We start from the raw sequence: 288,358 nt of genomic DNA, 5'->3' as shown, positions 1-288,358 counted from the left end.
CCTTTTCCGTCGATCGCTTCCCAATCGCCTGGCAGCCTCATCTGCCTAATTGGGCATCGCTTGCAACTTCGCGCGAAGACTCTTATCTATCAAAGCGCTACGCTACTGCAACTAAACTTTTACTGCTCCAAGAAACTTGTCTGAAAGGTAACGTGTACTGTTCCATAATTAGCTAACGTGTGCAGAGTTTGGCTGCCCAGATTCCAACAGCGTTTGCAGATTGAGGGCCTCTTTGGGCACGTGGCAATGGTATAGCCAGAGAACCCTCTGTTGATGGCACTCATCATCTTATCTTGACTCCATGGTCTCGAGGGGCATTCTTGTGTTACGTATTCTTACGTATTCTGCACATCACAAATAGCTAATGTAAAGTTCTGCCATGTAACATATATATATTTATATATATATATAGATATATTGTCCGTGCATATACCAAGTAGCTCAGCCAGTTTGGTGACATTTGGAGCAAGCCTCTGGGGCTTTCCATTTTTGGATTTCACCGTACTGTATTGCATCAGCTCCATGTGGCAAAAAATTCTCTCATCAAATACATTGCCATCTTGTACGGGTCCGCTCTCTTCCTAGCCTCTCTTGCTGTTCTTTTGCGTATTTTTGTAGTTCTGAATGTGATATAGTTCTATAGAATGTTTACACTATATAATACAACTGTTACACTGGTGAAAAGCTATAGGTAGCATGATTACCGTGTTCTGAGCATCAGGGATTTTGTTATCATTGATTGTTATTTCTTGTGGCTCACTATAACTGGCAGCTGATGGCTTTTCCACTGAACAAGTCGATTGTGGAGAGCAGTTGGATGGGCTGAGTGATAATTGTGGTGTTTAAGTAGGAGATAGTGCAGTAGGCCTGTGGTGATATGGGTGTCCAAGCATTGTGAACAGAAGTTGATGAGTTGTTGTAAACAAGATTTCACAATTACAAGATTTCACGATTGTCATCCCAGGTCAACTAAAACCCAACTGATAAGTTAATTAGCTGCTCATAAAAGATACCTGTACTACAGTGGAATCAATGTCATTAATTATTTGTATTAAGTTCTAACTGATAACTGATCTTGGGTTTAGAGTACTCTTTGGTCTTCTCTTGGCTGTGAACAAGAGATTACATCTGCCTTGCAATGATGAAACCGTTTTGTGATGGTTAGGCCAAAGTAAAGAGATTTTTAAATTAGTCCCCTATGTGCTGTTGGTATAGCAGCCACCCTAGCTGAGGGCTCATAAATTGTTCCATGTTGGTAGCGGATGACCTGATTGATGCCTCTAGTACCGTATAAGGCATCAAACAGTGTGATGGTCTGTGTTATTTAAGGACTGACTCAGCTACAACTTTTGCTGCGGAATAGGAACCCTTGTTACATATCAGTAACTGCAGCACTATACCAGAACGTGACATTGTCACATATGAGTGGCTAGTAGTTGATAAATGGCTAGTAGTTGATAAATGGTTAGTCACACCTTCCCTATGACCACCTAGGACATTTGCATGGCTTCATCTTTGTCATGATCATATAATGATAAATCAGTCAATTCTGACAGTTTCCGAATACTTTCACGGATAGACTCTATTTGTCATGCAGCAACAGGCTTACAGTGAGTCTTTATCTTCATACAGTGACAAGATGTTGAGCAATTTCTATTAGATACTTGTTACGTTTAGTATACCAAACACCAATGTCTGTTCCAAATGGGATAAGCCATTCCTGTATTGAATAAGATAAAGCTTGTTCTTTTAGAAGTTGCGTAGCTACCTACATGTTTGCATGCATCAGACAGAAAGTTTGAGCTAAACGCGTGTACTAGAACCGTTTATCCATTATGTAATTATCAGCTCCTCCTCTCTGCCTTCTTAATTAACGAAAAATTCCTTATTTCATAAGCACTATTTTAAGGTCTCCCTATTTCTAACAGACTTTAATTAAGAAATTTTGTGGACAGTAGGTCATGATACAACTACACCTAGCTACAATAAAAACTTACAATATTTTGTCTTGACAGGGTTGCTGACAGTGAGTCCAAACTCTTCAAAATAGCTTTGTTCTGTTCAACAATGGTGAACAGAAGTTCTTGAGTGCAAGCCTAAAATCAGTCAAAAAGTATATCAATTTGTTGTGCATGAACATCATCCATTGGTCAGTCGTAAGATCTGCCTGTATTGAAATGTGTGCATGCATGTGTATAACAGCACTCTGTACATTCTGCACACCCACCTTCCTGCATATACAGTTGATGTTGGGCCATAAGCTAATTAATACATCTGTTTACGCCTACAGTTACCCTGTCATTCTTAGTACTTGTTCTACGATCTCTGGTGTACCCAGGGTCTCTGCAGCTGCATATCTCAAAGGCTTCTCATAGGGTTTCCAATCAGTCAAACTTTGTAATAGTTGGCATGGAACGTTGCAATAGTTCATAATTCGTATTTGCTAGAATACTCTCATAAATGACTCTTGACTGCTTCAGAGACGTTTCCATACCCTCTGGAAACATCTTGATATGCGTAATGTGTGTGTGTGTGTGTGTGTGTGTGTGTGTGTGTGTGTGTGTGTGTGTGTGTGTGTGTGTGTGTGTATGTGTGTGGTGTGTGTGTGTGTGTGTCAGAGAGAATTTTTTCTGTACATCACTATTTCACATGCCTGCATGTTGCAATGTTTGTCTTGTCTGTCCTGTTTGTGTGCATGCATGGATGAGTTTGTCATTGCTGCATTATTCTACTAGGCTTTAGCAAATCAAGACACTCACACTTTGTTGTGTTGAGGAACCAATGAGCTTTGATTCATGCACATAGCAGCTTGCTAATGGGAGTGTCAGCTGACTCAGTTGTTCCAGACAACACCTCGGGAGGTGAAGGATACAAAGCAGTATGTAGACTAGCTGATGAAGGAAGTGGTGATGGGCATTCAGAAGGAGGAGACAGAGACGGAGACAGAGACCTGGAGTGCAATGGAGTTGGAGACCTTGAACGAATAGGAAGATGACATTTGGGTGCAGATGAGCAGTGAGATGATGGCTGCAGAGACTAATACTGTGGAGGTTTCAGTGAGGCTGGCAGAGAGGAGAAACGAGCAATAGTGGTTTGCTGTCTAGAGCAAGATCCAGAGTCTTGAAATAACCATGCAGTGTACAATACCATACACAGAAACAATTCCAACATAGTTTTTCATCTTACAGACGATCCAGAAAGAGAAATATCAACTGCCCTCAAGATCTCTTGGCACTCAGGTGGCCGTGCAGCTGTAACTAGAATTGACAACAGCAATTAATTAACCTTCACAACCTGACAAAAAGGCTTTACTCATATGTCTTTGCAAGTCTTTGAGTGCTGTTGCTTTGGTAGATTCAGACTTGCTTTTACCATCATGCAATTACCTGAAGGTGGATATAATTAAACAACATTTCCATTAGTAATGCAATACAGTACATTAATTAACGCACATTGTCAATCTTTTTCTTTTTGGGTTGACATTCAGATGGTTTTGGAGTTTTGTCTGTCTGTTGGGCATTGAGAACAATATTAGAATACACATTTGTAATTACTGTACAATGTTTTGGTAGCATCAGCATGCGTAGCGCGCACGTCACGTCATGTATATATACGTATCTTCAATCACCAATAACTTGACAGAGGTCATGCATGCAGATTACATGCAGTCGACGAAGTGTCAAAGAGGCTGTTCAATAGCCAAACACGACCCTAGCGTGCAATGACCACACCTAATACCAATCGAGCGAAATTTCATCACGAAAGATATATCGGAAGTTGCCAGGAAGAATAGTTATCGGAAAGTTTGAATACATACCTGACGTTTCTGTGCAGACTCGCAGAGCTGCCACCTCTCCTGCATTTGAGACCCCTCTCCCGCCTACCTGCATTTGGCATCAAATCTCCCGCATTCTGACTGTTGGTGGGTGTGACCAAAATAATGGGCGTGCCTGTTCTGTGTAACTGTACCCTACAGTTTTAGTACACATGCATGTGTATGTACATATGTTCAGTTGATATCACAATATCAATTTCTATGTGCCAACCCCTCTCATCATCCGGCTCTTTCGTAACATACTTGGTCAAAAATACCGACATAGAAGGAGCAGTCGCTCAGAAGTCGAAAAGGGGGAGGGGCTGACTACCAGATATGTATTGCTGGAAACGCGATCAAAGAAGGCCACAAGAAAATAGAATGCAGAACTTCCCAACTAGCCACGAGAATGTGTATGTACTTTGTTCTTAGATTTTTATAACAGGCAGTAGTACGTACAGTACAACTTCTGTGTTTAACTAATTAACTATTATGTTTAGTAATTGGTGTTGATACTGTGTGTCGCTAATTAGGCACATTGATCAATCGGTTATACTAATTAAATTAGTTAATGGCTTCTACTCCAACCGGGCTTGCAAATACTTAAATTTTGATGATTAGATAGCATATCATTTAACACATTATGATATAAATTTATTGATATTAATGCTATTGATATTAATGCTAAAAATTAAACTTCCGCATTTTCCCGCATTTTTTCCTGCAAACTCACGCATTTTGACACTGCTAGGTTGGCAGGTCTGGACTCGATTGCTACCATCTCTTCAACAACAGCTCGGTATTGGCCCATGGGCACCATTCATGTCGCACTTGGCGATTATGTCGCTGCCAGGACAGGGGCGTAGGAAGTAAATGAAAACCGGTCCGGCCTAGCGCGCGCTAGTGGGCTGGACAATGTAGCGCACGCTAGTAGATGGGCGGGACAACTTGCACACATCTTAGCCTCGCATCGGCTGGGTCTCCGAGCCTGTACAGTACCTTCAACTGACGTCTGGAGAACGCAAGGCCGACGCACAAAGTACTGCATGAGCAGAAATATATTACTTATTTAATCGGCTATATCCTTAAAACGGAAGTTGATGCCATTGAGCGTCTGGCGAAAGTGCATATTTCCAAAACCGGTCCGGCCATGGCCGGACCGGTCGGACTGGACGCTACGCCCCTGCAGGAAGAACCGTTTCATCGAAGTCTCCTTCGGGTGTCAGCTTTGTAGCACGAACTTTCTGCACTACGATGTCTTCATACCGTATCAGGAAAAGAACTGTCACAGCACTAATCAGTCTAGAGTGGCAGATAATGACGTACTATGACAGGTATATCTACTAGACACTGTAAGCGAGCTGCAATAGAACCAATAGATAGTCGGTAACGACACAACAACTAGTAGTACTTCGTGCTAGGTTTTGTATCACGTGATCGGAGATACGCCGTGATTGGAATTACCCCGTATAAACTTACCAGAACATACGGGAAAGCGACTGGAACCGAGCAGTCAAGCATGAAAAACAGACAGGTACACTTTAGTGTACATTACGTATAGACTTGTACACTATGTACAAGGACTACAAACCTTTCAGACACAAGATATTGAAGTGTTTGGACATTATACCTGACATCTGGCATGAGTAGTACTATATACAACTTTGTTGTTACCCAACAGCTGCACGTGTATTGTTGTTGCTTGTGGTATATTTGCTGTTTACATTTCTTTTGGAGCTATAGTGTATAGCTACTGGCTGACTTGGTAGATCAATCAATCTGTTATCATTGATCAATCAGTCTATATAATAATGCACTAACATGACCATGCTGTCAACACTATAGATACAGTTGTATAATATGCATAGCAACCCTAGAATTTTCCGTGCATCTCAGTTAGTATAGTATAGCATATATACATGATCCTACATATTCAATTTTAGCAAACCCTTTGATATTAATGTCAATTATATCAACAGATCTGATCAATTAGTCCCACAGCAATTTTTGCATGTACACGTGTACAAACTTGAAAGGTTGAGTTTTAGTTGTTTGACTATAAATTATACTAAAAGAACACAGTCTCTTGCTACTTAAGTTAATTGTTTGTTTCTACATCGTTGAATCATTAGACTCGCGCAGCCAGCCCCTCCACCTTTTGGCCATATCCGCCCCGCGTACACCGAAGGTCTGGCCACGCGAGACTAGGGCCTGGTACTGTACAGCTGCATACACTGTAGTTCCTCTAATTCTAACGTTGTCGTGTTGCTGCTTCACCGATAAACGACGAAGTATATAACCAAGTGCTGAAAGCAAGCGGTGGTACAGTAGTCAGGTGACCTTGGCTAACTAGATTGATGCTGATGGGAAGGTTGTGGCTTCCAGAACTCGTCATGTCTTGTTTTCGGTTCACTTTTGCGTAAGAGCGTTGCCTTTGACGAAGCTGGCAACTGTTTCGTCAAAGTGATGCGCCTCCCTCGCAGTCCGGAGGTCAGACAGGGCGTGCTATTTAGTAAAAATGGCGAGTACTAAAGTGGATCATGATTCTGAGTTTGAAGAATTTGACGAATGCATTAGAAAAGCGCAAGATTTGCTGACATCTAAACATGAGCAAATGAAAGCAGAAAGAGATCAGTTGGAGCGAGATTTCCCCAAATTGCAGAAATTTCAAGAAAAACCAATCAAACTGGATATCGGAGGTTTCATATTCAAAACATCACTGGGGACATTGAGAAAAGATACGGATTCCATGCTAGCCAGCATGTTCAGTGGAAGGTTTGATATGAAAGAACAAGAGGACGGGTCTTACTTCATAGATCGAGATCCAACTCATTTTCGCTTTATTCTCAACTTTCTCAGAACAGGAAAGGTTATCGTCCTCGTCATACAATCGCTAGAGAAGAGCTGCTGTTGGAGGCGGAGTTTTATAACATCAAACCAATTATAGGCAAACTCAGTGATCCAATAGATTCACAGTCAGCAGTACAGCCAGTGGCAAGTGAGTTTACTAACAGCACTCTGATGAACACAGAAGATAAACGTGTCCTTCTGTCTTGGTTGAGTGGGAAAACGAATTGGCGTCTCATCTACAAGGCAAGCAGGGATGGGTTTGGAACTGCTGATTTTCATCGTTGCTGTGACAACAAAGGAGAGACGATTAGTGTGATACACACTACTGGAGGATATTTGTTTGGAGGATATACTGATGTGCCATGGAGTATAGGAGGTGGATATAAGCAGAGCTCACAGTCTTTTCTGTTTGCTTTCAGATCTTCAGCTTTGGGAAACACTCCAGTAAAGACTGCAATAGTCGACAGTGGCTATGCAGTTTATCATAGTTCTAGCTACTGTTGTACATTTGGAGGAGGTCACAATATTTACATTACTGGTTCTAGTAATACCAACTTCAAAAGCTACAGTAAATGGAACGATGGTCAGTTTTACAGTTACCCACCAGGTGTCACTTCTAACAACTATTGGCTTGTTGGACAACATAACTTTCAGACACAAGAGGTTGAAGTGTTTGGACATTAAGTAAACCTGACGTCTAACATGAGTAATATATACAAACTTTGTTTTACCCAATAGCTGTGCATGTTGCTTGCAGTATATTGGTTAGCATTGTAGTTGTTTACATTATGTCTTTTGCCCTGTAATAGCCACTGGCTGACTTGGTAGATCACAATCAATATAGAATATTATTTTTGCTAGTTATCATATGATATGGGCATGTCGAGGATATCGTTGTTATTACCTCGTTGTGAGTGGCAGCTAAAAGTAGCTCATTAAAGGCATATCAAATCATCTACTTGAAACCAGCTGTGTTGTGCTGCTGATCATAGCAACGGTAGGGCATACGTGTTTCCCTTGACAGCGGTAGGGTATCAGCATACAAAAGATTTGTAGCCGCTGTATCGATCAATCAGGACTGGCAAAACCCACGTGACATATGATAATAAGTTACATGGTCCAACCTATACAATTTCAGCAACCCTTTTTAATCATAATGTTAATTATATCAACATATCTAATCATAATGATTAATTATATCAACAGGGTTGCAAGTTTAAGTCACAGTAATGGTGAGCTATGGCATAATTTCCTTGAGCAAGAAACTAACACACAATTGCCTCTCTCAACGCAGGAGTGTAAATGAGTACCTGGTCATTGACTGGGGTGGCAAAGGCCTCCGACTGCGACAAAGTCCATCAGCCACTAGGGTCTGGGTGGGACTTCGGGTGCTCACACCACAGTTGGTGTCACAGTCAGGCCAGGCTCTAGGAGATTGCTTAGCACGACCCATAGCTCCTGCTTAGTGCACAGGAACCCAGCCATCTGGCTGGGGGGGGGGGCATTACTGTTTAACAGCAGCTCCTTATCCATTTGCCATTTTGCCATCTAACAAAAGTACAGATAGCTGCTTTTACTCTAAGCTGTGTGACTATAAAACAACACAGTCTCTTGCTACTTGTTTCTTTGAATCAACATGCAGTTTAATGCAGTGTGAAAAGGTTCGTTTGAACAACACTCAATGCTGGGCCGTACTCAATGCTGGTCAAGCTATTTGCATTGCTGATTCTAGTAATACCAACTTCAACAGCTACAGCACGTGGGTCGTTAGTCAGCATTACAGTTATCAACCAGGTACCACTTCTAACAACGGTTGGCTTGTTATTGACACAAGTCTTTCAGACATGAGATGATGAAGTGTTTGGACATCCTAGGGTTAACTTGGGGCAGAAACTTTCAGTTTCCCACTACATCTAATTTAGGAGTATGAAACTATCAGTGAGTCGCTTCTGAGTCAATAGCACGAGATTTCATGGTCAATAAATATCTTGTCATTAATTAATTGACTCTTAAACTCTAGCGTAACAACAGCAATAAAACTGATAAATCACATGCTCTACAGTCTGTCACGTGTAAATTAAATATGCAATAGCAATTGTTTTCCGCAAATATAACATTTGTCCAATGACAAACTGTCCAATTGACAAAATCTTTTTTACTATCAGATCTTACAACTCGTTGTGAGTTTTCAGTGTTTTTTGTTCCTCGACTTGATTGTCATACCTATCACTGTTGTCCCTCTCTATTCGGACATCATCGTCTCTCTCATCTATCTCAGATTTGCCATAAATGTTGATCTCTCCAGGTTTGCATCTGATATTCTCCTCAAAGAATGCTGCTTCTTTTTGATTAACTTCCTCCACAATAAGTAACCCATCGCTATCGACATCAAGCATATTGAAAACCTGAATAATACTTCTTTGATAAATTTAGTCAATTAATTAAGGTCATCAGGAAAATATCATACAGCCCTAGATATCAGTTTGGTTCCATCGTGTTCTGCCTATAACAAAGAAATAAATGTTTAGTAATGTTTCTCATTGCTTATTCAATAAATTAGCTGCGCTGACTGGTAATAGTAATACTATCCACAACATCATTTCACATGCTTGCTTATTAGATTCTTAATCAACTTAAAGGATGATCTAAGTAATGTGATCAAATGTACATCATGGAGTAATCTAATGTAGCTAGTGTGCATGATTCATACCACAAATAGAGCATTAGCCGTTTCAAATGTCACTTTGTCGTCATTCATTCTGATCATTTCTAACACAAAAAATCTGTAAAAATCACACAACTGTTACCTAGATTTTATGCGCTAAGTAAATTATGAAGAAAGCACACTTTATTTGAGTACCAGGTGTAAAGGTCAAATTGTCGAGAGATGTAAAACTAGACAGTGCCTCTACACAACAACATAAAACAAGGAAAACTACTGAGAACCATAGTTATGTTGCAAACAATACGTACTATATTACATCACAAATATTATCTAAACTGTAGGAAAGACAGGAGACATTGGCATACCAAAAGACAAACTCGAATCTACGCAGCGCACCAACATCGCAAATGGGATAAACACACAAAAAGATAAACTCAGTGCCCAAGTAGACTGTACATGAGTAACGAACGAACAGAATGTGCATAATTAAGCATCCACAGCAAGTACACTACAATCAAGAACACAGCAAGCAACACACATTAATAAACCAAAATTCAGACAACCAATTATCCAACAACCTAAACGAACACAAACAAGTAAACACATAAATATGCAAACAATGTTCTTTTCAAAATAATTCATAAAATATGTAATATATAAACTATTGCACCTTCACAGTCAGTACGATTGAATGAATCAAATGGCGTCCACCAGATATTCACAGCCAGGTTTCTTTCATATGACTTCACATAGTGAAACCACCTCGACAAGGAACATCAATGACGTACACAGAGTAGAGAACACAGTCAATGAGATATCCAACTCACTTATATGGCACGTACACACAGTCTCCAGGTCCGATCTTTGCAAACCACCATGGAACATCCTGAAACTGAGGATACTGGTACATGTCAACAGCATCGACGTCAACTCCACTAAAGTCGCTTTCCATGTGGTTAATGGCCTCGTGAACCTTATGGACCTGCAATAAACTAATGTTGAATAGTGACTGCCATCATCAAGACACACACACACACACACACACACACACACACACACACACACACACACACACACACACACACACACACACACACACACACACACACACACACACACTACTGGTACATGTCAACAGCATCGACGTCAACTCCACTAAAGTCGCTTTCCATGTGGTTAATGGCCTCGTGAACCTTATGGACCTGCAATAAACTAATGTTGAATAGTGACTGCCATCATCAAGACACACACACACACACACACACACACACACACACACACACACACACACACACACACACACACACACACACACACACACACACACACACACACACACACACACACACACACACACACACACACACACACACACACACACACACACACACACACACACACACACACACACACACACACACACACACACACACACACACACACACACACACACACACACACACACACACACACACACACACACACACACACACACACACACACACACACACACACACACACACACACACACACACACACACACACACACACACACACACACACACACACACACACACACACACACACACACACACACACACACACACACACACACACACACACACACACACACACACACACACACACACACACACACACACACACACACACACACACACACACACACACACACACACACACACACACACACACACACACACACACACACACACACACACACACACACACACACACACACACACACACACACACACACACACACACACACACACACACACACACACACACACACACACACACACACACACACACACACACACACACACACACACACACACACACACACACACACACACACACACACACACACACACACACACACACACACACACACACACACACACACACACACACACACACACACACACACACACACACACACACACACACACACACACACACACACACACACACACACACACACACACACACACACACACACACACACACACACACACACACACACACACACACACACACACACACACACACACACACACACACACACACACACACACACACACACACACACACACACACACACACACACACACACACACACACACACACACACACACACACACACACACACACACACACACACACACACACACACACACACACACACACACACACACACACACACACACACACACACACACACACACACACACACACACACACACACACACACACACACACACACACACACACACACACACACACACACACACACACACACACACACACACACACACACACACACACACACACACACACACACACACACACACACACACACACACACACACACACACACACACACACACACACACACACACACACACACACACACACACACACACACACACACACACACACACACACACACACACACACACACACACACACACACACACACACACACACACACACACACACACACACACACACACACACACACACACACACACACACACACACACACACACACACACACACACACACACACACACACACACACACACACACACACACACACACACACACACACACACACACACACACACACACACACACACACACACACACACACACACACACACACACACACACACACACACACACACACACACACACACACACACACACACACACACACACACACACACACACACACACACACACACACACACACACACACACACACACACACACACACACACACACACACACACACACACACACACACACACACACACACACACACACACACACACACACACACACACACACACACACACACACACACACACACACACACACACACACACACACACACACACACACACACACACACACACACACACACACACACACACACACACACACACACACACACACACACACACACACACACACACACACACACACACACACACACACACACACACACACACACACACACACACACACACACACACACACACACACACACACACACACACACACACACACACACACACACACACACACACACACACACACACACACACACACACACACACACACACACACACACACACACACACACACACACACACACACACACACACACACACACACACACACACACACACACACACACACACACACACACACACACACACACACACACACACACACACACACACACACACACACACACACACACACACACACACACACACACACACACACACACACACACACACACACACACACACACACACACACACACACACACACACACACACACACACACACACACACACACACACACACACACACACACACACACACACACACACACACACACACACACACACACACACACACACACACACACACACACACACACACACACACACACACACACACACACACACACACACACACACACACACACACACACACACACACACACACACACACACACACACACACACACACACACACACACACACACACACACACACACACACACACACACACACACACACACACACACACACACACACACACACACACACACACACACACACACACACACACACACACACACACACACACACACACACACACACACACACACACACACACACACACACACACACACACACACACACACACACACACACACACACACACACACACACACACACACACACACACACACACACACACACACACACACACACACACACACACACACACACACACACACACACACACACACACACACACACACACACACACACACACACACACACACACACACACACACACACACACACACACACACACACACACACACACACACACACACACACACACACACACACACACACACACACACACACACACACACACACACACACACACACACACACACACACACACACACACACACACACACACACACACACACACACACACACACACACACACACACACACACACACACACACACACACACACACACACACACACACACACACACACACACACACACACACACACACACACACACACACACACACACACACACACACACACACACACACACACACACACACACACACACACACACACACACACACACACACACACACACACACACACACACACACACACACACACACACACACACACACACACACACACACACACACACACACACACACACACACACACACACACACACACACACACACACACACACACACACACACACACACACACACACACACACACACACACACACACACACACACACACACACACACACACACACACACACACACACACACACACACACACACACACACACACACACACACACACACACACACACACACACACACACACACACACACACACACACACACACACACACACACACACACACACACACACACACACACACACACACACACACACACACACACACACACACACACACACACACACACACACACACACACACACACACACACACACACACACACACACACACACACACACACACACACACACACACACACACACACACACACACACACACACACACACACACACACACACACACACACACACACACAACTGTATGCCTTCGCTGTGCATGTGTACGGAGGCATAATGAGTAATGATACTAGTTCACTACAGTCTTCTAAACAGCTCCTTTACTTTATCATTGACTGTCATGTATGTGTTAGCATATTTATTGTTGTCTACCAGCATCCTCAATTATACTTACCCATTTTCTCACGCAAAAAAACTGCACAATTACTACATAGTAACAATAAATGTGTCTCCTTTTCAAATTAGAGACATTCTCCTGTTAGCTCACCATGCAGTGAAAAATGGGCAGTCCTAAATAATAATTAATGCTTTTACAACAATAATTCAATCAATAGTTGTCACATGTACAGGCAAGTACGCAGTATACATCTGACTGCACTTCCGTATACGTTGCCATGTTGTTGCTGTGTTTGTACATTTAAGCATACAACACCACATCAGAAACATCAGCAGCACGCTCTTCTTGTATACCACCTCATGTGCCAAAGTCACGTGCAACCACCAATGCCACTAATGTAGTTGTAATACTACTCTTTATGGCGTTAGAATGGCATTAGAATGGCGTTACACTAATCATGATTAGGCCCAGCAATGTGAACACGCTCTTATTCCCCACAGGTTACCTATAACACTCACACACTCCAGATTAAAGGCAACTAACAATATAAATTTAGTTAACATTTTTATTAATTAGATATCTAGATTTGTATACACCTTTTTGTCAATCAAGAACCAGTGCTTGAATCCACTGATCTGACAGTTGAGGTTCTCCACAGTGTCGAAATGAAACAAAGACTTCGTATCGCCACCGCTGAACCATATCACAACATCTTGAATACCATGAGTGAATCCACCACACTTCAAACACTCAGGAATAGAAATATCTTTCCCCATTATTGAATTCAAAGTATCAATAAGATACCAGTCATTTGTACCATACTGGTCCAAAAATTCACTAAAGGATTGCTGGAACGAGTTGACCAGCCTGTCTTCTTTCTTCACTCTATCTACTCTAACAGAGAGTGTACCAAACCGATTCCTGCATATACAATACATAATTTATTGCAACAGCTGTTGAGATGTCTGGCAAGCTCTTACAAAACTATACACAAGAATACAACTAACCGGAGTTGTGTGTACACAGAAGTATTACAACAAAGTTCAAAGGATATTAAGGTTTACAATATAAGATTTTTGCCACTGCAGTTGAGTTGTCTAAAGCACAGGCAGCACATATTTCAGAGATTACAACAGAAGACAAACCTAGCATAACAATAATGACAGAAAAGCCATCCTGTCTCGCACTATCTGGCCCCACCCATCTCTAAAGGGTCGCATGTTGGCTGCACACCTGGTTGATGTGGTACGCCTGCACCGCGAACGTGCTCAGGGTGAGTACGATGAGGTCCGGGGTGCCGAGCACCCGTCATCAAGGTGACAGAGCCCGCGAGCACGCCAACCTCAAAGCCGAGGTCCTCCACAACCGAGATCGGGTTGAAGAGTTGAACTTCGTGAGGTTGATAAACTTCTAGCACCACTATTAGCTCACCTTTCATCAAATGATGTAGAATTCCTGGAGAGACATTACAAAAGAAGAATATGACAAAGCTGTATAATCATTCAATACTGTTACTCCACTTTAGAGACACGGCACATACAACCGGTGTGTCTTAGTTACTTCACTATGCCATTTCGTCAACCATACTAAAGACAAATGCAGCATCTTTCGATGAACTACCACATGGTAGTGTACTAGAAATACGACAGAAATGCACTGGAGATCATATCACCACCACTCCATGTTCTCGAGAAGACGCAATAATAGAACCCTTGTGAGGCGACCCCATAATCGCCCCCAAAGGCAAACCATCATTTTGCTTAAATCTAGCTTGACACGAATACCACATGTTTGGTAACATTATTTTGGTTAATCCAATGTCTTTTCAATGAAGGACCTCCTTAAACCTACCACACTACACGCTGTCATCTCCCAGGGTTAGTGGCAGCTCCCACAAACAGGTGTTTCTATGAAGGCTCCTTTATGGCAAAAGCAGCTGTTCCAATTTTCACACTTAATTGAAACCAACCCAATACCTATGTCACAAGCAACAGCACAGGCAGTTTATTAAGACTTCGCCTTTTAATTGTATATTCAGGTGGCAAAGATCAGATTCTTCTCTCAACAGTCAGGAGCTGAACAATCTATGAACTTTACTGTCGTGCAAACTATTAAATAACAGAGGCAGCAACTACTGTTGAAAACGTTTACATTGGGCATTGCCTGAGAATTCCTTCTCCACCACTGTACTCTCACCCAAAATAACCAATGTCTTAATGGCTGCCAGATATCAAGAGTGCATTTCTTTTACCTAATCCAGCTAATCCAGATTAGATGGATTAGCTGATCCGTCTAATCCACGTATCGGCTGGACTAGCTGGATGAGCTGGATTAGCTAATCCATCTAATCTGGATTAGCTGGATTAGGAACAATGCACCCAGAAGTCATTGACCACGTCCATGGAGATTATTCACTGTAAAGAGACATTTTACAAAAAGCTTTTATGCTAACAACTCTCTGGTCACACCCCAGCCTTTTAAAAAGTTTAATTACCCTAAACCGCTTCTAAACAAGTCTCTTGCCACTATGCCAATCATTGAATGCATTGCTTGATGCATCTGGTAATATTAGTTTCTCCCTTTTGGTGATATCGACGCTTTAGGTAGGCTACAAGGAAATGCTTAAGAATTCAATATACAGCCAACTAATGAACCCGTGACAGAAAACACAATTAAGAAACCTAAGATCAATAAAAATGTTCTCATTGTACACAAAGTCTTCTGACATGACGCCTGTAACACGAATAACCAATGTGGCAAAACAAGAACAAGCAGGGAAAGTTGCAACCACTGCCCTTGCAGCAATGACAAAACCAAACAACCAGCTTTTGAATTTGACAAGACTCAACACAACAGCGGCAGTCAACTATCAAGTTGGCTGATGACTATACATTGATATATTGTTTCATGACTGTTTTGCAAAATTAGCATGTGTGCCTGTGTGAGCATAGCAATGTTGAAATAAACTTTAGTTCTGTTTATTAAGCATTTCTACAAATCATCTAACATTTCATCTAATTTTTTGCAAATCATACTCACCAGCCAAATATTGGTGCTCCTGTCAAACAACTACATGTAATTTTATCCTTGTGGCCTAATTAATAATTTGTATTAATTAACTAGTAATATATATATTAACTAGTGATTAAAGCTGTGCTTACACCATTGCTTCCACAGAAGAGCCTTGATTCTGTAAACCATAATAGGATTGTTGCAAAGAATTACCAATTTTGTAATATTTTCCTTTTGAGTGTGCTATTTGTAAATTCTATCTATAAATTATACAATGCGACTGCCATTTTGCATGACCACAAAGTCAACAAATACATAAGTAGTCTGTAGTCATCAAAGTACACATACAGTAACAAGAGTTATCACATACAGGACACAAATATATTGCTTGTGGTTATTATTATTATTATTGAATTTTCTTTCACATCATGTATGTGATGTATTTTTCACTGGGGGCAACAAATAGAAACAAAAAAAAACAAAAAACGAAACACACTAAACATCCCAGCTACCCACCTAATTACGTACACATACCTAATGCAATGTGGCTATGCAATGTTAGGTTCCCTTATAAAAGTTGTAGGTCACGACAGCATTTGACTCTGTGTTAGCAGTTGCAGGCAAGTCAGTTCCATTGTTTCCTTCCAACAAGAACTGACAATCACAACATAAATTACACTGTTCTGGCAAAAAAAACTCTTTCATGAATGTTCAAGGTTCTGATTGGTGATTTGTTCATTGTCTCGATCTGGTTGCCATGTACAATCTATCGCAAATACCACTCCGTGACAGCCAGCCAGCCAGCCAGCAAGAGAGCCTGCAGACTAGAAGTCAGGTAACCCCTATAGACCTTATTCACATCTGGAACATAGTCTCATGACAGTGACGTAACCTCTGTTAGGCGTCATATTGAGTGGCAAAATGGTGAAAAGATTTGTTGTGCAGTTCACTACAATAGCAAATGTGTCAAAGGCAGCTTGTTGTGTTCACATCGTTTTTCTATATACTGAGGTGAATCGCCGCCGTTAATGGATTGCTGCAGTCAATCAAGGATTGGTTGAAGTGTGCACAGCTGGCTTGTTTGCTTCATTTCATCTCAAGAAGAAAGTCTGATGACCTGCATTCTTCTGACTCCTATGCCTCATCTGTCTTCTCATACACTACTAACTCTGCTAAAAGGCGTCAGGTAAAAAGTTTTGGAAAAATACGGTCAGCGAAAAAGCAAACGCCTAGAGCAGCTCATGTCTAGCAACTCAGCCGTTCAATTGATGACAGCTGCTATGAAAGAAAAGGAGGTGCAAACATTGGCTCCTCTAGAAGAAGAAGCTCATATTCTGGATGAAAGAGAGGCAGCTGTCCCATCCATAGCAAAAGATTATGGTCAGCTGGCATCGTTGTCTGCTAGAGATGCTACAACTGCAGCAATAGAGACTGCAGAGCGCTTACTTAGTCTTGGTGGATAAGTCGATTTGACTTGCCTATTAGAGCCACATGTTCAGTCAATATCTACTCAGACCGACTTAACATCTTCTACCATTGAGCAGTTGGAGTCTGACCTACTCCTCTTGCAAGTTGAAGTACAACACCTAACTCAAAATGGTGCTTTGAAGAAACCTCTCGTCGATTCGTTAATGGCAAGAAGTGATCAAATGACAAACTGTTTTACTACATTACAATCCGTTGATTTGCTTAAGACAGTGTTCAATTTTGTTGAAAAATCTGTTTCTATTCATGAAAGCAAAGCCATGACAAAGATGGAGCAATTTGTTGCTGTTCTAATGAAGCTGCATCTCAACATTGCAAAGAATACTTGGCGTATCATTTCAAGGTCAGTCAAATGACAATAGCCAGGCAATGGAAGAAATGGATTGACTCCGTGTACATTTCAATAAAACTGCTGATCCAGTGGCCTTGAATGAGAGAGGTTGCTTACAATGATGCCTCCAAGGTTCACGTGTTAATTTACAAAGTGCTTCTGTATCATGATCAATTGCTTTGAAGTGTTCTGTGACAGGGCTAGTGACCTCAAGGCCAAGTCCCACGTCTGGAATCACAGTCTTTACTAATCCTTCTTACTGTGGCCTCTAGCAAAGCTCAGTCTTACTTCGTTTACTTCTTGCATGGCTGTCCGATGATTGCTGGTGTCCGGGTAACAGGGGCGTCGCTCTAATTAATTTCGCTATGGACAGAACGGTTTAGACAATACCAATTAACCGCGACGCACAGCGAAAGTCTAGAGCAAATACGAAAACCAGCTTTCGGTTAGATAGGTACAAAAGAAGCAGCAGCTAAATTACAGTCTAGACTAGCTACTGACGTATGCATTTGAATCTCACTTCAAATAGACATCATCCCACAGCTCAACTGCAGCGCTGTCGTTCAGAGCGCCTCTAAATACGACAGGTCGACTCTTGTTCACGAACTCCGCGTAGAAATGCTGCGGCGACATCTCATCGCGAGCAAAAATCTCTGCAACATGACCTTCGGGCTCGCGATGCGAGCCAAGAGGAAGAAGATGGCCCTTCGGTATCGATGCAGCACCCAGATAAAAGTACAGCACCAACAAACAATACAAAATTGTTTCCACAGTCTTGAAGATCCACATAGTGTTGCAATAGACTAGTGCCCAGTCCTCCTCCGCGCTAGCCTCGGCCTCCCAGACCCGTGTAGCGCCGATTCAAAATCGTTTCTCTTCTCAATACATTGCGGTTGGTCCTAGGACCAGCATTAAGGCTGGTTCACAATAGACGTATGCACGTTCACAATATGCATCCGATCCGCGCGCGGTGCAGCGGATCGCTGTTCACAATATGACGGAGCGCGTGTGTGAGCTGCGCTCTGATGACTATAATTAGATTACGGACTAATTGTCACATGACAATATCTAGCCACGTGACTATCACAATATGTCTACTATTAAATGCAAAGAAACAGTTGCTTCTGTTGTGCCTTTTGCGGCGATATCGCAGCAACAAGGCAAAGAACCGTCGACGTGTGTGGGTATGTGAGATCTTCTCCAGAAGACAACAGCAAGGAGAGTTCCACCAGCTGCTACAAGAAATGCGTCTGTACGATTCCCAGAGTCACTTTCGATATCTCAGAATGTCGAAAGGAACATTTGATTTCTTACTAGCAAAAGTGGAGCCTCTTCTACGTCGACGTAGCTATGGAAGTGCCATCCGTGTACAGATTTCACCTGCTGAGGGCCTCGCTTTGACACTATGCTTTTTGGCAACTGGGGATTCTCAGACGTCATTATCGTTTGGCTTCCGTGTTGGGCGTTCAACCGTGTGCGGTATTGTGCGAGAGACTTGCCATGCTTTGTGGGAGGTACTTGCCCCGGAATACGTAAAGGCTCCTGACAATGAGCAAGACTGGAGGCAAGTGAGCTAGGAATTTCGGAAAATTTGGAATTTTCCAAATTGTGTGGGTGCTTTGGATGGAAAGCATGTAGTGATACAAGATCCTCCTAACTCTGGCTCGTCTTTTTTTACAATTATAAGGGGTGTCATTCAATAGTTCTTATGGCTGTCTGCGATGCACAGTATCGTTTTCTTCTTGTGGACATAGGCGATGCTGAACGACACAGTGATGGTGGAGTCTTTTCGAATTCAGGCTTTGGGCAAGCACTTGATTTGGGCACCCTGAGTTTACCACCACCCCAATCAATCCCCCAAAGCAATGTTGTTGCTCCGTTTGTCTTTGTTGCAGATGAAGCGTTTCCACTGAAGGTGAACATGATGAGGCCGTATCCAGGCAAGGGTCTTGATGTGTCAAAGGTTGTGTACAACTATCGTCTTAGCAGAGCCAGAAGAGTTATTGAGAATACGTTTGGGATACTGGCAGCAAGGTGGCGCATCTTTCGACGACCAATATTGGCCACTCCTCAGCATGTCACGACTTTCACAAAGGCTGCAGTTGCTCTTCATAACTTTCTAAGAACGTACGAGTCGTCTACATACTGCCCTCCAGGATTTACAGATAGTGAGGATGGATCGGGTCAGATTGTGCAAGGGAATTGGAGACAAGATGTTCCTGATGGTGATGGATTGAGAGCAATTGGCCAAGTCGCAGGAAACCGATCAAGTAGTTCTGCAGCAGCAATAAGGGAGTGTTACCGAGAGTACTTCAGCTCTTGAGAGGGTGAGTTGCCTTGGCAATACAACCATGTCAATCGCACAGCTTGAGTCTTTCATCTTATAACCGGTTTTTTTAAAAGCCACTAATGTCAATCCCACAGCTTGAGTCTTTTTATAACCGGCTTTTTTAAAAGCCACTAAATACCTCAAAGAGAGCATACCTAAGTACTTGCACAGATTTTGAATATCAATTTTTGTTGCAAATGACTTGTGATTTGTCTGTTTTGTGTCAATCTGTCTGTCTCTGTCTGTCTCTGTCTGTCTGTCTCGTCTGCCTGTCTGAATTGATGAACAGAGTAATGGACTGAGGTGGATTTGTATACTTTTGAAGATTTGCTTGTTGTATCTTTGAAGTTTAAAATCAATAAAACAATGTGTCTGTCTGTCTGTCTGTCTGTCTGTCTATCAAATCTTCATATATTTTTATACATCATTTTTTTCTTTTCTTTGTCTGTCTATCTGTCTGTTTGTCTGTCTGCCTGTCTGTCTGTGTCTATCTATCTGTTTGTCAACTTTCTTAATTAAAATGCAAATCTACAGAACATTTCTATCACTAAATTCTATAGTTCACAAAGTTCTCATTACTTTGGCATCTACATATGAGGAAACTTTCCTGTGTTATTCCACTCAACTCCACATCAAACAACACCTGCTGTATTTTCAGTTTTGCAAATGCCTTTTGGTGTGGGTTGAAACGACGTAGAGCGGCAGCAACCTGTCTACTAAAGAGACCTTCTTCATCAGATTCAAGCTGTTGTTGTTGTGCTTGACTTTCTAGCTGATGGAGTTGATGAAGTATTTTTGACTCAACGGAATCTGGTTCAACCCTGGCGTTTTTCTTATTAGATTGATGTACAGAGGAAAGTGAAGGTGTTTGCTCTTGACGCAAAAGACTGTAACTAGATGGGACACTTAAAATGGCAGGAGAACGAGTTTGAGACCTATTGTAAGAACGACTAAATGTTGCATCCGTTCCTGGTTCAATTCTCGATGTATCAACTTCATCATTGAAATCTGGTGGAGTTGGCGATAAGGAAGGGTTGGAGAAACCAGTCGGGGAGGATGGGTTGTTGAGAATTTGAACATAGCTCTCTTGTTCTGCTAACTCCCTGAAATAAGCAGACAAGAGACTTTGTCAAACACTTCGGCTTGCTTCATCGTGAATCGATTCATGCAACAACTTTCATATTGGTATGGTCTAATAATTACATAATCAATTAGCATTTTCTCACCTTTCTGTGTTTTCAGTAAGACATGTTGACTGTTGGCTTTCTTGGACACCAAAGTTACTATCGGTCCTGTAGGACATACATACACAACATTGAAGCCTCCAAAACTCAAGTTTTTGCGATGAGATTCAACAATAATCACAGAAATGGGTGGTTACAGTCAGACCAAATTAAATTATTACACAGAGGCAGACAAGCCAGCACACCAACAGACAAACATATATGCTGTTAAAAAGACAACCAGCCAGATGTCAGACAGACAGACAAGTGGACAAGCAAAAAGACGCACGGACAGAAATACAGACGAGCAGTGAGACTGACATTCACAGAGAGAGACATACAGGCGATGTTCAGATTACGTCGTAGTTCATTAGTTCAATGGCTCACCCCATCTAGAGATGTACATTGTGATCAATAGATACACAAAAATTAATAAAATTTACATTAATTTGATATTCACACTGAATACACTAATCAATTTTGTGTTTGTTTCATAATCATTTCATTAATTCTCTCTCTCCCTCTCTCTCTTCCTCTCTCTCTCTCCCTCTCTCTCTTCCTCTCTCTCTTCCTCTCTCTCTCCCTCTCTCTCTCCCTCTCCCTCTCTCCCTCCCTCCCTCTTTCTCACACACGCACACACACACACACACACACAAACAAACAAACACACACAAACAAACACACACACACAAACACACACAAACAAACAAACACACACACACACAAACAAACAAACACACACACACTCTCTCTCTCCCTCACACACACACACACACACACACACACACACACACACACACACACACACACACACACACACACACACACACACACAACTAAATACACTGTAGCTCCGAAGCGAGTAGGACATGGCTTCATTTACTAGTTGTAATTATTTAAGTACATTAGGCACAGTAAAACAGGCAATAGAGAGAAGGCGGACAAAGAGGCATAGAGATCCTGCAAGTCTAGCTGCAGCAAGTGTTGATTATCAAAACAGCAGAAAAGACATTGCCTCACTATCTATGCAACTGGGAGACATGTAATGTGCCTATTTTCATCTTGTCTTTTAAATGTAGTTATTTCTATTTATATTTCATGCAACCAACAGTACTATAGAGTTCTTAATTAATTTATAAGTAACACTAACATCTATACAGACAAACAAGAGCAAATACGTGCTTACATGCTGTGCTTGACCGTGTCTGCTAAGAAGCCCAGATAGCTGTAGAGAACCCAGGACGATGTTGATGGTGGCCCTTGTGATCCAGACGGTTTCGCCAGCTTCCGTCGTTCCTTGACGTACTTGTCACGGATTCGCCTCCACTTCTTCTGGCACTCCTCTGCAGAAATGCCGCGACCAACTTCATGGGCAACTCTGCACCACGCGTTCTCTCTGGCTCTAGCGTCTCTGTAGGGCTTGCTTTGTACGTCCCACAGACAAGGAAGCCGTCTAACGGCTTCTATCAGAAGCTCTTCAATGCTGTCCATGGCACGCGCCCTTGACTTGAATTCCCGGACATGGCACTCTACATCTCGTGACCAATTAAACATGTGCGGTGATTGGAGAACTGTAAATTACATTTCCTGTTTGGCGTACGACGTTTCCGGTCGAGCGCATCGAAATAGAGCTGATCCTATTGTTGCGCTCCACTCTGCGCCACTGCGCTCCGACGGCGGCATCCTTTGATGTTGGCGCACACCATCGGATCGCAGCGCATGCATATTGTGAACCAGCCTTTAGTGTTCAGTTTCATACCTTTCCAATACAGCTGTAATACAAGAACGACGACGACAGGTAGCGCTAGAACATCATGTCGCGTCCCGCTGCACGGGTACCTTTGTGTTTACAGTAGCTACGGTTTTATCATTTGTGTGTTAGTAGGGAACGCGAATGGGACGTTAGGAAGCACTTTCTTTTACTAGTGGTGCCGCAGACGCGATCGGCATGTGTCTGATCGCCGTGAATCCGCTGCGAGTAGTTGTTAGTCGCGCGTGGAGCCGCAAATTCGCGATGAAAATTCGCGATGCGCGCATCCGCTAGCGTCCGCTGTGACTCGATCGTCCGGATTCGCCGCGAAATCGCTACAAAACTTCGCCGTGAATTCTCCGCAAGACTTTGTATATCTAGTAGACGTGATCATGAAGTCGTTGAGAATGCAGCTGGCTGGCTAGTGTAGATGTCGGAGAATCGGTTCGAACAAACGGCTCTACTAGGTGTCGCTACAGCCGTTGACAGGCGCAGAATACAAACCACGACGTGTAGGGGCGTGAGTTTGCGTGAAGAGCGCACTACAAGTCGTCGTTTGTGTACAGTGTAGTCTTTGGTAGACAGCAGATATGCATGAGATGTCTTCAGCTGTAATTGGAAAGGTATGCATTATGAAACTGAACACTAATGCTGGTCCTAGGACCAGCCGCAATATATTGAGAAGGGGCGGTACCATCCCAGACCCATGCGTGGAGGACGATTTTGAATCGGCGCTACACGGGTCTGGGAGGCCGAGGCTACCTTCGCGCTAGGTTGCTACACCACGTGCGCTAGCTGTCACGTCTGTATAGGTCCATGTGGTTTCACACGTGTGGTTGGTAAGGTCCTCCTCCTCGCGCGCGCTCCACGTGTTTCGGCACGTGCTTGTGTTCCACTAGCTAGGCAAGTAAAACAAAAAGCACGTGCTGCCAAAACACGTAGAGCGCGCGCGAGAAGGACTGGGTACAAGTCTAGGAGGACTGGGCACGAGTCTAGTGTTGCAAATGGCGATGGGAGCACCGCCTCAGGAGGCCAGCAAAGTCTAAAGGCGTGGCTTAGAAGAATGTAGGCGGAAAGGGTCTGGCTACGCGAGACTACTGATTTAGCTGGTGTGTACACGTACGTGTTGCGTGCACTTGAGCCTTGGACTGGTTAGGTAGCCTAGAGAGTCGTTGTGAGTATGAGTACATGGTCCGTTGTACTGTACGTGTTTTGTTCGTGTTTTCATCATGCTGTGATTGTGCGCGTGCGCGTCTGAAAATCTTGCGTTGTTGGCTACCTGTATTTCTGCTATGAGTCTTCACATACTCGTTGCATTCTTGTCAACTCCCTTGTTTGCCCACCTACAACCAGATTACGAGGACACAATAGAAGTTCACGGCCCAGGAACGTCGTTTTCATTGCGTTTACCGCCTGGCATCAAGGAGTGTTTTTATCAACGCGTCGAACAAGACCAGACTCTAGACGTCGAATTCCAAGTAACGAAAGGAGGTAATCTTGACATCGACTATTTTGTTAGAAATCCAAGGAGGAAGATAATATTGATGAAGTCCCGGATTATGAACTCTTGGGATTCGCATGTGGGTATCCCCGTGACTGAGTTGGGCGATTATGAGATTTGCTTCAGCAACGAGTTTAGTCAGGTGTCAAGTAAACAGTTGTTTGTGTCGATTGGTGTGGCATCAACAATGGAGGAAGGGGCTGGTATGGAACTGGCTGAGAACGAACCAAATGAATTTGCTAAAATTTCAGTAAGAGAAGTTTGTATGTACGTATGTATGTATGTATGTATGTATGTGTATATGTATGTATGTATGTAATGATGAATGTACTGTGAATGTCCGAAACTGAGCTCTTCCAATTAACAGCACTGGCCGTTCAGCGGTGAAAATGTGTTTGTTGAAATTAATTAATCACAGAAATGGCCGATTAAGTTTATTATGAGGCTTTAGAGTGTCAATTGGTGCATGAATAGCATAGGTGTACATGCGTGATCTGAGTGATGTCACCATGCATGCATAATGCATTGTCAGTCTACAATCCTGCATCTTTGTCGCGATCACTTTACCAGGCATGGTCTAGACAAATGCAATCATACAAGGACTGCCTCTGCACATACATGTAGTGGCCTCTGGACAGTCACTTGCAGATAATGCAGTTAGACTGATGCCTTGGTGTGCAATCAACTGAGAAATCATCCATAACTAAGAAATGAAGCTTTGTCTTGTAAATCTATGAATGAAAACATCTTCTAAATCCAAGAAAACGTAATTTCTTACCAGAAGGCCATTTTTCATGCACGCATTTGCGCATGCGCGCGCACACACACACACACACACCACCACCACCACCACCACCACCACACCAGGCAGACTACCGTAGACATGTGCACCAAGGCATTATAAGACTGGGCTCTTTTCAGACATTTATTCCACATGGTATCTGTATGTACGTGTGTATGCAGGGTTTCCCAGAAAAATCTGAGAAGGCTGATTTTACATGAACTTAACAAATTATTAAATAATGAATGGATAATCCGATTGATTTACTAGCATCAGTCAATTGAGCAGATTTGCAAAGCAAGTACACACGACACCAGTAAATAGTCACACAGTGCACAAAGTTAATGTGTACAGTATCTACTCTTCATAAAGCTGTTAGACTTGATAGTAATGAGTATGGACCACAGCATGTATACTGGCTGCTAATTTGTAACCATGCTACACACTTGACCTAAAGACGCAGCCTGTTACAATGCGTCAAATTAGCAGTATATAGAGACAGCGAAGGCTTGCACATGATATGAAAACCCAGTGCTCAACACTTGCACATATCATTAATGAATGCAATTGGCTAATTTTGATAACAAAATTGTATCTTGCTGATTATATAGTCTTTTCACAGTGCTTATGTTTGGACTCTTTAATGATACATGTAGAAATTTAACCTCTAGCTAAATGTAATCACTCAATCATGATTTGCACATATGGTATTTAGTAACTACAGCATCACATTAATTAAGCCTTGTCTTCAAATGAGATATCCCAAACGATTGCACGGTGGCAAAACATTTTAGTACAAACTGCTGTTATGTGGTTGTACTATCGGTTGATTATTTACAGGAAGCACTTGACAAGATCGAGGTAGCATTGTACCGTGCTGAACACACACAGATGTTACTCGTTGCTCACGAGAGCAGAGACGTTTATTTGGTAGAGAGTAACAACGTAATGGTTCCATTCTGGACCATCATTGAATCGTTAGTAATTTTTCTAGCGACAGTATGTCAGATCTATTTTGTAAAGCAGCTATTTATTACTGAGAGAAATATGCCTATGTGATAGTGATTTGAGGATAATGATATACGATATACAGTGTATTGAGTTTGTGCGTGCTCAACACAAAGCATCACAGACTGCCATAAACCAATCTGTCTTCATGTGTATGGCAGTTTGCACAGACGCGAAAATTTTAATTCTTGTGATCACTACTCTAGGGTAGAACTATGGGACCAGTCATTGGAACAGGGTAGAGTAGGAGCTTGTGTTTTGTAAGCAACAGAAACAATGGGCTCCTAGATTGATCTTTACTGCAAACATATACATTGGTAGTATGTCTCTAAATACCTCTCGTGACAGGCAAATGGCGAATGTCTTTTCTTTACCGTCAACATCACAACTGGTTCGTTCTGTATGTACCTGTAGTATAGTACCAGGACAGTCGATAATTAATCTGACCCCTACACAGTACTCTCAGATCCACAGAGGTGAGAAGCACTGCCTGTCTGTACTTAGAACCACTAAAGCATATGTCACACAAGCACACTGTAATCATGCGTTTACAATGGAACAAAATAGTCTTCAAGTAGGGTTGTCCCCAGCATACAAAAGGCACGGTGCTGCGCTGTGCCTTGGCTCAAGTCTGCTGTGCTTTACTGAGTAGGCAGTGATTAGCTATGAAGACAATGGACTTTGTATTTTAAAAAGTGGTAAATTTGTTTGAGGCAAACAAGTTTGTTCTTTGAATGTAGCACCTGGGATACTTGGTTTGAAGATAAGATCGATTAGGGCAAATACTAGCTGCAACAGTGGTTGTCATGCACCGCCCACTATTTACGTCAGTATCTGTCAGTATTTTTCTGTCATATGTTTTGCTTCTGGCTGTGAGCATGTAGGCAGATCTAAGGTGTGTCTTTTGTGCCTGAGGATTCGGTGACAACAGTTTGTGAAGCGAAGCATGTCAGTAAGCAAACCAGCATCAAACCTTGTGCATGTGGGCATGGCCATAAAACTCAGCATGGAGCGTGGTCTCTGAAGTGCCTTACAAAATCCTGGCAACACCCTTGTTAAGGTACCATAAACAGACCTGTGAACATGAACATATTGACATGTACCATAAACCACACTTTTGCTGAGTCTATTAACTCTGTTATACGACAGTTAGACAAACACCGATGGAAACTGAAAACATTGAAAGCCATTGTCCTCACACAGTCATACTTTCAAAACTAGTGCTAACAAAGAGAGTGGTGTGTTACCCATACGGGTATGAGTCTAAGACAAAACGATCGAATCAATGGCAATGTCTCCCAGCGTGTCATTACCGACGGTAGCAACAAATGCAATTCGTGATTTCACATATGGCTGGATTGGACCAATCGTCACTGAAGCTGTATGCCATTTGTTGCCCTGATCACCACTCTGAGTCCACAGTGTATGTCGTACCTTTTTGTTATCCTTGTCATATCGAAACTGGTCTACTTGGAGGCTGCGAACATTGGGGCCAAACATGTGGTAAGCAAACGACAGTTTGGTGGGATGAGACTCTGCCTTGATGGACACACTGCGCAACTCTGCTTTTTGTCCTTCACCAGCGGGCCTGGAAGTCTCCAAATAAATATAGTAGCCTGGGCACAAATTAGCAAGTCACACCTCATCAAAATTACCAATAAATTAGTCATAATAATTTAGCTCCTGTTGGATTACTCACAGTGTAACTCACACATTGGATTACTTACATGTCAAAGGACAAGGTATGGCAAATGCAGTGCCCACAAACAGACAAACAAAGAGACAGTACCATTGCATTGGCAATTAATAAAGTTGATTACTGTATTTCTTCGATTAAACACCGCCCATATTTAAATGCCACATCGGAGTGTACCAATAAAATATAAACGCCACCTTCGAATAAATGCCGTATTTCATCTGTTGCTCTTTTTGAAGGAAAAACCATACAACTTCTTCGGAGGTGTCATTTTTTAGACTACTCAGATACTGTTTTAGTAAGTGAAGTCTCGAAGTGTGAAATTCATACCAGTATCGTAGGTGTTGTTCTCTTCAAAAGGTGTGAAAACTACAGCGTGACACTCCTAAAGCATGGACAGAGCCTTTAGCAAATAAACGCCACAGCATTTAATCAGAGAAATAGGTATTCAAGCATGTGTGTTGCTAGGAGATATTGTAGACAAACACATTTGTGAAGACAGTAGGTTTCTTGACTGGAAATATTTATATTCAAGACCAGCCTACATTCTGCACTTGTCTATGAGCAAATGCTGAAAAGCCCTCTAAAACGTGACCATCATTGCACCCCTCGTCCAACTTTAATGCTTTGCTTTCAAAACATTTGTTGACTCGTATATACAAATGTTGCCCTTTCAAAGTCTTGTCCCAAGTTAGAAATTTTGAAGACTTTTAATAGCACAACTGATTTCTGTACTACAATGCAGCGTCGCAGTGTATTCAAGATTCTTTCACGTCTTCATCGCATGACAAACTGTTGTTCGTGTAACAGAATGTAACGTTTGAATACTAGGTTTGATATTATTATTAGCAATGCCAGCCGGATGTACGAATTGAACTGCTAAACCACTAAGGTCCACTGCAGTGATGTATGGAGTGGAAGCGTTTACAGACTAGAAGTACAGGTGTAGCGTGTACCAGTGGGATCAGAAGATGTTTGAGATTACTATATCTGTGGTAGATGTACGCATGCACAAGACAGAATGCCCTGCACCAATGACGCCACAGCCATATTTCTAATTTTATGGGGTTGGCACCCCTGTGGTGTGTATGGTCAGCATATCAGTTATTAAAAATGATGTCACTAAAAGTAGACAGCATACATAAAATGCTAACAACTGTTAGCAAGTATCTGTATGTTATAGAATAGCAGTTTTTGCAGTGTTATACGCATGCTAACAGCAAGCATCTGAATACACAAGTGGTTCAGCGATCAAGTCCCAGACATGCTGCAGAACATGGCAGCACTAATATTATAGTATCATGATTCGTTCAACCAAACATTTATGACACTGCAGCCATTATAGGGTACACTCTTGCCTTTCCACTTCCTTGTAGAATAATATGTCGAGCAGGGACAAAACAGACCATCGATTTGTCCACAATGTCTCATATTTTAAGCCTAGATTCCTCTAAGCTCTCTTCCCTGTGCATGCATTTACTGGATGTGATTCCACACAATTCTCAGCGACTCCACATGCATTGTGCATGCACATTACCAGGCGGCACTCTGGAGACCGGCCCTTTTTACTGTATACTCCCAAAATTCCATGCATGGATGGGCGCTGAAGATTCGACTTCATTAGCTAATCAATGGCCAGATCAGCTGCCAGGTCCTTAATCTCTGCTGGAATTCCTTTTATGTCCTTGCTGCAGTAGCTGCTCATGTTCTGGTAATATGGAATGGGCTCTAGTGCACTGATACTTGCAAGTGCACTTAAGAGTGTATATGCACTACTGAACAGCCAGATCGTGATGGCAATTATGTTGACATAGCCAATAATGATGTCCTGTCAAGCAGCGATGACGACTCTTGAAGTACTTCATAACTCTTTAGTGTTGGAGTTGCTGCAGTTAGAGTTTGTTAAAATCTCACTTTTCAAAACCACAATCACAAACATTGCTTAGCCTCTCCTCCACCCGCTTATGGCATCAAATCATTAATTAAACTTAATGAACTGTACTTCAGATACTTAGATAAACCTAAGACAAAACAAGCAGGATTTTCCCCAAGACTTCAGAATAGTGTGGCAGATATGGTAGTTGCAAGTCATGCCTCTTATTACTGCGATGTACCCTCAGATACCCAGACTTAACATATGATTAAAAAACTGTGGGTCAAACTGCATATTATTTAATTACTGAAGCCTTCTGCCCCAAAGACAAAAGAAATTAAGTCATTATAGCCTGAGATGTCTTCCACGTTCATTTAACACACACTAATGCCATCTGCTTACTGTATATGTAAGTGCAGTGTACAGTAGTGTACAGCACTATACAGCACTGTACATCTACCTTGGGTAGAACACATGTGAAAGGCTTGGTCATGTGGCTAGGGTTGCTCAGCGTGGTGAAGTGCCACGCTACCATGCTTTAGGGAGAACCATGTCAAGTGCAGAAAAATACCCACAGCTACTGTAATGTAAAATTTTCTTAAAAAGAAATGATAAATTACACAATTGCATGGTTGCCATGACAACCATGCTACCCTCCATTTCTCCAATGTAGGACACTTTAATCAAAAGGCAACGTTCACATTTGCAATAAGCACCATTAAATTAGCAGGAATATACTGAAAGATAAAAGTTGGACGAAGGGTACAACAACATGTCATAATTCTGGACTTGGATCATAGACTAACAACAGCACAAAAGGGTCTGGTATGAGGCTAATAACAAAGTGCAATTTCACCACAATGTTTGCACCAGGGTTCCTTCACACGACCAGCCTTGTGTCATGGACGACTACTTAGTGCCAATAGCCTCATTGGCACTGATAATTGTTTATTAAACCTAATCTCCTACAAGTCCCTCTTGTGCTGTCGTGCCTACATCTTGCATGACACAATGCCAGAGAGAAACTGGCACAACAGCATAAGAGGGTCTGGTAGAGGCTTACTAAATTCAACAACCACAACTCACTGTCATGTATGACATGCCACTGATTGTCAGTTTCATACCTGTTATGCAGGTATGGAAGTTTTACATGTTATTATGAAACCAACTTTCTTCCTGCAATGGTACTTGCAAATAAGGCCACATGCTAATTTCCAGGCAGATGGAAAGACAGACAACAACCAGTAAGACAGGTGAACAAATACATAAAAGAACATGACCAACGGCTAAACAGACTGTCAACAGTAAACTCAAACATTCCATACCCGATCCTCCATATCCTGCCACAGGTCCAGTAGAATGAGATGGTGTTTCTCCCCTGCGGCGCAACCAGCCAACCTCATTTTCATTAAGGTTACCTCCATTAATCCAATCACAGAGATCAGTCTCAAATGTACAATTCTTCAACCTGCGTTCTACACATAAAAAATTTCACGAGAAACCTAACCTCCATCACAGAATAGACATACTTATCACTTGGAGAATGAAACTTGTACTAGTTGTTCCTATACGATTTTCGATCGCCAACGTGTAGTTACCACTATCAGTCTTCTTTGCTGCCTCCAGAACAAATGTGATTTCGACAAAATCATCACGGAAACTTGCACCACTTTGTGAAAGAGCAACCCGGATGATTTGTATTGAAAGATACTTAGATGTTGGCAAGAGTTCACGTCCATTGCGGTAAATACCCAAGTTGGATAGCATATTGTCTTGAGCAAGGTCTCGAGCAAGGTTTTCAACAGCAAATGTGAGACGTAATTCCTCTCTGAATGTAACATGAAATATAGATGAACCTCCTGGCAAAGCAACTACTGGAGGCACAACAGGATCTTCACAACTGCATATCTCTGTAACACAGATTGACATCACAGTGATGTACAAACATGTGCAATTACTCTCACCTGCACATACTTCACAGCATTTGTCAACGGGTCGATATCTCTCCCTAGCTCCACAAGTAAGTGCCGGACAAGTAATGCCCTTGTTTTTCGCACACTTAAGTGACCCATCCGTACAATTGCACTTCAAGCATCCTTTCTCATACGTACGACCCTCTACACAAGGCTGCACGCGTGTCCCTATACAAACAAAACACTCCAAACATGTCACAGAGTTCGAATGAATTAAATGTTAGTAAAGTCGCTAATGTCTCCAAATATCAATACATGTACTACTAAATAGATAACAATACATGATCATTTGTTCACTTGCGTCAAAACTAGCATGCAAACTATTCTATACAAGTCTACCAATCATTTTAGTTGAAGATGAAGAATCACACCCTAAGTAAATATTAGATTGACACTTGTCACTTTGACAACTTGTTTGCGGCATGTCATACTTGAATCAAGGAGAGCTAATTCTACACATTTTTAGGTCAAACTCACACATTTTAGGTACTTTAGCGTGTTGTCACATGAAGTTCACTTATGTCGTCTTAAGCTTGTTCATTGTCACATCAAGTTGGTGTAGAGTCATCAATCTAATATCGAACACTTCCCTACGCATACAAACCAAGAATTTCTTTCATCTAAACGCAATGAGTGTAGAGAATAGTTACAAAGCAACAAGATGTGTTAGATTGGGCTTGATTGACGTCTTGCTGTTCAAGTCCGACAGCTTACAACTTCCAATGTTGTTCGCATATATCCGACACACCTACTCAATTATCGGACTGCAGTTGGTTTCCGCTTAACGGTGCCACAGCTTACTGTCTGCACTTTTAAATAACAAGTACGTGTCTCTTCTATGTGCAGTGGTAGCAACAGATTGGCAGCTGACAACGTTGGCTCTGAGAAGATTGAAGAAGAGGGGCGGGTCGTGTTCTAATATCAGACACCAGTTGTGCCTGATTGAGTACAGTTTTGGCAAGAAAATGCAATGAATTATGTCAACATTGACGACAGACATGTAGCAACTGCCCGCCGAGTAGAACAGCCTTTCATTCATCTCCCATGTCAAACTAGGCAAGGAGCTGGAAAGAGAAGAGTCTTGAAATGCTCTAGTATTGCATGCATGCCTATTATATGCTCAAAATAGACAATTACCATTAAAAACATGGGCATGTAACTGTTACTAACATTAAGTGACAATTACTTGGTGTGAACACACTACCCTAACAGTGCTCTAATCATATGAACACACTCTTAGATGTGCGTGCACACAAACACGGCAGGGGAAAGTCTTCAGCAGATTGTTCTGAGCTGCCACCGTTTTTGCATATGTGTTATCTGCTGGACATGTGGACTTTTCCTCTTCATGCACAACTGGTAAACACTGTACTCTGTTTGCTAACAGCCTATTGGTCGGTCCCCATTGACTAGCTTCGTAATTGTCCAGAGTACACTGCACAACAAACTACGTATACACAGGAATGAGGCGAGCATCTCTCCATATGTTGTCTAACAACAAGACCAGCAATAAAATGTCGGCTGTATCGTCGTCTTCCACTTCCATATCATCATCTAGAACTATAGTATTTTGCGTTCAATTATCCGAACCCAGCATTCAATTATTCGAACTCGGCGTACAATTATCCGATTCGTGCAATCAATTATCCGAATTGGGCATTCAATTATCGCTTAAGGCTATGCAATAACACAAAAAACCAAATGGGGTACATAGTCTGCGGTTAGGCAGCTGCTCAATATCATCATTCATCAGTTGTCTAGACAAAATAATTTGTAATTAATGTTATAGTTAGCGTAGATTTGTGTGTGTGTGTGTGTGTGTGTGTGTGCGCGCGCGCGCGCACGTATGTGTGGTACGTTTACTGTGCACTAATCTTGGTGTCCCACGTTTCCGTCTAAATCTACACTTATCTAGGAAGCTTCCAATGCCTTGCTCCACCCCTCAGTTTTTGCATGGTGTAATCTAATTTGTAAGCAGTGTGTCCTGATAAATGCATTGTTGGTGTGTGCTTAGCTAATCAAAGAGATCTAATTTCACTACATAGCGCCTCCCCCTTGGTTGAATCACTCAACTGTTGTTCAGTTGAAAGATGAGCTAGCATTATAGAAAGACTTCATGAAAGATATGTGTGGGGTTTTGACTTTTCTGTACTTATCAGACTGAAAGACTTATTGCTATAAATTCGGTACTTCTACGAACGAACCTCAGATAATTGAATGCCCCATTCGGACAATTGAACGCTGGAGCAAGTAAAAACTACAGTTTTTGATATCAACAAAACAGTTTGTCTGTCATGGCTCAATACCATCCTCACTGTACTCACTGTACTGTACTCACCTTAGTATACCTTAGTATAGTTCCAGGGCTCAAGAAACTCCAATGCCCACTTTTGGCCAGGGCACTAACATTTTCACACCTCTGTGTTCTTTAAAGGAGAACTCTCACCAAATACTAAAACTTGTTGAAAGAAAGATACAAGGCCTGGTATCTTCTTGCAGGAAACCTACTGTCCAGACAGCCACAGAAGCAGAGAATCGGCAACGATTTGTTCAGACGATTCCCCGTATGTACACAAAGTCTTACTCTCTCAAAGTAACTACTTCAGGTTTAACCATACCAAGTGCTCCTAACGCACCCAAAATTCAGTGAGACATGATCTATGAGCTAATCTAAGAAGGGTCTCCTTCTGAGGTTGTATTACCACAGTCGATACTTGCGTGATAACGTTGGGGTTCCAGTTTGCTTCAGTCAATAAATCACAACTTGACACCATATGTATCACAATGCTTACCTTAAAATGTGCACAGATATCAGTCTTCCTTGCTAACCAACAATCAGAGGTACGCATATGCCACACACGGGTACTAAACACGCCTACGCAGGTAATTTCAATGCTATATTTCTTCTTTACGGTAAACTTCTGCAGTAAACGGTTGCAAAGGGTTGTGTCATGAAGTGACAGCTTTCATCTGAGAAATAATTGATTTTGGTGAGAGTTCTCCTTTAATTAGTGCTAATCAGCCCTTTGACAGTCTGCTAGGGTTGAGCTGCCTACCATCATTCTTCACTTTCGTATGGCTTTGACAATGTACAGCAGCTATGGAAGAGAATTCGCTCATTCACTGTTGAACAGGCAGTTAGCTTGTCCAATGGCATTGCCACAATAGCTTTGCCACAATGGCTTTAAAGTCTGTTTGATAATTGGAGAGGACGTGGGGAAAAAACCATATCTCCTGAAGCGACGTCCTAGCAGGTTGATTCTAACATCATTGGAAAGCTCACAAGGAGGAGGTTTCAGATCAGTTAATAAATACTGTGATTGGTTCTTTATTCTGACAATTATTAACTTCCTGTATGACAGAGTTTGGCCCTGCCCTCATCTATCATTTACACCAGGTGTCTGATAACTTCAAAGTCACCGCTATAACACTCCCTCACTACATGAAAGCTGACAGAGACCTACTTTGAACTATGGATTGATAAGTAAAACAGCTGTAGCTAGTAACCTTATGTAGTTGAAGCATTGGTTGAACCTTTAGACCTAAGTTCATAGCTAAACTGGAACCGTTTATTTCACTAGCTGGAATTAACACCGCAGTTTCCACCTCCTCCCCAATAATGGAACAGACTTTAGTTTAACATTGTGGTGTCATTAGCGCTTACGTTAATTGATTAATCACTTCCGCCAATTAACACCTCTAGATGTCAGTCTATCAAGTAACCTCCCATCCCAACTTTTCCTAGCCAACAGTAGGGGTTGGGATAATATCGACCAGTTTGGTACTTTCTAGCACAACCGTTCTGATTGGTACTTAAAAACCAGTTTATCAGTGCGTGCATAACCAAACGAATGCACCTCAGGTGGGCGTTCTGTCTGGTGTAAGCACAGCGCTGCAATTACTGGCTATCACTTCATTGTTTAGCGCTACGCCCCCGCAAACTTGATTGCCTAGCCTACGCAGTCAAGTTGAAGGTTGGGCTGAACTACAGGCAAAGCTGGATATCAGAGCTTAGTCACCGTTACAAATAAGGACAACGAACGGGAGCGATTTTGCAATCTCGTTGTTGAAGCAGAGTTCAGGTCGCGCGTAAACCAACTCGTCATCTTTCCTCAGGTCGAAGGCACCAGATACGTTACGTTTTATGGGTTTGAACATGCGAGCGCTACATATCAGCGTGAAAACATACGATCATCACGTGGTAAGCAACAATTAGGTCACGTGATAAGTGCAAGCGCACTAATGCCCCTTCAACCTTGCATGCGCATCCATGCCCATTGCATAACCCACGGGTACATTTCCCAACGTCTTGCGAGTGTCTTCTAGCCTTTTGATGGTACAGCAAGGCTACAGGCGTTAGCGCGCGTTGACGGAATGTTTCTCACGTGACTATCGCATGCGCCGTTTTCAGGCCATTTGCTGCTAATATCTAACGCTGTCATATCCAGCTTTTGCCTTCAGACCAACCGTCTACCTTGATTGCGTGGGCGTAGCGCTAAATAGCATCATTAACAACTCACGTGACGTCACACAACTCACCTACACAACGACCGACTGCGGTTCCACTTCCATCGTCATTCGAAACCTTCTTGCACGTAAATCCCGACGCCGCGTCACAATATCGAAAGGCAGTAACGTTGTCAGTCGTCTCTGGCGAGCATTCTTCTCCCAACTGCAAACCGCACACATGGCAGCACGGACATCTCTCGTTATCAACCACCAGACCACCAGGACAGTTCAAAACTTCTTGACACTTGGTGCTAGGACATCGCGGGCTTCGGCATCCCGTTGTAGTGGCAAGTGGTGTCTGAAGTTGGGCATGCGCAGTAAGCGTCGCAAGCGCGAGAAGCAATCCACATGATACCACCGCACAAGACATGCTGGGAGGGAAGAGCTGCAAGAAATGCAGAGGTCTCGAGATATTCGCTTTTATAAATATGAGTGGTGTGATTGATATTGGGTGGAGGAGAGGTGTGGTCTAATGACTGGTTTGCGGATCTCCTGATGTTCGGCGAATGTGGTTAGACTTCCTCAATTGTGACTCACTGAATGACCGCATGACTTCGGTTAGGGAGGTCGCGGATATCCATAGTCCATTTATAACGTTTGCTTTAGGAAGTGGAAGGTGTGCTAGCATCTGCTGCCGCAGATGTCCAGATTACGCCAGTATGCACAGTTATGTTCATCATTTTGATTAAGCCAGTGTTGTCTAGAGGGTCGGTTTTCTGTTTACTAAGGTTTTGCTTGCTATTGGTAGTAAGGGTTCCCTGGACGAATGCTAAATACTTTGGTGTGGTTAGAGCTCTGGTATTAATTAAGAATGTGTGTGGTTTTAAGTGTTTTGATTGACTAATTGTAACTATCCTGCACTCTTGTGGATGTGGGTTCTGTTTGTTTAAGTTAATTAATATTGGACAGTTTAGCAGTTTCTATGCTCTGTCATACAAGAAGTCTACAGAAGATAAGAATTTTAGGTGTATAGTGAGTGAGTGAGTGAGTGATGTTGCTCTCGTATCTGTGTTCTTGCAAAATAGATTCAAGTTCATGGTGTGCATAATTGCTCAGCACTGATCAGAGAGTATACTCATATTTGAGTATAGATCCATGCTGTGGGTATATGGTAATATAGAACATCAGCAAATGCCACTAATAACTGTGAGTTCCAGTCCCAATGTGGCAATCAACAAACAGCAAACCACAACAAAGGTATTACTACTGGGTTTACTCAGATGACAAGGCTAATAATAGGATAGAACTTATCCACTCATAGTTCTGGTGTAGTTTCTGGTCATTAATTAATTATATAGAGGATAGAAAAGGATGTGGTGCAGGTGTTAAGAGTATTGGTCACTTCATTAGTTTTGCCAGATCTGTTTCTAAAATTGTTACAGAACATGCAGTGGTCTCCAGGACAGATAACTAACAATTAATACTGGAAATGGTTAGAAGACTAAATTCCATGAGTGCTGTATAAAGTGCTGCTACTTTGGTAGGTATATGTAAAGATCATACACTCCGTTTCAAGCAGATGCTATGCCACTATGGATGTCAGCATGCATCAACAGATCAAATGTTTCTTAGTGCCTGCATGTCTTTCTGTAATTTCTTCAATTTATTTACTAGTATGCTGATTTTGCATTGTAGAACAGCAACCATGCATGGGGAGTACATTGGCAAGGAGTTTAGTCTTAATTCTATCAGGAATTAGTGTATGTAGAGGCCATTTATTCATGTCAAATTTTATCAGCTATGCAGGATCTTGACTGTCGGATTAAATCTCACCTTGTTTGTAGCAGCTTGTCTCTCCTAATATAATAATTATTCACTGTTCTTCTAGGAGAGCTGATCAGGACCTTCTAACTTTGACCAAAACTTGCAGCACGCATTGCTCATTGGTCTGTATATCTTACCTCATACTTGCAGTCATATTTTCTTTGTGATAGTGAGTTTCAACCTTCTTCTGGTGTGGTTTGGGTATCTAATTAATTAGGAGTTCCGTAACAAGAGGACATTGACTTAACAATTATTGGTCACTTGTAACAATTATAGTATCCTGCAGTGTTGAGAGTTCTGCATATAAAGCTGCAATAACACACTCTAGTGTCCTGTCCTTGTGGCTTTGTAAATACACTGTATGCGCAAATCGGTAGTACCCTACAAGCTTTAGAAGATGAACTCATGATCTAAGTCTAACATGCCGAGGTCAAACCAGTTCCCCAAAACAAACTATACATACAGAGCTGCCCACTCTCCCGCCTACCCGCATTTGGCATCAAATCTCCCGCATTCTGACCATTGGTGGGTGTGACCAAAATGATGGGCGTGCCTGTTCTGTGTAACTGTACACCTTACAGTTTTAGTACATGCATGTGTACATACATACTTGATATCCCATTATCAATTTCTATGTGCCAGCCCCTCTCTTCATCCGGCTCTTTCATAACATACTTGGTCAAAATACCTACATAAAAGAAGGATACGGCAGAAGTGGAAAAGGGAAAGGGGGTGCATGTGGTTACCTGATTACCATATGTATTGCTGGAAAGCTATCCAAGAAGGCCACAAGAAAATGAAATCCAGAACATTCCAACGAGAATGTGCATGTACTTTGTTCTTAGATTTTTATAACAGGCAGTAGTAGGTACAGTACAAGTTCTGTGTTTAATTAACTATTATGTTTAGTAATTGGTGTTGATGTTTGTCGCTAATTAGGCACATTAATCAATCAGTTATACATTTTTTGCACTATAATTAAATTAATTAATGGCTTCCAACCGGGAATGCAAATACTTAAATTTTGATGATTAGATATTATTTATATATTAACACTTATTACGATATAATTTTTTATATATTAATGATATCATAGGCGTGTCCCAAAAAATTTAAACTCCCGCATTCTCCCACATTTTTTCTTGCAAACTCACGCATTTTGACACTGCTAGGTTGGCAGGTCTGTACATATTAAAGCTAGACTCTACACTCTAGAACCAATAGTCACTATGCACTAAAAACCAACAGCTAATAACTGAAAACTAGCTGACAACAATGTCTACTCAGCGAGACCTAAGATGCAGTGTTGCTATACTCTGGTTTCTATGTTCCTGCACCATGCAGATTAACAGATCACAGATGCTTGACTCACAGCTGTGTTATTTCACAAACATCAGCAGATGTTACTGTGTATTCCTGTCAAACCACAAAGGGGAGCCAGAATCAAGATGGCTTTACCAATATGTCTTAGTGCCAATTTTAGGCTTCTATTGATAACAGTCAATTTATTATATAACTAATTTCATTGTTAATAAAACATTAGTTATTTTATATAATATAATACACAAAATTGTTAAAAAATCAAAAATTAAAATATTCATATAATCATGTAAAGATAGTTTCATAGTTTCAGTTTCAGATGGCAATGCAAAATTCAATCATAAATTAGTTAATCAACAACTCACTTAATCTATTGATTTGCTGTTACATGAAAAGTACAGAAGGACTGACAACGTTCAAAACAAATCATCAATAAAGTCATGATACAACAAAACCTGTCCGTAACATTGGCTTATGAGAAAACAATTGAATCAATAGCGACTTTCTGCCATGCACCACCAACGGTAGCAACAAAATTAATTCGCGATTTCATGAATGGCTGAATGGGTCCAACCGTCACCGCAGCTGTATGCCACTTATTGCCCTGGTCTCCAATTTGAGTCCACAGATTTCTCACAACTTTGTTTCCATCCTTGTCATATAGATACTGGGACACTGTGAGACTGCCCTCTTTTGATTCAAACAGGCGGTAAGCAAAAGACACTGATGTGGGATGAACCTTGGCTTGGATCAACACACTCCGCAATACAGCTTGTTCACCACCACTGACTAATTTGAAATGTTGCAAACGAACATAATAACCTAGGCAGAACATATGAAGTCAATATCAATCTGTATTGAACTGACCAATAGTCATCAATAAATACTGTATATTTCAGTGTGATTGCTGTGTGATTAATGCACAGTAAAATAAAACAAACAATAGACAGAGAAATAGACGAACAAAAACAGAAACAACCAAAGAACAGACCAAGTAGCCTTGATATTTTATAGCATTCTTATATATGTTGTTTGACAGACAGGTTGACAGACAGACAGACAGACAGACAGACTGACCCTATTGGGTCTCTGGAACATTTTAAATAGTTTTGGTTATAATAGCATTCGTTTATGAAAATATATGAAAAAGACAGACAGACAGACAAGCAGGCAGACTGGCCCTAGTGGTTGCTGAACATTCTTTTTGTCTATGATGTGCAAATGTTTATCATTGACTATATATATATATATATATATATATATATATATATATATATATATATATGTATGTATGTATGTATGTATGTATGTATGTCACGTTTGGATAACTTGAGCTTAGCTACTAGCTGTTATTGTGCGCAGCTGTAAGAGTGCAGCTTAGGCATAGCTGTAGTTGCTCCCCTTAGGTTTGTAACCATAATAAAGGGTCTCTCACATGTATGTATTTTGACAGACAGGCAGATAGACAGACAGAGACAAACAGACAACTCAAAATATCTGAATAATCTGTCAGATTTATATCAGAACGAAGAAGGGAAAACAACTCAGGAGAATAAACCATTTGGGAAAAAAGAATGGCTGTGATGTTACAGAAATGCGTTGGAACTACTATTGTAAAACAAGATGAAGAGCATTACTGAGTTTCATGTAACTTGAACTGTTTTAAGATAATTAAGGTAAGGTCATTAAGGGTTAAAGACCTTTCATGGGACTTTACCGTTGTGTTGATATGTAAACTTTTAAATGTTGTCTTGTAATGTTTTCTTATACAAAATAAACATGTATTTGAGAGACACACATAAACAGACAGACAGACACACAGACAGACAGACAAAAAGACAACCACACAGGCAAACAAACATAGACAACAGCATTGAGACAAAAGTTCAAAATATTAAACATTCAAATTTATTTCTATTTATATTCAAATAATTTCCATTTATGAAATTTGCAAGCATTCATAAATTCATTTATAAGCATTTAGATATGGCTTACAAATGGTGCGTTCCATTCAATAAATGGATTAGTAAAAGGACTTCTTTTTCTGGTGGTTGACAAAAAGTTACAAATTATTAGGAATGTCATTATAAGGGTTGAAAGGAGGTAGTTTGTCTTGTGTGTTACTGTATTTAGTTGTGTGTGTGTGTGCACGTGCGTGTGTGTGTGTGTGTGTGTGTGTGTGTGTGTGTGTGTGTGTGTGTGCACGTGCACGCATGCATGTGTGTGTGTGTGTGTGTGTGTGTGTGTGTGTGTGTGTGTGCGTGTGTGCACGCATGAATGTATGCCAGTGGGAACTGTATTACTGTGGTGATGCAATAGATATATATATATATATATATATATATATATATATATATATATATATATATATATATCAGTGATCAATATAACAGCCGGCCATCGGCCATTGCCGACAAAAAAATGCCAATTGACCGGTATCAGTAGACCACAGCCTAACATTTTGCCGACCAAACAGGAGCAAACACGCGACATCCAGATGCATGTACATGCAATGGCTGTTGCCATTGTTACCCGAGGCCCAGATTTCCGGGCCTCAAGTATAGTAGTCGTTCCACGACCCAACAACCATATAGATAGTTGGTTAGCACAGATGCAAATGAAGCTATTCCAACCAATAGATGAGAAGTGGTGTCATTACTGACCAATAGACACCTCTCTTTCTTTGGTAGCTGCTAACGAGAATTCGGCCATCGAGTCCGTCCTGTACATGGCGGTTAGTCCTTTGCTTTAAGGGTTTAGCACATACATTTGTACGTGTATGTTTCCCCAACAACAACCAGGAGCGAGGGTGTGTAGACTACCTGACTTGTAACATTGTGCTTGTTCCACACTGTTTCTGCATAGTTGTTCTGCAGTCTGACAAATTGAATTTTCGGTGTTCGTGGCTGAGCAGCTGTGGTGTTGTTGCAAAGATCACTAGTGTCGTCTTCAACAGAAATTTGGCGTTTGACAGGAATTTGTAAAGGAGAATGTGCATTGTCCATGACAGCGTCTGTTAGTCGGACAAAGCGGCTCGGCTGACCTGTAAGTACGCTAGTGCGTCTCTATTCAATTTTGTTTTACGGTATCGTCGAGGCTCTCCGACTTGTAACATTTGGCTTGTTCCATCACTTGGAAACAACTACACTTGTAAGATGCATTTAGAAACAACGCTTAGCTAATCTAGCTGCATTTGTAACGTTCCCACATCACGCGTTTCTGTCATACGATTTTGTCATAGCAAGACTGATTACCTTCAAGGTGCCTACTGGCCAAGGGTTTGCACTTCTAGTGCTTTTTTATTTTTTATATAGGAACGTCTGTTTACGTAGAAGTGGCACCAGATATGCCTGTTATCATACTGTGTGCACTCATGCAGAAATATAAACCACAGGTGGATTAGGATCTAATCTGAACAATTAACACATAACAATTAGCATAAGTGTGTAGTAGGCAAGTAGTGGGTTATTAATTAACGTGCCCAATCTTAAAACAGGGAAACTATTTCTAATAAATAGATCTTCAGTCAATGCTTGTCACCAGCCTCATTAGTAAATTTTAGCGGCTGCAGCAGTGAGTGCATGGATTGAATGAAACCTACAGAAAACTACGTATTGGGTGTCTAATTACTACTTGTGAAAGCTAGCGCCTTCTAATTACCTATGAAAGTATCAAAAAGATTGATGGTTTACTATTTACGTTATGTTTGAATACGAAAGCAACTGTTTTGATCTTTCTTCTTAGCTACAAGACATACAACCTTCCATTGCTAAAATATTCTCAAGGCAGCAGATTTTTGCTCTAGATTTGTAAATACTGTAAATCCAGAAAGTATAACGGTCTTAAATTTTAATGATTTTGCCCAAAATTGACATGTTTTGGAAGTTGACGTTTTTATTATAACGAATCTTGATGACCAACGTTCTTTGACCAACAATTTAGTAATATCCTATTGTAATAGTACTAGTACAACCAAATGGTCACTACAGAGAAGTCAGTTGATCTGTAATTTATCTAATATTCCAATGTCTTTCCACCCTCTTCTTAACATCTGATCTTGACTTGAAAGCCATTCCATGTTCTTGACGAGCCAGCCAAAATGAATGGGTTTGATCACAGATGTACTCAAGTCTACTTTGATGTTCTCTACTGCAAGGCCACTGTCTAGTAGTGTCTTCACTTTGTCAGCGTACCATGAAGAGAAGAGCTCCTTTAAGTGATGTTTAAATGGTTCATTGGTAGCCACATCAAGTGGTTGAAGTGACCCAGTGCAACCAGCTGGAACCATCACATACCTGATGTTGTGTTCACAAAGACTCTGCAAAAACTCATCACATCTGTGAGCAGCAAAAACATCAAATATACATAGACCAAGTGCATCAGGTGAAAGACCTAGTTGTTCCCGTTGTCTTGCCATGTAAGGATCCAAATCTTCTCTATATACTCTAGCATTGTGTCTCGATTTGACCAGTGACTCGCAGAATGAGTAAAGTTCCACCCAGGGGGAATGTTCACATGTGGATGGCACCTTGGTGTTTTGCCAGCATAGATAACTTGAGGTGAGATAAGTTCTCCAGTCAGTGATATGGCAAGAAGAACGGTAATTTCTCTTTTATCCTCTAAGCCAATCGTGTCGATTTGCTTGGATCCTTGCACCTCGAGAGTCCAGTCACTCACAGGCACCATTTTGATACCGGTTTGATCAAAAGTGAGCACCATAGACAGGGGTATGTTATAGTCTTTAATAACTTTGTCTATATTATCAAGATAGATAGATTTGATATTTACAAAATCATCAGGAACCTTGCGGCTTGCACGTGTAGCTTTGCACTTTACATACCCATGCCTGGACAGAAAGAAGAAAGCCCATGACTTCTTCAGGTCCAGTGATCCTCCATATTGTTTCAGAAGTAATGGAGCTTTGTGATGCACAATACCCATTGCAGCAGCTAGGACTATGGAAGAACTTACAGGTGATCCACAGAGACGAAGGCCTTGAATAAACTGCTTCGTTAGTCTGTCAATATCCTCTGGTAAAAGAAGAGAACGTCCTTTTTCTTGGCAGGTAGCTCTACTTCATCCAACGTCTTTCCATCCTTGAGCTGCTTGAGGACCTCTCGCTTGAAGTTCCTTACAGTGGCTTCAGAAAGAGCAAACTTTAAGCGCTTAGAGAAAGTGTCAACTGCGCTCTTGTTGCCATGGATGGCAGCAAACTTTCCAATCTCAGCTTCGTTGCTTTGTCAAAATGGTGCCGCTCGTGAGACTTTCGTTTCCGTCCACGTTTTTGTAGATCAATGTTCTCCTGTCCACAGCTGCTACAGAAGCTGCAGCAGCAACTTCTGTGCCGTCTACAGACTTGAACCAATGGGTAAGCGACATTACTAGTCGTACGCAGTACGCTGCTGTTCAAAATGGTGTATGTAAAAGCACGCATGTGCAAAGTAAAATTGCTTAACGTAATCTATTATAACAATGAGAACTTGTTCGTTATATTCGTTAACATTAAATGATCGTTATACTGTCTGGATTTACAGTACAAGGTTCACAGATATACATTTCACACGTCGTTTGGTTACACGCCCTTTAGAATAGATTTCATGATTGACATTGATTGAAGACACACAGCAGCTACAAGCACTTCCGGCATTTGACTGAACTGGATTGAGTAATGCGTCTGCAATTAGATCTCGTCGCTGCTCGGTTGTATCTAGCTGATGCTCCATTAACTCACCAACCATTCCAGGTTGCAGGGGATGGCAACTGCTTCCGCATTCTGATGTTGTTTTACCTCTACTTGCAATCAATGTTGGGTTTCATTTGGTTTAAACTGTTACCTTGCCATGCTTGGCTATACTTGTTTTAGCATTGCTTTCTTAAGTAGGGCCTAAGAAGTAATGGAGATAATGGCTCTTGGTATATTCATGTATATTCTATCACTTGCTTATTACCTATCATACTATAGTATGTTATCTAAGTGAGACTAAACTCTCACACTAATGAGCAATCTTTGTCAATTGCTTAGTTAGTAATACAGATTTTAAAATTGCTAATTGAAGTTAATTTACTGGCTTAAATATGGTAGATAGATAACTTCTTCTTTTGGCTCATGATTTTGAGCTATATATATAAATATAATATATATATATATTGTATTTTTTTAAAACTAACCCAAAACCAACCCAAACCCCCACTCTACAAAAAGTCTCAAACGTCATCAGAGGAATCTACAAACAATCTCTCTAGAATTATCTTTGCATTATACAACCAGAGTTTAATAGAAAGCCGTTTAGTGGAAATAGGATGTGGCCTGGCTCATTGTGAGGTGACTGTGGAATGTTGTTCTTCTGCAGATTGATTTTAAAATCTGGACACTAGACGGCGACCACAAGCCCAGACTTTCAACAACTAGTGGATAAAACACGCCACCATTCTCACTAACAATGTCTTTATATGAGCTGTCTTTCTCTCGTTCTCCAGCTTCTGTCGCAACCCCTGCTTGACAAGCTGCCTTTACCATATATGTTGGTTGGAGAGAATTTCTTACTGTGATGTCAAAGTAAGTCGGTCGCCCTCTCTCAAAATCTGGATGGTATACATCTCCTGGTCTTGCATTCGAGTCACCACAAAGCCATTGTTCACGACGACAATTGGCATTATCAGATAATAGTGCTTCGAATACTACGTCAGCAAGAGCATTGTGTCGTCTATTTCTCCAGTTTCCCTCTCCGCAACCTAGTAGATGGTCCCCATAACTGTCTAAAACCTGTCCACAAGAACAATGCTTTGAGCTTGGAGGAGATGGGAAGAAAGGTATCCCCAACCATGTGCGAACAGCGATTATGAACTCCCTCTGGGGCATGGCCAGGCTGAGATTGGGGTTGGGTATTGCCCTTAGCTATGCTCCATCGTGAGGAGCTGATATCGTGTCTAGTCGAGCACGATCTCTCAAACTTGCTTTCTCTAAGATGGTTGTTGAAAGCTTGGTGTCCAGAAGACGTTGTAGGTCACGTTGACTACTCGAGGTAAGATCAATGGTGTCAAGCGAGTCAGGCACAAGACTTCAAATATGATCCTTAGCAGCAGACTCTCCAGGAAAAGCACTAAAGTCAGGCAACAAATAATTACTATTAGCCTGACTCCTCCAGAAGTGGCGTAGTTGGTAGAAGACAAGAACTTAATGACCGAACGGAGTTACAGCTGCCAATAAATGCAGAAGAGAACATTCTCACCGCCTGTCGTAGGCCTAGTCCCCCTTGACAAACAGGCAATGACGCCTGCAACCAAGACATGTCTGAGGTGGAACATCGAATGATGGCATCAAGACATACCCGTAGGTTTGAATCAAATTTGGCCAGTTGCTGGATACCTTTGTTTGGTGGAACTGTTCTCAGCAAATTATTGATCTTGCAAGAGGATAGACAAGAGCTGCATCTGGGGATCATCCATATCCAATAATTTCTCCTGACATTGAAGGACTTTGTCTACACGTTTAGCGATGTGACCACAGTAGTACTCTTCTGATCCAGACTTGAGATCCAAGAAACTCTACACTACCCACTGACCCAACAACACGTTGAACCTCAGAAGGAAATTCCAATAATTTTTTATCTCCAGAAGGCCAGAACACTTCAGATTTGGTGGGATTCAAAAGAAGGCCAAAGGAAGAACCTCTAGACTGCAGAAGATCGAAAAGTTGAGCAATTGCAGGTCGAGGTCCAATAAACGTACTATCATCAAGATACCAAAGTTGAAGTGGAACTTTTCCAGCTGACCCTATGTCATCCATCAATTCCAAAACCACAAGTGAAAATCGAAGAGGCCCCAAAGGGTCACCTTGTTGAACTCCGCCTGATGATTGAAGGCGATGGTTTCCAAAACGAAGCTCTCCCTTAGAGTGGTAGCACCACAGTGCCCAAGAATATATTTCAGAAAGTTCTTTCCAAAGGCGGAGCAGAAAAGAGTCTCTAAAACAGTTGTTGAAAGCATTGGACATGTCTATCTTTATGCAACAAAGACTTGGATCTTGACAATGATCATCAATGAACTTAGACAAAAGGTGGATTGCTACCTCCATACCAGACTTGGTGCCAGTTCCCACTTGGCCATAAGGAAGAAGAATGTCGGGCAGCTTTGACCTTACAACTAAGCAGCAAACCCGGCTAACCAAACATCATAGAATTTCACCTACAGCAATGAGACGGACTCCTTGGCCTCCCTTTTTGCAAAGAGCAGTCAACGAAGCTCCTGTCATAAATGGTGCAATACGACAATCCATTTTCCCGGAAACAGCCACATTTATCCACTGAGTTAACCTGTCAGGGCATTCTTGGGCTGCTGGTGTACACGTACCTACAATAGTATCCAGGAGGTGCTGAGGGCAAAGTTTGTATATGATCAAGTCCTCCGCTAGAGTACAGCAGGGTGACCCGCTTGGACCGTTGCTTTTCTCACTAGCCCTTCTAGAACTGTTAGATGACATTGGGACTTCCGAAGGTATCAATGTTCAGTTATGGTACCTTGACGATGGTGCTTTCGTGGGCTCTCGATATCTTGCTGTCTAGGGGACCATCCTTTGGCCTACGTGTGAATGTGAACAAATGCGAGATATTCTGGCCTTCTGGAGACCAGGATTTCCTCGAATTTGATCCTGAGATTCAACGCACTGTTCGGGTCTCCAATGGTGTTGATTTTCTTGGCTCTCCAGTTTATGGATCAGATACTTATTTTGTTAGTTCCGTATCCAAACAGATTGACAAAATTCTGCACCAACAGATTCAGTTGTCAGTGTTGGATGACCCTCAGGTGGAACTACATCTCCTCAGGAGTTGCCTTGATTCATGCAAGATGAATCATATTATCAGAACGATGCCACCTCTCAAAATTTTTGATGAGTTGCTCAGGTTTGATGCTGGCTTGCAACAAAGCTTTGAAACGCTGACTGCCTCATCTATTTCGGACCAGACATGGCTACAGGCAACCCTTCCCATTCGCCTTGGTGGTGTAGGCCTTCAAGAGGCCAGCAGTGCTTCCTCTGCAGCATTTATTGGAAGCTGCAATTCATCACGTCAGCTGTCATTTCAGCTACTACACAATTCAATGCCAATATCGATCCTTAAAGACGACCCATCAGACCAACTTGGAAAAAGCGTTGACCTGATCATCCCTGGTGAAACTCAATGCCAACAACATCTGGCAAGTATTCTTCCAGGCTTCAGTGACTGTATAGCACCAGTCTCTACTCAACATGATATCCAGCAGATCTTGGATAACAACGCGAAATGTAATATTGAAGAAAGCTGTCTCAGCCTACGTGATCAAGCATGACTGAAAGCAGTGACAACTCCTCACTCGGGGGCTTGGTTGAGGGCAATTCCTAACCACAGTCTCGGCCTAGCCATGTCCCCTCAGGAGTTTGTTGTTGTCTTGCGATTACGTCTAGGAATAGCTGTATTTCCACGTCATCCCATGTCATACAGATGTACATGTAATCATGTCCTTGATGAACATGGCGACCATGCCCTTGGTTGTGGACCGTTGAGAATTAAACGTCATGATGCTGTATGTGAAGTTATCTACCACTGTCTCTTGAAGGAAAATGCTGGTACACCTCGTGAACAAGGATGCTCGACTCTGTCCTTTGATAGACTGGGTGATGTTTATCACCCTGATTTCTCTCAGGGCAAACCTGCCTATTTTGATGTGTCGGTCAGGAATTCATTCAGCCCTTCTCACATTATCAACGCTGCAAGTAAAGCAGGTGTGGCTGCTGAAGCTGGGGAATGTGAGAAAGATCTTCGACATGATGAGAACGTTGCAGCTGCAGGAGGGATTTTCTATCCTCTAATAGTTGAAACTTATGGAGTGTGGTCAATGCACAGCCTGGAGGTTCTGAAATCCATTGCAAAGAAAACATCTCTGTTCAACGAATTGACTTTTAGTAGAACTTTATGTAATTTACACAAACAGTTATCATGTAAGCTTTGGCAGTACAATGCTAAATTGATAGTAGATAAGTTAGCTTTGTTTAGCTATGACACGGATTCTTTTAATATAGTTTTTTAAAAAATTTAAAATATATATACATATAAACTTGTGTAGTATATATATATATATATAGTCTAGAATTAATTAAACAACCACAAAGCTACTGCAAGTTCATACAAACTAGTAATTGTTCGACTAAAAGTTTGTTCATTGTGAAATGATGTCTTGCTTGCTATACGTTTCAATGTGCGTAAACTGTTCAGCGTCCACAGACCAAAATGTGCTTCCCGTTGCGGATACCATCATTTGATGTTGTAAGACTTTCTCATTTTCCCCAGCTTCTGCTGCTGCTCCTGTATAACATGCTGCTTGCACTAAATATGAAGGCTGCAGCAAGTTCCTCACAGTTACACATCAAAATATGCTGGTAAACCATGTTGAAAGTTAGAATGAAATATGAAATATTCTAGACTGATTCTAGAGAGACTGGCATTGTCCTGTAAGGACACGCTTTGAAAGAATATATATTTAAACTGTGTAGCATTTCTACGATGCCATTGGTGACAGGCAAATTTACAGCCAACTTGCTAATTGGCTACATACATTGTGTTGCAGCTGAGCATTGTGAGCTCATTGTCGACAGTCAATTGCAAATTCGGGTGATCAACATAAAATTAATGCTAAAAGTCAGTGTTCTTTTCAGTAGCTACCCACAAGCGTGAAGAACCCACAACAAAGGACAATCTATCTTTTATCTGCAAAATAAATATCTGTTGGTATCTTATTGTAAGGTGTCGTTCAAAATTATCGACAACTTCACAAGTGTACAAAGCGCATGCTTTCCTGAAGCCCCCTCCCCTCCTCAAAGTATATTAATTTTTGATGTAAAGTTCAATAGCTTGACCATGGTTCCATCTATAGAGGGTTGACGTGTGGTCTTCAACTCTTTTGCATTTTTACAGTTCTTCTATTCCAGTTGACCTGCTAGAATGATATCGATGTCAGCTCAATTAAGGTTTCTGGTGATTCAAGTAGACAGACAAAAACATTGAGAAAGTCATGGTAGAGACAGCTTTTATGGGCAGCTGATGTTGTTCTAAAACAAACCGGAATAGGCTGCCATTATTGTACATGTTTGCAAATCCCATACATACTGTACAAGTGATTAGAACAGGACCAATGCAATTCCAACCATGGAAAATAAAGAAATTAGCGCAAGTCATTTGCTACCAATCAACATTTTATTAGCGTAGAGGCCATAACTCCCTCCCCTTAGCATGCCGATAATTTTGAATGACCCCTAAGTATCTTAGACTTTGCCAGTTCACAGGCTGATATTCTTGCAGATTGGCATTTTATCTATAAGTAAAGTGCAATTTTATGTATTACAAAACAGCTGTAGTCAACATGCTAACCTTTACATATAGTGACAGACGTGATGAAAATTACATCATCAAAATATTCAAATTTGGTTTATTTCACACATTTCATCTCAAGACAGACTGACTTTCTCTAAAATCTGACTAAGCCGTGTCCACATAATTAATTGAAGCTTTTGCTTAAAGTCCACATCAAAAGGTTGTCTGTGACTCTTGCCAGCAAATGTGTCTTAACCTTTTGAATACCCTAGCATTAGACTAGAATGGATCGCAATTGAATTGGATTACGGGGATAGCAACCGTCTACAAGCACTTTGAAAACAACATCCCTGCCTCTCTTCGGTATCACATGACTGATATATTTTGATTTTACAGTTGTCTTTGATAGATTGGAAACATTGAAATCACCAACCTGACGGACCAGCTGCAAATCTTCTAAACTTCTTTTCAGTGATTCCAGAAAGCTAAATTTGTTCAACAAAATAGCAAAACAGTCCAGTTCTGAAGAATGATCAAACAATTAATGCAAGCTGGGTGAATAGGGAGGAAGACCATCACTGGTCAGAATTCTTGCAGCTCTGGAGAGATCTCCTGATAACAAGTCATAGAGCCGCATCCACTCTAGCGTCTTTCTTTGTACTCTCAGATCCCTGTCCTCCCCATTTGTTATGCATTTGAATTAGCTTTTCCCTGTAATAAGTCAGCAAACGATTAAACATAGCCTTGGATTCATACCTGCCTTTCCTCCCCTGAGGTGTAGATGTAAAATCATCCCAGGAAGAAACAAGAGAAGTGTCCATCCTTCCTTGTAATATGGGTCTTTTTCAGTGAAAAGGAGCAACACACTTGAAAATTTTCCCTGATAAACAGTGATACGCATTGCACTGTTCTTGGAAATAAAGACTATATAATTTCATCTACAGAAAGTGAATCAATCATATCCCAAGCTTATTGCTAAATACTGAAAGCAGGGATTGCCAAATCAACTTCCAAGTCTTCTTGAAATGCATCAAGTGAACGATGAGTATGAAGTTTTGCTTACAAAAGAAGACAAGAATTGATAGCATTTTAATGAGTGCTGTCTAGGTGGGTGAACCAATGTAAGCACCTTGCATAGCCAATTGCGACAGGTAATCGCTAAGATGACGGAATGATCGAAAGAGAACAATAAGTCTTTTAAGTGAACCATCAAAGCAGCAACCAAACAAAGAACAGCAAGTCATTCATATCCAAACGTGAAAAGTAAAGATAAAAACAGAAGAGCGAATTCAAACTCGAGTAATGGCCATGGCACATCCTGGGACAGACAGACAGACAGACAGACATTACCCAGTTTTTCAGCCACTAAGTTGGCTCCGGGTACTCTGCATTATTCTGTTTGTGTTTTTAAAATCTAGTCCTAGTAAACTCTAGTAGTTACAGAACTTATATAGTTACCTTGCTAGCATTGTATTATAGATGTATGTTTGAAATAAATGTTATTTGACAGACAGACAAACAGACAGACAAATTTTCAATTATTATTTGAATCAAACTGTAAAACTGCTCTATCAACTCTAAAATCTGACTAAGCAGTTTGCAGATAGACAGACAAACAAATAAACAGACAAAAAAACAGACAGACAGACAGAAGTAATGTTATTTCATACTGTAACACCAAATATGTTTGGTAGGATTCTATTTCAGTAAATTCCTACCAAACTTTCCCTTTTCCTGCACAATTCGCTAACACACATGCTCAGTAACATTAACCACAAAGGAATTATAGAAGGCTGCCCAAACATGCATCAACTTATTTAATCATACGACTACCCCTAGTACTACAAAGAGCCCTCAAGCTGGTTCAAGCCCAGTGCACATTCTGTCAAGGGGTTGAAAGACAGCTTTTTGTACATTGCGAACAGTACACTGTGCTCGTCCTGGCAGAATCTTGTACTGTACTGCCACTTACTGTAGTTCCATACTATCTAACTACCGAAAATAAATTCGTACCAAGTTGCCAAATTGCTGTATACCAACATTTGTAATTTTACATTACCTGATGCACCAGATCCTGCAGAGTTCACTGTTTGTTCACGATGACGTAACCAGCCAACATCAGTGCCACGCTGTCTCCAATCACAAAGATCAGTTTCAAAAGAACAGTTTCTCAAACTAGGCTCTGCAGAAAATCCCAAGTAAGAAAACTACCATTTCTTTTTAGAGAAACCACATACTGATCACTTGAAGACTGAAACTCGTATTAGCTGTTCCTTGAAAGTTTTCAGCCACTAATGTGTACTTGCCACGATCACTCTTCTTCACCAAGCTTAGAAAAAATGTGATTTCAACATAGCCATCCCTAATGTTCGAACCGTCCACTGAAATAGGAATACGAACATTTTCAATTGATAAATAGCTAGAAGGCTCGAGTTGACGTCCATTGTGGTAGAGAGACAAGTTGGATAACGTATCAACTGTTGGAAGACCAGAGGCAAGAAATTTGACAGACAGTTCGGTTCTTTGCTTTATATGAAATTCAGATAAATTTCCTAGAAGAGTAACTGATGGTGGCAGAGGAATATCTTCAAATATCGGTGTCTCTACAGTAGTTGACAAAAATTAAAAATTGATATAAAACTGTAAATTAACCTCTCACCAAAACATACAGGACAGCACTTGTCAACAGGTCGATATCTGGATCGAAGTCCACAAGTAAGTTTCGGACATGTGATGTTCTTAGTCCTCACACATGTCTCTGCACCATTGATGCAAGTGCAAGTCAGACATCCTTTCTGATGTACATGACCGTGTGGGCATGGTTGCACTATTTTTCCTAAATATGCAAAGCACTTTGTATATAACCTTCATCTAGTACATGTACAATATCAATTTTATAAAACAACTAAGCAATTAACAGCAAAATTTCAATCAACAGGCACATGTCCAAATACAACACAAATTGGTACATGTTAAACTAAAATTTTTAGTCACAAACTCATGCCATCACACCATTACCACTCAGTACCAAAACATCTTCACGCAATCAATTCATCACAGAACAACTGCAATAGTAAAATATCGCAAACTGCAGTACATGACGCATAGTAGACCTAGACTATAAAAACTAAAAGGTTTCTTTCAGTTGTTTGAATAACAATTAAACATGTAATCAAACAATCGAAGCCGGTTTCTACATCACAGTCAAATTCAAATCTTTTTAAGGATACTGGCAAACACTGACTTGAATAAATAAGACTGTGGAACTTCCCCATCTTGACATGGTTGTTAAACAGACCATAAACAGACCTTGTCACAAACTAAATATACCACAAAAATTAAGGTCTTCTTATAAAGGTCAAGTCTCAACTTTGTAGTGCTACAATTCTAATCCTTAATTAAATTTGCAAGCTCAGAAAATGGAACTCTGGAAATACAGTCACTAATGTGCTTGTGTGTGCGTGTGTACGCGCACGTCCTACATTTAATAAATAAACATTAAAAACATGTAACTATGTGTCTGAAAAGGCTGCTACTGCTGCTGAAAGTGTAGACTTGAGAGTCCAGCTGGCTGTCCCCCATGCGAACTGGCTGAACACTCATATTGAAAACCTGTCTATGGACAGGTCCAGCTACTACCTGTAAGTGTTCTACTAGCAACTAAATAGGCAACAAGCTATTCCCGTGTGAAGGCGGGGTTAAGGTCTGGCTACGCGAGACTAATCCACAGTTCCAAACTCTATAATTTAAAATACATATAAATTATATATAGTTAATGTTTAACATAAAGTATAAATTAATTAAATACTTTACAAATACCACATCCCTAGCAAAGGAAGACCTCGCCCCAGATGTAGCGTGGATTGCAGCCCCGGATGCGCTGCCACTAGTAGCGCATCCGGGGCTGCAATTCACACTAACGAGGTAGCAATGGACCACGGAACGTCATATCTCACCAACACAACGACCAACAGCAATTGAGCTTATTTGTGACCTAAATTTCTGACACCTCAATCCCGCCCCGTCACAGTAGTTGTAAGGATGACGGTCGTTCTCCGTCTCCGGGCTGCATTCCTCGTCAATCTGCTTGGCACACCGATAACAGCACGGACACTTCACATTATCCACCACCACGCCACCGGTGCAGTTCAATTCTTTACATGGATCGAAATCGCCTAGTTTCAATGGCGGACGACATCGTGGACTGCCATTCTGTTTCAGACATTCCGTTGTCTGATTGAGAGGTACTAGAAATTGCGCATGCACGCTTAAAATCGCCACGGCGACAAGCAAGACAGAATACTTGACAGCAGCACGAGGCATGATCATGAGAATCTCAGAGACGAGGAAAACCAAATACGAAAAACGCAATGGCTAGCGGTAAGCGGTCCAGTAGACCCGACCAGTCTCGCGTAGCCAGACCCCTTTCCGCTGCGTCATACTTCCGTAGCCATGCCAGACCCATCATACTATCCTGGCTACGTGAGATTACAGCCGGACTTCTACTGCAGGGCTAAGATACGTCAAAGACGTCTGACGAATAAATTGCGATAGTCTGCGCGGTGAGTGTTTTGCGGTAGGCAGTCACGTGTCAATGAATAGAGGTGTCCGGATGTGAACCGTCCACATAATCGCGCGCGTTACTCCACCACGTAAGGCGAAAAAGTGACAACGCGTCGTCAACTGGAAGAGCGTCCTGTGACCTGTCCCGAGAAGGTACACGATGCAGTGCTTGCTATTACAACAAATCGCGTCGCGGTTGATTGGTTCCGTGGTAAGAGGTGAAACATCCTATCCACCTCTAGGTCCAAGTCTAGGCGACTTTACCTACTACAGGACATGTCAGTGCTCTCTACCCAACCAGAACAGTCAACTGACTTGTTGGGTGCGTTGCCAGTTGCAGTCAACTACATTTTTTACCAGATTTCTTTCTGTTGCCGACAGTCTTGAGATGGCAATTAGTTAGGACTTGTTCTCTTTTCTACAAGAAGCACACAACTTGCAACTGTTCGTTGTACGTACACGTACATGTTAGATTTACGTATGTGTTTTCTGCTAGGCTCTACACAGGAGCTGAAACAGCCGTATCCGTTTATGATATCTAGTGAGTTATCAAGAGACCTGTGCAATATGGCACTGCTATGGAAACCAATTGCGAAACTAAACCGTTCGCAAATGGTCTAAACCGTTTGCGAATTCGCATTTAATTAGACCGTTTCCAAATCGGTTAGACTATATGCGAACACTAGATAACCTGATAGAGGATCTCAACCAATTCGCAAATGGTCTAGACCATTTGCGAATTGGTTAGCACCCTTACAGTTTTAATACACAACAATAGCTAATATTTTTAAATTTTGAATGTCAAAGTAGCATCAGTTAAAAATTAGAAAAAATTTGATGAAGATGCCACTGATGCCAAAAGTTTGTCAAGTACCATATACCTCAACAACAACGATTGCTGATGGAGGAACAAATGAAGAAGAGTCTACATTCTCAGAAATTTTGTAACAATTGTCTCCAGAGCCAATGACAACGTAATTGACACTAACTGGTCAAATGACTATTGTCCTACACGCTGAAGGCAGAATCGGAAGGTTTATGAAAGCTTTACAAAACCAAATCGTCTAGCTAGATAGCCACTAGATTTCACATTGCATTGTAAATTCGTGGAAATCAATATCCTGCAGTCTGTAGAAAATGCAATTGAATGCAGAAGATTTCCTCTACATATACCATGCAATCTTTGCACAGTTGTCTGATCAATTTAACCACTTTATAACGCACTGTATCGGGCAATATAGGAAAATGCAATTACCTTAACATACATTTGCCTTTCATTTTCTGCACGAATTGCCCATGTGTTTATATAGCATCTGCATGCGTCAGGTAGCGCTATAAACTAGCAATTGAATGCAGAATATTTCCTTCATATATACTATTTTCCTAAACCATTCGTGAACGGTCTAAACCATTTGAGAACGGTCTGCCATTATATGGTCTAACCGATTCGGAAACGGTTAACCAAATGCGAATTCGCAATTGGTTTATATCAAAACCACAGTCGCTGACTACCGTTGCGCTTCCATGGGCACATCTCCATATTCCTATTATAGTTCTTGCATACTGCGTGCAGCCAGACAGGGGCGTGGGTGAAACGGGAGGACTAAGAATACGCAAAGCAGATCTTTGGTAGCCTAATTTGATGCCATGATGCAAAAAACGCATCTCTGCAACTTGCCGCAATGCCAATCCACAACGCTGCCTCCAGTTGCTAGTATCATGAGGTCTAAGAAACATTAAGGCAAACATCAATGCAAAAGTCTTAGAAGGTTGGGATTGCCCATGATTGAGTGAACTCTCAATTTACCATCGGAGGTCAAGTACAGTACGCAAAGCATGCATTTTGTTGAAATCCGCGCGTGTAGCATTTCCTTGATCACCTTAGAATAATTAAAATTAATTGTGCATATGGTATCTTGCTACATATAATTGCCTTGATGTTTGCCTAGATTTTTTGCCTTGATGTTTGCCTTGATTTTTGCCTTGATGTTCTATACACCTGACACTTGCAACTAGAAGCAGCATTGTAGATTGGCATTGCGGCATGCATCTTTTTTTATTTCTCTCAGCACTCAATTATGCATGCAGCTTGACTGCAGTTGATTGTTTATGTTGTAGCATGTACACTGTAGTTTCTTGGGGAAGCTCACAGTTTACTACAGCGTTATATCAGTGTTTGTTTGCACAAGCAGGTGCACATGTGGCGCACCAAGAATGACTGAGACAAGACGCTAGTCATTCTTGGTGCGCCACATGCATGACTGCTGCTTGCAGCTGCGTGGATGTAGATGCATGACTTTCATGCATATGTTGGAATTAACTAGTAGGTAATGCTGATACAATGATCAGCTTGCTGTTTTTGTTATTTACGTGCAATTGGAAACTCTGTTTCTCGAATGATCTGCTAGCTCTAGATCTCTAATTCATGAAAGTAAAATGAATGTGCAGTCTTTCTAGCTAAGTCGGTCAATCTGTCAGCTAAATAGAGAGTTTAGAGATTAAGACTGAGAAGCATCACTATTTTGTTTTTTGATCATTGTCTATTTCGTGTAATTAATTAATGTACTAAATTAATCACAAATAGTATTAATTTAATACTATTTGCAATTAATTAGTTAATGCATTAATTGAGCCTGGGTCAAGTTTGGTTATATTGAATATAGTATAGGATAAAAGATTGGCGGGGAATTTATTTGGCTGATTGGCAGATTTTTTAGCGACCACCAATATAAATCTGCTATCAATTTGGCCACTGGGGTATATTGACATCATTGCTCATTTGAATCAAGCATCATGCCATGTGGCACGGATGAGGTTACACGTACATGGTGGTAACTATTACTTGCTGTCTGTTGTGCCTACCCTGTCAAACAAGGAGGTTAAACATGAGAATGAGGCCATGCAGCTATCTACGAAGTGTATGGTGAAGTCATGCGGGTTAGATTCCATAATCGCAATCCTCCATGAAGCAGCCACTTATTTTTCTAGCTATGTAGCGGGTGGAGAATATTGTAAATACCAATTATCCAACAACAATGTCCAATCGCCAATATGCTTTTATCGTCAATTTTTAGCAAACCGCCAAAATAAATTCTGCCAATGTTTTATCTTATACGGTAGTTGTGTTCAGTTTTATTCTTGTAACTCAAATGTTCTTTGATATTCAGATCGCAAGGCGAGATCATTTTCATGTGCTCAATGTTTGTCCTCAACAGTCAGAGTTGGAGGCTGCACGTTATGTATTCGAACACAAAACAAACAGCAAGTTTGAAGCTCACACTGATCTTTCTTGCAGTCTTTATCTATGTTGTGAATGGAATAATTTGCCTCTCGATGTTGCCATGGTAGCACAAGTGGAGTCTGGTGGTATCGGTGCAATGAAACTTGTTGCTGATTTGGCAAATTTCTTCTCTGTTGGTTTGATTGCAATAACTGGCATTTGTGCTGGAGAACAAGACAAGCACAAACAAATAGAATATGGGACTGCTGTAGTGGCCAACAGAACAACAACAGAGTCGGGAGGATTGAAGAATTGAGGCAGATGAAACATTTGAACCTTAATTGTGCTCTCTATAGGAATTAGACATGCAGCAATAAATGAACTTGTTGCTACAAAGGAATCTAGCTGAATAGATTTTATTCTCAGCCAATTGTATCGTCCCATGCAGTCCACGATATGTGAAGGAGCTGCTGCTGAAGTCTGTTTTAGCCAATGCAGAAGGTATCGTGATGGAAGATCTATTAACAACAGTTAGATCCAAATTTCCTGGCATTGAAATGCTTTCACTTGATGACGTTTTGGAAAAGGTTTTAATAGAATCCAAATCGTGGATTTGCGGAGAAGTCAAACTTCTGAGGGCAACAAATGAAGGAGAGCATTATGCTAATGACCAACCTTCGTTTGCACGTGGAGACCATGCCATTGTTGCTGTGTGTGCGTCATTGAATCTGTGACCAGTGAGGTAAAGGATCTCGACAAGGAGATGAAAACACTGAAGCAACATATGACAGATCATGACATAAAGGCCATTGACAGAGAGGCTCATTTCTTTATTGAACAAGGTAGACAGCTTCAGTTCTGGATTACCTGTTGTTATGAAGGGAGTATCCGACTACGGAACTGACAGTAGCAAGCTGGACTATTACAAAATACACGCTGCTCCCACATCTGCAGCATTTCGAAGGTATTTTGTTACACAGAAGAGTTTCATTATCTGTAAGTAGAGCTGTTGACAATTCTTTACACACAAGTGACATTACGCATACTGGAATTTGGTGTAGCTAGAGTCTCAATCACTTGAGAGTCAGCGGTGTGATGTGTTCTGCATTTGTGGCTGGTGATTGGTGTTATGTGGCTGAACGTCTTGACATGAGCGGCTATGAAACGAAAATGATTGAAATTGAAACTCACACAAAGAGAGAACGAGCTTAATTACCTCATGTTGTGCCAGTGGCGTTCCAAAGAAGGAGACAATGCATCTGTAGACAAAATGAAAGCTGAGCTCAAATACATCCAAGAACACAAGAAGCCTAAAGCAGTTGATGGAAAAGACGTTACTCGATCATACTTGTTTGAGAAATCAAGTTTACATTTTACTCCTGCAGGAATAGTTTTACCTAATAAACCAAGAGAAAAAAAGCAATTCTGTACACGAGAAGTGGAGTTGCAGATTTTGAAGGAAACTCTGTGGGGAAATGATCCCTGCATTCCAATAAAGGAATATTGCTGTGTGGTATGTATTAATTAAGTGTACGTTTGTGGGCTCAGCGATGTGTGTGTGCTTTGGTGTGGTGTGGTGTGATGTGTGTGTGTGTGTGTGTGTGTGTGTGTGTGTGTGTGTGTGTGTGTGTGTGTGTGTTTGTGTGTGTTTGTGTGTGTTTGTGTGGGTGCATGCTAGTGTGTTGTGTTGTGTTTGTATTTCAATTTGTCTATTTTCTGTCTTTGTGTATTTGTTAATTAAAGCATGTGTTTTGTGTTCTGTGTGTGCATGTGTCTGTGTGTTTCATAAGTTTTACTGCTGCTGGTGCTAATATAATTAATGTATCAATCAATAAGGCCATTTTAAGAATGATTGTTATAATTATACATGACTTGGGTGTGAGACAAAACTTTGATTGCTTGTGTGTTTAGGTGGTCCAACGAATGGGTGGATTGGGGAAATCATCTTTTTTAATTAATTAATTAATAGCTAAATATGCATTGTTATGGAAACATCTGTATAGTGATGGAGTGCTATTCTTCTAAGCAGAATCGTTGGCAACGCTGACAAATTCAGTGATACGCAATGTAAACAAATTGTCACACATTATTGATATAGTTTTGTGTTTGAAGTGTTCAATTTTTGAAGCTGACATTCTTTGGTTTGAGCTGTAATGTTCAGAGTTTAGAGGCAAATAATGCAGAGCTTCTCAAATACGTTTACAAGCATTCCAACATGCTGCTGGTGTATATGATGGTGCAGATGATCTCTCTCTGCTACCTAAAATTCTTCCTCATTCTTCTGCAAATGTCCATGTGTTGATCACAATTCGCAGTGATGATTGCTTTGTGTTGCAGAAAGTAAGCCGCGTTATCGTTCTTGGCTCTTTAGCAGATGCAGATGCTGTATTAGCCCTAACTACATGGTCTGGTCGTCAACCATCGAACAGCCAAGAATCAGGAGCAGCCAAGAAGTTGTCAGTTGAATCTCCCATAGAAAAGCTACCAATTCCCGACGCGAAGTTTCCGCCGTGGTACCAGCTGGTAATTCCAGGCGAATTACGTTGTGAAAACATCGGTGTATTCGACGGGTATTTCAGCGGATTTCTGCTGTGACAACAGCTGGAACTACTTGTAATTACATTGGTACTGGCACGGTATACAGCGGACTAACGAGTAAATCCCTCTGGTATTCACCCAGGATTTCAACGGATTACGGTAGAGACACGGCAGCAATTGTATTGCAGTTTATACATTTATTTTTCTTATAATGCGGCTATTCTAATGTAACGAAAGCTAGAATACGACATAGAATAACTACCATCAACTGTTTTCAAAGTCTAAAAACTGCTAGACATGGTGATCTTCCGAAACGCCGTTTTCTGATTTTCATCTTCTCGTTCCGATTTTCTCAGCTGCGTACGTCCGTAGTCCGTCAAATTTCTGAACGTTTTACGAAATCTTCTAGCCGTTGCAGTGAAGTTAGATAGAGTTTCGATGCAGATAGCTGGAGCAAGAACTTATGACCGCCGCGCAGTTGAAAATGCACAACAATGCTATTACTGCTGTTTGATTGGTCTAGAGGTAAGCGGAGGAATGAAGCGTCAATTACTCCTAGCAACTGCCCTGAAACTTGCTAATTGATTAATTAAGCATTCCTGAACGTAGTTGTCTTGCCGACAAAGGATATGCTGTCTGTAAAGAAATGACTAAAAACATAATCAACTATCGCTTACGTTTCTGGTACACGTACAATAGTGCACATTTTATAGATGAATCTTAAATTTCATCTCTAGAGCGATGCCTATACGTATACGAGCATCTAGACGTGCACAACGTTAGTGTCATTTAATCCTTCCAAAACGGTCCCACGGTTCTTTCGTAGATACTTTCGCGTGTTGTTTACGTGTAAATCAAAGAAAAGTGCGTTGTACGAGCTAATTACGTTCACGACCGTGATCCAGTCGTGTAGGTTAATATCAGGCCGTGAAAGGTCTGAGGTGCACGGTGACACGCCGTGAAAAGACCGAGGTTCACAGAAACACGTCGTGAACGAGCTGAGGTGCACGGATCCGTGATCATAACTACCGGACAGGGCAGCGTAATACCGCCGATATCTGCCTGGATTTCGCTATCACGCCGAGATCACGGTGGAACAACGACGGCATTCTTTCGTGCACTTCGCATCGGGTTGCTCTTGCTCATGCAGGCACGTATGTGTGAAATGCCAATCTAAGCTATAAGGAATATTACAAGCAATTACAAGGCAAACATTTGAAGGTTGGGGCTTTGGCTTTAGATTTTGACAAACTTTTGAATTACTTTAAAATTTAAAGCAAGTAGTTTGTGAGACGCGTTTGTGAACTTTGGTATAACACAACCTGCTCATTTGAAAGAGTTGAGTGACACGGATATTGATCAATTGAATATGAAGAACTGTGGCAAATGTTTGGTCAATTCTATGAGAAATTTTTTGAAGTCTTTCAGTCATGTTCATCTTACGAGGCAGATGGACATTAGCTTGGTTGCAAGAGAGAATCCCAAAGCGTTGTCTCTACTTGAATATGCATCATTTCTGTCTTCAAGAGACATTCCAGAGAAGCTTGTTCGTCCTCTTGTGTTTAGTGAATGTGCCAATTATAAATACAGTTTCTGTGTCTCAACTTTGTCTTCACACAATTTAGTTGAATGGCACGAGACAGCAGAAGGTTACACTTTGAATATTCATTCATTGGTGCAGTCAACAGTGATGGAACGTGTCAAGCAGCAAACAGATGAGATGGAACGTAAACTAATTGATGTTTGCAAAAATATGCTGTCCTAGCTACCGCACAGTACAATGGACTTAAATTGTCTTCCAAGTGATGTACGGCTTCAACTTGCTTCTCACTCGTATTCATTGGCTAAGCATGTCTTGCTAGAATCTACCAAGTTGCTTGGATTTGGTTAGGTATACATGTCCTACATTTATGCTGTTCCAGTCTCTTGCCATATCATGTTATTTGTGTGAATAATGGTGTCGCAAAGTGATGCAGTTGCACAGTTTGCCACATGAGGTCAAATGCATTTGACTCATAGAAGGTACAGTATAACTGCATCTTCACTTGTTAATTCAGATGTGTTGTGTATTGGTTATCACTTTGTGTTATTTAGCAAGTAATTTTTTGAGTGTGGCATATTTTCGCAAGCTGAAAATAAAAGAAGCATTAGATTTGAGTCTGAATAGCAAGAAGATGATTGATGAGTTAAAACCAGATGAGCAGAATGAAATATATCAACATCATGAAGACGGTAAGATAAGACAGTTGATGACGTATTTATGGACCAAGAGTGCATCTGTATTGTTCAGAATTTCTGGATGAATTTATTTATTGATGATGTCAATTTCAGTTCTTTATAGTTGTTTGAAAACAATTAATTTAACAAAGGTGGAAAGTTCATGCAACAGAATATAATGTTGTGTGCAGTATGTGACTTAATTAATCCAGTGATTATGAATAATATATGTAGTTTACACTAAAGAGATGATGGAGAGGTTATTGACACATTTGAAGATATGACAACATTTGATGCATTTTCCTAACTGACAGCATTTGACTGAGACTCATTTACATTAATTAATGAAGTTCAAGGTAGGGGAAGGGATCAGTTAAGCCAGTTTTAGTAACTTTATAATATACCCTGAAAGAAGAAATTTGTGCAGGAGAAAAATTCGTACGATTTTGTGCGATCACATGCCCATTGCACAAAATATATTCCACATATATTTTTTTCCTTGCGCATGATCTTATTGTGCATGGCCTTATTGTCGCACAAATTAATTCCGCACAAGTAGTAATGTTTCTAGAAAAAGCAGAATTTTTCTCCCGCACAAATTTCTTCTTTCAGGGTAAGTTGTTTGGCTTGATGACATTATATCTGTTGTTTTGTCATTAACTGGATATGGTTTTTGCAATGGGTAATTAAATGACAACACAGGCAAATATTTATTTACTGATGACAATCACTAATCATTAATTGAATTATTATTTTATTTTGATCAACTTGAGGTAAGTAGTTTTGTTCAGAATGAAATTTTATTATTGTTAGTAAAGATTTTGATGCGTCTTGCTTATCAATTATGATAGTCAGATTTATAGATCATTATTGTTACAAGTACCCAATTGTATTGCTAGTAGTTTGTATATATTTCTGATATTATTACAGTTTAATTTATACCTTGTTTTATTTTCTCACTGTATAATTTAACCATTTGTTGTAGCATTGGAGAACATCTGTGATTGCTATCACATGCTAGCTAAACAAATTTGAAGAAGAGTTTTATCTGAAAGAGCAGATGCTGCTGATGAAAACTTCTGAAAAACAACTTGGAGCTCAATTTGCTTTAAGTATTAAATGAAAGACAAATTTGTTTAGTCTACTAGTCAGTGCAATGGCAGCTTATTTGTTTTTTAGTTAAATGCAAAGTGGCAGAGGCCTATGTAAAGAGGGGTGAACGTACGAGACAAAGCAATAAAATTATGCCAACAAGTTATGGAAAAGTTAAATGACATGGAGGAACATGATCAGATCAAAGGTAAAGAATTTGAATTATGAATTTGCTTATTGTTGAATGTAATGCTGTGGCAAATCAAAGGTTTATTAAATTGACCTCATACTGTGATTTAATTGTGTTATACAGTGACGACAGTATTATCAAAATGTTTGATATACATGGGAGAATCTGAAAAAGCAGATGATTTATTGGATAGGTCTTGGAAATTGCTTTCCAGAGTTGACCCTCACAATTTCTTCGTGACCGTGTTGCAAGTGAGATATTTTGTATGGTTTTGACTTCTCATAAATCAATTTTTCACTATTTGCTTGTGAAATGGGAAGCATCTAGTGCTTGTCAGTAACATTTAAAGAGTGTCAGGGTCAACTGTATTGAGATGCGCAGAATCTTTCATTATCTAGGGTTTTGTTGTATCACGTGACATGTTGTATTTGTGTGAAATTAAAACTTAAAAGCATGCGTTTATGATAGAGAAAGTGTTTTTTAATGGAGACTCAAATATGATAGTTACATGACTTGAATGACACTCTGTATATACGATTGCAAGGATATGTTATATTGTATGTAGAATGAAAGTGCAGATAGACAGTAAAATTATGATTCTGTTTTTGTTCATATCTTTATGTAGTCATGAGGCTCAAGTGTGATCGTGAGATTGAAAGTCCTAATGGATCAAAAGACAAGCTTATTGAAGCATTGGAAATAGCTAAGTCAGCTTTGCCTATATTGCTCAGTCTTTCCTACCGTCAGAAAGTTTAGAGATTTTCTATTGTACATGAATTGATGTGCACTACTGAATTTGTTTTCCGGATTGATTTTAATTCTGGTTATTGTAGGTAAACTGCAAATTGCTAAATGTACAGGAAATTAGGAAACATGGAAACGTGCATTGAACAACTGAAAGAGATGAGGAAAGTTGAGGAGGCAAACCTGCCTGATTGACATTCTAAACTATGTCTAGGTCAGTATAGATCTGTATCTGTTAAGGTTTTTTGTTGTTTTACAGCACTGCTTTAGCTTTTCATTTATTATGCAGTAATAGAAGAATTAGGAGACATACATGTGAAAGGAGATGATCAAGGTGAAGCTCTGACGTAGTATAAAGAAGCATTAGAGCTGTACCACAGGAGGACACTACTTATTATCATGTGAAAATTGCTAATAGTGTGGTAACGTTCATTCTTGACTCAACATGACATCATATTAAAGGTTGTATGTTTTAGCTCTCATGTCAATTGGTGCAATGTATTATGATGCTTTGAAGCATTTTGAACAGTCTATAGAAATTAGAGAACAGAAGCAGTTACCGCCTTGTCGTGAAGCTGGTCTATGTATGCAGTAAAATGCGTATTAAGTGTTTATTAGATCTGCAGTGTGTGTTTGCAATCCGATAATTATATACTGTGCACTGCTAGGTTAGGCATTTCTTGGGAATTGTTATGAAGTGATAGTAGAAAGAAAGACAATGTTTGAACAAATGTTACAAGAAATCCATAAACTACGAAGAGCACATACTAAATCTCTCAACATACTGTTACTTTATTCAAATTGTAATGAAGTAATATTTGTCGGTGCACGAGATTTTTCACTTGCTTTGCAGTACATAGTAACTTTACTGATTACATGCAGTGTTGAGGCACCTTGCTACTTCCTATGACATGAAAATTGATGAGCAGACTCTATATGAGAAGGCCACTAGTATGAGCTCTGTTGTGCTTAGTTTGCTAGTATTTCCATTGTTGATCCATTTATTCATGTATGTTTAGTGCTAAAACTAATAGCAAGGGAAGCATATACTTGGAGAGATTATGCCAGAGCTAAAGATTTGTTCTAAATGCAAATCAAAGTTGAAGCTGCTACAATGGTTTCACAGTCAGCACAAAAAGCTATTGGCATACAGTTGTTGGTTTGTATACGGATGACTAGGTAGGAAGTGTTTAGATAATGTTGATTGTTTTATGTAAGAAGACTGTATCATGTGAGAAAACTGTGCCAAAATACGTGTGTGTGTGTGTGTGTGTGTGTGTGTGTGTGTGTGTGTGTGTGTGTGTGTGTGTGTGTGTGTGTGTGTGTGTGTGTGTGTGTGTGTGTGTGTGTGTGTGTGTGTGTGTGTGTGTGTGTGTGCGCGCGTGCATGCATTGGCACTATACATTAGAACATGGACCAACGACTTTGTAACTGTATATTTTATTGAAGTAAATGGATTTAAAAGTTTTGTTGATATCAATTAGTTGCTATTTATCAGATGTGACCAACAGTAATTTAATTATCTCTTGTGCTTCAGCACTGCACGACATCGGTTTGTGTCATATACGTCTCTCACAGTTGGATAAAGCTGAGGAAACATTTACTGAATCACCGAGAATTGCTCAATCTCTGAGACCAGAAGAGTGTCAAGGTTTACAGATTTTATCCAGTAAAACATGCCAGCAAGTCAGTCATGTGCAGTCATGTTGATATCAATTGTTTTGTCTACATTTAGTCAAGAATCTGCTTGGACTAGTTTGGATGCTGAAGTACTTTAGAACGTTAGATTAAGGTACAGACTTATTAGTAACACAATACAGCCACAAGATTCATGAAGTGTATTTTACAGTAAGTGCTGATTGCTATACGTCTTGGCAGTCCATGTGTTTGTTTGCGTTTTGTCTACTTATTGATATCAAATGTATTCTAAACTTTAGAGACTATAATGATTTACATTTTGTCTCAAAATTTCAATACACTGCAGTATGAGGTTTTTGTCTTCTGCAAGACAATCTGCTAAGGATGCAATTAAGTCAGATGTTGAGTGCCAATGCAGCACTATACTGACTATATTATAACACCACAATATCTGACTGTATCTCTGAGTCACGATGTTGACATAGAAGGAGCAGTTGGTGGGGCAAAACTGTCCGGAAGTGGAAAGAGGGAGGGGCTGGCTATCCTAGACCAATGAGTTGTATATTGCTGGACAAGCGATCGAAGAAGGCCACAAAACGATAGAATTTAGCAGCGAGAATGTGTACATACCTCATTCTTATATTTAGTCTAGGCATTAATATATTTTACTAACAAGCAGTAGTACGTACAAGTTCTGTGTATTACACTTGTTGCACTTTACTTAGTTAGGTGTACTAGTTAACATTTATTACGATATACGATTTATTGATATTAATGCTATTGTAGGCGTGTCAAAAAATTTTGACTCCCGCATTCTCCCGCATTTTTTCTTGCAAACTCACGCATTTTGATTCAGCTAGGTTGGCAGGTCTGGTGTTGGTGATGAATGATTGTTGACAGCTTGACAAGGAAGCCACGTGCTCACAACCTAAGTCACATGCCTAGATTAACCCATTGTGTTCCATACATTAAACAGTAGGTCCAGTCCAGCTGGTTGGTGTCTGTCTACTTCACTTGATGATGTTAGATGACATGGTCCAGATGAGGTGGTTCTGAGCCTCTATAGGAAACAGGACAGCAAGCTAGGGATTGATGGTTCACGGAACATAACTAACATGATACTAGATATTACAATGCAAAGATGTTGAACAGCATGAAGAGAGTACATATGCTAGAATACTGATCATTGTTTTTGTAATGTCAGGAATTCTGGAATTTTGTTTAATTCTATACATTGTCACGTGATTATGTCATATTTGATATTTAATTAATTAATGTTTTGTTGACAGGTCAATATGCAGTTTGCAGTTATGTTGGCAGTGTCTGTTTCATAATGCTGCTGGATGGGCTCTATCTCTATGGTTCTAGGGGACCCCCTTAATTACTAGGGTACTATGCATCCATAGGGGTAAAGGCTATAGTAGAATCACCTTCTGGGTTGATAATTATTTTTCAGAGGCACTCTAAATAGGTCCTATTAGGTAGTTAGTGATATTTGTGGGTACACTGACTAACAACTTCTCTATCTAAATTTTCAAAGTTAGCCTCGCCCCAGACTGATGGCAACGCATCCGGGACTGCAATCCACACTACTGGGTCTAAGGTGAGGCTAAATCAAAGGTGGAAATTATAGTGAAGAAGGCAAGGTGTCGATCTGTGACCTTAATTGCTTTAATTAATTAGTTATTAATTAATTTTTATTAATTTTTTTAAATTTTACTAACACTAGATATTAAAATCGCCAGGGCGACAAGCAAGCGTAAGACAGAATACTTGACGGCAGCACGAGGCATGATCATGAGACTGAGAATCTCAGAGACAAGAAAACCAAATATGAAAACGCAATGGCTAGCGGTCCGGCACTCAGACTTCTACCGCAGGGCTAGACGTCTCGCGAATAAATTGCGCCAGTCTGCGCGGTGTGTGTGTAGCGCCGTACCGGCAGCCGAACGCTATAGGCAGTCACGTGCACGTGTCAATCATGCATTGGATCCACTCAATGGACGAGCACTTTCCAAGCACTACTGTAGTACGTCGAACCGCCGGTTGTATGTGCCGTTTTCCACCCAGTCTCAGGGCCAGCTGAACTAGAATTATACCAGCCGGAGAGATGGGCATATGTTCCGAAATTAAGTGCTGAATTCTCGTATGTGTTGATTCCAGCAATTTCACGGGGAAATTGCATGAGTAATGCAAACTTGTTACATGTGTGTGTGTGTGTGTGTGTGTGTGTGTGTGTGTGTGTGTGTGTGTGTGTGTGTGTGTGTGTGTGTGTGTGTGTGGTGTGAATGCTGCACATTGACAAGACTTTGCTGTAGACAGACAGATAGACATATGGCTTCAGTCTTCATTGAATTATTGCAGCCTTACCTTGTCCACATTGTGGTTAGTGCGTCTTCTGTGGAGATTGTAATCATCATGTTTCTACTTGTTTCTCACTGTTGGACTCTTGAACTCTACTTTCTATTAACTCATATTCTTTCTTGTGCATGCAGCTGTAGTTTGAAGACTTTAGAAGCTTGTAATTGCTGTGTAGTTGGACTTTACAATAGTGATTTGCAGTTGATATAATAGTTCAATGTTCGAAAATATATCTATTGACAGAGAGACAGACACAGACTGGACAATGTTTAGCTTGTACTAGCAGGCAGTTGCAAATATGCAAATTTAGGTATTGACAGCCAGACAGCCAGACATATATAGACAGACAGACAGCCAGACTTATATAGACAGACAGACAGACAAACAGACAGAACATTTTGGAACTTGGGGATAAGAAACTACCACCTATTTAAACAAACTAGCCAGAAGATCAAGAGACATTGAAGGCTATACAAATGAAGCTGACATTAGAGGTTTTTGGAGGAAAAAATTCTCAATAATCGTACAACGATGTAACGCTAAAGTCATCCTTCACAAGCTGACTCGAGTCTTCCCTGGAGAAGTAGATGAGAACATATACAATAGAGACTATCAAAGTAGCTTGCATTAAACTAAAGCTGAACTCAGTAGCTAGGTTGCATTTAGTGTTAGAAATGTAACGTAGAGTTTACAAATGTTTCAATAAATGAAATTGACAGACAGACACAGATACACACACACACACACACACACACACACACACACACACACACACACACACACACACACACACACACACACACACAAAACATATACATCAATTATAGCACTCTATGTACTTGCATGTTCAGGAATAACATTTTTGAAAGTTGGTACACAGCACAAAAATTTTGCTGGGCGGCTCTCCAAGAAAGAATGGCTGCAGGCATCATTTCAGTGGAGTCTGACTTAGCCTGGAAGAGACAAGGCCAAGATCAAAAAAGCTAAGAAATTAGCAAGAGAATCACGCATCCTTGGAATTTGGATCATCACTAGGAGGGCTGGTTGATGCTGTACGTCTAGACCATTGGAAGAGACATAGTCTTCCTAAAACCAGCATGAAGCAAGTCTTGGATGTGAACAGTGCAATGTTGGTGCCCATGGCAGTAACCGACTTGTGTCATGCAGTGTTCAAGTGTCATATCTGTTTGGTGTATATGGAGCCTCCAGTCACATTTAGCACATGCTGTGGGATGATTACAGGTATAGGATGTAAGACTTGTGTTGATCGATGGTACTGTGGAAGTGAGAGTTGTACAGGATGAGTTTAAATTATAGGAACAAAATTGTCCCTAGTGAACAGAATAGTAGCAAATATGGACAGAATAGTCCCTACATGGTAGACTACTTCAGGATACCGACCTTTTACAGTGAGGCTTTTAATACTCTATCCACACTTAAGCTGCCATTTTATTGAACTGTCTGCTTCGATGTTTAAGCTCACCAAACATTATTTTTTTTGTTGTGAAGTCTACTGTTTGTCTTGTTCGAATTCTCCCAACTCCCAAACGAGTGTGATCAAGTTTTTGTCCTGTGCACCGGCCCTGTTTGTCAGATTCTAACCGACCACTAGTGTGTGTGTGTGTGTGTGTGTGTGTGTGTGTGTGTGTGTGTGTGCGCGTGTGTGTGTGTGTGCGTGTGTGCGCGCGCATGTGGGTGCGTGCGTGCGTGTGCATGTGACTAGATAACATTTGCAACCAACAAATTCTACTGATAGTTTGGGTGTCTACTACAGTATACACTCTGTATATAGTACTGCCTCATTCTATGGCAATTCTTTCAGTGAAAATAGAAACAGTTTGAAGACCAATACTAGGTATATGTACTAAGTAGAGTACACAGCACCTGCTGAACATCAGTTAATATTATTACGCCAAGACTATTATGTGGCCATAACCAATACATTTCACAAACATTTAGTATTTCTTGTTTAATGTGTCTCTAATAGGTCACAGTCACTTGCTACAGTAACACAAAATCTCACAACTTCATCCTTTTGATCACCTGCACATGCACCTATACTGAACAATAAATTATAATTCACACATAAAACTGTTGCCAGAACTTTGGTGAAAAACATGGACTGCAATAGTTACATTAGCAGTGCCTGAACAGAACAGACGTTCACTTAGTACACACTTATCACCTGTAAGCAAGCTGTGACACCATACCTCCTTGACAAACTGTGGCATAACAAATGACTTCATATGCATCTCAGGGCTGTACCATTTCAGATTCATAGATTTCGGATCAGACAAATGTCGGAGCGGTTTCTCAAACTGGGTCACCTATGAGATGAAGACAAAAGCATGCAAGTATGTAATTACAAAATGCATGCAGACAGGCAAAAAGAAAGATGCACATACGGAATTGTTGCTGCAGAGTAGAAATCCAATCTGTCCACATGGATAGGTTGCTACAGTAGTACTGCAGTAGTTGACAACGGGAAACAGACCTCGAGAGAATTGCAGCATATCCTTGATCAGCGGTAAGTGCAGCCAGTAACACTCGCCTATAACAAGTCAGCCAGAATAACAAAAACAGCAAGTGCTACTTGTCATGTGCAAACAATCCAAGCAGTAAAGTTACAAGTCCGTTTCTAAAATGTTAACACCAAATAACAGTTTTGATTTAAACCATGTCAGTGGCCCTTCTGGCTACTGTTGTGCATACTTCCTTTATGTCTTATAAAATAATTGCAGGAATTTATTTTAGTGCTTTCCTTGAAACAATATATGAGAACTTTTATTTGGCGATTCTATTTCAGCTATGAGCCATAAGAAATGAGACTTTGTAAAAAATCCGTGACTCAGTGAGCAGTGTAGTCAAACTATATGATTTTACTTTCTCTGGTATGAGACTGTGGATGTGTGAGTGTGATAAATGTGTAACTGTCTGTCTGTCATGCTCAGGAAGGTGCTGTACCCTTAATGTGGTTCAATCAAAAAGCAGCATTTGTAATTTGTCGTACAAGGCAACCAGAGAATATAGATAAACTGCCAATCAGATATGTCACACATTCATGAAAACTTTTTTACCAGGATAGTCGATCTAATTCATAATTGCAATTGCTTGGTCTTGCTTAACAACAGAACTTACCTGCCTGCAACTCCTAATGCAAATCAATTGCATGCCTTCGTTTTTGGCTTACAAGATTTATACAGGAACCTACCATTGCTTAAACCTGTAGCAACATTTATATCCTATATCATCCTAATGTGAACTCATTTACTATACTTTGACAACAGCAGACTATTACAAAATTTGCAGTCAATGAAACAACAGTAGCTTTGTACAATTATTTTAGACAGATTTTACAAGTAGCTGGCTGAAAAAAACAACGTCTAAATTTGTAATTCTTTGTGATAATCCTATGGTGGTTTCCAGAACGCTCATAGCTGTGGAAGTAAGGGTGTAAATACAGCTTCAATTACTAGTGACAGTTACCATTCATCCCACCCAGTTGACCACATGGGCAAGATTAGGATGAGATGTGTGCCCAGGTAGGTGAGGGAAAGCTGCCACACAGGAGGAAGTCTATAAAAGAGGATTAGAATAAGGATTGACTTGAGAGAGGTAGTATGGGTAAGGGGGATCGTACATGGGGTACATATGCCATAGCGGGGTATATGAGGATAGTGGGGTATACGAGGATAGTAGGGTATATGAGGATAGTGGGGTATATGAGGATAGTACAGTAGGAAGGGGAAGATAAGAGCTAGAATAGTAGGGACCAAGTATAGAATTTCCAGTTGGTTGTTGATGAGCTTGTGATTGAGTAGTTTGTCAAGTGGGTCTTCTGGGTTGAGAGGTAGACTGAGAATCAGACCGAGTGGGTTGTTGAGGTAAAGATGGGGGTGGAGCAGAAACTTATGGAATAGTTTGCGTACAAGGTGGACCAAAGGTGGTAGCACGAGTAGTGAATTCAGGTGGATGGGTCTTAGACATCATTTGAGAATATGATGTTTTTCTCTTCTTTGGTCAGTTCTTCTTTAGTTTTCTTGAATCTGTTTTCATATGTTTCAATTATTATTTTATCTATCGTGAGGAATTTGGTTTCCAGTTAATTTTTGATTTCTCGATATCAGCGTTACAACTCATTTTGATCTCTTTCCAGATGGTCAGTATACTCAATTGCATCAAGGGCTCTTCGGCTTCTCTCTGTATTACCACTCTAGCTCTTTTGAATTCTTTGTTACACAGCATGACATTTGGACTTTTGATGATTTGTAGACATTGAAGACTTAAGTTCAGTAGTGCATGTAGTTAGAAAGTTGAGGTGTTGTACGCGAATGTATGGCTCCTGTTCTCTTTGTAATGCATGCAAGGAAAAGCAAGAGTAGAAGAGTTGCGTGACTGTACAGAAACTTGTGTTGTTGCTTGCTGAGTAGATATGGTGGTTGTGGAAGTAGACGATATAATAGACGAAATGGTAAAAGAATCATTCGCTATCATGGTGAGAAATGTAGTTGTGTTCAGAGTGGTGGTTGAGTATCCGCTGCATTAAGGTGCGTCATTTATTTCAGAAGTAGAACAAACAAGCATTATCACAAAATTGAAAACATTAAAAATGCCAAACAGAATGTATTATACTATGAATAGTTCATGATCTGAAAGAACAGACTAAGAAAGCTGCAACTTCTGTCTGTCAACAGTCGGCAGAAGTACTATGTTGCCCAGTCTCATGTTTATAGTATATATATATAGCATGGTTAGACGTCTGCCATTCATGCACCAGTTGCAGGTTTCGAACAGCCAGTGCTCTGGTCTAGCAAAAAACCTCAAGATGACTTGACTGGCTCTGTGGATATTGCCTTGCTCATCACTGGCATGCAGATTGCTGTGTTAGATCTCACACCACGTTAGTGCACTGAGTGATAGATGTAGTATAGATCGTATCATAGCAGGGCAGGTCTGTCACTGTGTAACGGTGTGAACAAAGAGCTCACTTTTTCAAAACTGGTCACCTTTCAATATTCATTAGCTTGGAGCAAATAAAACACTAGCTAACATAAAAAGAGTGGTGATCGGAACATGCAGAGTGATGGTCAGTTGAGTGATGGTCAGGCCGACCACTGTGGGCAGAACCCTGTATACCCACCTGTAAACCCCTTACACCCATCTAACCCACGTTCTATCCACCTGCTCACTCACCTATGGACCCACCTGCCAACTTACCTCCTCGGTTCCCTTCACACACCTACCTTCTCACTCACATTCACTCCACTACCCACCCACCTGCTCACTCAGCTACTCATCCAGCTGCTCACCCATTTGTATACCCACCTTTCCACTTGCACGTGCACTCACTCGTCCTCATTCATCTATCAAAATAATAGCCAAGGGCGCATTCGTTTGACCTTTACCAAATCAGCAGAAGTTGGTAGGAACGTTTGATTGACACCAACTTCTACCAGAATACTCTACCAGTACTAGCAACCTCTAACAGCTCCCTATCTAGTAGAACTCTGTAAAAAGGCTTGTCACGCACGCTTACTTACTCCCAACTGCACTTTCACCAAACATTTAACAAGCCAATTAAGAACGAAACCCCAACTGCACTTTCGCCAAACATATGACAAGCCATTCAAGAATAAGACAAGTAGATTTGTGCCTGACACAACTATAGTATTCAACCTAGCTACATTGTCCAAGTTTGCACCACCTTTTTTCTATCAGTTAGTTAAAAGCCAATAAGAAATGGGAGTGCCCCATATCCAGTGTGAAGTCAAGCCCCCCCCATTTCTAGAGGTCACGCTACACCCCTGATGGACGTGCCACATTGGAAATATTTCAAGAGCCATGACTACCGGAAATCAGTCTCAAGTAATTGATGAGTAGGAGAACACATCCAGCATGTCAGAATGTGGGAACCTCCACAAGTCTAATAAGCAGGGTAATTCTGTCAGTTTCTACCGACCCTAAATTGTGTTCGATCGAGTAGTCTACCAGCTTCTACGTACCAAAATCTACCAACCTCTTCCAGTAGAGGATCAAACAAACACACCCCAGGTTTATGCCTGTCTACCCCTCTTCTAGTACCTATATTTTAGACCAGTTCATACACATATTATCCATGAAGATATGTAAAACCTTGGGAACAAGCCAATCCATCAGGCTTTAATGCTGACTTCACCAACTTGTAATAATCATCAGTGAATAAAGCTTGTGCTGGGCCTACACGTCAACATAACAAACAACAATCACAACTACTAATAAACCATCAGCACGAAATCTACCAGAAACACTACTTATATAAAGAATGCAAGTCACCGTTAACGTACCGACAGGATCTGATGAATCAGTTATAATTACATCAAATTGTCCTCTCTGCTCTTTCATGAAAGCCAGTCCATCACCAATGTGTTGCACAAGCTTGCTACTGCTATATCCTACAGCCATACTAGGTAAGAACTTCTTGCTAACTTGTATAACATCCTAAAATTTAAAAATAAATGCAAAATGTTGTTACTACACGCAGTATCAAACCTACACAGCAGTCAGAGAGCATAAACCACCACTAAAGAAACTAAGTTTCCTCATTAAGCCAATCTAAGTAATCAGCAAGCACTCCTAGCACTTAATTAAGACGCTACACGCTTGACTAAAGTGAGTCTTCTAACGTGTGTTCATCCACGTTGAATATAATTAACGTATTGCCACAAAGAAAACCCGACCTCAAGAACAAGCCGATCTTGAGTAAAAGCCAAAAATCGAAGACATCATGCTGCATACAAGCTGGTCACGTTTAGAAGCCGGGCTTTTGTTCAAGACGCACAGCATGATTACACATGTGGTCATGTGCACGTGTGCATTTGTCGGCAGGTGCGTGCAGCATTCGATGACACCGACACTGATGACAAAGAAGTAGCTGACGGTCTTAAAACTGGCATCTCATGGTAGTCATGTCTATACCCTAATGTGTTTGAATGGCATCTAAGCCTGTCTTGAATATAGGCCTGTCTTAATTAAATATTAGCCTGAATTTCAAATCGGCTTACACAGAAATAAGCATGACTTCTTTGATCAGACTGATTATATATCCCGTTCAAATATATCCCTTGGAAGCATTGCAAAATACAAAGACGCATACAGCTAGTTCACACAGGATTGGTGCAGGCGTGTGTTCGAAAGGTGTAGTGTTCACATTGTCAGGAGACTTTATGTGGGGGTCAACCCCTTGAGAAGAGACCCCGTGTACTCTGGAAAAATCAGGCCACAATCACTGTTGGCCTGTACAGGTTTGGCAAGCGAGAGCCAAATTCGGCAGAGATCAGACCCAGGAAAGCGAAGATAAGTGTGGCCAAGCATACACACACATACAGATATAGATATCACATAATATGATATATAGATATCACGAGACAGTCGAGACCATAGCATAAATTACTTCTGATTATGATTAATGTGCTATACAGCCTTTACCAGCACTCGAAGCAAAGTTATGATCCCACCCCTCTTGCTTGCAAACCTATAACCTATAACCTATGATATCCTATATCAATATTACCATTAGTATAATGCGTTATACCAATACCAACGTATGCCGCCACCTAACAATGCCAAACGTTACAACTATCACTAGTGCCCTAGCTAGAAAATTTGCTAGCCGGCAATAATGATGTCAAGTGTACAGTAACATCACAGCTTTGATAATGTCATATTATAACTTAATAACGTAACAACTCTTTGATGTCAAAACAGTTTGAAAATAAGTGGAAACATTAAATTTTGTAGTTGTAAGTCTGACTTTGTAAGTGTTTAAGTAGCACTCCATTGGTGCACGCTAACGTCCCTACCCCCACAAAATGATAGCATACTACCATAGACCCTCGTTTATCCAACTGTGTTCGCAAAGCGGAAATGACGGCACAAGTCTGTTTTGTGCAAGCACAATGACAACGTGCAGTAATGGTGGCAAAAGATAAGAAGGCTTCTAGGATTAGTTTCAACTGTTTGGTGATCGTAGTTTGCATATATAGTACACGTAGCACGTCTTTGTGCAATCATTTTATCACTAGCATATTGTATCTGTTCTAGAGTTCATACCATGTACATACAGAAACTCAAAAGTGGACTGGAATTCCAAGGTATGATTGAGACTCTGACGGTTCGATTATCCGTTCTTTTCACTATCCGACCCCTATTCCTCCGCAGCTATGCCCAATGAGAATCAGATAATCGAGGATCTACTGTATAACATGATATCCACAAGCCTTTGTGACATACAACACAACTGCTGCTTTCTGTCTACAGATTTCACTAACAAATTCACTGTACATGTATGTCAACATCTACATGCTTTCCATCCCTTCGTATCTCAACTAGCCAAGTTATTTAGTTCAGACTCCTATGTTCACAGATGGCTTTGCTGAAGTTATGTTACTATCAAATACCACTTCGAAAATCCAAATTTGACCTAATCATGTAAACATGTTTTGTCAGCAACACATAACACTTATTAAATGTGTAAAAGTAAGTTCACAACACGTACCTAGCTGACATTTGCTTGCCAAATAATTAAAGTAGAACATGTTCTACAGTCATTCTATGTACTGTACCCACTGTATGCTCTGTATTGATAAACTGCATTAACAAGTGTTAATTAATTTGCACATAAACAAATAATTTACGGTTGACATGCACTTTCTGCACACTTAATTCACACACCTCATCAATTTCACATTGAATTACTTCTTCAACCTCTGGGTGCTTCACGACCTCACGTATCACTCCTCCATCACCACCACCAATGACAAGAACCTATGCATTCACATAATAAACATACTAATGAATGGTATATCTGTCAAATCACATACAACGACAACGAGTAATAAAATCATGAGTAGTTTATCTTTACTCACATATCAATAAAAGCAATTGACATTGTTTACAGTCTATACATGTATGTATATTTTAGTGCACATGTGAGTAGAAATAAGAGTGAGTCAACGCAAATTGCATTACATGATTACCGTGTGCACTAGTAGTCTCTTGCACAGCCCCTCTTAGCACACGCGAGGAGCGGAGAGGGGCAGTGCGAGTGCGTGTTAAGAGGGGCTGTGCAAGAGACCATGTGTGCACCTGTTCTTTAGCAAACCAAACAGCAACAGAAGTTTACTGTGTGCCTCATGGTAGTACACCATGCAACACTATTTCCAGACCTGTGAACTCTCTTCACACATCACATGTGAGACTCACACAGTTGGACCCTGTCTCAGACATATTCACATCAGACCCCTCAATTATCTTACATTTAACTGCAGCCTAGCACTGGAGCCTAGCAAGCAACTGAAGTGGGTAAACAGCATAAAATAGATAACTAACTGCTAATTGTAGAGTATCCCACCTCCATTCCACCCATTGCTATTCAATGGCATGTGCTACAGGTACAGTACAGTCTTAAATCTGTACAGTGTACAATCTATGCTAGCTAATCTTAGTTACTTACCTCTTTGTCAATGCAGGTTTGACTATTATTGTTGTTCTAAATTACCATTCTACTTGACCTCTGATTCATTAGAAAAGCAACAATTTCCACTCACAAAGTTTAGCATGTGTGAATGATAACCCAGCTCAGTCTAAGACTTCAATGATTGTAGGTCTGTGCGAGTCTATCCTTAGTGCACTGAAACAAAGACAAACAGTTCTCTATGACAGCTGCTTGTCAAGTTTCTGAGCCAGCCAATAAATTAAATTGCTGTTGCATTCCTACATCCAGGTTACCTACCTGTCATAATCAATGCTACCATGGACAATATGTGCTAGCACCAGTATAGCAACTTTCTGAAATACTGAATTAAAGCTGCAACCTGCAGCATGACGCACCAGGTGGCCAAGTGACTGAAGAGCTTCAATGATTCCTCATGTCTGCTTGGTCAATGCATTCTACAGCCTGTCAAATATTCCACAGAACACACCTCTGCAACTGTGTGCAGTTCAACAATCAGGCTAATGTATGGCATACATTTTGGGGTGTCAAGAGCAGCAGTTTCTATGCAGTTTACACGTTCACGTTGGCAGTAGAAGTCTGTGCACAGTTCTTCTAACCAAACGTTTTAACCAAAAGTGACATACAGTAGTTAACCCCAAGGAAGATTACAGTATGCCCTCGTTGTAAACTGGTGTTAATTAGCATGCCAGATGTTACAATCCTGTCAAAGTGTCCAGCTTCCTTTCATGCTTTCATGTTTATTACAGCAGGTGCCAGTATGTGTGTAGCAGCTGTTCCATAACCAAAGCTAGCAGCACAGGGTTTTAGCACTATGACGCTTCTTCGTTTTTATGCCATAAGTTTATATAGTTTTACATTATTACAGTTGTTATATAATAAATTGCTGATTGTGCTGTGCAACACATAAGCTAAACGCATGTTTATCGTTTAAAAGGCCAAAAACATTCATATTGCAAAGATAAGCACAAAACCAGTGCATGCCCACAGACACATTTCCATTGTTCGTACTGTTGGCAAAAACACCTAATTTGATCTCACTGCCCACTACAAAATAGCCTGAGATAACACGGCAAAATCTATATCAGTGTACAGACTAGCTACTACATATCAAGTTAAAAGTAGAGAGATCAGTTTTGATTTTCTTCTTTAATAGAGGAGGCCAGAGGGGCTGGGGAGATGAAACCCTTTCACTCAAGTTGTATTCGAATACTAATTCTAGAACTGCAATTTGCGAGGAAGCAAAGTTCTATAGCATTCTATTCGTAGTTCTCACAGTTCTAGTAGTTCTGCCTAGTGTGCTGAAATTGTTGGAACTGTTATGCAATAAATACAAAAATTCTCAGAGACTGTCAAAATGAAATGGTGGGTACACGTACAGACGCTGAGGCTGTTGTGGATCTTCTTGTTGGTTATAATGGACACTTGTGGTGACAATCGGCTTGGCAAACACCAGAAGAAACAACATTTGTAATTGATTGCAGTGACCTTCTTGGTGAGCAGCTCCAAAAAACCAAAAGCGAAAACATTGCAGATATTCGAACAGACTACAACTAGTGGAGTAGCAATGCCACCCTACTTATTTATGACGCTTACCGGAAGTATGAATCTTCGTGCATGCTCAACTTACCGACAGTTCTAGGTGTTCGTTTGCTAGCAATAGTTCCAACAGTTCTGGCAGTTCCAGTTGTAGAACTGGAACTAGTATTTGAATGCACCCTCAGTAGACCAAGTGTCAACTCTTGTCTGCCACATTATGTCGAAGCTGTATGAGATCCAGAAAAGCAAGGGTGGTTATTTTTTATCATTTCTGTGTCAGTGGAGACAGCTGAACTGGCTTCTGACTTGCCAGACCCATCTGAAGTTGTTACACCATGTGTTCCTTGTAGTTGCTTGCAAAAAGCTACTACAACATTCCAGAAAATCCTGTTCGCCCACGGCGTCCACAGAGTGGGCCCCTACTCCTCCTACACCACTGCTGTACAGTTATGAAAAGAATACAGTTTAACTGTGTAAAAGACTACTGATGGAGCAATAAAAGAAACCACGATTACTAAACATTAATTTTAGAAAGAAATTTAAAGCCAAAGTTACCAACAGCAATGCCAGGTGTCCCTATAATTTTGCAATAAGTCTGTCTGTACATGCAAATCCACGATCAGTAACCTCAGTACAACATAAACTATGCAGCAATCTATCTACAGCCATTGTGAATTTTGCAGGACAGAAGCAATTGTGTCCTGTTTTAACCCCAACACATTCTCACCTTCCGTGGATTAGGATGACTGAAAAGTGGTACATGACTTATCATCTCCTGGTATGAACATTCATCCAACTCCGTACACTGAACAACACCATCCAACACAAGAACAGTCCCAAAACGATTGCTAAACAAAGAAAACACAATGAAGCACAAAAACAAACACTAAAGTATGGAACTTCAAGACTCCACTCAGGTCCGTCAGATGAAAAGGTTCAGTGGGTTCAATCGATACATCAAGGTCTTCACTAACTCAATGCTCCCATAAATTTTTTGTTTACAATTCATGTAGAATTTCATAGCTTACACAGCCACAGTGGTATAGCATGCACATATAATTATTGAGGGCAAAAATATCTGGTGATGTATGACAAAGAATCAGCAGTGGTGATTAAAGACTGATCCAGCCAGCTTACGACACATGAGTTTTACTCCAGATTCCCTGCACTCTTCGTATCACACCTTGTGACTGTAAATAAGGTACACACTGAGGTGGCTATTCGAGCTTCTAGTGGTTAAGAGAGAAAGACTGATGTCTAGGTATTTACATTTACTGTGACCACATGAATAATTTTATAAATGTTAAAGAAATAGTAGACATATATGAATGTTGGCATCCCAAACAACTGGAGTTAAATTCTTTCATAAAACTGTAAATTGTGCTCATGAGAAAAATAGAAGTTTAATCAATAATTGTACATTACACATGGATGTCTAGAAGTTGTGTTAAATGTGGTTTTGCTAGCAACGTTTAGGAGCATGAGAATTCAGTACATCATGTATTGCCAAATTATTACAACAATTTATATAGATGTCTTCGAAATAACTGTCATTGCATGACATGATGATGACATCAATAAGGTCTATTTGGTTTGTCACACGCCGAGAAGAAAATACAATATCATTATTAGTTGGACATCCAAAGAGTGCTCAGTCATCAAGAAAATTTTATTTTTATGCTGCCCAATAAATGTATACATTTACAAAGTGTCAAAACCAACATTGTCCTTGAACAAACACAGCACTTTATTTGCAATTGTGCAGGGAAAGACTGTAAGAACCACAGAAAAGTCAGTGCTTGGACAAAGTCTTGTCCCTAGCTCTAGACCCTTTTTAGAAACGACAAGCAGAAGAGCTTGGAGCGTTTTTCCAGAAGGATCTGCCTATAGTACTGCGACTTTGGATGAGAAGCTGGTATGTTGGAACGTTCAATGACAGGCTTTTGAAATACAAAACTTACCCTCAACTTTGCAGCAAGTTCTAGCAGTCAGAACAGATAATATTGTGTCGTTATGCCCCTCCATGATGGGCAAGTGGGGTCTTTACCCCATCTGGGTGCCCACCAACCCAGCAGGTGAGCCCAGCAGGGTACAAGTTTCTGTGTAGTCCACACAGCCATCAATGACTAGCCAATTCGACAATATAGATTGCAGGCACTACAGTGACCACAAACTCGGGTACAACACGCTTAGTGGATATCAATGACCACCAGGAAAGCTCTGAAAGGAATGAACGTCATCGTCAATGGACCGTTCATCAGACCACAGAAACTCCCCAACGACTGAAACGAGTCATAGTCTCATGAACAAAGCTAGAGAAACATGAGTAAGAAAGGCAGACAAGTTTCATAATTTGCTATTGTCACTGGGGTTTGAACCCCCAAACCATGAAATGGTAGCCATTGTTGCTAACCACTAAGCCAAGGCACAGTATTTTCCACTCATAAATACACACTTTTAACAATTACTTGCATGCACACAAACAGTAACCACTATTTGTAAGTGGTGCATGAGTGGGCTACCACGAACTGCGCTTAACAGGACAGAAAGAGGTATCAGTCTTGTCTAACAACACTTTCACTATGACATAAAAATAGACTACAATCAATTCACATGATTGTAAACATCTGGGAAGGATGGAATTTAGTCCCTATACTAGACTCAGGTGGCTAATTGGCAGTACACTAGTGCAGAAAACAGCTGCAGTATGTACAGTCTGAATGTGGCCCAAGCGTCACTTATTAGCAAAACAACATAATGACATTTCTATTAGCGGTGCCTTTCAACTACTACTAAAATAAATTGCACGTCTGCGGTGATAGACCGTTTATTAGCCCAATGGCATACCAAACATACTATCGCTAATTCTATTCTATTCTAGCCAATCCTCACGTGTTTATACATACAAAAATATCACTAGAGCAGAACGTTTCAACTATGTCAAATACGTAAGAGCTAAGTAACCGCTATGTCTCTGCAAACCCTCGCTTTCGCAATGAATGGCCTGCCACCGTCAGACATCTGTACACAGATAAATGTACAATGGAGTGGGACGGGAACCCGTACGTACCGTTACCGTTACCGTGGCCGGTCGTCCAGGGGTTGTGCGTGACTCCTTCAAACCTCCCGACTTACCCTGTGCGCCTTCGTCTAAAACTATACGAGCGCCTAGATCGATGGCTCACCTTCTGAAAACGAGAATGTCTTGAAAGTTTGATTTCTTGTCGTATAGGATCTCGTCCACTTTTATTGAGAGAGCCTGACCTGGCCAGAACGTGTCTCGTTCGCTAAACCATCCATCTCTTACGATACCCGACATTTTAATTTGTAGCTGTGCACAATATCAACATCGGAGGTGCCACGTAAAACCGAACGCGTCCAGAACGCGCGCCGGTTACACGACGTTGCCTCGGACTCACTCTAACTTTGCGCGCATGAGTGTCACGTGTAGTTCTCATCCGTGTATGCATACGGCAATGTCGAAACCCCAAGAGCCGCAGAAGGAGAAGAGAAAATGAGTTGTTCATTGATTTTGCCTCTTGGTGTAGTAAGAAGGACTTATTATGTAGTTATCAATAAGTCACCATCCAGGTATGAGCCTCGGAGTCCATACCTATTGTAAGTGTACACTGTACCGCGCATGTGTCAAGTACACTGTACATGTACTGTTCAGAGTTATGAATGGGTCAGGGATTGGAAGTGTTCGGATAAGGACAGTCGGGGAACGGAAGTGTTCGGATAAGTAACATTATTCGTAACGTAAGATTGAATAAGAGAGAGGATGCCATCCATAAAGAAACCGTTTTCCCTGCCAAACGTTTCTGTTAGTCTTTCCCTATATTGAACATTGAAGTTCATACCCTATTGTGTGACAGTACCACAGTAGCTCATATTAGCACTCAAAAAAACATCATATGTTCGCATGTTGACTTGAAGGGTTAGTCTTTACTGTCAATAAGATATTCCTGTGTCACTATATATATATATATATATATATATATATATATATATATATATATATATATATATATATATATATATATATATATATGAGTGCATGCAATGCCATTGCTACTCATACTGGAACTAGTTGTGGTTCAGAAAAACGACATGCATTGCCAACTTGGATATTTACATTTCACATGATTCAATATGTCTACTACTATTCTAGTAGCATAAACTAAATTCATGCTGACCAAAACTGTAATAAGTGTCAAGCATCACTGTCTGACTAGATATTCAGCATATATGATGGAACAGAACTTCCATCAGTTGTAGAACTACGATTGTCGCATAGATGGTTGTAACCCTGTAGTACAGCAAATCGTGTATAGACAATGCTCACTCAACTCCTTGGTTGTATTTAAGATAAAGTTGCAGTCTCTCTGACTGTCAATGCAATACTATATGCAATAGAAGTATGAGTCCAGTGTCTGTCTGTCTGTTTGTCTGTCTGTTGATTAGTTAATCTATAACTTTGCGTTGTTTGCAAGGAATGGTGTGCTTTCACAAATTCCTAGTATATGTACAAGTAAAGTCTATACAAGAATAAAGTATCTGTACTGCAAATCTCTTCTGCCAGAAATCGATGAAAGTCTTTAATGTTGGGCCTGCTAACTCCATCTACCAATCACTTAACTACGAGCTGAAGGAACTTTCTGGCTTTCTCTCCCCGCCTACCGAAATGTGTCATAACTAATGAAACGAAATTCCTCCTTGCAGCTTCTCACTGTTGTATTTAATACATTTCACTTCTTCTGTTTGGCTGCTGCTGGATCAACACTACTGCATGGACGAGCTCGGGCAATGTGAAAATCAGTGTCTGAACTTGTTCCTGAATCAAAGAGTGCGCTCAGAACTGCCGGAAATGCTCGAACTCACGTTCGATTTAGTTCTGAAACTGTTTAAATTGATTCCGACAGTTCCGTCTAAAGAGATGGAATTGCTAGAAATGATGGACCTGACATGCATCTTTTCTGCAAAAGTCCCGAAAGAGTGATGGCACACTATTTACAGAGAGCAAAACTAGTTTCATGCACTCTATAGCTCAGTTTGAGGAAGATTGGCATCCATCACAGGGTCAACAAGAGACACTGTTAGCTGAAGTTGCTCTGGTAGTCGATGGACCGGTAGCTGATGAAGCCATAGTTGGCATTATTAACACTGTTCCTGTTAATAGTTCCAGTTCGCAAAGCAGATTTTTCGTTCAATTTACTTCTGGTTCTGTCAGTTCCAACAGTTGCAACACCTTCAGATTCAGGTCTGGAACTGCAATCAAATGCTCCCAAAGGTGACCATATCAAAGATTAGTGATCATCAGAAATAGTACCTCTATGATGTGGCTCACGACAGTGATGATACCTGAGATTTCTGTCTGTCTGTCTGTCTGTCTGTCTCTGGCAACTGTGTCTGAGTGTCTGATTGCAGAATGTCACCACACATGACAACAAAAACTCACCTTCAGGACGAAACATGGGCATCAAAGGTGGCCGTAGTCCTATAAACAGCAACTGTGACAACTAAATCCATACAAGACATAACACTAAATGACAACAGAAAGTTCAAACATAGAAAGACATTGTAAACAAACCCACCAAACATAACAACCAAAAAAACATTAACACAAAGGTAGACAATCATTAGCTCCTATCCAATTTGTATAATTATTACCTGCCAAATTTGCAACTCCAGTCTGTAGTTGGGGTGCTAAGCCAGGCATACCAAGAGGAGGTCTATTTGGCATGGAATAACCTAACAAAAACAAACACAGTCAACGACAAGCAAAGAATATTAAGTGTGTAGCTGAGCACTGACCAGGAGGAGGTCTGATTCCTGGAGGAAATGGAATACCTGCTGGAAATTGCATTGGTGGTCGAGGTTCTGTTGCAACTGCACTGCTGGGGAGAGGTTGTGGTGGGGGTGCAGGGACCGGTGGCATAGGGGGAAGCCCTTGACGCATGACTGGAGGCATTACAGGTGGCATCACTATAAACATAGAGGTGAACATATAAACAAACAGTGACAAATAAATGTACAACTACAAAGTCAAACAAATTTCAAAAGAGACCACCCGCACTGTGCAATGATTGAATATGTTGTTTGCAAGAAATATAGCATACCTCCTCAAGTACTGCCTTATTGTCGATCAAGTCCCCTCCCCAACATTGGCTTAAATTCGATATGAAATAGCCACACCTACTGTAGGATTCACTATCAACAAGCGGCTAATACACAGATGTAGCACATAATTTGGACATGCAATAAATGCCTTAATTAAATGTTGTGTGTGAAACAAGCTGTGAAATCAGCTGTTTATAAGTCATGCCAACAACAATTCTATCTCCTATAGTAGAACTGAAGAACAACACAAAAGCCTTGTCAACATGGTTCTGTAGTATCTAGGAAGGTCACAGAATTAAGTTCGGAAAAATGCATCCGAGATTAGGACTCCCACGGTGATGAACTAAAACATATAGTGCATGTTCATAAAAAATTATGAGCTGTGCAACAAAAGAAAACCAATGACCACACACCTTGACAAAGAGTCTACGAGTTCTTGTGGAGAAATGTGTCACCAAGAATAATGGTCATATCTACTGTAACATTTATTTGACAAAGCACGGAGAGTTTTAATACAAGGTTAGGTCACAATATCATTGCTGAGCTTGGTAGAATGACACCAGCAAACTGCCAAGTGAATACTGTTTCAGCTGCACTCAGTGGCAATATTGTGAATACTGTTTTTGCTGCATTTAACCTGTGCCACACTGTTGGAGACAAGTTCTATTCCAGTGATGGGCGGTAGAAGTAGCGTCACAACAACTTCCAAAAGACTCTAAAGATGTCCTGCTTGAATTTCATCACAAGAACATTCAACTTTGTCAGATTAATTACTGCATGTATTATAGCATAGTGAACATCAAGCATACTTCTGTAGAGTTGCACCCTGTGTTAGTACAGACTGACACTTAACCAAACAAAGTAGCACTTTAACGATGAAGTTGCTGAATATATTCACTACACGAGTATAAACGTGCAATTGGCCCATCCCCACCAATTTCTCGCTTGTTTCCCCGTGCAGCCCATTTCTTTCATTGAAGAAGCGACTCAAAGCGACACACTTTCTTTCTGAGCACATTACTGCAGCCAGCAGATAATAAGAAGTCTTGTCTTGTCTTGACTGTCTTGTGAGACATTTCTATTGCCTTGCATGCGCTATAGCCACTTCCGTTCCCACTAATACGCCACGATGTGTACGCCTACTATACTGGATATAACAACCGGAAGCAACTTCGCGCCTCAATATCTTCACGAATGTAGCTTCAAATATAAAAATTATATTTTGCATGGCCATAAAACGTTATGAACTAACGAAAAATGCACTAAAATATATTTTGATTCTTGCATTGTAGTTACCCTTTAAATTAACATGTTAGCTCCACTCCAGAATTCTCTAACAAAGCTGAAGGTCATGGAGGTGGAGAAGCCTTGAGTTGATATTATGATAGTACAAACAGCAGCTCTCACGTAAACAGACACAGAAAACACAGATAACATAGAAGTTTTGCAACAGAACATCATACTTGGAGGCAATGGAACAGTTATAGGTGTAGCATCTCGTCTACCAGAGCTGGCAACTGGTGCATCAGCAAACAATTGATGAGGAAGAGAAGCCTTTGAAAGTGGATTCTGAGCAGCCAATAAACGTTCTGCAAATACAAAGACCACTTACAGCCTTTTAAACAAAAAAAACAAATGACAACAGACAGAGACAGACAAACAGACAGACAAACAGACAGACAGACAGACACACGGATTGTTTTATTTAAACGCTTACGCTACCGGTAACAAGCACTAACTATATGTAAAACAATAACAGTCAATGGACAAAATGTTGACTGTGCAGACAGACAAACAGACAGACAGCCTGCCAGCCTGCCAGCCAGCCAGCCAGCCAGCCAGCCAGCTAGCCAAATTGTTACTCAAACCAGTTGCTTTGTGATACATACATTAACTTACAACCCTGCTGGGTCAAAGAACATGTTTTAGTTTAGTAATACATGTTCTGTGTTGGTTAGCTTGTAATAGCTCTGATGTAAGAGAATATATGTATTGACAGAGACAAACAGAAAGCATTGATTTAGATATCTCAATGGCACATCCTTAGAGTACTGACATTCTAGCCAAGGCTTCTCTGTTTAATGAAGCTGCTGCTCTTTGTAGAGAAGAAATCAAAGCCAAAAGTACACGGGAGTAAACCTACCACAACATTCCTCACCATTACAGAATAGTTGTGTCCCTAGTGTTTGAAAACTTTGGTCGTTGGGGTAAGGAAGCATTAAAGTATCTGGACGATCTCTCACATTTCTTAAAGATGAAAGTGTCTGAAAGAATCCTGCCGAGTTTGAATTATTTAAGAAACATCATTTTTCTGTTGAGTGGCAAAGATGTAATGCTCCAGCGATGTCAAGAAAAGCCTATAATATCATAGGTGGTCAAAAGTGCAGCACAAAACTGGACACTTCAGTTCTTGTCCATTAGTTAAATAGTTATTGTAAGACCCTGTCAGGGTCAACTGTAGTTTATCATGTACTAGACTTCTAGTTAAGAGTTGTTTAGTCTGATTTAGCCTGTAACAGTTCCGATTTATGAAAATATAATCTTTAACAGACAGATAGACAGACAGTAGATGTTTGTTTTAAAAATGTAGTCCCAGTGAACTCTCATAGTTGTGGGAACTTTACATACCGTATAAGATAAATATTGGCAAGAGTTTACGTTGGCGTTTGCTAAGAAATTGACAGAAGAGCATATCGGCAGATTTTATTTTGGCGGTTTGACGTCGCTGTTGGACAATTAATGTAGGCATCAACCCTATAGTCTTCACCCACTTGACATGTGCCCTTCGTGGGGAGTTTGCAGTTGACAGCTGCAATCTTAGCCATCACATTTCCGTGCCTTCAACTATTGATGAAAAATTGCTGTGTAAGCATGAAGAACAAAACCCACATGATTCCTATGCTGTTGTCATTGTTATCGTCATGCCTGATGAACGTAGATGATGACGTCAAGATAATGTAGGTATATCTCTATCTCGGTGGCCAAAATTATTACTGAATTCTATATTGACGGTCGCTGAAAAATCCGCCAATCTGCCAAAATAAACTTCCCGTCGATATTTCATCTTATACGGTAGTTACCTTGTTAGCATTGTATCATAGATGTATGTTTGAAATGTATGTTATTTGACAAACAGACAGACAGACAGAAAGACATTCAGTAGCTACTAGCTGGGCCCCATAGACTTGTAGTTTTCTGTTTAGCTCTGTTTTATACCCTATTCACTCAAGCATTTGTAACTGTGTCAGCACGGTACGGCATGGTTTGGCTCGGTTTCACTTCGTCGTGTGAATGCCGGCCGAACCAAACCAAACCGTGCTGAGTTGGCCCACCTCAAGTTGCCATGCCAGCACAGTTTGGTTCCGTTCGGTTGTGTAGCGCCTGCCAAAACGAGGACGACGTCGACATCTATGCTCGGTACTTCTCCTCGATATTTCCGCAAACTGTTCTAGTGCCAGCGAGAAGTAAGCGCAGACAGCTTGTTCCATGACGATGTCTGTATCTAGCGTGCGCACCAAGAAACATGCCTACTAAAGCTCGGCTGGCTCGCTTTGTCCGAACGTCATGTGAACAAGGGCTGGCTCGCTTCATTAGCCCAGGCTGGCTTGGCTCGGCTCGGCTCAGTTTGGAGCTGTGCTCGTGTGAATGGGGTATTAGTGTTAGTGATGTTGTAATAGTTTGATGATGTGTATTCAATAGAGAACTAAGACAGACAGACAGACAAACAGACACACAGACAGATGGACAGACTGACAGACAGACATGATGCAGTTCTTTAATCGACTGTCCATTCTCTCAACAGATGAAGATGGAAGGAAGAACAGCAGAAAGTTCAAGACACACTGGCGTTGCTGTTTGTCTATAGCATTGCAAAAATGCAATGCTAATGTGATTAGTAGAAAATTAGGAAAAGGAGGACAGTTTAAAAACTCTCTGAACGTTGATATAGCTTTTGTTAATTATAAGTAGTTGGGTTTGTTGTGTGGCCCATTGTGGGCTTTCGAACTGGTGTTTAGACAATTAGACTGTAATAGTGCTGATGTATGAAAATATATGTATTTGACAGACAGATAGACAGACAGAATATAATACCTTTGACAGACAGAATATAATACCTTTGACAAACAGACAGACAAACAGACAGACACACAGACAGACAGACAAGACAAGACAGGGCAGGACAAACAGATCAGACAGGCAGGCAGACAGACAAACGGAGAACCATACATGACAGGGTAGCAAATTTGATTCCTACACAAGTTACCTGCTGCTGATCCATGTCTTTCTCCCTTTGCCTCCTTTTTGAATGCATATGACACAGAAATAGGCCGATTACACAGGTATTGACTGTTCATTGCCTCAATAGCATTATCAGATGCCTCAAAGCTGGCAAAGTTAACAAAGGCAAATCCCTTCGAGTTACCAGTATCAGGATCGCGCATAATCTACACAGATCAATAACACAGTTACTGATGACATTGAAATATTGTTAATATTAACGTGCATACCAAGACTATATGCACATGCTCAAATCTGACTTAATTGGCTAAAAGTTTAGTTCACAAACTACATTTACTTCAGGTGATTATACCCTCATGTTGCCTTAACGCAGCCTCTTGCATATGTTACAGTCACCCAAAACCATAAAGGTCTGTTAACACCATGCCCACAAAAAAAACACTACGCTTCAGAGTGTTGCAACACGATTTGGGTGGCATTGGAAGGGGTTCACAGTAGGGGATACAATACCATCAAACTCAAATGCTGAACACCGTTTGGAGCGCTGAACTACATTAAACCATATGATCATCCAAAGCGCCAGATCGATCACATCACAGACAACACCGTCTGAAGCGCCGAACATAATACACATCCGAACCAGAGCGCTGGTTCTAAACTACCCGGAGTGCCGGGTTTCTTAAACCGCCTGAGGCACCAACCCAGACGGAACTTGCTTTGCCGCCATAGCTACGAAACTATCGCATTATCGAGCGACAATAACGTCAGTTGCCGAAGCTACCTCCAGCAACTGTGCATTTCTGTTGCCTTAACTAAAAAATGCAATGGTTAAGTCTCTGTTTACCAAATCTGCTATCTGCTTCTCCGTTTCTCGTTTATTTCAACAAAGGTTTAATTTAAGCAAAATTTGTTGGTTGTTTGCATCAAACAGATAATATTCTTGTTGTAGGGTAAGTTTCGTCAGAGGTTCTGTGATTTGCTTAGATGTTATGTATTCACTAATCAAAGAAGTTGGATTAATCACTCCCAATCCCCCTAAACGTGGTGGGAGGAATAAAAGATTTCTTTCTGTATCTCCTAACGAAGATCTCGCTGTTAGAGCAGGAATGAGTTGCTTCCATATTTGACATTCCAGTGGTTCTAGAATAGTCTTCTGGAATTCATTAGTCTGTGTAGCATAAGTCTATTTTCGCTTTGATGCCATGCATGAGTACAGAATAAGCTGCGTGTGGCTGAGTTTTGGCAATCTTTGTCAACGTTGTTATTTGTTGAGTCCTCTCAGTCACTTTGGCCTCCTGGAAAGTATGGTGAAAGTTGTTGTTACCAATGGCAGCACCGAGATTGGTTTGACCGTCAGTGGTTATGTTGATGGCTGAGTCTTTAAACAATTTTTATGCACTTTCAAGAAACTGAGGTTTTGCACGCAGCCAAGACTTTTTCTGATTACAAAAATAACCAAAGTATGGTCCTGATTTGTCTAATCTATCCCACCATTGCTTGAGTGGTTCTAATTTGCCTCCGCTTGATGCATCGTCTGCATACCAGATCTGAGTACTTCTATTCGTTTGAATTTTGTGTATTACTACTACTACTACTACTATTACTACTACTACTACTACGACGACGACGACTATGCTAGAGCAGACATCTCTGCAAGAGGAGTGTGGAGGCGAGGAGAGAGAGCATTTTTCAATATCCGGGTATTTTATCCGAACGCCAAGTCCTATCGCCACCACTCTTCTCTTACATCAAGCTATGTAATACATGAAAATGAAAAAAAGCGGAAATATGGTCAAAGAGTACGAGAAGTTGAGCATGGTTCCTTCAACCCACTCGTCTTCACATCTACAGGTGGTACAGGTCCTGAAGCAACAACATTCTATAAAAGAATTGCCAGTCTACTAACGACAAAGATGAATGAACATTATAGTACAGTGATGCAACTGATCCAATGTCGCATTAGCTTTGCAGTGCTCCGATCAGCAATTATGTGCATTCGTGGCACAAGATCTTGTACTTACCATCCCATTGAAGTAGACACTGTCAGGCTGACAACCATAGACAATGTTTTTAATTTTAGTGTTTAGTAATTAACTGTTAGTTATTGTTATGTAGTAAGTAGCTAAATTAGCAAACTTTTGTTATGTGCTCAGCTTTCTTGTTAATGTTGCGGTTTATGTCATAGTGTTTAGTAACTATATGGTGTTGCAATATTACTACTACCACCACCACTACCACTACCACTACCACTACCACTACCACTACCACTACTTACAAAGTCCAAGATTGGATCCAACAAATTGAATGCCTTTCTAACATTGCTAAAACACAGCCTCATGTTGCCTACTCAGCCTTCACGAGAGGATCAGTTCATTGGTGGTCTTATTTACTACGAACTGTCCCTGACATTGCGTCACTCATTAAACCACTAGAGGATGTGATTTGTCATAAATTTCTTCCATCCCTGAGGGGTCAAAATGTTTTTGGTCCTGAGATGAGGGATGCCCTGTCTTGTCATGCAGTCTTGGTGGGCTGAACATTCATGACCCCATGAAAATGTCAGACCTTCATTTCTGTGCCTCGCAACATATCACAACTCAGATTGCAGCGTTGATCGTTGCCCAAGAACAGCGCTATACTGTGTCTACAGTTGAGACCAAAAGAAATCCAACAAGCACACCTTCCAGCATCAATTGTTGGAATCACTGAAAGAGAGAGAGGGTCATCAACTTTACAGCGTTGTGTTGAGTTGGCTTCAGAGAAGGGAACATCCAGTTGGCTCACCGTTCAACCCATTGCAGAACATGGTTTCCATCTTTAAAAAGGGAACTTCCGGGATGCCCTGTGCCTCAGATACCATTGGCCATTGCTTAATGTCCCTTCACATTGTGAGTGTGGACAACGTTTTAGCATTGATCATTCAATGATCTGCAAAAGAGGTGGTTTCCCTACTTTGAGGCATAATGAAGTGAGAGACATAACAGCTGATTTACTCAAGGAAGTTTGCCATAATGTTGACATCAAAATAGCCTTGCAACCCTTGTCAGGTGAAACATTCAGATATGCAACCGCCAAAGTTGAGTCAGAGTCTAGGGTTGATATCTCTGCCAGAGGAGTTTGGAAAACTGGTGAGAGAGAATTTTTTGATGTAAGGGTTTTCTATCCTTATGCTTGCTCCAACTTCAAACACTCTAATCCAAAGTCAGTTTTTACTGTTCAAGAGAATGAGAAGAAGCGTGCTTATGCTGACCACATATGTGAAGTTGAGCATGGATCATTCACTCCACTGGTTTTTAGTTCCACAGAAAGCAAAGGCCCTGAAGCCACAACCTTTTACAAGCGACTGGCAAGCCTTCTTGCTAAAAATATAGAGAAAACTACAGCAAAATGATGCAACTGATTCAATGCCGTCTGAGCTTTGCCTTGCTTCGATCATCTATTCTTTGCATTCGTGGTACTAGATCTTCTATATATAAACATGTCAAACTTGACTTATTATGACTTGTTGAGAGTGAGGCCCACCTAGATGAATAGGTGGCGGCCATGGTTAATATAGTTAGTGTGTTGTCATTGTTTGTTTGTTTTGCTGCACTTGGGTGTTTTTTCATGTCTTAGAAATAAAACTACCATTAAAGTATTTAGTTTGTTGAAATGTATCGTACTATGATTTATTCAAATATACTACCACTACCACTACCACTACCACTACTACTACTGAGAACTGGTGTATTTGACAATCAAACTCTATCATACAAGATAAATAATTAAGAAAAGGTACTGTACGCAACAGACAAAAAACAATTACATTAAACACATATTTAATTCTAAAATTTAACTGCAGGGTAGTCTACTCTCAGCCGAAGCCAAGAGTATGTCTTTGTTAATAGGTGTTCTTGTTCTGCAGCCTCTGAGACACATAATGGATGCGCGTAATAAGGCAAAGCTAAGGCGACAGCGAATCCAGTTGAGTGTTTGGCTGTACAGTGTGCTTTCTTGTGAGATAGTACGGAAACTAATTTCTTCAATGTTGGGGTGATCTTGCTACATCCACCTGTGCATGACAGTATGATTTGCATAAAAGAAGCTAGTTCCACTGCCGAAACCCGTTCCTCATATTTCCGCTTTTCTCTTGTTCCTGATTTCTGTAACAGGATGCAATTTTGTTCGTGCGGCAAGAGGCTGGGTTTGAATTGAAAATCCTCATGTCATAATAGGTCTGTTGGAATCGTCTACTCCAAATATGTTCGCAGCAATGTCCAGCCGAGCCTCATCATCTGTTGTACAAGTCTTCTTGTAAATTTCTCACCGTAAAGAGGCTGTAGTAATTGTTCTCATTGAACATCATAAGCACGCATCAGTCAACAGGACATGGAACAAATCCCAAACTTCATTATGTCAAATTGTTGGATACCCTCCAGTAAGACAACGACCAGGTAGATTCGTTGGTCACCAACCATATCTCAGGCATAGGGCAGGGCGTCTCTAAATGCCGATTTGTGCAAACAAAATCCACATCGTTGTAAGAAAAGTGTTGTCAGCCAGCTTGAACTACCTTTTTCTTTTACTAGTTCGACTGCACGGCAAAGTTGCTTTGGTATTTCATTAGAAATTTGATCCACACGCTAATCCAAATTTTCTCTCTTTTCATTTATGGACCATTTCTTTCAATGCACACTGTTAATATGACACGTTGCCCAATTGTACCTGTTGCTAGATGATCAAGTTGACAAGTTGTGTAGAAACTGTTTTGGAATGCATATATTCAGACTTCATGTTGAGTGGATTGACTATTCCAAGTCCTCCGTGACGAGGGTGGTAGTTCTAAAAGCCTTCTTTCCTCTTCTCCTGGCGAATGTCTTTCAGTGATAGCAAAAATTAATTTTTTGGGGGATCTGCATTTCTAGAGGGAGCAGAGATTCAGTTGTATATTCATTGGTTCTCATGGCATAAAGCCATCTTCTGATCACACCATGTGTCAAAGCAGCTTGAGCAGCTTGCGGGTGAGACTGCGTGATCTTAGCCAATGTTTCACTGTCTGAATTCCATTAACCTTTTGTTTGAGGAATCTGCTGCAAATTCTTTGTTTCCCAGCGCTGCTCCAAGGTATTTTCTGCCTTCTGTTGTGATGTTGATGTTTGTGTTATCAAAGAGATGTTTTGCTGTGTCCAAGAATCCATTAGCCATGATCTATTCGCATTTGGAAAAGTATCCAAATATGGAGCCAAAGTCAGCAAGTTTGTTCCACCATTGCCTCTGAGTGGACCTCCTGCAGCATCGTCATCAGCATACCAAACTTGCTTTGCATCCTTTGTTTGTACTTTCGTGAGAAGAGGCCTGGTAGCTAAGCATACATGGGCATGGCTAGAGGATCCCCTTGTGTTGTTCCTTTCATGGATAGCAAAACTTCTCCTCCAACGAACAATTTGGCAGGCAGTCTGTATGTGTTGGCAAGCGTTGGGAAAATTGCAGGGCGATTCATGGATATGTTTCTCAATGCCACGTGACAGTTAAAGTTGTTAAATGCATCCGTTGCATCAACAAGGAGAACAGCTTCCGTTTTGGGATTATCAAATATGGCATGCATGGAGTAAACAGCAACCTCACAACCAGCATCTTGACCTGCACAAAGTTGTAGTGCTCCAACCACTGTCAAGATATCATTCTTCACAACATTAAGTGCAGCCTTGCTAATAATTCTTCTTACTGTTTCACACACACCTATTGGCCTAACTCCAGGATTTTTGTCAAGGGCAATTAATCGACAAGCAACCAAGGGAGCAATCCCACTATGGTCAATAAATTCAGTAGAGATTCTGCAAGCCACTGAAGCCAAAGGGTTGCATAAGTCCAATGATTTGTTCTGAAACTCAGTACATAGTCTCCTCCAATCCAAATCATCAAGTCCTGATGGTCCTGCAGCTCCACTGCATTTCAGAGCCATCTCTCGTATTAGTAAACCATCTATCTTATGAAACAGAATAGAATTGACTTCAGAAGGTTGACATTTCAGGTCCAGAATAGCTTCTTCATAGTACGAGGTTGGGTCAGGGTGTTTCTCTTTCAATATGTCTCTAACTGATTTGTGAGATACATCACCGTCACTAATGGATTCGTCAAGTGATAGCAAGCCGCAGTTGTTCTCACAAGACAGAATTCATTGTGCAGCCTTTACATTACTGTTGTTCATGCATTGAGCAAATTGCCTTGACAGGTCACTCTCTGATAAAGGTCTAGGTGCTCTCTTGAAACACAATCGTTGCTGAATAGCTCTACCTTCAGTTAATAGACTGTCAATGTCACCGTTTTCCATGCAGACAAGCGACATGAAAAGCACTGTGATTTCTACTGCGCATTCAATTTCCCATCAGGTTTGTGTAGCAATAAGTTAGACATAATCATGGTGGATGTGAGGGCAATACTTTCTAGATTTGAATGTCAGCATATCCTTGAAATAGGCTGGCCCATTTCAGACTACTACTACTACTACTACTGCAGTCTCTTGCATTTAATTATTCAGATCTAGCATTAGCATTCAATTATCCGACCAGGCAATCAATTGTCCAAAATTGGGCAATCAACTCTCCGATCCTAGTTTAATATCAGTTATCCGCTCTAGCATAAAGAGCTTACAGTTTGTGCAATTGCATAAAGAACTAATAAATGACGAAGTCTGCGAATAGTCAGCTGCCGACATTGGCCTACATATCATCAGTCATCCCCTCTCCACAACAATTTGTAATATATATTATTTTGAGTGACATGAACATTGTGACTTCACGTCTTACTTGATCATTGCCTAGCAAACCTTCGTCAGTTGCAATGAAGTCGCCTGCAAGTTAGTCTACATATACTAAAAGCCAAAGTTTGATGCCTTATTCCGCCCTTCAGTTTCGCAGCGTACTGGAGCAACACTCTGAGCGTGCTGCGTGTTCTATAAAACATATCCCACTTGACACCGCACAATACTTCCATTTGTCAATCGATCAAAAACCTGTCACTGGCAAGTTAATCAAAAGAGCTCAAATTTCATTACATATAGCCTTCCCACCTCGTTGGTTTGAATCAATCATTAACTGAGCTGACACATGAATGAGCAGCATAGAAAGACATTATGAAACAAATGTGTGCTGTTTAGACATTCAGTGTCTGATTGAAAAACTGAATTGCCTAAATCAAATAATTGAATGCCGGATTTGGATAATAGAACATAAAATACTGTACTATGCAAGCGCGACCCTAGCACCAGAGTGGAGATGATTCCCAAAACAACTAAATACAGCTGAAAGTCTGTGTTGACGTATATGACCTAAACACTCTTCACGTGCCATAATCGTGCCTCTTACTCGATCACATAACTATGCAATAATTTCTTAGTTAACTAAAAGATTTAGAGAGCCTTGACAACTGTAGGAGCAGTTGACACATGTACGATACTATTGCAAAACAATTGTGCAAATACATTCAAGTACAGTAGAACCTCGCTAATCCGAACAGCTCCATGCCAAGTTTTGTTCAGATTAGTGAAGTTGTTCGGATCACCAAACGCATAGCCTTGGAAGTGCAAACCTTGCCTCGAACACCCAGACCACTGGCTCATTTATGTATGTCTCTAAATGTCATGTTTGTGGTAAAAGACACAGCTGCAATGACTACATACTTCTAAATAATGTGACACTCAGAATTTAAAATGGTCAGATACGTGCATTTGCTGAAACTAGATACAGTTTTATTGCTGCAGCAACCCAGATCAAGCTGCCAAATAAGATCTGAATATGAAAAGCAGGGTGCCAAACGTCATTAGAATTAGCAAGGATTCGGAGGTTCTACTGTACTAAATAAATGATAAAGTGATAGAAGCAAGGGAAGGCTCAAGAACAATGTCAATCATTACTGTCCAAAAACACTGTCCTCAACAGTCTCTCCAACACCTGAGGTGCATTATTTTGCCTCTTCTGCTCTTTTGGAATAGCCAATAAAGGTCTTAGTAGGAAATTAAAGCTCATAAAGTTGATCATACGCAGTTTTTATAGAAAAAACAAACGAAGAAAATGGCCAGATGAAGACCTAGAAAAGCTTAGTTGATCATGCTGTTTCTGAAAACTCAAAACCTCTGAAGAACTCTCTATCAACCTCTAAACAAGTGTTCTACACAAAGTTGCAGAAACGGAATGGCAACATTGGAATTCTGATGTGCGCAGGCCATTCTGTGCGTGTGTTATTCGTGGCCTTTAGACTTAGGGTTAGGGATTAGGATTACAGGTGCCCGCTCACGATTAACCACGCACGTGCAGACACACCCACGTAATCTTGCAATCGTGCCTTTATGCACACACTTATTCATTTACCATTTTGAGATAACATGCTGTTAAACAACAAAGCAATTTCTCGATCTCTTCCTTCTTGCACATGACCCAAAAACAAGTCACACAATGTATGAAGTACTTTCTTTCGATGTTTGATGATGTACTTTCCTTGTTGCACAATGATGGCATCCGGACAGACATCTACCGTGTATAAAGTTGTAGACTATCTTATCAGTGTACCAACGCATATGTCTGACTTGTAGCTGTTGAATGTCTGTAGAAGAAACACTGCTACCAGAGCATCGTCTGTCACTACGGGTATAGGCTATTCCTCAATTCTAGCCAGCTCTTGTAGCTACCAATAAAGACAGATGCATAATCTGTGTTGCCGGCGGCGTCCAACACCTCTCCATGGCTTATTTCACACTCCAAGTTTCAGATGCCGCCATGTGATGCTGTGTTCCACCCATTCCCAGGTCACATGCTTCTAGAAAACGATCGAGAAAGCGCTTTGTCGTTCAACAGCAAGCTATCTCAAGATCGTAAATGGTAAATGTGTAAATAAAGAACCCAACACACTTGCCGTTACCTTTACCGAAATGTCAAGTACAAGGAGCAAAACTGCCGTGGCGGACAAGAACACGATTTACCTTTCTCTTTATACTAGAAATAAAGACTGTATGTCATAGAAAGTGGTGCAATGTAAGATGTTCCCTTGTTCTGCTTCGTTATGACACAACTTGAAATTGTGGCACGTTTTCAAGTTTGCATGGGTGTGCCTGTGCATGCGTGGTGAATCATGAGCAGGCACCTTTAAAGAGGCAGTCTCACAGCAAAACAACCTATGCTTTACAATAGCTTTTAACAAGAGAATTTGAATGGCATTAGTTTTACGTCTGTATTTGCTTCTGTTGTTGAACTAAAAATGATTGCTTTCTGCAATAAATGACGTCACTGATTTCAAAATCAACAAAAAGTGTGTCTTCCACCCAAACTAATGAGAAGCGTTTAGTGGTAAGTGTGGAAAGTGTACCAGACATCTGTTTGTGTTCTTGACTACCGTTGCTAGAGTCAGACTCGCTGATCTCTTTCTGGCTCATACATAAAGAGTGAGAGCTCCATCTCTTACCAGGCACCGGTCAGCAGAGTGGCACAAATGAGATCAGCTATGCTATCGCTCTTTGTTCAGAAAACGCCCACTCCACGCACCCAACGCAATGAGCTACTAGCATAGGTAGGATGTTATGACGTATTGCAAGCAGAAGAACATGCGACTACAAACTAAAAGACATACATTAGCTTGCATAAATAATTTGTAAACATTCTCTTTCATATTGTTATATGCACAAGAGTTTAGATCCTGCCGTATAGAAGAGATCCGCACATGAATCATGACTACAGTTTCAGTAGCCTTCTAGTCAACGCTGCTTCTTCTGCCTAGAAACCCGAGTCAAACTGGATATATAATTACCACTTACCAGTAAACGTTTCCCATTGCGTCATGAGAGACACTCCTTGTTGTTGACTTTGAAACCGGGGTTTCAAAGTCCTTGAAGGCAATCATTTTTAATTCAACAACGGACGCAAATTGGGACGTGTACCTAACGTAATTCGGATTCTCTCATCAAGACCCATTTTTAAAGCCTATGTTGCTATTCCGTGGAACTGCCCCTTAAGGCTAGTGTTAAAGTGCAACCTTAGCCAGATTGCCCCTTAAGACAGGTGTTGAAGTGCAACCTTAGCCAGGCATAATGGAATGCATGCCAGGGTTGTGCCTGCTACGACTATCAAAGTAGAACTCTTTATAAAAAAAATGCTTGCAAGACTTCCACGGCCACACAAGCATGCGATGAAGAGGGTGACACAATTGGTCGATGTCCTAAACCCAATTCTATAGTAATCCTAGCTTGTCACACACATGCACACACGCACACACACAACAACTACTACTGTAAGCTCTTGCTGTGCATGTGCACAATGAGGCTTAATAGAGTCTACAAAGTCAGAATATTATGACTTACCCTATGTGTGCGTGTGTCTTACCTTTGGAGGCTGTAGGATAACTCCAAATGCACTGAATGTATCATATAACAGTTTCTCATCTACTTCAGGGTCCAAATTACCAATGAATAGATTTGCCCCCACATCAAGGTTCTTCTGATGAGCAGATGCCTGAAACACAAATGACGAAAATATGAGCATCAGTAGAGTGAAGTCTGTTGGTTCAAATAGTTCTGTAAGAGATAATATGTCAATCTATCCTCTGTCTGTATGCATTCCCCAGACAAGTTTGTCTCCTCTGAGTTGATGTGCACGTACTCGTCCAGGTTTGTCTAAGTGTCACAGTATGCATCAATTTATTGCATTTGCCAACTTCAGAGTACAAGATACATAAAAATATCAATTGAATGCCACATTCCAAAAATAGATTAAAGCTGGACATTAACTAATTTAACCAATTTCTTATTTAATAAAGAAACACACCCAGTAGACGTTAACGTACATTAATTCTTGGGCTGCGGACCGAACGCTTGCTGTGTAGCACGGCGTATTGCTTTGGTCTTACTTTCTACGGCCAGTTACTAAAGTATATGGGAGATGAATCTAGACGCTTCAGGCAACTCTAACAATGAAAGCAAACAGGCTACAATTCCTAAGCGATTCAGTCATTCATACGTTCTCTACTCAACATGGATCATCTTGAACGACTTGCAATCACTCAGTCTTTCACATTTCCTCCATGTTTCTTTCTTCGAAAGCAGACCATAGTGCAATATGGAATTGCTCGCGTGATGCAAAAAACACATGACGGAAATGTGCATCACTGTGCATAATCACGTGACACAAAGTGTTGTCATTCAAATTCTACCACTTATGACTACAGCAGACCCTCGACTATCCGACCCCCTTGGCCAAGCCACGAAAGAATAAAGGTCGAATAAATGAAAAGAACGAATAATCAAAGCATCGAAGTTTCAACGGTACCTCGGAGTTCCAGTCCACTTTTTGAGTACCACTATATGTACGTGCATGATATAAACTTTAGAACATGTACAATACGCTAGTGATAAATGATTGCACATATATGCAAACTACAATCACCAAACAGTTGAAACTAATCCTAGAAGCCTCCGTATCTTTCGTCACCATTACTGCATGATGTCACTGCGTTTGCAAAAAACGGGCTTGTGACGTCATTTCCACTTTGTGAACACAATCGGATAATCGAGGGGTCGGATAAGCGAGGGTCTACTGCAGTTGCAAACAGACTGTTGCTGCTGATAACAACTGTGACATTATTATTGTGCAAATGCTTTCAAACAACTGCAAAAGTAAACATTACGCATCTGTCCAAAAATGCCACTCAATGTTAAAGAACAAAACTATAGTATTGCCTTCAAGTTGTCTATAAAGACAACTACAATGAGAAAGACTATCTTAGAAGAGTGCAGATCTGTATAGCAATTAGATGCGTCAGCAATAACCCTAGAGCAAACGTGTGACAGAAGTGTGAAGACTGCAAACAATAAATGCTCAGCAACTGTACTCTTAAAATAAGATTTATCATCCATGTACAAGACTGACACTCCTATGTACTGTTTTGTAGTCTACAGTGAAATGGCACTTCTCAACATCTACATAAAATTTAAGTGTTCCCCTTTAACCTGCTGATACAAAATTCCTATGGTGTAAACATAACGAATCTAATAAACTCTGGCTGAGAAATTGCTGCTGTTCAATTATCACTGGTTGCTACGACTATAGCATCTTGCATGTGGTATGTGTAAATGTCCACCAGTCATTCAAATGTTTTAGATACCATAGCATCAAAAGTTTTATGGTGACTGAACAAACTTTACTAAACTGAAACTAGATGACGTTTGATGGCTACATCATCGTTTGTGCTATAATTTATGAAAAGTGAGCATGGTCTAACAAAATAAGTGTAGTTTCTTGAAGTGGCAAGTATGACACATAAACAGCCACCCTACATATTTTCACCACATAGTGTGGCAGCCCTGTATGTACAAAGCACATGCAATGCACTGTCTAGCATGATGCGCGTACCCAGCATTTAGGTTATGAGCCTTAATGTCAAAATATTGCCTGTTATAATTGGTCTAGTTCACAAGCCTAGAAAGCAATTGAAATTTGGGGCCAAACACCATGCAACATAATTGCATTTAAGAATAACTCAGCGAGCCAAGAAAATGAACGGGGGACCATGGCTCTTTGGCCTCATGGTTCCTACACCTATGAAGTTCCACAATCAAGATTTTTCACTCTGCATGCGCTACCATAGCAACATATGATGTCCACCAGTCTGCCTGTACGTTTACTATTTGTATCCACATTTGACGTAGGTATGGACGCTAGAAAAGTTGCAATGTTGATGTCACTTCAGTGTGAATGAAACTCATTGCATTTGTTTTGCTGCACTTTATTGTGCTGTTAAAACTCACGACATCGTGTCACATTCAAAAGACCATGAACAAGACCAACCAAATAGAATCCTCTAAGTAACTCATGGAAAGAGAGCCAGTAACATAACAAGAACCACATTCAGAAAAATCAGAGACTTTAACTTACCATCCTTTATCTAGTACATGAGTGATGACAGACTTAAAGAGACACTCAGTGGTCTCGCGCTAAGAGTGGTTATCCCCCCTCCCCCGCAAACTTGACTGCATAGTTATGCAATTAAGATAGCAGGTTGGGCTGAACTACAGGCAAAGCTGGATATAAGAGCATTGTCACCGTTATAAATGAGGAAAACGTTTGGGAGCGATTCGTAATCTCATTGTTAAAGCAGAGTTCGAGTAGCGTGCACACCAACTCATCACCTTTCCTCAAGTCAAAGGTACCATGTAAACTACGTTTTGCAGGAAACCAAACTGCTACATTATTAGCATGAAGACAGAGAGCAGACACGATGGTCATGTGATAATACCTAACTTTCTGGAAGTCGTTGTGCAATGCAGTGCAGTTGGTCCCTTCAGCCTTGCATGCATAGCCACGCCCATTTTGTAACTCATGAGCACATTAATGATTTTCTCCTGTTGCCACACTCACACCGGATCTACAGAGTACATACTTTGCAACGACCCTAAGGGGTCCCAAATGTCAACAACGTAACTGTTGCAGGGGTGTTCCCAGGATTTTTGGAAGGCACAGCGGAAATAACCACGCCCACCTTAAATTTTGGTTCCGGCCATCCTAATTTTTATGGGCAACCACAAAAGCTTTGATGCAGGTTTGCTTACGCTGAGATGCCACAAACTGTTGTCACAGAATGCTCAGGCACAAAAGGAACAAAGTGCTTTATCTTTTTTTTAAAAAAGGGGGTCTCTGTGTCTTAGTTCACTGTGCTTGACCACATGATAGCTAGATTAATGCAAGTGGGAAAATTTCTAGACCTCAAGATGTTGAGAACCTCCCTTTATATAGGATAGGAAGGTCAGACATCTACAGACTTCATTTGTTACCATCAGATACTGACCTAAATAGTGGGCAGGGTGCAAGACCACCACTGTTTATCTTCGAGTACTTGTATTACAATTAAGTTCATACCATATGGCAGTCTTTGTCCTAAGTGGTCTTATCTTCAAACCAAGTATCCCAGGAACTACTTGTTAGCCTGAAACAACTTCCCACTTTTCAAAATACAAATACAAGTCCATTGTCTTCATAGCTAATCACTGCCTACTCATACAGCAAAGCATGGCGGAGCGCCCTGCCTTTTGTAAGCTGGGGACAACTCTGTACAGCTGTATTTTGCTCTGGTTCAGAACAGTTAGACAACATCTCATAAGTTACATACAGTGCAACACACATGCGCATAAGGTAACTGTAATCAAGAGCTAGTCTGATATCACATTAAAGACACAGACGATAGTAGTGTTGTCTTCACTGGGTGACCTTTAATAAATATGGACATAAGTGTATCTGCTAGCCTCAATCCAGTCTTGTGACTCTTGTCTGGACATGTGTTCTCTCGCTATCTCTGTGTATGTCTATACCTGAACATAAGTCTGTGTGTCCGTCCTCCCGTCTATATGTCTGCTTATCTATTAATCAACCTCTCTGTGTCTTTGTGTATGTCCTGACACTTCTATCTGTCCAACTGTCAAATATGTGTGACCACTGTCAGTATATACGTTCTGTTTATCAGTTTTCACCTTATTGACTCTAATGGGCTTCCCGTATAATTTTATCATGTTCATGATTTTCATCGCATAATCAGCATCTTCTTCATTCAGAAACTCAATAAAACCATATCCTTGATGAGCTTGCGTGATTCTATCCTTAGGAATATGAACGTTTACTAAAAAAAAGAATGCATAGCTGCTTATCTGCATAAAACATCATAGACATAATTTGCAGACTTACCAACTGGACCGGCCTGCAAGAATAGCTCCCAAAGAAGGGCCTCACCTACCTTATCATCTAACCCTCCCACGTATATAGTTGCATCTGCGTAATCCACAGTTTACCATACGAACCGAGAGAGAGACTACATACGCTGAAAACCTTGATTTCTGTCTTGAACAGGACCAGCCGCCATGTTGTTCAGCAATCGAGTCCCGTATCTCCGGAATTGCGTAAACGTATATGTACAGTAGGTAGGAGCTCCGGAAGTATAACGCGGCGGAAAGGAGTCTTGATACGCGAGACTAGGCTAGGTTTCAAAAGTACGTAGTTTTTTAATATTGCAAAATCCATGCATTTATACGCAGATTACAGTTCATGCCTCCGAGAAACTGCTATTCAGCTGGAACAAACTGAGACGCGCCAGAGGTCCGATAACCAAACTATATTCTCGTCATACTTCTGGAGGGGTTGATGTAGCGGTAAGCTTACAGTGTCTGTCGTACTGTACTACTGTGAAAAACAAGACCGAAATGCGTCAATATCGCCTACGTAAGATTTGACAGGTCTGCAGTGTAGACCTAAAGTTACAAAAATGTATCACATCTGCGATCTAATTAGCGAAAAAGTGCACAATTTTGGTACTAAAAACAAATCTGCACTGCCCGAAATCACGTGAGCGGAGGCATAGCTAGCTAGGTGACGCATGCGTAGTATTGGTTCGCGAACTTTGTCAAGTTCGCTTGAATTTACGTGGACGTCTAACCCACAGCGTAAGGTAAGAGCGCAAACGTTGTGTAGACTGCTGTTCGTTGCGGCTGACTTTTCTTCGTACCTACGTAATCGACCACGTGCCGTTTGCAAATCTATACAGTTTTCCTCTTTTCTCTTTACCCTGTGAACGCTTCTAGCATCTCTTGCGACTTTTATGATCATCGCAAACTTAAGAAACATTTAAGCGGGAAAGGGTTTTCATTTGAGGGTACTCATTGACTCACTACATTTCCTCTCGTAGACGTCGTGTAGGCAAGATGAGTGAAGATTTTGGAGGAGCCGATGCTGGTGCATCTAAGACCTATCCACAGCAATGCTCAGCTTTGCGTAAGAACGGCTTTGTGATGATTAAAAATCGACCGTGTAAGATTGTGGAAATGTCAACTTCGAAGACCGGCAAGCATGGTCATGCCAAAGTTCATTTGGTTGGAATTGATATGTTCACACAGAAAAAGTACGAGGATATATGTCCTTCGACTCATAACATGGAAGTGCCACATGTTTCTCGCAAGGATTTGCAGGTCTGCTTGTTTGTGGTGTGAATTGTGAGTAGGCATTGATGGAAGTGGTTTTGTGAGTTGTTTGTGTGTATGTGTGTGTGTCTGTTTATCTGTCTCTCAGTCTGTTTGTCAAGATAATATAATGCAAACAGGAACTATCATGCAATAGCAATATTCTTGAAGTCCTAAAACCATGGAACAGCAACCACAGTCCATTCCATCTAAGGGACATACATGCCTGTCTAAATCACAACCTGAGGCATCTTGTTGGTTTTGCTTGCAATCTTTCTCAGGAATACTCTGACATTGTACTTCTGCAGCTGCACTGCAGTTCTTTTTCACTATCGAATGGTCCTTGAAGCTTGCTTTATCTGTTTGTTTGTCTGTCTCTGTCAAAGTAGCCTATTCTATTATGCCTATCTGTTCTGTCTATCTATCAGTCTGTTTGTCAGGCTGTCTTCCTGTTTGTGTTTGTTAGTAAAGCAACATGGGTTGTCTGTTTATAGGGGTTGTCTGTTTATAGGGGTTGTCTGTTTATAGGGGTTGTCTGTTTATAGGGGTTGTCTGTTTATAGGGGTTGTCTGTTTATACGGATCTGTTTTTGATTTTTGTGCCCATTTACAATGGTGTGTCTGTTCAGAGTTGAAACTGCGGTATGATATCACATTGTGCAAAGCCAAAACAGACAAGGAAATAGCCTTGAACTTCCAGACCAGAGAGCGCGAAGCACGCGACCTCTAGTCTGGACCAAGACAATACTAAAATGATTTCGGCAGTATTATCAAAAAGCAATGCTAAATAGTAGTTTAACAGCCTAGGCTCGTTTTACCTAGTTCAATAATGAGATGGAAAGATACTGTGCTTTTGTATTATGCAAACATATCATTTGTAAATGTCATGAGATCTTACAAACGAAAAAGAGACGTCTGCTGTATTTGCGGTAATATTTTGGTAGAAGGCATGAAACGACGACTCTCTGATTCTGCAGCAGAACGTTAGCTAGTCTAACTGCTTGACTAGCAAGACTACCACTCGACCAGTTCTCAAAGGTGATGGTATTTGCTTAGGCAAAAGTAAAAAGTGCTTTCACATCACTAAATCATCTTTAATCTATGGCGAAAAGTACACATACGGCGATGGTTCAGCTGTAGAATGAAGGCTTTTGGTGTCATTTTATGGAAGCAATTTTGTCCTATACTATGGCCTCCTTTCGTAGAAAGAAACACAGCAGAATGCACGAAGGACCAAGCGATTGGAAGTCATTCAAGATGATCTACGTAGAGTCTACAACGTATGAATGACTGAGTCGCTTATGAACTGTAACTTGTTCTCTTTCACTGTCAAGCGTGTAGATTCATCTCTTGTGTACACTAGTAACTTTCCTCGGAAAGAGAGACCAAGAAATACGCCGCACAGCAGAGCAAGCATTCAGTCCACAGCCCAAGGCCTTAATGTACGTTAATGTCTACTGCGCGTGTGTCAATTGGTGAAGTGTTCCTTTTTAATTAAAGTGACATAGTCAAGATTTGTGTGCATGCTTACATTCGTAGGCATGTCACACTTCTGAGCAAACCCACATCGGCACTTTCTAGTCAGCATCTTGCTTCACGATAAAACTCGGTCTAGTGCATCAAAAGAGGTCTACTGACCAACAAGCTATGTCTATTGCCATGCCCAGACATTGGGTATCTTTGCTAGGAAATCTAGAAGGTGATCACGCCATGTTTTCAGACAATGCTACATGCAACTACAAGGGTGCATGCCAGACAGTCCGTTGAAGGAACAAGTTGTGAATGTCAAGCAACAGGAGTCCAATACCAATGTATTCTACTATGCAGATGCAGACAGGAACTTTACAGAACTTGTGAAGATTGCTTGAACGTTAGCCTTCAGTTGCTAAAATCTTGCTTTAGTTTAATGGTCTTGGTTACACTTGCTGTGCACTTGTGATGTCCTGACCCATGTTCTGACTCTTGTCGTCCGTGGCTTCTCTTTATGGATTCTGATGGTCTAGAGTAAATTACTTTCAGCACGTTTTCATCATGTGCACCTTGTTTCCCTAGAAATTAGCTGTTCAAACTCAAAACAAATGATATGCCTGCTTTCTATTTGCAAAACCTATACACTGTTCCAAATCGATGTGCAATGACTTGGTCAAGTATAACGATGACACCACCCAGACACTAGTAACATGATGAACGTCAGTCTATTGCCAAAATATGGCAACATAACTATGAGTGAATTTCACTAGCCAACGATTCCTGATTGTTATTTGCAGTGTAGCAGCCCATTTTGCATCTATGGTTTTTTGTGCTGCAATTGTCGGTTAACTGCAGCAAGGCATTGCTTGCATTCTACTTATTTCTGAATAACATTTTGCTGCAAAAGAGATCAAAGAGAGCACATTGTTGTTAAGCAGGAAGCTCTCTCAAGATGGAAGTGATATAGGAGTGGATAGAAGAATTAACATGGCAATTGGTTTTATGGAAAGGTCCAGTACAAGTAGCCAAACTGCTGCAGCGAATGAGATTGTGGTTTGCCCTTTTTTTGTTGTTGTAGGAATAAAGACTATTTGTCATGAAACATGTGCTTTGGCATGACTTGAAATCGTGTTATGATTTGTGGGTGCCCAGCTACACATGCATGTATGGTCAGTTTGCATCTCTAATTGTTTATTTGTTTGTCTGTCTGTCTAGGTGTCTTTCGGCTTTCTGTGATTTCAATTAGTATGTATTCTTGAGTACCTTTATTTATGTGTACGTCTGTTTGTCGGCTGAGACTACAGTACAGTACTTATTTGTCCTTATTTAAAGTTATGCTGCTGCGAGGAAACTAAAACGAAGTGTGACTTATTTGTGCACTTTGCTAGACTGCGTCATCAACAAACACTTAGTATTATGTATTACAAAGAACTATTATGAAATCGCACTAATTAATTCCTTGCACAAATAAATACAATGTACTGTTACAGTGTTTTTAGCCGACTTGTCAGCTTGATTACCAGAATATTTCTTAATCTGTTCTTTATTATGTTTTTTTGTAACTGTGAACTTTCCTCATCACAAGATCTTGTCTTTCTAGCTTATTGATATTGATAGTGGTTATCTGTCACTCATGGAGGAGTCTGGTGAAGTGAGAAGTGATCTTCGTCTCCCTCATGATCCCGACCTTGCCAAGGAAATACAGGAACGATTTGATAGAGATGAACAGGTTCTTGTCACTGTTCTAAAGGCTGTAGATGATGAACAGGCTATTGCTGTGAAGAACATGCCAAAGTAGACTTGATGCACTGTGCCAAGTTATTGGTCATGTAAAACGATTTATTCGATCATCTAGATGCGTGAGGACAGTCTTTTGATGTATAAGCTGGTCCTGTTTGTTATTTAGTGTTTGTTGAGACGATGTTTGTCACATACTCACACGCACATCATACACACAGCATGCATGGAAGCATTTTAATGCGAACCAAGTTTGTTACATTCTTATGTGCATTGATTTCCCTGGCAGTAGGAGTAACTTGTTGAGACGGATGGCTGCACTTTTAGCATCCTCGATGCTTTACACTAGAGTGTCTTGTCTTTGCAGGGTTGTCATACTTGTACAAGTAGGTTACATTTTTTGTTGGGTTGTTTTTTCTTTGCCTGTTAGTATGATGACATGAAAAGTTCTGAATGGAAGTTTTATCAGAGGTGGGTCTTTTTGCAAGTTAGTCCACACCGAATATATTGTGTTTCGCGTCAACAACTTGTTTTAACTTGGGATGGTTGGTTGGTCTAAAAAATTTACTTCATAATTTTTTCAAGGGCCACTTTGGCACTCAGCTCAGCCACGATGGAATCCGAGTCCAACTCGAATTTAATATGCCGGCAGCCAAACAAAAGGCACAAGCTCATGTTCGAGGTACACTTTTCCAGTCACCTTTTCCAGCAGCCAAAACAAGTGCTCTTACAGATCCAAGGTGGCTTTCAAGTTCACGACCACGCCTCCCAAAGACTTTGGGTGTGACAATTTCGTCATGGTCTTTGTAAGGTGTGTTGTTCTTGCACTCTGCAGTTTCTAAGGCAAGACACAAGTCAAACCAGACTAGCACTTCATGCAAACACCAGTCATTGGCATGTGATGCACATGTACAGCACGTGTGCATGCGTACCTGCACGAGCCTGTAAAGGGTGTTGCTGCTCTCTCAGCTTGTTGCGGTCAAACTCCTGTGCTACAGTGTACGATACAGGCAAGACAAGTGACGTATACATAGCGCTGTGGGTAATATTTAATAAGGTAAAACAATTGGAGCAAATTAAATTGGTTTAGTTTTCTAAAAACAAGGCCAGTTGCCGATGCTAAACACAAAATATATTTGGTGTGGCCTTAGAGGTGGTTTTATTGTGGGAGTGATTCGTATCAACCTGGATCCGGAATTTTTTGGTGGCTGTGGCAAGCACAGACCTATTCTGCACCAGTAGTTGCAATTAGCCAAACTTAATACTTAATAGCCGTCAAAGAATCACTACCATGGCCACAGATCTATATTACTCTACTGAAAGCAAATAGCAAACTATGGAAGCGTCGCAGCATTCTTTAGCTACAAATACGTGTAATTAGACAGGCTTTCCAGATGAACAAGAGGGACTGCCAAAACTGCTGGGCCAGTTGCCATGAAACCATTCATGAAGACCACATTGCACACCCCAACGTATAAGGACAACGTAGTCAAGGAAATTCTACCATAAAAGGGTCCCCTTTTGAGGAACCAACTCTAAAAGCAAAGGTGCTCTTATTGCTGCTCTGGTGCTCTAAAATAGTGTGACAAACCTGTCAATTGACATGTGAGGTCTGACGACAAATGACCAGGGTGCCTGATGCTAGAGGAAGCATTTGGCAACATTTGTCTGATTTTGAGCAATAACCATGCATTCTGACATCCAGGAACCCTGACACACCTGTCAAATATTTCCTGGGCAACGCCAGGTCTCTTGATAAAGACGATGTCGAATTGAATTTTGCTATGTAGCAACTGCCACATGGTGATTCTGTAATTCAATGCTGTAGTCATACCCTGATTACACATCAGATTTCAATGCATTAATTAAGTGTGTGAACACCATATCTACTGAGAGATAGATATGGGTTGTGTTTCTTTGACCTTTACTAACTACAGTCGGATGTCAGTTAACCACACGCGGGAGTGCCTCTGACACCCTTTAGAAGTACACACACTATGAGCATGCGTAACAAGGTGTATTGTCAAGTTTGTAACATTGTATGGCAAACTACTTTCTCATTATTACTTTATAGATTGCAGTCAAGCTTGGGTGTTTGTGCAATTGTTGTTCACTAGACATGTAGTTGGATTTACATGAGTGTGTGCATGGGCAGCCTTGAAGGCCCACCTGTTTGCACACCAGTGATTACTATAAGGCAGTGATGCGTAGTAACTTAAACCAATATGTTGTGTGTAATTACACCAAGGTTTGGAAGCAGGGTACAGTAACCCCAGCATAGACCATGGTAGCTAGGACTCACCGACTGGACTCGCCATGCCTACTGCGCTTGTGCTCATTCTCACAAGAGCGGATGCTGTCAATAACACAACACAGCTGTCTAGACATGTCTTGGGATGTGGTGTCTAATGAAATCCACGTGACCTTGTATCTCATGATGTATTTGCATCCTTGTACACGTACACCTACTACATTAAAAGTAAGCTAGCAGCCGAGGGTTTAGCACCAGTGCTTCTTCATTTCAATTAAGTAGGGCATCACACCAACATCAATGCATTGGCGTGAAGGCAAACAAATAATATAACGAACTTGTGTCAGTTGACATTTCGGGACATTACACCCTAGAAATTGAAATGGCAATTTGTTATATGGTTCACATGTACATATACATACTGATGCCTTGAAAATTGATGTACGGTACTCATTGCTAGAGCATAATTGCAAAGTTGATGGACACAATTATCTCAGCAGTTGCTTGATGCTAGCTTCTCACTGTGAGAATTCTAGCTCGAGTTGCCCCATGAAATTGACGTGACTAGGCTAGGCATGAATGACCTAAAATGGTGTAGATGAGACACATACAGTCATACATCATGAAACAAGGTGATGTACACCTAATGTTGGTACATCACCACAATACTACCGATGCAACGATTTCTTTGAGAGGTCTAATGGCTACATCACTGACGCCATATTGTTGGGACACATTACACTGCTGTGATACAGATTTGCAACTTTTTAAAAAAAAATTCTGTTGTAGAGATTTGTTATACACCCAAGACACACATGAACATCAATGTCGTGTGCTATGTAAACATACTGCCTACAGTATGCCAATGAATACTGCTTAGAGCAGCTTTGCATGTTTCCGCATGAACAGTCTTAACGCAAATAGTTCAGTGGTTATCTATTCCAAAGGGATCCAAATTGATTGTACAGTAGAAAGAATTTTGGCAAGTACCATATACCATACAACCACGTAACACGTGACCAGATAAGTGTCCCATATGTTTATATGGTGGTCGTGAATCAAGCTGCATAAGTATGGCTGTGACATGCTGAGGGTTTGTACTGTAGTGCTTTTTCATGTCATCAAGTACAGCCTATCAAGAATTCTACCAATATACACTACTGTATTATAGGGGTGTTTCCACTAGCGCTTAAACCGTTAAGCTAAACCTGTTCCCACCTGCACTAAACCGTAATATTCTAAACCTAAACCACTTTTCCTAAACCCCTTTTGTAGTAGGTTTAGCAAGTGGTCTAGCTTTACTGTCATGTGATGGTAAGGTGCCGGCTTCAAGATGGTCACTGACAACACCATTTAATGGTATTTACTATTATTTCGTTGATATGGGATTGCCTCAAAAGATGGAAGCATCATCAAATAAGGGAGAGAAATCAGCAGTTACTGAATACTGAATACTGAATAGATGCTGAATTCGGAGTTTCAGTGACATCCAACTATCGCTCCAGAGCAGTGCCAGGTATCACAGCAAGCATCAGGGATACTGCACTATTGCAAAAACAGACGTGTCAGGATACCTCACACATCCCTGATGTGAAAGTATTTAGTGGACAGTCCCCTTCTTGAACTGGGTTTATGAACTCGTTTAGGCTTAACTAGTTTAACGTTGAGCTAGTGGAAACACGGCCCATGATTGCTACAATTTTAGATTGCTTAGCCTGTAATAGCTAGACAATATGTATATTATGAGACTATCAAGAGATGTAATAACAGACAGACAGACTGACGCAGACAGACTACTGACAGACAGACTGACACAAACAGACACAACATTAGCCTAATTTAGGCCAAGTGTACGACCTTACAGAAAAAGGAATGATATGGATGAGTAGACAGACAAGACAGCATGATTGTTTCCTGTGGGTCACTGAAGCCATAGTTTCATTTTCCAATGATCGTTCAACTCTATGCACAAAAATAACTAAAATTTGGATCTACGGACTCCACAACCGCACTATCATCTCATAAGTGGCAAACATTATGGCCGAGTTAGGTATGACTCTAATTAAGTGTGTTCCCAGTCCACCATATAAACCTCGAACACCTTCTTCCTGCCATACTCTCAATAATGACTGAAAAAACGTGTGGTACCGTCGATGGACACCTTCATTCTGACGAAGTCGAGTTCTTATCACTTCTGCAACAGAAACAAATCGTACATTAGTGTTTGCTTGTGCACAGCCATATGTGCGCACGCACGTGCATGCATGCACGCACGCGCGCGCGTGCGCGCACACACACACACACACACACACACACACACACACACACACACACCAGAACTGAGATAAATAAACACAAACAGGTAAAACAGATACACAAAGATACTGGACACATACTTTTCTTCATTAAAATTTTTCATTAGAGTAGCCATTAACCTGACACATAAATACCCTGAAAGAAGAAAACTGTGCGGGAGAGGGAATTCGTATGATTTTATGCGATCAAAACCTCATCACAATGAAATTAATGGGGTCAGATTTCCTCCTGCACAAAAACTAATTACGCACTAAGTTATGTTCCCTGAAATCGCCCGACTTTATTCCTATACAATTTTTTCTTTCAGGGTACCATGTCTTGACATCCAGACAGAGACAATAAACAGACAAAGAAAAGGCAAAGTAGATAGACAAATACAAATCTAACAGATAGAACGTGCTGAAGCATGGTTGATTGCAGTCCCAGAAGCAGCAAATTTTGCATCTCAATCTTACAAGTGTCGTTTGGTTGGTACCTCAAGGAGCTAGCAGGAACATCACAAGACGATGTGGAGACCAAAAATTGCAAAGAATGTATGATGATACCATCAAAAGTGGCTTAGTCCATGTCAGTGTCTCTACAACGATGCAATGCAAGCCAGAAAACTGAATGCTTACTGCTAGTGCTGACAATCATCTGGCTCATTTCCTTACACAATATTCTAGCTTTGAACGACCTAAACAGCCTAGTGATCACTCTTACAGTTTCAGCTACAAGGTATTTGTAAAAGTCATGTGACTGTGCCAATGATGGTACTGTAAATCAATAAATTTCGTATTTGTAAACTGCTGCAAACTCTACTTCCTGTACGTTCATAAACTTCGTTCATGTGTCTTGAACGTGTGTGGAAGTGACGAGGCTCAACCAACATTCGGTAGTCATTGCAGCTGTGTCCATCACCACAAAACATGTGCCATTGGTCTTGGTGTCTGAGGCAAGGTTTAGACCTCGTAGCCTACACGTTTTTACAGAGCCATATACATACATGTATATATGGCTCCAATATCCTGGCAACATCACCAGAAAACAGGCTGAGAAGTTGACAAAGTACAGCGACTTACGAGTGGAGGTAAGCCCCATGTAGCAGTGTCGGGAGCACTGGGCAGTGAACGCAGGTATTGCACGATGGCTGGTCATTATTCCATGTCATCACAACCAGTAGCACTTTACAGAAAGCAGAGCTTCTTGGATGCAGTCAGATCCTGCGTAAAGTGACGTCTTCTGTCTAGACAGCCATGATAGTCTTACTCTAAGCAACTCCTACTCAAGACACAGTTTGCATCGAGTGCTTGCAAGAGATCTTATGAACTAGACTGATCTGGTTGAGCACAACAAAATGCATACAAACAAGTTCTGTTGGTTACGCCCATTCCAATTTTATGGTGCCACCCCAACAAAAGCTTTGATGATGCAGGTTTGCTTATTACTGAGATGCCACAAACTGTTGTCATGGAATGCTCAGGCACAAAAAGGTTTATTTTTAAAGACAAAAGTTTCTCTCTGTCTTAGTTCACTGTGCTTGACCACATGATAGCTATATTAAGCCTTATAGATCGTGGAAAATTGCCAGATCTCAAGAAGTTGAGACCTAGTACATAGGATAGGGGAAGGGCCAGACATCTACAGAACTCAGTTTGTTACCAACAGATACTGACCAAAATAGTGGGACGGGTGCCGACAATTACTGTTGATCTTTGAATACTCTTATTACAATCAAGTTCATACCATATGATAGTCTTTGTCCTAATTGGTCTTATCTTCAAACCACGCACCTCAAACAACTTCCCACTTTTCAAAATACAAATACAAGTCCATAGTCTTCATAGCTAATCACTGCCTACTCGTGCAGCAAAGCATGGGGGCCTGTACCAAGTGGAAGCTCAGGCTTGGCGGAGCGCCGTGTCTTTTGTATGCTGGGGACAGTATGTATTCATGAGATGTTGTGTCTTTCCAAGGTTACTGAGATGTGGCAGAGCTCATTTGACTGCCAAAACCTGCAAATATCTACTTCAAATAATGTGAAATCACTTGATAGAACTGAGACATAGAGTACTTCAATAATAGTCATTGTCTTAGCTTGGTTTATAAGATTGCTTGTGCAATGTTTGTGTTATGGAGCTTTGTGAATGTTACATTGGTGACCACTAGACAGAACATAGATACAGACCCTTGAAAAACTAACGCCACCCGTGCATGTGACCAAACCGGAAGTTTCTGTAGCTTAGTTTCGTAACTTAGCTTGAAATAAGTGCTTTTGCAATTACACAGGACCGTGTAGTAATAAATGAGCTACGAATTGCCAAATTTTGGTATAAAATCTCAAAAGCGTTTTCAATTACAAAGCAAAAAAGCATGCTGAAGTGAGTGGGCGTGGAATAGTCTACTAGGAAATGACCTCTTTGATACTGGTTATGGCTTTTTAAAAAGCCAGTTTTCGCTCAACCTTGTCTCTGACAACCAACATCTCTTCAGTACTTCGTGTTCCCCCCTCTCGATGTGCAGATGGCCTCAATTCGGCAAGGAACACTCTCAACTAGCGTGCGCACACTCTCTCTCCCCGAGAATCTCATTCCACGCCGCCTGCACTGCCGCTAGTTCCGTCTCATTACGAGGATGACCCGCATTTGCTGCCACTTTTAAATCTTGCCAGAGGTTTTCAATCGGGTTTGCGCAAGGCGAACACAGTGGCCAGTCTGGAACGGTGACGTCATTGTCCCGCAACCACCATGATGTTGACCAAGCCGAATGGTAGGGGCGTTGTCCTGCTGGAATACAAAATCATGTACGCATCTGCTAACATCTTGTCAGCAAGAACGTTCTGGTACACCACAGCGTTCAATCGTCTTTCAATCTTGTGGAGAGTGCCAACGCCATTGATCCACACACCATTACACTTGCTGTGTGTTTTACAGTGGGCTGACAACACTCAGGAACAAGTTCCACTCCTCGATGATGCCACACATAGACAAAAGTCGTTTTCCAGGCTAATCTTACTCTCATCGCTGAATAGTACTATCTTCCAGTCGTCAAGTGTCCGTGTTCTGTGCACAGCTGCCCAGTTACGTTGAAGACGCCGATGTCTACGTCAGTAGCGGTTTCTTGCAAGGGCAGCAAGCGTTAATTTCTCTCTCAGCCAGTCGACGACAGATAAGAGATCTAGAACCTTGTTGATCTGTTGCCTGTTCAAAGTCTCTCTTCAATCGGCATGAGGTTGAACATAGATTCTCATGGTGGTCACTTCGAGAAATCGATCAGCTCTGGCAGATGTTTCCTAGGCCGACCAGATCTTTCATCGTAACCAACCTTTCCCGCCGTTAGTCTCCTAAGACAATTGGTCACCGTGCCGCGTGAAACACCAACGTCTTCAGCAATCCTTCGTTCGCTCAGACAATGTTCTCTTAACGTTTTTATTTTGCCACATCACCGTGGACTAAGCTGCCGACCTCGAGGTATCCCTAAACTCGCAATTGCTGGCACATTCTCTCTAGTTTTCAAATACCAACAGACTCATGCATGAGCCCGGACTTTGGCAGCTCTACGAACAATAGCAAAGAATGAGTACACCAAGATGTCGTGCCATCAACCTCATTTTGCTACATTCTACTCACAGTTGTTTCAAACTAAAAGTCAAAATTTTGCAAATTTTAAGTACAATATAGAGAATTTCACTAAATTTTCTAAATAATCGTGTTCGCTGCACACTATTAACTCAATGTCTCCGGTCAGTGTTTGTTTCTTTTTTTTGTGCTTTCATTGAAAAACATGACAAATAATCGATTCAGTGACGTCACAATGGTTTTTCTGTTTTTGAGAGAAAAGAAGAACTCATTATTTGGGGTAGCATAACGCTAAAACTGGCTAGATTTCTCTCATAAAATATGAAGAAGCCATCACTAAACTCTGCTTTTGAGAAATTCATGATGTTTCTGTGTCCTGTCAAAATAGCACGCACTTTGAAGTCTAGATCTATTTGGTAACAAAACAGTTCTAATGGGTGGCGAGTCTTTCCTTCACATTTACAGTAGAAATATTGCAGTAAAGAGCTGTTTCAATTATAGCCATAGAGGCTGTTATGATAATTTTGCAATCGGTCTGTATAGTTGACAACTATACAAGGTTGCCACACCTACAAATACATTCGTAGCTTAAGAATATTTAAGGCAGAAACCGCCTACGAAAAATACATGTGGACCAACAAATAAATAGATCGGCGAATAAGTTGTGGTTATCTCACAAGCGCAGCGTCTCGAAGCTTTGTATAGAAGCTTCAAGGTGTTCTTCTTCTTCCTTATGCCAAGTTTAATTAATTAATTTTAATTCTTGCAGAACGGTTTTCGAATCTCTGAGACCATAGTTTTGTGATCAAGCATCCTATTTACCAAGAGGCTAAAACCAAACCCAAACAAACCCAGATGTGGCACAAATATAACAATAGCTAAAACTTTAGTAGCTTCTCTTCGTGGAGGATCACAAGGTGCTCAGCAATGGAGAAATCCAGCACTTCGACTTGAAAATGAAAGATCCCGAACTTGTAGCAAGTACATGTGCAAATTGTAGCAACAGGATGCAACTGATTTGTGTTAAGGTATAAAGATTAGATAAACACTAAAGTACTGAATGCTCCTAAAACAACAATAAAGAGCATAAGCTTGCAAAGGTTGATTCGTCTAAGGAAATTCTAAAACAGTAGTGCGTGTGGTTCCAACAAACCAGGTGGGCATGTCATCATCAGTGACATTCGCCCACAAAATTTTCAGCGGAAAGTGTCGCAACCCTGACTATATCATACTATAGTTTTTACAAGTTAAAGAAAACAAAGAAATACATTCCTGGAGCAATGAAATACGATTGACCTGACTAATTTCGGCAGGAAGGCGACTCCGAGGTCTTGTTTTTAGCTGCATCATACCTCCAAACTGCTCGTAGTCATTCGCAGAAAAGATCGGTGCAAAATCATCTCGAGTTCGAATTCGATACTACCATTGCAGTACAGGAGAATAGTGTGCCCACCATCTTGGTAAGTGCGGTAGTGTGTGTCGCCTTAGTTCTCTTGGCACAATAGTCAATTCTTCCAGAACGTCCACCCACGCAATGACTAAGCACACGAGTTCGAAGAGAGAGCTTCTACGTAAATGCAATAATCCAAAAAACGATGTCTGTGTGGCTTTACAGTACCTGTACATCGCAGTCTCAGATATCGGTATCTTGACCGTTGAGGACTTACATACCATTCTTTTATTTAGACTTTCCTCGACTGCCCAACTATTCATGAGCACTCCTTTGCGGGGGCGCAGATGCCCTCGCTAGAAAATAAGTAAAGCACCATAGTGCGCTTAGTGGATTGACTGTAAAGACAACAAGACAGACAGACAGATTTATGACAATACATGTATTGACAGAAAGAGGCTGACAGACTGGTGGACAGGCAAACAGACATATCGACAACTGTCAAAAACACACAAACACTTAACAAAACGTAAGTCATACCATGTGGATATGCAAGCGCAGTTGCTGTTAGTTTTGAACATGCTGCCGCTCCCATAAACATAAACAGATCTGAACACAATCGTCAACTTAACAAAGTACCTCATAAATATGAAACAAATAGGAAACCTATGGTGAAGGCAGTGACTGGATGACAGTCGCCCCTTGCGGTTCCCATTTCCAAATAACCAGCCAATTACCTATTTACACCAAATGCTTACCTTTAACTTGAAAGCTATGTTGTGAGATGTCCGAATATGACGACTTTCTCATCTCTGATTTTAGATGTTCATAAATGATGAAGTAAAGGGCAGTTTCACTAACGCCTGAAAAAATGAAATCTGACAGTAGCAACATAGAAATACACAAAAAACATGAACATGTACACAAATACAAACAAAATGGGAAAACATTGACAAGAGCAGTACACAAGTCTTGCAAACAGTGACCGGTGACTGACAAAATTAAGACAATCAATGACCTGCGTATGATGCACTAAGTCCTCTATAAAAGCCTCGAACGCCTTCTGTAGTATAGATGTCTTTAACGCACTGTACAGCACTAAATTTGAATTTCTCCATCCTGTAACAGAACCAATAATAAAAAATAGTACATACCACACACACACACACACACACACACACACACACACACACACACACACACACACACACACACACAACGCTGAGCCCTTCATGTCGTTCAACATCAACCCTAAGGTCAGTTGCAAAGATAGCTCTCCCACTTGTAGAGACAGGGCTGGGTCTTCATGCGCTACAGTGGAGGCTTATACTTCGTTTACACTAGCATGCATAGCTAGCTGAGGCGCGCCAGTGCGTGTGAGCCCGGCATTCCTTCCCCTTGTTTACACGACACACTCTTTAGAAGCGAGTCAATGCTTTTAATGGGTGTGTCATTAATGTGCATTAGTTACTTGAAATTGACACAGCTCACATTTGTAATTGACAGAAGCCAAGCTAATCGCGTTGTTTCTCTATGGCTTACAACATTCATATCAAAAAATTAGTACAACATATACATGTATGACATGTTGTACTATTTGTAGGTCTATTGCCAGGTGACTGGTGCAGCAACGGGAGTTCAAAAGATTTGTTTCTTGCACATCTTGGTCGCTCTTGAATAAGACACAAGAGACTCGTCTCACTTCATGCCATTTGTACCAAATGAGCATGCGCGGCTCATTTCCAGCACGCTATGCATTTACACGATGTACTTACCAAGCCAACCCGTGCTGGCCCAGCTAGAACTACGAAGCCAAGCTGGCAAGCCTCAGCCTGAATTTACACGTAACCCGTAGAAACCGAGCCAGCACAGGCTGGCCTGCTTACAAGTGCTCGTGTAAATGGGATATAGGGCCAGTGCTGACAATCCACCTGGAGCATGGCCAGAGTCATCTAGAGGCACTGAATATGGTGCAGCTCTGAGACTAGACGTGTGTGTGTGTGTGTGTGTGTGTGTGTGTGTGTGTGTGTGTGTGTGTGTGTGTGTGTGTGTGTGTGTGTGTCTTGATCCCACTATTCAAAGGTCCCAGACGTTTTCATTCTCCAAACACAACTCTCTAACCAACTGAGCTACAAACCTACAGTCATCACACACAGACAGACAGATAGACAGACTGACAGACAGACTGACAGACAGACTTCATCTGTTGTAGCCTAAGTATTTGTTGTTGATTTAGAGGAACTTTACTTAAAGACCAGTTTTAAGCTCTTCATGGAAATTTCTTTGGATTTGAAATATATGTATTTGACAGACAGACAGACACAAGACAGACAGACAGACAGACAGACAGACAGACAGACAGACACACACACACACACACACACACACACACACACACACCACTCTTAGATACCATCTCTACAGCAGCTCATGTACACTACACTCTGTACATTGTACCCTCACATGCAAATTACCATGACAAACACGCACTTACAATTACCATACCTATGATAACAAGACGCACCCACACAAGCTGGGAGCCAACCAACTAACCGTCTTACAACCTAAGACTATACACCAACACTGTAGTGGCAGCACTGTATCAAGTGGATAAAAGAGTTCAGTTGGCACTATAGCAACCACAATGCAGTGTTACCGCTTTAGACAAGAATAAACCAAATTAGTGTGCTGTAGGTGATGGGATCGAGAACAATACTCGGTGACGATAATCATTCAAGTCGTTTCTAGCATACACACAATGTGGTTTCCGAGTGGTCAACTCACGTCAAGCAGCGATAACCACGCCCCAATACGAGCACACGCACTCCCGGGCGACACAATAACGTGTGACAAAACAACAGGCCAACGCAAATCTGCACAATTGTCTTACCTGGCAGCGTCCAATTGTAGTCTCGTTCGCACCATCCAGATGGGGTTAGTGATTGTTGCTTGAGTTACTCCTGCATCATACGGACAAACAACAAACTAGAGTCTTTGCCAAAGAACGCACTAGACACACACGACGACAATGTCTGCAAGCTCCGTGCATGCACTCAGATACACAAATAAAGCTATTAAAAAATTTCATACAAAAAAATGTTTCTTCTCTGAAACCGTACATGCTAGGAGACTTTCCATTCATCACAAATAGTGTCACGCATGCAAGCTCATCTAGATGTATCATGACGACTCACCGGCGCAAGCTGCCGAGCAGAGATGAACAAGAGGTGAGTCGGCTTTCAACACGGAGTTGAATTTCTGCTTTGCTTTGCTGTAAGCCGCGAAGTAGATGGCCCGAGCTGGAGCGACTCCCATCAGCGTGGGCGTCAGGCCTTTGAAGAGGGAGCGTGGTCCCTCCGTTTGAAAGATGTGTCTCATACACTGGAACGTGTTGCCCGGTCTCATTGCTACCGTGGAGGCCTGCAGAGCACCAGCGTTGCAATTTGTTACCAAAACGGGAGTCGCAGTCGGCTGGAAGGCTATAACTGACGACTAGACACGAATCAGTTGAACGAGATGCCTAGAAACCGAACGGTTGCGCCGTGGCAGACGTAGTAGACATACCTGAAGGCGAGTTTTCACGACCTCCAATGGGCTGGTCGCAGCTGCTGCAACTGTACCACCGATCCTACATCACAATGATATTGAACACAGAGACAACTAGGAGGCGACAAACGTGCAAAGTGAGTGTTGTGGCTCATTGGAGCGAGTAAACTGGAGACAAACGCAAATCGGTATGAGAGAAATCGACGTCTCTTCCGACGCCCGTTCTAATACGTAGCCTAAAGCATTACAATATACCATTCATTGCGATAAAAATGCGTGCGTGGAGAGATTAGAAACGCAAGCGAAGACTCTCAACGTTTGAATTGTTGGCTCCGAATTTTTTCTGAGTTGGTTAGTCGATTTAGTGAGATGCCTGACTATTCCTAGGATCGTTGGAATTATGCGTTAGGATGATCTCCTACCCGCCAGCAATGAGATGTTGAAGAGTCCCGCTCCCGCTGACCGCCGCAGTCATGGCTGTCTGAAGTTGAAAAACCGGTCGCCTCGCGCGTGCTCTCCTTTTAGGGCACCCACGCGCCGATTCCGTGCCGAAGGTGTGGCGACATGCAGAGTTCATGAGGTCATCACGTGTCGTGTCAAAAAATGCGCTGGAACTGCGCCAAAAGGACTACTAGCGTGCGTTAGAGTAGCATAGTAGTGTACACTCTACTTTTTCTGCCGATGTAACACTCTTCATCGCATGTGTTGCCAATATAAAATCGGATTTGTTGTGTACATCATAAATTTATTAGCTTATCCTAATCTAGAATTGCAGAATGGTAAATCTAATATTGTAGATTTGCATAATTTTTGATTCTAACTTTGTTTTTAATGATAGTGAACATGTGTAATAGTGTCAGTCCTTCGGGCGTAGTATAGCTATAATAAATATATATTATCTAACAAATAAATAAAAAACAAATTAATTAATTAAAACTCAAAAAGTGGAAGAATGGTAACATTGCAGTCGTGTCGTGGTGTCGCTACTCACTTGAGCACTCTAGAGGTTAACTACATTTAGAAAACTATTGCAGAAATCGTTTAAATCGTATATACGGCTCTGGGGTCGGCAGTGGCGGATCTAGAAATCTGTAGGGGGTCCAATTTGAGATGCTAGTCTAGCAAGTACAAATTCTTGTAACTAGCTGTACATGTGCTGGATTCTATCTAGATCTAGCCATAGCTATCAACTCATCCCCTGGACCAACCTCCAGATACAAAGTTCGCCAGCGTAGTTTGAGTCTTCTTGGGCGAAGGCTCCGCATGGTCAACACGGAAACGTATTGCTACGAAGTGGTGTACGTCTAGCGCGCGCTAGTCAGTACGTTATAGGTTGGGTCATCCGGTCTTGCAGATTCCTGTCTGTGGCTGGGGCTCTCAGAGTCTGCGTCCGTCGCATGTGCGGTTCACTTTCATTTCTAAATACCAACTTTGTCCGAAAGGGTTGGTGCGCGCGCCCATGTCGTCGTATGGTAGATCCGCCACTGCTCGCGAATGATTTTGTGGGTGCTGATGTTGTTACGTATTGTATTGTTCTTGATATAGAGGAGAATGTAACGGTCAGACATCTGACATTTGTCCAACCGAGAACAGGTCATGTCCGATCGAGTGTGAACTAATGTAGGACACTAGGAGGAGGAACAGTCTCTTGGAGAAACACAAATTAGACTACGATGAGGAACCGGATATCCTAAACACGTGAGGACTGGTGAAGGTTGCATCGGTATCAGATATGAAATATGGATTTAATTAAATATGATCGTTTTTCAAAGGATGGTTTTGACAATTTTAAATTTAATAAACATCGATTTAAATGCGCATGCAGTTAAATGGGAGCTTGCCCATGGCATGCAGGTACAGTCTGACACAAAATATTGGGACTTTGTGAAGTTTCCTTCAGAATGCTTTCAGCTCTTTGCCACTTCAGTTGACTTAGAAGAATTTGAGCGACACCAAACAAACCTGAACACAAATAGACATTCTACTGTAAAAACAAACAAATATGGTATATTAAAGAAATAATTACTTCTTCTTCCTCTTATTGGATGCTCATCACCCTTAATTGCTTTACTGATCATTTCTGAGGACTTGTGTGGAGAAGGACAAAACATCTATTCGTTTGTCTTATTTCACTCGACATTCTGCCATACGACAAAGAGCTGAACAAAAGGAACAATATAAACAAGATGAAACGACAATTCTCATATTTACAATCTCTCATTTAATGCGGTGTGGTGATGATTTGTTAAGTGTCCTTGCAGTGTTGCAGCTTCCTGCATTATCTCATTGGCACGAGTGTGTTTTTGGATCATCATCAATAATTCTGCCATTTCACTCAACACTACACAACACTACACAAGTCAGCAACATATGTTATGCACTCACATGTTCATGATTATCTCAATGTTCCACTAATACTGTCAACATTGAACTCATACAAACAATTCCGGTACTGGCATTTGGCTCTCATCTTTGGGATTATGACAGATCTGATGTATCATACATGGGCTTGGGATGAGGAAGTATATGACCCATTCATGATCGACTGAAGCATGCCAGCATGGTTTCCAAGAAGCTATGACAAGGGCTATGGACATGAAGCTAAAATATATTATTATTTGCAACGAGCAGGACAGTCGGTTTTAATTTTGTGAGAGGTCTATAGATAAATAGTTGCATGTAGGAATGGTATAGATATACTGTAGTTTATATTGTCTGTAGCTTGTGTATTTGTAGTTTGTTAGCTGTCTTAATTATATCCTAGTTGTTTTTATGTTTGCCCCAAGAGGGAACTTTACCTTTCACCTAGGTGCAACAGAAATAAATCATCCATTCATTCAATTCCATCTTGTAACTTACCACATGTCTTCCATTCTCCTTACATCATTTAAGTCCACCCAGTAGCCTGTTGTGACAATTGTTTCACTTCCTCTTCTGCTCCTTCATTTAGTTGAATGGTACGTGTAAGCCTATAGAGTAGTAGCTATTCAAACAGTACTCAATGATAAAGCATACGCTTCTCTTGCCGCAGTTTCTTCTTCTTTTGTTGGAAATTGAGACAAAAGACAGTTAAAACCAAGTACACGCTGCACAACAAAATATACAGACTAAGTACAGTACAAAAACAAATCATGTCTAATTTATATCAGTATTCTAACTCACATTAAACACATGAATGTAAAGTCCATCATAAAGCCAACAAATACACACTAATTTTCAAATTAACTGTTTTTAAATTACGATTTTTTTGTCTGAGTAACATTGCAATAACCAAATCGAAAGTCGACAAAAAATTCACACAAAATTCAAAGAAAACTCAGAATTCTGTATTGTTTTGTGACAACACACAAACAGCTGCCAAAGCAGCAAACATGATACAATATAATTACAATATTACCTCGCATAGAAAGATATGTCATTATAGTGTGAGGCTTTGTAGGTTGCCCTTATGGACAACGGGAATAACTGCAACATCCATTGCCCAGGCATTAATAGTCATACACACTAGTCTTAATCTACTCACATAATTTAAATAATGTACCAAAATATACTGTTCCACCAGATTTCTACTGTAGATCTCGCACAATTTCTACTTCTTCGATCATCATCTTCATCTGACAATGTCTTTCATCATTCATTTCCTAAATAACCTCACAAACTCCACAGTCTATATGAGCGTTTTTATGAGATCCTGGGATGGATCACATCATCTGATACAGATTAGTTGCACTAAAAGTTGTAGTAAACTTGTCATGCATGCTCAGAGCTGGCACAATGAGAATAATTATACCCGATGCCCCTCACTTAGGCCATACAAACTACATAATATATAGTTTCACGTCAGCCTCTTCCTGAATTTAGGTGGGGGAAAGCAGTACATTTATACTCTGTATCTATTTAATATTAACACATTCTTCTACTCATAATTAATATTAACACGTTATTGTAGTCATTAGGTTGTACAGGCTCACAGCTTTAGTATGTTTAAAAGGGACTACACACTATAACACACATCAGAACTATAGTGTTGGCAGCAGTCGCGTTGATGCACGATATGGACACACGACAATATGGCGACTGATGCATGTGCAGGTGTATAGGGGAGGGGAATTCAGGATGTTTGTGAGTGATGCGGGCGCCGATGCAAAACTACTTAGGGCCTTAACGACATGCCCTTATATGTGACGTAATATACTATTCACAACTTTCTCATCATCAATGCACACACTCCAACATCAGCATGTTAAGCTAAGATTCACAAATGCAACATAAAATTGTGTAAAGTTGAACTTCTGAACTCCCCTGCAGTTAATTAACTTACAGACTCCCAAAATCACTCTTACTCATTTTGTGCGAACATGACATTGTCCACAAACGACAAGCTGCTTGTATGCTTGATACTGCATGAGTGACTCTCTTAGGTGTTCTGTTGCTTTCTCATACATGCCCTGCTCATCTATCGAATGCTGTGAAGCTAAATTAGAGACACACAACAACACAACAGTCAGTCACGTCATCTCCTCTAGTTGTAGTCTCTCTTCACAGTCTGTCATACCCTCCCAACATCTTCATCTGTCAACAGAATACATACTAGACATATTAATTAAATGTACGTACACATTTGTAAAGAAACTCTAGCTGTACTACTGAGTATGTACATTTCTATTTTTCTTACTATAATATTAATATTCCATCTACATTACATTGAAGATAGAACGCATTTGCTTTGATGGTCTCACTGTGGATGTACATGTTATTTTTTTAATTATAAGTACCCTAATGTTGGACACCTTTTACACAATCACATGTTGCTCGATCCTATAATATGAAAGAGTAAGTTCCGCTGCTCGTTTATGGTTGGTTTACCTTTACATGTCAGTGGTATTGCGACAACACTAACAAGCCAGAAGTTACCGTTAAAACTTTGATATATTTACAAATAATGAAGGCATGTCACACTTATTGATTTCTAACATAGTTATCTAATGTTGGACATGCAGCTACTGTTTCAGCTTCATGCCCTGTCTCGCTATGTTTAATTAAACTGTTTTTAAAAAAACATATAACATCTGTCAACAGTCTTCACAGTCTGGAAAAGTCCAAAATTTGCTCAAATCAGACATTTCGTCGAGGTTTAATAGCACAACAGTAGTGATACCATTGATTGCAGCCCTGTTTGTCACAGCCGATCCAACCTTCTTTGTCCTTTTAGTGTCTTGGTAGTAAAATTGTCTACATCCACCACACAGGGCGTCATCATCGTGGCTTTCACCATGTTGTACATACATGTCTCTTCCTAATTAGCTTGGCATGCTTCTAATTCTTTTGTTGGTGCCTTTCGTTTGCATTGTTTTATGTACTTATGGTGTTGTTTTCTTTCAGTCTTTCTACGAAGGTGTCTGATGTCAAGATTGCTCCTGCATGAAATGGCAGCACTCTAAGCTTCTTTCCTTGATCTTTTCTTCTTGTGATGGCTTTTCAACAGGCTTCAAAAAAAAGCTCAGCAAAGTAGTGGTGAATCTGACGTTGCACTGATGTTTCTTGTAAACCTCGAGTGGTTGCAGCTACTTCTGTGTAATTGTTGTCAAAAAGATAAGAAAGTGATGGCTAGCTTTGAGTCAGGAATGGCTGCTGATGATAGTGGGTGAATTCCTGAAACGCAAAAGCCAGCAACTAGGTATTCTGACAACACACAATCCCATACCTTAGCCAACAAAATTGGGAAAGTACACCTGTATACTCTGTCTGCTTTTAATTGTATGTCTTTTTACTTCTGGAGGGTGGAATTCCAGTTTGTCTTCAGTGGGCCAAAGACACCTACATCAAATAGTTGTCAAGACATGTGTTGTATGTGACAGAAGGCAGTAAATAATGACACCCTTGTTTCTGGCCTTTTCGATCATTGATAGGCTGTCGTGGGAACCATGACCATCAAGAATACAGAACTACAGGCCCTGTCGCAAGGATATCTTCTACTTGTGGGAGAATGATGATGTCAAACCATTGTGAGAATTAAATTTGCTTTTTCTATCCACCCAGAAGAACACATGGAAACATGGCAATTTGACAGAGAACTCTTCATTATTTCTGACAGAAGTTCTTACCCTTGCAGATTAATTATAAGAGGAGCAATACTGTTGCCTATTATTTAATTAGAAAGTACAGTCTTGATTTAATACATTAGAGAAAACTACATGGGTTGATTCTATTGTGTTTCTACATGAAGCAGATCCACCTGCTAAAATAGTTATTGTTTGGATGCCTAAACCACCTTGCACATCATAACACTGTGTGGGCTCCTTTTCTTGCCAGAATCTTTTTGGTAGCAGCTGAGGTTGCTACAGTATAATTCAGATTCATCGCAGTTCCAGAATCAACATCCTATATCCCCCTTCTAAAGATATTGTTGTCTTTTATGCAGTGTAACTAGCAAACCACTGTGAAATGCCTCTAATCACCTTGGTTGCTGCTTGAGGTCTGTTCTTTGAAAGATGCTCTGGTTTTCTCTGTGCAAGTTCAAGCGAGCGCTTCATAAATCCTGCCCACCAGTTCTTTCCCGGACACCCATCTTTAAAGGGGTTTGGTCTCTGTTATTTTAATAAAAAGATCTGAACAGCTAAGGACAGTCCAAAACACAATGGCATATTCATAAGTGAGTTTCAGAAGTTTGTTTAGACATAACTGTTTTGTAAATTTCAAAAGGGCTATGTACCTGGTTAATAGCCAGCATCAGCTAACACATGGCAGCATATAATAATTTTGAATTCCTTTAGCTGAGATGTCTAATAGGTCCGGTTCAATGATTGTTGACAGTGCTTTCAGTCAGTCCCCATTGTTTTGCAGCAGCTCTCTGCTAATGTGTACAGCTGCTTTGGCTTCATCAAGTCTCTCGTGTAAGCATAACAGCGATTGCAATTGCAATGACAAGTTTAAAAAGTGAGACAGTAAACAGTTTTAGTAAGGATCGAGTTGCTTCAAGACAAATTCCCAGTCTGCCCACTTAGTGGGTATAGAACCATAGCTACTTCGTTATCTATCTCCGTATGGAACAAGAAATGACACAAATGCACTACTACTTCTAGAAGTATAACAAGTACACTATCCAGTCATCATTCAGTCTTTACTGTTCACGTTGAGTGATTTATGCTGCACGTGACATACTCAGTAACTGCATCTGCGCACTATATAACATGCAGTAGGTGTGCATGAGTCAAAACATACAGGTTTGTTCTACTTGCTTGGATCTAGCTGAGGAGCAAACAACTCTGAGATGGTGAAACATAGTGCTTGCCAATGCAACTTAGTTTAGTTTGTTTGATCACTTCTGTGTTTGCTTGCTTGGGTCAATGCCGTTGACTGTTCAACATCAGGAGACTGTACCATGCACACAGTACTAGTAATAATCATAGGGCAGGTACGTAGTACCCTGTATGTAGGAATTGCCCAAGTCTGGAAGTGTGGCCGCGGGGGTTTACGTAAACCGCTAGAAAGGGCCTAAAACAAAGGTAAATCTTTTCTAAAATTGTCTAATAAAAGTGTAAGACATGATCTAGGTAAGAGTACTTTCAGTTTTTGTGTACTTTCAGTTTTTGCAAAGCCTGTCTACTAGACGAGAAAAGTGATCGTCAACATGGGAGGTAAATTCTGTTTTTCTTTCTTCTTCAGTACTGTAACAGAACATCAAATCTTGAAATTTGGCAATAATGCGTAAAATAACCTGAAGTAGTAGGGGAAATATCCAAGAAAAATGTAGTTCTGCCATTGCCCTTGACTTATGAACCACAGACTCCATGAGGAAATTCACTCAGTACTTTCCAGTGCCAACGCCTAACTTGAAAATCACGGTAATCATACTGAATTCTGATTGGTTGTTACCATATAATGTCAATGGTAAGCAGAGCATTGCTACGAAGTGCATTTTTGACAAATCTGTGCTTTGCAATTAAGCGTTACCAAGATACCCGGATAACAGGTGTAAGCCTTGTCAATTTGAAAGCCTGCCGTTCCTGTATGCTCCAGAATAGCGATATATTTAACTAGAGAAAACAATGGCTTGGAGCGGCGGACAAGACCACAAACGTCACACTTCTCAGCATGTTCTTGAATTACTAATTAGACTAGCTTGAAACAAAACTGCTTTCTTGAATCGATGACAGCATGCATACAGATAGAATTAATTTAACTAAAATTAAATTTACTGTACAGACGCTCGAAATCTGCGGCAATTAATATATTCGATTTGTTGTGTAGCATCATTTGGGATTAGGAGAAGGGCAACATTAATCCAAGAATTAATCCTGACCATGCATGACAGGTGTGGTATCATTGCATTATAGAATGAATAAGACAGAAATCACACTTACCACTAAACAGATACTTTTGTCCTGAGGTGTAATATCTCGCCGAATCGACACACTTTGTTCAGTAAACTTTACGGTTTCATTCAATCTATGTTGTTGATGTATCCCCAACCTAGTCTCGCGTAGCCAAACCCCTCCCCTTCTTGATATCTACCGGCGGGAAAGGGTTTGGTGAAATTGCACACAAGCAGTGGTGCCAGGCATACGCCCACGTCTTTCCAAATAGTAATTAGATGATGGTTAAAGCTGACAGGTGATAATTACTGGAAACATTCTTCTCTCTGTTGTCGACGAAAAATCACTTGTTGGAAGGCTTACAACAATCAATGGGCAGACTTTACGATAGTATGGTATATTGTTCTTGGTATAGGGCGTTTAGTTAGCTACGAATTCACGCAAACTGTGCGCTAACCTCTGCATAATTAATTATTTCGACCTGCCATGCCATCGCCTTGATCTCTTCCCGCAACGCTTGAATTTGCTGATCTAGCCTAGGAAACGAAGCAAGCTACGTTCGGCAATGTATCACAAACAAGCTCGATCCAGCTGCTTCTATCTAGTCAGCTGGTCAACAAAAGAATGTCCGACTAGTCTAGACTTGCCAAGTTGTCTACACTGCTTGAGCATTGCGAGAACCGTTTTCTTTTTCTTTGTTTTGCGTTTGCTGAAAAGAGACTCCAAGCACAGAGCACAACAGTCCGGATCCATTGTGTAACTAACAATCAACTTGCGTGGGGTTGATTACACGTTGATGTTAACGTAATTATCTCCCACCCGGAAGTCGGTGGAGGCTGGCACCACTGCTTGTGTGCAATTTCACCAAACCCTTTCCCGCCGGTAGATATCAAGAAGGGGAGGGGTTTGGCTACGGGAGACTATCCCCAACCGACCAAGCGCTTCCAACACAAATTTGAAGGTAATTGATCTCTACATGTTCACACATATACAGACTAACCTATCGCCTTAGCTCTCGGTTGACGTTCTGTTGTTTCGTAGAGCAACAGAAATTGGCGGTAGACCTGACTTGTTTCAGCTGCTCTAGAGAGTCTTTCTCATCAAACAGTTTCTTCGCTCTCAAAGCTAAATCTGCAAACAAAAATTCCTTCCCGTTTCCTCACAAATAGATTGTCAGCACCTGCAGCCATAGTAAGCATAGGTGAAATACGCATGCGTCGTAGAAGTGGGAACGAAACGAAACTAGAATGGCAGTTTGCTTAATTAAGAGTATGGTTTAGCCTGGGGGCTTTGAGAGGTGAATAGAGTCGTGTGCAAGGGTAGAAGGCCTCTCGGTGTCTCTCACTAAGAACCCAATAGTACATGGTGTCAGGAGTGGCGCAACTCTAGAGAACTACCGGCGATGGCTACGTTCCAGGTTGCACCTCCAGAGACGTTTGATTTCTCGTCCCCTGAGCAATGGCCGGGGTGGAGTCGTAGATTTGAGAGATTCTGAACCGCTTCAGGTCTCGTGGAGAAAGAAGACGCAATGCAGGTCAGTACACTCTTGTACTCCATGGGCGCTCAAGCAGAAGATGTTTTAGCGTGTCTCACCCTCACTGAGGAGCAGAGAACGAAGTATGCAGACGTCAAGGCTGGGTTAGATGGCTACTTCGTAAAGAAACGAAACGTGATCTTTGAAAGAGCAAAATTCAACCAACGACGCCAGACGAGAGATGAACCGGTCGAGACATTCATCACAGCGTTGTACAGCTTGGCGGAGCATCGTGAGTTTGGGACACTCCGCGAAGAGCTAATTCGCGACCGCCTGGTGGTAGGGTTGCGGGATGCCAAATTATCGGAAGCGTTGCAGATGGACTCAGATTTGACTCTTTGGACGGCAATAACAAAATCTCGTCAGAGCGAAGCTGTAAAAGAGCAGCAGACTGTAGTTCGAAATGAACTACCCTTGGAATCTCAGAAGTCAACAGAGTTGGAAGCAGCTCAGATACGCCGCGTGAAGCGATCGCTAACAGGGCAACGAAAAAGCAAGCCGGCGCATTTTCAAGCTAGTCGAGTCAGCAAAAAGCAAACGAGCACACCAGGAAGTACATGCCACAGGTGCGGCGCAGAACCTATACACGGTAGAGAGCGGTGTCCTGCGAGTAACGCGAAATGCCACAAATGCGGGAAGTTGGGACACTATGCGCGTGTCTGCAAGACAAAGAAGGTCTCAACGGTATTTGAAGACCAAGGCTCGGGAGAGTTCGGTGATCTTTTCTCACTGAGTAATGAGAGCATGTCTAAACAATGTAAAGCATGGATGGTTCAGGTTACGTTAGATGGCGTTCCAGTCGTTACTGGAGGGGACGTTACCGTGATCCCAGAGTCTATGTTTGGTAACATTACAACAAAGCTACAACCATCGGGAGCCAGACTGAGAGGGCCCGGAGATAATTTGCTACGTGTTCGTGGTAAGTTTACTGCAAGATTACAATACCGCCAGAGGTCATCACAGCAGGAGGTTTACGTGGTGCGTGATGTTGAACGGGCATTATTGGGGCGGCCTGCAATCGAGAGCCTTCAATTGCTAAAGAGAATAGATTCAGCAGCGAGACAGCCATCATGGTCAGTCCAAGAAGAGTTTCCTCAACTGTTCCAAGGTCTGGGAAAACTAGAAGGAAAGTATGAGATCAAGCTGAAAGAGAATGCAACACCTTTCGCTTTGTCCACTCCCCGTCTTGTGCCGCTGCCACTCATGAAAGAAGTGGAGACGGAGCTTGAAAGAATGCTGAAGGAGGGAGTGATTTCTCAAGTTGAAACGCCAACTGATTGGTGTTCTGGCATAGTTGTAGTGCCAAAATCAGGAGGAAGAGTTCGAATATGCGTAGATTTGTCTAGACTAAATGAGAGTGTATGCAGAGAGCGTTTGATGTTACCGTCTGTAGACTACACATTGGGTCAATTAGCTGGAGCTAAGGTGTTTACGAAATTGGATGCCAACAGTGGATTCTGGCAAATACCATTGTCCAAAAATTCAGCTCTTTTCACCACTTTCGTAACACCATTTGGAAGATTCTGCTTCAACAGACTCCCATTTGGTATTTCATCAGCTCCCGAATTGTTTCAACGTCGAATGTCTAACCTTCTGACTGGAATGGAAGGAACTGTATGTCTTATGGATGATATCTTGATCTATGGAAGTTCACAAGAAGAACATGATGCTCGACTCTGCAAGGTTTTGAAGAAACTGAGGAAGTCAGGAGTTACTCTTAATCGAGAGAAGTGTGTGTTTTCTGTTCCAAAGATAAAGTTCTTGGGACAAGTCATTGATCAGAAAGGAATCAGGAGTGACCCTGACAAAGTGAAAGCTGTGTTACAATTGAAAGAACCAACCAACACAGCTGAAGTGAGACGTGTCCTAGGTATGGTGAACCATTTGGGCAAGTTCATTCCAAATTTGGCAGAGAAAACGGAACCACTGCGGAAACTTCTAAGCAAACAGAATGCTTGGATCTGGGAATATCCGCAAGCAACAGCATTTCAGAAGATCAAAGAGGATCTCATAAAATCACCAGTTTTGGCTTTGTATACACCCACTCGAGAGACGGTGGTGTCAGCTGACACATCATCTTTTGGCTTAGGTGCAGTCATACAGCAGAGACAGGACACAGGAGACTTCAAACCGATAGCATATGCATCGAGGTCGATGACTCCCACTGAGCAAAATATGCACAAATGGAGAGAGAAGCCTTGGCTGTTACATGGGCATGTGAGCGTTTTAGTGATTATCTTTACGGTATGAGATTTCAGGTGGAGACAGACCATAAGCCTCTAGTTTCTTTACTTAGTTCAAGCAAGAGGCTGGATGAGCTACCGATACGTATTCAGAGATTCAGGCTTCGACTGATGCGATACAACTTCTCAATAAGTCATGTCTCAGGAAAGAAATCTTTCACACCTGACACATTGTCCAGAAGTCCAGTACAGATAACTACGGAATCAGCTCATGAGTTGGAAACAGCAACTAAAGCCTATGTCGAACTGATCATTAACCATCCTGTGACGGAAAAACGACTGAAAGACATACGGGACAGACAGACTGCAGACAACACATGCAATCAATTGAAACGATTTTGCATACAGGGATGGCCAGCTAAACACTTGTTGAAGGGGCCAGTCAAGAAGTATTATCCTGTATTTACAGAATTGTCAGTCCTAGATGGATTACTTCTAAGAGGCAATCGGATAATTATTCCAGAATTATTACGAGATGAGGTTATAAAGAGACTCCACACAGGCCACATGGGTATCACAAAAGACTCTGGATCGCGCAAAAGCAGCAGTGTGGTGGCCAGGAATGAGTTCTCAATTGAACGAGACAGTGGAGAACTGCACTGTTTGCAGCAAAGAGCGCAGCAATAGAGCTGAACCTCTCATTCCTACACCTTTGCCAAGTCGTCCCTGGCAATGTGTCGGAACTGATCTTTTCGAATGGAAGGGACAATCGTATCTTCTCGTTGTAGACTATTTGTCAAGGTATCCAGAAATAGCGAGACTATCAGATGCGACATCAAAAGTTGTGATTGAACACATGAAATCGTTTTTTTCCCGACATGGAATTCCCGAAGAAGTTCGATCAGACAATGGGCCTCAGTATTCTTCTGCCGCATTTGCAAAATTCGCAAGCGAATACTAATTTTCGCATATTACTAGCAGTCCGCTACACCTCAGAGTAATGGAGAGGCTGAGCGGATGGTCAGAACTGTGAAGAGTCTTCTCAAGAAAGCAACAGATCCATATTTAGCATTATTGGCATATCGAGCTACACCACTAGCGAACGGATTTTCACCATCAGAATTACTTATGGGAAGACAGATTCGATCTGTTGTGCCGAAATTACCTCACGTTTTACACCCAAGAGTACTTCTTTGGAAGGAGATTCAAACGAAAGAAGCAATTGGTAAAGAAGACCAAAAAAAAAAGATTCGACAAGCGACATGCAACTAAAGTGCTGAAACCTTTATCTGAGGGCACTACTGTTTGGGTGAGAGACCGGCGAGAACCGGGGAAAGTCTTACAAGATGAGTCAACACCAAGGTCATATCGGGTGCAAACTCAGTCAACAACTGTTCGAAGAAACAGGCGACATCTAGTGAACATTCCACCATCACAACAGGAGGAGATTCCAGAGGACACCCCAACCTCACTTCGAATCAGCACATCATCAAACGGATACATCTACATTTACTACTCAAGAAAGCCGAGTCCGACAGAATTCACCAACACTCAGGACAAGGAGTGGAAGACGAGTAGTGACTCCTAAACGTTCAGACTTATAGAAAGTAAAAAGTAGAGTTGCATGCTTTGAGAAGGGAGATGTTGGTAAGGCAGTTTATTGACTTGAGAAAGGGGGGATGTAATAGAGGTTACTAGATTGTGTTGGCCACTCCTATGGGAGGGACCATAACCGCGTATATAGTTAAGAGTATGGTTTAGCCTGGGGGGCTTTGAGAGGTGAATAGAGTCGTGTGCAAGGGTAGAAGGCCACTCGGTGTCTCTCACTAAGAACCCAATAGTACGTGTATAAGCTCAAGTGTTTCATTTAGAGCAGCAATAATCGTGATTCCTAGAAAGTGTAGCGCAACTATGCGTACCGCTATGACTTAATTAACCTAGAAACTAATTAATTAATTACAGCTGTTGACTAGTCGCTTTTTGCAGTTCTGACAATAATCTATCCGTACTAGATGTTCGCCAACATGTTGCATTAATTGATCTCCTTTGCATATTGCTTTTTCACTCTTCGTTCTACAATTTACTAGGGTTTTCACTTTGCATTGCATTAGCTAACAAAAGTCCACAGCTCTACTACAAGACTGTGTACTTACCACAGTTTCCATTGACAGCTCTCTGTTGTTCTCTGTAGAGTCTGTAAAGTATTGCAGACCGACTACCCTGCTGGGTGTGTAATTATACATAGAAAAGTTCTATACTAGTAGTTACTTTAATTAGGCTAAGTTAACACACACACACACACACACACACACACACACACACACACACACACACACACACACACACACACACACACACACACACACACACACACACACACACACACACACACACACACACACACACACACACACACACACACACACACACTAGATAATTAAAGGCATTTTCACACTTGAAGGGCACTAAACCACATTCATGCAATCCACTTTCTAAATTTGGAGCAGATGTGGATTGGATGCGCGCATTTCAGGAAAACGCAATCCGTGCAACGTCATAAACACCCTACCCGTGTAACGTGCGTTAGAGGCTGCGGTCTCTTCGCGAAGATAGTTCTCCTAGTCTATCTTTGGTTAAGTTAATTAAGAGTAGATACTGAACTAGGAGCTGCGTGCACATGGGTATGGGCGTCTTGCCACGTGCAGCGCGGCCAATGCGCATTGAATGATTCAACTTCGATCTAACCTAGTTAGTTAATTAATTAGTCCACTTCAAGTTCAAACCACCGCTGTATGTGGTTTGCGCTTTCAAGTCAAGGCCTACAGTTACGCTAGTTAATTAAATACTTTCTGTTTGCACCTGTGACTAGAACAATTCCAACCCAAACACCCTCAGCAAAAAGCTTAGCTAGTTAGCTAGAGTAAAACCAAATATTGCAAAAACTGCTTAGAATTATTTTCGTAAATACTCTAGCACTTTGTAACACGTTTCGCCAAGAAATTTACGAGAAATGTGAGCCCTCTGTAGGTTGATGTTGCACGTGCTTAGAGTTAGGTGCTAACATTGCGTTTGTTGGTATCTACGTCAACAAATTAGGAAACCTTGTTTTGCCCCCTACAAATGAAATTAGAGGGAAGCACATTTCTGTATTACGGCATCACGCGATAAAAAGTGTTGTCTCAAGTCAGGAAAACACCACCCATGCATCCACGTCATCGAGACAACAATCTGCAAGCTGCTGCATCTTGTAATATATTTATTTAATTAGTCCTCTATTTCCGTTGTAGAACGTACAGTACACTCAATGATCAACGTGTTATCAAATGAGTTAAACTTCTCAACTGTGCAAACATTCCGCCACACGTCATTGTTTGTAGAGTTGCCAGTCATCTGAGTACAATACAAACAGATGGATGACAGTTGAAGGGATTCACTGCCAACCCCGCGTTTCCAGAAGACTCACCACCTCAAACCATTCCGCATTCAGTCACATCCTGTTCAGGTCAGACATCAAGAGAGGTCCACTCAGTGCCATTTGCCACTGCAAGTTGAACTGTTCTTCGACGTTTTTCATTCTATACTTCCGTGTTGACTTACCAACTCATCTGTGTACCTAATCTGCGCCGTACGTAATTTCTTCACAACTAGTTCCTCAAGTGGATGGCGTCACTTGTCTACTTTGGTTCAATGAACTCTGAGCTCGGTCGTTCTAATGCCTTTCGCCGGCGCAGCCACCGCGAGCAGACTGTCGAAGAAATTGAAGACGAAATGGATGCCGCTATTGAACGCCTTAGAGCTGGACTCGTGAGTCACTCGTTTTGTCGGTTGGACTTCAGCCGTACATTATTCTGCTTTTCATATATATGTATACAGACCGAGATGCGACATCAAGACGACAGCTTTAGCACAAGGTTAGTGCGAATGAGAAAAGACATCGAAGAAGTCAGTACCGCCTGTTGGCAGCAGAAGGTCCAGAAGACGTGCCCTATCGAGAAGCCAGAAGACTGTAATTCCTGCCCTATCAGTGAAGAAGCCAACAGCTACAATACCGCAAACGTTGCGCCTGAAAAATTCATTCCACTACCATCATCATTTTCAGCAGGAGCCCTCAAACTGAGACGAAATCAAAGCCCTCTTTTACGACTAGAACTTGACAATCAACTGCATCCACTGAATGCTACAGCACAAAGACAAGGTAGTGAATCACCGCGTCTGCAAAGCAGTCTTTCTCCGCCATCTCCAGCCAAGCTCTCTCAAAAGAGATCCTCCGTAGGCAGTGTTCTATTCAAGATGCCCATCAACAAGCAGACTAGTGTTCGATCACTGCCTTGCGGTCAAGTACCAAAAAGTCCGAATATCTCAGTACACGTTACAGGCAGCACTCTTGACCGTAAATCAGAAGAACCCGCTTCCCGACGGGGAAGTCTAAGTTCATGGCTTCTGAAGAAATTGCAGCACAATTAGTCACAATACTTAACGTTAAATCTGGACTATATAAAAACAATTTCTATCTGACGCAGTACACTAAGTTAATTAACAATTGTTAGAAGATAAAAGAGAATGTTAATTGTCTGTAAAACAATCCAGGACTGAGCAATTATTAATTGATAAAAATCTTCAATGAAAGGCAGCTGCATATACAGCGCAACACCTGAAATGAGTGATGGCTGCATGATTGAGCCAATCATTGTCAAGGCTCGAAGCGGTACGTTAATTAATTGGAGTAAAGAAAGACAGAATAGTGCGAAGTAAGAAATATCAACTGCATACGTCTACAGACAAGAAGATCGACACAAGCTTGAAGGAGCAACAAATCCCGATTCAATATACAATTCAGCCATTCTAAAATAGGATTAAAAACAACTACTCCATCAAAACAATACTAGTTAATGTTTATGATTCCCTCTTACCACCCACTACCACCGCCCAAGAAGTCTATATATAAATCTACTCACACTGCCCTGTTCTAAAAAAAAGATTATTACGAAAGAGCAAGACCGGTGAACTCCCTTCTCAGTAAAATGATAGTGTTGACAGTGCAAACACACACCAGTACAGGTGTATGACATCACAGCTTAAGACGAAAACAGTCAATAGAGAACAAGAAAGCGTCTCTTGCCTAGCTAGTTGTTGCCTGCTCGGTCTACCAACTCTACGTATACTAGATAAATGTCAGGACGTATAGCAATTATTATGTGCTTGTTTCGCACTCAACGCAAACAATTTCCTAACTGCAAGCCACCTGTCTATGCCTGAAATTATGTGCGCCAAGATACGCAGATCCCGGATGTCTTGCTCTCTGATTTGTATCTGCGTATATCTCATTATCTTAATTAATTAAAGACTGTTTATATAATTAGAATGATCTAGAAAACTGACAGACGTTAATAGAAAGCACAGTGTGCTACATCACGCGCCACACAAGGTACTAGACATGCAGTAATACCTACTTTATTCCACCCAGTGTCGCCGTATTAAATAACAGTGTGGCAACTTCGTTTCCGGCATGTGTAATAACGCGCGTTACTCCACACGTAAAGCCAAGATGGCCACAGCAGTACAGAACGGTCTGTGCACCTTTTGCCCATTCCAATTAATATAGTTTTTGCCCATTCCAATTAATATAGTAGCACATTCCGTCTGAACTCCCGCCATGAGTACGCCACGAAGATCCCTGTAAAATGCTGTACACGGGTATGGCTTGGCAATGCTAGGGAAACTCAGTCGCAGTGGCGTAGGCAAGACGCAACCGAGGCAGTTGCCTAGGTTGAAAAAGTGGGCCAGCAGTTGAAATCTAATTGAGTGTGTTCGTAAAAAATTTTGGCCTATCCACGACCTACAGAGCCAGCAGTTCACCATTCTTATTAATTAATTAACAGTCTGTCAAGTCTAGCATAGAGGCCGGTCTTCGCTATACACGAAAGGAAGCTAAACATTTAGCTACTACATTAATTGTATCATTATTCTAGACACGGGTTGCTTTCTATTCGTCTAAGGTTGTTCGCACCCGAAATACGTCCAAAAACAGATTTCTAGTCTTCCTTGTTAGTCAATGGCCATCTCGAAAGCCGGGTCAATGACTCATGCATGGTTTGGTGGGTGTTACGTGTGTAGTAATATTTACTTGTAGACTGAACACAACACAAATAGCAGTTAACACTAGCAGAACTGCAATCAGAAGACACTATATTATACGCATGTGCCACTAGCATCTATAGCCCACAGGACATTCCTCCGGACCCCACTACGTACAGGTCTATAGCCTGTGTGGAGGTTTATTAGCAACTCTTGTCTGCAGTCCAGTAATGGGTCTGTCTTGACTCACTGCGCCCTTCAGATGATGGTGAACGTACCTTACCCGCCCTGATGGGTCATGATGGCAGCACTTGCCTCCTGTTTCTTTTCACCTCCGCATGTTCAGGTTAATCACATAAGACCTGCGTATTGATCCCTTCAACAGTACTACTCCTCTCCTCTGACCTCTTTGGAGGAAATTAATCCAAACACCTGACTCGATCTTCAGGAAGTTCTTCCAGCTCTGTGACTCTGTGCCTCTAATTGAAGTTATCCTGTTTCAAAGCTATGTCTGCAGCAAAAATTCCTTTATGTGAGGCGATGTAATTAAATGCGCTGTTCTACAGGTTGAAGTATAGTTCTAAGGTGACTTAATTTCCATCAGCAGGCTTGATGGACTAAAGTTGCACCAAGGAAGTGGCGTGACTCAATAAGTCAGCAAATTAACCCAGATGAAGATCATCTGATCATTGTAAAACAACTGTTCTACTGACTTCAACGTTCTCTCAGCTAACCCAACACTTTGTGGATAGACACAGATGCTGGTTATGTGTGCAAATCCACAGCTCGTTGCAAATTGTCTATCTCCTTGGAAACATACTGTGGGCGTCGTTGTCACTCTTGACAACCTCCGGAATGCTATGTTGAGCAACATGACTTTGAGTGCCTGTACTACTGGCTGTCATAGATGACATCTGAATCAATTCCGGGTATCTGGAGAAATAGATTACAACCACTATAATACTGGCAAAGTGTGCCTTTGAGATCTTCAAGTGTGCCATGGGTAATACCAAATGGAGATGTTACGAGGGGATTACTACAAGGAGGTCTGTCATTTTTCATACAGGTTGGGCACAAACTCTAAGAAAGGTTGACAGCTGGATCATCACGACATCTGACTCTATTCTGACAGAGATCAACAATATCTGAGCATGTAGCATCTTGAGGTTGTGTTGTCTTGTATGTCAGCAGTCTGCCTCTAGTAGTTGGAAGGTGTGCTAAACTATACTTCCTATATAAAGTCTTCCGTTTCTTCCTGAGTGATCAGAACCAATTTGCTATGGCAGTGGAGCACCAAATAGGGCATCTGCTACACGCAGTAGCTCTCTTTGAACATGACTGATAGTGTAAGTTTCGAGTGCCAGACAAAGTCTGAATCAAACCACACCCAGTGGCGGGTTGTCCAAGTGCTTGGTTAATAGTACTGGCACCAATGGTTTCCAATCAGTTTTTCCAATGCAAAAATTCCTCCCAATGACATATTCTGCAAACTTGTGGCATGCTCAGGTTGCTGCTATAGAACGGCCTTTTATATTTGGTTAAGGCTTCTCGACAGTCTCCCTCATAGCATGTGAAGCATAAGCTTCTGGCTTCGATCCATCCAATGGTAGAATGCTGGAGTACGACTGCTCCCAGCCTGTTGATGATGCATCTGCTAATATCTTGGCAGGATTCTCTTGTGGTATCTTGATATCACTGTTTGCGTCCAGTAGCTCCTGCAGTTGGGCTAAGAAATCATCAACTGTTGGCAGTGAGTAGACTTCTCCAAGAACACTCTCATTGAGACATCTGAGGTCAAAATATATATCACTAGATCTCCTGATGCTTGGCTACCACCACCATTCCTGAACACAAAGGCGTAGGTTCTTTGACTTTGGCTATACTTCCCAGCTGTTCCATTCTTGTCAGCTCCATGCATGGTGACCATGGCCTGAGAGGAATTGACACATTCCTAGGTGTTAGCAGCACAAACATTTCAGCTTCTTGCACCTTGATCCAGTATGATTCTTCCAGATTCCGTAAGTGTCCAAACACTCTTGGAAATTTGCTGAGTATGGCCTACTTGTTTAATTAAAGTGGACTCTAACCTTCAGCTCACATCTGCAATCGTTGCCTGAATCTTGTTGACAAGTTTTAGTGTTGGGAATCCAAGAAAATTCATCTTCAGTCCATAAACAACAAAGGTAGTCCAGTCTCCGTTCTGCTATTTGTAGACAGTGTGGTTGCAAAAGTCCCAATGCCTGCAGTGATATAGCTGTTGGTTTGTACAGTAGTTTGAATGGTTGATGCAAGTTGGGCAGTCCTAGCATTCTGTATGCTTCCTCAGTGATCACAGTCACTTCTGTACCAAGCAGCGACTCTAGTTTGACCTGTAGCTCTTTGCCTCTAACGAAAGACAACCAAGAACCATGTGGCTCCCACCAGTAAACTTATATATGCTTTTTCAGCTCCCTGGGTGTCTGCTGTAGCATATGACCTTGAAACAATACTGAGCTGCAATTGCCCACGCCTGTTACACTTTGAACATATAGCTTGTTGTGTGGGGCAATATGCTTCTCCAGCGTGATTCTTTCCACAGCTCATGCATGGGTGTTTGCATGGTGTCAAGTTTTGACTATATGCTCCACCAAATTAACTGTGCCTTTTGTTTGTTGTTGCTGCCTGTAGTACTACTCTTGCCATGCACCTGCTGCCCTTATTCCTGTCATACGCCAGCTCTTGAAGCTGCTTCTCACTTGCTCCATACGACTGGGTTGCTCTTACTCCCGTTTTCTTGCAGCTGCTGATGGTAGTCCTTCACTGCTTCTGCTTCTATCGTAAGTTGCTGCTTCTATTGTAAGTTGCTCGACCTTCTCTGACGTAAAATGTGTCGTATCAAAGGCTTTCTGATGTGTCTGGACTCACAACTGTTCTGTCTCTCCACATCTCTTCACAAAGTTTGCCATACTCGCATGTATCCACTAATGTATACACAAAAAGGCAATATACTGTTCAATGAATAGACGCATCACGGTAACACTGTCCTGTTGGTTCATAAATCGAAGCATGCTCGCTCATATATGATGTTGTGATGTACTTGGAATACTCTTCAAACTTGGCAATTACTTCATCGTATTTCTCTCTGTACTCTTCGGTGATATTCGTAGATTTCAGAATTCTTCTGCATCTTCCCCATACAGTAAATTAAGAAAGGTAGACACCTACCTGACGTCAGTCGTCAGCAAGGCTAGAAGTGATCCAAAATTGCTCAACCTGCACTTTCACTGACTGCATGTTGAAAGTTGTTGCCTTATCCCTGTGTGCTGTGTGTCAAAGCGTAATTCCATTCCTGTCATCAACTTGTGTTATGTGTGTAGTATATTTACTTGTAGACCGAACACAACACAATAGCAGCTAACACTAGAGGGAAAACATTCAAAAGATCCTATACATGTGCCACTAGTATCTATAAGAGCACACAGTTTTCACTAATATTAAATATTAGGTTAGCAATTCTATTTTGTTTATCAATTGCAACAGCTAAGTATTTTGGCACTTTAATGAAACAAAGATATCATGTATTTTATGGCTTGAACAGCTGCTGTCTATTTGGCACAAACCATCTCAAATTTGAGAAATTACCAAATAAGTTTGCAAAAACTTTTAAATCGACCTTAATGAACTCAAACTCTAAATGTCATCCATCAATGCAGGATCCCACCCTACAATGACATCCAAGAATTTCAACATTCCTCTAGCTTACAAACTAATAAACATCAACTACAGTAGCAGAGAGACACAAACTATATGACTCCACTATTGACATACCACAATAAGCAAAGTAGCAAAAATGTATTTTACAGTCCACAAATGATAATTTCTAATTTTTTTTTAATTTTGCACAAAACTGTCTGATAACACAAAGCCCATATTTATCCACATTACTTCTCCGTTTGTGAAATAATTGACTACTACACAATAAATATATATTACTGTTATATGTAATAAACAATACTAAAGAGCTCGCATTTGGTGACTGCACATAATGCATAAATTAACCAACAGTTCATGTATTTTCAGAACAACAAACTTAGCAGTGAAAACTTGTCTTGCAATATTTATAGAATCCTGTATGCTCAGCTGTTGTACCCAAATTAAATTATTCAATTTACCCTTCACTTGGACAGTAAGCAGCACCTACAGGCCCATTGCAATTGAGTATATCTTCTCATAAAACCTCAGTTCAGATAAACATCTTCTCTTTCACATCTCCGATACCCAAAGAGACATTCCTTATAATTAGTCAGCTTGCACAAGAAAATGACCTCAATCAAAGCCATAACTACATTTTTGATCAATATGGAGAAATATCCGCCATTCCTTACTAGTAAATTTTAAAGAGAAAAAATAACAATTAATTGCCAGCGTAGAAAACCCACATTTTGTTGCATTCCATATTCTAGTGTATCAATTGTCAGTTCATCTTGTAAAACAACTTGTCTATCAACTGCAAATTTCGGTCCACACTAACTAAGCAATGCTATCATTGAAATTAGTGAACTACCATCATAATCATAAGTATGTATGTATGCATGCATACATGCATGGCAGTGACACCTAACCCTAGGGGCAACTATAGCCACAAATTATAAATTACAAAACTCTGTACCTTGTCTTGTTCAAAACGGCAGCCTTATAAATATGGTACTGCTGGAAACAAGCAACTCACCACTGTTCTTGTCCGATTATCACAATATCACCAACCCAACGTGACTAACTGCCTGAGAATAACTATAACAACAACAAGTATAAAAACAAAAATTACAATATTCTATTCGCCCATTGGAAACATTGTTATGTATGGCTATAGATTTACCTATATTTACCATGCAGCATTGCATTTACAAAAATTTGTCTAAACGGTAAGAAAGACAATACCAAGTGACTTACAGAGTGTACTCACAAACTGTCAGACTTGATAAAGTTTCAAATAATCAGACAAAGTCAATGAGGTGACAAATCTCCCTTAAGTGAAGTCAAGACCTATGAATGCAATAGCTAGGCCTCTATGTATGACCTCAAGTGTATAGTTTCAGGTTGGATTGCTAGATACCCTATAAATAGGCCGCTTGAGTATTTAGAAAACGCCTTGGTTTTCTGTAGATTAATAAAATAGGTAACTACATGGCATGTACCATACGGTGATGTCTACAGTAAGGTCCTACCACGTACACTAGTAGCCTGGGAGTATAAAGAAACATAAATACGCTGGATATCCACCAACATTACCTCCAAAACAGTGAGTCACATCTGATTTAACTTAAACGTTATGATCTACATCCTAGATATTCAGTAAACTTCCTAGACTATTTTCGTCAAGTTTCAATATCCTACACAAAAATCTACGTAAATCTAACTAGTTCACATCAATACAACCATTACCGCAATTTGCACAAACGTTTGTTAGATTCAACTCTTGCAAACAGGGGCGACAGCATCCCGAGATGAAATTGCAAATATGAACAAAACTCACGGTATGCCTAGAGTATTAACAGCGGCATTGCAGGCATCCTAAATGTTGTTTAGAGCAATCCGAGCGACGTGGACCGAGCGGCGCGTCAGACAGCGTCGGTGGCGTGTTAACTAACAAGATTTGTGGTCAACATGCAAGCAGAGCGATAGAGAAACCCCCAAATGGCATTGCTAACTGCGTATAGCCACACTGTATACAAATGTATACAATGTAAAGACCAGTCCGCACGGAAATGTTCGGCGACAATTCCCCGCCGGAGGCGTGGCTTCAACAGCCAATAAATGGAAAGCGCCATTCGAACCGTTCAGTTCGCTGCTTTGAGGTCACGCAAAGCGCAGCTGCTTTCATCAGAGTTTGTTCTCGATCAGATATCTTGCGTTGAAATGGAAGAGCAAGCGTTGCCGTTTGTTCAGCAGAAAGAAATTGATATCGAAAATACATTGGACAAGATACGACATCAATTGGTGAGTCTGCTACTCTAGTCTCCTTTTCATAGAAACGATTGCAGACGGTTACATATACAGAGATAGACAATGAGCTGCGGAATGTACTAGTTCAAACCGGTTGCATGCTATAGTTACTGTATTATTTGCCCGAGCTTCCGCCCTCACGTTCGATCATGTGTACACGGGATGTGTCACAGTTGTTTTGTCCTCTGTGTAAGTTCTCTAACCTCCAGTTAGGCTATCAACCGCATCCACTAATCATGTAGACTGCAAGAGTACCGGATTACTGTTATTGCTCGAGACGTGTTTGTGGAGCTCATCTGACTGATGACATTGAAAAGGTTGTTGAACAATGACAATGACCTAGTCACGTTGTACATGTTGGTCTTCCTTTCACTGAGGTCTGCATACTCTCAGATAACCCACTGACCATGATCATGAATGACCATACGACTATAGCTGAATACTAACTGTTGTGTTCGTTTGGTAGGCTGCCATGAGGAGCCAAGATGCTACTCTTCAGAGACAAGTTAACAGAATAAAGATGAACATTGAAGACATAACTGTGGAAATAGAGGCTATGATCAGGCCACAGATGCATCAGCCTGTGCAAACAAGGAGTGTAAAAACAAGCAACAACTGCATCCCTAAGATCAGGCAACAGCCAGCATCTCCCGAGTCACCTGAACTGCACAAGCAATGGTCAAGTCCCGTTGAGACCTGGAGAATACGTCCACATAGTTCCAGATCGCTGCTACCCAGGCAAACGTCTCACTTCTATGAGGATGCTCTTTGGGATGAAGGGACACCTGCAACTCTGGGAAGACCACGATCAGTATCCGAACCACATGCAAAGTTTAGTGGAAGCAGTGGAAGTGTCAACAGCATCACATCAACTGGCAGCAGACTAAGTTCTGACACACAGCCTACATCTCCACTGGCAACCTGTGACAGTAACAAAGACCAAGATCAATGCAAACCGGGCGAGAGCATAGAAAGGAAGTCTTCCACAGATTTTTCAAGACGAAGAAGCAGTCTCAGCAGAGCATTCAGTTCATTTCGAAAGGCAAGAGTTGGGCGATGGCTGCTGCGCCGATTTAGTCCAACAGACCTTAGCAGTCCATCAAGTCTAACAGATGTATCATTATCTGTGAGAGAACCAGACGCACACACAATCATATGACTACCTTGCGATCATCAAACAGAATGAAATATGGAACTCCTAAAAACAGCATTAAGAAATTATAGCCAAATTATATTTGCTTTTTATGGTGGAGAACCGTATAGACATGTACAGCAAGGGAACAGAGTATATAGTGAGTCTCAATTAAACTTTTGTACATTTGATGACAGCTGCAATAAGTTAGAACCTCAGAACTTGGCCTGAGGTGTAATCCAAAGCACTTTATTATTAATAGAATACATTATGTTGGCCTGTAACTCAATTCACCTGAACATTGACCTCATCTTGCCTTGGGAGACAAACGAAGAACTACAATCTAACTAGTTACATGTTGTTCAGTCTACTCAGACAAATGCAGACAAAATTCACTTAATTGTCAGCTGGGATGAGAGCCAATTGCACCAGATTGCACAAAACACCAAGACACTACAGTCTAAGAGGTAGTCCATTTAACTTCAGTGGGTGATAAATAGTATTTGTAGCTGACAAACAGAAACCATAGCAACCCTACAGTGTGGAACAAAGGTGATCTAACCTAAAATGTGAATCTCATTGCATCAATGCAAAAGCTGTACAAATTCCACTTCTCTCCTTTTTGGAAATTAGAAGATAATAAATTAAATGCTTTGAGGATACAAGGCACTCAGCCTCCTTCTATTGACCAAGTTGGTTTGTGCCTTAGTATTGTTGGTTGGAGCAAGCAATACGTCAGATTATCGAATACAGTACAGAATTAATTCATGTCACAAGTGGTCTCACCAAAACCCTTGTTGAAGAATAAATGGTCGGTTATCTGGTGGGCTGACTGTACAGTGCCAAACCTGAATACATTATTCTATAGTTTCAGAGTTCTTTCAGCTAAAGAAAGGATGCAATCAAGTTGGAATGGTCTATGTCAGTGTTGGTTTGACCACGTCACTTGCTGTAAGTCATAGTCCATTCACTAAATCCCTTCTAATTTGTCCCTTCCAGATGGTTTGCCCAAAATGAACAAAATTAGTGCTTGAATATGCTGATAGAGAACCTATAATGATGCATACTGGTACATACATGCATCTTGGCAGGGCGTACCTGGCAAAATTAATGGGTCGGTTGTTTAGTGCTCTAGTGGACCTTCCAGTCAATTCAACACGCTCTTCAAATATTGACATTGGTAAATATGTATAGTAATATGTATAGTAAAAATGTAATACTGATACACACTGCACATTACTCAACAATGAGTTGTAAAGGCTAAATCTGCTTACATAGATCTACTACATCTGGACTCAGGCCAGTACTTTAGCAGTTACCGCTTCTACATTTGGTGCAAATATTGCATGTAGATTGATTATATATAGAGGTACGAGCAGACCTCTGACTGAAGTGGGTCAGTTTTTCATTATAGATGTTGTTTGTGCATCTATGTCGTCTAGGGTTCCTTGATACTGAGAAAATATGGGTTATAAAAACTGTCACATGCATAAGGAAGTGAAGGAACAGCATGTATGCTGAAGGATTAGCCTAGGATATTGTCATTTCACAAATTATTTATCATACTGTGTGGTACATTATAAAATTTGTTTAACAATTCTAATAGGTCAAAATTGATCATTCATTTCTTGTCATGTCTCTGCACACATAACACTTTCACTCATCTCCACTCACTCATATTGTAATCCCTTGATATGTAAGCTGCTAAAACACACGACTACATCCTTCTTCTAGTCAGAACGATTGATGCCTCATAAAACAAACGCGTCTACTTATCTACAATGCATCATACAATGCGTCAACTTGAAACCAAAGTAGCAGCAACTACAGTAGCTACGAGTGAATGACAAGTATAAATCCTTGTTCAACTATCAATGAGTGCAAGCAATGCTCTTCAGCACTGCTTTTCAATTAGGACCAAACATAGACAATCAAGTAATACCACTTTCAACTGTGTCACTGCCTCAACAGCATGCTATACACTGTGACAGGAAAAGCAGATGCCTAGCTGTATACAGTTTTTCTTTCTAAAACATACACAATGTTCAAGTGTAATAAAACACTTACATTCCTCAGTGATAATCACTGGTTCTACTTTCAACTTTACTACGATTACAAATTGAAGCTTGATCTCTAATCCAATTAAATGTATGCAAGTACAATCTGAGCATGCACATTTACGAGTTTGAGTGCTCTCTACTTCCTATGTCTCTGAAAGAAAACTATCTCTAACACAACCAGTGCAAATTAAGAAATAGAATGTTAAACTTAAACATGTTGTGTAATAGCTATTTATTTATATATGATACTTAATCCTAGATTACCTCATTTCTAAAGCAAGAACAACCCACAATTTGGTATTCATCAAATTAAACCTATGGCGACAAGATATGGTGACCTACTTATTGCACTAACCAAACAGTGTGATGCAACATCTAAGTGAATCACCTGTTTGTTTGATGTGTAAAGTGACATTGAGATAAGACCATGGGATCAGTCAACATAAACAAAAAGCAACACTTGTAGACAAAGCCAGTAATGGCAGTTGTGATTACTGATTTATGGTCTATCCTATTACCATTGCTAGTATTGTTCCTGCCAAGCCTATGCTCTTGTTTTCATAATACATGTTCATGTTATGTACAAATTTGTAGCAAAATAACAATATGCATAAACACCATACTGAAGAGAGGTGACAACGTGCTGTCTTGGCAATAATTTCATCAATGCTTCTTTACCAAGTTCCTACAGCCTTGTCAGACTTACTGAGAGCAGAATAATGTTCCAAGTAAATAGAAACCTATGCACTACTAAGACCCATACCACAAGCTACAACCTTGAATCAGTAGCATCCGCTGTAGCTTTAGTAGTTGATGTCATGGTTGGTAGACAAATTGTACACACAAAATTTTACCTTCCTTACATCTGATTCTCCATCCTGATGAACCAATCATTTATGATGTCACAGCGTTTAGTTAAATAACTAGAAACCTATTCTGGTGAGTCATCAAGAGAATAGGTGTGATCTGGTTACTATGTGTTGGTTGGCATGGACTTCTATATTTCTAACTTGTCAACATCATCATGTTATATTATTAGATAGAACATTAAACTCTGTTAGAACCACCATTGAGGCAGACCAACACCCTACTAATAAGTACTTGAAATCATCATGGTGACTCAAATAACTATAGAATCTATTTCCTCTATGTTGGCAATTGTTTCCTCTGTTACTGTGAACATAAAACTCTAACGTGGTAATGATAGTATAACAGATAGGTTGATCTGGAAAGATGTTGAACTATAACAACCAATACACAAAGTAATCAGATCACAGGTCATCTTCTACAAACTTCCTAGAATAGATGCTTGAGATCTTCTACTTAAAACCATGACATCAGTGATGGAAAATAATCCAAGGAGTTTGGTACATAACAACTGTCGTTTTTCGTAACCACACAAAATCTGTAAATAGTCTGTAATTGTCTAAGTACAGTATATAAAATACAGGACATAAAATTGTTCGTGGTTAAGTAACTTAGATTCCAGTATAAATATCGTAAACCCAAGAAAGTGATCGATTTCACATGAGCTGTTGCAAACAGGTAAGTTCTGTTGGTTACTTCCAACAAGATCTAGCAATTGCAAACACGAATTACACTGTTCTGGTAAGAAACTCTTTCATGAACGTTTCATGGATCTGATTGGCTGTTTGTGGCCATTGCCTCTGGTTGCCACGTACAACATAAAGGAAATACTGCTCCGTGATTGGGGCACACAGGAGGCATGGTATATTCCTGCAGTGTGACAGACAAAGCCAGAAAGCCCGCCCGCCAGCCAGCCAGCCACATAGTCCTCAGACCGGAAGTCAGTTCAGCACTATGTAATGTGTTTAGAGTACGCTACTAACCAAGTCTCGTGACTTTTACAATGGCTCATAGCTGTAACAAAAAAGTCTGAAATTCAACAACTGTTGACGACTACCTACAGTACGTCAACCTAATTATTACACAACTTGGGAAGTATAGCTACTGCAATTGAAACACAAAATGAATAATGCCTGGACAGGTCTTTCACCAAGTCTGATGACAAAGATACTTAGAAACTAACAATTCTATCACAACACACCGTATTTCTTCAATTAATCGCCGCAGCGTTTATTTTTTAGCTAGGGTTTTAACTGCGTCGTCTAAACAAGGGCAGCCTATATTTGTTAAGCGCTTTCTGTCCGTGCTTGAGGAGTGTGCATACACTGTAGGTTTGACGCCTTTTCAAGAGAATAACACACCACACTGGTATAAATTTCTTTCACTTTTGAGACATCATGCAGTGAAACAGGTGACAGTACCCGGATAGTCTAAAAGTAGCGTTTGCCTCACGTTTGCCTCTGAGAAGTCGTATGATTTTCCTTCAAACTTCGAGCTAGATATATTGGAATTCATTAAAATGCAACATTTATATTTTATCTGTACTCTCAGCTGTGGCGTTTAATCGAAAAAATACGGCATTAATACAACAAAAATAAAAGTGCACAGACAAAGATATTATCATATGCCAGAAAATGGCCTGATGCTGACACACAACAAAACAACAATCATACCCTTATCATTTTTGATTTGTGTTGGCATCTATCTATGCTGGCTGATGGCCAGAAGATTATCTAACTATCATCAAACAGACCTAATGCATTCAAGTACTCAGTGAGTCACTATAACATATACCCCTTAATAACCAGAAAGTCAGCTAGCATACAAATATGACCATACAAATATGCCAAATGCAGAATTTAGATCTAGACTATCAGGTGTACAACTCATTACTTCTCAGGTTCTGATTTCTGGACTTAGACAAACACAAGCACAACACATGACCCTCACTATAGAAACAAATTGCTCAAACGAATGTATCTGAAGCACTTCAGATTTCTCACCGAAAGGATGTAGGCAGAGATGGCCTGGCTACGTGAGACTATTAGTACCCTGCTAAACATACCACTATTAATAATTTTGCTAGTTTTACAAATGGTCACCGATCCCTGTCTTCGTTATCTCCTAGCTATATCAGCCTATATCAGTACCAGAAGACTGTGTCTTCTCCTACTTGTCTTCAAAATTGCACTAGCAAGCAAAAGCATTTTATAATTTCTTCCTTATGAACTCACTAACGACATCTGTCACTTTAATTAATCATAGTTCTCAATGAATATACCCGAGAGTCATCTTATCTTCTCTTGAGACATGCCTTCAATCTCCAGAGCACACCAATGTTGCGTTTACACTCACAGACCAAGCTCCACAAATTTAGTATTACTGAAATGTACCTCATCATGCTTTTGAAGTTTCAGTAATACAGTTTGCCTTTTCATCTTTGTCCTCCAAAGTCTATGCCACTGACAAGGAAAAACAGTTAAACAGTCAATCATCAATACTCTAAGTGAACTGTCCTAATGCCTAAAAGAAAGGTGGCTGTTCTTCCTCAATCTTGAGTAGAGCACGTACCCAACTGCCCCTAATGGACCCGCCATTGGGTGCATGATATTCTTATGATTTACATATCTGCCCACTTTCACGGCTGCAAGGATGTGAAAAGGGTAGCATTAATAAAAATTGTACAGGAGTCACATACTTTACAGTATTAAAATTTATCATTTTAGAATTGGCTGTCTTTTGAATCCCTCTATCAACAGTAGCCAGTTACCATGGGAGAGCGCTAAGTTTAGAGCAGAACACCACATCAATCTTTAACTCTACTAATAGTGACGTTGTCTAGCATACAACATGTTATAGTTATCTCTAATTGACGGAATCGCTCTTCGAATCTACACGATATAGCGTCCCAGAAATCAAATTGACTTCATGACTGATTGCTATCTGTATTTGCAAATTGAAAATTTGGAGAGAAATTGCAGTTCATCAATTGCCACACCTGCTTTCATCCTACAAATCGATGGTCTAGTTGTCATTGTCCAATTGATTCCAGCACTTTTATGCAGCAAAGAAGAAGCTGACACCCAAATATTTTTACACACCAACCATGCAGCAAACACAAGAGCATCTCACATAAATATTGTCATCTGTTAAATCACCAGACAGTGACGTTTTAGTGACATTTACTCAGGCACACACCAGGTCCTGGCAAAGATTAGATGGCAGACAGAGTCAAGAATCAAAGGCGCCACATCAGCATGACAAATATTGCTTGGTCGATAGAAGATGTAAGTAAAGTACTTCTCGGGTTGCATGCCTCTACTGGATGCGACAGCAAACAGCCTCATTGATACTGAATATATTTAATTGGAAGTTGTAGCGATCACTATTAACACAAACAGACTATAGATCTCTTCGCATGCATATACACATCTTCTATTTGAGCTCAGTTATTTAAATACATCTTATTTCTGCTTTAAGTTGAAAACTTGTCGATACCTAAAAAGATTTTGATAGCAAATCCAACTTCTCTTTTTGATTTCATATATTGGCTACTATGGCAACGTTTTTAGTCAACTTTGAACAGTCTGATGTTAATAAAAACATCGTTTTCGTAATCACAGCAAAAAATTACATACGATAGGCTAGAAAGAAAATGGTTTGCCATAAGGTGCACACAATTCTGGACTTGGCTCACGAACTATTACTGTCTATCTTGACACACAATAAACTCATGCACGTCAAAATTGTGTCCAACTAAATAAACTTGCACCTACGCAGTGAGAATGTACAGCAATGCACAATTTTTAAAAATAAGACAAGACATTTCCAGCACTCAGTTTTTCTATGTTCAGGATAGCTTAATTCATCCACATGGCTAGCTAATAGTAGATATGTATGAGTGCTTACGGTACGCGTACTGTACAAGATATGAATCAGATCAAGCCACGGAAGCAACAACTTATAATTGATATTTATGCCTCTAGGCGCTATGTGTTTATGTCATCCCGCTACGCTAGGAATTTTGAGAATAAGACACTTGGCCAAAGCGCAAATCATTTCCTACACCCATGGCCACTCCATGTTCCCCATGTTCCCTGTTGTGTGCAAGGTAGGGTCATAGCTCTAAAGAAAACAAAGCATGTTCGGTAGGCGTTCTAAAAACATAGATCCAACAAAATGATCAACTTTTAAATTAGAAATATTAAAATAAATATAAACCTTTGTAAACGCTTCTCAGATACGTATTCGTCTCGATCCCTACTCGCACATCACTCACTTCGTCATGCAAACAAAGCCCGTATGCTGTTACCCGTATGTTTAATTTGTGAGTTTACCGAATCTGATCGATGGGTTCTCTTCTGTTTTATTATGTGATGGTCATATCTTTAGTTCAGTCTAAGGGCAAGGACAATCTTAAAGGTAGACATTTGGTTTCAACTACGTTCGTAGAAGCGTCTGAACTTTATGTTTATGAAACAGTGCAGTCGTGTGATGATTGGTCAATAGCATGTATGGCCGATTCAAAGTGCCGTTTTAGCCACATCAATTTCGTCGAGCATTGCGGCAATCACGCTGTCAAGTTAGCGACAAATTCAACTGATGAATGCCCGGATGTATGTAAACAAGCATTTGGTCAGGTGGATTCTGATGCGGATAATTACTGTCCCTGCTATGGACTAAAAGTATCCCCGGTGAGTGCAACCGTAACAAAACATTTATAAGTGTTAAGTATGCGCATGCTCTGTTGGACCAACACAATAACACAGTAAGAGGAACCTCCACAAAAATACAAGAGTCTGATTTTAGCTATGAGCCATAAGAAACGGAACTTTGTAGAAGTCACGAGACTTGGCTAGAAGCTACTCAAAACATATAGGCCAGGGGTGAACTGACTTTTGGTCTGTAGATTGTTTTTTGTGGGGATGTGTATTGCTGTGTCTGTCATGCTTCAGGAATGTGCAACGCTTTCAATGTGGTCCAATCATCTAGCAGTATTTCCAATTTTTGTCATGTGTGGCAACCAGAGACAATGGATGAACCCCAATCAGATCTTTGAAACATTCATGAAAGAGTTTACCAGAAGGGTATAATTCATGTTTGCGATTGCCAGGTTTTGTTGGAAATAAACAACAGAACTTATACCTTTCCGCAACTGCTAACATGAAATCAATCACTTTCTTTGTTTACAACATTTATTCGGGAATCTAACATTTCATAACCATGAGCGATTTTTGTGTCTCCCTTGAGCGGTTTTTACGCCCACATGTGATAACTCTTGTTATTACTTACTGTACTTAGAGGATTAGACTATTTATGGACTTTGTGGTCACATGAGATTGGTGGCATAGTCAAAGTGCAAGATTTGGGGGCACACTAGAAAATTTTCTCAGATCTGTATTTCTACTTCTATTTTAACTATCTACTTTTTCATGTGTTGAGCTAATTTTCCTGTTTTTGTCTACTGTGGCAAACCTGTCTACAGCTGCTTTCACGCAGGTGTACAGATCCACCTAGCGTATGTGATATTGTACAAAATATAAGCACATTTTATTGTGGAACTTAATTAAATAAAACGATGAGGATTTAAATATTCAGGTTGGTCATGCTGTTTTCGACACAGGTAGTCTTTGTAGTTTTTTCAAGTGATTTTAGACTAACAATTTGAGGTAGTTTGACAGCTAGTTAAATCAGCGTTGTCTAGTATGGCGTTAATTTCTGTTTTCTCAAAGAAATCACATCATGAGAACATCACGACTGATATGCCAATGGGTTGCTGCCAGGGTCCTACTTCTTTGAAAGCCTTTGTAAGTTGATTTAGAGAGACAAGCAGCTTATTAATTTGCAAAACAACGAAAGTCCTTTCTGTGACGTCACAGGAGTCATGCACATGCAACCAGTCCTCTCAGGGGTTGAGCAATGACTGTTTCTTGTTTACCCATATTTTATGGACAGTATAGCCCAATTCTTACGCAAATTTCAGATGTTCTCTGTCAACAAGACAAAGGAAACACTGACTTCCGGTTTGTTTCAAGACGCTGAAGATTTGAGTGCGGCTGAAAAAAATCAGCTGTTTTCTTGTTAGGTTATGACGATTTGTGCAGTTTCTTCTCCTTACCCTAGGCTGCGTGGTCTGCAACTTAGTCCAGAAAATCGTGGAAAAATTGAGTCCCTACTCCAAAACGGCTTTTGCCAATGCGTTAATTAATGCAACATCTGTGGGAAAATCATGAGTGGTGGTTCAGAAGTGTTTGAAGAGGCAGTCTGAGGGCAGTAGCGATTACAGGAAATGGTCAGGGAGAAAAAAGCGATGACTCCACGAGATGATCGTTTGTTACAGAGATTCACCATTGCTGACAGAAAAGCTACGTTGAGGCAGCTGAGTGGACGCTTTGCAACTGCAGCAGGCAAGTCGCTATTTGAGAGATCCATTGTTCACTGTCTTAGAAAAAAAAAAACGTGTCTACACATGTCGACCTTGCAAGAAGTCACGTTGACACAGGAACACAGGTTTTTACACCAGTCGCGAGTGGATGGCAGCGCACCAGCACTGGACACTTGAGGACTGAAACAGAAAGCATGCATTGTTTTTCAGCTGAAGTAACACGATGCCAATCCAAATGAACACCTGTGACACTGGTTGAAAGTCACTGCTAATCAGCACCATCTTAAAACTCATGAACGACATTTTGAAGCAATACGGGAGGCATATATATATAGACGGGGATTCCCCAAGACATGGTTGAAAACCTGATACCGAGTGTTCCCAGGATGAATGCGGCAATCCAGAGAGCAAAGGGAGAGGCCACTAAGTAGTTAGTACCTAACAATTTTCTAAATGTCATTAGTCATAATAAACTAAGCCTGGTTATATAAAAGCAACAAATCTCAGAGAAAGCAAAGCCTTTTAGTCTACTAGCTGTTTCAGTCAGCTAACCGCCAAGCGACCCATTCTCACTTTTACGCCTATGAAGAGTTCAGGAAAAGCTTAGATTTAATGATAAACTGGATTGTAGACATGTGTTGTTATTGCTCTATCTGCAGGAGTCTAATGCAACAAGATTAGTGAAGCAGAATTTCCCTACCCTTTAATTAATTCGATTTGTGGTTGTGGTCACATGCACTAGATTTAGTGGAAATATCTCTTTCTATGGCAAGAAGTACTAATTTATTTATTTTATTCCATGCCAGTCCTAAGGCAAATCTTCAATCTCTTCAAACATGAGAACGAACATTCATATGACGCGGTAGTAGATACACTTAGGACTTTGAGCAGGTCTACGAAAGCCTACGTTGGTTGAATTCTCTTATCACATGGTCTTGTGTTGTGTTGTAAATGGAAATGTGATAATGGTTATTAATATCTCCAAAATCTTCTTTATTACTTTGTGCTTCTGTTTTTTCCATTGCAACAAACTCATCCATACTGGTAGGTTGTTGCAGTCTACGATGTGGTCTAGGAGGGACTTCAATAGAAAGATCGTTGTCTTTTCCATATACATACAATATCAGTCCAAAGTCTTCGTCCACGATACCGAGTCGTTGCTCCAATCCTGACGATTAAGTGTCTCTGGTGGCATTAATAGATTCTCCTTTTTGTTTGTGTTATTTGCGGACAAAAGATTGGCACTGCGAACAGGGTTTTAGGAAATGTCTGGGCCGTTACGACAGTTGATCGGGCCAATAAAGGCAAGACTTTTACGATATTTCGATGAGGTAAATACGATCCTTGAGAGAAACGTTGAAGACGGAGAGGATATATGAGACATTGACGTAAGAGTTTCATGATTGGTAGACGTTTCGAGTCGAATTCAAAGGGATGCAGATTATTGGAGAGATGTAATAATGATTGGGCTAATATTTTGAAGGATATACAGGACGATGATCGGACTGAAGAAAAACAGAGATACTCTTCTGTGGCTGAAGGGGAAACTGGCGTCGTTGTAGCCTCAACCTTCCAGACCAGAGAGCACGTGAACTCTAGTCTGGACCAAGTTGATACTAAAATGATTTTGGAAGTATTTATCAAAAGCGATGCTAAATGGTAGTCTAGCAGCGTAAGATCGTTTTACCTAGATCAACATCATTTGTAAGTGCCATGAGATCTCACGAACAAAGAAGAGACGTCTGCCGTGTTTGCGGCGATATCTTGGTGGACGGCATAAAACGACGACTCTTTGATTCTTTGGCAGACCGCTAGCTAGTCTAACCGCTTGACTGGCGAGACTACCGCTCGACCAGTTGTCAAAGGTGGTGGTCTAGCGACGCTGCTGTGCATGTCCTGTCACCGCTGGCTTGAAAAGATCGAAGAACTGAAGCTGAAACTAAAAGTAAGATGTGTGCGTGCACTGGAGTTGGCGTGCACTTAGCCGCCCACGAGGATTTCACACCCACGCAATCAGCGTTAGTGCACTTAGCATAACCAATTACTGCTAAACCAATCAGAATTTACAACCGACATTCCGGTTGTAAGGAGCTAATTGGCTTAGAAGGCTATTTCCGAAATCACTTTAGTATCGACTTGGTCCAGACTAGAGTTCGCGTGCTCTCTGGTCTGAAAGTTTGAGGATAGCGTTGTTGCTGTTTACTTGATTGTCATGATATGGAAGCCAACATGGAAGCCCAACTTTCTCGACTCATAGCTTGAAGAAACAACAGTTTCTTTAAGCTATTCAAACTCCTTAGCAGCCACCTTGAAAGCAAACAGAGTGAAGTAGGGATTTAATTGTGGGAGATTGGTTCCAGACGTAAAGTATGAGTACTTGTCTGCGAAACTTTCGACCCCTATTTCTTCAAGTACTAGCTTAATTCTCTGAGAGAAACAGAACTGATGACTTGCCAGCTAAGTGTCAAACAGGCTCGAAATACAGGTAGGTAGACCTGAATGGAATCTGATGACTCAACTGCCTAACACGAATCGTTTTAAATACAAATTAAATATGTGGTGTGCACGTGTATGCAAATCACATGTCCTTGTCAAAACTGTCAATCTGTAGTGTGCTCGTGCAAGCTAAATTAGTAGAACAGTTTATGACTTCCGCTACGTTAACAGTTCTTGGCTTGGCACAAAAGTCATGACAGCACGTGCACGTTTTCTGCGAACATCTTGTGACAGACATGGAGAGCCTGTTTGTGGACCCACGCAGAGAACGGAGAAGATCCAACGAAACTGTCGACAAGTCAATCAGCACTCAGATCTCGTGAATAAATCAACAGGCGTTTCAACTAACAGGCAAACAACGGGAAAGTGAAGATCCTGTAAGCGACACGGAAATCCCATGAGCGAAACAAAGATCCAAACTGGCAAGTCGATCGGCTCTCAAGTTTTGTGAATAGGCTAAATCGTCGAATGTTTCAAGTCATACGGAATGAACGGAGAAGCACAGATCCTGTGAGCGGCTTCGAGAACGGTGAAGATTCCACGAAACTGGCAAGTCTCGTGGGACTCTACTATTATATCACATGCAGAGAAAGACGTGGCAAATAGCGTGTCAAATTTCACAGTAAAAAACCTTGTCCGAACGTGCTAGTGCCAAATGGATAGTCAAAGGATAGTGCACAGAAAATTTGCCAGACAGATGCTTGCTGTGCCAGATGTTGAAAGTTGTTGTATATAAATCAAAGGCATCTGACTGTGTGCCACAGACAGACTTCCAATCGTGATCATCCCCTGTCTCTGTAGACATGGGGTCCTTAGGCTATCACTCCTCGAAAGACATCCATTCCCTTCTCGACTGCTTAGTTTCCACCCTACTGGGACACCAGTGAGTTTCTCCATAACAGTGTAGATGTAGGCCATTAGCGCGCAAAGCCTACAGACTGTGCATGCGGGAGCTCTTCTTTACTGCCTTTTCAGAGTTTCGGTCAGAAGAGTTGAAGAGATCTCATGACCTCGTCTGCCCTCTTGTGAAGAAGGTAAAGAAACACCTCATTCTAGAGACCATTCAATCTCTCCAATAGAGACAGTCGCTCATCTTTTAGGCATGTATAGGCCTTACTGACATGGCCATATTTTAATAATTATTTACAACAGCTTGTCTCAAGAGGTCACACAGTTAACCCCACATATTTATGGTATCTGGAAAAGATTTGTTTATTTTTTGCAGTTGTTGGTCTTGTCATGACATTTGACATCACACCAAGTGATGGCCTGTTAATGCCCAAATGTCATGTTCTATTTTAGAATTGAGGTCGCATCAGGCTTGTAAATCCATAGGTTCTACCTTGAGCATTCTGTGGTGTTTGAGGATTATCTGTAGATGCCATAAAAGTTATGCCCATATGCTGCATGACATACTTAAGTTAAGAAACTTCCTAGCCCAATGGAAATTTGCATTATCTTTCCCAGCTGATGTGCTTATGTATTGGGTCTCTTATACCATATGCGTTCTGTTCTACACCCCCATTCTCACTCACGCACACCCACATTTACATCCACACATCTAGGAAGCGTTGTTTTACCCCAGAGATTCTACAGTAGTTCTAGTTTGCAATCAACCCAAAATCTTGTGAAAACTGATCAGGGATTGATATAACTGCCATATATATCAATATGGTTTGTGCACGACCAAACTGGATACCAAGGAGGCAGTCACAGATTGATGGCAAGGAAAAACTGGAAGAATCTTTCTCGTCAGGCATCAATCACACTGACATGAGTCCTCTTTCTACCAATTGTGTAAGGTCTAACAAGTTTACAGCTAGGGAATACTACCTGACTAGTTTGTTTCATTATTTACATCCACACTGTTTGTTTGGATGTAAAGAAACCTGTCCAGCTCAATTTGAAACAGACAGTATGCATGCCAATGCCTCCCTAAGAGTAGACATCTTCCATATTCATTAGTTCTCATTGAGGTCATCATCAGTTAAGATCAGATCTTCTTACTTTGCATGTCAGTAGCTTCAACTCTGATTGACAAGGGTTTTCTAATGCCATCAGCAACTGACAGACATTTCCAACCCTGATCTTTATATACTCAGTAGATGTATTTTGTTCAAGGATTGGAGTAATTACTTGATGCAAATTAGTATGGGTTTTCCTTTATTGTGTAAAGACAAATGAGTCCACAACTTTTCCAGAGAAGACATGGCACATAAATGTACTTATTGCCATGGAGATTTACTGGGTTTTTAAATGATACTAGAATTTTAAAACTTTTTCTCTGAAAAAAGAAATATATGTAGGGATTGTATAAAAAGTAACAGAGACAAGATGTATAGATAATATGAACCAAAGCCAGACATCATTAGTGAATCCTTCCAACCCCCAAAATGTAAAATGTAGGGAATGTGGGGGTTGGAAGGATTGACTAATGATGTCTGGCTTTGTTTCATATTATCTATAGATCTTGTTTCTGTTACTTTTTATACAATCCCTACATATCTTTCTTTTTTCAAAAAAATTTTAAATTCTAGTTTGGTAAGCTTTTAGGAGCACAAAAGCGCAACATAGCTAGGGCGTACATCTCTTCATTAAGGCCTGTAAGCCTTTTATAAGCATGTCTAAGATTTAGCGCGTTTTCATTAACGTTAATTAAACCTGTTTATATGTAACAGTTTTCGTTAGACATGATTCAGAGGTAGTTTACTCAAGTGGTTTATAGGTCTACAGGGTATACGTAAGGTACCATGGTATCCTAGCGCACATTGCACGAGTATGGATCCTAATTTTAGTGCCTTTGCGTTGTTCTTTCTTCTGTGCGTGTATAATTGAATATGCAATGGCAGTTAGAATAGAACTTGGCCTAGTAGTCAAAGCCAAAGATTATCACATACGGGATATGCATTGCAAATGTTGGGTTCCCGTGTAAATTGCTATGTGTACGTAATTATGTCAATTTTGCTCCTATGTGCGACGCAGATCGCAAACAATTTCAGACTAGAGCAGACAATGGCAAACATGATCAAATTACACAGTTTTGGTGATAAACTCTTATAAATACGTTTGGCCTACATGTTCTGATTGGCTCTTGGTCCATTGTCCTTGGTTGCCATGGGCAAGCAATCACAATTACTGCTCCGTGATTGGCCGAACTGTGCAATAGCATTGATGACGGTCGTTGGATCAAATCTGCTTGAAAGAAACACAATTTTAATTAACATTGATTTCGGTTTCTCTATCCACCAAAAGAAGAGTTCAAGTAATTCTAAAGCGTTTTCTCAAGTTTCCCAGCCGTATGTAACGTACAAAAAGAGATATCCGCGGAGAAGAAGAAGAAGAAGAAGAAGAAGAAGAAGAAGAAGAAGAAGAAGAAGAAGAAGAAGAGGAAGAAGAAGAAGAAGAGGAAGAAGAAGAAGAAGAAGAAAATTGTCACATGGGCGTCCGAGGCTAGCAACTGTTTTCTAGGTTGTTCAATGATTATTGACCAAAACAAAACTAGGATATAGTACATGACATACAAACATTTCATTTCGTTGATTTTGAGAAATTTTAGTCTACATTTACTGTTTTCTAAGCGTGCAAAAAAGATGACCACGCCCCCACAACGCTCTGAAACTCGGGCAATCCTTACATACAGGGTACTACCATACCCTGTGCTAGGAGGGAACAGCAACCATATAGTCAGTTTATCACATCTGAAAGCACTCTGCTTGGAACACAGTAGGTGCATAGGGTGCCACTTTGTAGTTGATCAAACCAGGGTAAGCTAAGATTGTGATTCCATATATGGTGTTAGATCTACTACTATTAAAGTAGTAGGATCTTGTGGTTACAAGGATTGGTTACAGCTTATCTCTACTATTAAATCCAAGCCAGTGACAAGGTCATCAGAGATGTGCAGTCCCATTGTTCTTTGTCAACCTACTGGAACTGCCAAAACATTGAAATGTAACAAAGTTTAGACTTGACTGGGTGTCCTAAACAATGCTAATTAGTATAGTATTAGTTAAAATTGACGTTTGTTGTACGTATACGTACACACCTTTTGCTGTTTGTTGTGTGGGTACTGAGTGAGATCTTGGTTACTATTCTCTGAACTCATCTAATACAATGTACAGTGTTAATCTCATAGATGCAGGATCCAGAAGCTGACCTCACAGTAGCTGATTATACCCTGGTATACATGACAAGTGTGATTACCAACTGTGTGTGTATAGACTGAGTACCACATGAGTAGCTCTCAAGACAACAATTAGATTCTAGACATCAACCACAGCATGTCTGATAAAGTATTTTTTGAATACATAGTGCTCTCAGTGGTTGCCATTGACCACACCATTTAATACCATATGTCTTTCACAATCTCAGAGGTACATTGCAGGATGTTTACCTAGTAAGTGACCTATTTGTTGATGTGTTGATTCATGATGCCATGGTTTAGACACACCCTGTTAATATGGATAGGGCTCTCACAAATTTGTCACCAAGGTATATTTATATCCAAAAACACCCCCACTTTCCCATGATTTGGTGGACTGCTGCAGAGACTAGCAAGCTATCCAGAACTAAGGGCACTTTTATCAAGTTATCTTGCGTACAACATGTACACCAGACCCACTATCAACAGAGTGGTGTACTGGTGACTGGTATTGCAGTAGCGGCACTGGAAGTCTAAACAGGTCTATGCACTGTTTTGTCTTCATGGTGTTCTCTAATTGATTTAGTTTCTGGTGGAACTTCCGGTCAGTATAGTCCAGATGAAAGCACTTCAATTGCAAGGAATGTCTTGTGTTGACATAGTCTGATCTATTGTTTAACTAGAGCTTTCTATTGACTCAAGAACACAAGAATGCCACAGTTCACGTGTTTTCTCATGTACTGTTGTTGTTCTGAGTCTCATATATTGGTGTTTTGATAGGGAACCAGTCAAGAACTTTTGGAACTCAACTGTGATGAGATTTCTGCTCCGCTTGCTGAAACATGTGGATCAGGTGAGGTGCCTGGTGAATGAATTATGAATACAACATATGTTTCTGTGGTTTCCCATAGTTCTGACAAGGAAGCTTCACCTCATTGCACTTCTAGTTGTTCTGATCAGTACGTATATCAACACAGTGTAGTGACCGTGATGTTTATGTAAGTTTCTGTATAGAAAAGTACTAAATTTTAGTTGCAGTTGATTGCTGTCTAGTTACTACATCACCCTACATTAGACTATTTGTGACTTATGATTATCTATTGTAATTGGATACCGTGCGGTTTCTGCAGTGCTCCAAACTAGGACATATCCAACGCTGACGTCATCTTGGTGCTCCGCTAATTCTCATGGGCTAACCATACTTCCGGCACTCTTATCTAACTTATCTAAGTAGGAGCCAGATGTATGTAAACAGATAGGTCACCCGCAAGCTTCTAAATCCAAATACTTATAGGCAGGAGCCATTCGCTGTTTCGTAGTACGTTGAATGCGGAGGGGAGTGGGAGCCAGTGTTTGTCGTCGCTGTTTGGAAGACGGATCAGCATTGGAAGTACCAGAATCTCAGATCTAGGAACTGTGGTCTTTGTGGGGTAGTGTGAAACCTGGGAAATTTGTTGTCTCGTAGTTCTTTGTCGATTACTGAATCGTTTGCGGAGTGTATCTGCATACGTTGAGCATGCACAAGACCAACGTGCACGACGCAGAGAGGCGTCTGGACGCCACTATCAACCACCTGAAAATGCAATTGGTGAGTGAACGATCGAGACATTCGTCATGCAGGCATGCCGTCTTGTTATCGTCGCTTTGCGTAACGAGTGCCGTCATGCAGGCACAGATGTGTCGGTTTGTCGTCTACACATTGTTTGCAGTCTGTGACCTCTCTTATCTCGCATGTGTGTCTTACCTTACCTGGTCTTATCTCGCGTATGTGTCCTACCTTTTAGGCTGAATTACGAGATGAAGACGTTCACATAGCTAATCGCATCAAACGGCTTACGAAGACCGTCGATGAACTGGAGGAGGAGTATGACAAGCACTTTTCGTGGTGCACGTCCCCGGGGTTGTCGACGTGCGAGCCAAATAACTGCTTTGCTGGTTGTGCTTCGGCACTTGCTCCTGCAGTCACCGACTGTGTTGTAAAAGCAGCCTCTACCTCAAAACTGAGATCTTACTACGAATCATCGCTTGACAGCGCATTCGATGTGAACAGGGACGAACGAAGCTCCACTCCGGATCCGTCGTCTCTGTGTTCGCGTCGTAGTGTGCCGGCTATGTACGAATCAGTATCCAAATCGAAGTCCTTCGAGTTCTCACGTGCGTGTCCGAATGACTCGGAAGTCGCCCCGTTTCCGAGCGGTAGGAAATTGGGCATGAGCAACTCGCCAAAGACAACTCGCACTGTATCTCGAGGTTACGAGAGAGCAATGTTGACTGATTCCAAACATTCGAACTTAACAGGAAAAACAGCAGAGCCGCGAAGAGAACCGCAGTCCCCTTCCACTAGCAGTGGAAGCATAAAGAAGAGACATTCTTTTGATATACTGCGTTTTGCTGATGAGTCTGATTCTCCAGGTCCAGGCACTACGTCTTCCTTACCCAGAAATCCGAGGCTTGGGTCAGAATCATACGTTGGTGTTCCAAATATAGTTTACTCTCCTCAACTAAACACTTCTCATGAAGAACGCACAAATGGGTTGAATGAAGGAAATTCAAGGGAATTTTTGGGGACTCCAGCAATACCATCCTCCAACTCCCTACCTATCATCCGGTCTGCATCCACAGGAAAAATGGGTACTCAACACATAAAGGCAAGCAGTGCTAGCCCAAAGGAGAAACGAATCGCACAAACACTTCCAAGAAACAGCATTCATCCACGCGATATCTTAGAACGAAAGAGTGAGAGCCCAGTTGTGTCTACCCGGAGGCATGAGATTTTGTCACAGAGCAGTCGTGTCTGCCAAAGTTTGCCACGTGGAATGAATCCAAAGATGCTTCGGATGTTCAGCAGTGCAGAGAAAGAGGAAGACCCTTATGAGGATTTCCAGAAGCACCAGAACTATGCTCAACGTTCAAAGAGCTACGAAGATCTCGATAAATATGTTGGTGAACCAGAAGGAATAAGATCACGAGGAAGAGAAAGCAGCAAACGCTGGAAACTTCCTTTCTTTAGCAAAGGGAAAAGTCGTGATCGCCAGTCAAATTGCTAACACTGGTGACTATAAAACAGTGGTAGAGTGTTATACATGTAGACGTAAGGTATTAGGAGTCTTAGTTGTGGTAGATGGACAGTAAGTTGACAGTAGGAAAGAATGGATAACATGTACATGTAAAAACAAGTATGTGGCGATGGCTGCATGACGTTGCTGTAAAGAGTGTTACAGTGTTACAGTGAAGCAGCAGTTCTAGTGTTTAAAGGCAAGCAACTACACAGCACAGACAACAGTGGCTGCATGCCATGTCACATCCGGGACAGACGCGTCACACAGATACACTGCACTTTACGACACACATGGACACATATAGTCACACACGCACACACACAGACAAGAACACCGATTAGAGACGCAGATATACAGTGTACTCTCGCGTAGCCAAACCCCACCCGTTTTACACACACACACACACACACACACACACACACACACACACACACACACACACACACACACACACACACACACACACACACACACACACACACACACACCACACACACACACACACACACACACCACACCACACACACACTACTGTACCGGTGGTGTGCTTACAGCAAGGTACTGTCCGCAGCAGTTCTTGTCAAGCCAGTGCTTGGGAAAGTGTCTAGATAGACTAAGCGTAATTGGCTAACGCACGTTAGAGTAACACGAAGGCGGGGCAAGTGACACGTGACTCTCAGTTTTTACATCACAGCTAATGGTTCGTTTTCCTCCCATTCTTCGTCGATGGATGACGCTCTTGGTAATTGTTTTTGTTGTCCTCTTTGTTGGGAGCCGTATTATCGTCGTGATGAACTCTCCTTCACTCTATTATTATGACGAAGAAGAGATTCAGGAGGGTTTGTGGGACGGTCTGCTGCAGCTTATACAGTACAATGAGGAGCGTGAAGAAAGCGCACCTCTCGCTAACGAAATTTCAAGTTATCGATCTTTACAATGGTACGTACCTCAAACATTAATTAATTATTATTGAATTGATTAATTAACTTATATGGTAAATACTCGTATCATAATGTGTTACTGTGTGCGACGTAGAGGTCTAATAATAGTAATAATGTGGCCAACAACTGAACTTTGCGTTGTTTTAGCTTTGTTAGGGTGCATCTTGTTGTGATGCTGACATATATACGCATAGCACTATAGTGTAATATTGAAATACATTAGGCACGTTTCAAATACTACTACTATTAGTAATAGTGATGATGATGTCATCATCATCATCACATCACAGATAAGTGACAGACAGAAATGTTCCAAGCATGATACAGCTGAGTCATCTCCACCAGCAATGGTAACTGAATGGTTGATATTTGTCTGCTTCACAACATGTTTCTTGTGTGGAGTCAAATGGGCACGAAAATTCTGCAATATGAAGTTGGCGTTACTTCTTGTTAAAGAGTATCATGTTCGGTTTGTTGGCTGTTACTATCTGTCTGGATCAGCACGTTCCATAGAATTTTGAAATTGACGTTTTCTACAATCTCTGGTATTATATCCACACAGTACCACAATTTCTTGTTCACAGTTGTCATCTATTCTAGTGATTATGATAGTACTTTAATTAAGAAAAATGCTACCTGACTTAGAGTAGTATGGTTGACGTGTCAGTTTTATTATAATGCTAGTCAATCCAATCATCAATCAATGAATTTCAGTTGTTCACTTATAGGTGCATGCACTTGTATCCTTATCAGCTTGTCTCATTCCTGAAAAAGCCTAATTTCACATATAAGCGCATGCGCTTTTATGTGGAGTAGTATGGTAATAATAGTGGGGTAAGGAAGGGCTGGGCTCCTCTTGATGTCTCTTGGTAGGCTTTGCCTTCTGTAGTGTTGAAACAACAGGCTCCCACACTTACAGGCTAACCACCCAAAAGTGTGTACTACCTGGTTGCAAGTCTTTCAAGCAGAGGTCCCACTGGGGATGCTTCTTGTGAGCAGCAACTGGGGTCTGTCATTGAACCAAATTTATGCTTCAGAGGATTCTTCCAGTGCTGATGGAACTAGATGATATAACTGATTTCTGCTCAATGTCTTCGATGCAATCCAAGGGTGTGTATCTGTTGCTGTGGTGCTCAAAGTGAGTGCCATGAAAAATTGGGAGAGCTTTCTTGAAGTGACTCTTGTTGCTGGTTTAATTGTCTGCTACTGTCATTGTTGAAAACTTGTTTTGCCACACTGGCAGGAGTAATGTTTTATGCCACAGGATTGAACCTGTTGAGAGTGAGATATCATCAGCCAAACCAGAGAATCCAATGTGTTCCTTCTGGTAGTCCAGTCAACGCTGTGATGATATCTTATGCCCCACTGATACTAAACAGAAATTCTAGATTGCTCCTTGATGGTTGTTAGAGTAACTTTTTGCTTAAGAATGGTGTATACCAATATAATATTATATTAATTATAATATCTGCACAAACAAAACACTAGATTATTACTTGATAATAATGAAACTGGTAATGTATGTCAATATATTATACTACGTACAGATCTAAACATATCAACTACTAACAGCTAAATGCTATAGACCAACCAAACTAAAATTACGCAAAGTTCAGTTATTTGCTACAACTCTTCTAGCCGAGACAAGCCTCATCTGCGGCAAGAGCAATATGATGTCTGGCAGGTATGATTTTGGTTTTGCTTCTTGATGGTTGTGAAGAGTAAGTTTTGCTCAAGAATGTTATAGCAGTATGATGTTATTGTAATAGTAGTAATACATGTATATGGTGATCGATTACAACAGCTTTAGACTCAGGGGTGTTTTATTGGCTTGACAGAGAACAAAGCATTTGCCAAAAGTAGATTAGCTTTGAGACAATTATTGAATATACCACAATTTGCATGGGAAAGAGAAACTGTAGTATGTCTTTGGCAGTTGTACAGTTAGAATCGTACTTGTTTACTTACTCACAATTAATTTTTTAATTCAAAATAGTAATTTTCATGTCTGCTATAACTGCAATCTAGTAAATTTTACATGTGTAAATTCAAGTGCAGATGTTGAGGACAGATATCTCAACTAAAGCATACTGCAGATCTAGGCTGACAATTGCTGCTCGTAATCTATTCTAGTAGTGACCATCACACAGGTACTAGTAGTAATTTCTTTACAAACATTACACTCAAGCCTACTGCTGCCTTGACCATATTGACATACGTATTGGAATGGGGAGGTTTGAAGGATTGAAACTTCAAAGTAGCAATGCACTTGCTACGAGATTTGTAGAATTTGTTGTATAAATATATCAACATTATAGCTGCTCACATCTTTCAGTGTCCTCTAATAACGACACAGCTGTAGTCACCATACTGACATTCACCATACTGACATTGATATTAATTTCTAAGTCTACAATTTCTTTGCTAGGTCTTTGATTCAGAGCAGAAAGGTGGAGGCTCTTTCACTGACAGAGGATGAGCAAACAATACAAATACATCTACCAGGATGGGATTTTACTGAATATGCAAACCCTCCTGAAGAACAAATTGACAACACAAAGGAGGAATTCACATTTTCTGATGAGACACGGGCTACCAAGCTTCCTAAGATGAAGTATCCAGTGCAGAATCGTTTTCCTATTATCATATGGTGGACACCATTTACAGGACATAAACATATTGTTCGTCAGTGTGGACACGGTCGTTGCTTGTTCTCACACAATCGTGAGCTGAAAGATCATACAAAAACTCGCGCACTCATGTGGTATGGAACAGACTTGAAGTTCAAAGATCTGCCTCTACCACGTCAGTCAAAACACGATTGGGCACTTCTGCATGAGGAATCACCAAAAAATAATTGGCCTATTGTACACAAACCGATTATCAGTCTCTTTAATCACACATGCACATTCAGAAGAGAATCATCATATCCAATTACTTTACAATACTTGCCATCTATGGAATATCTTACTGCACCGCTGCTGTTTGATGTGTTGGAAAAAAATCGATTTATTAGTGAACAAGGGCTGGCACCCGTTCTATATGTTCAGTCAGATTGTGACGTTCCATCAGACCGAGACAGATATGTCAAGAAGCTTATGGAATACATTAAAGTTGATTCGCTTGGAAAATGTCTGCATAATAAAGATCTTCCTGATGAGTATGTTGACCCTCTTACAATGGACAAAGAAGGTTTCCACAAGATCATTGCCAAGTATAAATTCACGGTCTCATTTGAGAATGCAGTATGCAATGATTACATCACAGAGAAACTGTGGCGTACACTTAGTCTGGGTTCATTGCCAATATACATGGGATCACCATCCGTACAAGACTGGATGCCAACCACAAAAGCTCTTATATTGGCCAATGATTATCCTACTGTAGAAGCTCTAGCAAATTACATCAAATTCCTGGATGAAAATGATGATGAGTATGAACAGTATTTTGACTTTAAAAATCCAGGGAAAATCACTAATTCATTGTTGAAAAACACTATGAAATCCCGAACTTGGGGAGTTGATGACATTGAACAAGAAAATTTCATCGATGGTTTCGAATGTCATGTTTGCGATCGTGTTTTTGAGGAACTTCTGGCCGATGCTAAAAGGCAAAAGCCACCAACATTTCAAGCCAATGATAGTCACTATGGCTGCCCGCGACCACAACCTGCTGTTCCAGGCATGAAGATGGACAACAGTCTGAGGTCATGGGTAGAGGAATTTGACACAAGGTCAGCTGTTATCGCCAAGGCAACACAACAAATGGTGAAGTCTGGAGCAAACTCTAGCCGAGTATTGAATGACTTCATCAAAAAAGTTTTCTCAGAGATGAAATCAAATAATTTTGACCACAACCATTATGAAAATGAATTAGTTAGTTGATATTAATTGAATCATACAAATGGAATTTGACCTGCAAGTAAGCAACAAACTATATACAAGCATGCTACAGGCAAGTGAAGCCGGACAGTTTTCTCTGGCATGTCAGTCAGATCTTCAGATCTGAACTTTTTCTCAAGATCAAACGCGTAAAGAACAGTAGCCGCCGGTATCCAAAAGTACCTTGAGTAATAGATACCGAAAGCAATGAAAGTGAAATAGGGAACGAATAGGAGCAATGTGAAATAGAAATAGGAAAGTGTTCGACCAAGAACATTAGGTAATGTCACAAGCCCAACTTTTTGATGAAATGCAGCATCTCGAGCATGCTTGACATGAAGAACCGCTTCAACGTGAAGAGCAAGAGGTATGTCAAGAAAGATAGGAGCGACCGATAAACTACCAGTCTGAACTGTATACGCAAACAAGACCGAAACAGGCCCAAACGTCAATAGCACAACAACATCACCGACAGCATAGTATTTCAATCCGATCCCTCCAGTGTATAAAAATGATCCAGACAAACCTCCAAAAAACAACAACGCCAATCGATCAATCCGAGCCGACGATAGGCTAACAATCATAGCAAACATGATGGTTCCAACAGCATACAATGCACCACCAAAAGTTGCCACCTGGTGGGGACTCAACTTTCTGTCCACCAACACTCTGTTCCAGATCCCCACATTGTCTGCCTTGTCAACTCCCTTCATATAGTCATAGTATGTATTGACTAGGTTTCCTGCACCGTGTACTGTTAATACAGATATTGACGTTAAGAAGAGAAGAGGGATGTGGATGACTCCTGTCGCGCGATATGCCAACGCTGTGCCCAACATGACAGGAACGAGAGACGTTGAAAATGACCAGGGACGAAGAGCGGAAACGTAGTCGCCAAACTGTGTGCCGACCGCCGCTCCGGCCATACTAGGCTTACTGAGAACGTTGAGAACAGCCGCGACGGCGCGAGCGTTGAGCTAGCACAGACGACGGCACTCAAACCCGTATACTTTGACAGTAAGCGCTTAGTCTCGCGGGGCCAGACCTTCGGTGTACGCGGGGCGGATTGCTGCGGATCACAAAAATTTCAATGCTAACTCTAGAAAAGTCATTATTCTCAACATCTATCGACTAGCGGTTAATTTATAGCTGCTGCACGCTTGTGCTATACTCAATTTCATAACAAAATATATAAGGAATGTAACAATTCGATAACTGATCAGTCAGTTCACCTCCTTCCTCCTTGATCTGGTAGATGTACCACCTACAACATATCAATTTCCTTTTACTGTTTATATTATATCTCATCAGACTGAACAAACATCAAACATAAGTGCTTCTGAATTAATCTATACATGATAATAAATTCATATATCATTATAATCATGAATGCATGCAACTTTAATCCACAAAAAATACAACAGTGCGTGTCAATACACTGAAAGTGTCTTTTCAGAATTAGAAACTTCTGTAACACCTATGATCCAGCCAATGACTCTTACTATATAAACTATTAACAGACAATAAGGTACACCCCTAGTGGGTTTCTACAACATCAAACTATGTTTTGATCCATAGATAAAAAACTATGGAGGATCCAACAGCAAAACAATGATTCTACCACAGATGTGACAATGTTTCTAAACTACAAATCTAAACCTTGTCTAAACGGTTTGCACAACTTGCACAAAGAACACCTTGTCTCCAGAAAATAATTAATACCCCTTGATCCTACAAGAAGATGTAGCAACTCTGTCTGATAAGTTTCGTTTGCTTCTTGGCTATCTATACATCTATCCGGTAACTGAGCAAAACGTGAGAAAGTAGGCAAATAAATAACAAGATTTCGTGTTTTCATATGTATAGATAGATTCTCCAGACACACTTGATAAATAAAAATTATTGTGACAATGTTAGTTTCGATAAATGGGTCCCCAATGTAAACTAGAGTCCGCAACTAATAGGTGTGAATTCCTCAAAATCCTTGCTCTTTCTAGGATTTCTTGCTGGTTTCCTCTTAATTAATACAGTGTACTTACATTTTCCCCACTCCATTTTTTGTCTAAATGACTAACAAATAACCGAAAGGGCAAGCTCATAAGAGAGGTAGAGAGAAAGGAACAAGAACATTTAACATGGCAAGGGATCGAACTACCAACCGTGGCCTATTTGATTGAGGACCTGAGACAAGACCACCAAACCCAAACTGTGTCAGTTTCATTGAATGTGCACTTAAGTTATACTTTAGATAGAATTCATGCGAGATCTCTGCTTTTTCATCTTATTTTTAAAAAAACAGGGAGTGACACAACAACCGTAACAAGAAATTCCACAGTGAGAGGGCATCTACAGACAGAACTGAACTGCAGAGACACCTCAGACTTAACACCTGCCAAAGGAGACAGAAGACACACAGACTATGACAGTGAGGCAGAGAGACTAAAATTAGACTCGGAAATGTTAAAGAAAGATACCAGACAATTGCAAGACAGCAAGAGTGCCGTCGCTGGCAACTTGCTTTAACATATGACACTACTTGTAACTATGAAGCTATTTTCGGTATCTATAATTGTCTTGTGTCCATAAATGTTTACATCATCATTCCAAACTGGCAAGCAGAGACATTGCCATATTGCTGTTCAGCTAGCAAGTAAGTCTCCTACCACAGCCTGAGCTGCCACAACTGCCAAAACCTATTAAAAAGGCAGCACAAGCAGAGCTCATTCCATACACTTTCTAAAGCACATAAGATTACAGTATTGGAGCATAAACCATTTGCTGTACATAAATCAAACAAATAATGTTCAACAGATACAAACTAATTGATCAAACTGGGCACCGTGCCACGTAAGGTTTGGCTACGTCTAATTCATATCCAATAGTGTCTGCAAACTGCAAACAATATTTTGTGTCATGATCCTTTAACAGGCCGAAGACCTGGCAATGCAACTGGAAATGTTATAGTTACAAAGTGTGTCTTACTTTTAGATCTGCTCTGTCTGGAACTAGGTCCAGACGAATTTCCAGTGCGAGCCCTGACTGGTCGAGAAGGAGAAGATGATGAGGATCTGATGGCAAAGATAGGGTCATCTGCACGACTCCTCCTTTGACTGACGTCTTCCTCATAAGATAATGCAGATAACGCAGACTCTGACTCATTTGGAACACTACGTGACCGAGGCAGTTGCTGATCACTCTGAAATCCACTTGGACTTCGAGGTATTTTCGGTCTGGTGGCAAATGCTGCCATGTATTCATCTACACTGAGAACAAAGACATAATCTGTAGACAGATAGTATGGTCCAATACGTATGTTTTGCAATTATGGTAGCAAACAAGCACACATGGACGTCAATGTGACCAATCTGTCATCCTACATGTAGAGTGGAATGGGCATCAAAGATTGAACACACACACACACACACACACACACACACACACACACACACACACACACACACACACACACACACACACACACACACACACGGTGCAGCAGTCGTGTCTTGTACTACCTCCATGAGACACTAAATAGAAACGCAGTAACATCTAATAGTATACTGACCGTGTCTAAAGGCCCTGTACATATTCACTGCTTTGATAGTTATTCATATTGAAACTGATGATACAACCTAAACCAGTTTAACTCACTCACTTACTCCAAACTCAGAACATTCAAAGTCTAGAGTCAAAGTTTCCACTAACAACAACTCTTAGCTATAGTACCAGTGTTCTCCCCAGGCATCTCAAGACGTGGCGGCCCGCCACGCCTTGACTAAATTTTACAAGGACACGCCCAATCCCGCCATCCCTAATCCCGCCATCCCTAATCCCGCCATCCCTAATCCCGCCATCCCTAATCCCGCCATCCCTAATCCCGCCATCCCTAATCCCGCCATCCCTAATCCCGCCATCCCTAATCCCGCCATCCCTAATCCCGCCATCCCTAATCCCGCCATCCCTAATCCCGCCATCCCTAATCCCGCCATCCCTAATCCCGCCATCCCTAATCCCGCCATCCCTAATCCCGCCATCCCTAATCCCGCCATCCCTAATCCCGCCATCCCTAATCCCGCCATCCCTAATCCCGCCATCCCTTGGCTAACGCCGCCACTCCTTGACTTATCCTGTCACGCCTTACTATCTATGTTCTAGGCAAGAAATGGGAGACCAGTAGTTCGGGTTCTCGTCTAGACGACTATAGAACACTTGTTGTTGTTGTTGTGGAAAGTCCAAAAGCAACGTCATAGAGACCGCTATGTCCAAAATATACTTAAGACGTTGTTTGGAATTCGATCCAACATCATTTGGTGGCGTATTCGCTCACATTCCAATCCGTATGTGAGTCACGCCCTCGACAGCCGTTTGTGCCGTGGAGTCGTTATTGATGCGTTGAGAGAATACAAGGTCGCACGAAAAAGTACATCAATGCATCAAATTGTGTTGTTGAAGTGATAGCTCAATTTCTCGTTCTTCCAGTGGCGTTTTAGGCACCTACGGAAGCCGATCTGGGAGGCGTTACCCGACACAGGATGTAAGACAATGCACTGATTACAGACGCCAAAACGCACTTGAACGGTATCGGCCCAAAGCCAAACTTAGCGAAAGCATTGCTCAGGTTAGTTTAGACACGTTCGCAGTTTCGACTTGTAGATCTCGGCAAGCATGCCAATACACTGTGCACGTCTTTAGCGTCCATATCAGCATGAAAAATTGTCACCGACTGCTTAGCGAACTTGTCTACTAGTGCTATGTTACTAACGAGAGCTATTAAAATCGATTTTGTGATTTATATTGGCTTGGAATATATTGGGGAGGCGCAGGTTTTCGACATTCAGATTAGAAAGTAGCCCGGACGAAAAGCGGGGCGCTAGAGGGTTAATGATAGCTTGCTTGTGTTGTACTCTCTCCACGCATAGAATTGTTGCACAGCTAACATTTTAGACCAAACACAAGCACCCTATGTTGCTCACCGCAAAGCCGGGAAACCCACTCAGATGACCACGCCCACGTTTCGAAACAACCACGCCCATAAGTACGTTTTTATTTAGCCACGCCTACACCGCCACGCCTTTGAGATATTCTGGGGAGAACACTATTAAATACAACAACCTTACGTTCATACACTACACTCACGCACTATATGCATATCTATATGCACACTGGAATGATCATACTGTAATAAAGCTGTCCATACTCTACAGAATCAAGACATGTGAAGTACCTTGTTCCTTGACCCTGAAGAGGTTTAGGATTGCTTTCTGCAGCAACAACCGTGGCATCTTCCTAAAGAAACAAACAAGACATCATGAATGCCTATTACTATCAGAAACAAACAATTTGTAAACCCCAATCGCCTCTGACAGCAATATTGATGCTTGAACATCGACTAGATACAAAGAAATTTGTTGAAACCAAAAATTAAGGCAGTCAATACACATGTCAGGCAGTACCCACCCGGTGCTGCACTGGAGACACTACTCGTTTCGTCAGCTGCTAAAATGATACAAACAGTCAAACACAGTCCACTCAAATACTTGTACAAAAGAAAGCAAGATAGCATCCATTTTCTTTACAATAAATGTATATATATATATATATATATATATATATATATATATATATATATATATATATATATATATATATATAGTACAATATGGCAAGACGTAGACAGTGCCTGGAAGTAATTGTCATAGGGTGATAGATAAGATTTAATATGATAGAAATTAGTTACGCTATGCTCATCCTTGTGTCTCCAATCCAGCTGGGTTGTGATAGCATGCATACACACTCTGATGTAGCACGTACACGAGTATTTGGTTTCTCATTCACTGGCCTAGTTGACCAGTAAAAATTTAATGAAACTGATAACTACCTTATGAAGACACCAGATAATGGCAAACCTTTCAGGACTTGACAGCGTTAGCATGTGGTAAGAACAAGCCAATATATGTTTAAGATAGCTGTTGACTCTTGGGCCTATCTTCTACTGGTCTTGTTTGTTTCTTTAATTTTGTTTGTGTGCAAAAACAACCCATTAAGCATTCAGACACACAACGAGGTCAAACAAAGGAACAACAAATAATTAATAACATATGAAGAGATGCACACAAAAAAGAGACAAACGGACAAACAAATGGACAAAACAATTGTACTAGTAATCACAAACAGAACAAATGACCTTTACTGGATTTAGTATTCCGTGTGAGGTGTTTCTCTCTTGATCCTGGTCTGCTTGAATTTGAGCTAGCTGGTCTCTGTTCTGAATAAAACAATTAGTTGCTACTTTCAAAGACAACCAACCACAACAAACCTCGTCCACTTGTTGGACGTGAATTCTATAAAACACAAACAACCATGTTAGTAACTCAATCAACTAGAGTGCTCATTCACAACATGCATGCACACACACACACACACACACACACACACACACACACACCACATGTACACACTGACACACGTATAAACATGTACACACACACACACACACACGCACAAGCATATGCACGTGCACACACACACACACACACACACACACACACACACACACACACACGTACACACGCACAAGCATATGCACGTGCACACACACACACACAAAATATACTGTTAATTGTTTCCATAAACAAATTCCCATAAATCATTACAGTAGCTTTCTATATAATGATAAATCTACTTGCCTGTCTGCTTGACCTGGTCTTCGGTCTTGTGGAGATTTGATAACGATCAGGAACATCACAAGGAACCACCCTGAGTCAGTTCAAAGTATTTCTAATACATCTATACGTATACCCATAGATATCCAACAACATACACATTTGAAGAAGCTAGTTGGCTCGTACCACCTGCAATTAAAAACAATACAATACCATTCAGACCTATTTTGTAAGCAAATGCAGTCATATAATTAAACATTTAGTAATTTGCACAGAGGAGAATCTCTTGATTCCTAATGTTTTTGTAATCCAAAAACATCCAAGCTTGGGCAGATACAGTAAATAAGTCTACTGTTTAAATTAGCAACATCCTTGTGTCTCCAATCCAGCTGGGTTGTGATAGCATGCATACACACTCCGATGTAGCACGTACACGAGTATTTGGTTTCTCATTCACTGGCCTAGTTGACCAGTAGAAATTTAATGAAACTGATGACTACCTTATGAAGACACCAGATAATGCCAGACGTTTCAGGACTTGACAGCGTTAGCATGTTGGAAGAACAAGCCAATATATTTTAAAGATAGCTGTGACTCTTGGGCCTATCTTCTACTGGTCTTGTTTGTTTCTTTAATTTTTTTTGTGTGCAAAAACAACCCATTAAGCATTCAGACACACAACGAGGTCAAACAAAGGAACAACAACAAATAATTAATAACATATGAATAGATGCACAGAAAAGAGACAAATGGACAAACAAATAGACAAAACAATTGTACTAGTAATCACAAACAGAACAAATGACCTTTACTGGATTTAGTATTCCGTGTGAGGTGTGACTCTCTTGATCCTGGTCTGCTTGAATTTGAGCTAGCTGGTCTCTGTTCTGAATAAAACATTTAGTTGCTACTTTCAAAGACAACCAACCACAACAAACCTTGTCCACTTGTTGGACGTGAATTCTATAAAACACAAACAACCATGTTAGTAACTCAATCAACTAGAGTGCTCATTCACAACATGCATGCACACACACCACATGTACACACTGACACACGTACAAACATGTAAACACACACACACACACACACACACACACACACACACACACACACACACACACACACACACACACACACAAAATATACTGTTAATTGTTTCCATGAACAAATTCCCATAAATTGTTACAGTAGCTTTCTATATAATCTACTTGCCTGTCTGCTTGACCTGGTCTTCGGTCCTGTGGAGATTTGATCACGATCAGGAACATCACAACGAACCACCCTGAGTCAGTCCAAAGTATTACTAATACATCTATACACCCAGATATCTAACAACATACACATTTGAAGAAGCTAGTTGGCTTGTACCACCTGCACCTAAAACCAATGCAATAACATTCAGACCTATTTTGTAAGCAAATGTAGTCATATAATTAAACATTTAGTAATTTGCATAGAGGAGAATCTCTGATTCCTAATGTTTTTGTAATCCAAAAACATCCAATCTTGGGCTGGTACAGTAAGTAAATAAGTCTACTGTTTAAATTAGCAACATGCAAAAAGGAAATATAAGCATATGTTACTACTGCTTAATGCCTACATGCGAAAGGTATGTATATGTGCTCTCACATCAGACCAAATTGTAACTCTGAATGTTTTCTAACAAATGCCAGACCAGGAAATGTTGTAATCAAGCATTACTAATACTGGTCAGACATAGATATTTATTGAATTCACAAGAAACTGTAAAATTGCAAGATGTATTGTGCTGATCTATCAAGAATTTATTACTTAGAAGAAACCAAATAGCAATATTGTAACATGATAAACTCTGACTCTCTGACTTCCTTAATCTACACTAATGATGTCTTTAGAGATATGCTGTAAAACAAACCCCTATGACCTAAGCCTACTTGCTGTAAGTAACTACACACTTCAATGTTTCCAGTGTTGTTGGACCTACACAATGATGGTAACCACAATACAACATATGATCTTGAATTTGTTTATTAAGCCGAGACCAAAGGATAAAACTTTGCCATACAAAAAGTGGAGCAATAGTGGTATTCCAACATGCCTTCCACACTCATCAAAGTACCCGCATTGGACTCAATTTGCTGTACACTAAGTGCTGCAACCTCAGTGTTTGCAGTTTTCCATGCCAGTTGTTGTCAAGCCAGCTGGGAAAGCTGTACAGTGCACCAAGAAATCAAGCAGGGGGCAAAAGCAAAGACACTACAGAAAAACCAGAAGCAGTGATGACAAAAAAGTGACATTAGCATCGTCAAAGACTTAACATCGTTGTCAGATGTGGAGATACCCCGGGTCTACTAGACTAGCCCTAGTCTGTATGCATCCACCTTCTCAAAAACGTAACATCAGTTTGGAAAGAAGAATAGCAAAAAGACCACGACTCTCACTGCTGATAATACACTATAGATTATTACTGAATCAAACTTGCCATATTGTTATGACCTCCATATATGGAAGTTAGCTGCGATATAAGCAGGTTCAGTCTGTTGAATAAGCAGTCATGGATTGACAGCAGTGGTGCAAACAGGGATGGATGGTGCAGCACGTGGCACTGCTGTTTCATGAAAATGTTCCAGATGCTTAAAGACAGCACTATGACATAGCAAGATCAGGCTGCCACGAAAGCTTGTGCCGCCTTGCTCGTAGCCTTGAGTTAGTTCTCTCCTCTGATGGTTCATGGTTCAACAGTTCACAGAACTCCTTCAAGTATTGCTGATATTGTCTACACGGGACTCACATAGGTGTTCCTGGCAAATCACCTGCATCCTGACGTATGGGTTTGCGTGCTGCACCTCCTGTCCCAGTGAATCATTCATATGTTTAGAACGAGATAGTGGATCTGGCCCAAAACACACCTTATCCACTTAAATCTATGTGCAGGTTTCCTGCAGTGTCTGTTTGACTTTTATCGCACATGAGGCACAAAGGACACTGTAAGATAGTCTTCACTGTAAGATAGTCTTCACTGCAATCATGTACATCAGCTATCATCATATGGATTTTGAGCCAAATGAGAAGACAAATCGACGTAATGACGATGCCAGGCAAATGCAATTTCAACTCAGCACCACATGCACTAAAAACTGAATCAAGGGTCCCCTCTCAAGAGGTCAATTCTATTCGACTGGAACATAAGGCAACCTTTTTAATCGGACATCATGTTCTGATAATTACAAGAAAGGTTTGTGAAATCAAATAAGAATGAATACCCAAAATTGAAAATGTCAGTTTACTTCTATTATCAACATCAACATTTAGTTCAATTTCTTTATTTGTTGCATAATATTCGTTATCAAAATATAAACATAAAATTTGGCTAAAATAATAAAAAAGTGCTTGCTGCTGTTGCTTAAATCTTGATATGTTGACACAGAAATGCGACTCGTGACTCCAACATTATTACTACAAGCAAAGTCTACTTGCTTCCACTTCAGTTGAATTATGGGTGAACAGAGTCCCTCCTCCTCCTCACCCTCTCTTCTGTCCCCTCTCCCTTCCTCCCTCCTTCCCTCCCTCTTTCAAGACATCAAGATCAACGTAATCCATTCCAAAAGTGTTACACAATCATGTATCAAATTCACCTGATGATGGTTCTCCATGCATCTTGGGGGTGACTGGTCTCTGTAAGGGAATATAATCTTTGACTGGCTCTAACTGCTTTGTAACAAAAATTTGAAAACAAGTACAGTGAGCAAACAAGTATCGAAAACAAAGTAACAGAAGATCTTATCCACCTGCTGTCTTGGCTTTCTTTCTGTGCTTGATGTCATGAACTGCACAAAGAAAAATTCTAGCACTTACTTAAGTAAGACATCAGGACAAATAAAACAAACAACAAGTGTGCAACGGCTGACAGTATACAACAACCCAAATAAAAAGACTGGTATTAAAACATGGTTGGTTGGTTTAGTCATTCAACTGCATAGGCATAACTGCCTTACCAACATACTAGCCTCTAGCTACGACACAGACGAAATTCTAAATTCAAGAGACTACAAGACCTGGACTAACATCTACTGAAACACAATATATTATTCTAGTACAATTACCAAACTACACCACAGTTGCAATAATGAGTTGCTAGTAATTTGCAACCGTCAACATATTTTGCCACTCAAAGCATTCTACACATCCTTTCACACTGGCATGCACCAAATGTCATTTTACAACTCTACACATTACACACACTTTTCTCATCACACAAATTATGGCAACAACTAGAAACCAGCCTAAGGGCAAAATAGCTGAAACAGAAATACAAAATACTATACTGTATCAGAAGACGAGCAGCCACATCATTGCAGGACACCACAAACAATACCTACAGCATAGCATGAGCCTTTGAAAGAGATCAAGAAGGCAATGATGGCTATACATTGACCAATTATAGCTAATTCTAATGACGTAATTAACTCTGACATAACAAATCCAGCCACCAGCTAATTAATGTCTGTTCTGTGGCATCAATCAATGCAACGTGTCTACAAGAAACAAATAGCACAAACTGGTCATTTCTTACCCAAAGATATCGCTCATACAAGAGTCTGTCCCCTGTCAGCTCACCGTGTCTTGGACTGAGAACAGCTAAACTTTCATCTAAGTCAACATCTAGTGATTCAGCATCTTCCTACAAAAAAGTGGGGAAGAAACATAAAATGTTTGAAGCCAACTTCACCTAGAAAGTAATATCTCAGTAAATCAAGACAAAAGAGTACAAACATGAAACCACGTATGAACTGGATGGGAAAGTCAATATAAATCACACTAGCAATGGTCATACATACAAGCATTAAGCACAACATGCTGTGCATACAGACAACATGATAAAGACGTCAGTTGATGCTAACATGGTTTACCTACTTGTTATAATAAAGTTTCATAAAACAAACAAAGTGCTCTACTGCATTGTTTTAGCAGCTCTATTACTGCCTAACAATATACTATACAAACGATTCTACTGCAAGTTCAGGTAGAGCTAGCAATTGCTAGAAAATCATACCAAACCATTTGCCATAATTACCACTACACTTGTTGTGCTTATGGAAGTCTTGGTGACTTTCCTGTGAATATAGCAAGAGTAATGCTGCAAACTCATGCATACTATTGAACAATTTAAAACAATACATGATCTCTAACCTGATATAGTCTAGACAAAAAAGTAACATTTCTAGAGTATGCTAGTAACTAACCTCTTCGTCATCATCATCTCCTTCATCATCAGATGACTCATCACATGGTTGTTCATTTCTGAGTTGTTTGATGATATATTCAAGCTGGCTAGACAAGTCTGCTTCACTTGATTGCATTAACCCTTGCAAGATTTCTTCCATACCCTACACACAGACACTTGACTGTTGTTGAGGAAATGCACAAAATACTACAAACAGACAAAAGTAGACAAGCAGGCAGGTAGGCAGGCAGGCAGGCAGGCAGACAGACATAACATCTATTTTTATCAAGTACTCTACATATAGTACGACTGAATGTCTACTAATATAAATAAACCAGACCCTCTACAATCCTGGCCTATTGTACAACTATATCAAACAATTCATATACATCTATCTCATTGTTACAGACAGCTTTGAAATTCTGAGTATGATCATGCATTGCATCTCTGAAAGCCAAACAATCTGTTCCTACAGTATGTCTTAACCCCATACAGAGCGTTGACCTGTTTCTACTATGCTAGATCATTTAGATAAAACACTTCAAGAACTTTCTGCTTCTTGCGCGTCTACCAATGTGTTCGAAAACCAGCAGAATATAGTTGGATACATATCCACCAGAATGCACCTAATTTGCATCTTATTATTCTCCTCTCTGTGAGTGCACCAAATCCGTCTTGCCTACTCTTCGCTAGAAAGGTCAGCTAAAGAAAAAATCTAAATACAAGTACTGTCCTGATTCTGGGCCAAAAACTGAGATGTCAGGCCATTCTGTTTATAAACTGGTGTCTTGGTTTCTTGTCATGAGGAAGAGGAAGCTCATTCACCCCACCCACTCAAGATGGTGTTGCGTACCCAAAATGGTCAGCGTCTATATTTGCATGGACAGGTGGTGCTAAAAGGTTAGTACTTTGATAATACAATTCCTGACAACATTGACATGTTTCGATTCAACTTGTGAACGGCGGAGACAATTCCTCAGACAGAAAGACAGACAGCTATGGAATGAAGAGATCACCTCCCAAGTCTCTGAGGTCGATAGATTTGCTGCATCAAAAAGGTAACAGCAGAAGATCCTAAATTACAAGAATGAAATAGATGCCCTTTGGCAATATTTCCAACTGCAGTCTATTAATCTTGAGCATTTTGGCCGTTGAGGTGACGAACTCACCGGTTTCTTCAGCAGATGTCTGAGCCATCTAGGTGGGCAGAAAAACGGCACTCTAGTTTTCTAGAGACGGTGCTTCTTAGTGGCTCTCAAGCACTGCCATGCTACAGTAATTGCAATGAAACTCAGTACACTCTCTAGTCGTGGACATGTCACACGTATAAATTGATACAATGAGATATTGTCCTATCACATGTATCTGACCTGTGAACCCAGAACATGTACGTTCATCAGGTCAGGCTCATGACAGCTTGACAAAGTTGACACTTATACGGTTAGTTTAGTGCCCTGACCTAACCAGCAAGTAAAGGCTTCAAGCCACTTTGCCCATTAGGAATGGTCGATTCAGATTGACTAACATTGAGACGCTGTCTGCTGATGCTTTCATAGCAAGTTGGGTACAATCTATCTAAGCACTTCCTGCTCGGTTGCCTTCCATTACTAATGACATATCTTTGGTCTGCCAATTTGAAGAAAGGATAGGCATAGCACTAAAGTCTGCTATTCCTGACAACCATTCCTTCGCAGACACCCTTTATGACACCAAAAATCTCCAATGTAAACTGAGCTTGGAACGTACCAAGCAAACACTCTAAAAATTCATAAAAAGAATTAGACTCCACAAAAGATAAGGTTAGTCTGAGATCTCTGCAAGGGAAAGGTGCAGCAGCATAGTTGATGCTATATAATTCCCAATTCCATAAAGTTTGGACTTAGTTCTAGTGATTACCGTTTGGCCATACATGTGAGGTTGGGATGTAGTATATGACTGTCGTGAATGTGGACAAAGGCTTGATGACATGGTTTTCACCTTCTTAATTGCAAAACAGAGAGTAGCCCTGCTTGGTTGCACAACGCCCTCACTGGTGTCTGGGCTGATTGTTTAAAAACCCTTTCAATCCCTCATTGTGTTAAGAAATCATTATGCTAACAGCAACGGCCGACCAAGCATATCAGTTTTTATGCTTGCATTAGAACATCCCATGATCTTGATATTCACTGGCTCACCCATGGAATCAAGACCTAATTAAAGAGCAGCAGAGCAAGAATCTAGATCAGATGGGTTTGCAACACAAGCCAGAGAAGAATTGAAAGACAAATATAACAAGTACAGTACCTCCAATCGAACCAAGAAAGAAAAGTGGAGACCAGTTCAAGAATTATTGGAGGCAATAAGCTCATCAATTGCTCTGAATTCACTTAATGCTAAAGTTTTGTCAAAGAAGATTATCTGTCAAGTGAAGAACATTGACTGTATTAGAGATGCTTATTCACTAAAACTTTGTTTCCATTAATGTGACTTTGTGTACCTCGACCCATGAGTAGAGAACTCACTAGCTGAGGTGCCTTTTACTTATATTCATTGCATGGTGTAGTACCGTCCATAGTACCTGGGCGCTAACAAAATTACGTAGAAAACCAGACTTCTTTAGACCCGAATAAGTGCTCCCGGAGGTTATTTGGGAAGAAGGACTTGGTTGTTGACAAGACAAGATTCTCTGCAAGACAGGTAATCATCTGATCTTCTTTCCGTCATATGCTGCTGTTATGCCTGAGCATTTGAAGAGTAGATAATGGTGTTTGTGGTTACGAAAAACCATGTAATTTTTACCAGTTTAGTACATTCTTCCTTTTAGTGGGAGGGCATCTGTTGCCTGCAGATGTGTACCCAGCTGGACCGCTAATTGACCATTCCTCACAGACTTCACAATAGTGCTCTTTGAAGGGCTTATTCCAACAAAGACCTGGGGTTTGGACTAATGAGCCAGAGGTGATTATTCAGACAAAGGTGCATGCAATGAATTTGGCACAATAAGATAAATTCTGACTGATTTAGCGCCCCAAGGTGGTAATTTAAATAGAGCTATTTTGGACGCTTACAGTATTGATGTTGAAAATAAAAAACAGACAGACAGACAGACAGACAGACAGACAGACAGTTTGTAGTAATGACTCTGTAGATGATAGCTACAAACACCAGATGGCTGTTTGTTAGAGTTTTTCTTCTCCAACAACTACGGTCATTTATCTCGAACTCTTAGTGTTAAATGTAGCCTTTTCTGTTGATGTTTTCACTAAATGTTCTTTGACAGACAGACAGACAAACAGAGGAGACCAAGAACAACTCTGAGGCCAGAAGAGCCTCACCCATTGGTCATTCCACTCGTTTTCGAACATTTTGGGCATTGGGGTGAACAAGCTGAAAAGTACTTGAACAAGCTGGCAAAAGGTGCAAGGGATGATTGAGGAAGGTGAAACGTGATGGAGTTCAAGACCAAGTGGCGATCATTTCAGTGACACTTCAGTGATGCAATGCAAAAATCATCTCAGACAAAGTTATTAGGATAGCCAGATTAGATCATCAAACCTATTGTACTAAGTGTAATTTTTTAAAGCTTGAGAACCATAATGGTCTTGTTATATTAGCGTTGCTGTGGACTCTCTTGGTAGTTTCTCTTTTAGTTGCTCATGGTGTAAATGCTTGATTTAAATGGAAAATATATGTATTGACAGACAGACAAACAAACAGACACACAGGCAGAGATCAATAGATAAAATAAAAGACATACAATATATATATATATATATATATATATATACACATACACACACACACACACACACACACACACACACACACACACACACACACACACACACACACACACACACACACACATATATGTATGTATACTCAAGAATGATTAGTGACAGATTGGACCTCGTGATTGTTGACTATCTACCTAACTATTGCGATATTGCGACTTAGACTCTTTGTGCTTCCCTCCTTAGGGCGGATGTGTTATCTGTATTATATACAAATATTATATATATATATATATATATATATATATATATATTAAATATATTACATATAATATTTTATACTAACAACCTTGTTCTCAAGGCATTGGCCATGGTTCAGATGTGTTTGTTAGAGATCTTTGCAACCATACACCAATGATCAAGAGTCTTGTAAAGTTTTACGTAACTTATTAAGGATGACCTACCTTGCCCACAGCCGGCCATCAGCCATTGGCCGGTATCAGTAGGCCACAGCCTGACATTTTGCTGACCAAACAAGAGACAACACACATGTGCATGTACATGCAATGATGGCATGTTGTTGCAATTGACTAGGAACATCTGTTTATATTGAAGTGGCACCAGATAACTGTTATCATATTGTGTGCACTCAAAACATAAAAACCACACGTGGATTAGGATCTAATCTGAACAACACTCACGCAATTAGCGTAAACTTGTACACTAGTTTTAGATAGCGTGTCCAATCCTAAAAACTGTTTTTAGCTAATTAATAGGCCTTCAGTCAGTGCTTGTCACCAGACTCATTAGTAAATTTCAGAGACTGCAGCAGTGAGTGCATGAGCGCATGGATTAGATGAAAACCATGAATGTCTAGCAAACTGCGTGGTTGGGTGTCTAATTACAACATGCGAAAGCTAGCACCTTCTAACGTTATAATTACATATGGAAGTGTAACAAAGATAGATTCTTTACTACATTCTGTTTGAACACCAAGAGCATCTGTTTTGATATTTCTTCTTAGCTACATAACATAGAACCTTCCATTGCCAAAATATTCTCAATGTAGCAGATTTTCATTTTAGATTTTTCAAGGTTCCCAGTAACAGATCTATTTCACACCTTGTTGTGGTTACGCCGTTTAGAACAGTTTTCATGATTGACATACAAAATGCGACGGCTCCATGATCTATCTGATGTCAATGATCATGAAGAGTCAGCTAAAGAGGATGAACTAGACTTGCTCTGGACGAGTGGGATTCATGGTTTGGCTCAGCTGCTAGCTATATAGATTTGTAGTGTTCCATTCTGATGTTGTGTTAGCTTTTATTGCAATCAATGTTGGTTTTTCATTTGGTTTAAACTGTCACCTTGCCATGCTTGGCTATAATTATTTTTACCATTGCTGTATTTTAAGTAGGGCCTAAGAAGTAATAAAGATATTGTCTCTTCATATAATAGTCATGTATATTCTATCACTTACTGTTACATATCATACTATGTTGTGTGAGACCAAAATCTCACACTACTGAGCTATCTGTGTCAATTGCTTAGTTAGTAATGTACAGCTTTTTAAAACTGTTGTTTCTTGTGAGGAGAAGTGCTGCTTGTGAAGTTTATGTTACCATAGCTTCTCGAATGAAATGCTATTCATTGGCACTTCCAATGTCTCAATTCTTCTTTATGTTGGTGTCACTTGCAATGATCAATATAATTTTTTCTCATGAGCCAGACAAATGTCAGATCAAATTTAAGCTTGACCGGCCATTGGTAAACTTAATCGGCCATTCTGATTCAGTGTACGACATCAGTAACTATTTATGCGTCTGCTTATATTGACTAGTAGCTGAAAATTATGGGCCAAAAAAGAATTTATCTATCTACCATACTTAAACCTTCAATTAGCAGTTTTAAATATTTACTGCAGGCTGCTGTGTACAAGACCCCTGAACAAAATGTGTGAGTGCGAAAGAAGCACTAGATCTTTGGGTCCCCTCAAGACAATCTCTACATAAGGTCAACCATGGGAGAGGACTACTACCACTGTCCCAGGTGAAGCAAATTGGCACTGATGCACACTCATTGCGATCAAACACGATAGATGTAGATTAGGTTGTTGACATAAGCAGTCTCCATAAAACTTGCCCTAACACTCTCTCAAGTTACACATTAGTAGAGGATTAATTAACTAAGATTTGCTGTTTATCTACATACAAATGTAGCATACTAGCTCTATATAATTGTAGTGATTATTTGACTATATTTGAATGTTTGACTTAAAGTTTGGGAAAGTACTTAATTAAAGATAGATATATAAACAGTCGCATTGTGTCGGCTATGGTAGACATTCTGCCAGATATGTGATGTAAATGTGTACATACTATACCCATAGTTGTGGTTGTGTCAGTCTATATAATTATTAATTGGAAACCCCTTACCAAGTGCCTATCTACACCATGCAAAGCAACAACCAAAACAAACCAACAAAATAAAATAAAATACTTAAAAGACAGCAAAAATTACTAGAAATTCTTAATATTTGCATAATTGTAAAACAGACACCAAGAGACTAACCATTGCACGAGCTTCCTCTCGTATCTGCGGGACTGCCAGTATACTATACAATGCACCATTCACATACGAACGAACCTGTACAATCACAAATAACATTTACACACCCCACTGTTGAACACCCAACACACCAGAACTAATCAAATCTGCTTTCATTATTAATTGAGCAAATGCATTATTCGATAAAACGTGAAAATCACACAGCTCTTGATCATCAGACTGAGTAAACATAATTTTTATACGTCGCAATAAGATAAATTGCCTTCATTTTAAGACTTGCTTGCCTTGGGAGCTATTATAGTTTTGTTCCCTGTCAAAATGCTCTAAAAGTGTATTTAGCTACAGTACAACTTGATTGTTTAGAGCCTCAAATAATCAAGAACTCTAAAAGCACGAAATTTGCCATCCATGAATGCAGCCAATTAACACATACAAAATTAATGTCACATTTGTGAAGTGTAAGGAAATTATCTGTGTGTGAAAGACAGAGTGTGGTTGCCTAGCTTCACTAAGAAATTACTGCATACACAACAACATAAGTACACAAAGTTGGCTGGTCACAATTGTGGCATACAAAAGCATCTTTCATTACACACCAATAGACAAAACCAACAACAAAACACCCAGTCATGCAGCAACCAATCAAGATTAAATAAAGAAATTACATGTAATGTATTGCCATTCAGTACAGTCACAAATTATGCAGCAATACAATAATCAACCTCAACATCTTCATGTTCCAAAAGATCGCTCAAGCACTTGAGAGTCTTCCCAGCTATCCTAATGCACTGTAATTTCCCTAAACAACACTTCCTCAATCGTACCAATACAAAACACATACTAGTAGTAATCATCAATACCACTTGTTCTTAAACACAAATTCATCAACAGTGCCGTTGTGTAGTGTAGACTGTAGTTTGATAATGATTCCTGGTCTTGAAGAACAGTAACCAGCCAATCAATAATGCCCTCTCTGATCATCTCAGTCTGTAGCTTTTGCCTTGAAAAAGTAGCAAAGTGATAAGCCGTGAAACCTCTTATTTGAACTCATACTTCAGTATAATAATTATTGATGTTATTGCTATGAACTGCATTGCTACAGTATATAGGCATTCTTTAATTAAACAAAAACATGCAAATGTAACAAATTGAATATTAAAATTATACTAAAACGTCAGAGAAATTCAATGCATATAACTATGCCTACATTTCATCTCTTCTCAACATCTAGTTAATTATCACACACACACACACACACACACACACACACACACACACACACACACACACACACACACACACACACACACACACACACACACACACACACACACACACACACACACACCTCAAGCTTAGTTTCTGCAATGTTCCCAACACATTCTGTCTAACAGCTGTATCGCTCTCTTCCTTTACCAACACTTCGTGTAAGACACTAATCAATCGAGAACATTGACACAAATATGTACGACCTAAAACACCACAGCAAATTTCACAGACAACAAGACATAGATATGAAGAAAAAACCAACCAGCAGACAATGAACTAAATGTATTAAAGAGAAAAGCAGTGTGCTCTCTGATGAGGGTACTTCTGGAACGAAGACTACTCAAGACTACATCCTATACAACAAAACCAATGCAATGGATTAACATAATGTGGGTGATCTAGTGGTGATAATTAGTTTGTACTTGATGGCTGGTGTCATCCTGGGTTCCTAGAAGATCATTCTGTATGTATGCAGTAATTACACTGTCGCGTTGCTCACCAGGTATTGACTTGGTCAAACGCTATAAGTTAGAAATGATACTAAATCAACGTAATACAAAAGTATACACATATATAGTATCAGTCCTTTACTTGATTGACTGCCCCATATCACTGCAGCAGGGCAGGTACACGGGGAGACATAATCAAATCTTGTCTGTTCTAAATAATGCTTTCAAAGACTGCTTGCTAAGTAATCTTTCACTAGAGTGTGACCTTCCAGACTCAAATTATACCTACCTTCTACAGTCTGTTATTCCACTCTCAAGCCAGACATAGTGATTTACTTTACAATACAGAAAGAGTAAATCTGGACAAGTTGACAGTCCCATTTGATGCAAGAATGGCAGATGCCAAACAAAGAAAACTAGACAAGTATGACAATCTAATTGGAGAAATAGCAGCCCATGGTTTCAAAGCTACTCTCCACACCATTACAGTAGGAGCATGTGGAAGTACTTACAGATCGTCCTTTTCATGGTTGAAAGTCATCACTTCTCTCGGCAACAAAGACATCATGAAAGGAGGCCTGTATGAAAGCCATCTGTTGCTCCTATATTCTGTAGTGTAAGAGAGACTCAGCTGAGTGCGATTGTGTTGAGCAGAGGAGACCTCGCTAGCGTGCTTTAAAATCGTGCCCATAAATATTTTAGTTTGTACTGTAGAAAAGAATTTGATTCCTAAATAAAGATCCTATTGCTTTTCTGTAGTATAATCACAGTGTTCAGAACGTTTGAAGTAGAAACGGTTCTACTGCGTTCAAACTTTGTTCAGTCAGTAATGTCATCGATTTCATAACGAATTCCCTTAGAATGTACAAGGAACAATGATGTATCACTATACTACAAATACATAAAAAGAAACTGGAAGATACTGGGCTGCTGTTGGCATCAGCTAAGGATAAATATTATACTAACGCGCATGACCTTCCACGCCTACGCACTGTTCGTTTGTCAAGTTGTCAGTTGCCAGGGAAGGTTGTTCAGCTCTGACGGCTTTAAAGACAGTATCACTAATCAAGGTGTATCAATCAGTGTCTAGAGACCTTCTTGTTCCGTTTCTTTGTGGTTCTTTTGTTCTTTTGTTGCAATGACACAGGCAGTAAGCATGGAGACCAGATGATCTAGTCCAAAGATCAATATCCGGTACCTATCTGGTTGCATGGCCTCTACTAAGCCAAACGAAGCCGTGAAAAGTCCTCTCCTACTGGTCACACACCGCATGCAGCTAAAAAGAAGGCAGGTGTTGATCCTAGTTCTAGAAGTTACGAGGAGATGGCTCCGCATCCAGTCACCAGGCGCTCATTGTTTGAATCATGGTTGAAAAGAGGAAGAAAGCTTCTAGTCACTTTCGTGTCTCTACATTCGTTGTGGAAGAATCAAAATTATTTCTTGCACATCACTCCAGTGGCGGCCATAATCGATCAGGTAAGAAACATTCCCGAATGGAGAGATTAGTGATCTTGTTAAACATTTCTACATGCAAATAGCACTCTCTTGCCACACTCGAGTAACCAAGCATTTGGCCAAAGGTTTGCTAGCGTCTCAGACTCAGAAAATCACTATGACATTGACCTAGAAGGCTGCTACCATACAAATGACACAGTCACTGATACTGCTAAAACCACAATGGCATCTCCACTGAAACAGGGATTGCTGCAAGGAAGAAAAACCGTCAATGGTCACAATGAAATCGGCTGCTACTAAAGCTTCTTCACAGCAAATCATAGCAACATCACATTCAAGTGTTCAGACACATGACATTCATCATACCGATGTACTAGATTATTTGGCACGTCAATCTGTGAAAGTGCAACTGAGAATTCACTTCATGACTGTTTGCCCTTTGGAATCTTGTCTTGTTTTTACTAGATGGAAATTTTAAGTAAAGTCTATGTTGCTATTGCTTCTCAATGTGGAGTTGAGGGAGTTGATGAGCAATTCATTCCTTTGTCTCTTGATGCCATGAAGAATCTTCAGAGTGAACATAAGAGTACCATGGTGTGTGGTCTTATCAGGTGCATTGCCATGCCTGATAATTGTGGCAATCCCACCAGACTTCCTCTAGCTAGAATGTCGACAGGGTACATTGAGCATCAAATAAACTTCTTCATTGCCAGTCATGGTGCCACTGCAAGCCTGCTTGCCATTTGTAGATTTGTTTCATATTCTTTGTTATTTTGTTCATGGCAGATTCCAAAATGTCCACATGACTATAAAGAATGGCTGATCACTATGTACTCCCAGTTTGGAAGCCTATGCCATTGCCTGCATAGTAGGCCTCTCCGCCAGCATGATGGCAGACAGATTTCATTCCAGGCAGGGTAAGATTTCTGTAGCGTGCATCATGTATGTGTGTGTCATTTCTGTGTCAGTGACAAAAGCAAATTCCTGTATATACTTATAGACACATGTGAACAATTTCGTGTCGAATCTGTGCACATACCTAAAAGACCAAGAGCTGTGCATGTTTCTGTGTTGTATTACAGTGCATATATGTAACAGTCCAGCATTCTGTATATGTATTACCATGACAGGCATGTATGTAACTGTCTAGGCAAAGGTAAACAATGCCAGTTTGTCACTTTCAACATTAAAATGCCGTACTTCTTCTTTGAACATTGGCACCAATGCAGAAATTCAGGTACTAGCCTTGTTGATACTTCTCGCTAGATCTTACGTCTGTGTCTCCTTAGAGTGCAGTATTGGACAAGGCTGTAGAGTCAATGCCTTGCATGAGATGTTGAATAAGGCAGATGGCTGTGATGTAGTCCCAGGCCTTCATGAGTCAGTCCGTGGTGAATGGTCTGAAGATGTGGATTTAAATGATGGAGAACTTCAAAGAGCTTACACTATATACCATACTAACTATCGGGTAGTTTCAAAGCTAAAAGCTACTACAAGTCTCGAGCAGACAAGGGCTGCAGTTCAACATCTTGTCTCAATCTACGAAGATGGCCTGAAGTCCATTGAAAACAATAGAACAACTTGTGTGGCACAAAGTCTTAACAGATTGGCAGTTTCATTTTTCCTTACATATCTCAAGGAGAAGCAGTCTGAATTGACCAAGCTTAGGACTAAGGCAAATCCACATCCAAAGTGCTTAATACATTACAGTGGGGGATATCAGAGTTACAATATTTGGTCTCTGAGTGCCAATGAGTAATAAGGGAAGGTCTTCAGATAGAGAAAACAAGCTGTACCAACTCATGGTAAAGTCAACAAGCTTTCTCTTCAGCTATAGCCGACTTCAAAGAACATGGTACCACTACTGTCTCTGGCATAGCAAGAACAAAACAAACTCCTGCATCCCATGTCATGGTCTTCATGATTAGTCCGGAAACCCGATCCAAGAAGCCTTATGCACTTCCAGTGCAGATGCTTCCCTACAGAGGTTTGAAGGACAGCTCAATGAGAGAGCTGGCACACAAACTGATAAGAAAATGAAAAATTGTGAGATGACTGTCGTTGGTATGATATTGCTATTATTCTGATGAAACGTGTTCTTGATTGTTTAAGTCACATGACTAGGACTGATAACAGATGGTGAATTTAACAGTTTGCGGTGTAAAGGGAATTTGGCCCTACCAGTATACTTCAAATTAAGGTTGACTGTTGAAGCAGCGTGTCAAGGTTGAGTCATGATAAGATGCTAGCCATGCTCACATTGGATGATAACACAAACTGCCATGTAAAAACAACGCCGTTGCAATATTGTCTCCAATTTTCGCTACAGACAAATCAAATCCACCTCAAGCCATCACCAGTCATGCAGCTGTTACTAGTGAAGTGCTAATGCAACTGAAGTCATTCAAGCAACACGGTTTTTCAACTTGGCAAGTGATCAAGAAGCTGAGGCTTCAAACTGTACCGCCTGGCTATTCTCCTCAAGCTTGGAATGGTGATGAAGTATGTGATTCAGTTATTGTCTTTTCAATGACATAGTACTTCTTAAGGTGTGACAATTGAATGGGAGACAGACATCAAATTTAAAACATCGCTGTGATTAGTTCATTATTCAGAGGATAGCATGTCATACAAGAAGTGGTGGTCCCCGAGGTCCTCACTTGGAGTGTCTCTCTGATGCCATGAAGTCCAAGGACACGTGCCTTACATATGTTGCTCTTACTGGTCAACGCAAGCATAATATTCGTAACGCAGAGAGGCTATTTTCAAAGTCTGGTACAGACTTCCTACGTGCTGAAGGGGATTCATATAGAGGCAGCCTATATCGAGACTGTTTTTAACTGGCATGTTGCATCAGACAGTAGAGGTGCTTCACAGCTTACCCGATCAAAGTACAACTACAAGATGTTAAACTTCATCTTGGATGAATTGATGCCTTGGCATGAGCACATGTATGATTTCAGCCTGCTGAAAGTGAACTAGAATACTACAAGTGAACCAGTACGTAGTATTCTTCCCAACACAATTGTCAAGGCAGTCAAGTTTCCCCTTGTTTCAGACCTGTGAAAGGCATTAGAGGATTTAGCAGAAAGAATGTTGTTCTAGTGCTGAAAGACATTGAAAGCCAAGAATTTCAGCGCAGAGAGACAGCACAAATGCACGGTTTGCCAAACATCCAAAAGCCTCATCCAGTGATGATGTCAAATGTTTGTTCTCAATTTTACATAATCATGGTCAACATTATGATGTCAAGACCATTACGCAATGCTGGAGACTAATCTGCAAAGAATTAACAAAAAATAGACCCAATTTACCACTCTTTATCACACCAGCAACAAGAATGTTACACGGGAGAATGGCAAATCTAGGCTGGACCTCCTTCAACCTACAAGGCTAGAACATGTAGAGCAGATGTTTTTGGGGAGAACAACTATGCCTGTACGAGGAGTTCGAACAGTAAGACAGAAATATCACAGCCAGCCCGCTGATCTACCTCAGCCACCAGTGATTGCAACATGCAGTTATTGCTTAGCTTTACAATGTTAGGGACAAGAGCGTACAGACAAGGGCAAGACAGACCGACTGACAAACGAACACACACACACACACACACACACACACACACACACACACACACACACACACACACCCACACACACACCCACACACACACCCACACACACACACACACACACACACACACACACACTGGTCATACCAAACCTTTGGTCATCACACTGGCTGTATGTATCACAAATTGAATTTTTCTGTTCTCATATCTCACATTACATTGGTGCCGGAAGCTTGACTTTGTGTGCACTGCGTATAGCTAACTACCTTTCACTGTAACATCCACAGCAGCGTAAAAACCCTCCCCAGTCTTGGCCCAGCTATGCCATTTAACCCATTTAAAAGACATCTTCAGGACTCTGTTCTCATCCAGCGCTCTTCTTACATGCCCTGTGAGTTCACTGGCAGCATAGACAAAAGTTTTCCAGCAATCGTTTGCTAGTTGACACTGAAATGCTACAGGATTGTCAACTTCTTTGACTGTGCCTGGGAAACTTGGGAGGGTTGACAGAGACTTGTGTGATGCAGGTACACGTACATCCATCTTGCAATTGTATCCACTTTAGTACACAATGAACAACTTACTTCTATGTCAAAAGGCAAAGTAGGAGTTACCACCTGTGGCAATACAATCCCGTCTAGCAAGGAAGGGCAAATAGACCCATCAAATTCTAAGTCTCCCGTCCAAGTGATTGACTCGGCGGAAGCGAATACACGTCAGTGAAATGTTCAAAACAGGAAAACAAAGCAAATTGTAGTATATAGACTTAAATACTTGAAGAGCGGCGACAACAAACGTGTTATCGAAAGTTGCTCAAAGGCGAACCAAAGGCGAACTGACTGTCGCGTGGCAAGCATACGAGCGTTAAAATTCGCTAATGGTCAGCTGCTGTACCACCCAAAATTAAAGCACGCTATCGAGTTACCTCCTCTGGGTGTTGAGCGTTTCATGATTAGTGCAATGTATTGAATAGTTCTAAATTGAGTAACACTGGATAGTGTCTTTATATGCGCCATTGTTTTAGAGGCAATGTAGGCATTACTTATAGCAACTCCCCTTTAAGCAATAAAGGTTTCTCTCATAAACGTAAAGTATTCCCAACGTTCTGTCTGCCTCATTTTTCTGCGTCACCTGTTTATCTGTTATCTTATCACATTTGCAGCTATTACCAGTAACAATAAAACCATAACATAACGCCTGACAATTAATTGACTGCTCACCCATCTCAAAGCTTGACAGAGTAAAGCCTTAGGCCTTTCCTCTAATGTCTTCCAGTCAGCTTTAATTTTCTTGTAATCCAAAGATGGAAGCAACGCAACCTCTCTTTTCCTCGTGTTGCTTAAACTACCAAGAACAGAATAAAGATTGATAACATCAAAAAGATCATACAATCAACCTTACTTAGCCTCATGAAGTGATGCTCTTAGCAATGCCGAGGCCTAAAACAATCCAATCAATACAGTTGAATGCCAACAGCAGGATCAACAATTCCACCGTTTCTGGTCGTCCCATGTCAACAGACTGTTGCACACTTGATCCATAAATACGGCCAACAAGATCTTGTAGATGTTCAGCTGTCACCTATAAACAAATACGAAACTAGCAAAGAAATACAATGAGCACACTACTCTCACACTCACAGGTCTCCCTTTCACAGCTTCCTCCAAAGCATCTACTAATTCAACAGCAACAGAAACCACAATCTGGTTGTCACTCTAGACAAGCAGTGACAAATACCATCAAATGCTAATGAAGTCATTGCATGCCACCTCTACATTTCCATAGTAAAACCTCACAATACAATGATACTCAACTGCTTAGGTTGTTATTAAAACAAAAAAATTGTATTTGCACTAAAAATCATCTTCAACCTGTAGTTGTACCAGTTTATAGTTTTATAACCTGCAATTTTCAAAAATGCAGACAAGCAGCAAATAAACATGAACAAATATGTCAAAAATGCAGACAAGCAGCAAATAAACATGAACAAATATGACACAAACAAACACACAGACACAAACAGTTAAGACAAATAAACAAACAGACAAACAAGTATGCAAGCAAACAAAAACCTAGACAGAAGACAAAACCTGAAGTACCGTCAATCCAAAGCAGATAGTCTTGAACGTAAAACTTTGAAATTTACCTAATTAAGTTAAACGGACATGCTCATGCTAGCACATACACACTTTATCGATTTGAAAAGGGTGCACTTTTTCAAACACTCAGTAACCATGAGGATTTCGATGCTCTAATTTGCACTGAAGGCAAAGGCTGAAGTCTTTCTATAGCCTGAATTGGCAGGATCAAGATGATGTAGTAGGAGGTTGTGTTAGACCGTTTCTACATTACCTAGGCCTTTTAGATATGGTTCTTGGAAAGTTTTCGTCTAAAATCTCAATTCATCAAAACTGACGTTGCAGATTAGCAAAATTCAGCAAGGACACTTGCACTTTGAGCCAGACCGGGGTTCCTTGCTCTAAGCACCTGACCAGAAAAGCACATGTCACATTCCAATATCTAGCATCTGCCACAGTCACGTCTTCCTCAGAGTAAAGCAAGCACACTCAATTCACAGTGAGCACAGAAAATTTGCACTGTTTCAAGCTTACACTGCTGCTGTGCCCATCAATCAACACCTACATAGCCAGTTTTGCAGTAGTTCCATGTATCAACCTATGAAGAAGGTTTAGTAATCGAAATTGATTTTCTTGCCAGGAACACTTGATCATACAGGGGTTTTAGCCAGGATATTGCTCCAACCACCCTAATTTTAGTAATAACCATACCCATATCAACTTTAGTGATCATGCCCACAATTGCTCTTGATGGCATGCTCACAAACAATGTACTGTATTCAAAATCTAACAATTACAATACACTACTTACAATTCTATAACCATATCAAAGCAAACCAGTATGTCTATGCTTTCATGTTAGTTCAAGTTTTCAATCACAATCTCTGCTACTGTAGGTCATAGCAATATTGGCCCGTACGCAACCTTATTTTCTTTCTATGTGCCATACTCGCAATGCCTCACTATATTCAAAATCACTACTAGAGGAATTATCTAGAAAAATTCTCATTAGATGAACCAAAGTTTCATTTTAAAAGTGCAGGAACACCTGCCTTAATTAGCTGTAATTTAACATCACACTCGCAATCAGCTGCCACAAAAGAAATGGCTAAAGCCCAATCCGCTTTTTCAGTAGTTTGGTCAAGTTTTCAGCATGGCGTTGTTTAAGATTAAGGAAGGTGGATACTCACACATGATGGAAAAACTCACCTATTTATATGATAGCATGGCCACCACTGCGGTGAAGACTATCTAACAGTGTCCTTTGTGTCTCATGTGAGATAAAAGTCCAGCCTTAGATCTAATTGTAGCTGACATGTTGAACAAACAAGAGAGGTAGTGGTGTAGTGAGCCGGATGCTGTAGATAGTCTTTTCTCTTGTCTAGCGCAGCACTAATTCGTTGATCTTCAAAAAATTTCAATGATGCATTGCAGCAATGTCTCTACATGACCTTACACTGTATCAGTGGCAAGATTCTTAAAATTATGAGAGCCAATAGAACATCTCTTTAGATTATCTAAAGATTAATCTAAAAGATGAATTTAAAGATATGCTAATCTAAAGGCTCTTCAAAGTCTTTGAGCCTCAGTTTTGACCGCCTTGATGTCTCTTTTCTTCTTGAAGTTGTCCATACAAAAGCTGTTTAGGGATTCTTGAATCTGGCATCCTAATCACACATGACCAGCCCAACAAAGTTGCCATTTGAGGAGGTAGGAACTTCAGTCCACAGACACCAGCACGAGGCAGAACTTCTCTGTTAGAAATATCCTCCCATTTGATATGGCAGATCTGATGAAGACATCTCATGTGAAAACCATTGAGTTTTCTAATATCACAATGTAGAGGACACCATGTTTCACTGGCATACAATAAAGTTGGTAGGACAACCGCCTTGTACACATTTATTTTAGTCTTGAGCTTGATATCGTGCCTTTTCCACAATTTCTTTGAAAGTTTTCCAAAACACTGAGATGGGTTTTGCAAGTCTAGAAGAGACCTCAGGTGCTGTCGACAGATAAAAGAACTTCCAAAGTAAGTGAAGTTCAGAAAATATTCTAAAGTATTGATCACCCGCTCTTACTGAGGTACTGAGCCTTCCAGTAAAGGACTTGTGTCTTTTTTTAAACTGACTGTAAGAACACAGAATTTCACAGTTACTGAAGTGATTCATGATAGTTAATGTCATCAAGAGAGTGTGTACACACAGCACAGTCATCCGCAAACAACAAGTCATGAGCGATAGTCTCTGAAACTAAGGACAACGTAGGTTGAAAATGCCACCACTAGTTCTGAATCGAATTCGAATGCCTGAATGTAAGTCTGTGAAGGCGTCGGTTATCATGCAAGAAAACAGTATAATGAAGGTTGGTGCGAGGACACAACCCTGCTTAGCACCATTATTGACGAGAAAGCTGGGAGACGTAAAGCCGTGGCTACTAACTCTAGTTCCCATGCCATAATGAAAAGCTTCAATGAAATTGATCTTCAAAGGGCATCCCAGTGTGGACAAAATTTTCCATAGACCTGAGTGATCTACAGAGTCAAAAGCATTTACAAGATCAATGAAAACAATGAACAAGTCCATGTGCTGCTCTCTGCATTTCTCTTGGATTTGAAAAGCAAAAGATCATGTCCACTGCTCTGCAACCACGGCGAAATCCACATCGAGACTCTGGTAGTACTCCCTCATAGGTGGGTGGTAAGCCAATCGAGAATGAGCCTAGCCATTATTTTCCCAGCCACTGACAACAACGAAATTCCTCTATGATTATCACAGTCAGATTTGTCGCCTTTTTCTCGTATAATGGATTATATTAGTGTCTTGAAACTCTTTCGGAACTTTTTCTTGACTCCAACAATCTCTAATACGATGGCCTAATTTTGAGAGCAGCAGGTTACTGCCGTGCTTAAAGACTTCAGCTGGCAAATCATCCAGTCCTGGCAATTTACCATCAGACATTTTGAGAATGCCTCTTTTCACTTCCAAGTCCAAAAGAGGCTAGGACATCTCTGAGATCACATTCCTTTGTGGAATTTCATCAATTGATTCTTGCGAGATACGTAAAGGTTCATTGAGAATTGACGAGAAATGACTTACCACCATTCAAGAATTTCCTCGGTATTTGGCAGAAGTCTTGAGCCGTCGGCACTTCAAAGAGGTGACATACCATTAAATTCTGGTCCAAAGACTTGTCTTAGACAAGCATAAAAAGATCTCGTATAATGCTGACCAGCTGCTTGTTGCATTTCCTATGCTTTTTTACTCCACCAAGCATCTTCATGTTCTCAAGTTTAGAACAGACACTTTTGCTGAGAAATCAGTATTTACTGGTTTTCTGAACATTGCTCCTGTCTTCCAGCCAGAGCCTATGCTCACAGTGTAATCTGTCAAGTAGATTAGTTATGTCTAAGTCTTAATCATCAAACTACTCCTGATGTTTCCTTTCCTGGTATCCAAGAAAGTCTGCTAAGGCATCGGCAACATCACACAAGTACGGTCAGTCCGTTTCCAAGTCACCAGACGTCGCATTGTGTACTAATTCCAGATTACTGGTAATCTTTACAAACACTGACCAATAACTGTTGGTGTGTATGTAGTTTCTGCACATTCAATCTGCAGTGCTTAGATCCAGATTTGTGACGAACTGAAAGTTTAATGGAAAAATACAAGTTTACATCTCACCAATCTATGATCTGAAAGACCTGTGGCTGAAGCACCACACAAAACTCTTGTATATTTAACAGACTTCACATCTGCTTGACACACAATGCAGAAGTCATCATGTGCCAATGGTGGGATCATGGATGCATCCACATGGTCTTGTATTTCTCTTTCTGCTGGAATAAGGTTAGTGATTGTACGATATGTGAAATGGACAGAAAGTGAGGAGAAAAGTGCCATTACTTTTCTCATTACAAATACCACAAAGACCAAGAACACTGTTCCAAGCTTCAGCATCCAAACCAACACAAGCATTGACATCTTTACATAACTATTTGTTGTTAAGACGTATCAAATTCATGGCAACATTCAACTTGTCATAGAAACCTTCTTTGGCTTCTTGTGTATCATAAATGGTAGGTGCACAAACCCTGACTATGGTCAGGCAGCGATTTGTTGACAGAGGGACAAGAAGCGTTACTATTTGATCACTAATACTAAGAGGAAGAGTGTTCAGACAAAGTGAGGTCTTGATAGCAAAACCAACACCAGATTGTCTTATCTAGACGAGCAACCTTTCCAAAAGATTGGTTAACCAGCTCCAACTTCAGAAAGCTGGCACTTGTCCGTCAGATGGGTCTCACTAAGCACAGCTATGTCACTGTTGTATTGTCTGAGTTCACGGGCAAGAGCAGCTGTTTGCATTACATCTGATCCTTCGTGTCAAGAAGAGTGCATACATTCCAACATGCTACAACAAATGCCATTTTCTTAGACTTTCGACAGCTAAGTTGAATGGCCAACAAGCCATGGTAAACTGGTAAGCACTAAAGGGGTGAGCTTTGTTTTAGGCCACCTTTTCCAGGCCCTTCTTCGTGTGAGGTTAGCACTGCTCTCATTGAATAACGCTGCTCAGACATGCTAGTAGAACCAAATGTAGTTTTCACCCCATGTAAACCACAAACGACCATCTTTCTAGCATTGCTTACACGTGGATTTGTGACTAATGACTTCCAGTGCCATCCTATGCCTGTCACCATCACCACGCCTCCATCGGCGTAAGGCTTGCAAACAAAGAAAACAGACAATCAAGTGTCACAACACAGACACTGCAGAAAACCTGCACATAAAATACATTTAAGTGGATCAGGTGTGTGCTGGGCCACATCCACTCTCTCGTCAAAAATACATGACTGATTCACTGGAGCAAGAATTACAACGAGTGAACTCCTAAGTCAGGGTGCAGGTGATTCGCCAGGAGCACCTATGTGAGTCTCGTGCAACTGTCATTGGAGAATATCACCAATACTTGAAAAAGTTCTCTGAACCGTTGAACCAAGAGCCATGAACCATGGTCTCATCCGCATTAGAAAACAAAAGTAACTCAAGCCTCAGGACTAAAGGCTATGAGCAAGGCGGCACAAGCTTTTGTGGTGGCCTAAACTCGCCAAGTCATGGTACTGTCTTTGGGAATCTGAAGCGTTTCCATGAAACAGTGCCACCTGCTACATCACCTCTCCCTGTTGTCCACGACTGCTTATTAGACAGGCTGGACCTGCATCACAGCTAACCTCAACATCTGGAGATATTCCACTATCTGCCACCTGTGAACGTGCCTACTAGTAGTAGCAGGCAGCTCTGCCTTGAGCATCTATAATAAAGTACTTGTTTATTAAATTATTGATTAAATTATTTATTAAATTATTTATTTATAGTGTAGATATAATTACAATACCAACACGTACGTTATTGTATCTTCAGGTGCTTTTTACATAAATGTAGTGCAATGTATTTGTACACACATAAATCAGGTGTTTCCTTCACACTGCCACCTAGCTGATACAGATTCTATAGTACCAATTACATCCCTCGCATTCCTGTGTAAATGTACCACTTAAGCCTGGTTGACAATACACCTCGCATCGCATCACGTCAAAGGAGGCCGTTTCCGACGTGATGTGTTGGATAGGATTTGTGCCTATTCCAGAACCGGTCGACGCAAGATGCGACATGTGGTCTTTCATATGTTGTGAACCAAGCTTTAGGCAGCAAAAACACTCCACCTCACTGCTCCTCATTTGGACAATAATGCAGAACCTCCCCAGACGTCTAGCACGCTTCCAACCCTGAAATTGACAGTAAAGATGGCCATGGCTAGAACTCTGACGTATGTTACATGCAATGGCTACGATGCAAAGCTACCTCACTTGAGATCAGCTCAAGTGTGCATGTCTGACTGTGAGCGTGCCCCTTTAAATTTAAAACTAAACAACTAAACAGTTACTAGTTATTGTAAAAGCAAGGAATTGCTATTCTCTGAAAGAAGTAGCAGCTAATTCCAAGATAATGACCAAGGTAAAGTAAGCAATTATTAAAGAAATTAACTGATAGACTAAACTGCCTCATTTCCATACAATAAATTGTCTGCGTCACGTTTCACATTTCAGCTCTTGGTGGAATTATGGTTAAAGGGTAACTGCAACGCAAAAATCAAAAATTCTTTTATGTTGGAAATTGATAGTTCTAGTTGCATACGTGACAGGAAAAATAGTTTTAGATTTTTAAGTTTAGTCCTCGCTGAGACATAGCACGTCAAAGTTGCTTCCGGTTCTTCAACTTCCGATAATGGGCGTGGTGTAGTGTGACATCACTGAGGGGAGACGCGTGTGCGTCTGTATTGTCAGCAGCCTGTAAAAATGACTAAATCTTCACATCCAAGGCAACGCTGCTAGGGTAGAGGCGACGGCAGCAACAGCGAGTCTTCTGAAGAGTCCTCTGGAGGTTTTTACGTGATAGTAATGTTCCGTCATTGCATGAATCGCAGCATGAAGATCTGCTGGGAGCCATTAATAAGTATACGTAGTGATTAGACTACACAGGTTTGAGTTCAGCGACAATGCCTTTGAAGCTTTGAGATCGCCTGCTGCCTTGGAAGCGGACGAGGAAGAGGACAGGCTACCCGATAGCCTGTCATTATTGCAAGTAGAAGTAGGAGTTAGCTACGTAATCAATGCACATCCGGGTAAGTAAACAACATTCACAGGTTGCAGCTGTGGTCGTTGTGAGATGATGGATACGTACTCGTGTGGAGTGCGTGTGCTGTCAAAATGTATTTGAGGTTGTTTCAAATAATGACAAGATAATAATGTCGAATACTAGCAACAATAGTGGCACAGTGTACTGGTGAGTTCATGCAAAACTCTAGTGCTGTATGTGAGAAAAAGAATAAAATGAGTCGAAGTACATATGTTGAATTCACGTTGACACAAGGTTTGACTTCACTGTACAGTATACTGTAACGCATACAACTGCATTTACTACACATGATGATCAAGAGGCGAGTCATCTAGAGTCATCAAGAATCTGACCTCTCCTAGCCATTTGCAGTACTCTTAGTCCTGCATGAGAGTCTTCCTTACCTTCCCACTTCTCAATTACGACTTTCCTTTTCTTTTGCAAAGGTTCCAGAGTGCTGCGACCTTGAAGTGTGGAGGCAGGTAGATGGAAAATGGTGGCCTCGATTTTGCTCTTCTATAACCCAGACCAAGCTCTTGAATAGACCTGGCTGTACGTATCTCAAAGCAATCAGGCTAAAAGTGGCTACTGCAGACTCCTGTCCACTCAGTAAGACGCTTTGTACTCAGTAGCAGTCGCTCGGACGACACAAACGTCTCTGCAATTGTCCTCAATATTTTGCGATTCCCGCTCTTTCTTAGCTTGGGGATCTTCGGAAATCGAAACACCATTGCGTATGACTTGCGCGAATTGGTGCATCCTGCAGCCACACAACACCAAACCATTCTTCGCCACAAATTCCTTTGTTTACAATACACGCTAGCGTGGAGTCTCCCCTCAGTGACGTCACACTACACCACGCCCGTTATCGGAAGTTGAAGAACCGGAAGCAACTTTGACGTGCTATATCTCAGCGAAGACTTAACTTAAAAATCTAAAACTATTTTTCCTGTCATGTATGCAACTAGAACTATCAATTTCCAACATAAAAGAATTTTTGATTTTTGCGTTGCAGTTACCCTTTAAAGGGCATAAATTAATAAAAATTATCTCTGTAGTGTTAGAGAGTTCTCAATTCTACGTGGCAACAAACTTGACAAGCAGGAGACCATCAAGTATACAAACAACTTGTATCCACTCTACCAGTGATGTTACATACTACCTGACACAATGCAAACACTGTGTCACATAATGCCCAAAAACATAGCAAAGAAATGATGAAGAGAGACAAAAATCAAATCAACAAACAGTCAGACATTCAAAAAATAAACTAACTAACAAACAGACAAGCAGCACAGAGCTAACCAAATTGTGCCCTAGTTAAAAGCAAATCCTACCTGAAGTCTAACCACCCGACGTTGATAGTCTAGCATTTTGCATTCAAGCTCTTGCAAGTGTTGCCTTAGAGCAGACACTTGTGTAGTAGACAACACACTATTTCCATTTCCCATCTGCAAAACAGTCTCCAAGATAGTAAAAGGTAACAGCAACAACAGGTGTTGCTTACAATGAGATAGTATAGCTGTGGTCTTGATGATGATCGCACAACTGATTTGAGAAAGTGTTCTAGCCTAGCTCTAAATTCTCCATCCCATGAGGGCTAAACAAACATACAATGTTAAAGAAAATGCCATCATATGTAATTGTATCCGTTTTGTACATACCATTCCTATATGTCTAATGTCTGGATGTCCATTTGGTCTGCACAAGTTATGTTGTGCTACGCTGTGCTGTGGTGTGGTGTGTGCATGCATGGGTGTGTGGGGTGTTTAAGATGTAGACTTAACCTCCCTGGTTGCTCATTTCAGGCATTTAACAAGGCAGGTTTGATTAGTCACCAATGTTGTCATTCTACCGCTTCAAGAATTCCATGTCAGCTTTGTTATCAGACTTTCAAACGACAAGGTCTTTATAATCACCAGCGTTTTGTCAAGACAGACCTCAAGGAGTGTAGACTTCATGTGTTGGCCTGCATCCTATACCCTCATGGTAATCATGGAGCAGAAGCAGGAAATGAATGGTGTGTGTGTGTGTGTGTGTGTGTGTGTGTGTGTGTGTGTGGGTGTGTCATGGAATCAGCATAGTTAAAAAGTGATGGTACATCATGCTGTTATTATTGCCACTCTACTCTTGTTGAGAGACCTGGACTTTGTACAGGAGACACATCAGACAACTAGACAGATTCCACATGCGTTGTCTCCGCAAGATAGCAAATATCAAACGGCAAGATCGACTACCCAACATAGAGGTTTTGGGAATCAAAGCATTTCTTGTGCAGTCCCAACTTCGTTGGTGTAGACATGTGTGTCGCATGACTGATGGAAGGCTCCCCCAAGCTGTCTTTTACAGTCAGCTAAGGGATGGAAGTTGATCAGCTGGAGGACAGAAGTTGCGCTATAAAGATACGTTGAAATCCAATATGAAATTATGTGGTGTTGTGAATGTATCCAAATGGGAAACATTGTATCAGATCGAACGTTATAGACAGAGCTGTTTGAAAGAAGTCAGCAACAATCTTTGAGGACCAATGAGTTGACTCATTGAAACAAACAAAGACAGAAGAGAAAAGCCACTCAGCCATCGTAAACGGGCTACATATGTGATATATGTGGGTGATCCTGTGCGGCTCGAATTGGTTTATACAGACATAGACAAAGCCATGATTGAGATTAGTATTCCAACTACTCATTCCATAATGTGTGTGTGTGTGTGTGTGTGTGTGTGTGTGTGTGTGTGTGTGTGTGTGTGTGTGTGTGTGTGTGTGTGTGTGTGTGTGTGTGTGTCAAATAAAAGTGATCTCTGCCAAAAATGACCAGCTGTACATTTTGGATGTAGATCTTTTGTAGACTTACTAAGCCCAAGTTCCCAAGTTGAACTCCTAGGGAGGCAGAAGTCAAGGCCAGGTGTGGGTACTAATAGCATAGAGCTGCTACATTGACAACATTAGATCAATTTAGGTATTTAAATGGTGCCACTGGTTGGCAACATTTCTGGTCAGAACACTGTGTGGAAGGAGGGGGGAGGCCTACGCCTTGCACATGTGCAGTTACACAGTTACAAACTGTTAATAAATTAAGGCAACAACACAACACTGAAACATGACTTACACTGATAAGAGCCTTGAAATTTGGCAATATGGTTGGATCGGGGACAAATGCTAGTGCAGCATAATCAACAAAATCCTGAATGTGTCCATAAACAGAACCACATGAAGTCACAACTGATTTGAAATCACTGATGCTTTTCTGAAATTCATTGCTCTGTGAGTAAGACAAAAATGAAGTAACACAAAACATAAAAAAGCAAAGTAAACACGATAATCAAAAAATATATACTGTAGCTACTCTGACAAACAACAGATGCAACCACTAGTGAGAAAGACCTACGCATAGACATAAACATACAGAACGCAAATAGTTGAACAGGCAGAGAAATATAAAAGCAGAATGCACGAAAACAAACAAATAAATGAATAAAAAAAGACACGGAAGCAAAAAGTTGTGATGAACAACAAGTAGATCAACACACAAATAAACAAACAAACAAGGAAATTCAACTAACGCTGTCAGAAAGTGAACAGTGCAAGATTGTTTGACTCAGTAGTTACATTGACAGATAAGGAAATCATCACCTCACAAACACTTAATTAAATTAATTGCAAAAATGCTAACAGTTAACAGTCCAGTTGAATTTAATTAAGTCATCTCATCAGTAATGCATTCCATCACACACACACACACACACACACACACACACACACACACACACACACACACACACACACACACACACACACACACACACACACACACACACACACATTACAGCCCACTTAGAGTTTGTCGTCATAATGCATTATGTGAGGTCACTTAGGAGTAACTGCTCATTGAGTTTAAGCAGCTAACCCTAAGGCTAGCCCTAACCTAACCCTAGCCTAGCCCTAAATCTGTAAAAAGCTGGCAAAACGCAAAAACGGATGCAGAAGTGAAAGCTGTAAAGAGACAAGCGAAATACGAAAGAAGAGGCATGAACACATGCTGCTTACACCTGTGCAGTCGCCAAACAAACCCTGCAATACGAAGCCTTCCACAAAAAGTAACTGCGCATGCACACATCAAAATTGTATTTTTCAGCTTAAGCTCAGAACTGGACAAATGAATCCAAGCACCAAGAAATATAGTTGGTTTGGCCTTACACTACCCACTTGCCACCGATGTACAAATAGCTTCTCATATACTAAGATGGAAAGGCTTTAAACGCAGCTTGTACCAGTTGTTGATCACCTACACTGTACAGCGTATAACTGTGTTCCTACTTTGAGATACTTCACACTGACTGAGCAACCTGCTGACATGTCCTCTCACAAGGAGTAAGTCCAGTGGCAGACTACCTGATCAAAGTGTAATTTGAAGTGCCCACGCGGTTTCAAAGTCAGATGATAATGAAAGTAGCAAAAGGCCAGAAGGCAACAAACCTGCTGAGTCCGTATGTTTAGAAAGAGCTCAATGTACCACCCTATTGTGGCAAAATCTTGTCAAAAGTCAAAATCTTGCCAGCAAAGCATGTTTAGAAAGAGCTCAACGTACCACTCTAGTGTGGATAATAATGGTAGGACATAGGACAATGTCCCACCAAATGTGTTGTTTGTCCGACCAAATACTGCACCAGTGTTGGGACGTGTTGGGACAAAACATCCATCAGTACGCATATATGATAGTGTAAACCTTGTCTTAGCAAGTGATGGCCTTTCCAATGGTGTAACTGTTAATTTCATGAACTTGGGTGCCTCCTAGCATGCTTATCCAAAGAAAACCTCAGCTGTCTTTAATGCCATTTCTTCCTTGAAAGTTGGTTAATAAAAATTACATGCAAAATGGCTGCAGTAGGGGAGACACTTAGTTATACATGTAACACCATACAAGAATGTCCTACCTATGCTCAGTCTGTCCGAGCCAAGATAATTCCATATTTTCCACACTGTACAGAAGCAAGCTAGACTGCCCAGAACAACGCAAAACATCCTACATGTCTGGTTACCCCAAATGAGTTCCCAAGTGGCATGATTTCACTCGCCAAAACTAATCCATCGCTAGGCAATGAGTAGTCAGTGCTTCCACTCCACGTGTATCTGTCAGAGTGTGAATCAGGCGACTTCAGCTTAAACAGCAGTCTCTTACCCTCGAGAAGCCGTACTCAAGAAATGGCTTCCTACTCGCCTCTACACAGGCAATATCTCTCACAAGATGCACGAAATGGTAAGGAGTGAACTTACTTACAATGCCTAGTCAACAGCAAGATGATCTATGCTTCAAAAGCAGACCCGGAAACGTGAACTTTGTGTACAGCAAGATCAGCGAAAGGTGCATGTTGCCCTCAAGGTTGCGCATGCTCTAGAAGCTCCGCCCCAAATGTCGTCTCTAAATAATGTTTGGGGTAATAAATATGATATTGCTTTAAAACGTCATTTGCTCTCACCCAACTGGGGATCATCAACCTGGATCTTGCCTGCTTTTGTCCGTTGTCTAGACGTTTGGGTTGCTCATTAATTCCCTGCCATGGAATAACTATTACGCCTTCATCAATCATTTAGATATGTCCGATCAAAGCAAAACTGTGGTCTGTCATAAACACCAGTTGGTCGGTCAATGATTGATGACCAACCGTTATATTCCACTCTGCATTCAATGATTGTATGTATAGTCAAAATGCAAAACACTCACCACTTAAAAGGAAAAAAGCTTGCCACTTGCCTGGCTGTGTGACGGGTTTCGTATTAACATTGATTCACTTTACCATAATGGTAACGCCCAGCTTTATATGGTAGAGAATTATGGGTGGCAAATTATTGGGGGAAATAATTTACTAACAAATCTATGACTGCTGGACTAGTCAGTCATTTCAATTCATTGCAATATACTCAAACATACAAACAAACAAGCCGACAAGCTAAACAAAACAAAAAACAAACAAACATACACTGTACTACAAACAGACAAACCGACAAGACAGGCAAAGACACAAACAGAAAAACAGAGTCACAGACAATAAATGAGTTTCCCAAAGTCTCCAAAATAAAATATGCATCCATCTTCATTCAGGGGCGTAGTGTGGCATGGGCTAGACTGGGCTATAGCTCCATCATTTGTATGCGTACTACGGTAGAATTAAAATTTCTGACTTTAATTACGTATAGCTTGGAAATACACTGTTGTGGTAAACAGAAAACTGAGACAACCATCGTTCCTACGGACCATATCAAACAATGTGAAAAATTATTTTCCTGATATTCTAACTCTCTTTCTTAATTAACCAGTTGCTCCTAGGTCTGTTAGTCCAGTATTAGTGGCGTAAAATCTTAACATCTTAAAACTTACCTAAAGTCTACAATGAGCCAAGTAAGACTCAATGGACATCCACTACATTCACTTCAACTATCAAACTAACATTGATTAAGATGCAACCTTGGATACGCTTGTTAATTAAACCTCTCAGTACGTCTTTCTTGAACATACAAGACATAATTAATGTATGTTTCGTGTTGTACAACACATATAGCACATATAATGTACCATGATGCAATGTCGTAGATATGAAATGAAGTTCATCTGGTAACGAGACATTATGTATACTATAGTATTCAAACTTTTAGTTAAAAACCTCGTTAAATTGTGCAAGTTTGCACCACCAGTCTGGATGCGCCACTGATATAACATATCGTCTAGCCCCCCATTTCTAGAGGTTACGCTACGCCCCTGCTTCATTCATCTCTATCATAAACTAACCTGCGGACCCAACCCTCTCTTGAGGGGATGCACAGCAAAGCTCAAATGGGCTCTAAACTCGAGCTGTGCACAGGTCGCGTCTCTTCCAATCACATCAGCTGGCACGTGTGTCTTCCACAATTCAAAAAACCGCTCGCTATCTCCAGCCTCAAACGATGACAAAAAATCATTCTAGGAGACGGCACATAGACCTAGCACTTCCTGACGTAGAAACGACAACAATCAAATGGAAACTCTCACCATCAAAAAACCAATTTCTCTGTCTCTCTGCTGCGATCCCAACTCAGCGCCATCAATTAGCTGCCCCCTTTGGCGACATTCATCCCGCACTGCGTTCGCCGACACGAAGGCGTTCTGACTCAAATACTAGACAACAGTGCCCTTTGTACGTTTTGTAATGCGTTGTAAAATAGAAGGAGCGTACCTCCAACACTATTCTGATGGCCTCTCTCTCCCAGTCTTCCATTTCTACACTTGCATTCGCCGCGCCGCGGTTGAATGACTGTTCACAACGCGCATGAGTAATAGACGATATATGGGGGCGTAGCTTCTGGAGCATGCGCAATCTCCAGGGTAACACGCACCTTTCGCCGATCTCGCTGTACACAAAGTCCACGTTTCCGGGTCAGCTTCTGGACCGTGGGTCATCTTGACGTTGACTAGGCTTTGTAAGTAAGTTCACTACCTACCATTTCGTGCATCTTGTGAGAAACTTTGCCTGCGTAGAGACGTGTAGGAAGCCATTTCTTGAGTACGGCTTCTCGAGGGTAAAGAGACTGCTGTTCACGCTGAAGACGTCTGATTCACACTCTGAACAGATATACGTGGAGTGGAAGCACAGACTACTTATTGTCTAGTGATGGATTAGTTTTAGCGAGTGAAATCATGCCACCTGGGAACCCATTCGGGGTAACCAGACATGTAGGACGTTCCGCGTTGTTTCTGGGCAGTCTAGCTTGCTTCTGTATATATGTGACTGGCCAAGTCGAAAATGTTACTGTGATAAATTGCACTCAATAGGTACTGAGGCAGATCAGAGTACAGTACACGTACACTACAATCTGTTTTTTACTAGCACTTTAGCTGCCAGCCTACCAGTCCCAGCAACAGTTATGTCTAGAGTAACACAACACACACGCACTAGCTTTTCCATAGCTACAATGTCTAAATCAGAAAGCAGAGGCTGTTCTACTTCATTCGCAGCTGCAGTTGATCAAGACGTGAATATGATAATAGTCTAGTGATCCTATAGAAGTAAAGATGTTGATTGTAGAAAATGTCACTGAGGCTGAAGCTGATGGTTTACCTCGGATAATTGAACAGCAAGCAAATGAAATAGTGGAACTTGAAAACAAGATTAGTGTTCTCGAGTAAGACCTTGCATCCGCAGAGTCTGAGTTGCAAGGAATCGCTCAACACACTGCCAAATGATAAAATCAAGTTTTACACACGTTGTGTCGAGAAATGTGCTTGATACAGTGTGGAGTTGGATTGAACCAACAGCCAAGGCTATTACTCTGTATAGCAAACAAAGAATCAGGCCAAGGTACATCAAGTGATGTAAGCTCATGAGCTCACCACCTTCCATGAAACGTTGGATAGGCTAGACGAATTTTTGCTGACTCTAGTTCGACAAGATACACAGTTTCACAGTTCTGAAACGCTAGATGGGGGAAACAAGTAGTCCTATAGATATAATTCAGCCACACAGTGCGTCGCGTTCGGTTACCCCGAATGGGTCCCCTACCGCAAAATCTTCACCTGATAAACTTCCATCGCTAGGCAATGAGTAGTCTGTCTTTCCACTCCATGTGCATCTGTTCAGAGTGTGAATCAGGCAACTTCAGCTTGAACAGCAGTCTCCTAAGCTTGAGAAGCCGTACTCAAGAAATGGCTTCCTACGCGTCTCTACGCAGGCAGTCTCTCACAAGATGCACCAAATGGTAAGTAGTGAACTTGCTTACAAAGCTTAGTCAACGGCAAGATGATCTACGGTTCAGAAGCAAGCCCGGCCCGGAAACGTGGATTTTGTGTACAGCGAGATCGGCGAAAGGTGCGTGTAGTACCCTCGAGTTTGCGCATGCTTTAGAAGCCCCATAATATCAAAGCGCACGAAAAGGCAGTCCGAGGGCTTTTTTTGAAGAGCCCTATCTAGGGCTCTGGCTCTCTCGCTTCCACTGATATGAGTCTTCTAAATAGGATTGTCGCAAAGAATTCCGAAGTTAGACGCTATTTTCCACTTGTAAAATCTGTCTATAGCTGGCTAGCTTCTAGTTAGAGCTAAATTGTACACAGCCGGGACTGTGAATGCACTATTACTAAACAAGTAGACAGTTGCACTCCCATACGCGTACATGTCATACTGAGGCACTATTACACATACAGTATGTAGACCGTTAATTAATTAATTAAACCGCACATTTTTCTCGCACAACATTCCTTTTACTCGTATGTATAGATAATTATACAACAGAAAGATAAACCACAAATGAAAGTCAGGCAGAGTATATTAGCAATTGCTGGATAATTCATAAACCGAGGCGCGCATGCGCTAAGGTTACAGTAGAGAGCGTTATCACGTGATGTCACAATGCCAATAGTCGCCATTTTAGTGTCCAATTGCGCATTCTGAGGTCTAAAAGTGCCGTTTCTGCCCGTTCTTGTAGTACTGCTGGTATTAATTAATGTGGCGCAGGAAGCGGGAGATGGGGCTGCAGTCCAGCCCCTCGCTTAGAATTGGAATTGAATTTTTTGCCAGTGACATTTGCAAATCTGTTTATGGTCTGGCAAGCGAGGTAGTTTTTTTGTTTACTCATGATATGACGTTCACGGAACACACACACACACACACACACACACACACACACACACACACACACACACACACACACACACACACACACACACACACACACACACACGCACACACACACGCACACACACGCACACACACACGCACACACACACACACACACACACACACACACAACGCTCTCCATGCTAATTAGCTAATGCCTGTCGCCCAGTACACGTGCAGCCACTGTTCCGCGACCTACAATAATGTAAGCTAGAAGCGAGAATTTAGCACTTTTGTGCTTCTTCTTTCTCCTACAGGATAACAAGTCTACGCATTGTTCATTTCTCATGTAACAACTTTATGCATAAGTACTACCTAAAGTATACAAACATAGCAATTTGTGTTCTGTGTGAGAATAACAAAGATAAATGACTCAGTTGTGAAGTATATTCACGCATTCTTCAAGTTCAACTTTTCATATCTGCAATGTCTATGAGCTCGCTTGAGCTGACTCGACTTGAGATCCAGCAACATCCAAAACACCAACTCCTGTAAAACATTCACATTAAAACAAGTCATCCTGGGTGGAAAATGACTATATAACTTCTCTGTATGACGAAAGACAAAATCCATATGCCAAATAAGAAACATTGCAGTGGAAGCTCAAATTAGGATGTTTGTGTGTGTGTGTGTGTGTGTGTGTGTGTGTGTGTGTGTGTGTGTGTGTGTGTGCGCATACCACTTATCAGGTCTTAATGGGACTTCAAGAGCCCACACCACAGTTGGCGCTCTTGCAAGTACCTGGCCGGAAATTGCTTATCACAACCCATAGCTCCTGCGTAGTGCACAGGAACCCAGCCAGCTGGCTGGGGGTGTGACTATTTAATGGCAGCTCATCATCCATTTTTCATTTGCATTTTCCATTTGTGCGTGCAAGTGTGTGTGTAGTGTGTGCCTTGAACTTCCAGACCAGAGACCACGCAAACTCTAGTCTAAAATGATCCAGAAATAGCCTTCTAAGCCAATCAGCATCTTAGATCCGGAATGTTGGCTCTAAATTCTGATTGGTTTAGCAATAATTGGTGATGCTAAGTGCACTAATGATGATTACTCGCATGAGAAATCCTCGTGGGCGCTAAGTGCAGGCTAGAGTCCTGAATAAAGATTCTGGTGCATGCACAGGTCTTAGTTTTAGTTTCAGCTCCAGTTCTTCAATCTTTTCAAGCTTGTGGTGAGAGGACATGCACAGCAGCTGGGTTAGACCATCACCTTTGACACTCGCTAGTCGAGCGGTTAGATTAGCGTTCTGGCGCAGAGTCGAAGAGTCATCATTTCATGCCGTCCACCAAGATATCACTGCAAACACAGCAGACGTCTCCTCTTTGTTCGTGAGATCCCATGGCATTTACGTTTGTGTAATGCAGAGCGCAGTATCTTTCCATCTCATTATTGAACTCGGAAAAATGATCCTACACTGTTAGACTACCATTTAGCATGGCTTTTTGATAAGTACTTCCGAAATCATTTTAGTATCGTTTTGGCTCAGACTAGAGGTTGTGCGCTTCGCGCGCTCTCTGGTCTGAAAGTTCGAGGCTGTGTGGTTGTGTGTGTTCCTATAGCTCAGTTGGTTAGAGAGTCATCCAATTGAGTGAGTACATCTGGAACACATCAGGGTTGCAAGTTCAAGTCACAGTGATGGTGAGCTATGGCATAATGTCCTTGGGCAAGAAACTCAAACACGATTGCCTCCCTAAACTCGGGAGTACCTGGTCATTGACTGAGGATGAACATGACATCAGGCTTGGTAAGAAAACATCCTGCAGCAGACGGGACGTGTGGACCTTTGTGTCCAGTCCCAGAGCTGCGCCATGGCTGGTGCCCCTGGCCTGGATGCTCTGGCCAAGTTCCACGTGGATTGTCAGCACTGGCCCAGAAACTCTACATAGCGCATAGAGGATGAGAAAGCTATCATCGAATGGCGGGCTTAACATTTGTCTAATTTGTCCATTTTGTCTGTGGTTTGAGGCAAGGGTGTGTGCTTAGTCGCACACTCTTCAATGAATACATTAATTGCATGATGAAAGACTGGAAGGAGGTATTTGTTTCAAATTCGATCTTCAGAAAAAGTTGTGAAAGAGTAGGGAAAAAAAGAATGCAACTGAGTCTAAAATTTACAATTTGCATATGCGACTGCATTGGTGGTGGAATAGAAAGCCAAAGCAGAGAAAGCACTTTCCTCAATCATCAAACTGTCCTCAACTTATGAATTGACTGAGTTATGAGAAGACTATGGGCTTTGGCACGACGTTGTCTGTTGATATGACAATTAACATGTATTCTACGGGAATCCTACACCACGTTGATAGCTCTAGTTAAATACCTTAATTCTATGACGTTAGCACACATTTGTCTGACATCTGAAAAATAACAGAACGGTCATCAAAGGCTAGCAAACACTTCGGTGCCCTTGAGAAACTGTTTTCAATGTCCACACATTAGTAGCTAAACAAAACATCTAATCTTCAATGTAACTGTGATGGCAACTCTCCTATAGTTCTTGCACTTGTCAATGTGAAACAGCTCGCCTTATCACATTCATACCGGCTTTACACTGACGATTTGAGCCTGGCCCGTGCAAATTTGGCATGATTCATGGCGTGTTTACACTATCCGGTCTAACTGGGCATAGTGGTGCGTCTGGCATGCTTTGCGCAAGCGCATGAAGAAGACGATACTTTCGATCAAAACTCTAATGTGCACATCCCTGATTCAGTTCAGCTTTCATCACAAGAAGTTCGCGTGCTCGTACTGCGGCTTGCTATTTTGACAATAATCCAGGAATAAGCAGCGTGAAATAAGCAGTGAAATACGCTTTGTGCATTGTTGCCCAGTAACACAAAATATGCAACGTGGTTAGGTTAGCTCGAACCTGGCCCTACCTTTTAGATCAGGCTAACTTAGCACGGGCTAATTGCACTTAGCTCGAGCCAACGCCATTTACACGAGGCCAAATTAGCACAGACCGGGCTCGAGCCAATTTGGCTCAAGTCAAACCGTCTAGTGTAAAGCCAGTATTAGATATACGAAAGGCATCAGTAAATGGCAACAACAAGCTGACTTATACATCAGCTAACTACATAAGCAATTTGACTGCACTGTGACTGCCTCAAATGGCAGCTCATCTCTGTTGATTGTATACACAGGCACAAGAACCAAAGGACTTCGTGCACCAAGCATGAACCAAAATATGTTATTACAGACATTTCATATTCGATGCCTGAGAAGTATCCTCGGCATGTCTAAAACAACTCGGTCCAGCCACATTGCTAATGCTCAAGTAAGGCCAATATTTGGAATGTCTGAAACCTTACAAGAAGTCGTTTTCATCTTGAATACTCCATTAACTTGAACACTCAGCAAGAAGGACAGATGACAAATTGCCAAAGAGACTGTGTGGTTGATTACCAAATCAACGTTCAGCACACAGCCCAAAACCGTGTGAATGCATGTGTGTGCATGCGCGTGTGCACGGATACGTTTGTGTGTGTGTGCATGTGTCAGGGCCTCCCCAAACATCACCTCAAAAGGTGCTGTTTAATATCAATTACCAATTGATTATCGATTATCTTGTTGAATTCAAGAAACAATATGTAGCAACTCTAGTCTTAGCCTTGGTGCCAGACTGCTTTTTGCATGTGAGGGGGCAGAAAAGGCGGGTGAGAGGGCAGAGAGAGAAAAGAGTCTGGGACTACGCCGATCAAACCTTGCAACTGACTTAAGAAAAGCAACCAATCAGTGATAAGAATGCTAATAAGAATGCAGCAAGACAATGTTTATGAGTCTGCAGCTGCAAGAGCTAATGAGGTAAGTGACAGCATTTACTGCTTGTGAAGTGTTATTAGTGTGTAAGCACCTGACTGGCCGTCCAATGGTGTTGATTTTTTAGCAATGCCCGACGATGAAGCCATTGCAACTGCCGTGTCCAGCATTTCGCCTCTGGTCAGCGTGCAAAACTTTAAGCCACTGCAGATGCTTTCTGTTCACCTCCTTGTCTGTAAACAAGCTTTGGAAGTTGCTCATTTTCTTCTTCTACCGCAGTCTGTGACTGACTATCAGCCAATGGCTTACAGCAATATCACACAAATCCTATGGTGCTTGTTGCTTGTGGTGACTGTGTTGAAGTCGCTGATAAGAGATCAGATCGCTATACTAAAACACAAAGGGTTTGCAGCTGCCTTTGTTGATGAATCAGAATCGTCAGACTCTGATATCAAGGTAGGGAAATTCCTTTACGTCTATGGAAGCCCTGAAGTATTAGTCAGCTCATGCGAGTGGCGATGTGCCTTACAAAGAAATGAGTTGAAAGAGCGATTCGTGACAGTGGTACTGGACAAAGCACACACAGTAGTTCAGTAATAAGGAAAAAGCTTGTCTTTTCTTTGCGTTTTGTAATCATCTACATAGTTGGTGATGTGGATCTAATAATTGTAAGGGTGCTGCAGGCCTGGACGTTAGCAATGAAGAGGAGAGGAACCATTTTGCACGTGGTGTCGCCTGGTTGGCAACCTGAAGTCGTTGCTGGATTTTCCATGCTTGGCGCTAACTGCAACTGCCTCTGCATCCACAAGGAAAACTCACACTAGCATTTAGGACTCCACAATGCCGTCAAAATTGTGAAGAGTGCTGATAGGCCAAACATCCATCTCTCTGTCAAAAGAGTTGCTCCCAACTTTGAGACTACTTTCGACTGGCTGCTAACAGTGATTCAAATGTTAGCAGTGGCCTGCCCCACAGTATTGGTGTACTACGGAACTCAGAATGCCTGTCCATCATTGTATTTGCACTTCAACCACACTCTTGGTAAGAAAACTTTCTCTCAAGAATTTGAAAAAGTAAAACTTGTTGAAATCGACTTGTGAGAATGTATCACTTCAGCACATCTGAAGATAACAAGGAGGCAATACTGACATCTGAGAGCGGTTGATGGCAAGTGCAGAGTGGTATTAGCCACAAAAGCCCTAGGCTTGGAAATTGATGTGAAATGATTGCATACAGTTGTTCACTGAGGACCTGCCAATACTCTGAAAAGCTATACGCAAAAGATAGGTTGGTGTGGCAGAAATTTGATTCTGAAATGCAACAATATTTGTTTAGTTCTGACACATGCGTCGAAAATGCTTTTGTAAAACCCTTTGGTGCATACCCTGTGCAGCCAGAAACTCCAGACCAGTGTTGTGATGTCTGTGCAAGAACATGTAAGTGTGCAAAACCATCACATTCTTCTGGTAGACAGGGTGCCTTTTGAAACAGTCATTATGAGAAGGTTAAGGATGGTGTTCAGCGTAGACCACATAGACCCGTTTCACTGCCTCAAATTGTCATAATCAATTTGGACAGCCCTTCTTGAGTATAAACAAACGGAGGAAGAGATATTTACATCATCGGTGCAGTGGCCACAATATTCATCATGTGTACTCATGTTCGACCCATTTCAGATGATTGCATCTTGGAGGTCTTGTCTCCAACCTGACTAATTTTTGTTAGTGAGAGGACATTTCAAGTTTGGTGCCAGAGTTAACTGACAGTCAACCAAAAGACAATATTGATTTAAATAACTATGTATTGAGTTATGAGCAGATGTTCCATTGTTAAATTAGTCAGTTTCTTTTGGTATCTGCCAATTTCATCTTTGCCATAGATGTCACTTGCATTTGACAATATGAAGGAGAGATGACTGTCAGATCTCAATTACAGCTACTTGCTATATCACCTGTGATAACTATTCCCAAATTTCTGCGTCCACCTTGTGGAACCACGTTTTCAGCGTGAGTCAATATGGTTCAGTCATTCTTCTACCACAAGAGTGCAGCATTGAGGAGTCGGTGGGTTCAACAATTATTCTCTCATTTAAGTAAGCATTGAAAATTTATTAGGTTTTTATGAAAAATTTTAGTGTTTTTTACTCTCAATCCGACAATATAGTCTGCTACTTAGTGTATAAGTACTTGTTCCCTGTTTTGACTTAAAAAGACACAACTGGCAAATACCTAGCTACATCACAAATACTGCATGTACATGGACCTGTATTCCATAGAACTACACCTTCAAGACACAAGGCAACTAGCAAACCAATGTTAAAGGAACACTCTGGAGAACTGCGCAGCCGAAACAGCGAGGTCCGGTGATCGAGGGAGTTCGCGAAAAGTGTTCCTGCGTACAGATGAGTGCTTCATAAACTGTTAGAACACGATCGACGACAGTGTCAACTGCCTTTAACGTCAAAGAATCTCACAAAATGCCAATTCTCTCGAATGTTGCCGGACGGAAATAAATAGCACAACTCTAAGGCAACATGATCAAACCTAGCAATGATCAGTAAAAAGACCATGCAACAATAAAACTAAGACTAGTCAAAGACCCACTTGCAGCATTGCATGCTAACTAGTAAGTGCCTCCAATTCACTTTAGAAAAGACATTCAACATGGAAACAGATTGCTAGAAGCTAATGCTGTGTTAGCACAGCTACTATTTGAAGAGCCGACTGCTCCATTGTTTGTTAATTAATTCAATGACAGAAATCATCATGCACTTAATTGTCAAAAACCATAACTATAACTGCTGCTGATTAAACTCCCAAAACATTTCAAAATTATTCAGTGTGCATGTCCAAAGCATGACTGTACTAGAAGATCAACATGACATTAATCCTAAAGTAAGTGAGTCAGTAGAGGCTTACATCAACCGATACGTATGTACATATATAATAAGTACCATGTACTTATCACAAGCAGATGGAGAGTAAACCACCTCATGCATAAGTAGCTTCTGCTTCGAGTTCTGATCCAAGAGAGCAGTGGTGATGGCTTCACTCTATGCAAGAAATCACGCTCCGTGCCCATAAATGATCTATAAGATCATCCAGGACAATATACAACCATCTTTTGGTCTGTAGAACCTCCTGAGCAATTCTGAAAACATTCTTCTGTTTGTCCACTCTGGCATGTTTGCTTGATTCTTTTGCAACTTTAAGTGAAACTTCCAGATTATCCAGCACAGCTTCTATGCCTTGTGAGGTCTAGCTTACCAGCTGTGCAAATTCAAAAGATACGTTAGCACTCTGATTGAAGATCAGTTCTTTAATGGTGTTATTGTTGTGTTCAACCATCAAGTCTAAGGGAATGTTGTTACCAGTACCGCTTCAGAGTTGAAGCCTCTGTTCCACAGCTGACGATGAGCCTTGTGTGGGCTAAGCAGTGAAAACTGGTCTGCTAGAAAATAAAATGCTTCTAAGGCATACTTTGTTCTGCCAGTCTCCTTCCAATGAAGCATTTTAAACTTCTATAAGCAATACAGTCTTTCACCATCCATTTCTCCAAGAGCATCTTAAAATTCCTTTCCAGTAAGGCCATTTTCTATTTTACATAAAAAAATTGTGTAGTAATTAAATATATGGTCCTCAGAAGTGACTGATTAATTACCGTGTGCTGCTGTAGCTCTCTCAACTAAATCTGATGATTCAAAGATGGAAAAAGTGTAGTTGGAGTCCATGTGCTTGTCATGCATCAATTGAGCTAAACACCGAATTGCATCGAGGTTCTCTACAAATCCATGATGTTGCTCTTTCTAATTGTTGTTGTTGTTGTTGTTGCAGTTGTCGTTGCTGCTGCTGCTGCTGTGATGTGACTGCCATGTATCCCTGGATGAAAGCATTACAGCCCTTGGCTGAGCACGTACCCGGTGTTCAATTTCTTGTGATTGTTGCAACGATCTCAATCTACTCAAAAGTGCCCAAAGTCCTCTTCTGTAGTCATCCTACACTTGTTGAGATGTTGTTGAATTTGATAACTGAACAGAACAGGCTTCTGAAGCTGGATGATCTTAAGTGCTATACTGAACACTCACTGAGATGTTTGTGTTCTCAACATCAACAACATTACCATCAGCAACAGCAGTCACTGCAGTGCCTGGCTCTTCTGTCTGAGCAGATTCCACATCCTGAATGAACCTAGCTCTATCATGATTAGCTTCTGTCCACTGCAGCACATAGCGACAATCAACCTTAGCACTTCATCATGAAACCACGCAGCTTCTGAACTCATTGGCATTTCTGGTGGAGCAGCTATGTCTTCCACATCTTGATTGTTAAAAATGGACCACAGCACAAGCTACAATATATCCATCAAGTAAACCATTCAAAATGCATTGCAAAATCTATAGCATTTAGTGGTGTCCTTCCCAACATCCCTCCTGTCAAGTTGGTTTCGTAGTTGATACATAGTTCCCACATTCTTCATGTTACAAGAGTCAGAGAACTTTGCAAAGATAAGATTTACAAAATCCATCATGCAGTGGAATTCTTCTGCATGGGTAAAGACACCTTCCAGTCTGTCAAATGGGCTTGATCTATTAATGATGGCTTTCTGACAATTCCTGATCACCTTCAAACTTTCGATGCAAAGGTGCTTCTGAATACATTCTTCTCGCTGGTCTCTATAAAGAGGGGCATCCATTTTGTTGACATGTGTCAAAATTTGAAGCAAGTCTTTGTTTTCATCAAACTGAAGGAGCCCAAAGACAACAACGCTGTTCAGACTGTTGCCTTGCTTCCCTAGAAAACTTGTGCATAATGTGCTTACACATAGTTTTTAATTAAAGAGAGCAAACAAAAGCAGGCAAATATTTGACCAAGATCCTGTCCACTAAAGTTGTGAATTCCTCACAAAGCTATTCATTCTCTTGCACTGATAGCAAGAAAGCAGTGTCTGGGACAGACAAAATGGAGCATCTAGGTATTGATGTTGCCAAGTCAGCATTGATGACACGTTCATTGGTAGCAATGATATTAAACCAATGCAATAACTTGTTTCGTTGATCAACGGACTTGTTCTTTGTTTGGTTCTTGGTCATTGCTCTAATCTTTCTTAAAGTCCTCTTGCATGACACGGAGATTCCAAAATGATTTAGTCTGTTGTAAGTTCTTTTCTGGCTCCTGAGTTGAACAAACAACACTGACGACAGATTACACAGACGACATGTACCTATTTCAAGCTTTCCAAAGACATGATGAAGCCATCACTGCATGTGCAATATGTCTGCTACTGCTATCCATCATGCTGGAATCATGGCTAATAGCTGCTCCTAGCAGTTACCAGAAAGTAGATGTATGTGTCTGAAGATCCTGAGCTGTTCTGCTGATAGTGAAGGAAAACATCGCCTCATATGAAGAGTCTCAAAACAAGCTTCTGGAGGAAGGTCGACAGATAGCATCACACTCCCTGTTTACAACCTCACACAGATTTCGCAATAAACAAGAAAAATTTGCGGGTGTTTGATAGCAGCTCTTGCAATTCTATCAGGCTTCCATAGTGCCAGAGCACACCCTAAACCGTGCAAGTCTTCACTTAGTGTCCACTTCTCCCTCCTTGGAGGGATTCACCGACATAATCTGGTGAAGAACAGCACACTACATACGCACACGTTACAACGACAGCGATTTTCGGCTAGATTCCATTGACATAAACGTTTCTACTGGAGCATGACCATCAGTCTCTCCAAATCCTGAGCAGGTAAGAGAAGCTAGACCAAGACGGCTGGATTCAGATTTAGGATCGATCAGCTCTGATTGAGTAGGAGGTGCTGAAGTAGGCAGCATTAGTCTCTACAAACAAACATTGTATAACTAGCAAGTGCCATTGAAGCCATTATCGAAATGAATTTAGCTTATGACGACGAAGTAACAAAGAACATGCTTCGATAAACTACCGAGGACATTGACGAGACAAACTAACTGGTGCAGGGATGCCAGTTATGCCTTTCAGAAGTATAGGCCGCTGTAGCCTCAAACTTCCAGACCAGAGAGCGCGCCAAGCACGCGAACTCTAGTCTGGACCAAAACCACACTAAAACGATTTCGGAAGTACTTATCAAAAGGTGATGCTAAATGGTAGTCTAACAGCCCAGGATTGTTTTACCGAGTTCACTAATGAGATGGAAAGATACCATGCTTTTGCAATACACAAACGTATCATTTGTAAATGTCATGAGATCTCATGAACAAAGAAGAGGCTAGCCTCGAACTTCCAGACCAGAGAGCGCACGAAATCTAGTCTGGACCAAGTCGATACTAACATGATTTTCAACATCATATTCAACATCATATTTGCCTTTCATTGTTGGCAAAAGAGAAAGCCTTCATGTTGATAATCCCAATGTTGTTGTAGTTGTAGTTGTTGTTGTTGTTGCCTGTGTTATTGTCGCAGTAAGTGAGGTTACCAGTTGCAATTTCTGGTCATGTAGAGAGTGACTACTTTCATTAAGTGATGGGATGAAATGTTCAGGCGATGAAATCTTCACGAGATTGTTCTGTTTCTAGTCCTACCAAGCCAAACAAAGTTTGTTGATTTGTCTTTTTTTTGAAACTAGATGAGAAAATTGACTTCTTGCTGAGAGGTATTTCCTTGGTTTAGCAAAGGACTTGCTAGTTGACCTTCTATTAGTTTTGGACTGGGTGAGTTTTTCCAGCCGACATTGTCATGCAAAACCACATGGTTATTGCTGGGTTTCGTTCCTGCTGTAGTTCTTGTAGCAATAGCTGACGAGGATAAAATGTAGCATTCATCAAAGCATGGCAAGCGGAGTGAAACTCTGCAGGGTAGACAGAGTGTCTGGGCGTCCAAAAACAGTAGCCAAAAAGCCAGTTAATTCAAGCATGCCACACCAAGTACCCAACTTTGAACATAATCTCACTTCTGCTTTCAAGCCAGCAATGTATGAATCACAACAAAAAGACTTTTGCATCAGCAATGAAGAAAACGTGTTGCTTGGTCCATCGCCAAGAGTTTAGGAAAGTAAACCTACACATTGACGGTCACCACTGGCTTGACATGCTTGGTCTAGAAATAAATCAGCATACTGGTCGACGTCGTCACTCACTACCTCTGTCATCACAGTAGCATGAAGTTGGCCGTGGTGGTCCTCTTTGCCGTAAGCTAGAAAGCTTGCAGCCTGAAAAAGACAGCTGCCATCTCCTAACACTCACTGGTACTGAATTCTCAGGAGAATCCTTTGGCAGTAACTGAGTAGCAATGTGATCAACTTCGAAGCTACCAATGGTGGGCATTGACAACAAAATTGACGTACTACTAACATTCGCGTTGAGCTTGCTGAACAGTTTAGCTGGATTTACAATATGCCAACGCTTGAGCGTCGCCTCGTGTGCGTCGGGTCCTGTCGTCCTTCGTGGGAGTGGCACATGTCGCACGTGACGCGTTGTGCCATTTACAATATCATTTCAGCGCCGGGTAGGCGTTGCTGCATGAATTCATGAACTATGCTCAAAATCCATTTCTGTGCGTTTTCCCTAAGCGCACTGGTTTCTGTACATTTTGCAGCTGATCATCGACGAGAAAGGACAGTTCCCTACACAATCTATAGACCGCTCAACATCGAGCACAGTACCGAAATCAGTAATCATCGCTCATGGAAGCCACACATGCATTTTTAGTTGGCTCTGATTGGTCGAAATCAACGTGCTACTTCTGATGTGACGTATTCAGCTTCCGGTGCAACGCTCAAATAGAACTCAGTTCTATTTGGACGCGTCGCGTCATGTCGAGTCATTTACAATTTGAATTTAGTAGAACGTGACGCACTCGACACGACGCTCAAGCGTTCGCATATTGTAAATCCAGCTTAACAACTACTACTTCTAATCCTAGTGCTAGAAACTGTGTTTTTATCTAGATTGTGTACGTGGCATAGACCAACTGGATCATTACCTCTCCATGCCCAATACTGTGCATATGTACCCTAAACTCTACCCAGTCATCATCCGGTTGAGTCACAGTCATCCATCCACATGACAGAGAGCATCTACATGCGATATCTGGTTGCCCATTATAATTGTAATCTGATGACAGTCATGGGATGTACTAAGAGCCTTTGTTGTTAGTTACTGTACACATGAGTCTCAAGTAAATAAAGAAGAACAAAACCAACCAAAATCAGAGAGAATGGCAAACACACATAAAACAAGGACTATGCTGCAGCTGTGGAACTTATAATACTAAAATTTTAGCTCTACTTACTTTCTAATTTTGTAAATGTTCGGCATAGTTAATTTCAGAAATTTTTTTCGGCAAAGGTCTGCCATGCCCAAATTAAATGCCCACCCAAATTTAATGCCCATTCGAATGTTGGATCAGTTTCCTCTGAAACATTCAAAACAGACATTACTAGGCCGGACCAAACATATTTCTTGTTTCCAGTCGCCCGACCTAGTCAAATTTGGGGAAAACCTGAAAGTTTTTTGGATCTTTGATATTAATTTGTTCCAACGGGCATGCGCACTGAAGCCAGACAGTATGGCCTCGTTGTGTGTTGAGTGCTGGCGATCAGCAAAGCGTCTTCTTTCACAACGGTTGATTCGTGTGAAATTGGACACAACGCTGAAAGAAGTGTTTGATAGCCACGTGAAGCCGAGATTGGCGGATCACGGAAGCTGACTTCCTGTGCACGTGAATGCAAACTCAACTGCATCTGAAAGACTGGGGCATGGAAGGACATGGAAATGACGGAGAATGTGAGCCTACTGATCGACTTCGGATGCCGTTTCGTCGAGTTTTCGCTCCAAGATGCCGTTGATGAAGAAGTGTCAATTGCAAAGCGGCCGTGTCCTGATGGGGCCTCTGCATTCAAAGTTCTAATGACCTCTGCAACCGTTAGGGACAGGCTACCGGAAGAGGAAAACGGTAGATCGACAAAGTCTGCCTTGTATCAGGATGTAGTCAAACACCTGAAAGTAGGATGATTGTCACTTTCCCGTATGTGCATGGTCTTGTATAGTTGTAGACTGTTTCTGTCGTTTTCTAGGACTGTGGTCTTGGTTTCACTCTAGATGTTGTTGAAAACGAAGGACGGTACGTGGTTGGAACTATTACGTCAGCACTATGGTATGTGCACCCACATTTCAAGACAATTGAGGATGCTAGCCAAAGTAAATTAGTGCCCTCACTTCCTGATCGGTGGCCCAGTGTCTTCGGATCGCAGCTGTATTTTGATTGGAAGGCGAAGAAAGAGAAACACCCACGTATTGACGTCATCTCCGTTGGATTGCACTCTAGGGCTTTAACTGCTCTACTTGACAAGCCATGTATCTCTGGTCATCTGTGGAGTGAAGTGCAAACTGACATTGAAGGTCTTGTGGAATCGTTGACAGGCTATCAGCCCTACCTAGAGAATTCTCGTGAAAAACAAACTGAACGGCAGAGACTGCCTCACCCTGTGCGTCAGGTGTCTGATGCCATAACTGTTACCTACCATTCACCTGGGGCACTTGCAGGTCTTTCTGTGGATGAAAAGAATCTACATGACCGAATTGGATCAGAGGGAGCCTACATCCCTGTTACCTTTAGTGAAGAAGACATTTTAGGGAAATCCTTCTCAAATTCCAAGAGGCACCGTTTCCTGAAGAGTTTTGAAGATAGCACATCCCTTGGACGTTCTGAAGTATGATCCAGGTGGTGGAGCCCACGCTGTTGTTATTATGTGGTCAGTGCCCACTGGAGAATCAGAGAGTCATCACGCTACTCAGGTTGGTCGTCTGGTAAAGTCCCTACAAGACAGGTTGCCTGAGGTCCACACTCGCCACATGAGAAAGGATTTCTTTAGCAAGTACGGTCAGATCAGTGGCTTGTCACCTGCTACTATGCGTGCAGTGTACTTTGAATTGACCGGCAATGCAGCAACCAGCAGTAACCCAGAAATGGACAGGAGAGTCCAGCTCTACCATTTGGGTGAACTGCCAGAAATCCAAGTTGATCTCCGTCGCTTGAATTCTTGCCCTGAAGCATATGATGCATTTCTTGGCAAAGTTTCAAAGGTTCTTCAGGACTGGCAAGCTGAAGACTCCCGAAGACGTGGAGTTACCCATGTCAGCAAATTTCTCTCTTTGAGACCTCCACGCTACCATTTCAAGCCGTTGCCCAACCAGCACACTCATACCTAGTATTGAATGGCTTAGGTTGCAATTCTTGCCAACAGATCCGAATTCTTCATCAGCCATCCGCTACACTGGAAAGCTGCAAGTCAAGTTTGCTGTACAATCTCGAATGTTCAGAGTGACACATGAAGATGACCACTATGCAGCTGCGGTTTTCAAATACATAAGATCAATGGCCGTTGACCTCTGCCACACAAGCCCATCGTTTGCATGCATGGATGACAAAGCTAAGGTTCCTATAGGGGAGCCCAGTCAGCTAACTCCAACCAATGTCAGAAACCGTCCTTCAATGGTTCTGACAAACCAACCCTTGACGGCTATGGATCATGACCAGACGAAGTGTTCTCTGACGCCTTCTGTCATTCTCAGTTGTGTCATTCCAACCCAGACAGAAGGGTCTTTCTACAGTGGTCAAGCTAGTGTAGGACTTAAGGACAGTGTATTTGAACCATCCAATCCTTTCTGGCATAAGACTGAGTTGCCTCTGTCAACCACACTGACAGGAAACCAGTTCCCACCAGTAGCCTTTGTATATACGGATGGCGGAAGCGATCACAGAGTTGCGTGCAAGTCTGTTCAACTGGCGTATATTGCACTGTTTATTAAAGAAGACTTGGATTTGCTGGTTGCTAGCCGGACATGTCCAGGGCACAGCTTTTCAAACCCAGCTGAGCGGGTATGTCCACTTTAAACCTAGGCCTTCAGAATGCTGCCTTCGCCCATTGCAGAATGACAGAGGACAGTGAAAGTGTCATCAAGAATGTGAATTCAATGTCTGCAATCCGTTCTGTCGCTAACCACTTTCCAGGTCTAAAGGCAGACTGAGCAGCTTCTATTGAGCCTGTTCAAAAAAGGTGATTGAAGACCGCTTCACGAGATTAGTGTATGGAGGGTCGCAAGTTCGTGTTCCTGGACGAGTGTGCGATGAAGAAATACGACAGGTAATCCGCAGTGTGTGGCCTGACATAGACCTGAGTAATCTCACTGCCAAGGACCTGGCCAACAAAGGTTTTCAGCAGTTCCTGTCTTCACACTGCCACACTCGACAATACTCGTTTCAGGTAGGATACCGACATTTACAAACTATTGTCGCAAACCCCGTATCCATTATTTAAACACTCTGACATCGAATTTTGTTGTTTGCATATTTAATATAGTCGCGCAAGTGTGGCAATGAAGAGTGTCTCTCAGGAGTGTGCAAGTGTCCCAGCTCACCATCTTTTAGTGACCTATACTGGCTTCCAGATCCTCAGCTAAATCCTGCGCAATCTGGACATTTCCTGAAGTTTGATTAGTTGAAGGGCAAGGACACCGAAGAGCAGCACTGCCCGTCTTTGAACAGCAAATCTCACCGGGGTGCAAGTGGACCTGCAGTGCCTGAGAGAATGCTAGTTAGCCAACGCTTACGAGCAGTAGTCAAGTGTGGTAAGTGTGAGAAGCCCCGAGGCATCTATGCTCAAATTCAACTGACGACTGATGAACAGGGAGAACTTGAGAGGCTAATAGAAAGTGTCGAGTACACTTGTGGATCATCACTAGCAGTCGATGGTAACCCCCTCTACGGAAAGGTTTTTATGCAAACACGTTTGCACTGCTCAGACCACATTGAATTTGCTTACTACGCGTGTTCTTGCAAACAGCCGGATTTATGCTGCCATTGCGGAAGTGTAAATTGTATGCACGACCCTGATCTGTTGCAGAACTTTAAGGTAGTACTTCCTAAATGTGAGAACTGTAAAGAGAGGCTGACTCCAACACGTCAACCCAGGAAGAGGCACTGATGCTCGACAGTACACTATATCTGCATGGATATTCTACAGCATAGATGTTGATACAGTCAAATGTACTTGTCTCTTTGTGCACATTTTAATGTAAGTATTCTGAAATATGATGCTTTTGTCAGATATTTAATATTAAAATACGAGATTTTCAGTGTCTAACATGTTTCACAAAGGAAGGCTCTACTGTTGCAACAGACAGGTGGACATATATATTTATTAATTTTAATATTTAATAAATATATATTTAATGTATATATATTTTTTTTTTCTTCATAATCGAATAAAGATATAGTCCCACCACCTAAAGGTGAGCGCATAATACAACACATATAATACAAAACATATATATATATTAATATTAAAAAATATATATAATAATAAATATAATTATATACATATACAGACTTGGACAAAATTATAGGGACACCTGGCATTTTTGTGTAACTTTGGCACTGAATTTTTCTCTAGCAAAACCAAATGTTTTCGAATTTCTTTTTTCATGGATTGTGCCATTGTTAGTATGTAACATAGCTTGAGTTCAAGACTGCAGCTTTACTTACTACCTACTGCGCATCTAGTTTGCTTTGAAGAAGGAAGACGGCCATTCCTACTTTTCCTGTCTTTGTGCACGTTGATCGCTCTTGGATGCTCATTCTTGGCATACAATCTAAGAATGCTCTGTAGTAGAGAATGAAAGCAATTTTGTGGGTCCTCTTATCAACATTATGAAAAAAAGGCGAATCATCTGTTTTTGCGCATTGATTTCGCGCATGTCATCACAATTTGAATTGTTTTGCCATTTTAATCAATAAACAAACTTCAACGTATTCAAAAATCATGCGACACTAATTAATTACAAAGAAATCCTGCTACGACAAAAACTAATAAAGTTATAGCAACAAAAGAACATTGACATGCCACTTCCGGTCCACGTTTTACGTAGCAAAATTTCAAACTGCTACCGGCAAAATGTCAGCTGCACTAAAACCACTGCCCTTGAGACCACCAAACTTAGGCGATAAGTTAGCCTGAACGTTCAGCTGCACACAGTTGCAGAGTCTTGTTCCGTGTGATATTTCACGAGTTGAAGCGATGCCTCGAGGCAAACAGTTGAGTCCAAAAACGTGAGGGAAAATTGAAGCCCTTCACTCAGTTAGCCATTCTGTGCGTCAGATCACAGCTTTTGTCCGCCGCTCCAGGAATTCAGTTCATCAGTGCCTGCAACGGCTTTCCCATGGCAGCAGCGATTATGAAAACGACCTGGACGTGGGAAGGCAACGACAATCCGGGAAGATCACCGACTGAAGAGAATGGCACTGCAGAACCGCAGAGCACCATCACGACTGCTCTCGTATCAGCTGGCTAATGAAACCGGCAAACAGGTGTCAAGTAGAACAGTCCGTCGTCGTCTCAGTGAGACAGGAGTCAACGCTCGGAGGCCTAGAAAAAGCCACTGCTAACAGAAAGCCATTGGCGTTTGCGACTGGGATGGGCAACCACTCACACACAATGGACTTCGGATGACTGGAAATCTGTTCTTTTTACAGATGAGTCAAAAGTCAGCATAGGAAACGATGGTGCTCTGTACGTTTGGCGTCGCAAAGGTGAGAAATTTCTCCCTGAATGTTGTGTATTGTACGGTCCAGCACGCGGCTAGTGTGATGGTGTGGGGATCAATGTGTTGGCATGGTGTGGGGTCTCTGGTGAAACTGGAAGGTCGTATGGACAGCACGGCGTACCAACAGGTTCTGGAGGAGCATATGCTTACAGACACAGCGGCACTGATAGGAGACGGCTTTGCCTTCCAGCAGGACAATGCGCCAATCCACGCGTCTCCGTCAACAAGACAATGGCTACGCCAGCATGATGTCACACTGTTGGACTGGCCGCCAAAATCGCCAGATGCGAATCCAATCGAGAACTTGTGGCATGAACTCAAAACTGCTGCCAAACGTCGCAAACCGAGAACTGCAGCTGAGCTCTGGAATGCTCTACAAGAGGCGTGGCAGCAGATTCCAGCCACGCGTGTCCAGAACTTGGCAGAAAGTGTTCCGCGACGTCTGGACGCAATCAGGAGGGCGAGAGGCGGGAACACTCGGTACTGAGGAACTGGTGAAGGGCTTCAATTTTCCTTCGCGTTATTAAAAACGGCCTTTTTGTAAAAGCCACTAAACAAAATCAGAGAGAGTCTAACTTACGACGCTTACGCAGTCATGACGTCATACACTTTCAGGTCTTGTTTTCCGCAATGCGAAACATAAAGAAAACAATTTAGGGTCTACAGTATTCTCAAGAAACCTAACAATCAACGCAGTAACTATTAAGTTCTTAACAATATTGATAGTTGGTAAATTGTGACCTAATTATTGTGTTACTACATACCCACAGCGGGGTATCCCTATAATTTTGTCCAAGTCTGTATATATATATATATATATATTATTTAATATATATATATATATATATTAAATAATAATTTTATAATTAAATATTTAATATATATTAAAACTGACGTTTTCTTGACATTTTTTCCAATAAACTGGCATAGTAAGTCTGTGAAATCGTGGAAGCAAGACCAAAATAATAGAGCCAAAAAATATATTCCTGGCCGACCGGGTCTCTTTTTTCCGTCTTGCTGACCGGAAACAAGAAATATATTTGTTTCGGCCCTAGTACTATTACCATATGTACTGTAAGCACATTCATATGTTTGCCAAAAATGAGTAATGCCAACATACCTTATAGGATATCTGTGCTTCACTAGTACAGATGTAATGTACTAGTAGTACAAATGTCTTGAGCTGAGCTGGCTCCAGAGCCAAGAATTCGAACTTCCACACCACATGTTACTTACACAATCAAAAATGGGGAGGGGCTGGCTACGCGAGACTAACGTACTGCAGTAGTAGTAGTTTAGCATGTGCCAAATGATATGATATGCATCTGGTACATATTTAGTATGTGAAGGTTCCTGCAAACCACCTTACGCTGAAAATTAATGTACGTCGTAATAGCGGCAACCTAAGTTTGCCGAAAATTTAGATCGCCAAACATTTATGAAATTAGAGTATTAGTGTTATAGTCACAACCATTAACCTCACAAGACCGGAAGTTGGAGAACCATAATTTTGCAGTCACGTCAACTTCTAAATCTACAAGATTATGTAAACCCCTTTTACTTTGACTTATCTAGATTCTAAGAAAGTAGGAGTGATACTTGCTGAAAGCAACTGCAATGGGCCATATCAGCAACTCTACTACAACTACAATGTTTGGGTTGTGGTGGGACCAAGCATGCGTTTACCGTACATTTGCAAGAATCTGGTTGCCTTATTGACTGCATCATGGGAACCGCCTCGTCGACAAAGCCACTTGACAAGCATATTGACCAGCAGAACGTTTGAACAGTGCACATGCACTCACATACTCCACCACCTCATGGTGTCCTAAACACACAAGCGGTCATTCCAGTCACATTGTCAATGGCTGCAGCCGTGCCAGCTCTCTCCAGACAGCATTTATGGTTTGTTGCATGGCACGAATAAATCATGCCTGCCACAACAGCACTGTCAGTCAGTTGTCATTGAGCTGTTCGCAGTCCCTTGATAGCTATTTGCGTTTCATTCCATTTGATGTCCAAATGTCTCGAAAGCAACCCATTAAAGATGTGTTTGGCAAGAAATGTTGGGAAGCGCAATATCACAGAACTAGAGCAGTGGCTTGCCAAGCACACAATGATAGCAAAATGACCAGCGTCTACATCCTAGCAGAACCAAGAAAGGTAAATGCATATTTGGTCCCACCTCAACCCAAACATAGTTGCTGACTTAAATGGTAGAGTTGAGGATATGGCCATTACTAAATTCACTGGCTAAAAGTAAGCATTTTCATAATTGACATATTGTGGTATGCCACCTGCTAAGGCTAAATGCCACTTGTTGTTACTTGTTTCCCCATGACCTACTTACACCACTGTTGTGAATGATACTGAGAACAATACACATTATCTGGACATGCTGAATCACCAAATGTAGACAACATCTGGTCCTCAAATCATTGCAAGTAGGTTGTTATAGTTAATAACTGTAAGACTCATTTAGTGCATTAACAAGTTAGGTCATCAGGTCTACTTTCGAACTCAATTGCAATAGCATAGTCCTCAGACTGCTTTTCTCTCTGCCTCCCCCCCCACAACCCCCTCATGTGTAAAAAGCTGTCTGGCACCAAGGCTACTCTAGTCTAGAAGCGATTGTGTTGCTACAAACGTTTGTGTTGCTACAGCTTACACTTACTTTTCTATTTCTGATCAATGACTAACAAAATACAGCTCTTTCAAAGCCAAATTCACATAGCAAAGATCATTCAACTAAATTCAGTGATACATCTTGCCATGCCCCCTAAAAGTCAAATAACCAGGGAAAAATGATGCTTTATGTGCACATTAGAAATGGTATGCATGCATTTGGCTTGGTAAATATCATTCAACATGACAATCACATGAACAATGAATGAACGGTAAAAAGAGCTTTTCATATAGAGGAGCACAATTGTAGAACAATATGTCTTCTACTTTGTCAATCTACCTCATTGAATTTATGAAACTACTAGCCTACACCCAGTAAGTCCGAGCACACGTGGTAGGCAGTGGAATTTGATCCCACCCTGCATTGAGTCTACTTCCCGTCTATAGCATGACGGAATAAAGCCCACCCAAGTCCAGACCCCGAGAGAGGTCTCCAGTGAGTCGAGCGCAAGACAGTCGAAATCACACCCGTCCGGCAGCATCGGCAAGCAAATCTGTCCATCCATCCCGCTGCACTGCGTGCATACAGACGGAAAGGACATATGGAAGCGGCACTAGCGCAATCATATAGACCAGTTGCACTCACGTGAGCTAAACTGACTACCCCATGCGTGGAGGACAGCCAGGACATTTTCGATATGTTAGAGGCCTGTTTTTCTCAGTTATTGCGACAGATTGTTAGATTCCAACAACCAACATCACTACAATGCTAAACTTCAGTACGCTGAGGGTCAAGACCTTTACAAAATTTCCCTCAGCGAGTTGTCCGAGGACGTCCACAGTGACAACCTGCATCCACGCCGGATGAAGTTTTTTCTCTGAAAGCAAACTGCTTTGAAATCGAAATGCCTTATATTGTTGCCAGTTCCTCCTGAAGACAGTGCAACGGCTCTTTAGCCTGCGACAGTGTCAACATATTCACTACTAGGTCTGCATGCATGCTATCGCTCCCATGCACTACATTGTCATCAGTTTCAATGCCGTCTGTAATTTCGCTTGCACATGCAATGCAATCAAGTGGAAGAACGATTTCGTCGTCTTCTTCTAATCGCAGTCTCTTTGCATCTCTTTGCTGTACTCGTTTGTATCGTTCTGTCGTCAATGAATGCCTTGACAAATATCGCAGTTTTTAACTAGGAACCTAATGCAGATTCGTTTGGTCTTCCGTTGCAGAAGATTTTACGCTTACGAAGTGATTGGAACAAACGCGTGTGCACTTCAAACTGATCTGTTTCTGGTCTTTCTGTTAATAACAGTGATCCACGCCCCTCGTTGCTGTTCCGTCAGTTTCAAAATTTCTCGCCTTTGCCCGTCACAATCGCTGGCAAACAAACAAAACTAATGTCTCTGTCACAATCGGCACGGTTCCACAACAGCACAGCACAGAAGTTTTCATTGCGATACTAAAGCCCCGACTGTCCTCCAGCACGTGTGCATGTGAGTAGGTTCATGCCTACTGCAACCGGTCTATATAGATATATTTTATACTGTATAGTCATTTATTTTTAAAAATTTTAACAGACTCCTAGAAAGACCAGCCCTTGGCTAATAGGATATGGCCTGTATAAATCTATCTATCTATCTAATATATCAAACTGTAAGCGGAACATATGCAGCTAAAGAGGCACCAAAATCCCCATTCCCTCTGGAGAAACCCTGGTCTGTGTGTGTGTGTGTGTGTGTGTGTGTGTGTGTGTGTGTGTGTGTGTGTGTGTGTGTGTGTGTGTGTGTGTGTGTGCATATGTACCCATATGGGCGTGTGTATTCACAGATAATGTGCTTACCAACTGCACTTGATGCTTTTTCAAATTCTGTCAGTGCTGCACTAGAATTGGCAGTAAGGAAGTCAAGCTCAGCTGCTGAAAGCTAGCAAAAATAAACTGCAAATTTAGCAAAATAAGCTAATTAATGCAGTAAAATATTACAACCTTGTCTCCAAGTTTCCTAAGAGCCGTTAGGATTTCAACAGCTTGCTGTGTGTACATGCCTTCTGATATCCTACCCATCTTGTGATCACGTTGCAGCTACAATCACATAACGCTGTTACATCAAGGTTCTGCAACATTATTGAGATAAAGCATACAACCAGCAGATCGAAATAACTGTGTATAGAACTTGCTAAACTTGCTGTTATTGCCTGCGCATTACTTTCCTAGGTTATGACCTATTGAAGAGTTTCTGGGCAAACTGAAGACATGCCTAGCCATGGCCCCTATTTCAGATTATTGAAAATCAGACATTGAGCTTTGTGTTACACTTGTTAAGGCGTAGCGGGCTGCTACGCCTTCAGAACTGCCCACTGCGCTTTTCAACATACCCATTACGCCTTCAACATACCCGCTACACGTTCAGAGCTAACTGCTACGCCTACATACTGGCTATGCATGTAGTAGGTACTTTATGCCACACATGCAACCATGCACTACTTTCACATTCACGGCTTCCCTCTCCAGAAGTTATGACAAAGAGGAGGGACTATCTAGACAAGAATACAAAAATGTTCATGTAATAAATAAAAATACAAAGTAGGGATGGCTGCATACTTTAAGCTAGTGCTTGAAAAAATAGGGGTCGAAACTGTCGCAGACAAGACTTTCTGATCAAAATTGACGTCCATCTGGCTAATGTCTCTCAGGCTGACAGCATTTTGCGATTGGCCACCAGGCCATTGTCTTTCATTGCTCGCTACATGACACACCTCTCCTCACCAGTCATGTGACTTCTTCGATGGTCATATTTTGGCATAATCAGCCAGCCAGAGATTTAGTGCAAACAGAACTCCGTTAGTATACTGCTCCTTGCAAGTCATCAGTCGCTTCCACAAACAGTTATGAGCCTTCTGAACACCACGTACAATAGGATTACACGGGGTGTGGTTACCAGGGCAACAGAGCCAAACTTGGCTCCAGACATGGTTCCTTTGGCTCCAGAAGGCTCCAAGTTAACAATGAAACTAAAATATAATGTGTTCCTTTCCCCGGAGTCAATGCCATTGTCAGAGTCCGGACTCTGTGTCCCACCAGTACTGTACAGGAATTATGCTATCAATAGTCTGTCTATACGAGGCTACACGGATCTGCGGAAGACCAGAGCTGCATATACAGAGATGGCCCTGAGCTCCAGGTACAGGGCAGTAACACCCAAATTTGCCTCCAAATTCACCACTTGCAAAACCTTGGGATTAATTGTCGCTAAGAATTACGAATATACACGCTATTTCTTCTAAACGTGCTAACTGTAAAATGTATCTAAATTGTACATAGCGACTGTCGTTTCGCATGACCGCAAAGTCCATAAATAGTCTGTAGTCGTTGAAGTAAGGTATCAAGAACTATCGCATACAGGACATAATCACTCATGGTTACACAATGTAGATTCCTATATACCGTATTACCTCACTTTATGCTGCATGCCGGTATACGCGAGACTTACCAGAAATTGGTTGGAGAGAGTCTGGTACCTATACCGGCATGTCGGTATAAAGCGGGAGATGCCGGTGTAAGCGGGAATGCGCTGGGAACGCACTTCGTATCTGCTGACAGATGATGAAGACCATACAGGGCTGACAGATGATGAAAAGGACAGTGAAGAAGAGTGGGAAGAGGAAGATGACTGATTCTACAGAACACTATGCATGTTTCAATATAGCCTAGTATTGTTCTTCACATGATATTGTTACTGAACTAAGGCAGTTCTATTGCATCATTGAGACTGCTGCTTGTGTTTTGTTGCGAAAGCATGATTGCACACAGCAATTAAAGGTATGTAGACGTCTTTTACAAGAAAGCCTGTTTTTACCCCGTATACCGGCACCCTGGTAGATTTCAGCTTAAACCGGCATGCAGCATAAAGTGAGGTAATACGGTAATTGTCGCAAAGAATTACAAATATTCACGCTTTTTTCTTTCTAAATGTGCTACTTGTAAATTTATCTAAAATCGTACATACAGACTGTCGTTTCGCATGCCCGCAAAGTCCGTAAATGGACTGTAGTCGGCAAAGTACAGCATCGAAAGTTATCACATATGAGACATAATATCACTTATGGCTATGTAATGTTAGATTACCATATAAATATATTGTAAAACCAAGAAAGAGATAGACTTCGCAGTTAGCAGTTGCAGACAGGTAGGTTCTGTTGTTTAGTTCCAATAAAGACTAGGCAATTACAAACATGAACTACACTGTTCTGGGAAGAAACTCTTTCATGAACGCTTCGCCTATCTGAAGGCGGTTCGGTTCGTCCATTGTCTCTGGTTGCCATGTACGACATAAAGGAAATACTGCTCCATAATTAGGCACCACACAGGAGGTGTGGCACATTTCTGCAGCATGACAGTATGTCATCAGCTGGCCACATAGCCCCAGACCGGAAGTCAGATCAGTTCTATACTTTAGTTTTAGAGTCCGCTACTCGCAAAGTCTGGCGACTATTACAAAGTCCCATTTCTTATGACTAATAGCTGAAACTAGTATTGAAGCTGTTGCTTCCACAGCTATGAGCCTTCTGAACCCCACGCACAATAGAATTGTCGCAAAGAATTATGAATATACACAATTCTTTCTAAACGTCCCACCTGTAAAATTTATCTAAAATCGTACATAGGGACTGTCGCTTTGCGTGACCACAAAGTCCTTAATTAAATAGCCTGTAGTCGTCAAAGTACAGTATCAGAACTTATTGCATTCAGGACATACAATCACGGCTATGTACTATTAGATTCTCGTATAATTATTGTAAGCCAAGAAAGTGATGGATTTCGCCTTAGACAGGTAAGTTTTGTTGTTTATTTCTGACAAGACCTAGCAATCGCAAACATGAATTACACTGTTCTGGGACGTCTCTCAAAAAAGTTCCACGCATCCGATTGGTTGTTCGTCCATTGCATTTGGTTGCCACGTACAACATAAAAAAATGCTGCTCCATAATTGAGTCCCACAAAGAAGGCATGGCACATTCCTGCAGCATGACACTCACAGACAAACTTAGATTGTCGGCAGACCGAGAGTCGATTCAGGCCTATACTTTCAGCATAAGCTACTCGTCAAGTCTCATGACTTTTCCAAAGTCCCGTTTCTTAATTAAGGTTCATAGCTGAAATTAATTATTATTCCAAAATCTCCCTGTGAACATACAAAACTGACAACCATACAGTGCTCCACGCATATCTGACCATAAATTTCAAGTGCCCTACAGCAGAATTCCGAGGTCCTATGGTAATGCCGCACCAAGACCCAGTGTTCCTGATGTGAGATCTCTTCAGTAATCTAATTATAGGCTTATAGAATGTTCTGGGAAAAAAGGTAGAACTGCAGTCTGTTGATTGGCCAGGCTGATGAATAGGCATGGCTAATTGCTGATTGTTTGACATAACCGACTTGTTCTCAAGAACGTTTGCATGTTGATTGTAACCACACAACAGTGGGCATTTACGAGTTAGGGCTTATCCCGTAAGACTTGCACGGGAAAAGTATTCAAGAATCAAAGACAGGCTCTATCTGAGTGAAAATGAAGACAGAGTAGTGGCTTTGCCAACCAGCAATAGGATCCGTTCTTGTGGACGTCAAGACATCTGTCATTCTCTGTTCTTCTGCTGAAGATCCTGTGGAAATTTCTGCGACCTGTATGGCTTTTACTGAAAGGATCTAATCCCGACGTCGACAAGAAATTCGATGAGCTGTTGCACGACTGGCCTGCTACTATTCCTCGTTGTGATCAGATGACAAGGTCTAGATATGAAGAATTTATTGTTTTACTGCTGTTCTTGTAATATGTGTTGAGTGAGCTAAGTAATTTTACACATTACATGAAGATTCTGTTGTAATAATTATTTTATTAGCAATAGGGTATAGCAATTAGAACAACTTTATTATGTCATAGCTCTGTATTGATAGTGCAGGATGTAATGACTCGTGGTTGACTGGACATCCACAAAAAGTTATCGAACATCCTGATTTAGCTTGCAGCAGTGGCACATTAATTTAAGAAAGTCTTTTGAAAATTGCCTGGATGCGTTTTTGCCCAAACGTCTAAACAACGTACTTGTTTATAAGTTCATTGTTGAGCGTTGCTGTTCAATGGACAAACATGACCATAAAGAACACCCTACCCGGAGACCCTTTCAACCAATATCTGCAAAGCAGAAACATTATTCTAAAATCACCTCGATGATTTAAGACAACAATATAACAAAGCTTTGAACTAAATCTGGAGTTGTGCGTCTTTCTGAAAGCGAGAAACACGACAAAATGTTGACAAAGTCGTAATCACAGTTTACCAAAACAGAGTCCCCTACGAAGATCCTTTTCAAACAAGAAATTGAATATGAAACAGATATATCATCTCTTCATTGCCTCAGACTTCCACTGCAATCGTGAACGCCAATTTGAATTACGCGAGTTTGACTTTTGGAACCCCGGATGTAACATATGCGTGAAGGCACCATGTACAGTATAAATTAGCAGCCATGAAGACAACAGACACAAACAAAACAAGCAAACAACCACAACACGTACGAAGCTAAGAAGATCCGAAGGTTAATTCAGTTTGCAGCATCACATCAAGAAACGTCTTACATCAACCAGTCTTTGTCTCAACTGTCCAGGCTGTTTCTTTGCAAACATCCGAATCACCTCCGGCGTGTGAAACGCCTGACTTATAGCTGCCTGAATAGCCTTTACCCAACACAAAATACACACTCTACCAAGCTAGAAACATCTCCAAACTACTTATCTTTCCTCACCAGCTGCATACGACTTAGTTCGTCGACCAGAGTGACGTTTCCCGCTGCCAAGTGCGACAGTGACTCGTTGAACTCTTTCAGCTGCTCGAGTGTCTCAGACTTTGTCTCCTCGTATTCTTCACCGTCCATTTCGTCCCTGTATTTTAGCAATAACGTCAAAGTTGAAGTAGGAAGCATAATTGGGGGTCTCTTGAAAGTAATTGAATAATTACTTTGCTTCATCCAAATCTGAAAGCTGGGCGACAAGACGGTCTAACTGTTCTTCCAAATTGTGTTTCAATTTTTCCGTTTCGCTTTTCCCTCTGGTGGCCATTGCGTCACGTGAAGAATGACAACATCACGTGAACACTTAATTTAATTAATTAGCCTCGAAGTCCCAGACCGTCTCCTAAAACCGCGTACCGTTTCGGAGACGGTCTGGAACTTCGAGGCTAGTCTGTAGCGTGCTAGCGCTACAATTTGTAGTGCTGAGATATTTTAGCTCATCATCCCGTTCTCCGCATGGGCAGATTAGATATAGCTGTTGGTTAATTAATTTATCATTGTATGCATTCATAAAGTATATCTCATTCACAGAATTAGCAGCCACAGACAGAATTCTCATAGCTAATTAATTTAACGTTGTTGTATAGAAATTTAGGTCGTTGCATGAGTATCCCGTTCTGACAATTTATCATTATTAACCGTGAAATCGAAAAAATTAATTAGCAGGCTGGACAGAATTCTCATGAAGAATTTCGTTCAGAGTTATATCTCGTTCAATGACATGAGAATCGAGTATCCCAATGTATGCAAATTTATTTGTTAAATATCCCGTTCTAATTTATCATGAAGTGTATATCTGTAACCGAGTGTCCCGTTTCAAAGAATCCCGTTGATTGGATTATTGATTGTTAGTTAATATCCCGTTGAAGACAAAGAAAATGTAACCGAGGGTCCCGTTGTAACTAGCCTCGCCCCAGACGCAGTGTGGATTGCAACCCCAGACGGAGAGTGGATTGCAACCCCAGACGCAGTATGGATTGCAGCCCCGGATGTAGTGGTGATGGAAGCTCATCTGGGGCTGCAATCCACACTGCGTCTGGGGCGAGGCTACGTTGTAACGGAGCTACTTGCCGCTATCACGTAACTGTACCGCAGTGGGGGGAAGATCACGTAGCAACCACACACCGTCTTCTCAGAGTCACGCGGAGAGACTGGTTCTGTACAGCAGCATACATTAATACTGAGAGACGTTCTGTAGTGTGACTGAGTATGATACTATTATTAGTTACTATGATGTCACGCGAGTGCATGAATGAGCATGCGTAGAGAGTGAGTCATTCTAGACGTATTCACCGGTTGGGGTGTAACTAGTGTGTATAGAGTCTGTATTCTTACGTTGTGTGCTAACGACAATAGTAATACGTGTCTGGTGCCTTAATACGAACCCGATAACACTACATGGTGACAGGAGTTAAGGTATGGCACAGTCACAGTTGCAAATACCGATGCAATTTGACTTCAGCAAACCGCAGGACTGGGAACGCTGGATAAGAAGATTCGAAAGATTTCGACAAGCATCAGGATTAGCAGAGAAGACAGACGAGACACAAGTAAGTACGTTGATCTATTCTATGGGTGACAAGGCAGAGGATGTGCTGCAGACGTTAGGATTGAACGAGGAGCAGAAGAAAGACTACAAGACCGTAAAAGAGACTATGACGAGCTTCTTTGTGAAGACAAGAAATATCATTTACGAACGCGCGAAGTTTAATCAAAGAGTTCAATTCGAAGGTGAACCAGTGGATGAATTTATTACTTCGTTATACAGTTTGGTAGAACATTGTAGTTATGGAGAACTTACTAACGAAATGATTCGGGACAGATTGGTAGTTGAACTGTGATGCAAAGTTGTCAGAGCAACTTCAACTTGATGCGGAGTTAACGCTTGAAAAAGCAATGACAAAGGTAAGACAATCGGAGTCAGTAAAGAAACAACAAGATGTAATTAGAGCTTCTGCTGAAACAACGCAAGTAGCTAGAGTAAAGTCTAATCAAGTTTGGAAGGACCATAAGAAACTAGGAAGTTACACAACGGCAAGGAAATTTTTCCCAGCGGAGGGTAGGAAACGCTGCCACAGATGTGGGAAAGTGCCAGAGCACAGCAAGAGTCAATGTCCTGCTCAAGACTGTAGATGTAAGAAGTGTGGTCGAATGGGTCATTTTGCTCAAATGTGCAAAACGAAAAAGGTTTCGGAAATACACGTATCAGAGAAGCAGTATCTTGATTGCATTACTAAGGAAATTTCGTCAGTAACAAATAGTAGTAGTAAACATGAGCCTTGGACGGTGACACTGTTAGTTGATGAAGTTCCAATAAATTTCAAGATTGACACTGGAGCAGATGTGAATGTTCTTCCTGAAAATATAGCTAGAAATGTTTTCGGAACAAGGTTGAAGAAGTCTATACGCTGTCTGAAAGGACCGAATCAGAAGCCACTAGAAGTATGTGGACAGATAAAATGTAAATTAGAAAAAGGAAGTCAATCAGTTAAAGAGGAACTGTATGTCATTAAAGGTCTCAGGAAACCATTAGTAGGGCTTCCTACGATAAAAGCTTTGAAACTAATCACGAGAGTTGATCAAGTAGATGTGGATCACGAAATGATAGATAAACATCCGAAATTGTTTAGTGGGTTAGGAGTTATGAAGCGAAAGTATAAAATAGAGCTGAAAGAGAACGCACAACCATATGCTCTATCAACTCCAAGAAGAATTCCTATACCGCTATTGCCAAAGGTAAAAGAAGAATTAGTTAGGATGGAGAAAGATAATGTCATTCAAAAAGTGGAAGAGCCAACAGATTGGGTTGCAGGAATGGTTGTAGTACCTAAACAGAATGGAAAGGTGAGAATTTGTGTGGATTTAACTCAGTTGAACAAGTGTGTTAAGAGAGAGAGAGACATTATGCCTAGTGTTGATCACGTGTTAGCTCAGTTGGAAAATGCTGTGGTATTTTCAAAACTTGACGCAAACTCAGGTTATTGGCAAATTCTATTGACACAAGAGTGTGCACCATTAACGACATTTATCACACCATTTGGTAGATATTTTTTCAAACGTTTACCTTTTGGGATTACTTCAGCTCCAGAAGTATTTCAAAAGAGGATTTCACAAATTTTGGAGAACTTGAAAGGGGTTATCTGTTTAATGGACGATATTTTGGTATTCGGTACTAATCAACAAGAGCATGATTGTAGGTTGGAAGCGGTGTTAGGAAGATTGCAGGAAGCTGGAGTTACTTTGAACAAGGAAAAGTGTCTGTTCTCAAAACGAAGAATAAAATTCTTGGGTCATGTAATTGATTCACATGGAATTAGTTCAGATCCAGACAAAGTTTCAGCAATTCTGAATTTAAAGGAACCAAGAAACAGAACTGACATTAGGAGTTTTTTGGGAATGGTCAACCAACAAAGTAAGTTTGTAAAAGAATTAGCAACGTTGACTGAACCTCTCAGAGCATTATTGTGTGGTCGAAATGCTTGGATCTGGGATGATAGACAAAGGAAAGCGGTAGCAGAAATCAAGAAGAGATTAAGCGAAGCCCCCGTACTAGCAGTCTATAATCCAGAGAGAGAAACGAGAGTTGCTTCAGATGCTTCTTCGGTAGGACTAGTGATTGAAGCAGTGACTAGGATAGGAGCAGTGATTGAACAAAAACAGAGCAACGGAATTTGGAGAGCCATAGCATATGCATCACGTTCGTTAACACCGTGTGAAAGAAAATATGCTCAAATTGGAAAAGAATCTTTAGCTTCAGTGTGGGCTTGTGAAAAGTTTTCATGTTATCTTGTAGGCAAGACTTTCACGTTATTAACGGACTATAAACCGTTGTTGACTTTGTTCGGACGAAAAGAATTGGATGAACTACCACCACGAATTCAGAGATTTAGAATGAGACTGATGCGATATGAATACAAGTTAGACTATGTACCAGGAAAAGAACTAGGAACGGCGGACACTCTTTCTAGATATCCAGTTGATGAACCTACAGAGATTGATCACGAATTTGTAGAAATAGTCGAAACGTGGGTTAACCAAGTTATGGATCATATTCCTGCCAGTGATAAAAGATTAGAACAAGTTCGGCAAATGCAAAAAGAAGATTGGTTATGCCAACAAGTAAGAAGGTTTACAGATGATGGTTGGCCAGAGAAAAGAAATCTGCATGGAGAATTGAAGAAGTTTGCTGCATTGTCTTCGGAGATAACTGTGCAAAGAGATATATTGGTAAGAGGATCACGATTGATAATTCCCGACAAACTAAGAAGAGAAATGATTGAGAGAATTCATGAAGGACATCAAGGCATTGTAAAGTGTAGAGAACGAGCTAAAGCTGCGATATGGTGGCCAGGTATGAGTAAGGAGCTAAAGGAGTATGTTTTTTCCTGTCCTGTATGTTCGAGAGAAAGACGTAATCACATAGAGCCATTAATTACAACACCTTTACCTTTATTGCCTTGGCAAAAGATTGGAACAGATCTTTTTGAATTCAAAGGATCGCACTATCTTCTTGTAATAGACTATTTTTCTCGTTACATAGAAGTTGTTGAAGTTCGAAGCATGACATCAGTTCATATCATCAAACACTTAAAAGCTATATTCTCTAGACATGGAGTTCCAGAATGTGTGGTTTCGGATAATGGGACACAGTATACATCTGAAGAATTTAATATATTTGCAAACGAGTATGGATTTAAGCACGTTACGTCAAGTCCAAAGTATCCAAAAGCCAATGGAGAAGCCGAAAGAGCGGTGAAAACAGTGAAGACGTTATTACAGAAAGCCAAGGATCCATATCTTGCATTACTGTCATATAGAACAACACCGTTAAGCAATGGATTTAGTTCTTCTCAATTGTTGATGTCAAGAAGGCTAAGGTCAAATTTACCTATGTCAGTGGAGCAAAGAAAACCTGAAGTTCCCAACATGCAACTTTTGAGGAAGAGAGAAGTAGATCAGAAGAGAAAGAAGAAAGTCACCTATGACAAACGTCATAAAGTGCAACATCTTCCTTTATTAAAAGCGGGAGATTCAGTATGGATTTCTGACAAAACAACAACGGGTACTGTTCTAAGAGAAACGTATCCAAGATCGTATCTTGTTTCTACTCCGAAAGAAATTCTTCGTAGAAATAGGAATCATATCAGAATTGAAAGTGAAGAAGAGAGAAAGATGGAAGGAAGTGAAGAAGAGAGAAAGATGGAAGGAAGTGAAGAAAGAATTGAGAGAAGATCAGAGCCAGAGAGAGAACAAAGGACGAACTTAGAGTCAAATGTGAGAGAGGAAGATCATCAACCATGTCATCAATATGTTGGTAATCAAGGTAAAACGAGTCAGAATACTTCTGAGATGCAAAGAAAGGAGAGAGAAAATACATTGGAGACTCAGAGAGATCTGGTGGCGACTCAAGATGATCATAGAACGATTAGAACTCGGTCTGGGAGACAAGTTAGGAAACCAAACAGGTTGGATCTTTGAGTTTAACAAAGAGGGATGTAGTGTGACTGAGTATGATACTATTACTAGTTACTATGATGTCACGCGAGTGCATGAATGAGCATGCGTAGAGAGTGAGTCATTCTAGACGTATTCACCGGTTGGGTGTAACTAGTGTGTATAGAGTCTGTATTCTTACGTTGTGTGCTAACGACAATAGTAATACGTTTCTGGTGCCTTAATACGAACCCGATAACACTACAGTTCTATTCCACAGTACAGTGCCCTAGATACTACTGACGTAACATAATCTGTAGGTACCCGTATATGGTACCGCTACATTTCCATTCCTTCTAGGATGAACATTCCTGTTTCCTAGATAACAACCCAAGCAAATTACCTTACCCGAACCTCACTAAAAACTCTACGTACTCCACATCTTGTAGTTCTTCCGCCAGGATGGTGGGCGCGTAAGGCGCTGCTTCTCGTTCTCGCCCTGAGTGACGTCCGGAACATTGATTTCAATGGTGTAATCGTCTTGTCTGCATGTAGTCTCATCTTCCACGTAATGATACTAATCGTCTTCTTCGACACGAACGTCAGATTGATAGCTAGCAGTTAGTCGTTAGACATGTGCGTGCGTCTTCCGGTTAGTGAAAATATGCTGGAGTTTGTGTTACGTGACGGCAGATGTTCGCTCGACGCCTCTGTATACGGACCTGACCATTTGTACTGCAGTTTCGAAGAAGGCGCTGGCTTAGCCATCGTAGGTTGGCATGGTTGGTCTCAATGGCGAACTCTCTGCCAATCAAATATGGTCGTAACGTCTCACATTCCCATACGACAGCCACAGTTCTTTCTCCCATGTGTCCCATTTTTGTTCAGCATCGGTTAGCTGACAACTGAGATAGCGGCGACTCTTTGCTGTCCGTGCTCATCAAGTTGAGCGAGCACCTCCCCGATGGCATAATTATATACGTCTGTTTGCAACAGCACGGGCTTCTCCCAGTCGGTATGCACAAGGATAACGGAGCTAGTCAGCCTTTCCATTAGTTGGTCAAACACCGCCTGTCGTCTGCCAATCCATTCGAACTTACAGCCATCTTTCAGTACCAACGTTGCATAACCCTGCAAAAAATTTTCTGTAATAGCTTGTTAGTCCCAAAAATAACCGCACTTGTGACTTGTTGCCTGGTACTGCGATGCGGTTAACTGCTGCCACCTTTTCAGGGTCTGGTGATACTATTTCTTCTGATACTAAGTGGCCAGAAACTTCACAGTCGTCTTGGCAAACTCGCACTTTGCAGTCTTCAGCTTCAAACCCACGCGTCGCAGTTGTTGAAACAAGGTCTCCAATCTCTTCAACTGCTCATCAAACGTTTCGGAAACACTAACACATCTTCTAAGTAGACTAAGCATGTCTGTCATTTCAAACATGCAAGCACTTTATCCATAGTACGTTAAAACGTGGTGGATGCGTTACACAAGCCGAGCGGCATCGCATTAAATGCGTACAGTCCCGAGCCTGTAGTGAACGCGGTCTTCTGCCGATCTTCTTCTATAACAATGGCATCTGCCAGTACCCGCTATACAGATCGAGTGACGTGAAGAATAATTGGCCCCCAAGCAGATCTAAGGTATCGTCCACGCGTAGCAGTCGGTAACGGTATTCAGTAGTGATGTGATTCAACTGGCGGCAGTCTACGCCAAACCTCGTGATACCGTCCCTTTTGTCTATGAAAACCAAGGGAGATACCCACGCTGCGTCTAACTCTCGAATGACGGCGTTAGAAGCATTTCAGCTACCTGAGCTGACGATTGATCTTATCCCGTTCTCCAGGACTCACACGTACGGTATGGTTGAACGTTGATTGGAGTACCGCCAGTCATAATACTGTGTGTCGCCACCCATGTCCTGCCCATGTCTTTGGTATTTGCGACACATACATCACTATATTTATCAATAACTGTAGACAATCGACATTTTTCATCAACGTTGAGCTTCTCGTCAATTTCCACGTTGTCTGACGATTTCCATTGCCGTTCAGTGTTTGGCGTTGAAACACAGACAGCTGTGCCGATCACGTCACCGTGATTAGTCTACGATGGCTTTCATGGTCCTCGATGTGGTAGCCGTGTATCACCTACATTGTCAGGTATCGGATCTAACACCAATGGTTCTGGGTATACTGATGTTAGCACACACGCTCTACCGCTGGTACTGTTAAGCTCAGGAACCAAGCCATTTTCACGATCGATCAACAACCGATGTACAGGCAATTGAACTTGGTTGTCGGTGTCGGACATTTCACCAAAAGGTCACGAAAGCTGACTGGAAATCAATGGTCGCTCCAACACAAGACAAGAAATCAGTGGCCAAGAGAATAGGATATGAAAAGTACTTACGACCACAAAGTTATGAGTCAGCTGGTAATTGCCGACCTGACGTTCAGTCGCGTACTGCCAACAGTAGATATTGAGGTGCCAGAAGCCCGATCAAGCGACCTGATGCGTGGTTTTGTCAGAATCAGGTTTTTTCCGACGCTATCGAGAAGATGTACTGAGACAATAGATACCTCTGCTCTCGAGTCTATAATACACGTGGTAGGTCTCGCACTTTCCATCACCAGCGTAGTAGCCGAGATGCCCTTCCTTTGACAACAACGTCTTCATTCTCTTCCGAGATGTGAGAGATACCGCACTTCTGAGACGCTGTTGTGACAGAAGAAGACGTCACCGGTTCAGTGGAAGTGACCGCAACTCGCAAAACGCGATGACCACCCATTGGAGACAGTCTGTCACCCTCTGTAGACTCGTTGGTCACCCATTGTTCTCATGTTGTGATGCCAACGGCGGATCCACTGACCAACGTTTCGACATTCTGCGGCGCGATGACCAGGTACGTTGCATCTAAAGCAGTTGCGCCTACATTTTCCACCTACCTGCTTGCCGGCCTGCTTTTGCCTGTGGTTGCGATTGTAGCGTCTGCGGTCGTCTTGTCTCTTTGGGGTTTCAAATTATAAATGCACCCCATCATCAGGTCCATCATCCGGCCTTGTTTCGCAATCAGTTCACGCGGCTGCTCGACTGCATTAACGTATGTATCCATTTGAGCTCCACTAGAGCAGTCTCCTTTGTACTCGCTCAGCTTTCAACGCGCTAGTCATGGCGTTTCCTAACGTCTTAGTCTGATCTCTTTCCAGTTCCGCTTGTACAGATGGGAGAAGTCCCTCATGATAGCACGTAACTGCTGTTTGTGCTGGCAATGTCGGCCGTTGGTTACCGCTGAACTGCGAAGTGATCATGAGTTGTTCCAGTGCATGTCGAAAATGTTCGCTGTACTGAGCTACACTTTCCATTGAAGATTGTCGGATAGTGACAAGATTCTGGTTCCAATAGGCGATTGGATCGCTCGATCCAACCTCCTCCTCATCATCAGCAAGGTCAGGAACACTGGCCGCGTCATCTGGGCCGGTGCGACTGGTGCCGTCGCCAGAGCACGATACTCACTAAGCGCAGTCCCTGCAAGGGCCACAATTGCTTGTTGAAGTTGACGTTCATCTGTCCAGGCTTCCAACTTCGCGATGTTCTCGATCCTAAAGATCCATTCTTCTAGATCTGGCATCACCGTAAAAGCGGTCCATTGTGAGACGCGTGTAGGTGTCTCGATCAGGCTGATCCTCTGCTCGCTCTGTTCCAGACCCTGAACCCTTCTCTCCGGCTTTAGAAGTGCTTCGCGTTGCCATCTATCAGACCTTACTGCCCAGGTTTTCCAACAAAATATAACGGGCTACTTGCCACTACCACGTACCTGTACAGCAGTAGAGGGAAGATCACGTAGCAAACACACACACCTTCCCCTCAGAGTCACGGTCATAGACTAGTCCTGTACAGCAGGATACACTAATACTGAGAGACGTTCTATTCCTTAGAACAGTGCCTTATATAAACTACTGTAAACTAGTCAGTGACGTAACATAAATCTGTAGGTTTCTTCCGTATACGATACCGCTACACCGTTTCAAAAAATCTCGCTGATTGGCTTATTGATCATGATTGCTAGTTACTATCCCGTTGAAGCCATTTCAACAGTGTCAATGGACGCCGCGTTACTTCGAAGACGTTGCTTCCCGTTGCGGGGAACAGGTGTATCAAACCTGGCATCTATTCGACTCGAACTCAGTTAGAAAAATATATCCGAGCAGCAGAAACTTGGAAGTCACGTGCAGTTACGTACTCGCCCGGATAATCCGTTCCCCGTATATATACCAAGTCACAACTCTTCTGACTCTAGCTATTTCGACAGTCCCGTTGGGCGTTATCACTTCGATGACGTTGCTAGCGTTGCTGTGAACAGTAGCAAACGTAGCAAAAATTCGGCTCGTTTACACGGTCGAACGAAGTGTAAGCGTTTTTTCAGACCCGGATATACACAAAAATATCTTGCGCCATTCGACGTCGTCTGCAACAAATGACACGCTCCGTGCGTACTGTCTGGACGCCCCTAGCATATTCCAGCGAGTGTTAGAGTCGGTACACGTACGACAGGGCACAAACGACACAGACAACTATATTGATGACATCTTAATTGTAACAGAGACAGAGACCGAACACTTGAAACAATTGGAGGCTGTACTGCAGCGCATGAGCAAGGATAGAATTCGCCTCAGAAGAGACAAGTGTACATTCATGAAAACATCGGTATCATAGTTAGGACACAACATCGACAGCCAAGGAATCCATCTCGGCCGGGGAAAAGTACAAGCGATCCGAGATGCTTCAACTCCGATCAATAGTCAAGAATTACGCAGCTTTTGGGACTCTTGAATTGCTAAAGTCGATTTGTTCCACAGCTATCTACTATGGTGGTACCACTGTATCAACTGCTGAAACAAGGAGTATAATGGAACTGGGGTCAGCAACAACAAACAGTATTTCAGAAAGCCAAAAAATCCCTGTTATCGCATCAAGTATTAGCTTGCCATGACCCGAATTTGAATATTGTCTTGGCGTGTGACGCTTCACTGTATGGTGTGGACCCTGTTCTGTCACGTAAGTGGCCAAATGGTATGGAGCGTCCATTAGCTTTTGCCTCTCGATCTTTCAATGACACCGAAAAAAGTATGCACAAATTGACAAAGAAGGCTTGGCTTTGGTATTTAGGGTGGAAACATTCCACAAGTACATACTTGGCCAACCCTTTGCATTATTGGCATATCACAAACTCCTGCTGAGGCTGTTTCAGGAAGGAAGATCAATCCAGGAGATGGCATCTAGTCCGATGCAGCTTCGGGCCTTACAGTTGGCAGGATAAAATTACACTCTACAATACCGAGAAAGTTCTATAAACAGTACTGCAGATGCCATGAGTAGGTTCCCACTGAAACGTGGGGCAACCAAGGACGAGACGAAAGGGAAGATTGTTTTGGACATAGAACAACTGGAAACATCTCACGTGACAGCTCGCCAACTGAAAGCTCAAACAAGAGAGGATCCTTGCTTGGGAGTGGACCAAAAATGGATAACGTCAGGATGGCCATAGGCTTTATAGAAACTAAATACGCTAACCAGGACGACTTCAAGGCTTATTGGCATCGCAGGCATGAGTTGACAGTACATGACGGATGCGTGATGTGGGGTCACAGGGTGGCAATTCCATCAAAGGCAAGACCAAAGATGTTGGAGGTATTACATGAAGGCCACCCAGGCATTTCCAAAGCTAAGGCTTTGGCACGGAGTATATAAATCTGGTGAAAAAAGACTGATGGGGACCTTAAACGAGGAATGAGATCTTGTGTTCAATGTCAGAAATAGCCGGACGCCTGCAGTAGCTCCGGTACACAATTGGGAATAGCCCACCAGACCATGGTCGCGTCTACATGTAGATTACTTTGGACCTTTATGGTCAGGATGCTACCGGTGATTGTCGACGTCTATTCAAAATGGGTGGATGTACGTTCAGTTACGTCAGCCAGTTTCGGGAAACCATAGATGCCCTTCGAACATCCGTCGCTATCCATACAAACCGGATACTCTGGTATAAGACAATGGTTCGTGTTTCACCAGTGAAAGTTTAAGCTGCTCTGCAAATCGAATGGCATTGTGGATCAAAAATCTGCTTCATGTCATCCTGCGAACAATGAGCTCGCAGAGTGGTCAGTGCAGTCCATAAAACAAGGATTGAGAAAAACGAAAGGACAGACCTTCTCAGAGAAACTACAAAAAGGTGTTGATGGCTATGCGTAACACACCACATACCACAACTGGCCTAAAACCAGCAGAATTGTTGCTGGAACGACGATCAAAACAGTTCTTGACTTAGTCAAGCCGACCTTGACAGATCGTGTCGTAAAAAACAGACAAGACAAAGATAGACCATGACCTTCGAACGAAAAACAACAGTTTTAAGACAACTAGTGTACGGTCGAAATTTTGGCTCAGGTCTACAATGGCTTTCAGCACAAATTATAGACCAACATGGTCCTGTCTCATTTACATGCAAAGAAGTGAAGAACAAAATCTGGCGGCACCACAAGGATCACTTAAAGTTACGTTATCCCAGTGCAACAGACAAGGGTGACACAATACTCACCAGTCAAGGGGAGCCGGTAGCTTCATGCAGTGCGGGACAGACTGGCAGAACCAATTCCAAACCCTACTCAAGTCGACGGAGATGATTCAGCAATATCCATTTTGGGAAACACAAAACAGAATGTTGGTGATCTAGGTTCTATGGGCGGCCCTCAACCGGGAACATCCTGACTCAATCATAAGGAGGGGCTCATAAAGAAGCTGGTACGTCCAAATCCTCATGCAGCTGCAGAGGCTTTAGATAACGACACGAGGCAGCTGAAGAAGCAACCAACAGGCGTCTGGAGTGACACGATCCGGAAGAGAGCGAAAGGCATCGAAAAGACTCGATTTATAAGATATATAATTTGCGAGCGAGCGAAGCGAGCGAGTTTTCTCTAATGCGTCAAAGGGGTACTCTGAGTGTCTCGTCCGTGCGTACGTCCGTCCGTGCGTCGTGCGTCCGTCCGTGCGCCACCACCCCTACCCACTGAGGGAATCGTTTAGGAATTGATAAATTCGAATCGTTCTTTGCTAGTTTTGAAGAAAGTAAACATACAATTGTTTACGTTATGTGACGTTATCACTAGAGATGTTTCTATGGTAACTACGCTCACTTATGTGACTGCGTTCCACCACCCCTACACCCAGGGGACAGCTGTTACAAATCGATCATTTTGAATAATTGTTTGTTTTCCTCGATGGGTGCCAAAAATTGACACTTCACGTTACGTGACGTCACTCTGTAATTATTGCTATGGCAACAAGATTGAATTAGGCGTAAGCAGCGTTTTAACTTATATAGCGTCTTGTACTAGCTGTTTTGGTGACAGTTAATGCTGTTCTTAGCTGCTAATAATAATAATAATAATTAGCTGATGTAATGAAAGTTAACAACTGCTATCATCGCCATGAAAACATTGCTCACTTACTGCTAGGCATGCGCGTTTTACTGTGCGTTGCGCACCACTCCCAACTAGCCGCTCCACGAGCAAATTGAAGAACAGTAGTTTACACGTCTACACCGTTGGTTAGGCGCTTCTCCGTTAGCTTGACTATTGATTTACGTAACTAACTGTGACACTTCATGTGACGTCATCGCTAGACACTATTGACTGAAGAAAGCGAGCGAAGTACATAGTTCAAAGAAATTGAAGAAAACAAGTCACTTACGACAGTAAAGGGTTTATTAATTATACGAAGCTATTTCGGACAAAACTGATTTGCTCTCCATCGAGTGCATTCAGCAGTATGTAGCTAATCTACCCGTGCACCTGGCCGATGCCATCTCGCTAGCCGCGGCCGATGTTTTGTGACTGAAATTGCATTGAAATATTTCGCTTGCCGACTGTCGCTCCATAGAGGACGTCTAAATCTAGCTGAGTGAAATATTGATCAAGTTAGACTCACGGTACTTCACACATTAATTATCTAGAGAGTGATCAGTTTTGAGGCAGCTTTCAATAGTTGTGAGCTGTGTTGATCGCGGTTATCTAGAATGAGATTTCATTGCGATCGATGTGTGAAGTAATAGGCACACCTAGAGATGCAACAGTCGTTTTTTGCTTCTTGCCGCTTTGACTATGTAAATGCTGCCCGAATCAATGCGTCTGCAAGTTACTACGGTATCTAGCAACAGCTCTCTTTTCCTGATCTTTTACTACATACCGCTAGTGTATTGAACAACGTATTCTAGACGTTGTTTTAAAATTTTACTCTGCAGCTGTATAGTACGTGCTCGCTCGCACAGATGGGAATGCAATGAGCACCCATTCTTATTTTAGTCTGTGAGCCAAGTCTCAGAAGCCGTCGTTTTGTTCCGACCCCTTGTGGACCAGAGTTTCTTGGCACCGGAACATTCTGCAAAACCAATAGAAAGGATTTCTTAATGTTTGCACTTTGGAAAACGTGCGACCACGTAACAGTAGAATTTATAAAAATAGTACGCGCGAGGCGCACGGGAAAGTCGAGGCAAGGCTAGCGCAGAGTACGGAAGCCGGTAGCAGCGGATTGATATCAGTCCGCCATTCTCGGCCGCACTGATATCAATAGACACAAATAGTGTAGCGCGCGTTATCAAATGTGTAGAATTTATGTAATATCAATGCCACAATCATTAGTTAATACTAATGTACTGCAAAATAACGTGCGCTATCCTAGATACGATGGACACGTTACCGCCTTGTATTCTCGTTGTATTCTAAATAAATGAACTGTGGAACGTGTGTGCGCGCTCTTCGATCAGCAGCTAAGGGGACCTCAGTTTGGGATCGTTGTTTGCTCCACGTCATGGAAACGGTACTAATCAACTTTCCAGTGAATTGGATACGAGTAGCCCTTGACTCTTCTGATGCGATGATTGTTGGTGCACTGAAATCTTTTTGGTATGTTTAAATAATTAATTACAATACAATAATTACAACTAAATGCAGGACCGAAAAACGTCCTTGGATTGAATTATTGTGTGAATTCATGTTATTCTGTTCCTGCTGTGTATGAAATCTCTACAATAACTAATATATCACATGCGTAGGTGAGTGGTCATCTGTGTATGTGTACACACACACACACACACACACACACACACACACACACACACACACACACACACACACACACACACACACACACACACACACACACACAATACACAGATGACCACTCACCCACACATGTGTCTATGATATGATATATTAGTTATTGTAGAGATTTCATACACATCAGGAACAAATAACATGAATTCACACAATAATTCAATCCAAAGACGTTTTCCAGTCCTGCATTAAGTTTGAAATTATCTTTTGGAAATTTCTGCAATGTATAACTCTACAATAACGACGACATCATTACTGAACACATCTTCAACTAAATGTGTTCATGTGTGTATTTGTCTAATTTTGTAATTATTATTAATCAATTTAATTAATTATCTAAACATACAAAAAAGATTTCAGTGCACCAGCAATCATTGCATCGGAAGAGTATGGTTTCTGAAACCCACTACTCGTATCCAATTCACTGGAAAGTTGATTAGTACCGTTTCCACGACGTGCACCAAACAACGATCCCAAACTGGGGTCCCCTGAGCTGCTAGCAGATCGAAGAGCGCGCACACATGTTCCACAGTTCATCTAGTTAGAATACAAGACGGTGACGTGTCCATTGTATCTAGAATAGCGCAAGTTATTTTGTAGTACCTAGAAAAGTAAATTTTACACATTTGGTAACGCGCGCTACACTATTTGTGTCTATTGATATCAGTGCGGCCGAGAACGGCGGACTGATATCAATCCGCCGCTACCGGCTTTCGTAGCAGAGCCATATATGTAGCCTCGGTATTCCAGACTGCTTTCCTGCAAGTGATGGGAGAGGAGAGTGGGAGGAGAGAAGAAAGCAGTCTGGGACAGCTCTATTGTAAGTGACTTCGGAAATAGGCGGTGTTCATCGTAATCGATAATTACCCGCATTCATTACGAACAGTAACAAGCACCAGATGGCTCGTGGGATATTGCCAGAAGCTGTTCGCTGCCAGCCGACTACAAACGAACGGGAGAACGTACAAAATGAGTGACTTTACTGAATCCGGTAGAGAGAAGGAAAGACGTCGCGACCTCGTACTAAAATCGCTTAGCAAGCAGTTGATTGGTCTTCAAGGCTTCAAGTCGGAACAGCCGCTGCAATGGCTTTATCGTCCGGTAGCGTCTGGCAAGCATTCGCTGAGTTATCATGTCATCAGGAGCGAAACACGTAGCGCGTTGCATTTGTGTTAGCTGCACCCCACTGTGCTATTGCAGTCGTCTGAGAATCGCTTCTAGGTAATTACAAAGTACTCTTTGACGTCAACAGTTGTCTTACAGCGCTGATTGGTCGTTTTTTAGCGGTGGTTTTGATTGGAGCGGATGTTTCTAAACTTGAGCAGTCGCACCTCTTCCGAAGTCACTTACAATAGAGCTGTCCCCAGACTGCTTTCTTCTCTCCTCCCACGCTTCCCTCCCATCACGTGCAGAAAGCAGTCTGGAATACCGAGGCTACCATATATATATATATATATATATATATATATATATATATATATATATATATATATATATATATATATATATCAGAGCCCTATAGATCTCTGATATATATGGCTCTGGGCTAGAGCTTAGCCTCGTACCCAGGCCCTCTTGCGCGCCTCTTCTCCAGGCGCGCAAGAGGGCCTGGGTACGAGGCTAGGCTAGACCTCTGCCTGACGATCGTTCCTCAAGGCGTAGAATCTCTACTTAATTGACTCTTGCAATTCTAAAACTAGCGCCAACAAAGGAAGCATGCCGTTGATGCTGGAAATAGTTAGAAAGGCAACAACTTTTTGTATTATTCGGGACTGCCGATTGCTACAGCCTTGTTACTTCACAGCACTATGTATCGCTGAATCAAAGTAAGCATTTTTGCGAGTACAACAATATGTCTATATTTTTTTATTGTAATTTAATCTGTTTAGCTTTATTATTGCATCAGTTTGTTTCTAGAAATAACTTGATCTACTAGACTAAAATAATTGAATTAATTCGCGCGTGCATGCAATCATTCACTTGATCACTTATTCGCTATCTCTACAGTCATTATTATCGCTATCATCAGTCTGATTCTGGAGTTTCTTCTTCCAATAGTACTGGACTAGGTAGGGCTATTTGCTTGTTCGAATTCTTGCAATTTCTGCAACCACATGCATCGGTACAGTACTGCATGTACAGCACACGGAAGCACAACATTGCTGTGTGGTACGTACAGCCGACATTGCACTTGCAGCTTACAAGCTCCAACAATGCTTTCGGGCAGGAAGCTGTGTATTCCAGCAGATATGTATGTGAGAACCGTTTTCATTAGTTTCACCAATTCATCCGTGACCGTGCGGACTAGGCAGATTCTGCATAGAGCACAAAGCATCCATACAAAACTTTGGTAGTTAACCCGTAGTACATGCTGCCGAAGAGCATCTTGAGTCGGTGACATCTGCTGCGCTTTCGAGCACTTCATGCGAAATAACTCGTACCGAACCTCGTTGACACTGGTACAAGTTGGCAACCCGTAAAGATGGCTTACAAACTTCTCAATTCAGTAAACAACTCTTCAGTCGGAGCCAAGCTAGCTGCATCCTAATCTGGTCATCGCAAGGCGTAAACAGTCGTTTTGAGAAGCTAAGCGAAAGATCTTTGTTCCAGCAAAGGCACTCGTCGTGTCGTATCCAGAAAAGCGCATATACCAAGGAGTGCAGCAGACTTGTCTTCGTTTAAATTGACAGCGATGTCCGTGAGACTAATGCAACGGCGTCGTAGTTTTGTGCCAGAGAGCCATGCATAGCAATGATGCGTTGATTGTGACCGCTTCTGTTTGCTGGTATTCCGTTGACAAATAACGCACAAAGCAAAATTTGTTGGTAAAATTGCGCTTCTTCTTGATCTTTCCTGAGAAGGCAACGTTGTTTGGCTAGCCGTTGCATCTTGCACCACAGTAGCTCTAGGTTGCTGCTTTCGAATGAACCGCTCAATGCTGACTTTATTTGTGTATTCTTGGTAACGCTTTCGATGGTAGAAACCTATAGGTGGATTAGTTTGTGTCACAGCATAGTTTGAGAAGAACGCATGCAATTGGTCTCCTCAGATGGTGGCTACCTCGTGCAAGCGCATCCAACTCTGCTGAGAAATTGCAACCAACTTTGTGTCTGGACCACTCAGAACTTTCCCGCTGGAATGACTAATGCATTTACTCCTATTAAAAGTGGTACTTTTGCGGCTGAAGGATTCAAACTTGCCGAAACTGCATATAATTCCTTTGCAGATGACCACTGTCTGCTTGACCACTCAAATCGACTCCCATTACCACAAAATTATGGTGCTGATAGGTAGAAACGTTGACGGTGCTCGGTACACAATTTGATTCAAAGACAGTTGTGATCAATAGTAGTGTATTTCAAAGTCAACAATAGATACAAACTAAATCGAATACAAGGTAAACAAAAATTTCGCTGTACGAAGAAAACGACTAGACAAAGTCTGCAGCTAGAGTAATTTTGACACTGATCGATCTCGAACTGACACTATGACTCAACAGAAATGAACGTATTACATGAAGTTCCAAGACGTGAACCAACGTGAGCTTTCAGTAAGTCATCGGTCAAGAAACCGGTTGGTACGTATAAATAAAGGCGTATAAATAAAGTACGTATAAAGGCGGTTCGACGTATAAATAAGCAGTAGATCGAAGCAACTATGTCATCACTGTAGGGCTATAACTTGATTAATAAGCAGGCATGTCACCTAGGCTTACATTTCCAGCGTCCACAGCAGTTCTTGCTTGGCTGAAAACGCTCCTGTGGCTACGAAGAGCTGGAGAATGACCAGTAAAAGAATACACTCTAGTATGACCTCTTCCTTTCTTTACGACCTTTCCCTCTATTTCACAATTAGTACAACCGTACCTGTCATTGAATTGATTGCAGTTCAACACAGCTGCTTTTGCAGGAAGATCAGCCACCATAAGCAGCACTCTGACAAAAAAATGCACGATTTCTCCTGATCTCAGCCGAATCTTAGTTCCTGCATATATGTACGTACCGTAGCAGCAACTTTCGAAAGCCCACATCCAAGAGGCTATAATCAAAGCAACAGAAGTGTGGCAGCTCACTCACCTTCACCCTGAAGTCTATGGAGTTGCTCAAGTATCGGTTGGAGAAAGGTAGTCATGAATGGCTTGTAATAAGAACACCAAATTCCAGCCAAGATCTTGTAAGCTCTAGAATACCTGCTCAACAAAGTTTAAGCAATCACAACGTACTGTTCAAGTGTCGCTGAGCATTGTAACACTAGAACGTCCACTAACCTGATGTTAGCTGGGAGCTCATTGACACGAATGTACACAGGCCATATGGAGAGCTTGCTCTTCTTAATTAGACGGCGGAGTTCCGTCAATGTTCATTGCCATAGTCAAGCGAACTACTCTATCTGAGGAAAGTACAAATGCGCGGTTGTGTACTGCACCATCAGTTTCCTGTTATATCAGAAATGCTCTCCGGGACATGCGGAGAACTATGGCTCCTCAACGGCACTTCAGAAAATCGTCTATCTACAAATGTAGAAAAGTGCGCTAGTTTCACGATTATATCTATCTATACATGTTGGACTATCACCTTGAAACAACTCCTCCAGTTGCTGGGCTACAGACAACTCGTGAAAAGGAATACACGAGTCCCCGTTACTACAGCAACCCCTTGATTCGACAATGTCCTTTCAGTTTTGACACATGTAGTAAGTTGTAGTGTACGGAAGGATTGCCGAAGTTCAACATCACTTCCTACACTTGTCATACTAGAATTAGCACACTGACGAAACGAATACAAAAATTGTAGATGACGTGGTCTCTCTAGTGCCACGGGTATATGCACACGAACGGCTGCCAACACGTCTTCAAGACCTCTTTCACTCCATGCCTCACAGCCAACAGTCTTAGCATTTGAATGCTTTCAGAGGTTGTAACACCGATTTCCAGAGACAACTGGTGATTCTACGTGCATCTACAGAATCTGGACAGGCGGCCCGGCCCAACTATGATGGCAAACTCTAATCGGTAATTGAAATTTTATTCTCTCCAGCCCCTACAGATACTCACGCAAGCAATAGTTACAACCATTCGTAAGTCGTAAGTTGCCAGAACCAAACTCTGTCACGAAGTTGCCCCACCCAGAAGATTAGCAGCGCCGACGAAAGTCCCGAATTATCTCAAGAACGATTAAGATTTCAGGGATGGTCACCCACATGCTGATTAGCAGAAGGCTACTGCTCCATACGGTAGTAAGATCAAGCGACTACAACACTCATACGTAGCAATATACGGGCGTGTATCAAATTACTCACGGAGTTACCCCGGTTTACCCTAGTCATGATACAGATCATCCTCATTGTCTAGATCTCTAGAGGTATTGAAACGTCTTCGTCCACATGAGAGTTTCCCGGTATGCCACTATTGGTATAATTTCTCTCATCAACAGCAACAGGTGACGACTCATATGCACTATTCGAAATTGATCAGAGTTGACTAGACATCAAACATCTAAATATACCACTTAGAAATATTGTACGCAGACATACACGTATGGAGAAGGCAAACGGAGGGGTTCTGTTATCTCACTGTCCACAGCGGTTTCTGCATCATCACATGACGGAAGCTCTAGCGTCAAAAATAAGCGTTGAATTGATCAAGAGACACAGACACGTGCGAATACCCATTAAGTACGTAAGTTATGAGCAAAAGTAAGAGTCTAGTTCATTAGTTAATTGACGTAGTAACTACACTTCTACTATAAACATGCATGCAGCTAGAGTCACTAAGGAAAGGTACGTACAGTAATCCAGTTGGAAGATCATGCCATGATGATGAGGTACAATAATTGAATTTCAGCATCCAAACGGTAAAGCTATAAGTTGCGCCGCACCTCAACTGATGGTCACTGATTCTATTTGATCGTACAGGCTTGCCGCGAAAATTACGTCATATTAGAGTGTGTTTAGCTTTCGGGCCTTTGCGTTCATCAGCCAAACGTCCGTTGAATCTGGATAATGGGGTTATAGTGCCTGTAATGAATGAAATTTGTATATTATATAGATTACACATAAAGATAACGTGTTCTTATTGTAGGAAGTTCTCTAATTAATTGTGAAGAAACGATGTGTTAGCTCCAGCTAAAGCCAAAAAACTGCTGATGCTAAAGGAAACCATAAACTCATAATAGCAACGGCGGATGTATAGCGTTGAAGTAAGCAGTATCTATATTTTAGCAACGTGACTGGAGGAAACTAAGATAACCTTAATTTTAGCTATAGCTATCTAGAATATTTAATAAAAAACTGTATGAAAACCTTCTCTTGAGATATGATCGCGTTGTAAAATGCAGGTAGGTATCTCCGTGTTATTATCTGTCGCAACACAATCTTTGCTGTTTCATCTGCGTGCTCGTTGATCGAGTGACGAGAGACCCTTGTTGACCTGACGACGACGGGCTATAACCGCCTAGCAGTATGCGCATGTTTCTTGTATTGCTTTCAGTGTTACTAAGTCTACTTGTTTTAGCTATGTGTTTGTGCAGTCTAATCTTTCTCTCGATTACGTCTGCAGATCGACGTTTGAAGTCACATGCATGACCTTTAGAAACCCGAGTGAGTTGGCTGCATGCAGCTCATGTCAAAAGGACTTACGAACAGTCCGGACGTCGATTCGCATTCGGTTTACTTCTTACTACTAGGCTATACCAAATTTATTAGACTACAACTCGTATCGCTGCCAACTGTACTGTACGTGTATACGTCCAGGAAACAAATCTGTCTTCACAGCATAGTACCTGTCGTTTCTGCAGCCGTGGCATGATGTGGCGCCATAAATTCCAGAATACCCAAAACATTAACTTTCCTACGCCATCTCCATGCAGTTGTACGAGACGCTTGGGTGTCTCTAGCGATAGATGTCATACTGCAACGCACGGCACGACGGAATTGTTGTATCGTTAACAAAACCACTTATTAGTCAACACAACCGACTATGTACAACTACTGCAAAACTCATATGGCTCAACTGCCCTCCTAAGTCCCGTATCTCCTCTAATCCATATACCCGTATATAACATATCCCTCCCCTTTCTACGTCCCCTCTAAGTATTGTATTGTACATAATAGTCCTTCAGATGTTGTGGTCTTTGTCTGTTCCTCACTGATCTTCTAGTTTCTACCTCTGGTTGTTCTCTTCTATCTTCTTCGTCCCTTTCCTCTCTAGCCCAAGGGCGTATGGGATCTGCCGCTCTTGCATCTGTGTTTTGATCAATTTCACATTTGTCCCCACTAACGCATCGACATGCCAACGCGATCCATCTTGTAATCGATATGAAAACTCTGCGAGTTTCCTCTGGACTTGTATTGGTTCTGACAACTTTAATTTGAGCTTGTGGCCTGTATGAGGTCTTTTTACCATAACCCAGTCTCCTGGTTGGAAAGACCTATATACTGCGGACCTATCGTTATCTGTATACGCTTTTTGCTTTGCTTGTTTTAGGTGAATCCTGTTCCGTATCCTCTGATAAGAAGTACTTTGTAATTTCTCTCCAGCGGTATTTGGGTTCAGCATTAATAACGGTTCCGCATTTTCCTCTCTATCATCAACTCTGCTGGTGACTTCCCAGTTAAGGCATGGTTTGTTGCTCGATAATTGAAAAGAATTGATTGAAGGCCTCCGTGACTGATGTTCCTTCAGCTAAATGTTACCAATCCATGCTTCAACACTTGGGTGAACCGTTCAACTCCCCGTTCCCTTGTGGGTGGTAAAATGAGGTCCGCGTGTGCTTGATGTTGTGTTGTTTCAAAAACTCTTGAAACTGGTAGGATGTAAATTGCGATCCATTGTCAGTAATGATTTGTCTAGGTAAACCCCATCTCACAAAGTGTCCGAAGAATAGTAATAACTGTCTCTGTGGTAACATCTTTACTTGTCTGAATTTCTGGCCATTTCGAATGCATATCATGAACCACCGTGATAAATCGTTGTCTATACGTTGCTGCCTGTATTTCCCCGAAAATGTTAATTTGCAACTTATCTCATGGTTGCTCCGGCCACTCTACCGTCTCTAAGGGAGCAGCTCGAGGTTTGACCGATTTCCCACTCATCGCACATATATCACAATTCCTCACATATTCTTCAATTTGTTTGTCCAGACCTGGCCACCAAACTGAATCCCGACCTCTTTGCTTCATGCGTGTCATTCCAATGTGCCCTTTGTGCACCATCTTTGGAATTCTATGTTGTAACTTGTTTGGGATATCCAGTCTCTGTCCTCTGGCCAAACACTTACCCGGTGTACCCCAAACCGATGATTCATATTCTCTATTGAAATACGGCTGCAATATTGGATCCGGTGATTTCCCAGGCCATCCTTCCTGCACATATTTTACCACCTCTTGCAACACTTCGTCTTCCTCAGATTCTCTCTAATTAATCTTGTGAAACTGTTTTGTTATGTCACTCACTGTAACTAACATCTGAATCATTTCACTGTCCTCGAACTGATCGACTGTCGGCTTCCTGGATGTAGAATGATCTTCTGGTAGCTTGACTCGAGATAAGAAATACGCCATCTGATTGTATCTTCCTGGACGATCTTCAACAGTAAAGTAATATCTATACAACCTATCTGCCCACCAATATAGCCGCAACGGTCGATGACCAGAGCCACTAGCTGACAAAGCGTAGTTAGTGCTTGATGATCTGTACGCAATAGTCACTTTGAGGCTCTATCTGAAAACACATACGAGTTTCGTTGCATTCAATTCATTGTGGATATCACCCACCTATTCTGACTGTTGATGTCAACAGAAGGGCAGCCAGCATTCTCGTTGCAAGTAAGAGCTACAATTAACCTTCATCACTTGTATATCGTTCCTGATTTACATTGTTGAATGTGACACATTTAGTGACAGATCTAACTGTCCCCGAACCATATCCAGAAATGACATAGTCGACTGTGAAGCATTTTGGACCAAAGTCGAATATGAGATGCTTGCTAGACGTTTCTGTGAAAGTAATGCAAAATATCTGATCCAATTTCCAATCAAGCTGACATTGTTAAGATAGGTCACAACAATCCATTTATGGTCAAGTCAGACTACACATGTTGAACTCCGTGGATTGGCCCATTTACTCGTTGTGCCAGCAACGTCTTGAACACAGGGTAGCGAAAGTGTCAGATCAAAGCAACAGTAATAATGAAACAATACAACACCACTTTTCACTGATCACAGATGACAGACTTGTTAATCTCCTTGACAATTAACAGCTCTGTAAGATCAAGACATAATTTAGAACGACTATGCTTATGGATTTTATGTTTTTATAGAGGGAAACAGTGAAGAAGCTTTGCAGGCAAGCAGGTGTTCATGACAAAGGGACAAAGGTGAATTGTGTAATACGTGTGCGTGAAAACATGAATACCTGGCAGGTGTAGAATAGTGTTTTCAAAAATTTGGGGTGCATCAGGTTTGTTACTCTACCATGCTGTTCCATTAATGACACCGTATATCTGGATGATTGCTGCTGTTGTTGTTGTTGTTGTTGTTGTTGTTGTTGTTGTTAGAAGACTGGTTGTCAACCACTCGCCCCATCAAGTTGTTTATGCCCTTAAGTTTTTACTTCGTGCTGAAAGTACAAGGGATTATGTTGATGTCCTCATGTCTATGAAGTACCAACCAACTGTTGTTGATATGGCTCACATAGTTGCTGCACACGGAAATTCTCGGTTTCCACGTATGTTTCATCCATATCATGGAAAGATAACTGAAGCAACTCCATCAAATGTCCAGGCAGATCGAAATCATTCTTTACTTATACTTGCAGCAGTGGCTACTAACAATGAACAGTCAGCAGTTACTTCAGACCACAACTATCAAGTGCGTATAGTCATCCAAGCACAGGAGTGCCTGTAAAGTATTGTCTATTTGACAAGCTGCATGAGAAGGACACCAAACAAAAATAATAAGATCTTCGAAGAATAGAATGTGCCAGAACTGAATGGCATGATCAGCACTGAAGCAGAGGAACAGCTCAACAATGCAATGGGCAGAGACAGATACTTTCTGAATACTATGACTGCTGTTAGACACACTTTCTTGTTTCGATCCAATGCGGACTTGAGGAGCAATCAACTGAATATAATGGCCCATGAACGCTCAAACTCTACTCGTGAGCAATTGGAGAACCGTTTATGGAAGCGTCGGAGATGATTACGATTGTTAAGTAATCAACATCTTCAGAGAGCTATAAACTCCTATAGCTGTATTGTAGTGTCTCTGGCTTAAGTGAAGTTGTTGAAATGCATTTTGGGGTGATGTAATGCGTAGTGGGTAGCGATGTATTTACGTTTGTCATCTTTAGCTGTTGAGGAACTACTCTAGATTATGCTAGGGTGACAGCTAGTATCAATAATTAAACATCAATCAAAATAAAGTTACAATCGCCTATGAGCGAGGCACCCAGGTGTACCTAGTTGACTACGGTCTTTGTGACAAGCCTACCTACCTACTGATAAAAAACAATCAACCAAACACTTGGAAGTTATACACTAGCAGACGAACGTTGCGAGAAAAGTTGAAAGTATTAATATGGCTGATTAATTAAACACAAGTAGCACTCACAAAATTTGAAATACAAGAAGAAACAATGAAAGACATAACTTTAAAACAGCACAAACTTGTTATACTACAAGAGTGGCCGGATGATAAAGCATCTTGCAACCGGGTACGTACTTTTGGACTGAATTTCGGTTAGAAACAGGCATAGCTGAAATGTGGATCACGATAAACCATTGATAAAAGCTATGAAAATGAAGTACTCTAACAGACAAGCAAGTCGGAAAAGAGATCAAAAGACGACTGGTTCTATATCCGCCCTAGCAGAGCTAGCAGTAACCAAAAATAAACTATGTTCTATTCTAGAAACAGAGGCACCTTGAAAAGACAAATTTCAGAACTTCCGACAACTGGCTAACCTGAAGGGGAGTATCCACGAATAGTCGCATGACTACCATCGCTTCAGATGGTTGTCCCGTAGCGCTTGTGTCTATCGATACTCTGTCACTGTGTACCGTTTTCCCCCTTTTCACGAAATGCGTGGGAAGATAGTGGATAGCTTGTACTGGTGAGAGCTTGTTCTAGTGGCTACAATTCAGTATGTAGGCTCAGTGGCGTATCTACGGGGTGGCCTGGGGGGGCACGTGCCCCCCCAAATATTTGACTTTTAGCTTTCTTTGATTTGTAACCCTATTGTCCAATGTTCAGAATCAGATGCTAAATGAGCTACTGACCTAGAAAAGAATTAGCGCGCTTTATGCTTACACCCGGTCAGTGGAATTAGCGCACGTTATGTACGAACACGTGGCTTATAATGACTGAAGCACATACGAAGAAGGCTTCCCGGAAACGGTCAGGAAACAGCAGAAATGAAACAATTCTGACTTTCTTTCAGCCCAAGAGGTTTGTGAAATTGTGACTGGTGTGCTCTTGCTGTCTGTACTAGCTAGCTAGTAACTGTAGGATGTCACCAGGTCGAGGGCAGATTCTCCCATTTCAGTTGGTACAGAAGGGCATGTGATTACGGATTCCGAATCGGCGTCTACGGTAGGCATTAGCGAGAATGCTGAGTCTGAGTTTGCTTCTGCCTCGGAGTCACTATGTCTATCTCCTTCGGCACGTGTCCTTGCCGAGAGCAGTTACGAGAGCAGTTTCAGTAGTTCCGTAGCAACTGTAGATCTTTCCATGGCCAGCAGCGGGCCTGTGTCACCGAAAACTGCTGTAGCACCTGCACTCATATATGCAGATTCTGAGCTGGAAGTAGATCTAGATTGTGGATCACCGACAAATCCCGAGACGGACTGTGCCGAGGATGCACCAGGCGCCATGAAAGGTTTACAATCACCTGCAGGTACACGAAATATCTATTATCTTGTAACACAATTTCGTCGGTACAGTACTCTAACTAATTATTGCATGTATGTTCCGCTCACAGATCTGTCACGCCATATTGGAGATAGGCCTGCGCAGCCCCTCCTGTCAAAATTTCCAACAACTAAGTTCGGCTCGAAACATCGCTCCTTCTCTCCTGAATGGTACAAGGCATTCACGTGGGTAGAATATTCCATAGCGAAAGATGCAATATACTGCTACCCCTGCCGTCACCTCAAGGTAGGAGCAGTTAGTCGAGTTGATCCAGCATTCACTACAATTGGTTTTCGGGGATGGAAGAAGGCTAAGGGTAAAAGTGGAGCCCTGAAACAGCACGCGGAATCCGCGAACCACCGAGCGAACATGCAAGTATGGCAACAACGTCTTGTTGCAGAAAGAGAAAAGGTTCAATTCGGTGTGGACTACCAACTACGGGATGTGGAAGAAGAGGAGATTATGCTTAATCGGCACTACCTGAAGTCAGTTATGACAGTGATTCTCACCCTTGCGCGACAAAATATACCACTGCGAGGACACCACGAATCAGAGACGTCGGAGAACCCAGGAAATTTTAGAGCTATTTTAGACCTCCTAGTCAATCAAGACGCTCGCTTGCAGCAGAAGAAGAATAGCCTTCCTAGAAATGCCAGATACCTATCACCTAATGTCCAAAATACCATACTGGATATACTTGGAAAGATGGTGAAGGACAAGATTTGCTCCGAGTTAAAGGCAAGTGGAGCTTTCACGCTCATGGCAGACGAAACACGTGATGTCAGCAAAAGCGAACAGCTGTCCTTGGTTGTGAGATATGTTTTTGAAGGCAATGTGTGTGAACGGTTCCTAGGATTCGTTGCTTTAACCGATCTTTCTGCAGCGGGAATCGCCCAGTCTATTACGAAATCACTGGGTGAGAGTAGCATTGATTTGTCAATGTGTGTTTCTCAGAGTTATGATGGAGCGAATGTAATGAGCGGCGAGCATGGAGGCGTCCAGGCGAAAATCAAGACTATGTGTCCTCAGGCTACTTACTGTCACTGTTATGCACACCGTCTGAATCTGGCTCTCGTAGACTGCTGCAAAACTATCCCAGTCGCTTACGAATATTTTTCACTTCTGAATTCCCTTTACGTTTTCGTATCTTCGTCGGCCGTTCACTGCGTACTTGAATGTGTTCAGGAGAATATGAAGGAAATCAATTCCTCGTATAAACCGGTTCATCTTAAACGGTTATCAGACACAAGGTGGACATGTAGGGTAGACAGTGTAAGAGCTGTACACGACGGGTACAAAGCAATCATAGAGACTCTTCGTCGAGTTTCTGAGGGGAACAACAAGGATCGTGTGGTGCAGTCCAAAGGATTACTAAGTCAGATTCAGTCTCTACAGTTCATTGCTTGTACCGTCATATTTAAGAAAGCTCTCCTACTGACAAAGGGGGTTTCAGATGTACTGCAGAGTAAGCAACTTGATCTAGCTGCAGCCGTAGATTTGGTAGAAACGGCAATAGACACTTTGCTTGAATGGAGAGAGGCGTCATTTGATTCATCATTGTGGAAGAATCTATGGAATGATATCGAAGAACTGGCCAGAAACAACGAAGTGGACCTTGGTGATCTTTCCCAGTCGAGGCGCCGCAATCGAGTCAGCCATCAGCCAACACGTCTAGATGAGTACGTAATAATGGAAACGACCGGCAGGCAACCAGTTATTTCAGAGGACGTCGAAACCTATGTTAGAGTTTCCGTCTACTACGAAGTGCTTGACTCAATCATAGGAGAAATGAAGCGCCGATTTTCCCATGAGACTCGTCCACTGATAAGGGCATGTAGCGCTTGCATGCCTGGATCATCTTTTCTCAATGCAACTACTATGCAGCCATTGATTGTCCACTACAAGCTAAATTTTGAGGACATTTCTGTGCAAGCCGAAGAATGCAAACGGTTTCTTGCAAGGAAGAAGGATGTAAACTCTTTATCTGACGTCTTACACCATCTCTTGCCAGTCAAAGAGGCGTTTGTAGAGTTGTATAAACTTCTGACCATAGTGTTGACTATGGGTGTGTCAACAGCATCTTGCGAACGCTCGTTTTCGTGTCTGAAGAGGCTAAAAAGCTATCTTCGGGCCGGTATGGGTCAAGATCGGTTAAACAGTATGGCTTTGCTTGCAATAGAGAGAGACCTCTCTGGAAAAATAGACATTGACGAAGCAATTGAGTTATTTGCTAGAATAGACAAGAACAGGAGAATTAAGTTACTAAAGTAGATTGCTGTCTATAGTGTAAAAACCGCACAGTGTGAGAGCTCTTCAGGAAGTACAATATCAACTCTACGAAATACTACTCGCCGTCTACAGTGCAAATGCCCGCGCTCGAGTGCCCCCTCAGTCTTACAAGGCTGGTTACGCCGCTGGTAGGCGACACTACTACAACATGAAAGTTGACACTTTTTTCATCATCGCGAGATGCTACTGATATTAAAGCAGTCCTACCATAACTATTATTTCTGTTGACACTGCCTCTTTAGATGTCTTTAATAGCAGCCTACTCTAAAGAGGCAGTGTCAACAGAAATAATAGTTATGGTAGGACTGCTTTAATATCAGTAGCATCTCGCGATGATGAAAAAAGTGTCAACTTTCATGTTGTAGTAGTGTCGCCTTACACGGGCTTTAGAGTATCCGAGTTAATACAGGCAAGACGCCTAGTAGCATCGTGTTTCGAGTCTTGCGATATTATAGTGGCGATAAGAATGGCTGCTTCGCTAGATCCACAACAGAAATCAAAACCTATCACCACAGTGTTAATAGAAAAGTTCGACGAATTCGACACGACGAAGAACGATTGGGATCCAGTACTGAGATATGTAAGTGGCGGCAAATGAAATTCCTCGCGACAAGCGCAGTGCTGTCATGTCAACGTTCATCGGAGTTTGCGCGCACAGCGCCCTGAAGAGCTTGACAGCACTGCGAAAGCCGTCAGACTTATCGTGTGATGAGCTTGTACAACAGCTCACAGCTTTCGGTTTTCCCTCAACTCACGTGCACAGGTGACGCACTCAATTCTATGGCTATAAACCAGATCCCATTTCTCCAATAAAGCAAAATTTCTATGGTACTCGTCAGAGCACTTACACATGTATTTGCACTTAGATATTACAATATACTAATTGTTACATACACAGACATATCTTATGTCTAGAGGGCGCTCAGAGTGGTATCTTTAGACCTTGCGGTCTGGTTATGTCTCACTCACCATAACAATACAACCAATTAGAGATTTGATAATTGCAGTATATACCACCTCTGGCACTCATTGCTGTGATGATGGTCTTTCATTGTCCAAGGAAGACTTTAAGGCAACAGCTTATTTATGATGGCCGTACTTGTCATGTCCGGTGTCGTCATAGAGTATTCGTGATGTTTATAACGACAGTAGTGCTACCTGCTGTCCCACCACACTCTGATAACACTGCCAGAAGAGTGGAGACTAGACATTCGTTGGGTAGAGCTTGCTACTTTTATAACTTCCTGTGCATTTCTGGAAAACTTCCGATGAAGTAGAATCCCTCTCTTGACAGCTACTAGAACAAGAAGACAGGCGGTCCGGGTGAGAATCGAAGTCACGTCTCCTGCATCGGTCAGAGCATGCTCTACCACTATACCACGAAGCATAACACGAGTCTGACTTGACTAATCTAATCAAAGACAATACGACGAAAAAGGCAAATTGTTGAAAGAAGCTTTGACTATTACAAGGACACTCCCCTGAATTTAAATCACGTCTTACTTGCAGTAGTTATCTTAATCATATTCGGTTGCTTTCAATATATAGGTGTAGGATAGCCAAATAGTGCCGAATGCTTTCGAACGCCCTCTCGATATCTTCACTTATCGGGCGCAGAATGGGAGGTGCGCGTCCTCGACGAGGAGAGATCGTGGCGACCACGTTACAAAAATGTGACTACAGCCAGTAGTAAACGTACAAGATGAATTGAAGGGCCTGGTGCAAGAACCTGGTAACCCTCATATTGGTCAAAGTGGAGTTATTGAGTAGAAAGTTGTGTTTAGATACATCTGCGTTTTTTCCAGTATTTACACTGTGGGTTACCAGGTTTTTTCTATGAGAAAAGACAGTAATTTACTTGGTGGAGTCTCCGAGGCAGCAAGCGCCTTGAAGCATAATGCTGGTAACTCCGGAATATCAACTGAATTGAGGGCGTGATTAAGTACGCGCTCCCGGATGTCGCTAGAAAAATGACGGATGTAGACGCAGTTGAAGATGGTGGCAATGTCTTAACATCTCGAAAACGTGTTCGTCACTATTCGAAGTGGATGCGGAATAGCAGAAAGAAGCTGAGAAGATCAGGAAAGGAGTACGTGTCGACAACCGGTCGCCATGTTCCATCTCTTGTGATTGGCGGTGACTGCCGTTGCCAAGACGCTGCTTTGATGCTGTCAAAGAGGAAGATCGAAAAAGCATCTTTGACAAGTTCTATGCCTTGGAAAGCGACAACAGCCAACGTGATTAGCTTTTTGGTCTGATGCGCTACATTCCTGTAAAGCGGAGGTACAGAGATGACAGAGATTACCTGCTTTGTGACGATCCTGATTCCAGAAGACAGCATACCTGCGAATATTTTATCCGTGTTGCTGCCTCAGAAGTGCAAGTTTGTAAGAAGGCGTTTGTGTCAATTCATGGACTTACTCGCGAACGTGTGGAATATCTTCAAGGGCAGATAAGGCCTGGACGTGAGAGTCAATCGGTTGTTCGTGCAGACATGCGTGGACGCCATGACAATCGTCCAAATCGCACTCCTGTGGCTGCATTGGAACGGGTGGATGAACACATTCGTTCATTTCCAAGGTATGTGTCTCATTATGCGAGAGATGACAATGTACAGAGGGAATTTCTACCATCTGGTCTATCAGTAGTAAAGATGTACCAACTCTACAGTGACAACTGCGTTGCTGATGGTCTTGAACCTGTGAAGGAAAGCAGATATTGGCAGATCTTTACTGAGAAATTCAACCTGTCTTTTATTCAGCCTCGTCGAGACACATGTAGTCGTTGTGATGCATTCGGAAGGAAAGTCGAGACCCAGAAGAAGAATGGAGAGGATTGGGAAGGTACAGAAGCAGACTGGACTGCCCACAAAAAACAGCAGCTGATGCTGCATACAAAGCTATGGGTACAGACAAGCAGCAATGTACTGACAAGCCTGATGAAGTTCAGATGATTTTCTTTGATCTTGAGAAAGCACTGCCTACGCCAAAGATAGCTACTGAGGATGTATACTACAGACGGCAGTTATGGACGTATAATCTAGGAATCCATGCCAGTCAAGGAGCCCCAGTGATGTGCATGTGGTCAGAAAACGAAGCAGGAAAGGGATCCAATGAAATTGCATCCTGTCTTCTGAGGCACTTTCAAAGTACACCTCCAAGAGCAAGTCATCTCATAGCATGGAGTGACAGTTGTGGTGGCCAGAACAAGAATTACACAATGGTTGCCTTTTGGTGGTATGTTATTGAGAGAGGGAAGTTTGACACCATTGAGCACAAGTTTCCAAAACCTGGGCATACGTTCATGCCCATTGATTCTGATTTCGGTAAGATTGAGACAAAGGGAAAGCAAACTCAAGACATTTATCTTCCCTCTGATTGGGAAAAGATTGTGGGAGAAGCTAGACGTGTGAATCCACTCTCTGTGCTTCGAATGGAGCCGCAAACGCTTCTGTCCTTTGATCCAGTTACCTATCGTTTAATCAATAGGAAAAAGACACTCAACGGTGAAGATGTGCACTTTCAGAAGATATCATGGCTCCGGTTTGATCGAGAAAACCTACATGTAGCTAAGTTTCGCTACACAATGGACGAACTGGAACCGTGGAAGGAGTTTTCGCAAAGAAGGCGTGGCATTCTCCAGCCATTACCTGTCCTTCAACAGCGGTATCCACGTGGAAAGCCAATCAAGGCTGCAAAGAAGGCAGACTTGTTGCATTTATGCTCTTTTTTTTTGCCAGAACAATGTAGAGGATTTTACGAAGCGTTACCATGCACGGCAGCTTGTGATGCCGATGAAGCTGATGTTATGGACAGTGACTAAATGCCACATCTAGGTTGGCATAAAATTAAGCCTAGTTTAATGAGTTTTAAAGTAAATGTTTTAAAGAAAATACAAGACAGAAATCCCAGGTTTATCTTTTGTCCATTTGCTGTGTACCGATGCAAAACAACAAAAGCAAATTTACACTACTAAAACTTTGCAAGGTAGAAGTCCTTTGACCCCAGGATTTGTGAATAGATAGGCCAGGTATGTGTCTTTATCCCTGTCAAATTTCAAGTCTTTAGGCTGCTGCCTCTCAGAACTGTGAGTGAGAAACTTTACCTTCAGTTTTCTCAAAAACAGGTTTTTGAGGGTTACCAGGTTCTTGCACCAAGCCCTTCAATTAACAATTGCAAAATGTATGCTACAAGACAACAAGATCTCGCCGGCCTGTGCATCAATCAAAACTTTTCGGCGACTACTTAGCCTAACAGGTGTTGAGAAGTAACAGTAGAAACCACTGTAAACTGCTAAACCACTCTACGAAAAATAAAATGTAGTGTAGATGTTCTCCAGATGTGGGGATTACTATTACGCGCGGGTTTGTAAAATATACATCAGATTGCCATTGGCTATAGCATCGCGTCAGCATATTACAATATTCTGTTCCAAATTTTTCAGGCATTCGAATGTCCTGTTGACAAACTTTTGTAATACTGCATACAGACAAATTCACCGTGTTGTAGTAGCAAGCGCTACTTCCAAACGTACAAATGCCATCTTTGGGCATAGCTGATGCTGTAGCTGGATATAGCAATACAGGATTTAACGATATAATGTTAACGATGATGACAATGAAGCTGCTTAAGAGTACACGTCACCGTGCAGTATCTCCTCATTGCAGCCAAAAATTTACAAATCTGGCAAATAATATCATGAAACAATGGCATTCCTGAACGACTGAACTATTGCAGGAAGTGGAGGACGCATTAATTGTAACATTTTGCGTGTTTAGTGACGGCTAAATTGCCATGCTACATACGTACTATTGTAACGAGAAATGGCATAATCCATGATACAGTAGCTTATGTCACACTTGTAGTGGATCAAATCGCATTCAATTGGTTTTGCAGAAGATGTCAATTAGATGCGCAATCAATGCGCATTCACTCATTTCACACTAGGAAAATGCAATCCACGTAAACGTCATAAACAAGCCTACCCGTCTAACGTGCGTTAGAACATGCGGTGATCATGGCTGCCATGCAGTCTCTTCGCCATGGTAGTTCTCTATCGTTGGTTACACTCGACACGGCGCTGCTCGGGATTGTCTACGACCTCGCGCATTGCCGACGCGGCGCATTGCCGGATATCGCCCAGTTTGACTGGCGCGTTGTATCCTGCCGTTAGGCCATCTCCAGGCTTCTGGCTTCGGAGACAAGTTTGACAAGCTGTGCTTTGCGCATGCACGCAAACTCCTATGAGGTGTGTTTGGCTTGATAACGCAGGTCTTTGATCGTCGGTAAATCAACGGGTTTGGAAGCTTCTTTCGCATTGAATCGCTCAAGCATAGGAGACGACTCCACCGTTGTATGCTAATGATACCATTTTTCAATAAAACGCAATTTTCTTATACTCAACTCACAGATGAGGCAATCAATTCTGTAGCCATAAACCATAGATTCTATTTCTGTAATAGAGCAAAATTTCTATGGATGGTACTCGTCAGAGCACTTACATATGTATTTGCACTTAGATATTATTACAATGTACTCATTATTACATACATAGACATATCTTATGTCTAGAGGGCGCTCAGAATGGTATCAGCTATACCTTAAAGCGACACTGTCAAGATTTTATCCTCGGATACCTAGCGTCTAAACGCCCCCCGCAAACTTGAATTTAGGTAGAAATTTTTCAAGTTCTCCAAAACGAGGAATCGTTGGCAAGTGCGATTTTACCTGTAGTTATATTGCGTTATCTGTCACGTTTTGGCAATAGATCGACTTTTGTCGTGCTTTGAGTGCCTGACAGCCGATATCGTCGTACTTGACTAGGTCATTGCGCATGGATTTGATACGTCGTATAAGTTTTGTAAGTATAGAGCAAGTATAGCGTTTGTTTTCGACTTCGAACGGTTACTTTCTACGGCGAAAACGGGCCCTTTGCAAGCCGCACGTGATGGACAAGATTCCCGGAAGTTGTCACCGATATGACTTCGGTATCTCAGAAGAGAAGCCATGGAGGTGCACGTCAAGGGGCAGGACGTCGCCGCAAGTGCACAACAAGTGTTATGAAGACTATTAAACTGTCGCAAGACATCTATAGTAGGCTTTGGCGATTAAAGGTTCAGTGGCAGGTGTCGTCTTTTGGAGAGCTTGCTGGTTTACTTCTGGTATTCGTTGAGTCCTGCAGGTGAGAGATTGTTGCATGTGAATTAATCACTGTAGTATTATGTAATGCTGTGTGCATGTGTGCGCCCTCGTTCCGTATGAATTTAGTTGCCAAAGACATGAAGCACCTGAATCTGAAGACTCCTTACCATCTAAGCGAATAAGAACTGATGATTCAAGAGAGTATGAAAGTAAACAACACTAGACTGCATTGTGTGTGTGATTGGACATGTACAGCCTACTGGAACTTCTCTCCCTGCAATGTACATATGTGCCACAGGTCTACTAAATCTCTGCTCTACACCCAACCAGGTGAGACAAGGAAGACAACGGTTTGCCACACGTTTGAGTCCTATCAGTCAGAAATGGTAAAATATATTTTAGATGACAATTTACGTTCTTGCCCACGATATTGTATTAGTGATGGAGGCAGTTTGCTGCTTCTCGATTGTTTTGATAAAGTTGTTTTGTAAATTCTACATAATTTATATACTCTCTGTACATGGTTAGTGAAGATTACTTGTCAGGAGTCGAGGATGGGTGCACACCTGTAAATATTACAAGCAGCAGTCAAGGTAACAGTGAAGAAAAAGCGTCCGTAGGTGTGTGGCAGCACTCGGATGTCAGTTCATCAACATCAGGGTAGAATGCTTGCCTGCGCTGTCATGTTCTCTGATTCTAGATTCTGTTTGAGTAGGTCAGAAGATGATGAAGAAATCCACAACCAATCTGAGTAAATCCTTCATTGGAAGCCATTTTCATGGTTTCATTACTTTCTCTGCATACATTCTGCTTGCAGGATACAGCGATTACTGGCAATTCAAGGTGAATCAGATGACAGATCTGAATTGACCATCATTTAGAAACGTACGGTACCTAGATTTCTTCATTCATTTACAAAGTTGCTTGGGCATGAATAGGGGTACGTTTGTCTGTTATCCAGTTGCAGTGATTCCTTACCTGAACTGATAGATGAAACCCCTTGCTTGGATGATGAACTTGATGCAAGTTTCTTGGATACATCTATTCTGCCAGAAAATTCAGACATAAATTCTTCAGCAGGACCAATTCCTTCTCAAAATGAAACTGAGGTTGAGAGAGTAGAAATTTATTAACTCACATGTGTAGTATCAGGATGTTTTATAGATTCCAATCCATTACACACGACCACATCCAGTGCTTCAAGTCATCAACTTTTGTGCTCATGGCAGCTCCATACCATCACAAAGAACCATCTTGGAGAATGATTTGGAAGAGACGACTACTTGTGCTCGAGTGGTGTGTGATGCAGACAACATCTTGCAGCTTCTTGGGACAGCATGCAGGCATCCCTTCTGTCAAGAAAAGATATCAGTGAAGCAAACGTATGTTGGTGGCACACTTTGTTTACAATGGCATTGCAGAAATCGTCATGAAGGCTCATGGAGTAGCTCTAAGCGTTGCAAGGAAAGATAGTCATATCCCTTCTTCACCAACGACCTGCTTTTTGCTTCCTCAATAGTTCTCTCTGACAACCAGTTTGCAAAGATTGAGCTCATGTGCCGTTTCTTGGGGTTGAAGTTCCAGTCACAATCAACATTCTATCGAATTCAAAGACTCTACATTTGTCCCTCAGTTTTTGAACTTTGGTCGGAGACCAGGGAGACAAATCTTGCTGACATTGCAAACTGCCCTGTTGTCCTAGCTGGTGATGGGAGGAACGACTCACCAGGTTTCTCAGCAAAGTACTGTGTCTACTCGTTAATGGATTGTGAGAGCCACAAAGTTATTGATGTACAAATTGTTGACAAACGAGATGTAGACTTAAAGAGCATGAGGATGGAGAAACTTGGTCTTCAGCGAGGAATGACATCTGTCCGACTCAGGATCAACGTAGTAGAACTTGTCACAGATGCATCCACAAGTGTAAAAGCAATGATGGGTATAACCTTTTCAGCTAACTCACAGGTGGTACGACTCTATCTTCTTGTTTTCTACTATACTGTGTAGCACGAGATGCTGAATATAAAGAGATCTTTCATTCCCTAGATGTCTGGCATAAAGTCAAGAAGCTAGCAAACGCGTTGTCTGAGGTTTTTAGGCTTTTGATACAACGAATTTTATTTCAAAATCAGTTCAATAGCTTGTTCTTTTCCAGGCATCAAAGAAAAAGGAGCTTGCAGAATTAAGACCATGGAAAAGGTCCATAGTCAACCATTTCTGGTGGTCGTGTGAACAGGCACAGGGAGACGTCCAGAAATTGAAGGTGCTCTTTTGGTTGTGTGTGTGTGTGTGTGTGTGTGTGTGTGTGTGTGTGTGTGTGTGTGTGTGTGTGTGTGTGTGTGTGTGTGTGCTATCAATATATCATGAGAAGTAGTTCCAGATTTGATAGCAGTTCACCAATTTTGGTCTTGCAAACCAAAATTTCGTTCATCTTTTTTTACGCATTGAAATAAAACAGAAGAAGACATCACTTAGCACCAGCAATACCCAAACTTATATCAAGCTAGGGCATGAATCAATGTCAACACCGCTCCAGTGTAGTTGTCTTGTGTTTGCTAGCTAATTGAGATATTATATCACACAGTAGGTGGCAAAAACCTACTATTTCATCAATAAATTATTAATCAACAAGAGAAGTATATGTAAGAACTAGAAAGTCACAGACTCCTCATTCTGAGATATGCAATTTTTCATTGCAGGCCATCTGGATAAAAGTGCTGCATCACGTCTCTGGTGAGCATACCTGGGCCACTAGTAGATGCCACCACAGTGAATTGACAGAAGCTGATATCAATGACACTGCAAAGACACCTCTCGGAGTAGATTCTCAAGCAATGAAATTTCTCAGGAAGATTGTTCTTGATGCAAAGTGGATGAGATCAATGGCATATTATGCACGATCTAGGTATTGGTTCTCACTTGAGATTCATTCTAGTCCAATGGTCATGATGCATGTTTGATTCTAGGCATACAGGTGCATTAGAGAACTACCACAGTGTAATCTTGAAGTATGCCCCTAAACGAACAGCATTTGGGTTATTTTGCTACTTTGTATCAATGAGTTTACCATGGCAAGTGTTTCCTCATTTGTTGATGACAGGTTTGATGCATTCAAAGCTCGCTGTTTGCTTGCTGCACTGGATCACAATGTTCATGTGGACAGACAACATGCACAACCAAAAACGTCTAGTGAGAGAAGATTTCACAGAAAATACAATAAAAACTCACAACAGTGGACCGTTACAAAGGTCAAGCAGCACAAGACTTACCCACACATTTCACAGCTTATGCACAGAGTATTACTGCGAAAAATCAAAGATACTGAATCAGTACTACAGAAGCCATTGAAATCTTCTTTTGCGCAGTCAACTATTGCTCCTGTTGCTCCTCCTGGTACCAGTTCTCTTGTAGAACAGCAGCGCAGCAGAACAGGTACAATGACCATTTTGAGTTGAAATCAAAGCAACGTTTCATATATCATATATTATATTATCTGTGAAGGTAACAGCAACTCAACAGTCAATGCTCTCACAACCAGAGAAATCGATGAAATCGATAACGTGGATGCGGGATAAAAGGAACAGTCAATGTATACCAAGAACCTACTTAGCTAAAGTTAGGGTACCTAGAGGAATATCCCTGTTAAACGTTGCTTACTCACTCTTGTAGCCCATGTACCTCCCATCTGGTGCTGGAAACCAATGTCTGACACAACGAACAACACAAGAAGGAGCTATTCGTCTTGTTCCTTTACCCAGATATCCATAGCGACCAAGAATGTATTGCCGATAAGCTGCCTTTCGAAATCCATTTGCTCTGTAGTTGGGTCTTTCACTCATGTAATCTGCATGTAGTCGGATGGTCAGTGTCAGCACATTATGATCTAGACATGTGGCTCTCAAATATTCTTCCGTTGTGACACACTGATCTTGTTGGCAGCAGACGTTCTCTCTTGCTCTTCCTGTACCCATGTCCCCACACCTTCCACATTTGCACCACCTAGGAGGATTTGGGTTGGGGGGGGGGGGGGTAGCAAACGGGTGATCTCCCACAGTGCCTTGGTCCTCAATATCAGAATACATTCTGGCAAGATCAAACGATCCTCTACCATGACGCAAGAAACTGGTCAACGTTCTTTGCAGCTGTTCTATTGTCAACCCTCTCACGAATCCCTACAAAGAACTCATGTAATACCTATCATCATTGCGAGATATTAGGACAATTGTATCAATGGGTATCTTTACAACCTGGATTTCTTCCTCTGTGGGAAATGACTCTCTAGGAGCTGTTACAGCACGGACTGTTTCTTCACCATCATTCCTCATATGTGCACCCTGTATTCAGTGAAAAAGGCACACCAATAATATTATCAACGCGTAGGTAGCCTAGCTACAAAAAGGCTCCATGCAAGCTAACGTCCAAGTGATCTTCACGATTTCTGCAACGTTCTTGTCTGCATCCGCATAATAGAACACATCGTACCCCTGCTGCTTTACATTGACAACCTCTATCCCCCCCCCCCCCCCGACGGACTCTCTGGCATGTACCCTTGCAGTTGCATCTAGCTTCTTCCTGAAAACACGTATAATCAACTCCTAGCTATAGACATCCTAGCGAAATGTCCCATTGTCTGCGTACCGGAATAACCACTGCTCCTTCGTCAGCAGACGTGTCTGATGCACTAATACGCGTTCTATAGTCACGAAACGCCATTACGCTGTCCTAGGAGTCCCGATGTAGGTTTGCGCGCGTAGTGTGACACGCCTAGAGCGCACAAGCATGCGCACTTGTGCGCTCAAATCTTGACAGTGTCGCTTTAAGTTCTTCAAAGAAATCACAAGTACGTGGTTCCCGCCCTATGAATTCAACAGCACATCATGAGAAAAATGATAACAATAAAAAATTGTTGTTTCATATTAGCAGACCTGTTTTCTTGTTGTGATCTATTGCGCGGCGGAACAATGCCTTCAGCGTTTTCCACCGATTCTCACACTGCAAACCAGTTACGCAATATCCCTTCCTTGTCAGTTCTTCTGCAATCTTCTTCCACACACACCGTTTCTTCGTCTTCTTGTCTGTCAATTCTTCTTTGTGGACCACGTAGAGACTGAGAAGAAGCAAGGTTTCCGTTTTACCCCACTGATGGACACTAGTAGTAGCTGCAATGCTGGTAGTTACAGGTGTGGATGATCTGCTTCTATCAGCAGACGAACAAGACGAATCAGTATGTAGGGTTAGACTGGAACGTCTCCCCTCAGCCTCTTTAGGTCCCGGAGTCCTCTGAATTTGTTGTTCGCTGTTACAGAAGATAGCTACAGCTGCAGACGGTTCACAAAAGCGTGTCATGACGACATCCGTACGAACAGGGGGCTCCTCCCTAGCCAATCCACTTGGTGCCCACAGCAAAGGAGTGGAACGATCTCCTGTAAGCGTTCTGACAAGATTGCACTCTGTTGGAGATCCTACATTGAAAATCCGTCCTCTTCCTGCCATTCTGTCAAGTAGTGAGCATGCGCAGTGACCTACCTGTACCGAACCTCCACCAGCGAGAGGGTGGTTGAGTTGGTGGAGCTCCACCGCCTTATTCGGTGGAGGTAAATGAAACGTGCAGAAACTCTACCGCCTCATCCGGATTAGCCGGTGGAGGTTAAAGAAACGCGCCCCTATGGGCGGTGGCAATCTGAGGCGTGGCCACATAAATCCAGTCCCATCGTCGCAAAACGGTCCTACCATCTACAACACTACCACTACCACTACTACACCTATCGCACACCCTTCTGTACCCATTGTATCCAACGACTCCCTCTTGATACTGCTGCCTTTAGCAAAGCACAGGCGCACTGGTATCGAGTAAATTCTACGCCAGTAGTTGTAATAAAACGCAATGAGACCAAAATAACCTTCCAGGTACCAGTACCGTAGCCACAGGCCTAAAAACTAAACTCGCCAGGTAGCGAATAGCGAACAGTGGACGCCGCCATGTTAGGATGTTAGGAAGTCCCGTACGCCAATCGACCTCCCGGATAAGGATAACTTTGTTTGTCATCGCATCATGTTTGTACACTCTAAACATACAACGTTATAACGTCACTCCGGTAAGTATAAGATTCCCTTCTATCGGGATGCTAGTTTATGTGAATAATAAGGAGCGTAGCTGTGCACTCAACTGTGCTTTTGTACAAGGCAATAGAAGAGCAGCTGACATAGCAGCAATCTAATTGTTTGAGTGACATTTACATTTTCATAGTTTTGACAAAACTTGTGAATTTAGTTGTGGGTGGCAGTCATGTGTTTGTGATGTTGAATGGATTGCAAGTGATCGAACACATATCATACATACACACTAGTCTCACGTAGCCAGCCCCTCCTCTTTTCTATTTTCGGTAATAGAAAAGGGGAGGGGCTGGCTGCGCGAAACTAGCATACCGCTATGCTAGGAAAGATCTTTGGTAGAAGTCACATACACACGAGGTGGCAATGAAACATGTAAATCTTATTGATGAGTATTGCAATGTAAGATGCAGTAGGCATTACACATTAAGTTAAAGTTTGAACGTGTGGACATTGATTTTTGTTCAGACAGTGCAACTGTGTTGGAAGTGTCTTTTGGGTCAGTGTGATACAGCTGATGCAGCACTGCTCTAGTATGTAATATGAAGACTTGATTGAGACACACTGAATAGTGAGGAACTTACAACTATTACGCAGTTAACTAGGTGTATTGTCTAAGAAAGATCTTTGGCAGAAGTCACATACACAAGAGGTGGCAATGAAACATGTAAATCTTATTGATGAGTATTGCAAGGTAAGATTCAGTAGGCATTACACATTAAGTTAAAGTTTGAACGTGTGGACATTGATTTTTGTTCAGACATTGCAGCTGTGTTGGAAGTGTCTTTTGGGTCAGTGTGATACAGCTGATGCTGCACTGCTCTAGTATGTAATGTGAAGACTTGATTGAGACACACTGAATAGTGAGAAACTTACAACTATTATGCAGTTAACTAGGTGTGTTCTTGTTGATGAAATTATGTTTTCGGCGTTAAATTAAATTATTCTAGTAATTGTTTTAAAGGAACTGTTCTGTGACAGTAAGCCTATTTAGTGACTGTAAGCAGCATAGCATAATTCACTACTTTAATTTCAGATTTACGTTTAGTACATAGATGTTGTCACTTGAGTTGTTGCTCTTGTTGGAAGTATCACGTGACAAGTCAGTTCATATTTGGTCAGAGAGCAGGGTTTTGCAGAGGAAAACAGGGACTCAGTTCTCAACTGGGTGGGCGTATGGTTAATTCATTCATATGATTGTCTTGTTGAAATGGTATAAGCGCAACTACTTGCATGCCAATTTCTAATGCACACATAAAACGTTATTCCTTTGGTTGTTTAGGTAGATTTTTGCATGACATGGCAAAAGATATTACCGATATTTATAGGGTTAATATTAAGATTTCAGTTGAAGGATTTTCTCATGTAACTTTGATTTTAAAAGGGCTGTTCTCGGTCATTGATCAAAAATAGAAAAAATAAGCCATAGCAGGCTCAAAAATTGATCCAACTACTTGTCGTCATTTGATGAGTTTCCAAAATTTTTGGGTCAAAATTTTAGTCTAGGACATCATGTTAATATCAATCACAGAGGGGAATATTCGGCCTGGACACCGGACATTGTCCGGTCAAACAAGTCCATGTTCGGCCATATATTGTGTTGGCCAGACATTGGTTGCTCAAATGGTCACAACCAAATGGTGTGATCCGGACACTCATGAGTCAGCCTACGTGCACTATTAGAGAGTATGTTTTCTTGCGGTACATCTACTATCTTTCTGTTCCCCGTAAGCCTGAACAAACTGTTGGATAAAAAATAACCATTTCTACTAGGCTAATGTGTCTTTGATATGCAAAAGTGTTATCTTTGATTTTCTTTGTAGGAAGGGCTTAAATAATTTAATAAACAGATGCCAGACCTGGTGGTTTCTAACGATTCTGAGATCATCATTGCAAAGGTCCTAAAAACGGCAGAGATATTCAGATTTTCAAAGTTCACACTTATGGGAAATAGACAGTAAGCTTCTGTGCGAAGTGGTGAGACTGGTTACTGAGATGCGAGTTGCCGTACAATACGTATTGTCACCTAGAATGCGTAGTCCATAATGTGAGGACAAGAATTTGTAGAAACAGCGTCCCCAAAATGGTAATCAAAACATCCTGATTTGTGAATGTTATATTTCTGGGTATTTGGTCACGATGTACGCAGTGAATGGCGGGTAATTGTGTCAATGGTTCGGACACAGGGACTGTAGGTGAGTGTGGGAACCCGAACCCGCTTGCTGCATACTAGAATTGAAATGTCTGTGTTAATAGTTGTCATTGTCAAACTTGTTGAAGCCATAGCAGTGACTGCTGTTGCTTTGACAATTCCAGTCATTCTGGAAAGATTCTAAACGGTTTCTAGATTTTACTGACAGCAAGTAGAGCACATCGGTCTATTTTGTACGTTTACTCTGTTCTTCCATCTATAAAACCTTGACTCCTGTCGTTCAGGCAGCCTCGTAAGTTTTTAAAACAATTTTTTGGTGTTGGACAGTGACCAAGTCTGGAAGCTCGGTAGTGGGAACGAGTTGTGATGCTAATCAATTGGTGCACGCAGATTTTAGCTCACTTTCAAGTTGTTCACTGTCTAAGGGTAACTCATTTACTTGGGGTGTGTGGAAAAGGAAAGCCCAGCCATCTGTTCAAATTGTGAGTTTCTTGGTAAACTACAGTTCAATGCAGGAATTGTCTATTTGCATATCTTTCTTTAGCTACAGTACAAGTTCCGTGTTAGATTGTAGGTGTGGACATTATACCCGACATAGTTGATGCAGCTGGCTTTGCTGCAGACAGCGTTGCTACTATCTTGTATCTTGATGATGCCTAGTAAACCATGTCCCTGTGGCATTGCTTGGGGATGGTAACTGTTTGTACCGGGCAGCTAGTGTTGCTGTATTTGGAAAGGAGAATGAGCACTCAGAATATCAGGGCAAATGTGGCTAGAAAACGTACGATATTATGCTTAGCTATTTGTTGAAAGGGCTGAGCAGGCAAATGGTGACGATGGACACAAGGCGTTCTCTGCTGCTGCAATACTGTCACAGGTATTAGGAAACGAAGCACATTCTGTTTTTCGAATGAGTTGACGAAACTCGAAAGTTACATCGTGCCTTTGCTGAAGGAGTGAAACATTAAGCAGATTTATCTCAGTGGAAAGGAGTGTGGAGTGGCATGCTAGAGATCTCTGCTTTTAGCGACTGTACTTGGCGAAGATGTACACACCATCTATCCCAAGCAGTTTTCATGTGTCTGTCAATCATTCATGCAAACTGTTTACTCTCCTTGGCAAGGAGTTGTATGTGGCTCACCCATTCGAATCATGTGGTCCTTTCTAGCCTGACTATCTCCAATGAGAAGTGCAAACTACCTAATCACTTTGTTTCTGTTCTTCCAGTTGCTGAACCAAAGATCAATGACAGTTGTAGTATAAAAGGTCAGAGTGTAGGTCAGTCTTTGTTGTCAATTGCATGCAGGCTGGATTTGAAGACAAATCCATCAGTTCATGGGTTGAACCCATAAAAACAGCTGAAACAACACAGTCCTCTCCCCATTCCTTCATCTGACTCCAAAAAAGCAAAGACAAACAGTCAGACATTTTTTCATTTTTGTAACCGAAACAGGTAACATCAACAGCAACATTCAAAACTGCAGCAAGCTCTAGCCCAACGACGTCAATTCAACCGTCAAGCTCCGCAAAAGGCTTCTAAATAGCGCCATCACTTGTAACTGACCTACTAGACAGGCAACCAGAGATAGTAGAAACTCACTACTCTTACCAAAAAAGGCCCCCACCAGGAATGGCCAAGTCACTGTCCAAGTGCAACACGTAGAGTATCCCTTACCTCATTTTACAAAGTTGCAGACCCACTATGAGAAAAAATATTAGACTCTGTCATGGCTTCGTTGCAATCTCGATTCTGATTCAATTGATTGTGTTGGTTCTCTTT

General features: G+C 41.4%; 21 protein-coding genes, 9 long non-coding RNA genes and 2 pseudogenes across 46 annotated transcripts; 16 read left to right on the top strand and 16 right to left on the bottom strand.

Annotated features, from left to right (window-relative positions):
• Positions 1-3,320: 3,320 nt before the first annotated feature.
• LOC134181935 (uncharacterized) lies at positions 3,321-4,661 on the bottom strand. Its single transcript, XR_009970226.1, has 3 exons — positions 4,548-4,661; positions 3,453-3,509; positions 3,321-3,386 (listed from the first exon to the last, which is right to left on the bottom strand). It is a non-coding gene; the product is annotated as an uncharacterized LOC134181935 (long non-coding RNA).
• A 1,671-nt stretch (positions 4,662-6,332) lies between these two features.
• LOC134181711 (uncharacterized) lies at positions 6,333-7,348 on the top strand. Its single transcript, XM_062648977.1, has 2 exons — positions 6,333-6,589; positions 6,631-7,348. Exons 1-2 carry the CDS (start codon positions 6,333-6,335, stop codon positions 7,346-7,348), a joined length of 975 nt encoding a protein of 324 aa, XP_062504961.1.
• Positions 7,349-8,638: 1,290 nt separating this feature from the next.
• LOC134182625 (bifunctional peptidase and arginyl-hydroxylase JMJD5-like) lies at positions 8,639-19,797 on the bottom strand. 2 transcript variants are annotated; one of them, XM_062650056.1, is made up of 8 exons: positions 19,500-19,797; positions 14,748-15,072; positions 10,157-10,311; positions 10,000-10,091; positions 9,512-9,572; positions 9,375-9,447; positions 9,132-9,167; positions 8,639-9,069 (listed from the first exon to the last, which is right to left on the bottom strand). In XM_062650056.1, the coding sequence occupies exons 1-8, from the start codon at positions 19,766-19,768 to the stop codon at positions 8,833-8,835; spliced, it is 1,248 nt and encodes a 415-aa protein (XP_062506040.1). In that variant the 5' UTR covers positions 19,769-19,797; the 3' UTR covers positions 8,639-8,832. The 2 variants fall into 2 exon arrangements, with proteins under 2 accessions (XP_062506040.1, XP_062506041.1); XM_062650057.1 differs by having other exon boundaries at positions 9,375-9,433; positions 9,525-9,572.
• A 310-nt stretch (positions 19,798-20,107) lies between these two features.
• Positions 20,108-21,302, top strand: LOC134181710 (uncharacterized; annotated as a pseudogene).
• A 3,965-nt stretch (positions 21,303-25,267) lies between these two features.
• LOC134182163 (transmembrane emp24 domain-containing protein 5-like) lies at positions 25,268-27,753 on the top strand. Its single transcript, XM_062649528.1, has 2 exons — positions 25,268-26,032; positions 27,404-27,753. Exons 1-2 carry the CDS (start codon positions 25,574-25,576, stop codon positions 27,620-27,622), a joined length of 678 nt encoding a protein of 225 aa, XP_062505512.1. The 5' UTR covers positions 25,268-25,573; the 3' UTR covers positions 27,623-27,753.
• Positions 27,754-28,671: 918 nt separating this feature from the next.
• Positions 28,672-38,065, bottom strand: LOC134182037 (uncharacterized). Its single transcript, XM_062649358.1, has 5 exons — positions 37,653-38,065; positions 33,105-33,281; positions 32,670-33,050; positions 32,466-32,615; positions 28,672-29,187 (listed from the first exon to the last, which is right to left on the bottom strand). The coding sequence occupies exons 1-5, from the start codon at positions 37,990-37,992 to the stop codon at positions 28,835-28,837; spliced, it is 1,401 nt and encodes a 466-aa protein (XP_062505342.1). The 5' UTR covers positions 37,993-38,065; the 3' UTR covers positions 28,672-28,834.
• Positions 38,066-52,671: 14,606 nt separating this feature from the next.
• LOC134181709 (CCN family member 4-like) lies at positions 52,672-56,442 on the bottom strand. Its single transcript, XM_062648976.1, has 6 exons — positions 56,005-56,442; positions 54,708-54,884; positions 54,286-54,651; positions 54,108-54,230; positions 53,767-53,782; positions 52,672-52,759 (listed from the first exon to the last, which is right to left on the bottom strand). Exons 1-6 carry the CDS (start codon positions 56,375-56,377, stop codon positions 52,672-52,674), a joined length of 1,143 nt encoding a protein of 380 aa, XP_062504960.1. The 5' UTR covers positions 56,378-56,442.
• Positions 56,443-63,782: 7,340 nt separating this feature from the next.
• Positions 63,783-67,730, top strand: LOC134182428 (uncharacterized). Of its 3 annotated transcripts, XR_009970329.1 has the most exons (11): positions 63,783-64,391; positions 64,464-64,601; positions 65,572-65,698; positions 65,766-65,886; positions 65,992-66,119; positions 66,494-66,636; positions 66,702-66,826; positions 66,902-67,029; positions 67,089-67,196; positions 67,281-67,563; positions 67,632-67,730. It is a non-coding gene; the product is annotated as an uncharacterized LOC134182428 (long non-coding RNA). The 3 variants fall into 3 exon arrangements; XR_009970327.1 differs by having other exon boundaries at positions 67,089-67,563; XR_009970328.1 differs by having other exon boundaries at positions 66,902-67,034; positions 67,089-67,563.
• A 4,766-nt stretch (positions 67,731-72,496) lies between these two features.
• LOC134182231 (spermidine synthase-like) lies at positions 72,497-85,046 on the bottom strand. 2 transcript variants are annotated; one of them, XM_062649611.1, is made up of 8 exons: positions 84,826-85,046; positions 82,368-82,488; positions 79,321-79,413; positions 76,935-77,088; positions 76,744-76,827; positions 73,017-73,162; positions 72,822-72,938; positions 72,497-72,757 (listed from the first exon to the last, which is right to left on the bottom strand). In XM_062649611.1, exons 1-8 carry the CDS (start codon positions 84,957-84,959, stop codon positions 72,743-72,745), a joined length of 864 nt encoding a protein of 287 aa, XP_062505595.1. In that variant the 5' UTR covers positions 84,960-85,046; the 3' UTR covers positions 72,497-72,742. The 2 variants fall into 2 exon arrangements, with proteins under 2 accessions (XP_062505595.1, XP_062505596.1); XM_062649612.1 differs by lacking the exon at positions 76,744-76,827.
• Positions 85,047-85,737: 691 nt separating this feature from the next.
• Positions 85,738-92,225, bottom strand: LOC134182215 (splicing factor 3B subunit 4-like). The gene is made up of 6 exons (XM_062649595.1): positions 92,025-92,225; positions 89,224-89,349; positions 87,455-87,625; positions 87,311-87,391; positions 87,099-87,137; positions 85,738-85,949 (listed from the first exon to the last, which is right to left on the bottom strand). Exons 1-6 carry the CDS (start codon positions 92,200-92,202, stop codon positions 85,921-85,923), a joined length of 624 nt encoding a protein of 207 aa, XP_062505579.1. The 5' UTR covers positions 92,203-92,225; the 3' UTR covers positions 85,738-85,920.
• Positions 92,226-107,376: 15,151 nt separating this feature from the next.
• LOC134181994 (eukaryotic translation initiation factor 5A-1-like) lies at positions 107,377-111,360 on the top strand. Its single transcript, XM_062649300.1, has 3 exons — positions 107,377-107,449; positions 107,687-107,966; positions 111,027-111,360. The coding sequence occupies exons 2-3, from the start codon at positions 107,703-107,705 to the stop codon at positions 111,222-111,224; spliced, it is 462 nt and encodes a 153-aa protein (XP_062505284.1). The 5' UTR covers positions 107,377-107,449; positions 107,687-107,702; the 3' UTR covers positions 111,225-111,360.
• Positions 111,361-115,335: 3,975 nt separating this feature from the next.
• Positions 115,336-124,754, bottom strand: LOC134182210 (solute carrier family 25 member 36-A-like). Its single transcript, XM_062649588.1, has 8 exons — positions 124,646-124,754; positions 124,242-124,305; positions 123,872-124,169; positions 123,568-123,637; positions 121,696-121,796; positions 121,436-121,540; positions 121,218-121,286; positions 115,336-115,608 (listed from the first exon to the last, which is right to left on the bottom strand). The coding sequence occupies exons 1-8, from the start codon at positions 124,696-124,698 to the stop codon at positions 115,406-115,408; spliced, it is 963 nt and encodes a 320-aa protein (XP_062505572.1). The 5' UTR covers positions 124,699-124,754; the 3' UTR covers positions 115,336-115,405.
• A 4,199-nt stretch (positions 124,755-128,953) lies between these two features.
• LOC134182217 (uncharacterized) lies at positions 128,954-133,945 on the bottom strand. 2 transcript variants are annotated; one of them, XR_009970292.1, is made up of 3 exons: positions 133,539-133,945; positions 129,928-130,040; positions 128,954-129,875 (listed from the first exon to the last, which is right to left on the bottom strand). It is a non-coding gene; the product is annotated as an uncharacterized LOC134182217 (long non-coding RNA). The 2 variants fall into 2 exon arrangements; XR_009970291.1 differs by lacking the exon at positions 133,539-133,945 and adding exons at positions 130,102-130,250; positions 132,587-132,712 and having other exon boundaries at positions 128,954-130,040.
• Positions 133,946-136,595: 2,650 nt separating this feature from the next.
• Positions 136,596-138,051, top strand: LOC134182584 (uncharacterized protein K02A2.6-like; annotated as a pseudogene).
• A 1,433-nt stretch (positions 138,052-139,484) lies between these two features.
• Positions 139,485-140,476, bottom strand: LOC134182082 (uncharacterized). The gene is made up of 2 exons (XR_009970261.1): positions 140,340-140,476; positions 139,485-140,273 (listed from the first exon to the last, which is right to left on the bottom strand). It is a non-coding gene; the product is annotated as an uncharacterized LOC134182082 (long non-coding RNA).
• On the top strand, positions 139,916-140,719 carry LOC134182081 (uncharacterized). Its single transcript, XM_062649411.1, has 2 exons — positions 139,916-140,059; positions 140,129-140,719. Exons 1-2 carry the CDS (start codon positions 139,916-139,918, stop codon positions 140,717-140,719), a joined length of 735 nt encoding a protein of 244 aa, XP_062505395.1.
• A 7,436-nt stretch (positions 140,720-148,155) lies between these two features.
• LOC134182315 (uncharacterized) lies at positions 148,156-149,731 on the top strand. The gene is made up of 2 exons (XM_062649710.1): positions 148,156-148,306; positions 148,779-149,731. The coding sequence occupies exons 1-2, from the start codon at positions 148,226-148,228 to the stop codon at positions 149,469-149,471; spliced, it is 774 nt and encodes a 257-aa protein (XP_062505694.1). The 5' UTR covers positions 148,156-148,225; the 3' UTR covers positions 149,472-149,731.
• A 6,942-nt stretch (positions 149,732-156,673) lies between these two features.
• On the top strand, positions 156,674-168,588 carry LOC134181880 (uncharacterized). Of its 5 annotated transcripts, none has more exons than XM_062649159.1 (6): positions 156,674-156,793; positions 156,854-156,953; positions 157,012-157,065; positions 166,174-166,246; positions 166,305-166,981; positions 167,178-168,588. In XM_062649159.1, exons 5-6 carry the CDS (start codon positions 166,910-166,912, stop codon positions 168,438-168,440), a joined length of 1,335 nt encoding a protein of 444 aa, XP_062505143.1. In that variant the 5' UTR covers positions 156,674-156,793; positions 156,854-156,953; positions 157,012-157,065; positions 166,174-166,246; positions 166,305-166,909; the 3' UTR covers positions 168,441-168,588. The 5 variants fall into 5 exon arrangements, with proteins under 5 accessions (XP_062505143.1, XP_062505142.1, XP_062505146.1 ...); XM_062649158.1 differs by having other exon boundaries at positions 156,854-157,065; positions 166,305-166,783; positions 166,859-166,981; XM_062649162.1 differs by having other exon boundaries at positions 156,854-157,065; positions 166,305-166,391.
• Positions 168,589-169,114: 526 nt separating this feature from the next.
• Positions 169,115-173,303, top strand: LOC134182252 (alpha-(1,3)-fucosyltransferase 10-like). The gene is made up of 2 exons (XM_062649638.1): positions 169,115-169,391; positions 171,822-173,303. The coding sequence occupies exons 1-2, from the start codon at positions 169,150-169,152 to the stop codon at positions 173,275-173,277; spliced, it is 1,698 nt and encodes a 565-aa protein (XP_062505622.1). The 5' UTR covers positions 169,115-169,149; the 3' UTR covers positions 173,278-173,303.
• Positions 173,289-174,226, bottom strand: LOC134182253 (ubiA prenyltransferase domain-containing protein 1-like). The gene has a single exon (XM_062649639.1). It carries the CDS (start codon positions 174,198-174,200, stop codon positions 173,289-173,291), a length of 912 nt encoding a protein of 303 aa, XP_062505623.1. The 5' UTR covers positions 174,201-174,226.
• Positions 174,227-174,359: 133 nt separating this feature from the next.
• Positions 174,360-214,232, bottom strand: LOC134182155 (lisH domain-containing protein ARMC9-like). 5 transcript variants are annotated; one of them, XM_062649513.1, is made up of 33 exons: positions 214,132-214,232; positions 213,948-214,073; positions 213,708-213,878; positions 210,033-210,185; positions 208,433-208,525; positions 208,263-208,376; positions 199,811-199,885; positions 199,665-199,751; positions 199,572-199,609; positions 199,391-199,514; positions 193,118-193,216; positions 192,958-193,048; positions 192,775-192,898; positions 192,287-192,426; positions 192,149-192,225; positions 191,430-191,504; positions 185,162-185,305; positions 184,492-184,599; positions 183,707-183,745; positions 183,554-183,629; positions 181,280-181,316; positions 181,152-181,221; positions 180,875-180,899; positions 180,743-180,823; positions 180,095-180,125; positions 179,961-180,030; positions 179,591-179,615; positions 179,459-179,539; positions 178,732-178,770; positions 178,623-178,663; positions 178,499-178,560; positions 176,257-176,537; positions 174,360-174,538 (listed from the first exon to the last, which is right to left on the bottom strand). In XM_062649513.1, exons 1-33 carry the CDS (start codon positions 214,171-214,173, stop codon positions 174,498-174,500), a joined length of 2,880 nt encoding a protein of 959 aa, XP_062505497.1. In that variant the 5' UTR covers positions 214,174-214,232; the 3' UTR covers positions 174,360-174,497. The 5 variants fall into 5 exon arrangements, with proteins under 5 accessions (XP_062505497.1, XP_062505498.1, XP_062505501.1 ...); XM_062649514.1 differs by having other exon boundaries at positions 178,732-178,767; XM_062649517.1 differs by having other exon boundaries at positions 179,465-179,539.
• Positions 214,233-214,276: 44 nt separating this feature from the next.
• On the top strand, positions 214,277-214,719 carry LOC134182499 (uncharacterized). Its single transcript, XR_009970339.1, has 2 exons — positions 214,277-214,375; positions 214,434-214,719. It is a non-coding gene; the product is annotated as an uncharacterized LOC134182499 (long non-coding RNA).
• Positions 214,720-214,803: 84 nt separating this feature from the next.
• LOC134182498 (uncharacterized) lies at positions 214,804-215,763 on the bottom strand. 2 transcript variants are annotated; one of them, XR_009970337.1, is made up of 5 exons: positions 215,672-215,763; positions 215,469-215,615; positions 215,286-215,370; positions 215,014-215,224; positions 214,804-214,953 (listed from the first exon to the last, which is right to left on the bottom strand). It is a non-coding gene; the product is annotated as an uncharacterized LOC134182498 (long non-coding RNA). The 2 variants fall into 2 exon arrangements; XR_009970338.1 differs by having other exon boundaries at positions 215,289-215,370.
• Positions 215,764-232,555: 16,792 nt separating this feature from the next.
• LOC134181707 (protein LZIC-like) lies at positions 232,556-243,687 on the bottom strand. Its single transcript, XM_062648975.1, has 7 exons — positions 243,544-243,687; positions 243,332-243,467; positions 243,165-243,263; positions 238,517-238,612; positions 238,292-238,454; positions 235,024-235,045; positions 232,556-232,586 (listed from the first exon to the last, which is right to left on the bottom strand). Exons 1-7 carry the CDS (start codon positions 243,642-243,644, stop codon positions 232,556-232,558), a joined length of 648 nt encoding a protein of 215 aa, XP_062504959.1. The 5' UTR covers positions 243,645-243,687.
• Positions 243,688-244,556: 869 nt separating this feature from the next.
• LOC134182720 (uncharacterized) lies at positions 244,557-245,472 on the top strand. 2 transcript variants are annotated; one of them, XM_062650153.1, is made up of 3 exons: positions 244,557-244,792; positions 244,849-244,926; positions 244,978-245,472. In XM_062650153.1, exons 1-3 carry the CDS (start codon positions 244,775-244,777, stop codon positions 245,215-245,217), a joined length of 336 nt encoding a protein of 111 aa, XP_062506137.1. In that variant the 5' UTR covers positions 244,557-244,774; the 3' UTR covers positions 245,218-245,472. The 2 variants fall into 2 exon arrangements, with proteins under 2 accessions (XP_062506137.1, XP_062506136.1); XM_062650152.1 differs by having other exon boundaries at positions 244,849-245,472.
• On the top strand, positions 245,273-248,854 carry LOC134181706 (uncharacterized protein K02A2.6-like). The gene has a single exon (XM_062648974.1). It carries the CDS (start codon positions 245,273-245,275, stop codon positions 248,852-248,854), a length of 3,582 nt encoding a protein of 1,193 aa, XP_062504958.1.
• Positions 248,855-269,706: 20,852 nt separating this feature from the next.
• Positions 269,707-272,255, top strand: LOC134181705 (zinc finger MYM-type protein 1-like). Its single transcript, XM_062648973.1, has one exon. It carries the CDS (start codon positions 269,707-269,709, stop codon positions 272,155-272,157), a length of 2,451 nt encoding a protein of 816 aa, XP_062504957.1. The 3' UTR covers positions 272,158-272,255.
• Positions 272,256-280,696: 8,441 nt separating this feature from the next.
• Positions 280,697-281,453, bottom strand: LOC134182602 (uncharacterized). 2 transcript variants are annotated; one of them, XR_009970368.1, is made up of 3 exons: positions 281,383-281,453; positions 281,235-281,331; positions 280,697-281,173 (listed from the first exon to the last, which is right to left on the bottom strand). It is a non-coding gene; the product is annotated as an uncharacterized LOC134182602 (long non-coding RNA). The 2 variants fall into 2 exon arrangements; XR_009970369.1 differs by having other exon boundaries at positions 280,697-281,331.
• LOC134182601 (uncharacterized) lies at positions 281,098-281,770 on the top strand. The gene is made up of 3 exons (XM_062650027.1): positions 281,098-281,220; positions 281,282-281,350; positions 281,416-281,770. Exons 1-3 carry the CDS (start codon positions 281,150-281,152, stop codon positions 281,768-281,770), a joined length of 495 nt encoding a protein of 164 aa, XP_062506011.1. The 5' UTR covers positions 281,098-281,149.
• Positions 281,771-282,345: 575 nt separating this feature from the next.
• Positions 282,346-282,818, bottom strand: LOC134182600 (uncharacterized). The gene is made up of 3 exons (XR_009970367.1): positions 282,732-282,818; positions 282,563-282,649; positions 282,346-282,487 (listed from the first exon to the last, which is right to left on the bottom strand). It is a non-coding gene; the product is annotated as an uncharacterized LOC134182600 (long non-coding RNA).
• Positions 282,819-282,958: 140 nt separating this feature from the next.
• LOC134182656 (uncharacterized) lies at positions 282,959-284,282 on the bottom strand. Its single transcript, XM_062650090.1, has 2 exons — positions 283,241-284,282; positions 282,959-283,171 (listed from the first exon to the last, which is right to left on the bottom strand). The coding sequence occupies exons 1-2, from the start codon at positions 283,806-283,808 to the stop codon at positions 283,080-283,082; spliced, it is 660 nt and encodes a 219-aa protein (XP_062506074.1). The 5' UTR covers positions 283,809-284,282; the 3' UTR covers positions 282,959-283,079.
• A 66-nt stretch (positions 284,283-284,348) lies between these two features.
• Positions 284,349-285,387, top strand: LOC134181687 (uncharacterized). The gene is made up of 4 exons (XR_009970201.1): positions 284,349-284,410; positions 284,895-284,997; positions 285,061-285,120; positions 285,187-285,387. It is a non-coding gene; the product is annotated as an uncharacterized LOC134181687 (long non-coding RNA).
• Positions 285,388-288,358: the final 2,971 nt, after the last annotated feature.

Source organism: Corticium candelabrum, chromosome 7 (genome assembly GCF_963422355.1).
Source record: "Corticium candelabrum chromosome 7, ooCorCand1.1, whole genome shotgun sequence".
NCBI lineage: Eukaryota > Metazoa > Porifera > Homoscleromorpha > Homosclerophorida > Plakinidae > Corticium > Corticium candelabrum.
Note: the sequence above shows the minus strand (reverse complement) of the source record. Positions and strands in the feature narration are given on the sequence as shown.

Bases quoted from the DNA above. Each gene is read 5' to 3' on its own strand.
- LOC134182315 (XM_062649710.1), top strand. From the start codon at position 148,226: ATGGAAGAGCAAGCGTTGCCGTTTGTTCAGCAGAAAGAAATTGATATC. The intron at 148,307-148,778 runs GTGAGTCTGCTA...TTCGTTTGGTAG, and splicing joins ACAAGATACGACATCAATTG to GCTGCCATGAGGAGCCAAGA.
- LOC134182155 (XM_062649513.1), bottom strand. From the start codon at position 214,173: ATGGAAGACTGGGAGAGAGAGGCCATCAGAATAGTGTTGGAG. The intron at 192,899-192,957 runs GTTGGTTTTTTC...GTGGTGTTTTAG, and splicing joins ATTTAGTTCATTGTCTGCTG to GTCGTACATATTTGTGTCAA. The intron at 183,746-184,491 runs GTAAGAAATGAC...TTCTTTGTGCAG, and splicing joins TGTATGAGCGATATCTTTGG to TTCATGACATCAAGCACAGA.
- LOC134182656 (XM_062650090.1), bottom strand. From the start codon at position 283,808: ATGGCAGGAAGAGGACGGATTTTCAATGTAGGATCTCCAACAGAGTGC. The intron at 283,172-283,240 runs GTCTGCTAATAT...TTGAATTCATAG, and splicing joins AGATCACAACAAGAAAACAG to GGCGGGAACCACGTACTTGT.
- LOC134182215 (XM_062649595.1), bottom strand. From the start codon at position 92,202: ATGCGCGATCCTGATACTGGTAACTCGAAGGGATTTGCCTTTGTTAAC. The intron at 87,626-89,223 runs GTATGATGTTCT...CTATGTTTATAG, and splicing joins AACTGTTCCATTGCCTCCAA to TGATGCCACCTGTAATGCCT. The intron at 87,138-87,310 runs GTAATAATTATA...TGCTGTTTATAG, and splicing joins TGGAGTTGCAAATTTGGCAG to GACTACGGCCACCTTTGATG.
- LOC134181711 (XM_062648977.1), top strand. From the start codon at position 6,333: ATGGCGAGTACTAAAGTGGATCATGATTCTGAGTTTGAAGAATTTGAC. The intron at 6,590-6,630 runs GTTTGATATGAA...CTTACTTCATAG, and splicing joins GCCAGCATGTTCAGTGGAAG to ATCGAGATCCAACTCATTTT.
- LOC134181705 (XM_062648973.1), top strand. From the start codon at position 269,707: ATGGCCAGCAGCGGGCCTGTGTCACCGAAAACTGCTGTAGCACCTGCA.
- LOC134182210 (XM_062649588.1), bottom strand. From the start codon at position 124,698: ATGACTGCGGCGGTCAGCGGGAGCGGGACTCTTCAACATCTCATTGCT. The intron at 124,306-124,645 runs GTAGGAGATCAT...ATTGTGATGTAG, and splicing joins CAACATCTCATTGCTGGCGG to GATCGGTGGTACAGTTGCAG. The intron at 124,170-124,241 runs GTATGTCTACTA...ATTCGTGTCTAG, and splicing joins TCGTGAAAACTCGCCTTCAG to TCGTCAGTTATAGCCTTCCA.
- LOC134181709 (XM_062648976.1), bottom strand. From the start codon at position 56,377: ATGATCATGCCTCGTGCTGCTGTCAAGTATTCTGTCTTGCTTGTCGCC. The intron at 54,885-56,004 runs GTGAGATATGAC...TTGCATATTTAG, and splicing joins TGCTGTTGGTCGTTGTGTTG to GAAAAATAGTGCAACCATGC. The intron at 54,652-54,707 runs GTGAGAGGTTAA...CAACTACTGTAG, and splicing joins GTGCTGTCCTGTATGTTTTG to AGACACCGATATTTGAAGAT.
- LOC134181994 (XM_062649300.1), top strand. From the start codon at position 107,703: ATGAGTGAAGATTTTGGAGGAGCCGATGCTGGTGCATCTAAGACCTAT. The intron at 107,967-111,026 runs GTCTGCTTGTTT...TTGTCTTTCTAG, and splicing joins TTTCTCGCAAGGATTTGCAG to CTTATTGATATTGATAGTGG.
- LOC134182081 (XM_062649411.1), top strand. From the start codon at position 139,916: ATGGCGTCACTTGTCTACTTTGGTTCAATGAACTCTGAGCTCGGTCGT. The intron at 140,060-140,128 runs GTGAGTCACTCG...ATATGTATACAG, and splicing joins AACGCCTTAGAGCTGGACTC to ACCGAGATGCGACATCAAGA.
- LOC134181706 (XM_062648974.1), top strand. From the start codon at position 245,273: ATGACAAAGGTAAGACAATCGGAGTCAGTAAAGAAACAACAAGATGTA.
- LOC134182601 (XM_062650027.1), top strand. From the start codon at position 281,150: ATGAAATTTCTCAGGAAGATTGTTCTTGATGCAAAGTGGATGAGATCA. The intron at 281,221-281,281 runs GTATTGGTTCTC...GTTTGATTCTAG, and splicing joins GCATATTATGCACGATCTAG to GCATACAGGTGCATTAGAGA. The intron at 281,351-281,415 runs GTTATTTTGCTA...TGTTGATGACAG, and splicing joins CCTAAACGAACAGCATTTGG to GTTTGATGCATTCAAAGCTC.
- LOC134182625 (XM_062650056.1), bottom strand. From the start codon at position 19,768: ATGTGGATCTTCAAGACTGTGGAAACAATTTTGTATTGTTTGTTGGTG. The intron at 10,092-10,156 runs GTGAGTTGGATA...TTCCTTGTCGAG, and splicing joins TGTGTGTACGTGCCATATAA to GTGGTTTCACTATGTGAAGT. The intron at 9,448-9,511 runs GTGTGCTTTCTT...TGATTTTTACAG, and splicing joins ACACCTGGTACTCAAATAAA to ATTTTTTGTGTTAGAAATGA.
- LOC134182252 (XM_062649638.1), top strand. From the start codon at position 169,150: ATGGTTCGTTTTCCTCCCATTCTTCGTCGATGGATGACGCTCTTGGTA. The intron at 169,392-171,821 runs GTACGTACCTCA...TTTCTTTGCTAG, and splicing joins AGTTATCGATCTTTACAATG to GTCTTTGATTCAGAGCAGAA.
- LOC134182037 (XM_062649358.1), bottom strand. From the start codon at position 37,992: ATGTCTTGTGCGGTGGTATCATGTGGATTGCTTCTCGCGCTTGCGACG. The intron at 33,282-37,652 runs GTGAGTTGTGTG...TTGTTTGTATAG, and splicing joins CGCAGTCGGTCGTTGTGTAG to GGACACGCGTGCAGCCTTGT. The intron at 29,188-32,465 runs GTATGGAATGTT...ATTTGTGCCCAG, and splicing joins GGCAGGATATGGAGGATCGG to GCTACTATATTTATTTGGAG.
- LOC134181880 (XM_062649159.1), top strand. From the start codon at position 166,910: ATGCACAAGACCAACGTGCACGACGCAGAGAGGCGTCTGGACGCCACT. The intron at 166,982-167,177 runs GTGAGTGAACGA...CCTACCTTTTAG, and splicing joins ACCACCTGAAAATGCAATTG to GCTGAATTACGAGATGAAGA.
- LOC134182231 (XM_062649611.1), bottom strand. From the start codon at position 84,959: ATGTCGGGTATCGTAAGAGATGGATGGTTTAGCGAACGAGACACGTTC. The intron at 82,489-84,825 runs GTGAGCCATCGA...TTCTTTGTTTAG, and splicing joins GACATTCTCGTTTTCAGAAG to CAATCGTTTTGGGACTGTTC. The intron at 79,414-82,367 runs GTGAGAATGTGT...GTGAATGCATAG, and splicing joins GTCATCCTAATCCACGGAAG to GTTCTTGTCATTGGTGGTGG.
- LOC134182253 (XM_062649639.1), bottom strand. From the start codon at position 174,200: ATGGCCGGAGCGGCGGTCGGCACACAGTTTGGCGACTACGTTTCCGCT.
- LOC134181707 (XM_062648975.1), bottom strand. From the start codon at position 243,644: ATGGCCACCAGAGGGAAAAGCGAAACGGAAAAATTGAAACACAATTTG. The intron at 238,455-238,516 runs GTTGTAATATTT...TATTTTTGCTAG, and splicing joins TTAGGAAACTTGGAGACAAG to CTTTCAGCAGCTGAGCTTGA. The intron at 235,046-238,291 runs ACACACACACAC...CATCTGTACTAG, and splicing joins ACACACACACACACACACAC to TGAAGCACAGATATCCTATA.
- LOC134182163 (XM_062649528.1), top strand. From the start codon at position 25,574: ATGAGTCTTCACATACTCGTTGCATTCTTGTCAACTCCCTTGTTTGCC. The intron at 26,033-27,403 runs GTAAGAGAAGTT...GATTATTTACAG, and splicing joins ATGAATTTGCTAAAATTTCA to GAAGCACTTGACAAGATCGA.